We start from the raw sequence: 288,358 nt of genomic DNA on the forward strand, positions 1-288,358 counted from the left end.
GTCGTCAAAGCATATCCTTTAATTGTAAATGTAGTACATGACCATGACACAGAGCTCGAAAACCAGAAGAGAGTCACACGCGTGTACATACACACTCAAGAACAGAATCGCCTGTAATTACGTTGCTCATTGATAACTACAGTTGCTGCTACAGTTTTGCTTTTGAATCTTCCAAAGGTGCATTTCCTGATGTTGTGCAACCATTAAGAGGGAGTTCCAGGGGGGAGAAGTGAGGTCTTGGGTGGGGGAGTTCCTTTGAAGGGGATGTTGGGTTGCACACACTTTCCCTTTGTTCCTTTGCTATCACAAAACAAGAAGCTACTGGGACACTCTCCCTGAGTGTTCTTCTATCTCTCACAGGTCCCAAGGAAACATGGCCACATGACCAGGGATGGGAACTTCTGTAGCTAGCCCAAAATAAGCCTTTGCTCATGAGTTGCTACATCTCAGGTACTTGTTACAGTAACAGAAAGCTTAGTAACATGGCTATTGTTTTGAAAAATATACCTAAAGCATTGTAGATATGCCAGATATGCCTGAGGGCTTTGTGGCATTTCTGCACTGGTCAGTTGTGCAGTGGTGTAATGAAATACCCATGGAAAGTAACTTACAGAGAGAAAAGTGTTGTTTAGCTTATAGGCATAGTGGTTTAAAGGTTATCCTGCCTCGGCTCTGTGAATGTAGCCGGAGGTTGGCATGTCATAGCAGGAGTACATGCATGAGCCAACCAGGAATTATTTCTTGAACCAGGAACAGAGGGTGGAGTCTGCGGCATCACAATCCTCTTTGAGGAAAATCCCCAATTACCTAAGGACTCCCCAATAGGCCCTACCTAACCCCAAAAGTCCATGTCCACTTCACAGTTAAAATGTGGGTTAATGTCAGGCCTCAATACCAAGAGGCAGAGGCAGGCAGATCTCTGAGTTGGAGGCCAGCCTGGTCCACAAAGGAAGTTCCAAGACAGCCAGGGCTACACAGAGAAACCCTATTTTGAAAAAAACAAAACAAACAAAATAATGGTGGTAATAATGGATTACTTCTATGTCTAACCAGTACCAAAGTCTGTTGTTGTAGCATAGGAAGCCCAAGTCCACATTCTCATTAAGACAAAACAAAACAAAACCTAAAACAAACAAACAACAACAACAAAAAACCAAATCACATACAAAATCAGTGAAAAGCAGGCATAAAGTAAATATTCCCTATTTGGAAATGGAGTCATGGAGAAATAAAAATAGCACATCCTCAAAATAAGAAGAGGGGAAGCATCTAACACCACACTGTGGTGACATGTGGCCTCCCAAAGGGCATGGTCATTTCCAGAGGTTGCGTCCCATATCACGCTGTGTCTGCCATATCACACTGTTTTTTTCACACTTCCTGGATCTTTCCCTTACAGCTGTGGCAGGTTGATGGCATCTCTCCCTTCCGTGGGTCTTCATTATGGCTTTGGCTGCTCTCCCTCAGCTCCATTACTTATCACTGCACTGGGTGTTCAGATCTGGCTGGACAGCTCTGCCCGGTTCCCCAAGTTTTGAGATCTGGTGGGAGTCTCCATGACTCCCATAACTTGCAATCTGCATAACTGCAAAAACAGCATCCCATGGATGGCATTTCGGTCTTTTGCCAGCAAATATGGAATGAAGGTTGGTGGCGGCATGCAGAGAAATGAAACCTGAGTAACTATGGGAACATAAAGTACCCTGGATCTCTTTCCTGGAACCATTCTGTGCTAGAAAAGCTTCGAAACAGACCTTGTCTGGCCTGAGCTTGCACAGGTCTCGTGCATGCTCTCTTGACTGCTTTGAACTGGCACGTGAAACTGTCCTTCTGTGTCCAGGAAACACCGTTTTCTTGTAGTCAGCCGTCACCTCTGACTCCTACAATCTTTCTGTTACCCCCTTCTAAAGCAACCCCCAAGCCTTGGAAGGAGGCTGTAAGATATAGATGTCCTCTGTGTGTCTGAGCCTTCTAAAGACTCTTATTCACTGCATCTTGACCAGCTGTGTGTCGCTGTGTTAATTTTCATCTACCACAAAAGCAAGCTTCTCTGGTGATGGTTGAGAGATCCACTAATCTATGAGCAGAGCAGAGTAGTACATCATTAGGAACAAGTTTAATTCTGTGCCCATTAACCGGAACAATGGTAGCAGGTTCTTTCTTAGAACTATGACCTGTCTGGACACAGGATCTTGGACCCAGAGTTAATGCCAGGTATAAGTTTCGGCTTATGGAGTGGCCTTAATTTCATTCAGAAAGTGCTTGGTTACTCCCATAACATCCATGCCGCTACTGCGCCAGTGAGCATGCTTTGCCTGACCAGTCATCATTGTAGTTCACAGTGTCCATAATTTAGGTAGGATTGGTAATTATTTTCTCCGGTGATGTGGATAGAACCCTCCATCACTATGAAAACTAGCCAGAAGGAATGAAGCTTCTGGAAGAGTTCCAGCCTGAGTTCTTTGTGTTTTGTGACTCAAGTATGTGGTGCTGTCAACACTAGTGCCTTACCATCAAGTTCCAGAACATAATTAAGAGCACTGGCAACAGCCTGTAATATTTGGGGGTCTAGAAGAATCTCAGTGGCCAACAACTCCAAATATACAAATGAAAAACATACCAAGGAAGAAAGAAATCAGGAAAATAGTTCCATTCACAATAGCCTCAAAAATATCTCAGAATAAATCTAACCAAGGAAGCATAAGACTCATACAATGGACACTTAATATGCTGAAAAGAGAAATGGAAAATGATACTGGGAGATGGGAGGACTCCTTATGGTTACAGATTGGCAGAATTAATATTGAGAACATAGCCATTTCACTAAAAGCCATCTACAGATTTGTTGCAATCCATCAAATTTCCAATGCAGTTCTTTACAGAAATTAAAAAACTAATCTTAAATTTTATAGGGAAACCCAAAGATCCAGGATAGCTGAAACAACTTGAACAATAAAAATACTGTGGAAAGAATCACCCTTCTAGATTTAGTTAATAGTACAGAGCTATAGTAACAAGAGCAGCATGGTCCTGGCATTATAACAGACACCTTAAACGATGGGACAGACATACATCCACATGAAAAGAAGCCAACAATACATATTGGAGGAAAGACAGCACTGTCTACAAATGATGCTGGTAAAACTGAAGAATGAAACTGGATCTTTATGTCCCACCCAGCACAAAATTCATCTCCAGATGGATCAACATAAGGCCTTATTAGCCTGGCATCTCTAAGGCCATCTTTCTTCAAGGGCTTAGTTCATAAGCATAGAATAACCAAATTCTTCTGATTCTTCCTCCAGATTACCCATAATGCTCAATCTTACAGCATTGTAAACTTCCTCCAGCATTCTTTTCCAACTTTTCCCATTAATCAATTCCAACAGTTCTTCCATCCTTTGGAGAGTAATGATTTCACTCTTGGTACCAGTTTTCGCTCTACATTATCCTCATGTCACTGTAAGGAAGCACAGGAAGCAATTAACTGATAAATAGGAGATTTATATGACCTATATATTTAGGTTCATTTCTTAGCTCCTAATTTAGTACCCAAAAAGGCAAAGGTGGAAAGCTTAATAGAATAGCAACACAAAAGAATGTATTACATGTGAATCTAAAATCATTGCCATAATTTAAAAAAGGAAAAAAGGATTTTTTGGGAGGGGGATTGGAAAACCAACATATCCCACTAATTCCTCACCAGCCTAATTGTCCTAATGTCTTTTATAGAAAATTGATTAAAGGACGTTTTGCTTTTAGAAAGTATTTTATATGTGTGAGTACCAGCACATGTGTGTGCACCATGTGTGTGCAGGTGCCTGTGGAGGCCAGAAGAGGGCGTCAGAAGAACAGGAGCTCAACTGCTTGTGAGGCTTCATGAGGGTACTGAGAATCAAACCCAGGTCCCCTGCAAAAGCAGTAAGTGCTTTTAGCCGCTGAGCCATCTCTCCAGCTTACGCCTTTCACTTCTTGCCGTGTTTTGCACACCCATGCTGTACGTCATTTTAAAAGATGGCTCTTATCTCCACCCGCCTGATAGTCATGTCCTTTCAGTATGACTTTCAAATGCTTCCTTCCCTTTAAGGTAAGGCATATGCTTGTCCTTGGAGCCCTGACTTGCCTCCACAGACAGAAGGAATCGGTGCCAGTTCCCAGTTGAGCCCCCAGACCCTCTCATTTCTCCTCATTCTCTTGGATCCTGCTGCATTGCCATGAGCACTGCCTGCGTGAGCCCTGCTGCATGGCCCCTCACCACCTGCATCTTCACTGACAACAGCAAGCCCTTAGCGTAAATGACTCCACTTGTACGTAGCTAGACATGACCCATCCCAGCTAGGTGACCTGTAGATGGCAATAGTTTGTTGTTACAGACATTGAATTTTGAAAATATTTGTTACACAGCAATTGCGGACACATATACTTCTAGTTCTAATTCATTACTTGTTTGTGTATCATGTCTGAAGATCCCAGAGGGCAAAGGCATGCTCTAGTGATGCACCCAACATGGGTAATAGAAAACATGCTTAGCTGAACCTGGTAGGCATGTAGGCAACATATATGATTTTTTGGGGGGCTTGAAACATGTGACTTGAGAGATCACTGGAGGTGATGAGAAGGCCCAGTGGGGAGGTGGACAAGGTACGGAACAGCTCATCTATTTGTTTCGTGTTGAGTAATATGTCTCCAAAGGCCAGAATGAGAAACAGTGCAGGGCTTTTATGGAAAAGATGTATTTAGTGTGGAGTGCAGGGAATTCATTCAAAGCGTGTGTGTGTGTGTGTGTGTGTGTGTACATGTGTGAGTAGGTGTACATGGCTGTGCACATGTGTGAGGAGGCCATAAAAGGATGCTTGGTCTCCTGCTATAACACTTTTCACCTTATTTCCTTAAGGCAGAGTCTTTCACTGAACCTGAAGTTTCCTGTTTTGGTGAGCTGGCCAGCCACTGACCTCCCCAGAGTCACCATCTCCCCCCATTGCCCCCCGCAAAGCTGAAGTTACAAATATGCACACAGTCACAACTGGCATTTTATGTGGGTGCTAGGGATTCAAACGAAGGCTCTTGTCCTTATGCAGTGTGTACTGCCGTATCTCCAGCCTGGAACTCATTTTTTTAACCCTCTGAATACCATGGAGTAGAAATGGGATGGTATGGGGAGTCACGTGTTTCCTGAGGTCAGAAGTGAGCAAGCAGGGCAGGAGGAACTCTGTCCTGGTTTGCTTCCTAATGTTGTGGTGATCACCATGAATGAAAGCAATTTGGGGAGAAAAGAGTTTATGTTATTTGTACATCCCAATCACAGTCAATTAAAGAAAGGCAAGGCAGGAGGAACGCTGACACAGGAACTAAAGCAGAGGCCACGGAGGAATGCTGCTCACAGACTTGTTCTCATGTCTTTCTCAATATGCTTTTTTAAAAGATACAGCCCAGAACCACCTTCCTAGGAGTGGCACTGCCCACAGTGGCCTAGACCCCTCTATAATCATTCATTAATCAAGAAATTATCCCAGTGCTGGGGAGACAGCTTGAATGTTAAGAGTGCTGGTTGCTCTTACAGTGTACCCGGGTTCAATTCGCAGTACCCACATGGTGGCTCACAACCATCTTTAACTACAGTTCCAGGTCATCCGTTGCCCTCTTCTGAGTTCCATGGGTACCAGGCTCTCATATATTGCACAGATATTATATGCAGGTAAAAAAAACCCATAAACATAAGACAAATTTTAAACACTGAAAAAAAGATAATGTCCTATAGACTTACCTATAGGCCTAACTGAAGAAGGCATTTTCTCAACTGAGGTTCTCATTTCCTCAATGATGCTAGCTTGTGTCAAATTGACAAAAACAACCAGAAAAAAACCTCTAATCTCTAACCAGTACAAACTCCCACCTGGCAAGATGGGCAGACTAAAAATGGGAATTATAATGAAGGAACCTTGCATCAGTATGTCTCTGAGACTTATTCTGTTGACCAGTAAAACATAAAGGATGTCCCCAAACCAATGCTTCTCACTGTACAAACCACTGATCTTGACCAGCTCTTAGCAACAGGTGACAGGGAACTATTTTGAGGTCCACTTTTGGTTTAGGAAAAAATAGTTATTCTGCTCTGTCTTTAGAGTTTCTTGTTTTCCGAGATTCTCCTGATGAGAACACACCTCCTCACCTGGCCTCTGGTCCAGTCATGAGAACACACCTCCTCACGTGGCTGTCCTAGTGATGAAGGAGGAGTTCTTTCCCTGCAGCCATACGCCATCATCCTTTTCTCTCCCTTCCAGCTGCCTTGACTGCACCTTTCTATATCGTGGGCTCCACCTCCACCCCTTTGATACTCACTTGTAACCCTCACTGTTAATTTTCCTTTTCCAAGCAGATCACCATATACCAGCACACACCTCTAGCTACAGAAATATTTAGTGGAAACTTGATGTGGATCTTTCATTTGCTCCCAGTGTACTCAAAGCTCTGGTTGATAGTGCCTCAGGGAGGCAGTTGGATCTCAAAGTTCCAAAGGTCTGGGATATAACGGTGATGGTTCTAATGAAACCTCCAGCCCTGCCAGGAGTCCTGTTCCTCCTGAGGATTGCCATGGAGGAGCCTGACTGTCTGTGGTGGACATCAGATCCTGCCATTGTTCATATTTTCATTGGTGCATATTAGCCAAGAGTGGAGATCTTCCTCAGCCAACATTTTCGTTCTACCCAGAAGAGGACTGCAAGACAAGGCCAGTGTTTAGGTCCCAGGAATCCTCTAAAGAGATATTCTGGGTTGAGAGTTGAGGAACTGGGCCTGGAGGAGGAAGGAGCTGAGAACTTTAGTCCTCTTTGTGGACATTTGTGCTGGTTTGTCACTCATTAAGAAACTGTGGGTGTTGAATAGCCCTTGAAGTTAGTAAGCCTACTGAATTCCATAGTCCCCAAATTTTAATATCTAGAGAAGAGGGAAGGGACCTTCTCTACCAAGGATATAGGTTAATTTATTGTTGTGTAACAAAGTATAACTAGTGGATTAAACAAATACCCACTCTCTCAGTGTCTATGTGGGTAGGAATCTGGGTGTGGCTCGTCTGGGTCCACTGCTCATGGTCTTAGAGGTTGCAGCCAAGTTGTTGGCAGGGATGCTTTCCTCTTTCCTTTGGAGCTCAACAGCCTCTTCCCAGTGCATGGGATTGTTGACAGAATTCAGTTCCTGTAGTTGTACTATTGAGAGTCTCAGAAACATACCACATGGTCCCTCCATAGGTAGTAGGCATCACAGCCCTGTCTTTTCAATGATGGCAGTGTCTTTTTCTAGTCTGTGAAGAGTCTCTTGTGAATAATGTGACTCTGGAAGTCAATTCCCATCTCTTTTGCCAACCGCACAGCCAACTCAAGGGAGGGACTTCCTACAAGCAAGTAGGAAGTCTTTTAACGTAGCCCAGTCAAGATGGAGCAGCTTGTTGTTCCCTTTGCCTGGTTCTACTAGTTCAAATGGTGCCTCAGGCACCGCCCACACTGAAGGGAGAGTTTCAAAAGGCCTCGGAACTCCTGAGAGGTCATCTTAGGGAGTGTTGCCATGACAAGTATTGAGTAATCTCATCCATCTTGAAGGAGCTCGAGGAGACATGGAAAAAGATGCCACTGAGTTGAATGAAGACATGGAAGAAATAGAACATCTGGGGCCTCTAGAGCCAGAGGATGATGGTAAGAAAGTCAACCATGGCACCATCTCACTGGCCCCTCTTGGCCTCTCAGTGCCACACCTACACCATCTTTGTATCAGGTACATTCCTTCAAGTCACCAACCTTCTGAACATCATGGACAGTGAGTCAACAAAGACAGACACCACAGGGCCAGGCCTGGACATGCGGAAGACCTTGGCTTCGGTAATAATCACAGAGAAGGCTACCACTGATCCCTGTGTGGTAATGAATGCTCTCATCCGCTGCCTGCAGGAGCCAGAGGTAGGGACACCCTACCCTCTACACTTCCTCTGTGATCAAATACATGTAGATGCCTGGGGTTTACCTACCTGTTAGCACACCTTTTCAATTGCCACAGGCATAGTGTTACGGGTTGTGGTGCCGAGATGGGTGACAGCAAAAGCATTTATGCCTCAGGGCTAGTTGGAAAGGGATTTCCTGTTTGGTAGGCGTCTCAGAGTCTGATGTGGCAGAATTGGGAGCCACCAGGCTGGTGGGGACTAGTCTCTGGATTGACTGGTGTTGAGGTCTGCTCAGGTTGTCTTAACAGAGGACCATAAACTGTGTGGCCGAAACATCAGCAGCTATATATTTCTTCTCAGGTCTGCATCCAAGAAGGCCATAGTCAGGATGCCCACAGATTAGATTTCTGCTGAAGTTCTTCCTGGCTTACTGACAGCCACCCTGACACCATCGTCATGGCTTTTCTTCTGTGGGAATGGTTGTCAACCTGTGGGCTGTGACCCTTTGGGGGGTTATATATCAGCTATCCTGCATACCAGATATTTATATTACAATTCATAGCAGTAGCAAGACTACAGTTATGAGGTAGCAAAGAAATAATTTTATGGCTGGGGTCACCACAACATGAGGAACTGTATTAAAGGGCTGCAGCATTAGAAAGGTTGAGAACCACTGTTCTATGGAGGCGGAGGTGAGAGGGTAGGGAGCTCCAGTTTCTCCAAACAGATGTCAGTCCCTTTAGATTAGGGCCTCACTCTCCTGACCTCATTAAGTCCCAAGTAGTTCCCAAAGGCTCCCCCTCCAAATGCCACTTAACTTAGGGGTATTGCATCAACCTATAGACTTTGAGGGAATCCGAGTCCTCCTATAATAGAGTTCGTTTTCTACCTCAAACGGCATGCACACAGGCAACTAACTGGTGAACTATCTCTAGGAGCTGGCTACTGTTGGGAGGGGCAGGCTGTACAGCACCACTCACACCCAGACCTTGAGGCATCAGAAAACACAGAAAAAATAACTTGATTAATTATTGGTCTCTAATTGTTCTTTCTGTGCAAAGTGCAGATTGCATATGGCGCATACCCATTATACCTGGCTTAACAAAGATTCATGGGGCAGGGACACTTAGGAAAATGCCTGAAAAGGCTACTTCAGGGGCCATGATAATAAAGTCTGAGAACTTGGTCAAGAGCCATGAAGTACTTGCTGAGCAGTTACTATGGTCTCGCCCTTGCTTTATGTTCAGATTTCAGTTCCTAGACTCATGATGCTCCATGTAAAATCACCCTCATTGCTAAGGAGTGGCTTGCCACACTTGATGAAATATGAGCCATCAGGCTGGACAGATAGCTCAGTCAGTGATGTGCTTGCCTTGCAAACACGAGGACCCAAGTTTAATCCTCAGAACCCACATGAAAAAGTTGGGCATGGTGGTATGAAGTTATAATCCCAGCAACCAGGAGGCAGAGACAGGAGGATGCCTGGCTCTGGATGGTGGAGCGAGCCTAGCCTACCAGGCAAGCTCCAGACCAGTGAGAGACAATGTTTAAAATAACAAAATCAAACAAACCCAAGGTGAAAAGCATTTTAGGAACACCACCTAAGGCTGTCCTCTGGCCTCCATTTGCGTGCACATACATATGTACATATATACACGTGGTTTTCCCCTATATGCACACACTACGATTCATTCTCAATAGTAGCTATCCAGATACAAGCTTGGGTACACAAGCCATCTGCCCAACTCCATCCTAAATCAGGACATCTTATTTGGTGCTAAGTGCTGCCCACATAGAAGGTGCAGGAGAGAGTCCTTGGCCACAGGGCAAAGGGTAGGGTGAGTCTGCCTCTTGGGTTCTCAAGCCTAACAGTATTTAGTATGTAAAGGTTTTTGTATGTTGATCTGAGACAGGATGGCACAAGAGTGGCAGTTCCCTTTTCCAGGTGAAGAAGGGAGGATAGTCTGGGAGCGGAGGTGGCTGGTGGCGCTGGGAGAAAGCCCTGCCTGTCCCTACTGCCGTCCGCCATGCTTGTCCCCAGATTTCTACCCAGCGCAAGATGAACATCTACAACATCCTGCAGGAGATCATCCAGCAGGAAGGGGAGATGGAGGAGCACTGCATACAAAAGCTGGTAGCCATCGCCTCCAAGCAGATGAGGGATATCACAGAGGTAGCGGGCCCTGGATTCTACCATGCCTTTCTTCTGCAGGCCCAGGAGCTGGACTGCAGCTGAGCCTGGCCCAGGCTGTCTCATGGAATGGAGGCAGACTGAGCCTAATGGAGCCAGGAGGGTGGTAGCGGTGCCTCTCTTGTCCCCTGCAGATGGAGGGCTTCGAGACAGCTGAGGTGGCCAGTGAGACACTGGTAGCTTTATCCCGAAACCACTTCAGTTTGGTCATGTATGAACTGCAGCATCATCTCAAGCCCCTCAACCTCACTGATGAATTTGTCATTGTCACCTTGGCCAAGCTGGCCAATGGCAATGGTAGGGATCTGAGAATCTACCCCAGGCTGGTGTGGGTTGGCTCCGCCCCTTCTGTGTCTCTTTCTTTCTCTGTGGCATCCTCTCTATGCCTAGTCCTTACCACTAAGATTCCATTTCTGTGTCTGCCTGTCTCTCCATTTCCATCTCCCTCTCCCTCATCATTTCCCTCTCCTCTCCCTCCTCCACCTCCTTCTTCCTCTACCTTCTCTCTCTCCCTCTTTATCTCCCCGCACAACCCTACCCTGTTTCATCTCTCTACCTCCATTTCTCTGTTTGTTTCCCCCTCCTCCTTTCCACCTACAAAAATAGCTCAGCTCCTGCCTCTGACGAGGCTGTAGTGGGTGCTGGGTTCCAGTGATGAGGAAAACATGCGTTTCCTGGCTTCAGAGAGGGACCATAAACAAGAAAACAGGACCACAAATGCTTATGAAATGACAGTTCTGAAGATGCCAGCCAAGATGGCTGTTTGAGACCAGCTGAGGGGAAGGCTCTTAGTGAGACAGCCATATTCCAGCTGAGACTGAAGGACAGGAGAAAGTGTGCGTGCGTGCGTGCGTGCGTGCGTGCGTGCGTGTGTGCGTGCGAGTGTGTAAAACATGATGAATGAAAATACCCCAACTGTGAGAACACCATGTGCAAAGTTATTGTCACTCAGGGAATAAGAGGGACCCAGCCTGGAGAAACCCCAATATAGCAGGAGGCATCCCAAGAACACAGCAGGGTGGTATCATGGCCCAGGGAGAAGGACAGTACAGGTTCTCCTTAATTTACAATGTGACTGCATTCGGATGGATCCATAGAAATTAAAATATCCTTAGGTAAGATGCACTGAGCCCATTTGATGAGCCACCATCCTGGCTTAGCCACATAGTTGGCTGAGATTAGTCTTTGTCTGTAGGGGTGGGCTGCTTGGAGCTGTGAAAGAAGAGTGTTTGCATCCCATAGAAAAAGGCCCAACCTTAAAGCTGGGAGCAGGGCCTCTATAGAGAGCAGATAGTTCCTGAATCGCGGTCAAGCTAGAGCCACCTGAAATCCAGAGAAGACCAAGGCACACTTCCATGTACATTTCTGTAGAGGGGACAGTTGGAGGAGGGGGAGCATTGCCTGGCATGCTGGGGACTGAAACCTGGCTGGGAGCTGAGGAGAAAAGGAGGTAGCAATTGGATGGCCCACGGGCACAGGAGGGCCCTAGGCCTACAGATACTAACACCAAAGACCTGAAAGAGGGGCCCCGCTAGGGAGGTGGGTGGAGAAACAGAATTTTAGTATAGAATCTGAGCAAGTGAGGACAGGTGCTCTCAGCTTGAGGGAGGGGCCAGGTTTGGAGGGAAGGATGGGCCTGGATTCTGGAGTCGGCCATGGGATTTTCTCCATGTCTGTGAGTCCTTTCTGCTGTCTTTCTCTGTGAGACTTCACCACATCTGCTCTCATCCATCCAGGAAGAGAGAACACTGGGTCTTCTTCAAGAATCAGACATATGTCCTTGAGACAGACATGCTCCCTACCCAGGACCCTCTCTTTCTTTCCACATCTGCCTTCTCCTTGTCCTGTGGCTCTCTGGATCCCCTGCTTCTCTGTAACATCTCTAATTCCTCTTTCCCTTCCTCATGCTTTTCCCCTTCTCTTGGTTTTAGCTCACACTTTCTAAGTATATCTGATATTACCCCATTTCCTGACATATCAGCCATGGCAGAGGGTTTTCTGTTGAACTGTAGAGGCTTAAGGTGGTATGTGGTAGAGTCACCCTCTCTGATTTCTTCCCTCTCACCCCTTCCCTTATTTCTTGTGGCCTCTCGATGTCCTACAGTGTTTGAGTTCATGCCATACATGGGCATCACCCTGGCTACCATATTCACAATGCTGAGACTTGCCAATGAAGCCAAGATGCGCCAGGTGATCTGTAGTGGTGCGTGTCTCCCTTGGGCCTGTGGGGTGAGGCCTTAACCAGAGGGTTGGGCCTGTGGGGTGAGGCTTTAACGAGAGGGAGGTGCCAGAGGGAGGGAGGGGGTAAGGAGTAGGGTAAAGATTTGTTGAATGAGTGGCTCATTGCTTCCCGCCCTAGCAGTGGCTCGTTCTCTTACTTTGTTTGGTTCACACACAAACAAAAGGGTTTCAACTGCTGTGATAAGCATCATGGCTGAAAGTTCCCTGGGGAGGAAAGGGTTTATTTCAGCTTACTACTTGTCCATACATCATGAAGGGAAGTCAGGGCAGAAACTAAAGTAGAGGCCACAGAGGAAGGCTGCTTACTGTTCCTCATGAATTGTTCAGCCTACTTTCTAATACAACTGAGGACCATCTGCCCCAGGGGTGACACCTTTCACAGTGGGCTGGGTCCTCCCACATCAATTGCTAATTGAGAAAAGTCCCCCATACACTTGCCTACAGGCCAATCTGATGGTGGTGGTTTATTAATTGAGGTTCCCTCTTCCCAGAAGACTCTAGCTTATGTTTAAGAACTAACCAGTAAGGCCTGTGATCTGCTCTCTTGGGGGCACGTAGGTACATTTTAGGAGACTGTGGTCACATTTGTGACTCTTTGTAGCTTGCTCTGTGCTTAAGCATTTCAGAGAAGGGTAACGATGATTGTAGGAAGGAAAAGGCAGAGAGTATATTCCCTGTTGGGCTTGACTCAGAGGAAGTCCTTGGTAGCTATTTACATCTGATTATCTGGCCCTGTGATTTGGCTATTTCATACTAATTTGGGCAAACAAACAAACAAACAAACAAAAAACAACAACAACCCTGATGCCTAAGAAAAAGGGTCCTTTGTGCTTGCTACTGTCCTTTCTGGAATCCCCAGGTTGTGGCCCCACTTTGGGATCCGGAATTCCCAGGAGGAGGGGTTAGACATACCTGTGTGCTCAACACTCACAATGACATACAGAATCAGGGGCCCGTGAAGGGCCAGCAGAGCAGAGGGAAGGGGACTCAATAACTCAAAGAATACATGGAAAGGGTGGCTCCAACCCTGGCCCCTCTGGCCCCACCCGCCTTCCTGCCGCTGACAGCCATGGAGACGTTCTGTGAGACAGTGCAGTTTTACCTGAGGCACCTGGAGGACAGCCTGTACCCCGTGATGACCGAGGACCAGTTTGCTGTGAAGCTCTTCCCGATGTACCGATACTTCGTGACAGTGTGGCTGCGCCACCAGGACCTCGAGGTGAGCCTTGCTGTGCTTAGAGGCCCACCCCACCCCCACCACGTTCCCTGGGTTACACACCCCAGAAGATACTGCAGGGCTCTGGTTTCAGCATCATTTCTGGAGCCCCAGAGACCCTGGTCTCTGTGAATGCAAGATGGAGTGGGCCCAGGAGGCTTGCCTCAAGGGCTAGAGCTTGGCAAAGGCCCACAGGGAGCTTTCAGATGAGGTCTTGAGACTTAAAGGCACTTTCCCCACTCCAGGTAACCTCTGGATATTTTGCCTATGAACATTGTCTTCGTGCCAACTCTATGAGGCAGGACCACTCTAGAAACAAGGAAACTGAGGCACAGAAGGGTTTAGCACTTGCCCAATGTCTCTCGGCTTACAGGCAGAAATCGCATCAGACTGTCTGGCCCCACTGCACTAACCATGGTGGGGGCTTTAGGTCGAGGCCTGGAGACTGCCTGTAATACCCCATCTGTAGGAGGCTGGAGATTGTTTGGGTGGCTAAGATCCTGGCCTTGCTGGGCCTCTGGGAACCTCACTCCCCACACAGGTGAAACTGGGGGTCATCAAGTCTCTCAGGCCCATGCTGAGCCTTCTCCTGCCCAATGACGACCTGAGGGAACAGGTCTACGACTACATCCCCCTGCTGCTGGCCGAGTTCCAGGGGGGCCTGGAGGCCCTTTTCGTCACACAGGTGAGGGCCAGATTCAAGAAACCCTGATCCTCAAGAGCCGACAGGTCCATCAGACCCAACATCTGTACCCTACTTGGCCCTGGGGAGCCTGGGCATTATGGGAAATAAGCTTTGCTTTATAGTTTTAGAATTACTATAGCTAAGAACCTTGGGCTTTAGACCCTTAAGCAGTTACACCCAAAGAGACTTTTACTTTTAACTGAAAGGACACAGTCTGGAGCTCCCAGTGGAATGGGTTTTGGGGCCTCCCTATCCTCTAAGGTGTGAGGTGGAGGTGTTGCAGGTTCTGAGTGGAGGCCTGGCCTGGGCTCATGCACACTGACATGGAACAAATGTGCAGGACATGGGTGTCTTTACTGTAAAAGCAAGGAACAGAAATGAACAGGACAGACATAGGGGACCCCCTGTAACTGTCAATATAGATGAAGAATAGCTTAGATTCACCTCCAACCCAAGTGAACAAGAGAGATGAAAGGGGCTTGAATGCCTTCTCAGCGGCTCAGAGTGCATGCTCCAAGCTTGTTTCCTGGGCATCAGAACCATGCAGGGGATGTAGGGTCAGATCCAGGCCATCTTGTGGAAAACTGAGCCTCTATATCCAGCCAGCTGGTGTAGGGTTGAGGGTAGGGGCAGGGAGCCTGTACCATAACCCAGTGGCCTACTGAATAGCAAGAACCCAGAGTGAATCAGTCATCTGCAACCTCTGCCCATCCCTTTTGCAGGTCTTGAGGCAGATTCTGGAAGCATCCGTTGTCACCAACACCCCCATTCCCCCAATGCTACTACACCCCATTTTTACAGAGCTGCACGTCCAGGTAAGGCCAGGGAAGGCATCCCCAAGGCAATGAGCAAAAAACTGCCACTGGACATGGTCCCCCCCCTTCTGCATCCCGCTGGCATGCAGGCACATAGGGCTGGACTGCCCACATGGCCAGCACCCTCACAGGGAGCTCCTCACCCTCCCTGCACACTGCTCCCTAGGTGTGCACCAAGGCCCCAGCCCAGCACCAGTTCAGCAGTCAGAACCTGATGGAGATTGTGCACTGCTTCATAGCCCTGGGTGAGGTCTCTGCAGGGACCCGGGGAGGCCCAGCCCCATGTTGAACGCAGGGATTGAGGCAGAGCCTGTCAACCTTGACTGACGTGTTCCTTCTGCCCTGCAGCCCGCTCCTACCCCAAGGAACTGATGAAGTTCTTCTTCAGCCAGGTGGAGATGAGCAAGGAGGCTATCCGTGTGGGGACTCTGGCCCTGATCAGGGCAGTGGTGAGCGCAGACGGTGAGCCAGCTGGAGTGGACAGGCACCATGGCATCATTCCTATCTGGCTCCTGTCCTGTTTCTGTGGTCACTGTTGGGTGGGCCGAGTCTTTTGATCGCTTCATATTTCTCAACCATGAGGTGAACCAGCACTGTGGCCCCCTCCACACCTCTGCCCTCTGGGATTGACTTTCACAGGCTACTGAGTCCGGCTGCTGACCTTTGACTCTGTTGAAGGCTGGTTGTGAGGCTAGCCACAACCTTGCAGACATACAGCCCTAAGTCCACAGACTAAACATTTACCCTCAACACCCTCTTCTAACCTCTGCAGGCATCAGGTACATGCCTTGCACAGACATCCATTCAGGCAAACCACTCATGCACATAAAATAAAAATAAATAAATAAATAAATAGATAACCAAACAAACCATTATTGCACAAATTGTTTGGATTTAGCCCATGAGCTATTTCTGGCTTGTTCCTAGCCAGGGGTCACAAGAAATCAGTTTCTCACACATCACTGATGGGTTCAAATTGCTAAACAGTCCTGGGTGGTTAGTTGGATAGGAACAAAACATTAGACTAGTCGGGGTGGAGGCTCATGAGTTGACTGAATGGATAAAGTGCTTGTCATCTGAGCATGACCACCTGTGTTTAGATGCCCATGGCCTCCACAGGCCCATGCATGGGTGTGGATGTGGCTCTGGGAAGAGGCTTTTGTGCCCAGGGGGGGGGGGGAGCCTACCAGTGAGGGTCCCAAGGAAGTGGCTTTGAGCCTGTGATCTGTGGAAGGGAATGGAATGGAATGTGTCAGGGACAAGCCACCCAGTGCCTTCTTGAGCTATAGTTCCCCAGGCTGGTCTTTCTCTTTCAGATCCAAAAATGAATATCAAGACCATCTATCTGGCCATCCGGGTTGTCAAGAACACTCTGTCTGACACTCGGTCCAAGGTAACAGGAAAGAGATCTTGCCAGGGAAATTAGAGCTGAGGCATGAGGCCTCAGATGGAATAGCTGACCTTAGCCTAGTCCTGGGTGGGGACAGGGCAAAGTCGAGCCAGTGAGAGCTGCAGGTCTGTCACTGAGACACCCCTTGTCTACGACCAGGGATTTTCAAAGCAGCATGCCCAGGCTCAACCTTGCAGGGAGGAAAGGCCACACAGTGAGAAAACTAACTGGGGGACACAATTCCCGAACATATCCTCAGCTAGCTGAATAGCACAGTCCTTAGCTACATGGCAGCCACAGCTAGCTTGGAAAGCTGCTATAGCTGGGAAAGCAGGATCAGGGAGGGATGGTCAGGGAAGCTCTGAGGAACACAGGGCAGGGCATGTGTGTTAGGACTAGAGATTTGGATAGAGCTGTCTTCAAAATCTGGAAGCCACATAGGCACAAGAAAAGCTACTGGTTTTGTGCCCCACCCCCACCATAGTGTGTTTTACTGTGTACCTAAGGAGACCAGAGTTTTTTTTTTAAATATGGGTTTCCCCACCAAGGCTTCTAAGAACACTTAACCAATGTTAGAATGGGATAAAGGGGACTATGAAGAGACCAACAGAGAAAGGGGGTGATCGACAGAATGGGCAGTAGCCAGGTATCCCCTGAAATCCCCTCTAGCCAAGAGCACCCACAGGTGCCAGGTGTCTCATGTCACAAGATTGTTAGATGCAGATATCCGTGCTGGAGCCTGGCTCTCCCCAGCTGTCCCTTACCCGGTCCCCACAGGTACGGATGGCAATTCTACGAATCATTGGGCAGCTGGTTCTGTCAGGCTTCCAGGAAAAGATCAAAGGCTGGGGTCTGAAATATGTGTCTGTCCAGCTCACCTTGTCTACCTATAAGCTGGTGAGTGACCCCACACTTTAGAAATGGGCTACTAAGTGCTGGGCAAAGAATGCCTCACTGAACATCTGTTTGGACCTGTATAGGCTCATGGTTACCCCGCAGCTATGTACCAGACTTGTGCAGTCTACCAGGCAGGAGGCTCAGGCACATCCTGCAGCATCCTTAGGACACAGTGTCTGGGCAAGGAGCCCCCTGGGGAGGAAGGAGACCACTCCTGAGGCCATAGCAAGCCTCGGTCTACAGGAACACTTTGGTTCTCTCTTCTAGACAAATCGCCGGGAATGCTTTTATCAGAGGGATCTGGAAGAGAAGATGGTCCACAAAGTGACAATGGATACCGTGAAGATCATAACTTCTTCTATCAGTGGCATGACCAACGTGAGTTCACTCCCCATCCAGTGGGCCACCATAGCCACGGTGATGGCTCCTGGCTGCATTTTGAAGTGGGCAGAGGAATCTAGACACTCTCCATCTCTGAACCACCAGTAGGCCTCACTATGTAGCAGCCAGATCTCAGGTTACGGGAGAAATAAGTGTCCCAGATTTTAACTGCAAGAGTGAGACAGCAGCGACAAAGGCGGGCGGGGGGGGGGGGGATACATCTTGACAACATCGAGGAAGGAGTGATTGATTGTCCATGAAGTAAAGCCATAGGCTGGGTGCTTTCTATCTAGTGGCAACTGGAGATGAGGGCTAGAGGTTGCAGGTGGGAGGCTACAGGCTGGAGGGAGTAGGCTGGAGGGCACAGGCTGGAGGGTGCAAGCCTAAGTAGTAAACAGTAGAAAAAGCTGCCATTTTTGTGGCAAAATTTCTTCTTCTGAAGTATTCTTCTCTCTGGGCCTTTTAACTGTCTGCATTCAAGGGCAGTCTTCTCTATGGATTGTGAGCTTTTCGTCACAGCTGTGTGCACAGTAATGTGGGACTAGACTAGCATTTGGTTTAATGAGTGAGTACACCTGCCCAGCCACGGGGACAAAACCACCTGAGTATCGCACCTGGCAAGCACCGCTAGCTTACTGGATTAGTTTGTAACTCAAAGATATCTGGGACACAGAGGAAGGCCTTGGTCAAAGGGTACACTGGCTCTAGAGTGGATATGAGGCTGTGTGGAAAAAAATCCAGGGTGAGCAGGAGAGTCAGTTGAGGACTGAGCCTTGTGAGTCTTTGGGACGGCTTTTGGGACGGCAGGTAAAGTCTATGCTGTGGGCGGAGCCTGACCAATACTTGGGGATGGGCAATAGGATACTCCTGGCTAACCCTGGGCCCTCTTCCCCCTATGCCTGCCCCAGGAATTCTGGGTGAGGCTCCTGTGCTACATCATGGAGACAGACTACACAGAAGCACTGACCCCCATCTGTATCAGCCTCACGAACCTGGCAGAGAACCAAATCCACGGCAAAGACACTGAGGCTGGAATAGCTGGGAAGAGCAAGCATGGTAGGTGTCGTCCCTGTGTCCCCTGATGAGAATGGGCAGCTGGAATGGCTCCTTGTCACCCTTCTCACAGCATCCTGACCAGCCAAATTTCCCCTTCTCCAGGAAACGTCTAGAATCCTCCCCTTGTCTGCCATGTCTGGAGAGGGGTTCAAACCCGGCAGACTCCCTCCTGGTAGTTCATTCATCAGGTCCCCATCTCCCCGGCTCTCACCATGGGAGGGGGCATGGAGGGGGCGGAACCTAGCTCTAGTTGTTATGGGTCTTCGCCCTACCCAGCTTCTCTGCCTCATCTAGAGGACCTGTAGCATCCCAATCAATTCTTCTGTCAACTGACCCTACTGTGGCTCACTCGGGGCAGGCACTGTCAACACAAGCTCTCAAGTGACCAAGTCTGTCCACATCGTTGTCACTGCTCTTCTCTGGTCCCAAAGGGGCAGCTCGTGGGACTGAGTTCAAGCGTCAGGCATGACTAGGGGGTAGGGTGATTCAGAAGGATCGTTCTTATCCGTGGATGTCAAAGGGCAGGCCCTGCTGTCTGACTTCAAGCTAAGAAGCTTAAGTGAGCTACTTCACTGTGACCTTTCAACCCTGGGTGTCAGGTTAAGTCCTCTCCTGGGTCTCCTAGAGCTTCTCAGCAGCCATGGTCCCCTCCCTTGCCCACCCAGCTGAGTGCAGTTGCGCAGTTGCCTTTCAGGGCTGACCAGTTCCCTAAGCTTATAGAGACTGGACAGGAGCAAGTCAAGGTGGTGAACCAAATTACTGCTAGTTGAAGAAAGGATGAGATTAATAGCAGGAAGCAGGACTTTGCCTTGGCAGGCCCATTCAAAAATAAACACCCACAACCTGAAAACCTATCATCTAGACCCTGCCCATGAGCAAAACTCTACCTTCTTTCTGGAAGGAGCCAGTGATGTTCATGAGAAAAGTCCCTGGGGAGACTCAGTTTTCATCTGGGGTGAGGGTAATAGTAATAATCCTAGGAAATCACCTTCAAAAGCACCTCCTTTGGGGGTTATAGGATACATATTGCTTTGGGCTAGGCATCCTCATCTGGGCTTTCTGTCCATTCCTCAGTGGACCTGCCTGCACCCCAGAAGCTGCTGGCCCGTCTCCTGGTAAGTGGCTGACATGCTCTGGCCTGGTGCATCCATCTGCAGTGACTCCTCACTCAAAGTGCTCCAGAGGGAGGAGGGGGATCTGGGATACAACGAGGAAGCTGTACATTGGTTAGAACAGTGTCCCAGGGTCTATGTTGTCCTCCTTGGGAAGATATATCACGGGCAGTGTGCTCAGATGTCTGGGAGCCTGGCTGGGATCTGCTCTCAGATTCTTATGCCAAAACACCACCAGAGTGCCACCCACGGCTTGTGTGCCCACAGGTTGGTCCAGTTATGTGGACACTAGTCAGTGCTCCATTGAGTCTCAGGGTCAGGAAGGAACCCAGGTCCAGCCTCCCATCCCCTTCCTTCCTGCAGTGTCCTCTCCAGGGGCCTTTCTATGCTGGAAATCCTTGGGCTCTGTTTGAAATCCATAGACCCTGCTCAATTTCGACTTTCTAAAGACGATGAACTCCAAGGTAGGGAGTAGATGCTTGAACCCTGCTCCACTGACTCGCTGGGGCCCTCCAGGTGCTGATGTCATCACCTTACAAAGGAGAAGGTCGTGGGATTGCCATGCTCAACCTCCTGAGGACCCTAAGCCAAAGCATTGCTCCTTCCATGGCTGACATGTGGGAGCAGGAGATCCCACTGCTGGTCCAGTACTTGGAAGGTGAGGGGCCCACTCTGTGTGCATGCCGGGACACTCACTAGTCACGTGGATTGAATAACAGGAACCTCGGGTCTGGTGGGCCTGAACAGACCTTTTTTGGTCTTAAGAGCTGGAAGCATATCTTGGGGAGGCCTGAAGGGAAATACTAAGTGTGATGAGCTCGCTCACGGAGGGCCTCTGGTGCTGGGCCGAGAAGGCTCACCCAGCGGGAGCAGAGGAAGAGGGCAGCCCGTGAGACTGTGCATGTTCTTCTGCAGAGCACACTGAGTTTACCTGGAACCAGAAGGCCTGGGAGGATAAGCTGATTCAGGTAGAAGAGGGGCGAACAGTCTCCTGAGCCCGCAGTAAAGGAGAAGAAAAGGAACACATGGGAGGGCATTTGATGGGGTTGCCATGTGGACAAGATTAGGATCCTGTGAAGTGCACGTCTCCCTCTGTCAGAGCAGACTTAGCAAGGATGGTGCCTATGTCTCTGTGTATCAGTAAGGGAGAACTGAGCAAGTCAAGTACCTGGAAAAGCAGCAGCAGGGACAGCCTGCTTTTCCAGGATAGGCCTAACCTCCCAGCAGCCTCTAGTCACAGTCGTGCTACAGAGACACACAGAATGTTAGGCCCTGGTTGGCGACCCATCGACTCAATGTTTCAAGAGATTTAGAGAAGGTGGCTTCGGAATGACAAGACCACATTCAGGGCCATGTAGTACCCCCTGGGCTTGCTTGCCTCTGCCCACTAGTCTTCTAAATTCCCAGTTTCTGAGAAACTCCCTCAAGAAGACCCGGGGCACCAGCTGGAGCCTGCGCCTCAGCAAAGAGCTGAACAACCAGATCGAGACTTTCGACAGCCCCTCTTTGGAAAAGGTTTGTCCTCACAGGGACCTCATCGTTGAGGCAGGGAGGGGCCTCCAGGGACGGCAGAAGCTAATGATGTATTTCCATCAGAGCAGGTGACCTCATGGCTACTTAATATCCTAGAAGGAAAGGAAATAATCTAGTCTAGCCTGGGGATTTTTAGGCCCTTAAAAAGTCTCTTTTGTTTCTCTTCCACACTCTAGTCCATAGTCACACATACATATTTTTTTTCTGTAAAATATTTTTTTTCTTGCTCTTTCATTGTAAAACCATAAAAATGATTGAAAGAAATCAGAGAGGATCTCTGTAATTGCACAGCATCCCGTGTCCGTGGATAGAGTTGGGATGGCGATTTCCCCTGCAGACTCAGCATCACCTCCTCCACAACCCCAAGCTCTCATCCCCTCATAGTGACGCATCACAAGGATGTTCCTCCTCTTGCTGGTGTTATCCTAGGTCAGGAAGTAGCTGGGGAAAGATGCTCCCAGGTTTGTGAGTGGCAACATATTTGATTGAACATATTCGTATAGGAAAGGATTTTGCCTCCGCTGGTAAAATGTGTAATTCGCCTGTCCTTACGCAATCTGACTTCCCAGGACAAACTGAATGCTTATTTTAAAGGATGTTGAAAATGCATATAAATACCTGTTTGTGTGGTTTTTTAAAAAAAATCAGACTATGTTTCAAGTGCTCCCCAATAGTGCCACCTGGGGTCTGGGAGTAGAAAGGCCTGAGGTCCTTCTCCCTCCTCCCCTCCAGGGCTTTCTGTACAGGGCCCTGGGTTTCACCTTAGGCATGGGCCTGGAGGCTGACAGGGTGGAGGTCCTGTTGCTAGAGCTGCTGTACAAGACGGACTATAGCAACGACTTTGACCGCGAGGTGAGGGTACCCTGGGCCCTCTTCTCTATGATCTTCTGTGATCTGGGGGCAGAGGGGGAGGGGCATTTGGGTGTATGTTCTTACGTGTGTGTGTGCTTACACATCTCTCTGTGGCCCTGCCCTCACCCTCGCTGGGCTCCCCTGCAGGGCGTCATCCTGTGCTTTGGCCTGTGTGCCCGGGGCCAGGTGAAGACGGTGCTGAGTGTGCTCCATGACTTTGAGGAGAGGATCCAGGAGTCGGAGCAGTCCTGGCAGATCGGTGCTTGGAGGGTAAGGCTCCACACTGCACGGCTTGGTCTCAGGCCTCGAAGGCAGCGAAGGTCTTGCAGGAACACCTGGAGTAAGCTGCCTGCCTGAGTCATTTATGGCTGGGGCCACAGCTGTGGGGGCAGAAACACGTGTGGTGGTAGTGCAGCTTTCCCAAGGCATCCACAATGGTCAGTCATGGCTGGCAGCCCTATTGCTCAGGGCAGCCAAAGGACCAAGGTTGAGTCCAACAGCTGCCAGCTAGGGAGTTAAATTGCCCGTCCCTGAGTCGTCCTTTCTTTATGAACATCAGGAGGAGCACGTACCACAAGAGTCTAATGAACTCATCATTGTCACAATGGTTTTAACTGATCTTAATACTGCTTATGTAATGCTTAGCCCACCCTTCAGGTTCCTGCTCTCCTACTTAAGTATGGCGTGTGCAGATAGTCTCTGTTTAGCGATGTCCATACCAGCCTCCTCTCACAGCTAATGGGTTGGGTCCTGCATGTATCACCAGGCTAAAGCTTCCCAGGGTGGGTACATCCTGGTCTGTCTGGTTCATTCCTTGCTGCCCAGCATCTGGTATGTGCAATAGGCATCTGGTGCCCGATAAGATTGTTAATGTATAAGTGCCTGAGGAAAAGAATGTGAGCTTAACACCCAAAGAACAGTCCATTGAAGGCCCGTTATACTGACATAACAGCTTCTTCAATCAGAGACTGATTCGACCCCTGACATGGGCAGCTTGCTCTGGGGAATCCCCTAGTCCCTACCTTCTGTGGATAGAATTACAATTGGGCAGTCATACTGACCCAGTATATATATATATGTGAGTTCTGAGAGTCTAAACGCCCATCCTCACACTTGTGTGACGAGAGTTCTAATCACTGAGCCATCTCCCTGGTGGTCCCCTTATCCTTTTTCTCTTGCATGCAGAAGGACCACCCCTGGAGGCGAGAGACTGTGAAGAGTGCCTTAATGGTGATGTACAGCTGCGTGTCTTCTTACTGCCACCCCCAGATGCTCCTCACCCATGTGGACAGCCCCATCACCGCTAAGATCATCCACCATTACTCCAGCAGCTGCCAGGTAGCCCACGTGTGGTCCTGGTCTCCCTCTTAAACCATCTGTGGTGGGGAAGTCAGCCTGCATTGTGCACTGGACACTCCACTCAGGAGACATCTGGGGGGGCGGTGTCCTGCCTCATGATCCTCTGGGGGAATCCATTGCTCACACCCGAGCTTTGGGGTCATGCTTGGGAGGATGGAGCAGTCCTCCCCGAGTGTTGCAGGTGACTGTGGTCCCCCAGAAGTACAAAGTGAGCCCCAAGTCTTCCCATCCTCTCCAGCTCTTTCACCTTCACCTCTGGCCTACTCATTTACATATAGGAGGAAAGTGGGTTGTCTTAAAAAAGACACAAAGGCATGGGGCACTTTCTTGGAATGGCAAGGTAGATGAAAATGGGGGAACTTATATTTTTTAAAGTTGTGGTAAAATACAAAATAGTGGGAGGTGGGAAGATGACTCCATCACTAAGAATGCTTGCTGCACAAGTGTAAGGGCCTAAGTTCAAGTCCCCAGCTCCCCTATAAAAGCTAACCATAGCAGCAAACACGTGTAATCTTAGTACTGGGTGGGTGGAGATAGGAGGATCCATCCAGTCTGGCCCAATTGTAAGCTCCTGCCTCAAAGAATATAGAAGGATTGGGGAGGGTACTCAGCATTGACCTCTGGCTTCCACATGCACAAACTACACACACATACACATGTACCACACATGCACATGCATATGAACATGCACCATGAAGAGATACACAGAACATAAAAATGATCACGGTGGCCATTTCCAAAACCCAGTTCTCTGTGGTTGACGAACAGACAGGTGAGGGGGCTGTGACTCCCTGATGTGGAACCTTCTTCAGAGAAAGGGAAGGATTCGGGGTGAGGGGCATGGCTCAGGGCCCTTGTGAATCCTTCACAATCAGCTTCTCTATCACAACCTTCCTGATAGGACACCAGCCTCAAAATGGCCTTCATGAAGAGTGTTGTGGAGGTTGCCAATGCCATCAAAAGCATCAAAGATCTGGAGCACTTCCATTTTGTCCACAAGTCTGCTCTTACTGGCCTCATAGTTGTGAGTGGGAGAGGGCCTCCCAGTCCTGGGTGGCCTGGGATCTAGCTTTCTGATTTTTCCCTGGTTGAAGTTCCTTGTGGATAACTGCGAGATACATATGGGGCCTGTAAATTCTTCCTGCCCTACTCTTGATTTGATCTGCCAAGCTATAGGCTCAGAGAACAACTTTGGTATAACATGGAGGGTTTCATGTCACAAGAGTGTGAAAACCAGGACAGGACTTTGTTTGACTCGGGACAATGGTGCCCAGGAGAAGATGGCTCAGAGACTGGCAGACAGGCCCACTGGGGATGGGTAGGAGTAAGATGGTGAGAGACATTACCCCAGTGCTTTTCCACAGGAAGAGACTTAGCAGACAGAGGTCATTTAGAAGCAGGACTTAGAGTGAAGTTTAGAAAGATTCAACTGTCTACAGGCTGATGGAATGCGGGCATCACCCAACCCCTAGTCTCCAAATGTCTCCACTCTCTCATGGCTGACAGAGGATGGGGTCCTGGAAAACCACCTGTACTATACCAGAAGCAGTCCTTGGGGAAAGTGAGATGCAGAAGGAACAGGGAAATGGGTGCTCATTAGCTCCTTTCCCAGGTCACTTTACAAAAGCCTGGCACAAGCTGTTTAAGCATCAAGGCTTGTGGGGCGAGCGATCTGCTTGGGAAAGTGCATTGTATGACCAAGGACACATATCAAGTCATTGGTGGCCCCAGGATAGAAGCTGAGCCCCATTGTGTGTGTTCCTCCTTCCCCTGTGTTTTGCGGCCAAATGAGCCTTGAAGAATGTGGGAATATGGACCTTAGTGCTCTTAACAAAGGCCCAGACCCTCCTTATCCTGGCACCAGATCATGTGACTTCCCCTTGTCTTACTTAGCTCTGGGTGACCAACGATTGACAAACTTTTTTTGTGCTGCACAGGCGATCATCAAAGCAGAACCACCTGACCACTTGGTTTCTCCAGTGAGGTCCATGGCGATGGATGCTCTCTCACAGCTGAGGTGAGCTGGGCCAGGGCCTGTCAGAGCTCCTACTGTCTCCTGATGATGAGACAAAGCCTGTGATCACCCCTCAGTGTTCCTTCAGGCCTTCTGTCTCCTCTTTCCATCTCAGTGGCAGTGGTGTTGGGCAGTAACTCCTTGAGACAGTGGACTAGCCCAGTAGGTGGGGCCCATCCCTCTCCAGACTCCTCAGCAGTTTTTTTCAAGTTGGGTGCTTCTCCTGGGCTGAGGAGGTGATTGGCAGCTATGTGGGCTTTGATTCAGTAGCTTCTCTCCATGTGAGGATCTTAGAGTTTACATTGATAATCAACTCCAGGCCTTTGCTCTTCCTGCTGCTGCTCCTCCAGTCAAGATGCTGAAAACCCTGCACCTGGACCAGGCAGGGAGGGCCAATGTTGTGGTAGTGATCTGGGAGGAAGTGATCTGCCTAGGCTCAGAGCAGGCAACAGGAAGCGAAAGAGTGAGAACCTCCTGCACTCTCAAATCCTGCTTCCATCACAGATACAGACAGTACTGAATGCTGCTGGTCAGGTAGACCAGGGTTCCTAGTCTGGGAAGCATGCCTGAGTCCCCAGCCAAGGCCCTGTGTCCTTTTCTCATTCTGTGACCTCTCTCGCCCAGAGTAGGTGGTGGCCAGAATGGGCTTAGCTCCTAGTGACCACTCCTGCTGCTGCTAACACTTCTTTCCTCAGCACACTGAAGCCTTTCTACTCTTCAGAGGAAAGCATCGAGCTGATGGATATCAGCATACACACTGTTATTTCTCTCCAACCCCCAGGGGAAGACAATGAGTCTGTTAAGGTAGGTTCCTCACAGAGGCCTCCTTGTTTTCTGGGTCAGAACCTGAAAGTTTACATTGGCATGGGCAGACCCCACTTTCTCAAACCACCTACAACGCAGCAATTTGGAGCAGCTCTTTCAACAAGTATGAGCTAATGCTAGCTGCTATAACAGGTAAACCCTGGAACCTCAGTAGTTTAACTAGATTCAATTTTATTTCTCATCAGTGGCGAGCCTATGTGGTGAGTGGGGTGTATATGGATGAAGATAGATCCTCAGGCTGTCAGGGATCCAGTCTGATAGAGGCCTCAGTATCATCAGCAAATGATTTCAAAAGTCCCTGGATATGAGGGATAAGAACATGTGAAGAATATTCATGAACCACTTTGCCTTCCCTTCATGAGCAATGATGCATTCCCACAGTCCCATTTTGATGCATCTTATCTCCCAATCCAAGCACAGGGACAGCCACAGAGTCCTAGTAAGTGGCTTAGTGTGCCTTTTGTTTCACAATGTTCTCTCTCTCTCTTTTCTCCCTCCCTCTTTTTCTCTCAGACCCTCTATGGAAATGCCCTGAGTTCCCTGAAGCAGCTGATGGAGAGCCTCCTGCAGAGGCAGCTGGACCCCAAGGGGTTGCAGGAGACTGTGCATGTGAGTCAGCTGGCAGAGGAGTCCAGAGCCAAAGCTGGCCACCACTCTTCCTGGAGAATGACCTGAGAGCCAGGCTGTGCGGAGTGGCTTATTGTGGCCTCTGCTTTCAGAAATCTTAGGCTGTGGTTGTCTAGTTTCATTGCTTTGGGTTTGTGGCAAGATAAGACATCATGGCCAAAGGGCACGGTAGAAGAAGTCTGTTCACCTCATGGCTGAACTGAGATGAAAAGGGAGGGCAGGATGGCAATATCCCCTGCAAGGACACGTCAGATGACCTCACTTCCCTTCACGAAGCCCATTTCCTAAAGATCCCATCACCTCCCAGAAGTACCATAGGCTGGTAGCCAGGCTTTAACACATAGCTGTGTGTGTGTGTGTGTGTGTGTGTGTGAGAGAGAGAAAGAGAGAGAGAGAGAGAGAGAGAGAGAGAGAGAGAGAGAGAGAGAGAGAGAGAGAGAGAGAGAGAAACAGACAGACAGACAGACAGACACAGAGACAGAGAGTTCATTATAAGCGACAGTCATAGCAATGTTCACTGCACTGAAGAAAAAGAAAAAAAAACTTTGATGCTAGAATGTCCTTTGGCAATACCTGCGCTGAGGGTTGGTATATGTTTGGGGCACAAGCACAACTTTCAAGTTCTATTCCTGTGAGGATGCTGGAGACCTCCCACTGGCCAAGTTCCCTTCACACTAGGGTCTGGGAAGAAGGTGTCTTGAAGCATGCCAGAAGCACTGAAATTCAAGTTCTTGAGTGGGAGGGACCATGAGGAGAAATCTGGCCAGGGTGGAGCTGGCTGTCCCCAGGATGCTAACACTGCTTCTGGGCCCTCTACATAGCTCCTGGAGAAGTGGATCCTGTCAGAGAAAGAGTGGGAACGAGAGAAAGCCATGACCCTTCATCTCCATCTCATGCATATCTACGTTCAAAGTATTGGTGTCTGTGTGAGTCTGGGTACACCCATCCCACTGCCTGCCGCTCTGGGATTCAGCCACAGAAAATTTTCTCATTCTATCCAGAGGAGGGGACGCCTCTCAGATCAAGCCCCATTCTAGGAGTCCCTTGGGAAGAAGCAGCAGTGTGCAAGCCTAGGCTTTGGGGTGGGTAAGGGAGGAGAGGATGGGACCATGGCTTGACATGGATCCAGGCTGTGTGGTGCCTGAGGCTCACGCAGTAGCATATACAACCCTGAATACCATGAAGGAAAGATGGCAGTTCCCTAGAATAGTAAAATAAGTCACTACAGTCATAAAGCAGGCTTAGCAGGTATCACCAGCACCGGGAAGCCGAAAACAAAGCGGTGTTTTATTGATCAATCAGCACCCACAGCTGTGTTGGCTGTGCGCTCTGTCTGTCTTATTTTTAGACATGGCTGTGGACAGGGTAGTGGTTTGCCAGGGCTATGGGGTGAGGATGGCCTCAGGTCTTGAGGTGGTGTGTGGTAAGCCACAGAAATGCCTGAATGGAGGTGGGAGGAAGTCTTGGCCTAATACAAGAGTTAAGCCCTATGCTAAAGGATATTCAAGGTCAGATGATACACACAGTGTGTTGCCAGGTTTGGTCACATTCTCTGAGAGGGAAGCTGGAGTTGTTAACTATACAGTCAGGGACCTTGAGGGACTGCTGAAGCCCCTGCCGGGGTCACTCATCTGGGGTGTGGGTTTCATGTTGGAACCTGGAATTTAGTTGGAGGAATGTGACAGATGCCTGGAAGTCAAGAGTGATGCAGAACAGAGCTGACAGGGTGGGGCGGGGCGGGGGTGGGGGCAGGGTGAGTCCTGAGCCAGGATTTCTCTGATACTGGTTGATTGACTTCTAAGAGTCCAGCTATGTGGCTGAGGAGATGCGAGCACACGTGGAAGGCACGCAGTGGCCAGGGCTCATACACTGTAGTTGCTCTGTATGCTGTCCCTGGGTAGCCCTGGCTGTGCATTTGCGTGTGGAGGTCTGAGCCCAGATGTCTTTGTCTTGCAGATCCCCCTGAAGCTGGGACAGTTTGGCATACTGGTTGGACTCATTGCTCCATGCACCTGTGATGTCCACAGAAAAACTCGCTTGGCCTCGACTAATGTCCTGTCCAGCCTGCTAGATCTTCATGGTAGGGAGGAGACAGGACATGAGGGATGAGTTGGAATGAGGGCTAGTCTTAGGGTACTGGTGCAGCCTGCTCCAGAGGGAAGTATGGTTCGTGTGCAGGCAGGCAAGAGGACAAGCAGGTGGCCAACATAACAGAGGGGGGAGAGTTAACCAAGAGGGTCACAGAAGCTTCCAGAAGAGGCTCATTGGATGAAGTAGGCTCATTGAGGGCACAATGTTGGACTTATCCAGCTTGCAGATACCAAGGAGGCAGCAGAGCGAGCTAGAACTGAGCTGCAGGAAAAAGGAGACACGTGAGCTGTGTGTGTGTGTGTGGTGTGTGCAGAAAACCATCATGTTGAAGGAACAGTGGATGGAGGCTAGCAGGGAAGGGACAGGCAGATGCTGGGGGGAGGTGCGGGGGCAGGTCAGGCCACCCACTCTCTCTTACTGACTGTGTCTGACTATACTCCCAACAGTAAGCCAGACATGCTCGCTATGGGGAGCTTCCAAGGAGCAGGAACTGGAGAAATGTAAGGAGGACCTCCAGGACACAGACATGGACAAAATTTCCAGTGCTTCCTCCAGAATCGCCAAGGTGACACCGGGCTGTGCTTGGGGTGCCTCACTTTGCTCTGCTGGCTGGATAGCCAGTATTGCCACCCTGGGGATCACTTCTCGGCAGCCTTTGGTACACCCGATGCGTCTGTATTGACATGACTTATAGCAGTTGGGACATAAAGGGAAGAAATCTGACATCTGCTGGCTGACACCTCCAAGCCCCTAGGGAATGTGGAGCGGGTCATGGGAAGGGACCATACTGTGCACTGGATGCCTTAGTCAGTTTCCTAGTGCTGTGAAGAGACACCATGGCTAAGGCAACTCTTATGAAAGGAAACATTTAATTGGGAGCTTGCTTACAGCTTTAGAGGCTTAGTCCTTCATCATCATGGCGGGTGCATAGTGACAGGCAGGTGTGGTGTTGGAGAAGTAGGCCAGAGCTAAATGCTGATCCACAGGCAGAGGAAGAGACTGGACCTGGCATGGGCTTTTGAAACATTAAAGCCCACCCCAATGATACACTCCCTCCAATAAGGCCACTCCCCCTAATCCTTCTAATCCACTACCTGGTGACTAAGAATTCAAATATATGAGCCTGTGGGGCCATTCTTATCCAGAGCCATGACACTGGCACTAGTTCCTGATCTAGTGGCACACTGATGTATAGAACCGTGAAAATAGGCCTTGACCTTCAAAGGGACGGGGCATAAAGTCATTTCTGCCTTCCTGGTGCCCGTGGGGGATTGTATAGCTGCAGGCTGAGGTCAGAGGGTGTCTTTGCTGTGAAGAAGGAAATGTCTTGGGTGAGATACAGGCAGAGGGAGAGGCAGTGGTGAGGAGTGGGAGAGGCTGGGTACACTCAGGAAGCCTTGGGAAACCGGCTTTATTTGCAGGGGTCAGTCAGCCGTGGCGGCAGGGAGTGGAGGGAGCCTGGAATTCTGTCTTGTCCCGGTCCTAGGTGGTCTGCCCGGAGTTTAACTGCGATGAGGTTGTCTCCCTAATCCAGAAGCTCTGTGAGAACATCGGGGCCATGGACCTGCAGCATGACAGGGCAGCTGTCACCTGGATCGGCATCTTTCTCCAGATGCGAGTCAAGGAGCTGGAGGACAAGGTAGCCGTAGCCACCAGGGGCCACTTGGGGTTGGTGCTAGGACTGACCGGTGTACACAAGTATGGGCTGTGTAGCACACACTGAGATTGACCACTTCCACCCAAACCATGGAGATAAAATAGAGTTCTAGAATGAGAAAGCTGCTGAATTGTAATTGGCTGGTGAGTAGATAAGGTTGGTCAAAGGTATCAGGCTCTTTTCAGTGAGGCACACACCTGCCCCACTGAAAACACAGTGGAAGTGTAGGAGGAAAAGACCCATAAGGCTCCTGGGGAAAGCACTGGGCAAGGAGGTGGGGGTAGGGGGATGGGACAGTCTAACTCATCGACCATGATCCCTGAAGGAGAGATGTCCAACAGGCACCTTGAACTAGTTTTATCACTGTTGCTGTGATAAAAAAACACACTGACCAAACACAACTTAGGAAAGACAGTGGTCGAACCAGTGTACAATCGCAGGTTACATCCCATCACTGAGAGAACGTCAAGCAACTAGTGGCATTACATCCACAGTGAAGAGCAGAAAGCAACACATGCATCCTTGCTTGTTTGCTTCCAGCTGCCTTCCATAGTTCAGGGAATGCTGCTGATCATGGTGGGATGAGTCTTCCCAGCCTCAATTAACAATGAAAACAACCCCTAACAGACCTGCCCATGGGCCAACACAATTCCTTATTAAGATCCTCTCTCTAGGTGATTCTAAGTTGAGTTGACAGTTAAAAATAGGCAGCACCATCCCAAATGCCACCCCCCCTGAAAAGATGCCCATCCCCTTCCTCAGGTGGCTGAGATACTGGGTGCCATCCTGGTCCACTTGCCAGTGGTGGACCACCCAGAGGTGAGGCGACACCTCATCGAGGGCATCCTCCTGCTGGCGCACTACCACCAGGAGACGGTCCTCACATCGCTCTTGAGGCAGCCATTGCCCATGGAGAGGTGAGTGCCATGGGAGGCAGACAAGGCTAGGAAGAACCTAAGCTCTGGGGCAGTGCCTTGCACCCAAGGCCAGGCAAGGCCTCGGACTTGTGTCTTACGTAGGATGCACCTGTGCCTGCCAAGCCGCTGACTCAGATCCCAGACTTACCATTTCATCAGGTTGAGCTTGAATCTGAATCTCACAGCTCCTTTCATGTCTTGGTTGTCCCCTCTGCAACAACATCCAAAGAGCCCAGGACATTCTCTCATGACAGCCTTTCCCCTGCGGGGAACATGGGCATGGACAAAACAGGCATGGCTCCTGGGGCCTGTGCCTCTGAGCCTGAGCCTCCATTTAAACCTCACTGTGCCTTTCAGAATATGTCCCAAAAGAGCACACTAGTCTATGTGTCCAAAGGAAAGCAGCCTCCTCTTTCTCACTTTTTGTAGTCATTTATATCCTTGTATGTGGGTACATGTACCCATGTGTGTGCCTGCACCCGCAGAGGCCAGAAGAGAGTGTCAGATTCTCTGGAGCAAGTTACAGATGACTGTGGGCATTGCACACTGGCCCAGGTCCTCTGCGAGAGCAGTACCAGCTCTTGAGTGCTGAGCCATCTCTCCAGTGCCAACTTCCCTCTCTCCCACCATATCTTTAAAAAACACTGCTGACTCCAAGGCGTAGGCAGGGTCATGCCAAATACAGGAAGCAAGTTTGAGAAGACACCAGAACTCACTTGGGCCACAGTCATAATCCCAGAGCAGTTGAGCCTGAGTTGGTCAGTGAGATGAGGCCGACTTGAGTAGAAAAAAAAAATTTTTTTTTCTGACAGCCCTCAGATCTACAGCCAAAGGGGCTGGCATGTATGAAGGCTAGGTATGGTACCACTGAGGAGTGATGTCTGCTGGGGGAGGCCCGAAGGATGCAAGGTGTGAGGCTGTTCATATCTGGAGACCTCCTGAAGGTGGGGGTTGAAAGATCAGAGCTGGGTAGGCAGGGTCACATACGGAGCACACCTACCAGCCTGTGATACGCAGGCCTTAAGGGCTTTCCTGGTGACAATGCCACACGCTAGCTTTCACCTCCCTCAAATCTGTCTCGGCTGGCTGTTGATGCTGAAACACAGTGATGCTGAAACTTTCGAAGAATGAGGCAGTTAGCACCCTTTCCATGCATCAGAAACCTGGAAGTGATTTAGCCGGTACCTTCATTCAGGGTCACACCAGACAGACTGCCACTGATGTGGCGCCTGGCTGGGTTTCAGATCCCAAGGTCTTGCCAGGGGGGCACATAGTGTTGGTAGAGCTCAGATTGGTGCTATAAGATTTTGCTTTGGACACCTTGGCTCGCTCCTTTGGATTTGGTGTTAAGGGGCAGTACGCACCCATCTCTTCATCAGCACCCTATCGCTAGTGTCTAGCTACATCTCTCCCCACCCTGAATTCTCCTGCACTGAATTTATGGGTTTGAATACACAGTTTCCTTGTCTATTAACCTGCTAGGCTCACTTGCTTTAGCTCTTTAGACTTTTCCAGATTCCTAGATCTCTGCACTTCTCTGTACCCAGCATGCTAAGTCTCAGTCTACCACTACTCCCCTTCCACCAGGTCCATGGGCTTGGCTTTGGGGCCAAGGAGGCTATTTTTTTTCTAATTTCATATTATTGTTGTCTTTGTTTTTTTTTTTGTTTTGATTTGAGACATGTAGCCCAGCCTGGCCCCAAACTCCTTGTGTAGCTGAAGCTGGCCTTGAACTCCTGATCCTCCTTACCTCTACTTTCCAGGTGAGGGATTTTGGGTCTGCGCCACCATGCCTATGTCAAGGAGACCATTTTCAAAGGTCGTTTGGCAGGCCTCTTGTCCTTTGGGGCCTTAGTCTCCTCTCCTGTGGCATATGGAGAGAAAAAAGTATCTTCCTGGAATATCAGCCCTGAGTATTTAACTGGGACCTCTGTTCATTCTCCGTTCCACTACACCTGTCTCCTGTGACTGTTCTCTTTCCCAAATTCTTGGAAGATATTTTGGGAGGATTATCTGATTTAAAAAAAAAAAATCACTGCTAGATGATCAAGCTTCTTTAGGCTCTCAGACGCATCATTGGCTGTTCCCAGGAAGTCATCAAATGGGAGGCCTGGTGAAGCCAGGGGACTGTGGCTTTCTCACCGGTACCCTAGAGAAAGTGAGGGACCTGGCCTGATTACATAACCTTAAGTGTGGCTCTAGTGACCTCCTGGAATTCAACTCTTTCCTTAGGGGGGGGGTCCCAAACGGGGTGTCGTGAGGGGATGCTAATCGGCCAGAGCAGGCTGCTAGAAGCCCACTATCCTTGTCCCTTCTTTGGCTAGCCACCTGACAGAGGTGTGGCTGGCTGTGGCTGAGAATGTGCCCTTTGCACGGACCATGCTCCATGGCTTGCTGGGCCGGCTGCAGTCAAGGTTCACTGCCAGGATAAACGCCACCTCCAAGGCTGACATCTGGCGCCTGGCAGCCGTGGACCCACTGATGGTGAGTGGCAGAGGCAGGTGCTGGACTCCCCGGGGGAGTCAGGGTGGAATCCACCAGCCCTTCTCCCTGCAGACGCTGTGCACCATCCAACTCCTCATGGAAAAGATGGACCAGGATGACAAATTCCCAGACCTGTTCCCTGACCTGCTGTACACCTTCCTGCTGCAGCTTGGCAGCAGCCATGGGCCAGAGGCCGCCTCTCCTGTCTTGAAAACCTGGAGGCTGGTCCACACCGGGCCACTTCCCCAGGAGATGACCTTGCAGAGGTGCTCAAGGGCAGAGGGGCAGGAGGAGGTGGGTGGGGGACAAGGTGCTAGGCAACACACTTGGGCTGGAGCTGACCTCCACCTTTTCCTTAGAAGCCACTGGGCTCCGGAAGTCCTCCTGTGAGTGGGTTGAAGTGATTTTACTCACAACCCTTCCCCATGAGCATCCAGCATGGTGTAGGTTTCAGAGTGTGGAGAGCTCTGTCTCCTGTGACCATCCCCCCGCCCAGAGTCCTTCTCAGTAGCCTTGTCTTTGCTCACCTCTCTCCAGGGTCACAATCAAGTCCATGCAGCTTTTGATCAAGAGGATCAACAGAGAGCCCTTGGAGCAGGCCCTGGAGGAACAGTCTGTGTGGTCCCTGCTGGATAACGGAGGCACCTTTCTCGAGGGAGTGAGCCTGATGGCCAGGTGGGGCCAGGTCTCACAGGGGTTCAAGGGCTCCGCAGAGGCTTACCCCTGTGAATGTCACAGCTAGATGTCTCATTTCTGGGGTCACTTACATGCTGGTGGGTATCCTGGACTCTAGAATGGCAGTGGGAACTGGGAAATGAGAGGCCAGAGACAGGAGGGGCCCCCAAAGGCCACAGGAGGTCTCTGAGCATTCTGGTCCTGATCATCACAGCCCTGACCCGTCAACTGGTATTCCTGCTCCTACTGTCAACCACCCAGGCATTAGGGAGAGGCCCAGAGATTCTAAGAAGTTTGTCCTCAATTTCCCTTCAAGCTGACCTTGGGCTCGAGAGCAGAAGGCAGGAGCAACAACAGTAGCCACCCCCCCCACCCCCGTGCTGTCTTTCTTTCTTCCTCAGGCTGTGCATGCAGTACATGGAGAGCTACATGCAGAGGCTGGCAGAGCTGGTGCTCACCGGCATGGGCTCTGAGGTCCTGAGCTGCTGCGTCAGCAGCACAGCCATCTGTGTGGAAGTGAGGCACCCAGCCCTGGGAGGGAGGGGACACGAGTGGGCAGTGGGCAATTGTTTATGAGATTCCTTGGATGGTACGTCTCCAGGGGACTTACTGGCCAGACCTCAGGTTCAGTGAGAGGCGCTGAGAGCCAGGTGTAATGCCTTATGCTTTTAATCAATCCCAGCACTCAGGGAGTCAGAGGCAGGTGTTAATCTCTATAATCTCTGTGTTGGAGGCTGACCTGGTCTTCATAGAGAAAGCCTGTTTCAAAACAGAACAGAAAAGTAAGATGAAAAGAAATAGCTTTAGCCTCTGGCCTCTACCGGTGCACATGCCTGCATATTAGTATGTGACCACACACACATAATTGAAAAAAAAAAAAAAACCACCCAGGTGTTCTTGAGCATATACATACACATGTCCGCCCCCACATACACACTCAGGTGTCCTTGAGGATGTGCATACACACACATCCCACGGCTTCCCCACTGGCCTGAAGTCTTGACACTCTTGAGTGCAAGCCCAGTAAAGATTCTGTCGTCTGACTTTAATTCATGCTTCTTGCATACTTCTGTTCAGACACTGGTAGGCAAGGCTTTTTGACGCCCGGCCGCTGCCCTGTTGTCCTGAAGAAATGAATTATAATGTATGCGTGTCTCCATTACAGGCAGCACTTGCATGCCACACACTTGTTTCCTCGGCCTCGCTGCTGAGGTGCGAGCCTCTGCTGTGGGTGACTGTAGCGCTTCCTTTTCTAGTTCATGAGTGACCCAGTTCTGCACCAGGAGAAGCTGCTGAGGCCCGTGGTGCTGATGCTAGAGAAGGGCGCAGGACAGGACAAGGATGAGACCCTGCAGGTGCTCTCCCTGCGTGCCTTGGGCAACATGGCTCTCGGTGCTCCCCGGAAGGTACCAAACTGGGCTAAGTCTAAGGTCCCGGGGGTTGAGTGCTATGCAGGCAGTTGTACTCCTCAGGGAAGCTTGGAGGGTGAAATCTGAATGGCCTGAATTCCTCTAGGTGAAGCAATATCGCAAACTCCTGCTGGAGAAGTGCCTGGACTCCCTGCGGGGACAGGTGAACAGCAGCGTGGTGGCCGAAGGCATGGAAGCCCTGACCAAGGTCCTGGCTGAGCTCCGCGAGGGCGACATAGGATCTTTTTTTGAAGCCATATCTGAGCAGTGCAGGGCTTTCTTCGACAATGTGAGTCCAGTTGAGAGCTTTCCTTCATATCCGTGTGTCATGTCACTTTAAGAAAACATCTGAGACTGGGTGATTTAGGAAGCTTGGCAATTGGTGTAGCTTCTGGTTCTGGAGCCTGGTGCTTGCTTTTGGTGAGGGCCTTCTGCAGCAGGGGACAGTGAGGTGAGATGAAGTGAGTGAGCTACCTTGGATCCTTATTATAAAGACACCAAGGGCGCTGTGAGAATGCCATCCTCAGAACTATATCTAATGATGATTACCTCCGCATATATACATATATATGATTTGGGGCACTAAGCTTCCAACACATGGAATCTAGGTTGCTCAGAGCATGAAGGAAAGATGTATCCCAGAGCAGGTCCTACATGGTGTGGTAATGCTCTTCAGCCAATCACGGTACCCTGTAACAACCCTGTATTATGCTAAAAGCCATAGAACCAGCACCTTACAATCTGAGGGCTTAAAGTCTTCCCCACACCATGTCCCCGCGAGGAGGGAAGAGTTCCCAGTGTCTCTTTGCAGCTGACACCCACTCTCTTTGCACCCGTGGAGCTGGCCAGGCAATGGGGTGTGTTCAGATTCCACACAAACCTTTATGCATGCTTTTGGGGTGGGATGCTACGCCCTGCCAAGCTAGAGTCATGCCCGGTTTCTTGAGTGAGGCATGAACCCTGAGGAAGGAAAGACTGTCCTGATGGAAGGATCCAGAAAGTTCTGTGAAAACCAAGGAATGGTCCTTGGAGAAAGGCTGGGGTTTTGATGGGCTTCCTGATGCCAGCCCACTTGTATCTCTTGGTATCAGGAGAGTGAGCTATTGCGTTTGAAGGCCTTCATCCTCTTCGGGAAGCTCGCAAAGGTGGTTGGGATTTCCAAGAAGCATTTCTTCAAAGGGGAGGTGAAGAGAAGCTGGGTCTCCCTTCTGCTGCACTGCCAGGACCCCTGTTCCAGCGTAGCCCAGGTAACGCACACCCTCACCTGTGTCCTGTGATCTGGGGCTGAAGTGCCAAAGGGAAAAGGTTGCCTTAGTTTTGCTGGCTTAGTGAGTTCCTGGCTTTTCTACTCTCACTGCACCTGCCCCATCCCTTATGCAGGCTGGGAGAGGGACCATCCCACTGACTCCTAAAGCTGGCTTAGGAGAGCCAGCTCTGTGAGGAAGCATGCCATGGCTCCCTTTTGCTCTAGTCACTGCCTACAGTTAGTGTCTGTCTTATTTCCTTTTCCTTCTAGAATATTACCACTTTGAGATACCTTAAGATTGGTCTTAAATCTCCCCCTCACAGCTAGGAGTCGAGAAGACCGGGCTTGGTTTGTCACAGCTCTTTAAGGCCCCAAATCCTGAAAGTGGGAGGAACAGGGAGGGAGAAGGTAGAGTGGACCTGCCCAACAGGGCTCCTGGCTCCATTTCCTACAGGGTTGCTACACAGGCAAAGGTGTTGGCTGAAGGGGCATGTGAGGGCACCTGTCCCCCAGGGGCTTATCACAGATGCATGAGTGAGCTCTCTGGAGCCTTTTCTGGGCCTGCCTTCTCACTCCTCAGGTGAGATGCCACCCAGCGGCTCTGTTTGCTGATGTCTCTCCTGCTGTCTTGTGCCCTGCATTCCTTCAGGCATGCGTGGCTACCATGTTTCAGTGTGTGTATTTCTGGGGCTGGAAGTCCCTGGAGATTTCCTTTGGTCACAGCAATGACAGCATTAATGACCAGATGATAGTGCTTCAGACAAACATGTGCTCCATCCTGGTGAGGAGGCGGGGGGGGGGGGGGTGGGCTTGGGGGGGGTAGGGGACCGGCACAGTTGGGCTTATGACCTCATGTTCACCTTTTACCATGAAACACCCAATGGGACAATGCAAGGGTACCCACATTAACTTTTCTAGCTGCCACAATCAGAGACAAAAGAGACATAAGTCAATTTTGACAATACAAGTTACTTAGCCCCAGGTAACTAGATTATGACCATTTCAATATGTGATCAAGGTAAAAATTGTTATGTGACATGGTGTGGTGGCGCCTGTAATCCCAGAACACAGGAAGGCAGAGGCAGGCAGAGATCTCTGTGGGTTGGAGGCCAGCCTGGGCTACAAAGGACAGCCAAAGCTACACCGAGGAACCCTGTCTCGAAAACACCACCACCACCACCATAAAACAAACAAACAAACAACTAACCAACCAAACAAAAACAAAAACAAGAACAAAACCTGTTATGTGGTACTTTTACATTTGTTTGTTTGGTACAATCTTCAAAGTCCAGGAAGTTTCCTGACACTGCTATTAGCCATGCTCCCCTGCTCAGAGGCCGTGTATGGCCAGTGGCTAGTGTTTTGGATGGCACGGGTTCAGAAACACATTTAATGGCTGCTCTAGAGTCAGATAGTGAAACAGAGGGCTATTAGTAGGCCCAGCTAATCTGCTGTGTGGCGCTGGGAGGGGCCTTGCTCTCTCTGGCCAAGCCTCCCAGGTGCGATGGGAATGCTTTCTGTGATCAGCGGGTCCCCATCTCATCCTCCGCAACCATGTGATCCTCCATACCCATGTGGCACTTGTCTCTGCAGGCCCAGAAAAAGCCTGCTGTTCTCTGCGGCTTCCTGTTGGAAACAACGATGTTCATGAAAAGTAGCTTGTCAAAGATCAGAATCGCTGCCTGCGGCTTGGCAGGTGAGTGGACGGACAGAGGTGTTCAGATTTAGGGTGGACCTGGAAGCCACTTGCTTAGTCAACCCCTGGGTCTGGATGGGGAGACAAGTGGCTGAGCTGGGAGAAGAGCTCTGGTCTCCCTGGCAACCCCAGGCCTGCTAGCCCATGGGGGTTTCTTGCCTGCCTGATCTTGAATGAGGGGGACTCACTACCAACTTGAGCCTGAAGAAAACACCTGACTGATTGCTGCATAGTCAACCTTGTGCCTCTTGCAGGGGGGCAGCACGGTGGGCCTGCCGACCGAGCTGGGTATAAGAGGTCACTGCACAACTGTCGTTTCAGGGGTCATCATGAAGCAGCTATCCGCCCATTATCTGAAGAAGATGGACCTTGTGGGACTGCAGAATTGTTAAGTAGTGCAGACTCAGCTATAGAGCAGTCTATGGCTCACTGACGCTTTGAGACCACAAAAAGGGATGGAGGGGCTGGCTGGTGACCTTTGGCTATGAGCTACTTGGGGAAGAGGGGCTAGCTGGACCTAGAGAGACGGCTGGAGGTAGGGAGGGTTTCCAGGAAGACCATTTGGTAGGAGCCCACGTGGACACAATTCTCAGATACTTCAGTTCCACCTGGCCCAGTTCCACAGCCGAGGCCTATCCCTGTTGGTGGTGTTGGGAAGCCTGACAGGTCTGTGGAGAGTGTGGGAACGTGAGTCAGCCGGCCTCAGTCTGCAGTGGGCTGAGTGCATGTAGTCCTGACTAAAAGGCCTGTCCCTTTTGTCCCCACTCAGCTCTCCAGGACCTACAGCTAGACTCGGATGCTGCAGTCAGGAGGGCGGCCCTGGAGACCCTCAAAGTCCTGGACAGCTGCAATCAGCATTGGCTCTTGGCTTCCCCCAGAGGACTTCCCTAAGTGGCCCCGATGTGAGATGTCAACGGCTTCAACTGTGTCACACCCGCCCATGGCAAGGCAGATCATTTTTCATTTGTAGAAAAACTTTTAAAAGAATGAGTATCCATCCCTCCTCTCCCACTGAAATATAACTCCATTGCTCTCCGGAGTGCAGGCTCCTGGCTATATGGACACCACATCCTAGAGGCGGCCATGGGGTGATGGGCAGCTTCAGCCCTCAAGGCCTCTTCATCCTCAGCTGAGTCTTTTGTGGGTGTGGACACACAGTGCTCCCCCACGTGTGCTGATGTGCACCCACAGTGAGGAATTGGTGCCAGGCAGCAAGGGGAAGGGACACTGCGGTCCATCCTGTCCCCAGGGACCTCATTCTTAAAGCAAAAGGCAGATGCAGCCTTAGCTGATCACAGCACCCTGGGGAGCTTCACCTGGGAGGCCGTGTTCACGCAAGCCTACTCTCACCCTTCGCAGAGACCTGAGGGTTACCAAAGAACATTTGGGCTGCTGGAACAGGAGTCCAGTGGGGCCTGGAACACCGTTTAGTGGGGGAACAAATGGTAACTAGCCCCATGTCTAGAAGTCTGGAAGGGGAAGAGAGAGCAAGGACAGACTTTCTCATTCTTGGGCTGACAACAGAATGGTCTAGGCTGAGGCCAGGGCAGGCAAACATACTGAAGGCAGCACCTCCAAGAAACGCTCACGCAGTCAGAAGCAACATGCTTGCTGAGGCCTCTCACCAAGGGTGGTTTAGCAGCTTTTTCAGCTCCCATTGAGTAAACATGAAGTGCTGGGATTAACTACTCTAGATGCACTTACACACCGGCATGTCATGTGACAGATCCACACACATCTGTGCTTGGGGCTCCCCTCCCAGCTGTGTAGAACACTTATAGGCTGAGAGGTGAGCAGCAGAGCTGAGGGCAATGTCCTGTTCCTGGCATGGATTTTCTTTTTAAAAGGAACAGAATTCAGGAGTGAAAGGTTTAAGCACTCTCACTTCCTTAAAGTGTTAACTCTGCAGGAAACTAACAAACCACAGAGGTTATGATTTGTTTAACACTAGATAGGTTCATGTGGCCCCAGAGCAAACCCCGCTCTAACAGAACTGAACAGAACAGCCAATGACCTGAGAGGCCCTTGATAGGCAGGGTACCCAGGACAGAATGCCAGACCTCAAGTCAGAGAGCAGACTGGGGTGTGGGTCTGTGTGAGTGCAAGCAAGCATGAAGCTTGGGTTTTGTCCTTAGTGCCTCAAAAAAAAAGTCACCAATGAAGGTGTTTGTCACCATTATCAGAGAGCGCCAGTGGGCGAGAGTGGTAGCTCTCAGTGGGCTGGGTAGCCATTCGGGAAAGCTATTTGGCAATTTGAAGGCAGACTGTATCCACTACCTGGAAGTGGTTTCTAAGAGTGTGCCAGTGTTATGCACATGCAAGGATCACTTACAGCCCATGTGCACCCCAACCAGGACAATGGAACAAGCTACCCCAGATGTGAGTACAAACTACACCAGTCAGTTTCCTATTACTATTACAAAATACTTGAGGCTGGACACTCTATATATAAAGGTTTAACTCACTCTGGTGACAGATATGAGAACATATGGGGGAGGTGCAGGCACCACTTATGAGGTTCCAGGAGAAAAGTCCCTAATGAGTTTTGAGAAACTCATCCCACCACCCCACAGGTGCACCCCACTAGTGTTACCATCTGGGGAACACACTTCCAACATATGAACCTTTGGGAGACACTTAAACCACAGCACTCATATACCACAGCACTCATATATACAAGCTCCTGTCAAGCGTGAACCCCCTTGAAGCAAAACTGCAAAATAAACAGTACTGTTTGAGTTTAAACCAGAGAAGTTACCAGAGGGCTGTTCCTTTAGCAGATCTTATACATTGGACCTCCACCCTTGTCCAGTTCCAGCTCACCTTCCTCCACTAGGTGACACCAGACCCCTGAGTGCCCAGGAAACATCAGGCCCAAACAAGAGTGCAGAGGCATGGAGGCCTGCCTGCCCTCTAAGTGCCTACATCTGAACACATTGCTGAAATGCTCTGAGGGAGTAACAGACCTCCCACAAGCTGCCATGACCTCAGCTAGTTTATTGCTATACCAACTTGAGTCCTTCAAATCCAGATGAAGTCTTGAGCCCAGTGTAACGATGTCTGGAGGTGGGGATGTAGGGCAGAAGGTTACATGATGGCTCCCTCTTTTGAGACAGGCTTTTACTCTGTAGCCCAGGCTAGCCTTTAAATTAGTGATCCTCTTGCTTTAGCCTCTCTAGTGCTAGCTTTCTGAACCAGCACATCCGGCAGGAACTGTGTCCTCATGGGATCTCGCTCCATCTCCAGGTCTGTCTACAGCCAGGAAGAAAGACCTCAGCAGAACTGGCCAAGCATGCACTTTACCTCAGGCCGTTTAAGCCACAGTTCATGGTCGTGTTAGGGGTGACTCACAGGGGCTGTGCATGTGGCTCTAGCAGGGGACACAAGAAAGGGAGACAGCAAGAAAACAGTCTAAGGAAAGGACAGGAAATTAGCATGTCCTTCAATCTTACATAGAAAAACATCACATGATGGCAGTGTACCAACAACTGTCACTAGATAGTTGGCACATGGGTTCTGTGACCATACATGGATTAATTGAAGTTGTTCATTCCTAACAGCTACTGGCAACTGGAAACCACCTCATGGATACTGCATGGCTGCAAGAGCATTTGGAAATAATTCAGAATTGTTTCAAATGACTTCTTGTGGGTGAATCTTAGACAGTTTTAGCTGGCTGTTTCTTTTAAAGAGTGAACAGTCCTATTTAAGGAGCACTGTATCTAGGGCTCAAGTGTAGGTTTCATAAGCAAAACAGAAAAGTGTGGGGCATATTCTAGACAGTATGTCTGAATCAGAAAAAAACTCGAGACGAACAGGTCCATGGGGCTGACCAATGTTTTAAATGTCAACAATAAAACTTTATATGCAGAATCACACCAGGCACTTCTCACCGCCTCAGCTGCCACGGAGCTGCACGAAGGGCAGACAGGTCACACGAGCAAAGGCAGAACAGACAGTTGTGGTGCTGCATGCTTAAGGTGCATCTGAGGCTAGCCTAGGTGACAGTGACAAAGACTCCATCTAAAAAGAATTAGAGGCAAGGGGGCAAGGCAAGATTTTTAAATTTTAAAATTTTCCTAACAAAAATCACTTTTCTATCCTGAATGATCATTTGAGTACACAATCCCACTAGTGCTTTGAAGCCAGCCACTAGATGCCTAACTTCTATTCCACTGTACTCATATGTTTATGCTAAATGCAGACAATTCCATTACCTTAAAGAACTCGAGGCACACTATAGCAATAGCAGGCATGACAAAGTTGCTGCTATCCCAGCAGGCTCTGCGCCCTGTGGGCAAGTCTTGGCCCAACTTGAGTGAACTTAGTAGTTAGCAGGCAGACTGTCTTCTTACTAAGAGACAGAACCTGCCCATGTCATCAAAGGGTTCTTGTGTGGATAGAGTAAGGTACACAAAAGGCTCTCTGGTCTAGCACAAAGGCGGCACCAGCTTCTACTATCCCTTGTGTTGTCACTGAATATGGAGATCTGGTCCCCTCTCTAAGCAATTTATAGCTGAAGTAGGAACAGAAGATGAAAGCAGTGTGTAGTGTGGCTTAAGATGGAACTAGAGAAAGAATCTGGTGAATGCCCTAAGGACAGGCTATTTATTACATTCCAGGGGAGTGGCAAAGAACTCGTGGGTGCCAGGGAAGCTCTAGACACTGTGATGACCATAACAAGCAACCTGATTCTACACTCTGCAAAGTCAAAGTCCCCTCTAGTAGTCAGGCGACAGAGGTGCCCAGACTGTGGTTCAAGCAAGACTTTCACTAGGTACCATGAAGGCAGGATTTCAAAGGCAGGCACATGTTGCATTATGTATAACCCTAGCTCCTTGGGAAGACCACAAGGTCAAGATCAGCTTAGGCTACAGAGCAAGGCAGGGTTTAAAAACATAGTGGCAACATTTCTGTGGATCTAGCGCAGGAAGAACAGATGGGAGGACAGGAGACACAGCTGTATTCCTGCAACAACTGGGGACATAAGCAAAAGGCTGTGGACACAGGGGCTGGGTGATGGCGCAGGTTCTGGACCTTGGTCTTCGGAGACCACCGTTCTATCAGGATCTCAGGTTATACTCTCACAATCACTTCCACAGTGTTTGGAGCAGGCCACCGAGGCACTGGGAAGTTGAGGCGGCAAATAGCTCAAGATGAAGAGCAAGGGAGACTGCTGGGGGTGCCAGGGATACCTGCCACCACAGGCAGCCAGAGACTCTCTAAACATGGCACCCAGGACAGAGGTCACTCGGCAGGTTTGGCCCTGCTCCTTGTGGTGTCATCTGTGGCCTGATCCTAGGTGAGTCCCTTCCTGGCGGTTCATCCAGGGAGGTCCAGTTCACAAGGTATTTTACCCAGGGAGATAAACTAAAAAACAAAACAATCTCAGCATTAGGGGAAGTAGAGGCAGGAGGATCAGGAAACCAAGGCCACACCGACTATTCAGTAAATCCTAGGTCAGCCCAGTCTATGATGCAAGGCTCTGTCTGCCTTAAAAGCCAAATGAAACCCCCATACCTCCAACTCCAGAACCCCTAAAACTAAGGGCTGTAAGCATGGTTCTGTTAGGCCCCACTCCATGACTCAGGCCATGTCCTCCTGAAACCTGGGTGGGTGTCCAGAGAAGAGGCGCTCCACACCACTAAGGCAGAAGTGTGGAAGGCGAAGAAGGAGGGAGTGGGGAGCAGAGAAAGTAATTAAAATCAAGGGGAAAAAATGCCACTGAGGATCCCCTGACTATGATCAGGAGACACAGCAATGGCTGAGGCTGGCTGGAGAAGCCCAAGGCACCACAAACATCCCACAGGAAAGGACAGAGACAATGGGGTGATGCGGAGCAAGGGGGGTGGCCACAGGGAGCAGCAGTGGGAGACTGCTTAGCAAGTGTGATGCCCTGGACCCTATCTCTAGAAAGAGAAACAGAAAAGTGCCTGCTAGGATCCTGTCCCTCACAGCAGCTTCTCACAACACATAAACATCACGCCCAATACACAGAAACACCCAATCAGCAGTCAGGACTCTCACAGCTGGCCTGCTGCTCCTGGGGAACCTTAAGACTTGGCCTGGTCTGTACACTCTGGGGGGTATGACAGCTTGCGCCTCTTTGTTGGTAACTGAGGGTCTCTGGCAACAGCACTAACAGTCCATGCAGATTTGCGAGCCTCAAGTGCGGGTGAGTGCTGGGGGCTTCTTATGCGCTGGCCAGATGTTGACAATTTCGGCGAACTCTGGAATCGAGAGTCTGGATTTAATTTTCTCAAGTCCTCCATCTGACTAGGAACAGCTGCACCAGCTTTCATTGGAGATACTCTGACACATGAGGTCATCTTCACCCGCTGGGGTGACATCAGGCAATATTTCTGATAAAGTCTGTCAAATTCTTTTTTAATCTCATCATAGCGATTCTTCCCAAAGCCCTGAGGGCCTATCCATGGTGCTGAGATCGCCTTACTGGGTAAGACGGCCTTTCTGATTGGCCCAGAATTGTGTTCTTGAAGAAAAAGGCCAGACATCTGCTGGGAATAGCCTGGGTTTTCTAAGGGGCTGTCCTCTGACAGTGATGGAGAGAGATGGCTCCTTGGCGGACATCTATCAGCTTTGACAGACATTTCACTTGGGTCTTCAAAAGCTGCCTGTGACTTTGCCTTTTCTCTGTTAAAAGGTAAACTCGGCCTGTGGGTTTCTATGCCCTGGGAGCTACCTAGGCTCCTACAACCACTTCTGTTCATGTCTGTAGACCAGGATTCTGTGGGGACAGCTGGGTGATGCAGTTTCCCAGAAGATAGGCAATATTCCCGATGAAGTTTGTCAAATTTGATTTTGGTCTCCCTATACTGTATCTCTGCTAGACTTGGACGCATTCTTGGTCTGGGAACTATTTTAACAGGTGAAATCAGCCATTGTAATGCCTCCACTCTGTTTTCTCGCTCACGAAGGCACACTGTGTTCACATCTGAAAACTTCTGAGGCATCACCTGGAGCTCCTTCCAATCTGGACTGAATTTATGGACTTGGAGTTTGCTTCTTTCCAAGTTTTCCCGGTTCAAGCCTGTCTTGTGGGGGACAATATTCAGTAAGTTCTTGCGGTCACTTAATATTTTAGCCTCTTTCCCTGGCTCTGAGCAGGGCACGGGACTCTTCTTGGAGCTCCTCCTGAAGGGCTTGCTCCGGTGACAGTATGTCTTGTTCTTGTGTGCCCAACCCTTGAGGGAGGGCCTCCTCCTGAGCTTCCAGTTCTGGTTGATGTGGGTCTTGGTGGAGATGATGCATGACGGCTTTGAGCTCAACAGCCTACTCATGGAATGCATCATGCCTTCATACAGATCGCTGATTGTCACACTGCAAGTGTCATCAACGTCAAAGGACTGGCTGCTTAAGCTGTTGCTGCTGGTCCCTAGTAAGGAGAAACTGTCATCTCTAAGCACAAAAGTCATGTCTGCTGGGCAAGGGTTCGAGGAACCCTGGTCTCTGGAGGATGAAGTGGACACTTCAGGACCAAAGCTCTTTTTGGAGATAGTATCCTGGCATCCTGGGAGAAAAATAGAGTCAGAGTAAAGCATGACTCAATCCACCCATAGCTACCCCCAGGTCAGGGAGCTTAAGCATGAATCATAATCACGATAGTTTAAAACAGCACAAATGAAATAAGACCCCAGAAATGTTAAGGAATGGACTCTTCTGGGAAGACATGACTCTGGCAGTCAAAATTAGATTTCTACTCTTCACCCCAGCTTTGCAAAAGGAATGTTCTTCCCCTCACACTGCTTTGAGATGGCTGTGGGCTCAAAAGCCAACACAACACACACAGATGAAAACTTTAAAATTAGAAAAATTCTATCAACATTAACATTTCAGTAAGAAATACCAACAAAGGGAACTGAAAAGATGACTTAGTGTTTAAGAGCACCGGCTGCTCCAGAGCTCGGCTCTCAGCACCCTGATTTGGCAACAGACAAATGACTTCGCCTCCAGCTTCATGGGAATCTGATACCCTCTTCTGGCTTCTGTGGTCTGTGGCAGCTGAAGACAGATGGACAGACAGACAGAGAGACACACACACTACAGCAAAAAAAAAGCCAATAAGTAGCTCTAACCCCTGACTTCTAGCGGGATGGCTGGGAAGCCATGTTCCTGTGCCACTTGCAGCTATGACTTCTGCATTACATGAATTGTTCATGGATTTCAAAAGGTAAAATCAAACAGAAAAGGCCCAATGGGAGCACTCAAGAAGGTGACTCCATGAAAGATGACATTGAGGGCAACTCAAGAAGGTGACTCCGTGAAAGATGACATTGAGGGCAACTCAAGGAGCTGCTAAACGCAGTGGGTGCCACCTGAGTGGGTCTACTATTAAATGGACAAAAAAGGCTATGAAGGACATTGTGGGTCAATTGGTAAAATTTTATTGTTTCTGACACATTCTAAACTTGCTATACTTATGGAGAACCACCCAGTTCTTGGAAAGTACATGTGAAACATTTAGGAATACAACATATGTGAGCCAAATAAATATATACTGCTTGCATGCATACATGTCTGCCAGGGAGGGTCAGTGAAAAAAACAATGATGCATGTTACCCAAGACACACAGACAAACGGCCATTATTTACTCTTAATGTTCGAACTAGTGAGGTCAAAGAGATATATAGCAAATGGTATCATGACTACAGGGGAAAACCAGCTCATTAAGAAAATCTGTGGGATAGCCTGGGCTACAGTGAGACTATTATGGAGCACCATCACAGGTGGTGTCAAGGGTCTCAAGTTTCCAAAGATGAAAGACACAGTTCATGTAAAATTACTCCCTCATACTCACCAGGGGCTGGTGTAACAGGTGTGGTCAATGAAGGAACCCAAGTCATGAGTGTGTCTCTTCCATCTCCCTTCTCCACGTTCTGAAATCAGAGCCAGTGATCATGAGAGTTTTGGATGCTAAGACCTCAGCTTTATGGAGCTAAACACATTGCCCTTGGATGGTGTCGGTTATTCCCACTTCAAAACTAGTGTGCACCATAACATGACAGTGGCTGGTAAATCTCCAGGCCAGAGTGAAGGGGTGATCCAAAATATGACAACTCTGCCCACAGGACCACAGCTACCTTTCTGGCAAGTACTTCCTGACTGCCATCTTTTCCACCATCACACTGGGATTAGTCAGAATGTTCACGGGATTTGTAGATGGTGAGCAGAGGCTAGATCAACTTGGGTCTAATTCCAAACCTTTCCTCAGATCAAGTAAAAGCCAGGATGCCACATGCTGTGCTAGGTGAGGACAATGCACTCCTAGGACAGTACCTGAGGGACCCCAAACACAGGCTTCAGGTGGCCACCATGAGAGGAAGAAGTGCTTGCTACTTGACACTACTCCTTAGGCATTTGCCATTAGGGTACTAGGAGCCATTTGTCCTATCAAAGATGCTGAAAGAACTTGGGAAACTGGAGGTGACATCTTCAGGGGCTCCTCCAACTCTAGCTGTCCTAGTTAGTGTTAGCTATTAACTTGACGTAGCCCATAGTCACCTGAAGAGTCTCAACTGAATAAATAGCGTTTTTATCAGGTGGTTTGTGGGCATGTCTGTGAGGGACTGTCTTGATTAATAACTGGCAAAGGAGGGCACAACCCCTTGTGGGTGGCATCATCCCATGGCATGTGCTCCTGGGCTGTAGAAAGAGAAAGCTTTGAGAAAGCAACTGCTGTGAAGCAGAGGGCATGTGTGCTGGGAGAGAGGTCATCCCTGCAGCCTTTCTCCTGCCTCCTTTTCACTCACCTCAGACCAGGTACAGCAGGCTGGGGATAGGAGAGGAGGCTGCACCAAGGAAGGTGGGGGCTGCTACTTCCTCAACTGTGCAGCTAAGAGCTGGAGTTGCTCTTGGAGTCCCTGCCCCCCGCCCCCCCCACCCCCCCCCGGTTCTAAGCTATCCCAGGACAGTGGACAAGTCACCCCCAGCATGACTCCTATCTCCTGAACTTCCCTGATGCTACCTAGGGCCATGGGGTATTCACTGAACAGAAAGTCTGATAGCACAAGAAAGGTGTGGAAATAATTACTCAAATCTATTCACAGGCTCTGAGGATAGCAGAGAATCCTTACTGCACCCTGATTTGTTTTTAGTATCTGGTCAAGTCTTACCAGGGCTCTGAAGACATCAGAGAATCCTTACAGCACCCCAATTTGTCAATTTGTTTTTAATGTCTGGTTAAGTCTTTCCAGCGCGCGCGTGCACACACACATAGACACACATACACACACGTACGTTACCTTAAAATACTCTGCACCTTGAAGCAGTATATCCAAGTCTAAGCTTGTCTCCGCACTGCTGCTTTCTGAGGCTGGAAATAGAGAACATTTCATCTCATAGGCAGTTTTTTGCATTGTACTGTATTGTATTGCACTGTATTGTATTGTATTGTATTGTATTGCATTGCACTGTGTGTCTACAGTAGAGACTGTTGGTTCAAGAATGTTTCCCTGGAGTGGGAAGATGGCATGCTGCTCTTCCAGAAGACCTGAGTTCAGTTCACAGCATTCTCACAACCACCTGTAACTCTAGCTCCAGGGGAATCTGATGCTTCATACACATAATTTAAATAAAATAAATCTTCAGAAAAAGAATGCTCCCCTTATGCTGGTGACTGCCAGTAGCCCAGGCCCTGAGCAGGAGGATACGTGACTATGCAGTAGGAGCAGCAGACTCTCCAGTTTGGTGACCTCTGACCTGAAACACTCTATGACATTCATCCAGCAGACCCAACTCACAGGGACAATGAGAGTCTCTACTGGCTGCCTAACAATCTAGACAAAGCATTAACAATGAAAGCCCTCATCTGTGTACTGCTGTAGTGGAGACAGGCAGGTCTTGCTCCTAGCTGCTTTCTCCAACAAGGTGACACTCACCAGCTCCGAGGACTTGTGTGCAGGGCTGTAGACACTTGCTGCCTTCTGGAGCTTGCCAACTTAACCTGTCAATCACATTCACAGAAGGGCCCTTGGGGTACAGAAAAAAAAATCAAGAAATACAAGCTTGATTAAGTAACAGTGCATCTTAAGCCACTGTTTATCAATCCATTCACAATTCTTGCAGACACACAAGAGAACAGGAAGATTCACAATGATCTTCCTGTATATGCTTAATGAAGGGCCTCAAGGCTCCCAGAATTCCACTGGTCATAGAGAGAATGCAGCAGTATTCAGGAGCCCACAGGGCTGATCTGGAATTTACATGCATTATAGTGTTTATGGCTACACAGTGTTTATGGCTACTGCAGTTCCTGCTGGGTGGAGCCAGCAGTCACTCTTCCAGGGAGGCTACTCCTGCTTTCTAACACTAAGGCACCGACAAGTGCTTATTCGACACAGAAAGCTGGCTGCAGGATTAGAAGCCAGCATGGTGAGCAATAGTCCTTTCAGGTGCTAGTTCCACGGCCTGGGAACCTGAGGTGGCCAAGCAGCACCAAATTTACTGAATCCTGACCCCCTGGACGCCACTGCAAGCCGAGACCTCAAAGTTCTCAGCTTAAGTTTTGTGGCGTTCAGCGTCTGAAGGGCAGAACTTTTGACTCACACAGAAGCAGCCAGCTGTCAGCAAACATCTACTGCTTGTTTGTTTGGCACCTGCAAAATGAGCCCATGACAAACCAGTAGGGAGGAGTGTGTCCACCCTAATGTAAGGCCTTCCACAGTCCTCAGAATGGCAATCTTGGGGCCAGGATAAATACTTGGTCTTTGGGAGAAATCACCAATAACAAACCCTAGTATAATTGTGTGTGTGTGTTGGGGGGAGGGGTGGTTTGTTCCGCAGCTGTAACCACAGGCTATGCACGCCCACACTTCTAGCCTTAAGAACAGCTCTAGCATTTCTACAGACCCCAGGCAGAGGGCCTTCTACATTTTAAATAATGTTTGTTTTTTTGTTTTTGTTTTTGTTTTTTCTTTTTTTTGCTACCAGGACTACCATTCTAGGATGTTAAAAAAAAAAAAAAAAAAAAAAAAAAAGTGTGTGTGTGTGTTGCTGTATGTACCATGTAAAAACAGCACATCTAGAGTGGGGAATGGCACAAGGACCAGGACAGGCTGCTCCTCGAGGACCATGCAGTGGGCTCTATAAACCAATCCATGGACTATATCTGATGGCTTCCCTCATGACAGAGCTGAACAACAATTAACAGACATATGGCCAGCCATCCTTAAGTATTTACATTTTTACAGACCAAGCATGCCAACCTTGATTCATAACAAAGGTACACGGGCCAAACGCCCTGGGACTCATCAGCAGTTTTTAAAAATGAAACTGTGGACCATGGTTGTAATTCCAGCATTAAGGAGGCCGAAGCAAGAACCATGAGTTTGAGGCCAGTCTAGGCTACACAGTGAGTTCCAGGTTAGCCTGGGCAACAGTGTGAGACTCTGTTTCAAAATACTCAAAAAGGCAACTAGATTATATAAGGGTGAAGGTAAAGACAAGAGTCCCCTTATATCTTAAAAGGGTAAGAGGTGCATTAACTAAAAAGGCACCATGATTACATGGCACAGCAGTCTGGCTAACACAAGCGTTCTATTAACCAAGGAAGCTTAACTTCACAATTGCTACTAATGCTGTGTAACCTTAATCTTGATGTTCCATTCTGGTTAACAGGTTTCCTCAGCAACCATGGTTGCCTGAGACTTAGTTAGACCAGACAGCCTTACACTAATTACCAGGGCAAAGGGTCACACACTGTCTCACCGCAGGAAGGCAAACTGTGTTGATGCCATCCAGGAAAACACAATCAGATCACTAGTTGTAAAGCCCTGGCACTAGGAGACCCTCGTTCTAGAGGCAGAGAAAGGCAGAAGGGCGTGTCATTCCACACTCCGCCCACTCCCCACATCGTTTCCTGGTTACAGAGGAGAAGATGCATTGCTTTTTCTCAAAGGAAATAAGGACTCAACAAAGGAGCTCCAGCTGCCCTTGCTTAGCCTGCAGGTCCCTAAGCTGGTCCAGCAGCTGTGCAGGGAAGTCTGTTGTTACAGCCCGTGGACTGTGAGGGAGAAACTGTAGCTTATGGAGCCAGGTAATGGAAGAGACATTTCTCAGTTTTATCTCCAAACAGGAGGAGAAAAGGTAGTGGAGATGGCAGCCCCCAGGCTGGCCTCCTGTAGCTCTCGGCATGAAGGCCTCCAGGCTCACCCACACTATAAGTGCAGCTGTTTTGTCAACACACCACAGCGATAACGCATCAAGGCAGAAACTTGACAGAAAATACCTGGGTTTGTTCCTTGTTGCTTTCCTTTATCAGCTTTCCTCCCCAGACTTTCAAGCCTAAGGAAACAAAGATGACAGCTGAAGTAATCGGAAATGCTCAATTTCTGCTCATAACGCACTGACGGAAAACCAAACTGAACGGCATGAGAGGCGCACACTAAAAGCTTCCAGGCTTTGACAGTGCTGTTGCTCAACTTTGTGAAGGAGAAAGTTTTTTTAAAACTAAGAGGTTGGGTGCTCACTTTGGCAGCACATATACTAAAATTGGAACGATACAGAGAAGATTAGCATGGCCCCTGCGCAAGGATGACACGCAAATTCGTGAAGTGTTCCATATTTTTGGGGCCTATCTCTGAAAACTGGGAATAGGGCTTCCTCAAGACCAGCTATTCCACTCCTTGCAATATACCCAGAAGATGCTCCAGCACACAACAAGGACATATGCTCAGCCATATTCATAGCAGCCTTATTCATAATAGTCAGAACATGGAAACAGCCTAAGTGTCCCTCCGTAGAAGAATGGATAAAGAAACTGTGGTACATTTACACTATGGAATACTACTCAGCTATTAAAAACAAGGAATTCCCGAAATTTGTGGACAAATGGATTGAACTAGAAATGATCACAATCAGTGAGTTAACTCAGAAGCAGAAAGACTCAAATGGTATATACTCACTTATAACTAGACACTAGCCCAAGGGACATGTCTCATGAAAGTCTTCACCTACCAGGAAAGTGGGATAGATGTGAGGACATCCTCTTGGGACTCTAGGTGAGAGAAGTATGGGATAATGGGGAAATAGAAGGATCCAGAGGGTCCTAGAAACCTACAAGTAGAGCATTATGACGGGCAGACCTGGGCCCAGGGGTTCTGCACAAACTATGGCACCAACCAAGGACAATATGTGCAGTAAACATTGAACCCCTACCCAGATCTAGTCAAGGGACAGGACATTCTCTACAGATGAGTGAAGAGTGGGGACTGACGTTCACATGACCTCTGGTGCCCCATATCTGACCATGTCCCCTTCATGGGGAGGCCCGTTGGCACTCAGGGGAAAGATAGCAGGCTACCAAGAAGAGACTTTATACCCTATGATCATATACAGGGGATGGAGGTCCCCCTCAGTCACAGTCATAGGGGAGAGGAATAGGGTGAAAGTGGGAGGGAGGAAGGAATGGGAGGATACAAGGGATGGGATAACAACTGAGATGTAATGTGAATGAACTAATAAATAAATAAATTTTAAAAAAGAAAACATTAAACAAAAAAACAAAAACCTAAGGTTGGACAAAGTTGTCATTAACAGCAATCTCTCCTACCCAGAAGGTAGCAGCTAAGCCAATTCCACCACTAACCTGAATGGCTAAGTATGTCTTACATTCCAAACACACACTACTCTTAGAATATGTATTTATGGGAAGGCATATATATCATACATCTTACAGAGCAAGCACTTCTATGGGGCAACAGGCTCGTCCTGGGAGTCGGACTTTCCTAGGGCAATCTAGTTGCACAGTGCAGAAAAGAGTATGTACAGAGAGGTCCCAGAGTTCACTGGAACAGCTCCATCACTTAGTAGCTAGCAGAACTTGTACAGTATACTCAGTCCTTTTAAATCTCCTGGAAAAATACAAGTTACTTAAAAAAAAAAAAAGGTGGGTTTGTAGATTTGAGATGGCTGCATTATCACAGAAGCAGGAAAAAAATTTTTACATAGAACCCTCTATGCTCCAGATTTTTACCAAGGACACATCCGCTTAGTACTCAAAAACTTATCTGCATGTAATTCCTACGCCTCTGCGCTCCCTGCCCCAAAGCCCACAGGACAAAGACTTAACCACGTTCACTGTAGAGACAGACACAGGAAGGAAGAGAAGAGTTCAGAGGACTAGCCCAGGCTCTCTGCTCATGGAGTGGAGTCAGCCTGGGAATTCTGGGAGGTCTGACTGCACCTGACCCATGTACCACAGAGCCTCTCACAGTGACGCTTGAGTTAATAGGCTCACAGTCAAAGCAAGGCTTTGCTGCTCTGGCTGAGTGGCCCTCTCCGTGGAATCTACTTTAACTGCACTTACACTGCAGGTTTGAAACTGAACTCTACAACACGCTCAAGTGCAGGCACAGGTGAACTGAAAACACACAAAAGTGATTTCTTTCCAGCTGTCTCCACCACAATCACTGCAACAGCTCGGCCCTACTCTATATTGCTTGGAGAGGTCAGATGCAACTTAGGAAAGACCATGCCAAAAATTGTCTCTCAGAATAAGTAACAGGACGAGGGATTCATGGCATGAATCCAAGCTACGAGCTTGCTAGGACACATTTATTAAATGACAGATGCAGCCCTAGGTGTCTGTGTGCTAGCCTGTTTTCAGGGCGGGCTACTATATGCCAACTTGTGATGGTCTCAAATGTTTCAAGATACCTCACTGCTGTTCTCACATAAATGACATCAAGTTTTCACTGACAAAAATGAGTGTTATTCATGATAGACGGAAATGTCCAAAACATCCCAGACACCCTTTCCTGAACAGCCACAAGGACAAAGAGAAGACTACAGACAGGACCATTAAGGACTTCTATATATTACTGTGTCCCATTTCCACACAGAGCAAAAGCAAAAATTTCACCCAACATGTCTCTTGAAAAGTAAAAAAAAGACCAAGGGCAAAGACTGCACAAAAGAGTGGGTCCTATGCAGGCTTGACATCCTGTGATCAGAGTCTCAGAGAAGGAACTGACCTCATCAAATACAAACACAAATACAAACACACTCCAGTTAGAGAATCCGTGAGGTTTAAGGCAGTCCACAACATTAAATAAGATGGCTTCTGGGAGGCAGAGAGACGGGACTGTCCAAAACAGATGCGCCCAAGTTATACAGCACAGCCCATGAGCACCGAGCAGTACTCGGTGCTGTTCCAATAGCTCGACAGGCACTCTGGTGACTGTTAACACACCCATAAGCAGTGCCTGCGACTGTCTACGCCCTTCTTAATCTACAGTACACAGTTAAGGTCGGGCATCCACGCCAGGCACTTTAAAAATCAGGCTGCATCTGTGTATCTAGGCATTCTCTTTAGAAGAAACGACTTGGAAACCAGCAATTTACACAGATGCAAGGTCCCTATGAGGGAGGGGGACAAGTGCTGCGCTGCACATTCTAGATCCCACTATTCTAGTACACTGCGAACAAGGAAGAAGGCTCCGTACCCTGGGGCGTCTCGTAGGTCAGCGTGGAAATTTCCACCAACGGGTCGTCCTCAAAGGGCTGGTTGTACTGCGGGGAAGAAAGAGTCGGGTCAGACCCCTGAGCGCTGGATTCTCCGCTCGCCTCGCCCTCCCCGCCTCGGCCATCCCCAGCCCACCTTCGCTATCAGCCGCTGCATGTACGTCTGGAAGCGTCTCCTGCTTTCATTGAGATTCTGCAGCAGCCGGCGATGCTGCAGACCCTCAGAGTCCATGGCTATCGCCATTCACCGCCTAAGCACAGCACCGCCCAAATCCGCGAACAGATCGAATATGGCGCCCCCGGCGCTGACAGGGCCTTTCAAATATATTTACGCAACGAATCCCGCCCGAGTTTCCGGCCGCCACTCCCAGGGAGCCACTTCCGGCGGAAACGAGGGAGGGACGGCCGCCGGAGCGGATAGAACGTGAGCATTGCTTCTCCATGCTGCACTCCCGCGCCCCCTAGAGGCGTCTAGGAGAGTTGCCTGGGTTCTGAGTCCCCCTCAAAGCGTCTCAAAGCTCGTGTCTGCGTGGCAAAAAGCTACCAGTTTCCCAGCTTGGGGAGAACTGGGAGAGAGACAGCGCCAAATATCCTCCCTGAAAGGAGTCAGGAAACCAGTGTTCATAAATCCCAACGGAAAACGCGTTTAAATGTCATGGCCGACTTTATAAAGGTGACAGAATCTGTGATTATCAACTTTCTCTGCTGTTTCAGATTATATGCTCTTTCTTTCTTTCTTTCTTTCTTTCTTTCTTTCTTTCTTTCTTTCTTTCTTTCTTTCTTTCTTTCTTTCTTTCTTTCTTTCTTTTCTTTTTCTTTTCTTTTTTTCTTTCTTTTCTCTTTTCTTCTTCTTTTTTCTTTTCTTCTTTCTTCTTTTCTTTCTTCTTCTCTTTCTTTCTTTCTTTTCTTCTTTCTTTCTTTCTTTCTTTCTTTCTTTCTTTCTTTCTTTCTTTCTTTCTTTCTTTCTTTCTTTCTTTCTTTCTTTCTTTCTTAATTTGTTCAGATCACATCTCACTTGTTAGCCCATCACTTATATCCTCCCGTTCCTCCCGCCCTCCTGCTTTCACACTATTCCCCTCCCCTAGGTCTATGACCAAGGGGGACCTCCTCCCCCACTATATGGCCGTAGGCTATCAAGTTTCATCTTGGTAGCCTGCTTATTCTTTCTCTGAGTGCCACCAGGCCTCCCCACCAAGGGGAAGTGTATAGGCTGTTTCTTAATTGATAACAATCTTGTTCCTTAAGGGGAGTAATTTGGTGTCCATATTATGAAGGACTTTACTTTGACATTTTAGGACATTTTCAGATAAGTTTTTGGGGTTTTGTCTTCTTGCAGGGCTGGGGGATTAAACCCCAGGTTAGGATGGTTTGTGTACTTGTATGGGTGATAATGTGTAAAAGTATCCTTTACTCACCTAATCGTCCTCTTGGAAGCTTACTACCTCCTTCTGCTAACCTAGGCTGTCCTGGGAGCTTCCAGCCTCTGTACAATGTAACCTAGTCCTAGAATGTTTTCAGCCTCTGAGACTTACTGTTGAATAAACTCATGAACTCTGGCTGGCTGGCTTAATCAGCTGGTTTTGATTCAAACTCCTCTCCAAGCTGACTGATTCTATTTGGCTTTTCTCAGCTTCTGACTTTTTGCTCTGCTTGGCCTCAACCTAACTTTAGCAATTTGTTCTAATTTCTGGCTCCTTCTCATTCTCTAGCTCATCTGTCTTCACCTGTGTCTAGTTTGTTCTCTCTACAGCCTGTCTCTGTAAAACTGCCTCTTTTCCCTCTCTCTGTGCTGCTCCCTTTTAAGTTACCTCTCTTTCCTCTCTGTTATAAGAGTTGGACATAGCCTATTCTGTCAATTCTTTCTCTGATTCATCACTTTGTCTGCCTCTCAATTAGACATTACTTTCAAACATGGATCCTTCCTTCTACAAATTAACTTACCTTCATTGTTTGGGATTAAAGGTGTGTGCAAAGCGCTTATCTGTATTCCATCCAGACTAGCCATGTTGCTAGATTAAATCCCTCCTCAATAATGGGTTCATTACTGAGTACCAGGAAGTCTCTTGAGGGGCCTCCCCACTTCTCAGCCTGACCCATAATCTTTTCTTGGATGTCTTGGTGAAACCTGGGGAGGGAACTTGCTGGATCACAGACCGTGGATGTCCACACAGTGTATTTGCAATGGGCACAGAGAGATGCTTTTTCAAGACCTCTTCAAGATGCTCAGCTTCTGGGAGGGTTGTAAATTGTCCGACTCTCTTGAGATTGTTTCCCAGATGCTCAGCTTCTGGGAGGGTTGTAAATTGTCCGACTCTCTTGAGATTGTTTCCCAGATGGGAGCTGCCCCATCCAATCTTTCCCTACCCCCAGCATGACCCTGGTCCATGTGGGAATGTGAAGGCTGCTTCCTTAACTTCCTTTTTGTTAGGTATTTTAGCATCACGATAAGAAAATAACCAAGACCCTGTCGATTCACAGATGATTTTGATTCCAGATAAAGTGTTCACATCCATTATATTGGAAAGAGACATAAATAGCTCTTCAGAGTTTAGCTACGCAGGTGGAGATGGTTTCAGAGTACTGATCAGCCATTGAAAAGACTCAATGGAAGCAGTTACATATATGAAACAGAGCAGATAAATTGGCCCAAATATTATTATATTAATGAAGATGTATACAACTCAAGAGTCTTGCTGTATTTTATTAATAAAATTGTTTTAAAATATTTGATGCTATTTCCAAACCATATATTGTTAATTTTTGAAATAGTTTTCAAATATGGTGATGTGAATTCTTGTCATGAAAGTTAATTATTAAATATATACTTATGTCTTGGTCACTGTTCTATTGCTGTGAAGAGACCCTATGGCCAAGATAACTCATACAAAAGAAATCTTGCTTACAGCTTCAGAAGTTTAGTCTGTTGTAATCATGGTGGGGAGCATGGCAGCATGTGGCAGACACGGTACTGGAAAAGTAGCTAAGAGTTCTATATCCTGATCCACAGGCAGCAGGGAGAGAGAGAGAGAGAGAGAGAGAGAGAGAGAGAGAGAGAGAGAGAGAGAGAGAGAGAGAGAGAGAGAGAGAGAGCGCTATTGAGCTCTGGTTTGAGTCTTTGAAACCCCAAAGCTCACCCCCAGTAACATACTTCTTCCAACAAGGCCACACCTCCTAGTCCTTATAATCCTTTCAGATTCAAAGACATGAGCATATAGGGGCCATTCTTACTTGAACCACCATACTGTGGACTGTTGTGGCTTTCACCCACCACTCAGCTTCCATGCAGTAGCCCGTGGACCAACTTCTCTGAGTCTTCTTGGGCTCTGACATTCTCTGCTTCTCGTTGCCTCTAGCAGAAGCCAGAGCACCACGTTCTTTCTGTTACTAAAGCCCCAGCACCCATGTTCCCAATATGTCCTCATCACTCCAGATGCTGATTAACACAGGGACATTCTTTGACAAGATTGGAAAACAAGGACCAAATAATTTGTGCAAAAGTCAAACTTCCTACTTATTCTCCACTCTGGTAGTCTAGGTATTCTATTGCCTGATATTCTAATTTTTCCTCCAATGAAATAATTTCCCTTTCTTCTTCATACTCATGAAATATGGTTTCCCGTGGCTTGAAATCCTAGTGTTAATCAGCGCCTCCGATAACTACATTTTAAATGTTTTCAAATTTTCTTGTGCTGTGGGGCTGTGTGGAGTCAGGAGGCAGTACTGGCGATTACAGCCAGGACCTCACTCATGTTAGGCAAGTGTTCTACCACTGAACCATATCTAGGCTCTTTTTTCACTATGCTTTTCATGGCACAGGAAGCTAGGCATTTATATTATACATATAAATACTTGCTATTACACAATTAATTATATTTTAGTCTTTTATATTTTTAAAATATTTTGTTGGCTTACAAATGATGATGTTTGTATTTGTTTTACTTAAAGACCCTACTCTGTGAAATAAGTGTGTTATTCACAGTCATTTTAGTGGATAAAGTGGTCAGGAAAGCTGTTCCAGCAATTGTGCTAGAGGCAGAGAATATAAAGGGAAAATAGACAGAAATACTTCTTTTGTAAAAAGATGTGTGTGTGCATGTGCACATTCCTGCACAGAGGCCAGAGGTCACATTGGATCTCCTGGAGCTGCAATTTTAAGCCTTTGTGCGAAGCTTGATGTGGCTATTTGATCTGACTCTGGTCCTCACGATAGAGCATCAAGCATTCGTAACCACTGAGGCATCTCTCCAGCCTCTGGAATGAAACACTGCTTTATGACAATAGTGGCTAACTTAAGACAAATCTAGTTGTCTAAGAACAAAATGAAAAAGACAGATTAAATCTTACAAAGGGTTAATAACAAGAACATCTAGAAAGGAGTAGGAAGCCCTTAAGGGGAAAAGGGGACAGGTCAGAAATTGTCAACAAAAGATGAGATGCACTTGGCATATTCTGTCTCAAAACTAAACTAGGAATGAATAATAAAATAATAAGGTATAATGATATGTGAAGATGCCACAAGGAAGCCCATTGCTTTGTATGCTAACTTATGGAAGTTAAAAAGGACCAAATTAAATCGTCATGCAAAGCCTATGAAATTAGCATAATGACAAATATTAGAGTGGGTGTGAAGAAGTGATTTCTAACCCTTCAGGAGAGCATTTGTTTATGCAACGTTCCCAGAGGTCAGTGTGACATGATGTAAAAAGGACCTTCAAAACATGTTTATGCTTTAACGTCATAAGTCTCCATTTTGGATTTTAAGGAATTAAAGATGTTGGTAGGAATTTAGCCTGGGGATATTTACAAACCACTAACCACAATATTTGGTATTCTAAGGGTGCATTGGAGGGGGTTGCTAACATCTCATCTACGGTCCATTAACTTTTGAAGAACTGCATTCATTGACATCTAAAATGAATAGGGATTTTAAGTTTTAAATGGAGGTTCTGAACATATATATTCTATATATTGGGGCTGGAGAGATGGATCAGCAGTTAAGACCCTGTACAGCTCTTGCAGAGGACCCAAGTTTAGTTCCCAGCACTGTTGTCAGTCTGCTCACAAACACTGGTAACCCCAACTCTGGATCAGCAGTTAAGACCTTGTACAGCTCTTGCAGAGGACCCAAGTTTGGTTCCCAGCACCGTTGTCAGTCTGCTCAAAAACACTGGTAACCCCAACTCTGGAAGATGCATTTTCTGACCCCTATGGACACCCTCACTCATGTGTACATACCCTCCCCCTTTGGAAAATGTAGATTGTTAAAGAAATGTTAAAGGCCACAGAAGGGCAAACTCTCAGTGCAAGAGTTTTTCTTGCAGTCATCAGTAACCTAGGACAAAGGGTAAGACAGTGGGAGAGATAATGTTTATATAGACTGTTGGTCTTATTGCCTGACGCTGGAAGATAACAAGAGGGTGATAACGTCTGTCCTAAATCACTACTGAATTAATTGCCTGTACCTGGACCCTTGTCTCTGTTAACTTTAAACTTCATGATATGGCCTTGCTAACTGCATACTGATTGGCTTTTGTAAACCGATTGCTGCCTTTGCCTGCTCAGCAACAAAAATTGTATAAAAGAGGACACGTTCTCTAAAAGGAATGCACCCTTTCCCTTGAAGATGTCTCCCGGCAGTAAGAAAGCATTCTGGACTCACCATCTGTTGTGGGGTCAGTCTGTTTTGTGTGGTGAATTGCGAGTCATCTTATCTGCATGTAACATATATGTTTTCATACTTTGAGTGTGCACGTCTAAGGATATATTCAGATCAATGATGGTGTAATTTTTAGTATTAGCTTTCTTCAGCCATATTTTTCCAGAGTGAGTGCCTGTTGTGCAAATATGAGCCTGTGTTATTCACGGAATAAAGAATACAGACAGTCACATGTGTTTTTTTCCCCTTGCATCTATGAAATTGGAGTCTTTTTATCCCAGTGAGTCTATGAGGTTGCATACACTCTAACCCTGCCTCCATGCAGTTGGGCCCCATTTTATTCTTCATGGCACCTCACTTCCCAGCCTTACCCAGAAGTGTGCCCCCCTCCTGCCCTAGGAAAATGGGGCTAAGGCTTTGGGGATCTGTATGCTCCACCTTCATGTGGTGGGAAATTGCTTTTTTCTTCTTCACCTTGGGCTTTTGGCAACACAAACACATTCCTAGGGTCACGATTAATGTGCCTTAATGGGCTACACATTTTAAAAATCAATGGGAGAATTTACATCAAAAATAGCACGCGATTAGATTGACTTGGGTGGCCTATTTTTAATCAACCCCATCATTTACAGGTCTGAAAATTGTCATGGCATCTTTCTCTGGAGCATGCAGAGGCCAGCCCTTCTGGTCTTATGTGTGAATAGTTTTAAAACAGGAGGCATGAGGTTAATTGAAAACTTGCTAACCTCCCCCTTCCTTCTTTATTTTCTCAGATCGGCTTTCACTCTGTAGCTTATACATCATTTCTTTTCTTTCTTTTTTTTTTTTTAGCCCCTCAAACAACTATCCACTGCAGGAATGTTCTAGGTTTGCCCTCTCGCCTCTCTTCTTAGTCTAGCATCCCTCTGCAGCTCTTTCCTCCTCCCATGGTTCTCTGGGGTGTTCAAATTTTGTCTCCACTGCTGTGATAAGTGATATTGACTGAAAACTTGGGAAGGAAAGGGTCCATTTCAACCTACAATTTCTGGGAACGGTCTGTCACTGAGGGAGGTCAGAACAGAATCTCAAGGCCGAAACCACAGAAGGGTGCTGCTTACTGGCTCTCTCTGGCTCATATGTGGAGATCAGAGGGCAGCTCTGGGAAGACAGTTCTTTCCTCCCACGGCGTGGGTTCTGAAGAGTGAACTCAGATCACCTGGCTCTGTGGCACGCACCTTTACCTGCTGAGCTAGCTCGCTGGGCTGAGCTCTCTCGTCTTTTATGGACCTTGTATTAGATACTTTTCTAGGTCTGTGACCAAATACCCTGATAGAAGGAGCTTAAGGAACAAAGAGTGTACTATGACTTCCGGTTCCAGAGGGACAGAGTCCATCGTGGCAGAGAAGGCAGCACGGTGGCTGGAGCAGGAAGCTGAGCTGTGTGATCACATTTTCATTCACACACAGGAATGGGGGAAGGTGATGACAGAGAGAGTGATAGTGAAAGGAGAGAGGGAATGAGGAAGAGACAGATAGACAGACAGATATGGAGGGAGGGAGGGAGGGAGGGAAAGAACAAGATTGTGGGGCTGTAGTAGCATTGAACTGCAGTTATGTGATGTCATGACCGTGTTCTTAAGAGCACTTTAAGTGCTAAAAACTTGGGTAAAACTGGTCCAGTTCTAAATTCCTATACAACATGACTCTGAGCTATACACTGTAACTGTCTGACCATTTAACTGGTATCTGGCTTTCTGTATACTCACAATTATAGGCCATGCATTTCCTCCAGCAAGGTTTCACCTCCTAAAGTTTTTTTTTTTGCTTTTTTGTTTTTTGTTTTTTTGAGACAGGGTTTCTTTGTGTAGCCTTGGCTGTCCTGGACTCCCTTTGTAGACCAGGCTGGCCTTGAACTCACAGCGATCCGCCTACCTCTGCCTCCCGAGTGCTGGGATTAAAGGCGTGCACCACCACGCCTGTGCGCCACCATGCCTGGCCTTTCCTAAAGGCTGGTGACCAAGTGTTCAAATCTATGAGCCTCTGGGAGGCATTTGTCATTCAAACCACCACAGCAACTCAGTAATAAAATCAGTCTCTTGGCTTTGAGGAAAAAGAATTTGAGTTGTCAGCCAGTATAAGGCAGAGTTGGTGTTTATTATAAAACATTTCAAATATTGATTTTGAGCACAAAGAGAGAGAGAGAGAGAGAGAGAGAGAGAGAGAGAAAGAAAGAAGAAGAAGAAGAAGAAGAAGGAGGAGGAGGAGGAGGAGGAGGAGGAGGAAGAGGGAAGGGGAAGGAGGGAGGGGAAAGGGAGGGAGAGGAAGAGAGGGGAGGGGAAGAGGCACACTGGAATCTTGGAGCCTTTTTAAACCTTGTCTCCTAAATCTTCCCAAACAGTTTCATCAGCTAGGGACCAAACATTCAAACATGAGCCTATGGGGGCCATTCTCATTCTTTTTGCTTTTTGAGACAGGGTTTCTCTGTGTAACCTTGGCTGTCCTGGACTCACTTTGTATACAAGGCTGGCCTCAAACTCATAGCAATCTGCCTGCCTGAGTACTGGGATCACAGGCGTGCACTACCATGCCCGGCTGCCATTCTCATTCTCAAATGGAAAAAGTAGCTAAAGCTATATTTACTATGAAAAGTATAAGGTTTAAACTTCACAGATTCTCTTTGTGCAGGCTGTTCTGCAGTGTGTTGACTCGGTCCTAAATGTCACAAACATCTTGCTAGTAAGATAGAGTTCTTTCTACCTCTGATCAATTAAAACAGACGACTCCATTCACTGTAGTTTCTTTCTGGCATGATGTATTGGATGGCCTTTGGTTAGTTGTAGCCACTGTTTGGGTTCTAAGGAAAATGGGGCCAAGAGGATGCCTGGTCCCAAAAGAGTGTGCAAAGTAGTATAGTCACTTCTATGTGTATTTACATTTTTGTTAGTTACTCCACTCTAGGAAGATCTTCTAGGACTATCCCTGTCACCCACTGGCCACGTTCACTCAGTGTTGTAAGGGGAGGCAGAGATGGCTGTGAACCAGCATCTGAGCATTTGGGGGAAAGGGGCAGAACACGCTTTGAAGTTAGCCTGAAGACAGGTTCTTCAACTGTAACAGATGTGAAATAGAATGCAGAGCATTTGGTTCTCATCTTTCCTTCTCAGAATGGAATTTTCTCTCATACTGTACCTTATCCTTATTTTAAGAAAATTAATGAGAATTATGCAAAGTGGACTTTTTTGTGTGTGTGTGCCAACACTAAGATTTCACAAAAGATGGCATGAGTCCTGACTCCAATGGGTGCTTTTCTCCTCAGCTGGAAGGCTGAGGGAGACAGACAGCCCTGCATTTGTCAGTTCAAATTCCCTGCCTCCTCCATTTACTTTTCTAAGCTAGATCATCTCGCGCTTTCTATTTCTCTCATGTTTCTGCAGCACCACTTCCTAGATTTGTTTATAGGTTCACATATTTTCAAGGTTTGAGTTTCACATTTGGCATCGGCTCTGTTCCGTTTGCTTTAGTGCTTCACTGTTACCCGGCTTAACGTAACTGCCTGTTTCACCATTCCCTTCTCACCAACTTGTGACACAAGGCTTTTAAGCTAGGTTTGTCCTCCCAGCCTACAGCATAGGGATTCTGGCCAGGATGCCTGCGCTCAAAGCCCCCTGCCTTTTCCATATAGACTTTTAAAGACAATTCCAGATACAAACTATGGCATCCGTTGTGAGCAGTTCTCAGGCTATCAGTGAGTCTCATGATGCTCTTATTGAATATTTTGTCTTTGATAATACCATTGGATTGGCTGGTGGCTCCTGAGGCTACTTACTTCCGTTTAGTAATAACGATAACATGCCCGTTGAGCAGAGTGCAAAGCACTTCGGGTATACTGATCTTTCCATTGTCCCAATGAAGGAGGGAGGTGACTTATGTTGAGATCCCAAATCTGCAATCTGTAGCCAAGGCTCCTTTGGGCATTGTGCCTGAGGCTCAGTGATGCCATTTTTAAAATGGGAATGGGCATCATCACCTTTGTAGAGTGATGGAGATCACACCAATGAGGTGGTGTTTGGTACCAGCAAGGTGGTTGTTAAGGGAATGTTGATTCCCTAAGTCATGGGGCTTGAGAACAGGCACCACAGAGGGGCTGATTCCAAGTCACACCGCAGCGATTGGAGTGGGATAGACAGGCACGTGCCTAGCCAGGATGCAAGGAGGGAGGGAGGTGGCTGCAGGCACCCTTTAACATTTCCATCTTGAAACCCTGTGTTCTTTTCTGAGGTCTGGAAAGAACTACTAACTTATTTCAGAGAGTAACTCTTGAATCTAGCTTTATAGTTTCCAAAAAAGCAAATGGAAACTAAATGAGTAGTAATGCAAATCTGAGGGCAGAGATTTCTAAACGTCTAGGGCACAGGAACTCAGCTAAATTACTTTCCTTCTCTGCTTTTCGGAGGGCAGAACACTTGCGTTCCCAGTGCCTGCTTTTTGTGTCCCTTTTTAGCTATTACTGCACACCTTCCGTGTTGCCCGCAGAGCCAAATGCATCACCCAGACCCAGAGGGGTCTGACAACCTCACACCTCTTTGCCACGACCTTGAAATGACCAGGACAGGGAATGCTTTTTGAATGCTGTGGCTCTCCTCAGTGGAGCGCGAAGCTCTTAGAAACCTTTCAGACAGCCTTGAGGATCAGGGTGAGGGTTAGAAACCTTTCAGAGAGCCTTGAGGATCAGGGTGAGGGTTAGAAACCTTTCAGATAGCCTTGAGGATCAGGGTGAGGAAATTTCCACGTCCCTGCTGAGGTCGAGTTCCCCCAAGCAGCACTGAGTCCCATTTATGCTCCAGTGGGGGATGAGGAGTGTTATACATCTGTTTTGCTGTCACTCAGCCTTTGTTCGAATGCATATCGTAGAGAGAGGAGAGTGTCTACGAAGGCCACAGAGAGTTCAGTTGTGAAGTCAGCATCCAGATGATTCGGTTCAGCTATCCCGCTGCTGCAGAAAGCCAGGTTGCAGGAGGTCAGACTCCATGATCCGTGGAGGCCGTTACTCCTGATACAGGTTTAGAGGGGAGCCCAGGACTTCGTCAAACCACATGAGACCTCATCACTACTCACCTACACAGGTCTCATCTACAATTCAACCGTGCTAGAGGACGAGAAAGGTGAGGGTATAGAATTGTCTTACTGCTATGGCCACACACAGCACTCGGAGTTTATGACCACAAGAAACATGAACAAATAGCCCTCCTTTTCTTCTTTGTTGAAGGGGACAGAGCAACAGACAGTGCCGCAACCAAAATGACAGTGGCAAGAGCGGCGTCATTAGTGACTTTGTCATTGTCAAATCTTTCCGTCTTTATTGTCACAGAAGATCATGGAAAACATCTCTGAAAAGCTGCCATAACCTTCATGAAGCAGACATTATCATAGCCCCACAAGCCAAGGGCTTGCACAAGGCTCTCTGGGTGCCCCTGCTTGGGATGGCCCCTTCCAACTTTGGGATGAGAGCACCTCACTCTCTCCCAGCTTTACCTGTACACATGAAGGCTTAGTGTGTGCTATCCAAGAATGTGGTGTCATCTTGGGTTGATGTCCCTGGAAAGAGTGAGTCTCCCAGACAGACGTTTATTTGGGGGTGCTCCAGGCACGGAAGGGATGAAAATGGCTCTGGGCTGTTGCTTACTCAGTGCCAGGCCAGGAGGGGGTGCTGAAACTGGGTGAGTCTTCTTCGTGGTTGGTTTTGGACAACCACAGCAGGTTTCTGGATGCCTTCATGGACCAGACCTTCTGGTTCTGACCATCTCAGGAGAGGCCCCACCTTAGACCAGGGACTTGCTGCCATGGAAGCAACCATCAGTGGTACTGCATGGTTGGTGGTGACTGTCCCCTCAGCAGCTAGGACCATTTTCCATGCACCAGGACTTCTCATACGGCATATACTTTTAAAGGCCATGGAAGTGTTTTTAACTTTTAAAACACTTATATTTCTATTTTTAATTGTGTGACATGTGTTCTCTGTGTGGGTATATGCACCCGAGTGCCTGTGGAGGCCAGAGGCATGGGATCCCCTGGAAGAGGAGTTACAAGTATTTGTGATTGTGAGAGCCTAGTGTGGGTTCTGGGGACATAACTGGGTCCTCTGCAAGAGCAGTGACTCTTAACCTGTAACCCATCTCTTTAGCCTCAGTAACATTTAAAACTGAAAATAAAAATGGATTTAGGACAGCTTGGATTAATTTAGTCTTTATACAACATAACATTGTAATTTTTATGTCTACCCCCTCTCTCTTTTTTTTTAAGTAGGAGGGGGTCACAAAAGCAAAAGTAACTAAGAGAGTCACAGTGTCATCCCTTGGAGTCCTTCATCAAAGGACAGCACTCTTCAGAGTTACTGAATTACACAGTTGCTTCTAGTATATGATTATTCTAGTCTATTAAAAATATTCCTCTTTTCTTCTTGTTTTATTAACCTTTTGATCTTTAATTTGGTCAATCACCTAACAGCCACTGTTGCATCTGTCAGTATGTCTATCCTGTAGGTACGTCCTGGCCTGTTTCACACCTTTGCGTGTCTAGTTTAAAAATTACTGTTCTTAGCTTTCCAATGCTAAACAGCCCTGCACTATCCTACTTTGCCCTTTTCTGCTATTGGGCTTTGTTTTAATTAATTATCAAGTGAAATACTGAAAAGTCCAGATGTGATTTGATATATGTTTCTGCGTGTCCTTGTAAAACACAACTTCTATCTGTGATACAAAAGAAATTCTTGTGACTCAGCAACAGGCAAGCAGGAGGGCAAACACATGAAAAAACAAGAGCAGGCAATTCACGAAGGACTCAAGGAGCATGCAGGCAATCGGGTGGTAGTTACTGAATGACATGTGCAGTGCAATTCAGGCCTCAGGCTGCACGAAGCCCTGGATTGGATCCCAGGCACTGCGCACCCCCTGTGTGGCTGAGCACATCTGTACTCCTAGAACTTAGGAGGAGGAGGCAGGAGAAGGAGGAGTTCAAGGTCATCCTCTGCTACACAGCAAGTTCACAGGCCATTAAGGAGCTTGAGCAGGTGACCTTTGAGGAGCCAGCATAGCTCCTGGGCCTGCAGCTTTAAACCATTCCAAGCAGCTGGCTTGCACACTCGTGCCAGGGCAGGGGAGAAGATAAGAGTTAAAGACATCTGCTCTGCTCTGGTTGACAAAGGCCAAGAGTCTTCAAGGAGGCCAAGATTGCAGACGTTGGAGTGTGAGAGAGCAAAAAGATACTGTTAATCTTCAGAGTGTCTCTATAACCCACACCTTCTTTCTCTCAGAGTCAATGTTGAATTTTTAGAGCATGGGTGAATTTTTGGGGTGTTACTGATATTATTTGAGGGTGATGGGGGAATGAGGGAGGATGAAAGATGGCTGGTATGATTTTGTTTACATTTGGAGCCTGATTGGAGAAAATAGTGAAACAACTAGCTAATCATTTATTTGGCTGTCCAAAATATGTTACCTTTTAAAGAAATTTCATTGTCTTTGGCTGGAGAGATGGCTCAGTGGTTAAGGGTACTGGCTTCTCTTCCAGAGGACCCAAGTCTGGTTTCATGTTGAGTATTCACAACTACATGTAGCTTCTGTCCTAGGAAATCTGTGCCTCTTCTGGCCTCCCTGGGCACTGCACTCAAGGGCACACACCCCACAGAGACACATATAATTAAAAACAAATAAAACTATTCATTGGCATGATAAAAGCAGACCATAAGTACTGCTTCAAAGCTGAGAATGCCTGAAATCTTCCAAAGGTTCTCTCTGCATGAGCTCAGTATACCTCACAAAAGACAATACTGGTCCCCGAGTGACCAAAGCTGCCACGTTGGAGCTGGAGATGACAGTGCACACAGACAGACATGTGTCTCAGAGGTTCTAATTCTCAAATGATCAAAAGGACCTTTCTTTCCAATTGTGGTGTTATAGGTATCAATTGCCCCATTGGAGCCATTCACTGAAGGAACATGGGAGGGCCTGAGGGGGCAGAACATGCAGAAAAGGAGGGCCTGTGCCTTTATTCAGGAACTCCTGTGGGTCTCTGTCTTTTGGACTTTGAGCTCTGAAGCTATTAATGGTGGAGTTCAACCAACGACAACACAAGCTTTACCAAGTCAGCTCAAAGGTTGCATGACCCCAGGAACATTAGTCCAAGAGATTAACTCCCTGTTGGGGTAGTGGTTCCCTTGCAAATAGCAAAACAGAATTTTTTTTTTATGTTAACCATTGTCAGCATGCAGTGTCTTCCATGGTTTCTGCCTTCAAGGATCATGGTTTGGGCTCCTACCCTGACTTTCTCTATGATGGACTGAGGCCTATAAGCTGAAATAAACCTTTCTTCCTCTTAAGTTGCTTGTAGTCATGGTGTTTGTTACAGCAACAACAACAAAAACAACCCAGCTAGAGCAGCTTTCCTTATTGCTTTTGCTATCATCCAGACTGCTGCACATCTATCTGTTTACTTATGGTTGTCCCCCACCCCCACCCCTCTACCCCTAAAAAGAGTGGCCAGGAAGTACCTTCCTTTTTTCATGCCTTTCTGCCTTGTTGTCTGGTGTAGGGTCAGAAATGGTGATATTTCTTCAATGAACAAATGGATGCAAAGAAATGTGATTTCATCACCAGGCTGCTCATTATACAGAAAAGCTGGAAATAGCTGATTTGCTCAAAATAGAGGGGCATGATTAAATATATTATGGGATGTTCCAAAATAGGACTGTTACGTCTTGGAAATATATCTGACCTTAAAGTGCTGACAAAACATTAAAGTAGGACATGGAGGGTGTAAAACCTACATCTTGAGTGACCTGATTTTGGAACATGTGGCTTTGGCCTCTTCTTCCTCCTGGGGCACCTGTCACACACTGCGGCTGTAACTTTTGCAGTTGAAGGTGTTATGGCAATATTAGTGTGAATTTCTATTTCCTTCTTTAGAAATTTTGTGGATGGGAGGCTTGTTATTCCTCTAAGTCTTAGCAACATCATAAATACAACCTTTTCTCATTAAATTAAGAACTCTTACCTTTTTTTCACTGTCTGGCTTCTCTTTGGCATGACTCAATCACCCGTGTCACCGGTCTTCTAATTTGGGGCCATGATTGAGCCAAAGAGGAGAACCTTGAATGCAAGCCTTACAATCAGGATGGACACCAGTGTGGCTACAGTAGGCTAGTGCCTGCGGTGTGGATACGCTGGACAGAGATATGCTCGTCCTTAGCAGGATGGATTGGGGCGGCATGATTTCATCCCACTACTTAGAACAGCATGTGATTTAAATGTACGCATTGCTTATTTTTGAAAATTTCCATATGGCAGCCCCTACCTCCAGCATGGAGTCCAAAGAGGAAGCTTTAGTGTGCCTCTGTGCTCCCTTCCTCCCCCTTTCCCTTCCTTCTATTCTGTTTTGTGAGGGGAGACGTTGCTGTGTAGTCAGACTGGCCCTGAACTCAACCAGTTTCCTGCCTCAGCCTCCCCACTGCTGGGGTCACAGGGCTTGCTCTTTTCTTTCCAAATTACTTGTGTGTGTTTTACTAATAGAGAAAGGGGACAGAAGGGTAAAAGACACATTTTAGAGCTCCCTAAGAAAAGCAGCTAAAATAAAGAGGAAACTAGTAGACAGTAGGCTCTCTAGCAGTTCTCCAGCTCCATCCCTGGCTGATGTAAACAGTGCAAACAAAGCTCCCCTGTGGCAAGGGCAGGGTTGGGGAGAGGGTACAGTGAGGACTCCTGGGTGTGCACCAGGTGCTGAGCTGGTAGGTCTAGTGTCACCTGGAGGACAGGTAATGATGCCTGAGTGGCTTGGCTATTTGCAAATGTCCTACAGGGTAGTGTATTAATCAGGGTTCTGCAGAGAAATGGAACCAATAGTCTATCATTTATCCTCTATTTATCTCTATTATCCTCTATCCGCTAACTATCTATCTTTCTCCTCCTCCTCCGTCGTCGTCATCATCATCATCATCATCATCTACCTACTTATTGTCTATCCATCTGTCTGCCCATTTCCTACCTACCTACCTATTTGAGGAGAGTGTATTGGAGTGGTTGTGATGTTTTAACAGAAACCATCTACAGGCTGCAAACCTTGGGTTCTCCAGCATGGGCTAGAAGACCCAAAACTTCAGACCTGGGAAAGCCAATGGTGGGATTCTCAGTCCAGATGAGAGGCTTGCGGACTAGAGGGTTTTTACTGAGAGTCCTGGAGTCAAATCTAGAGAGCCTGGACTTCTGGTCCCAGAGCAAGAAGAGGGTGGGGGAGGGATAACCTTTGGAAAGGAAACACCTCACAGACACAGAACAAGGAGAAATGCTTGACCAGCTGTCCAGAACTTTTTATTTATTTTTCCTTTAAAAATTATATAAGTTTGTGTATATGAGTGTTTTGTCTGCATGTCTGTGCAGCACACAGTGCCCATAATGGCCAGGAGAGGGTGCCAGTTACAGATGGATGTGAACTACATGTGCTTGCTGGGACTCCAAGCCCAGGTCCTCTGGAAGAGCAACAAGTGCCCTTAACCACTGAGATGTCTCTCTAGACTGTCTAGTTCCTCTAAAATTCAATCCTGTTGACACATGAAATGAACCATACCAGGTGGCCTTGGCTTTTAAAAAATGATTTAAAAAATTTAAATATGTGTGTGTGTGTGTGTGTGTGTGTGTGTGTGTGTGTGTGTGTGTGTTGGTCTGCTTGGGGGACAGGTGTACATAAGTGCAGGTGCTCTTGGAAGGTACATCTCTAGTCCTAATTGGCACCACCTGGAACTAGACTTAAATCTGGTTGCGAGCCAGAAGACATGGATGCTGAGAATTGAGCTCTAGTCCTCTGCAAGATCAGTACGTGCCCTTAAACACTGAGCTACCTCTCCAGCCCCTTAAGCGGTTTGTTTTTAATCTTACAATTCTCCAGTGAATGCAAGGTGTAGTTCAGTTTGAGTATCACGACATTAATTCATTTTATATTTCACAATGCAGAGTAAAGCAGCATCTTCATGGCCTAGGTGAGGGTATAGCCACTTCCTCAGGATCAGTCACAAAGATCGAGTGTGATGAGCTTGATTGGAAGACAGGCAGTCTGGCTTTAAGGCTGATCCATCTACTCCTACACTCCACATGCAATGCCAGATGCCTGGGCTTACTGCTATTTATTGTACCATTTGACTGAAATATGAGCCAATAAAAGGGCATTATATATTCAGAAGTATTTTACAGCAGACAAGGAACTATTTAAAGATGACAAATTGCTATTTCTAGTTTTACTACACCCCATTTGCATCTATTCTGCTGAAGGAAGGAATCTGAGACTTTATCAATTTTATATGTTCATTTAAAAAAGAATCAGGCCTCCAATTCTGTTTTTTTTTTTCCTTTTTCCCCTCTACCTTTGTTTGTTTGTTTTTTTGAGGCAGGGCCTCATGTAGCCCAGGCTAGCCTCAAACTTGCTATGTAGCCAAGGATGATCTCAAACTACTGAGCCTCTCTTGTCTCCACTTCTGGAGGTCCGGAGTAAGAGATGTGCATCACCATGCCTGGCTTATGTGGGGCTGGAGATCAAAGCAAGGACTTCATGCATGCTAGGCAAGCCTGACTTATGTCCCTAGTCCCAGTTCTGTCAGTTTTCTAGACAATTATTACCATTATCATTACTAATTATATCAATTTGAAATGAAACTGCCCTTGCCAGAAAGTTTTGGGGAGGATTTTGGGTAAAAATAATATCTTGTGATTTGAACCAATGGTATATGTCTAAGCTTGTCATCAAGGCACAGTTTGTCTATACTACAGCAGGGGTTTTTTGCTGACTGGGGTAATATTTGTTAAGGATAACATATATGCTAAGCCTCTGCCTGTCCTTGGAATTCCAAGTTGTCCAAGACATTCCAGTCTTACTAGTGGGAAATCTGGTGCATAATTATCCTGTTAGTGATTCATGGCCCAGGGAAGTAGAGGATGGGAAGGGACAGGAACCACCAAGAAGGGTCTTTAAAGCAGAGAGACCTGGAGATGGGCCCTTCTAGGCTGGTAAGGCTTAGCCAGACTAAGAAAGTAGGAGAGAAAAATGCTGCGGCGAGAGAGCAAACCAGCAATTCAAAAAACATAGAAGAACACAAAATGATGGGATAGCAGCCTGTAGGGAGGATCAGGTTGAAGGACAACTGGTCAACCACAGAGGCTAAAGGGATTCTGTAAGGAGTTTGGAACTGAGTTTGTTGACCCACTCACTGGGCCAATGCAGTTAACTCACATTGACATTAAAAACAATATCCCTAATGGTGCTAGGGCTACAGTCTCCTTGAGACATCCTCCCATTTTTGCAAGCATTTCTGTTCTGTATACAGAAGTCACTTTTGTTATCATTCAACACTCAAAGCCAGAAAACAGTGCAAAGGTAAAAATGATACATTATAGCATGTGAACTCAGTGCTGGATCTAAGTTTTAAATTTGTTCAACGCCCAGGGGCTGAGAGTTTTCCATTTGGTTTTGTGATCAGATGTCATGAAGGAATCTTACAGGTGTGGGCAGGTCACCCAGCGAGTCAGGACGATTCCTACTGTGTCCACCACTTTGGGCCACTAGGGATTCTCTTAGAAAGGAAATCTTCTATGGGATTGGAGAAGAAAAAGAGAAAAAAGTTGCAGAAATTCTTAACATAACTTTAAGAACAGAGGATGGGGACAAAGCTACATATTAAGAGTGGCTGGAGAGATAGCACATTAGTTAAGAGTACTTTCTGATCTCACAAGAAGACTCGGGTTCAGTTCCCAGAACCCACATGGTGGCTCACAACCGCCTCTAACTCCAGTTCAAGGGGATCCAATGCTCTCTTCTGGCATCCTTGAACCTGTACAGGATGCACATATATACATGCAGGTACTTGCACATACACATAAAATGGGAATACATAAATGTTAGTGTTTTTTTTTTTAATGACACTTGGGAGGTGAAGGCAAGAGAATCAGAGGTTTGGGGTCATTCTTGGCTACATAGTAAGTTCAAGGCCGGCCTGGGATCCATAAGAATATATATACACACACACATATATATATATACACACATACATACACACACACATATATACATATATATATATATACATATATATTTCATTACTTTTTATTTTGTTTTCAAAAGAGGAGTTCTCTGTGTATCCCTGGCTGTCTGAGAACTTACTCTGTAGACGAGGCCGGCCTCCAACTCAGAGATCCACTTGCCTGTGCCTTCCAAGTTCTGGATTAAAGGTGTGTGCCACCATTCCTGGTCATGAGACCCTATCTTATTTTTTTTTTTTAATTGGTTTTCATCTCAATTGCTGATTCTTTTTTTTAAATATCAGTCATAGGAGAAAAATAACCCAAAAAGAAGCTATAGTCTGTCTGCCTAAAGAGCACATTTGGACACCCTGTGCTAAGTGGTTCTTAGCATACAGTTTCACAAGACTCAGTAAATAATTGATATAAATTAATGGCCAATGAAAGAAGCATCCACATGGATCTATAATTACTGGAAACAACCTCATATATTTTTCATGAAAGTGTCATTTCATTGCATTTTTTCTCTAAAATTCAGTGTATTTAAATGGCTTTCAATAATTGCTTTCAGTTGCTTCAGTGTGTGGCTTCCCTATCAGTATGGGTGGCTGAGAAGCACTGGACTCAATTATTCTTCCTTGCTTCTTATGACTCTGCCTGACTTTCTGGCCTGTGTGATGAAATAAAAAAGTGTGATAGTGAAGGCTAGGATGCCCCACAGTGACACATCAGCAGCTTGTCGCCACGAGCAGGGTCCCGCAGTTCCAACACCTCAGCAGTGTGCACGAGCTGACATCCACGTCATCCCACGTGCAAGCTGGCCCAAGAATAAGTTAACAACAGCCCACCAGAGAGGGATCCGCCTGAGCAGAGTATGGTCACGTGGTTCCACAATGTATGGGGTCCTCTGAGCAAGCATTGCTCAAGCTCTGGATTCACATCATTAACAGAGCAGCCCCTTTCAGAGAAAGAGCAGCGAGGGGCAAACAAGCAAGGGCAACTGAAGGGGCAGCAGAATTGCCACATGGCCCTTTCTGCCCGGGAGACTGGCTCACCACCAAGGGCGAGGTTTCTGGGGGAGAAGGCAAACTGTGGTTTCAATTTTGGCTCTGATTCTTACCAGCAAACCAGGACATAGACAAGTTACTGCTAGCAAGTCGTATGGTTATTACTCTATAGTTTTGACTCTGTATCTTCACTTGTGACAGAAGGATACCCACTCCTTACCATCATTCAGAGACCTATGCAAACTGAAGTCTGAAGCTTTTTTGTACTATTACTAATCAAATTTTAAGATGAATTAGAACAACTTAAACTGAAAAAAGGAAGAACTGTCTATAATGTCTCTATGTGTGCCATCTTGATCATAAATGTTACAAGGGAGTTACAGTGAGGACATTCAACTTAGTTATGAGTGAGAAGCACATTTTATCTATCTATCTATCTATCTATCTATCTATCTATCTATCTACCTATCTACCTATCATCTATCTATTATTTCCTACCTATCAATCATCTGTCTACCAATCTCTTTGTCTACCTATCTAATCATCTATAAATCAATTATCTAATCTATTATCTATCTATCATCTATTTATTTTATATTATTTCTTGGAAATAATCATTTCAGCCACAGCAGTTAGTCTTTCCTGACTGTTGCAAAATTGGCCTCCAGTCCCTTGTGTGCAATACAACCCCATTCCCCCATATTGTGTCCTTCTGAGGCCCAGAGCCTGCCAAGGCCTCTGGCCAATGCCTAGTTAAGCAGAAACCAACCCCAAGTCCCACAGCCTCTCTGATTAAGAATGTTATTTTCACCCGTTGGTTTGGGTGTTGAGGAGCACAGTCCCCAAAGCTCTCTCCGTATTGTCTCTTTGTATGACTCTCTGCTAGGTAGTGGGGACATGAGGAATTGATCCTCAGAGATCACTTAGTTCAACCACACTGAATTCTTTACTTACATCTACAACAGTGTCCAAAATTAGGCACCTGCAAGGATCAGTGTGAGAATCAGACTGGGTAAGAAGACAGTGTACAGGAAGCTCTGGAGAACAGAGGAACCAGTCAGAGGCTCCCGGGTTAAAAGGTCCTAAACACAGTGATGGTCTCATGAGACACATCTTTGGATGATGACCTCCCCAGGAAGGCCGTGCAGTTGCTGAGTTACATCAACAGTGGCTGGTTAGAATAGACGCCTGAGAGATAACATTAGACTTAGCTGCTTGGGCCTTTCTGCAACCACGAGTGGAAAACATATCTGTAAATAAGGCCAAATGAAGAAGGTTGGAACAAGACACAGAGACAGAAGCCGGGCCCTGGTGGTGTCATTTGAGTCCCAGTTGAGCTGATCCTAAAAGAGTGTGCCCAGGCTGTATTTATTCTGAGCCTGTGATTTATTAGTATCACCTGTTTCTTTTTGTTTGGGTTTTTCAGACAGAGTTTCTCTGTGTAACATCTCTGGTGGTCGTGGGACTCTCTTTCTAGACCAGGCTGGCCTTGAACTCACAGAAATCTACCTGCCTCTGCCTCCCACATGCTGGGATTAAAGGTGTGAGGCACCATACCCAGCTTGTTTTTTTGTTTTGTTTTGTTTTTTTAACTCAGAAAGATCTAAAAAACATGTGATGCCTACAGCTCCTTACATTCGGAAGCCAAGACACAGGCAGGCCAGCAAGATCTGGTAGCTTCTATGTCTGTCTATCAAGGGTGGGGCTCTGTGGTTGTGCTAAGAGCGACAAGAGTTGTGATGGAAAAAAAAAAAGGTAGAAAATGAAAAGCAGGAAAGATTTGGGAGAGAGTGGAAGAAGAGGGAGGAGGAGGGGGAAGAGGAGAGGGGGAAGGAAAAGAGAAGGAAGAAGCAAAGTGTGTTGTTGTGAAGAGCCTCCCTGTGTGCCTCTATCTCTGCATTGGGATTGTTATGAGTCTACTTTTGAACATTTTCTATTACTTGACCCTAGAAATAAATTCATTTGCAGACAAGAGTCTCCCAATTAAGGTGGCTATTAATCTTCAAATGGGGCAAGGACTACCAGACTTAGGGAAGTGGAAGCCTGGCGGGAGCCTGTTTGATCATAGTTTTCCGCCATAGTCTATAGAGTGGCCACTGGAACACCCTGGTTGTCGGCACCTGAATTACTCAGTCAGCTTACGCAAACATCAGTTCCTGTCTCAGGAACCATGGCAGATGTAGAGTCATCATGTTGGTCACAACCCATCTCTGAGAACCGCTGGGTACCAGAGGGGAATGTGGTTTATATATCAGAGGCCTGAGAAAGGAGCCATTTTTGTATGGAAAAATTTACAGGAAGGCACTGAACATATATGAGCTCAAATGATTTATTTCATCCCTGGATTAGTGAAAGAGGGCAAAAATAATTTTCAAATACACACAAATTCAGCTACAGTTCTTGGGACTCCACATTGGTGGGAATTCAGGCTTGGTTGTCTGTCGCATTGTAATTTTGTTATATAGAGCCACTGACCCTCTCTGTGGCACTGCCTCTCTCTCTTGCATCCTCCAGGGCATCCCAGGAAAGGCTCCCCTGGAGTCCCAGCTAAGCCTACAGGACACTGTGAGCCAGGTGCTATGCTGGGACTTCGTGGATGCTTTATTTACAGAATTAGGGGTACAATTACAATCCCAGGGATCACAGAAGACAGATGCAAATGGAATATCATATGGCCCTGGTATTTCCATTGATTCTGTGCCTTTGCTTCAGGCAGGAGGGAGGTGTCTTGTCCTGGGTTTTGTGTGACAGGTGAGAACTCTGGTTCACAGACTGGCTGTGTGTCTGTGCCTGTATTTTTTTTTTTTTTTTTTTGACTGAACCATTCCATAGACAACATAATATAAATAACCATGCTGCCTGGATCCCACTGCATTTCTCATATTTTCTCAGTTATAACAGTTAGTGGGATGATGACTAATTTTGGAAGAAATCAGGGTCAATAGATTAATTTCACAGTGCCAATGATGGTCTTGATTAGCCTCCTCTAAGCTGAATCATCAGACATGATAGTGTGTGCTGGGCTGCCATGTAACACCCCCAAGTTTCAGCAAGCACTTGAAATTTAGCCACTTAAAAAGGTCTAATAAAACGGGCAAAGGATACGTCTGTTTCCAGTGTCTCTTTCTGTCACTTTCATATGATCTTATGAAGTTGTAAAACAATTAAATCCTCCACAAGAAGGAAAATGAAGGGGGAGGAAAGATTTGCTGCTTTGTGAGACTGTATCAGTATTCAGTTGCTGTGATAAACAGCATAAACATGGCTGGATACCACAGGGCTCCTCGGGTGTGTGTGGGGGGGGGGTGTGTGTGTGTGCGCGCGCGCACATGCAACACAGCACAAATGTAGCCAGGGGACAGCTTTTGGGAGATGATATCTCCTTCCTCCTTGTGGAGGTGGGGTCTCTGTTTCTGCTCTGGTGTCAATGAGCGACCCTGTCTCAAAAACAAGTAAGCAGAAATCAATGTGGTCAGTTGACCTCCTGCCTACACAAATGCTCACACATACACATGCAGGTGCACATACAGGTGTACACACACATGAATTTTTGCTTGGGGTGCCACTGTAAGGATATATACGTATACATATACACATAACATAGGTGCTATATTATATATAACCTATATATACTTAAAAAGCCTATCTGAATTTTTCAATGGGCTATCTCACCTAAAGAGAGAAGACTCTTATAACTCGCACCTATTTCTTGCTTATCTAACTTGATTTCTCTGGACAGACTTCCTTGCATGGAGGCTTGCAGCCCCTAGCTCAGAGCTTACAGCACTAGTGCCTGGGCAGGGACAAGGTGTCAGGGGCCAGCATGCTATGATGGCATGCCCTCACTTGTTGGAAAATCTCTTTCCCATCAGGTTACTTTCAGGGCAAATATTTAATTCCCATCTGTGATGGCCTAGCTATTTTCATCTCTGGCATTCGAACCCTTTTGCCCCTCAAGGCCCTCTGTGGGGTGGCAATGCTACTAATGACCTAATTTTTGTGCATAGCCACCCCTACCCACTCCATTACCTCCATCACCCACGGCCACCATGCTTTTAAGGAAGGGGCGTCTCATCCTTGGTAAGAAGCCCAGCGGCAGCTCTGAACCCACATGGGCCCAGAGTATGTTTTCCTTGCTGTGCTGTTACCACAGGAGAGTGGCCAGCAATCACTCAGCACTCTTTCAGTGATCTCAAAGTTTCGGTAATTTGGATAAAAGGGAAGAAATGGGTTCTTATTAGAGCCCTTTAGAGTCCAGAGCTCTAAAAATGGGACAGGGCAAGGTCAGATAGGCCAAACTGAAGACCATATGAATTTTTAATACTTTCTGTTTCACTTGGGCACTGAAGCACACACAGAGGCAGAGGAATGCATTCCTCAAAAGCCTGCCTCCCCTTTTCCCAGCCTTGCTTCAGCTATTTGAAGGCAGAACTTTAACAATACGGTTTAAATAAAGTCTTGGAGGCCTTTTGAAATGACTTACTTTAAGTCTCATGAACTCTTTTTTAAAGTCTACTCATTCTTTCATTCCTTCATTCAATCATCTTTTGAGACAGAATCTCATTATGTAGCTCAGGTTGGCCTCGAACAGGAGATTCCAGTTTCTGAGACTTTAGGGGTGTCCTACCATGCTTGGCTCATTTTTGTTTGTTGGTTGGTTAGTTGGTTTTTAAGATCCAGACTGGCTTTGAACTCACCACTGTCCTGCCTCAGCTACCCAAAATGCTGGGGTTACAGGCCCATGCCACCACACTTGATGCTGTAGCATCATTGGCATTAATGGCTTGGATTCAGAAACTCTGTTGATGGTCAGGGGTCTTCGGGTGCTGTTGCTGATGAGGTCAGCACTCAGGGTACTGTGCCTACAACTCTATGTAGACACAACGATTCCATACTCAGTGTGACATCTGAGCCAGAGCTTTGCAGATGACATCCATGGCAAGCTTCGCATGGTGGTGCGTGCCTGTAGTGGCAACAGTGGGGGGACAGCGACGATAGGTTTGGCCAGGACAAAAACTAGGTTGTGATAGTCCCTATTACTCCCCAACTAGTACCTGAGGCCAAAGCCTCTGGGGGAGACCAGACCTATGTGGATTTGCATCTCCATACATGGTCAAAAGAGTGGGACAAGAACATAGACCCTGTGTGACCTCTACATGAAGTTGGACTCTTTATGCAGCCATGAAAGGGATCTTTCCTTTAAGCATCTTTCATGGCACAAACTCATCCAGAAAGGGTGGGACTCTGCTGTTTGATGCAGTGTGTCATGGAAAGAGAGCACTATGGGTTGAGTGCCCGGTATAGCAGGGGCTCCAGGAGGCATAGGAGTAATGGGATTGGAGAAGGGGAAGATAGGAGACCCAGTGGGTGCCTGGCCCTCCTGCTGGTGTCCCTGCTTCTTTATGGCCAGAGTGGGTACCTCATAGGATTATAAACATTGGTGCAAGTTGCCAGGGGGACTGCCTGTTGACTGGAAGCAAATAGTCCATTTGCTCCTCTTTAGATGGATTGTTTGTGTGTACCAGAAATCTCTCCTATGACTGTGGTTGAAGCTACCCACACTCTGGTTGGAATTCCCTGTGCTCACTTTAACCTCCCTCTCTCCTGTCTTGTCATATGAGACGGTGAGTGCTGGCTAGAGTCAATCACCTCTCTGTCATTACTCCATCCCTGCCTGCCTGGCTCTGTATTTGAGGGCAGCACCCTGTCCCCACCACTCTACGCTGTCTCTTGGTGGCAATTGCTTCTTTGGAGCTGCAGTGCTCAAGCCCGCTGAACTTGAGAATCATCCCATTCATCAGGCCATGCCTCCCTAGGGAGCCTGGTCTTAGAGTTCAGCATAGAATCTTAGAGATGCCTTCTCTATGTATTACCTATAGTGTAGGTATGGGCTTTATGTATGCAGTGGAGCTCAATGTTGATGGGACCACTGAGCATGTCACTGCTTTATGTGAAGCTAGGCAGCAAGATAATGTCCCTTTCTTCCTACGGTCCTCTGCAAAACAAACCGAATTGCAGAAGACAAAAGATATCAGAGGAAGGAAAGGATTCTTTTTTAATAAAGATTTGTTTTATCTTAGATTATGAGTGTGGAGGTGTGAGTACATGCACTGGAGTACAGATGCTTGCAGAGGCCAGAGAGTTGTAGGCAGATGTGAGCCACCCAGTATGGATGCTGGAAGCCAAACTTGGGTCTTCTGCAAGAACAGTGAGTACCTTTGACTGCTGAGGCATCTCTGTAGCCTCAGGTGGGAAGGATTTTAATTGGGTCAGTCCATCACCACAGCTGGCCCTTGGAGGAGACGCCTGAGACAAGGTGACAGGATCTCATCTTCCTGAGCTTTGTTCACAATTCTAGAGCTTGCAAAGTACCAGAGCCTGGTGCCAAACCAGAACCAGTCCCATGCAGTATTTTTAAAATGTTTCTCACTGAAGTAAAACACATACCACGTGACAGCTACTTTTCCATCACTGTGACAAAATGCCTGGCAGGAACACCTTATAGGAGGGAGGGCTTACTTTGGCTCATGGTCTCAAAAGGTTCAGTCCAGGAAAATGGGAAAGGTGTGGGGGTGGGGACTCAGTCTACGGTGGCGGGAGCATGTGGCAGTGACTGTTCCTATTGGGTGGGCTAGGAAGCAAAGTGCTAGGATTAGGGGCTGGGCACTAGTCTTCAGCCTCACCCCTAAATAGCTGCCTGTCCCTACCTGTGGATAGCTCCACAGCCTCCAACCTGGCACCAATGGCTGGGGACGAGTGCTTGGAACATGAGCCTTGGCATTTCAGATCCAATCCATAACACACAGAGTTTGCCATCCAGCACATTTTCAATGCATAGGGGTATCGAGTGCTTTGTAGCCACCACCGCCAACCACTTCAGGTTCATCCAGTTCTGACAAGCGTCCTCCTGGGACAAACATCAGGGAAGCAAAGCTTGGACAGCCGTGTCTGTGATCTTTGCAGACAGCACATGAATGCCCATGTTTATCCTAGTGAGGACCAGGAGACATAGAGGAACCAGCAAGGTCAACACTGTTTCTCACCTGGGAAGCCTGCTTGGTAGATGGAGCTCAATGACTTTGCTTATGGCCGCCATCTCCTGGTACTAAGCGATAGTGCAACCACCTAGCGTTAAAATAAAAGTCGGCCTGGTAAGATGAATTTTGTCAAGTCTTGAGAAAACGGCAAACCTTCAGGCTGCGTACCTGTGCTCAATACCACTCTGCCTGTGTTTTTACTTTTGTTTCCCCCTCATTCACTGTTCATTTTATTTGCTTATTTTTCTTCTGCGTGCATGTGTGTGTGTGTGTGTGTGTGTGTGTGTGTGTGTGTGTGTGTGTGTGTGTGTCCATACATTCAAGTGTGTGCAGGTCTGTGTGTGTCTGGTGCACATGCACATGGCGGCCAGAGGCCAACCTCAGGTCTTGTTCCTTAAAAAATTGTCTACCTTGTTTTCTTTTTAAATTGAGTTAGTTCTTTGACAGGCTTACACATGCATATAATGCTTTCTGGTTACCATCTCCTCAGCCCTCTCTAATCTCCCCGCACACCTTCACCTGTCCCTTCTTCAGATTTGTGATTTTTGATTGTGTTGTGAGACCTATTGACTTAATGGGGCCATCTGTGTAATCATAGGATCGCGATGATCTATTGGAGCCTGGTGGGGTCATCAGTGTGAACACAGCTGAAGGTAATGACTCCCCATTTCCTTAAATCTATCATTAATTCAGCAGTGATGGGCAAGCTCTGCCCCCAAACCCTTCTTCAACCTCTGTCTGGCTGTGGGCTCCTTCGTATTCAGTCATCTGTGCTGGCTGGGAGTTCATAGTTGCAAATGGCAGAGCCTTATCCAAGAGACAACATTCTGCAGCCCTTCTCCCTTCATCCCTTCGTTCCTGTGTTCCTGCTCTTACAGTCTTTACTGTAAGAGCCCCCTATTCCACATAGCTCCCTAATCTTTATGAGGGATGGTAGAAGTATTTTGTTTAGGGCTGAGAACTCAACATGTGGCACAGCTGTGAGACTCTACTTTGGTCGTCGTTCACTGTTGCAGGAGGCACTGGGGCCAGGAGCTGGAAATAAGGTTCTCAGGGCTTGTTTTTTAAGACAGAGTCTCTCACTTTGCCTGGAGGTCACAGACTAGGGTAGGCTGGCTGGCCGGCAGGCCCCACTTGTTTCCACCTTCCCAGCAGTGAGGTTATAGGTTTGTGCTACCGCGCCTGGGTTTTATGTGGGTCCTGGAGATCGATCAGTTAGATCTTGCAAGCACGTGAGGCTGACTGAACCATCTCCTCAACTCTTTTGTCCACTTCTAGATGACGTTTACTTACGGTGAGGACCCATTCACAGATGACTTTTAGGACATGCTAAAGATACTTAAACGGAACTTGGTTGACTTGGCCAGGTGATAGTTTATTGTTTTTTGATAAAATATATTTGGATGAATAACGGAAACTTAGGAGAAAAAGTGAATAACTTGACTTTGGTAACCAGAAAAATCAGTGAGAAAGTCCTTCCTGGGGTTACTGTCCTCACTTGGAGACTCAGGCAGTTCTCTTGGCTTCTGACGCTTTTCTCAGCACTCTCAGATCAAGCTGCTCTGCTGGGCAGAACTCAGGAGGCAGTGGAGGCTCACACCACAGAGTTTTATCAGATGTCTTTGCCTCTCTTGGGCATCTACAGTGGTAATGGACATGTCTTTACTCTTGCTTTTGGAGACTGGCAGTCTGAGGTGTGGTACCACAGAGATTTCTCCCTTTGGCTATGGATGGCCATCTTCTCCAAGGATTTTTGCAGGATTATTTCCTTTGTGTGTTTGTTAGTAGAGATAAAAACCTCGATTAATAGCTTCATTTTGCCTTTATCACCTCTTTGCTTATGCGTTGTTGTTGTTGTTGGTGGTGGTGGTAGTGGTGAAGTGTGTATAATAGGTGCATGTGTTCCTATGGCTATGTGCATGTGGTTAGACATACATGTGCCCATGCGTATGAAGGTCAGGAGTTTGACACTGGCTGTCTTCCTCAATCGCTCACCACTTTATCCTTTGACTTCCCAGGCTGGTTGGTCAGTGAGTTCCAGAGATCTGTCTGTCCTTCACTTCCCAGCACAGAGATGACAGATGTGCACCGCTTTCCAGCTTTTTAGGTGGATGCTGGGGCTCCAAACTCAGGTCCTCATGCTTGCTTGGCAAGCGCTTTACCAACTGATCCTCACCCTTTTAACCATCCATTTAAAAACCGCATTTCCGAGTAGGCTCCTACTCTGGGGTACAAAGAGTCACTTCTTCAATGTAACATGTTAGAAGGACATCATTCAGACCACAATAGAGCTACATATGCCATTTTGGAGGAGATAGCAAGGCTTGAGCCATGCTTGCAGGAAGCCTGAAGCAGTTTGTAGGCCTAGAGTGCAGGTATTTATTTGTTCTCCAGGATTTGAGATCCTTCAAGGAAGGCGTCTGCCCACGGTTCTCTTAGCCCTCAGGGCCAACCTGTAGCCTATCCATGATGCTCACTGTCACAGATGCATGGCCTTGACTCTTTCCCTCTCAGTAAGGATCAACCCATCGTCACTGTTACAGCATGTGCAAGTCTCCTACCCAATGTTCAAAGTCTGGTCAGGCTTTGAGACTTCAGTGCCACGATACCACCCGATCTCAGCTCAGGATTTCTAGCATATAGGGCCCACCAGGTAGCAGATTGCAGCAAGTCTTCTGTGCCTAGGGGGTTTTCTCTCTAGGAAGACATTGAGCCTACAATACAATTGTATAACTATGTCATAGCATGTACCAGTCTTTTGGCAACACCTGTTTTGATGTGTTAGAGATTTAGCTCAAAGTCAAGACCATCCAGGCTCCCTCATGACATTCTGACGGACACAGATACCTCTCATGTGGGAGCTGGAGTGGGTCCCCCCCTCTCCTTTCACAGGCTTCCTCACTCACAGAAAGAAGCCATTGCTTCACTTTCCATGCACCCTCCATTCCCCGATGCCTTACACTTGGCCATTGTTATAGCCTTTGTCACATGGCCCACGGTCAGGGTATTCGAGCTAGGGACCTTTGTCTGACATCTTTTGCCCCTCTTTGCACTGAGAATATCATCTTTAGGAATTGTCATGGGAATCCAGCCCTCCTCCCAGAGCTTGCTCGAATGGCTCTCTCTACAGAAGTATTTCTTGATATGCATCCTGCCTAATCTCCAACTCAATTATATCTGTATTTCCCATGACATCCTCTTTATGTGTATGTAGGTATGCATTTGGAGGCCAGAGGCTAACACATCTCAATTTCTATCTTATTTGTTATTATGTGTGTGTCATGTCCATGCAGGTGCCTGCCAAAGCCAGAAGAGGGAGTTAGATGCCCTGGAGCTTGAGTTACAGGTGGTTGTGAGCTGCCTCGTGTGGGTCTTGGGAACTGAGTTCTTGTTCTATGGAAGACCAGCAAGCACTGTTAGCCACCGAGGAATCTCTCTAGCCCCACCGACCTTATTCTTTAAGGTAGGTTCTCTCAATGAACCTGGTTGTTACTGATTCAATTTGACAGGCTGGCCAGTAAGCCCCAAAGATCTTCCTGTTTCTACCTCACTAATGCTAGGATTACCAAGTGCGCATCCCCTACACCTGGCTGTTGTGTGGATGCTGGGGAGCCAAGCCACGCCCCCCATGCTTTCCAGGCAAGCAATGGGTTGACTGAGCTACCTCTTCAGCCCATGTTATCAAATTCGAAGTTACACTCCCCCGTTTCTACATGTTTCTAGACTACACTCCACATATAATCATAAACTGGAGATAATAGCCAAGACTTAAGGATCTCCAGCTCTGTTGGTGGTGTGTCATGTAAGACTGAAAGCTATCCACTGGCCATGCTTACATCTTCTCTTCTGGTCTAGTTTTATGAAGACAGAAACGTGTGAAGGGGACTTATGTGGAAGTAATGGTAAATTAGCTTAGCTGATCCAGCCCAGCTTCCTGACATGCCTCATAGGCAGCCCAAGACTGGGAAAAATCTACAAATATGCAAAAGAGCAACGTTGGTGAAATCGCTTGCATTTAAGAGTGTTTTTCTAATCTTAATTAAGGCTTTTAAAATCATTAATTAATCTCATCATTTTTCATAATGAACATTTCCCATCTCATTTGTGGTTTTTAAAATGTGCCACTAACTATAGAAATTAGATTTTAGTAGGAATTAATACCAGTGGCAAGCCAAGAGTGGAAATCACTCTTACCTCACCCTTGCCTTATTAGCGTTTAATAATGACCTTCTTTGCATTTCTACATACTTAGGCAAGGCTCATCCCTACTCAGTTGCTAAAACTGCTCCAGCATGGTGCGGAAGTTTCTGGGTTCCCCCTCCACCCCTTTTTGTATTTCTTCTTTTCAAAGAAGCTTAGAGAAGGAGGCGGAGCTGGGATGGCCTCGGCTATAAAGTCCTCCCTCCTCCAGTGGGAGTAGAGACAAACAGGCTCTTTGAGGAGGGAGAAGCTCTTGCCTGATTGAGCAGCTCCACGGTATGTTCTCAGCCTTTGCTTTCTGCCCTCCGTAAGTGCTGCCCTTGCCATGGCTTGTGCAATTGATGGGCTGAGTTTAGTACCTCGGGGCAGGGCATCATTTTCTGCAGAGATTTGAAACTCTTAGGTCCTGATTCAAGAGATGGGGGCAAGATGCTGCTTCACGGATCAGCTCCTCTCCATCTAAGTTGGTTTCTAAATGTAGGAGTTTCTTCTAGAATTTCTGGGGCACGATTTTATAATATGGTTGATTGCACATTCCTTTTCCTGATTGACCCATAGAGAAGTCATCAAAATAACTTTCCTAATGGCTGCACGTATCTACTGGGACTCTAAATCAAGTAAGTTGTCTTAAACCAACACTATGACGAGATGGAATTAACTCAAGAGGGGATGTAGTCAAATAGCAGATTTTCTTTACTCGCAAAAGAAGGAAAGCAGGCTCGGCTTGTCTTTACTCACTGTGGCTATCTGGGCCTCTCAGCTGATTGGAATGGGCATTGTTTGTATTATTTAGAAGTCCGTGAGAAAGCAGAGGGGCTGGATGAATAATTAAAGATTTCCTTTCTGGTTCACTCTAAGGCTCGTGTGGATGTTGTTGGTGTTGAGACTGTGGAGTGGCAGGTGCCCTTTGCATAGGCTGTAGCTGTACTAAGGTGAGAGTCCTCACTGTGGCAGGAGTTCTAGTTTCTCGGAATCTTGGGAGTAGAAGGAAGGAAGGCCAGTTCAAGATTGTAACTTCGTATTTATCTATCTCAAAAGTTTGGGCTAAAGTTGTTTCCATCTAGGACTGTATTTCTCGTGTATGCATTGCTGCTCTTCTTGGCACCTGTGAATGGAGCGCAGTGTAGCCTCCTCTGTGACCCGCACGCTGCCCATCTTGTTCTAGAAGGCTTTTGAAAAATAGCACCTTGAAGCTCTGTGCTTGCCCATGTCTCACCTCTGCTCCTTAGAGAGCGATACTGGGGCACCAATATTTTTATTTGTTTGTGTGTTTCTTTTGACACAGGGCCTCTCCATGTAGTCCTGGCTGTCACGGAACTTGATATGTAGGAAAAAACCCGACCTCCAACTCTCAGCAATCCTCCTGCCTCTGCCTCCCAAATACTGGTATCACAGGTGTGGGCACTATGCCCATCTGGGACCAATAATATTAAGCTTCCACAAAATTTGCCATGTTGCCCATCTGTTCAAACTTCAAACATGTTGCAATTAGAAAAACAGGAGAATGTCTTAAACAGCAACAAACTTTAAAAAAAAATCTTAGTCTTTCTCAGTGGTGAGTGACAGTTAAAGGCCAAGGGGAATGTTGTCCCCTATAGGCCTGTGCACCTCTGCACACACCTCTACAGCATAATTGACAGAATAGGATGGGGAGATGGGTGTCGCTGGGTGGCGTCATGTATATTTGAAGGCTCTGCAAGTGTCACTCTTCCCATTACAATGAATAATTGATGGAAAGGAAGAGAGGAACAGGCTGGAGTTTGGTGCCAGGCCCTCTGGAGCATTCCAAGAGCACAAACAAGTGCCTCCCCCCACTCAGAGCTATACGAGAGAGCGTCTTTCTCATTTGTGTTTACCACAAAGGGACACAACTGTCTATCTTTCTTGAAAGTGGCATTTTAGGACCAGTGTGGTCGCTGAGAGAGCCAAGCTAAGAGCCGATTCTAAAGACATGCCAAACACCATTATTGTATGAAGGACAATAACAGCACCGATTCTCACGTGTGTCTGAATCACAGAATGCGAGACTATTCCACTGCTAATGATGATTATAAAAATTATTCATAAGCATTTGTAATAAAAGATGCAGGGGTGCTGGTGAGATGGTTCAGTGAGTGAGGGTGACTTCAGCCAAGCCCGAGGATGTGAGTTTAATCCCCAGAGCCTACATGTTGGAAGGAGAAAACCAGTCCTTGCAAATTGTCCTCTGACCCCCATATGCATACTGTACATGACCCTCCCTCAGTTTAAAAGAGCCACAGTGGCCAGCCTCTACGAACAAAAAATTAGCTTAAAAAATTCTCATATATTACATCCAAACCATAGTTTTCCCTTTCTTCACTCTTCGCAGTTCCTCCTCCCCATCTCCTCTCTCCCCGAATCCACTCCTCCTCCCAATTTCCCCTCAGAAAAGATCTGGCCTCCCAAGGATATCAATCAAACATGGCATAACAAGTTACAATGAGGCTAAGGCACACACCCTCATATCAAGACTGCATGGGGCGACCCAGGAAAGGGAAAAGGGTCACCAAAACAGGCAGAAGAGTCAGAGACACTTCCCACTCCTACTGTTGAGAGCCCCACAAGAACACCAAGCTACACAACCATAGCATATATTCAGAGGACCTATACACAGGCCAGACCCATTCAGGCTCTCTGATTGTCACTTCAGTCTCCGTGAGCCCCTATGAGCCATAGTTGATTCTATGGGTCATGTTCCTGTGGTGTCCTTGACCCCTCTGGCACAAAATGGAATTCTAATAGTGTTGTATTAACACAGTAAAAATGAGAATTTCTACCTTCTCAAAGACACACTGAAGTGGCACAAAGCTACTTACCCTTTCATGGCTAGGCGCTGGCTGGGTTGGACACTTTATTTTCTATATATCAACCATGGAATTCTGGAAAAATCTGCTTCTTTGTGTTTTGTTTTCCTCATCCATATAAGGGGATCTCATGGGAAGGTAGCCGAGAGCTCAGCACGGAGCCCAGCGCACAGGAGGCATAGGGCATAGCTGTACCTGTGCCAGGGGCGGGAGTGGGTGGGTGGGTGTTTCTTACTCTAGAATGAGCAGATGGCATTGTTCATGACCTCAAGTTGACCAGGGGGAGATCTGAAGTTTACATGAGGCTGCCTCTTCAGGTCTCGACAATTACAGAATGTGTTTTTGAAAGATTTGACTAGACGTTCTGTGAACTCTTTAGTGCGGTCTCAGAATGGATGCTCACTGTCTAATTTGAAGCATCCCATGGTTGACCAGAAATTCTACAAGTGTGGTTTGGAAGGCAGCACTGCCTGAGAACTCACCCCAAGAACACAGGGAAGTGAGTCTAGAGCAGTGGTTCCCAACCTGTGGGTCGCGACCCCGTTGTGTGTGTGTGTGTGTGTGTGTGTGTGTGTGTGTGTGTGTGTGTGTGGTGTCACATCTCAGATATCCTGCTTATTAGATATTTTATATATGAATTCAAATCAGTAGACAAATCACTGTGGTAAGGTTGTAATGAAATGGTTTTCTGCTTGAGGGTCACCACAAACATGAGGAACTGGATTAGAGGGTCGCAGGATTAGGGAGGTTGAGAACCGCTGGTCTAACATCTCAGATTAGTCTATTTGTTGAGTGACCCTGTGGTGTAAACCTCTGCTGCCTGAGTGGGAAGTTGAGGGAACGGCTGTCCTTGCCTTAGAGTCACCCCTGCTCCTCCTGGGGAAGGGAGGGGGCATCTTCATGGCATATGGTGAAGTAATTTTTTTTCACTGAGAAAACCTCCTGGTAACCTAGAGCACTAACTGCATTAGATCCCTCAGACTTCTCTGGAAGGACCGTAAGTAAGAATAATTGAGAGATGGAAGGAAATACAGAGCCAACAGTTTCACAGAGTTAAATCCTAGGACTGGCTGCGTTCCCCACCCCCACCTCACTCCCCTGGTGGGTCTGGCTTTCAGCTACATTCCTGGAAACTTGCTACAGTGAAACGGTTTCAGCTTCATCCAGGAGGCTGTAGGAGCTGGGCACACTTTTGTCTGGTGTCCCAGGTACTACCCAATTGGAGCTACAGGCCTTACACAGAAGGAGTTGTAGGTATCATCACGTGATTGGTGCTGTAGGGATTACACAGCTAATATTGTAGCCGTTACATAGTTGGAGCTGTAGGAACTGCAAAGTTGTACCAAGGATGCTCCTGACCATTAGACTCCGGATGTTGAGACATTTTTCTTTTTTTCTTCTTTCAATCTATGATCATTTATTTGTTACTCTTAATGACTTATTTTTTTGACTGGACTCAGATTTAGAAGTAAAAGCTCTCGGGGTGGACAGCTTAAACCTCTTAGCAATCTGTTTCTGGTGTTTCTCTTTGGCTTCCTTCATTCTCTTTGCCAAAAGTTGAGCGTATTCTGCAGCCTCCTCCTTGTTTTTCTCAGCACACTCTTTCTTCAGAGCTACGTGTCAGCATTTGTATTGCCGGACATGAGGAGTGACAAGACGCTGAATCTTGGGTGCTTTGGTCCTGGGCTTCTTACTTTCTTTGTTTAAGGGCTTTCTGACAACATGTCGGTGGACATCGTCTTCTTTAGAGAGATTCAAGAGCTTTCGGATTCTGCCAGCTCTCGTAGGTCCCAGCCGGCGAGGCACAGTAGTGTCTGTCAGCCCAGGAATATCCTTCTCTCCTTTTTTACAGTAACCAGGTTGAGAACACTCAGATTGGCATGCACAATGCATCCACGAGCAGACTTGCACTTTCTCTCTGCAGTTCTCCTTGGTCTGTAACAAGAACGCCCCTTCCTCAAGAGCAGGCACACTCTGCCATGGGTCAAAACACCTTGCTTCATGGGAAAACCTTGCTTGTCGTTCCCACCGCTGATCTGGACCACATAACTCTTCCACTCTTCACCCAGAGCATCAGCAGCTACTTCTGTGGCCGTGCGCGTCTCCTAGAATGTATGAAGCTTGCGTTCATCATTCACTTCAGTGAATTTCTCAAAGCTGGTGGCAGGGAAGGAGATCTTCAGCTTCATCTTGACACCGTCTACCTCTTAGGAGGTGCCTCAAAAATAACAACAAGATCTTTTTCTTTTTAATATACCATTATATTGGAAAAATATTGCAGGGAAATGCCAAGTGTCTTTGACTTATCCTGCCCCCAACTGATAACATCACATATGGGTTTTACTCGACCCAGGCCAGGGACACCACGGACACCACTCAAGTTCTCCACATTTTCTCATGCACACATTAGCGCGTGTAGCTTTATCACATGACTATCAAGTTTTGGAATTGTCCCATACACAAAAAATCCCTGGGCTGCTCTTCATAGTCACACTCACTGTCCCCATCCTGCAGCTCTTACCCTGGGCCTCTGCACTGGGGGATGTGGGCTTGGTGCACTTTCCCAGCTCTGGTAGAGCTTACAGTTGGCTGTGCTTTTCTCTTTGCTTTGGCCATCAGCAAGATTAGGGTACCACTAAAGCAGACTTCCTTATGTGCTTGGAAGAAGCCATCATAGCCAAGTCTCTTTCTCTTATTTTATCCCTGCTGCCCACTTCTGTTTTCTTTCTTTTTTTTGCATTGCAGAATCTTTTCAAATCTTACTTCATTGAAGTGAATTAAACTGAAAACATAACCCTGATATTTTTTTTCTCCATTTACTCTTCAGTTTTATCAAGCTCCATGTTCCTTGACTCAGGTTCCTGGCGTCCTTTCTTTCTCACACTACTGAGTGTCTTCTGCTGCTCTCACAGCTGCATTGGCTGAAGGCAGAAGTCTCGGGGCGCATTATTACCCCTCTTATAAAGCAAGAGTGCTCCAGCTCCTTCTGGACAAGAGCTTTGGAGGTGAGAAGTTGGATGCCACCCTGACTTCCCTCCTTTGCAGTGTATTCCTGCTATGCTGGCTGTATGGTTCGACATTTCACCAGGATATCACTGGCCCCGTTTGTTTTGTTGCGTCAGATCCAGTGGGATTTTTGCTGTAAATGTTCTCATCTTCACTTAGCTCTTGAACAACCCCATGGTTCTTCTTGACCATTGTATATTCAATTTTTCACCTCCCTCTTCTACCCTCGAAATGCCTTCTTGTCCCCATGCTGGTATTGTTAAAATTGTTATATTCTGATATTATCCTGGACTCTGATCTCCCCCTATCTGTTAGTTTCCTTCCTAAGACTCAAACTCAATTCCACCTCTTTAGAGTAAACAGCTCCACCATGGCCTCCTCGCCTCCAGCTCTGCCTTCCTCTCCATGTGGCGACTGAGATCTCTGTGTTGCTGTCTTCACTCTCTCACCTCCTGTCTCCTGGAGGAGAGGGATACGGCTGAGGTCAGAGGTCATCTTCACCTTACCCAACTCCAGGATTGTTTCCTTTTCGTTAAAGGTGCTTTCCAGGTGTCATGCAAAATATATTTAACTTTGGAAAACATGAAAAGTTAAAGTATAAAATTAAAATCAGGCATAATGGACAGCACTTTGATTGATCTGTACCCATGTGCTTTTGAATATTATGTGTGATGCATTTGATAGTGACTGTGATGGCAAGCATACCACCCGAGTTATCTGTGGGAAACTGTCTGGAAGCTCCCCCTCGGGGCCACACGGTAGTAGTAGTTGAGTACAAGCTCAAAATTAGAGCGTTTTTGTTGTTGTTGTTGTTATTTCATTCATCTTGATCTTTTCTTACTTGCAAGAAAAGCTTGCAATTTCCCTACATCTTCAAGACATTTCTGTCATGGTACCACCATCTTGTCTATGCATGTTGGTGCACATGTGCACACCTGTGAATGTCAGAGGACAATCTGTGGTGTCAATCCTCAGGCACGTTTCACCTGTTTGGTACAAGATTTCATTGACCTGGATCTTCACCAAGGACCTGCTTGTGTCTGTCATGGGTATCTTACTCTTGGTTGGGCCAGCTTTTTGGTGTGGTTTCTCTGGATCTAAACTCAGGTCCTCACAGTTGAGGGGTAAGCACCTTATCGACTGTGCTGTCTCTTCAGCCCTTGGGAGTAACTGTTATAATACATAAAGAAAGGCCTCTGTGTAACATATATGGTGTAAAGGAAGGAAGTTTATCTGAGGGAAGGAAAAGGGAGAGGAGTTAAGGCCTGAGTGAGCCATGAGGTTGGTGTGTGTGTGTGTGTGTGTGTGTGTGTGTGTGTGTGTGTGTGTGTAGTGGGAGTGGGGAATTGGGGGCAGGAGACAAAGAGACAGAGGCAGAGAGACAGTAGGAAAGCACAGGAGGAGAGAGAAAGAGAAAAGGAGAAGAAGGAGAAAAAGGCTAGCAGATCCTTTTTATTCAGGTATACCTGGAGCATGCAGGGCACCTGTGACATCAGCAGTTGCTAGGCAACCTAGAAGCAGGCTAGTGGGACCGCCTAACAATAACACCTTTTCATTGCTTGAGATTTTCATGCATATGTTATGTTTTAATTGAATCCTCCCTGATGTCTTTTCCAACTATTCCAACACCCATCTTTCTCTGTTCCTTCCCAACTTTATGTACTTTTAAAAAACTCCCACTGAGATTGGGCAGCACCACCAGTATGTTCATAGGTATAAGGCCATCCGCTGGCACATAGACAAGCTACCAGGGGAAGCATTGCTGAAGAAAACTGAGTGTAACTTTCTCATGTATTTCTGACTCTTTTAACTATGTTCCCTAAAGCCCATAATCATTTTCAAAGCTTGCTATGCTATTTCTAAGACTTAAAAAGCTTGCTATGTCGTCACCAATAACTTTGCAGGAACTCAAGCAGTTTTTACCCCACCTTCCACCCCTGAACCCCACCCCCAATGTCTGAATGTGTGTGCCCCTCACACTCTTCTCACCACACAACACTGCCATCCACAAATCCCTGTTGGTGCCTCATTGTTGAAGAAGTCTTCCCGTTTGATTACAAGGAGGCTGAACAATATTTGTGTTGATTAGAGACTCTGCTCCCTGGCTTGGATTTAGATGTCAGTCCTTGGCTCATGTTCCTAGCAGGTTCAGAATTATTGGATATGGGTGGGCATTTGGGGGTGGGCATTAATTGGTGTGACTTTCTCTCCTTCCCAGCCTTTTTGGTTTTGGCCAGTCTTCCCAGTTCTCTCTCCTTTGGATGAGTTTAAGCCTCTTTCTCCCCTAAAAGCCCTATTTACTCAGCCCCTCTCCAGCCCCCGGGGAGCTTGCTTTGAGTCTTTTCTTTTGGGACCTCTATCTCTTCTTCCAAACGTTTGTTTTATTTTTCACAGCAGAATGTGTCTAGTGGATCAATAAACACATGTGCCTGTACCGTATGTTACACGAGGCCTCATAAAAAGCACTCACATTCATACAGCCTGGATTGTCAGCTGACCTCAGACAAGGGTTGGAAACAAATACCCAAAAGAAGTGAGGCAAGGCTGGAGAGATGGCTCAGAGAGTAAGAGCACTGGCTGCTCTTCCAAAGGTCCTGAGTTCAATTCCCAGCAACCACATGGTGCCTTATAACCATCTGTAATAAGATCTGGTGCCCTCTGTACGTGCAGACAGAACATTGTATACATAATAAATAAATAAACCTTAAAAAAAGAAAAAAAAAGAAGAAGTAGGGCAGGCCTGCCAGCGGCAAGGCTCCCCCAGCTTCCCCGGTTCCGGTTTGGTGGAGAGTGATCTCCAAAGCAAAAACAGACCTTTTTCTTTGCAGCACAGTAAAGTTTCTCATTGCAAAGCAAATGAAATCGCTTCCTGACCATCTGTGCCCCACTCAGAAGCAATTTGCTGTATGGGAGGCATCTCGAATACGTTGTAGGATTGATTTGCGGTTTTTGCAGTAATGTATGTGAAGCACCAATTAATACTCTGAGCGGCTTTGAAATGCCTTCCGGGGGGGGGGGGGCGGGGGAGAAGTAAAAGAAGTGCTTAGTGCTTTAACCAGTTTGGGCCGCACATGCTTCGTGTGTTCTAGGAGAATTCTCAAGATCTGCGGCTCAGGAGAGTCTGTGGCTGGCCTGGGAACCTTGATCTTGCATGGAGGAATCAAGGCCAGAGAGCTGTGGGGTCAGAGGCACTGTAAGGGGTGGGTCAACTCTGTGTGCTAGCCGTTTCTACACCCAGAGGCTACAAGAGCTGGCATGGAGGTTGTCCTGCAGGATTTGCGAGGAGTACTGATTCACTCGACTGACTCATCCTGTGCATGGTATATGACTATATTTCCTGCACATTGCCAGGTCTTAGATGTCTAGTGGCGAATGGGACCGACATGACTTGGGCCTCAGTGAGCCAGTGGGGGCTGGGAGATCAATAAATGACTCCTGTGATGGCTTCAGCCTTGGTTTCATGGAACATCTCCCCCTTCCCCCATGGCAGGGCTTGCGAACTGAGCTCTGGAAGGTGGGCAGGGGTGACGAGATAGATAGAGGGGATCTGGGGAAGAGGGCTCCAGACAGAGGGTGGGGGTGCAGATGAAAAAGGAAGGGCCCAAGGAAGGAGCAGGGCCCTGGGTGGCCACTGTCACAACTGCAGGTCATGTGATCTGGTTAGTGGGTTTGCCCTGGAGCTTGGGACGCAGGTCAGAATTTAGGAGGCATGAGGGTATGGGTCTCTGGCAGCAGAGATGAGTGTCTTTAAGGGAGGAGAGTGAGGATGGTAAAAACCCCCTCAGGACCGATGATGAGCTTCTCTGATGCCCAGACAGATGCTCAGTGCCGGGTGTCCCTGGGACTCACATACCAGCCTCAGAGTCTCAGGGAGACCTGGGCCATGTGAACTTCAGGCCTTGCTTGGTTGGATCAGAGCCAGGATCCAGCCTCCACTTGGTGGCTGTGATCGGGCTGGTATACAATGCCAGCCAGAGGCCAGCCAGCAGGCTCAGCAAATGAAAGTGCTTGCCATGCAAGCCAGAGGAAAGTTCTCGGCATGCATCACAGGAGGAAAGAACCTGCTGACCTCTGACTTCCACGAGTGCCACAGAATGTGCGTGCTTACGCGCGCACATACATTAGACAGCTAGTGCGAGCACAGCAGGTGGTGCTCTGGAGTGGGTCAGACAGTTTGCCACAGGAATGCTATAGTCATAAAATGATGTCATGCATGTTACTACCATAAGGTGGCAGCACTGAAGAGAGGGGGCATGGGGGAGAAAGGGGAGAGGGAGAAGAAGGCCTAGTGCTGAAAGGCAGAAATGTCTGTTGAGCTCTAGAGGATGAAAAGCAATAGGTACAGGGTACAATGATGCTGGTGAGCCTGGTAGAACCTGGTACACACACATGACAAAGGCAGGAGGGTGGCAGGAAGGGACACCAGAGTACATGTTTTTAGGGAAGCCCTTTTACTGTCTGTAACTCACTTGTCCTCCGAATCTCCACAGGCAAGATGCCCTTCGAGGGAGCCAGGCTCAGCATGAGGAGCCGCAGAAATGGTACTTTGGGCAGCACCCGCACCCTGTACTCCAGTGTGTCTCGGAGCATAGACATGTCCTACAGTGACAGTGTAAGTCCATACTGAAGCCACGTGATACAGTTAGGCTTATTTGGTGATCACTCTGCCATCTTTAAAAAGATAATCTCTTGTGTCCTGGGCAGTATTTGTTTTGTGAGTTATTTTTGTAGAACACAGAAGCATGTTCATTGCTATATTGTATTTCAAGCATTTTTTGTTTAAGATAATTATAATTTTAATAAGTCATTAGGAAAATTTAAACACTATGTTCTTTGATCTTTTTTTTCCTGGTAAAAATTTGAGGATTTCATAAGGATACGCTGTATTTGTTGTCTCTATTCCCTCTCTTTCCCCTCTATATTGATGTGTGTGTGCATGTGCATACACGCACGCGCGTGTGTGTGTGTGCATAAGTGTGTGCGAGTGTTTGCCTGTGAAACCTATTAACTCTAACTAGTGTTGCCCTTATTTGCATGGGTCACTCTCTCCTAGCAGCCGCTGACTCCCTGTAGCTCTTCATCTAGGGGTGGGGCTTTATGACGTGTTTCTCCATCCATGTTGGCATGTTGAGTAGTGTGGACTTTGCAGGTCTTGTACAGGCAGCCGTATTGTTTAAAGCTCATGGGAGCAGCATCTGTCCTGTTCAGGGGGACATTATCATTATCCTGCAGCAGACATCCTGGACCTCTGATTCCTACAGTGTTTCCACCCCCTTTTCTATGATGTTCCTCAAGCACCAGGCGTAGGGATACTGTGGATGCTCCATCTGGGCCGGGCCAGCCTGCAGTCACTTATTCTCTGCATTTTGACCATGTTTTTAGTCTTGATTTCACTGCCCTGTGATTGATGCTTTCACTGTCATCCTGCGGGTTTGGGACTTAGTTGTGACACCCATGTCCTGTGCTCTTTTCTCTGGTTGTTTTCTGTGGCCCATCTCTCCTCAACCGGAGCCAACACTGGCACTGCTGATAGGTCATGGCTTCTCACTGGAACCCACTTAGCTGGACACCAGGAGGCCAGTGTGGTCCTCTCTCACCAGCTCTCTATACTGTCAAGCTTGATACACACTTCTATTAGTCAGAACACTGTAGTCTGACATCTGGCTTCCACTGTCTGCCGCACTAAATGTTGGGGTGGATATTAGCTTTAAAAAGAAGGAGAAGGAACAGGAGTGTGTATCGGGGCTCAGGGAGCCAGTCATGCCATCGATTTGATCTAACCAGTGGATTCTGTGCTGTCAGCAAACTCACAGAAGGGAACAGCAAACGCCTGTGCTTTCCTCCAGCTGAGACCTGCATTCCGTGGCTGGAACTAAAGAGGGAAGTGCTCAGGACACAGAACATGAAGAGGTGTCCTCTCTTGGGGGCCACTTCTGACCTTGCACACCTCCGGGACTAAAGGCCTCCTTAGAGCTCATTCATTCTAGTGCTGCCTCATGACAGATTGGACAAAGGCAAGGGGAAACCCCTCCAGAATCCTCAGGCCTTGCTCTCTTTCTCCTTCTTTTCTGACCCCAAGCAACAAAACACCATTGGAAGGCTCTCTACAGAGGACCACTGGCCCCAGTACCAGTGTCATCCTGGAAGTGGGATGAAGGCTGAGACTTTTGGTTCCATGGGTTTCTACTTGCCTCCTGAGCACACTGATATCACTTAGAAAGTCCATCTTCAGAGGAGAATTTTTTTAAACAAGTCGTTTAAAAGAAATCACCTTTCCTCAGGGTCATGCCACAGGTATTGAGTTCTATCCTCCACATTAGGAAGACTCCAAATCACCTAAATGGATAAATATCTTCACGGAGGAAACGGGGCAGCTGAAAATACCAAACACTATCTATGTAGAGAAGCACGGGGACTGTGCTTAGCCTAAATTTTGTTGAGGAATACCCAGAGAAGGCATGTAGCAGTCAAGCTTCCAGCAGCTAACACTGTGACTACCTGGGAGCCACCTCCAGCCTGAGAAGCAGAGTGCTTCAAAGGCCCCATGTGACCTCCTTGTCTTCCACAGCCCTGGAGGATGCCTTCTCTCCTGCCTCAGGCCATAGGCTGCTTCTTGAACTGTGTGTCACCCAGTCTTTGTGCGACTGTTTGTGTTGCTTGGCCTTGTCTCTGTTTGACACAAGTGCAGCAGTGCTGTGCTGTAAAGCACTCTTCTGTGAGTTCTTGACTTTTTGCCTAACTACTGTTTTGGGGATCAGTCCATGTTGATGCATATAGCACCTGTGTGGAACTCCACTGTGGGCTCCTGTTTACCCAGTCTCAAAGGGATGGATACTTGGGTTTCTGGTTTTTGATGTTGGGAGTAAGACTATCCAGTGTTCTTGGATATGTATATGGGATCTAGCTAAAAAGAAAAGAAAAGAAAAGAAATGTCCTTTGAGTTGACAACTAATAGTTGAAGGTAGAAAGTCTCCTTCAACAGGTCTGGGCTTAAGCCAGGAGACTTATGAGGTCACTCATGTTCAAAAGGTGATGAGGAAGGAGGCAAGGGTCCCCAGTGTCTGATACCAGAGGACTTGTCAGTGTGGGGGTTGGGGATGCATGGTAAACTCCACCCAGGAGAGGAATCCCACCCCTTATAGTGCATATCTGGTGCTGGCCATGTTGTAGGGGACAAGAAGTTAGGGTAGGCTTCAGAGCTAGCCTGTCTTGTGAGGCCACCTGTGGGGGAAGTTGTCTGAGCACCCGATGACCTGCGGTTGATTGGGGCTTCCGGGCAAGGGAAGCCCTTAGCAGGCCCACTTGGTCAGGACTAGTCATCTCTGAGGATGGAGCCCCACCTCCATGGTTTGAGAGAGTTCAGGTGGCTCATGGGAAAGTGCTCTTCTCTCCATGGGTCCTCAGAGAGATGGTTTATGAGTAGTAGTCCTGAGGAGTACCAATTTACTCTCTCATTGTTTGTGAATGTGAGGCCCTACGCTTTCCCCTCATCTCCTGTGGCTGTTGACTGTCATTTTAAGTTTTGTTGTCTTGGTGGATGTCAAATGGCCCCTTCTCACAGTTGAGCATTTCATGCATTTATGGCTTTCCTATGGCCTCCTTTTTTCCACATCTTCTCTGTCTCTTGATGTTTTCCCATTGGGCCATCTGCTTTGTTTTTATTGATCGGCAGTCCGTTTGTATTCTGATCACCCTACTTATGATACATGCCTATTGCAAGCTCTCTCATTATGGAGGCTATGAGTATTTTCAAAGTACTGTTTTCAAATGTCTTGTTCTGCTAACATAAGAGATGTCTTTGGTTTATAAGGCTTTGGCTGGTTGTTACAACTACTTCCAAGTTGTGCTTAACCTCCTTGCCCACAGCATTTTGGAAAACATCTTTTTTAAAAGCAGGCAGAAGAGGGATGAAAATATGTGTCAATAGTTTTTCTAGTTCCAAACTATCATCCGGGTAACTGTGAAGGAAACAGTGTGTGTGTGTGTGTGTGTGTGTGTGTATGATGCCATTTATACACAAGACACATCTACACAACTTTTGGAAACATTTTCATTTAGTTGAATATTTAAATTTATGTCTCATTAAAAATAAACTTCGAGTACGCCAAAAGAAGCAAAATGGATGCCATGACAACTTTTGAAGGAGGGCTAGGACATTGCTAGTATTCGTTAATACCAGCAGAGCTGAGAACAAACGAGTAATGTTACTCTGTTTTTCCCCCCACAGGATTTGGTGAACTTTATTCAGGCAAATTTTAAAAAACGAGAATGTGTCTTCTTTACCAGAGACTCCAAGGCCATGTAAGCTACAGCTTTCCTCCACATTTGCTTCCGAGTTTCAGAGTAGGCCATTACCGACTGTTAGTACAGTAAACAGATGTCCATGAGTTTGGTACTGGAGGCGGTTGCATTTTATAAGTCCCTGATGGCGTGTGATTAAGGTGGCTTTGACATGCCTGTAGTTGTTCCTTGGTTTTGTCATTTCCTGTTGTCTTTCAGCTTTGGCAACACAGCAGTTGGTAAAGTCACTTGGAGAGACTGTCACTCCCTTCAGTATTCTCATGAGCCTGGGAGTCCACCCTGTTGCACAACACTGCAGGCAGTGCTACATGCATACTCCTTTGCTATCTGAGTGTCCTTTCTTCCAAGCTGTGGCCCTTGGGACTACCCTTCTCGTTGGTTGTTTCTCTACTCCAAGTCTCCTGTGTGTAGGGGATCAGCAGGCTACAAAAGAGGCCTCACAACCCCAACACACAGAGGGTCTTTCATAACGTTAGTGAGCAGGTGAGAAAATGAATGGATGGCATCCTGTGTGATACAAGACAAGGGACTCAAATGAAGTTGTTTTTTGAACAAAATATCAATTGTTCAATTTTACCAGTGAAGACTCAGGAACCAGATGCTGGGGTGAAAGCCTGCTAACTTAAAGAGGCTGAGAAAGCACCCAGCTGACTTTCCTACTCAGCCAACACCCTAGAAGGAAAACAGCCCTTTCTCCTTCACCATACTTTTCAGCCCATTGTCCTTCCTTTCTGTTTACTTAAGTCCACTCCCAGTTGAATGGTCACTTGTTCCACCTCTTGACCTATCCTTGACTTTATTTAGCGCTTGGATTAAAGGTGTGCGCAAGGGCTGAGCCACACCACAACAAGACACAGGCTTTTCTAGTTCACATGATCAGAATTTACAATGTGATCAAATATCCCTCAACATGAAGTGGCAAGAAATACTGACACTCCTATTTTGTTATTACTTGACAAACTAGATGACACAGGCCAAAGATTACTGCTGAAACCCTGGGCTTGCCACACTTGTGCTAAACCCAGACGGACGTTTGCTCCCATCCCTAGTGGGCGTCTGTTTCTTGAGTGGTCCCTCGGGGAGGAGTCTGGAACTTTTCTCCTGCTTTGAGACATTGTATAACCCAGCACCTACCCACTAACACTCTTAAAGTGGGAATCCCACAGATCTGATCTGGCCTGTTCTGCTGTCACTTCCTGTCCATGTTGAGTCCTATGTAGAAACAGGAAGTATATCGTCTGCAATTGTAGAAACAGGAAGTACACTGTCTACGATTGCAGAAACAGGAAGTACACTGTCTGCAGGTAGCTCTTTGCAATAAAATTTTCTGCATTATAAGTGCTGTCAACATGGCAGTGACAAGTGAGTACTGATCTTTTGAACTGAATTACCAACTGTAATTATTCCTCATTAAGCTACAAAACCAAATAGCCACACATGGTTCGTTGCTACAATAAAGATTAGCACAGCTCTGAGGGATTCGAAACTTTTGTTCTGAGGATGATGACTAGGGTGGCGGTATCGCCCATCCTTTCCAACTCTCCTTTCTTCTATTCTGGCCTCTTCTCCACATGTTAATACTTCAGGTTCTTTTCTAGCAGGCCCCTTTTCCTGTTTCTAAGGAATTCATGCATATTAGTTCTTGGAGAGATACTAGCCTGTAAAGGAGACAGACAGCTCTCTTAGTCAAAAGGTCATTTAAGATGTACCCCTATCCTTAGCAGGGAAGAGGGCTCAGGATTATGTCATCAGTCATAGCCAGGACAAGGTGGGGCATCTGCCACCCTGCCATGAGCTTGGATGGCTGTGGACATGTGCCAAAGGAGAAGTGGATGGCAGAAGCAGTGACAGAGCAGAGCAGCCTTGTCTCTGGAAGTCCCCCGGGACTTAGTAAGAGAGATGGCTGCAGAACTGGCAAAGTCCCAGCAGACTCTTTCTCCTTGGCTAAGCCGAGTGAGTTCCCTGGGGGCTGTGCCAATGGAAGCACAGATCCTGCCAGGGGGTGGTGGTGGTACAGGATCTAGTCTATAGCTTGAGTTTTTATGACTTTAGAAACATATTTAGTGTTTTCACAGATATGTTAACACTGAATTCTGCTGAACTTTCAATGGGAGGGACTAGAACTCCCTACCAGTCTCCCTTGTCTAGCCCAAACTATTATTAACCCAAAGTCTCCCAAGCAGCTAATATCTAGTAAAGAAGGGCAGTTTCTAGGCTCTGGAGAACTTTGGGCCCCTAGAGGGGACAATGTCTCCCCTAGTGAGTAGGACTTGGGGTAAGAAGAGATTATCTGCATCCAGAAGAGCATCACTTGCTGGGCATCTGGCGAGGTTGGCACTAATGCCTGCATGCTCCTGGGCTCCCATGAGTTAGCTCGGACCCATGTGAGAAGCTGAATAAATGGTTGCTAGATTCCTGAGCTCCACCCCTTACCAGCTTCATGGCTTCTTACCCAGCTAATGAGCTCTGTGAGAGCAGGACTCTGTTCTTCACCTTGCTCTGCTCCAAGCACAGGGCAAGCCGTGCTGACAAACAGACGGGAACAAAACACCAAACTAGACAACCAGCCAAGATGAGGGACATAGTCTCGGATTAAAGGGCGAGGGTAGAATTTCATCTGGTGTTGACCAAGGTTAATGGTGCGTTGTTTATCCTAAGATGTGATAAGCCACTTAGGTAGGTGGAAATCTGTTGCTTCCCACCAACATTGTCTGCTCAGGGAGAGCGTATGCCAGTGTGGCTACGCCCAGAGCCAGCATATCGAAGGCACCCAGATCAACCAAAATGAGAAGTGGAACTACAAGAAACATACCAAGGAGTTTCCGACGGATGCCTTTGGTGACATTCAGTTTGAGACTCTGGGGAAGAAAGGCAAGGTAAGCAATTGTCTGCCTGGGTTACTTTGAGTTGTCCAGGGGCGCGGGGTGGGGGAATGGGCAATGACTACCAGCAATCATCGAAACAGTAGACAAGTTGTGAAGTTGTCAAAGACAGTGGCTAGATTGTGCTCAGTTAGAAAGCTCAGCATTTGCGGGTGAGATCATGGCTGGAGCTGTATTCTAGACATGTCGTAGGTCCTGGTGGCATCTGCTGAGCCTAACTGTTGGAGGATGGCAGAGTAATGTTGGGAGTAGTGTCTTTATTTTGGGACAACTTTCCTGGGGATTACTGTAGCTCCAACTACAGTGACATTTCTTCATATCCATGAGTTTTACAAGGGTCTTTCCAGTAGAAACTGTTCTTCCACAAGTGTGTCCGTGCTCTCTGCTTCGATGACAACTCAGTCCACAGGCTTGGCGCTCAGACCTTGACCCCATGTATCCCCAAGCCCTGTCTTGGCAGTCCCTGAGCACACCCAGCTCCACCCACTGTCTGGAGCTTTGCCCCAGGATTGGTCAGTGAGTCTCCCCACAGGCCCTACCCTGTCTCCTCCTTGGCTCACCCAGGAAGAGGACCCCTTAATCATCTCTTCCCTACCCTGCTTCCAATACCTCAAAGGCCTGGTGGAGTTGCAGGTTCTGTATCTGGCTTGTGGAGCCATTCAGGGTCACCTTTCCCTCCCTCACATCTTCCTTCCACTTTCCTGTGAGGCTCTGGCAGCAGCCCTGCCTAGGACACCCTGTCTTGTGCCTCAGGAACAGGCAGACACCCAACATACCAGGGACAGAGCACACAATCCTGGTACTTTTATTCTGCTTCCTACAGTATATCCGCTTGTCCTGTGACACGGACTCTGAAACCCTCTATGAACTGCTGACCCAGCACTGGCACCTCAAAACACCCAACCTGGTCATTTCAGTGACTGGTGGTGCCAAAAACTTCGCTTTGAAGCCACGCATGCGCAAGATCTTCAGCCGGCTGATTTACATTGCACAGTCTAAAGGTATGCAGGCATTGAGGGCATATCCATGGGCAGTTTCTCCAAAACTGCATTGTATCTTGTGCGCAGAGGGCAAAATTTCCCACAGAATCCGGAGGCTCCTAGAACTATATGTGTGTCTATGTGGGGTAGGTACACGTGAGTGCAGGCACCTGCAAAGGCCAGAAGAGGGCACTGGTTCCTCCTGGGTCTGGAGATATAGGCCCTTGTGAACTGCCATTTGGGTACTGGGTATTGGACCAAGGTCCTCAGTAAGAGCAGTACAAATTCATAATGATTGAACCATCTCTTTAGCACCGAGAAATGTAGTTATTATTTTATTATAAATACAATTCTCAGATGTATGGGAAGACACGATACTCTGAGTGACAGATTCACAGAGTAACTATCACTCAGGGTTAAGGTGTTGCCTTTATTAGAAAAAAAAACCTCCCAGTATTTTTATTTAATTGATTACACACATAAAATTTTACTCAGAAGATTCTAGTAAGTCAAAAAGGGTGCTTTAGTTAGATTTACCTTTAGTCTTGGAGATCACTGACTTTTGGAAGCCGAGGCTGCAAAATAGGCTGTGAGCGCTGTCTAGTGACTAGGTAATGGTGGCCTTGACTTCATATTAGCACCTTCTGTCTTTTTACTTTTTCATTTTAAAAACATTCAAGCCTTACAGAAATGTTTCAAGAATAACATGATGGATGCATGTGCATGCTTCTAGATTTACTGATGGCCACTTCCTACATTTGTCTTCCATTGTTTTATGAATATTCACTTTGTTAGGGTTTGGAGCAAAGTGATCTGAGAGTAGACTGCAGACATCATGGCTCTTGGCTCCCAAGTTCACTGGCATGTGTCTCCCTAAGAAGAGGGGTGTCTCCTTACATATATTTCAGTGCAATTTTCCAACCGAGGGCAGTTTACACTTACTGATACTATTGTTTCATAGTCTATTGTGCCCCTTTATTAATGAGCTTTCTAAGTAAGAAATTTATTTTCTATTTGGAATGCAAATTCCCTTAACTTTCATACCTCTCATGGGTTCTTTTTCTTTTTTTTAAGATTTATTTATTTAGGTATAAAAGCACTGCATTGCATGTATGCCTGTATGAAAGAAGAGAGCATCAGATTACATTATAGATGGCGTGAGCTACCATGTGGTTGCTGGGAATTGAACTCAGGACCTTTGGATAAGCAGCTGAGCCATCTCTCTAGCCCCTCTCTGGTTTTCTTACATCGGCATTAGTTCTCAGCTTTTGCCCATCATCACACTTCAATGAGTACACATCAATAGCTCTGTAGATTGTATCTCATCTTAGGTTTGATTCATGTTTTTCCCAGGAATGAGCTCAGGTTATCTGAACTTGGAACTTGTTTTGCAAAGATGCACTGGCTGACAGAACTGAGGAAACACACTTTATCTTAGATTTGAATTTTCCTGTGTATGTCCAGGGTTGGTTTAGGCCCTGCCATTGGGGCCAACAAGATGGCTCAGTGTGTACAGGTGCTTGCCGTCAAGCCTGAAAAATCTGAGTTTAATACCTGGAATCCACATGAACTGCACATGTGCTGTAGCAGGGGTGCTCATGTCACACACACACACACACACACACACACACACACACACACACACACAGTGTGAACAGAATGGAAGCCCTTGGCCTGAGAGACAGCTCATTTGTATCTAGGTTAGTAAGATAGACTCCACTAATTTAGCCAGAGCAAAGAGCAGCACACTCACTCAGAGTCCTCGTAGCTGGTCATGTCCAGGCAGCTTATTTTAAGTTGGAACACTGAGAACTGGCCTAAAGAACTGGGTATGAACATTCTAAGGACCACAGTGCATCTACAAATTGTCAGGTCTTTGAAGTGGGAAGCGACGAATGAATGATCTAGCTCTTCACTGTCTTTGGACATCAGTAAAATTAGGCAATGGAGACACATGGCAACTTTCTAACAACTAGAGCAGAGGGCTGCCCCAGGGCTCTGGAGATTTCCACCTCTAGTGAAAGTGAAAACAGTGATTTCTCTCAGGGTGGGGACTTTCCTAGGGGTGGATAATGTCTTAGACGTGGGGACTGCCCTAAGGATGGAGACTGCCTTTAGAATGGGGACTGCCCGTGGGACAAGCGCTGGGTACTGAACCCGTGCTCCGGCGTGTGCTAGTTGAACATGCTGTGTCTCAGCTACAGCTCAAACCTGCAGGTATTTTGTTTCATTTATTTTGCATTAAAACTCTGCAAAATGCGTGGCATTGAGAAGATCATCAAACTTAAACCTTGAATAGAAATATGAACAGTCTCCACAGTTGAGTGGAGAGTGGGGTATGACTTTCTCATGTACTCTGGTGCCTTGCATTTGACCATGTCCCCTGGAGGGGGAGGCCTGGTGGCACTCAGAGGAAGGACATCAGGTTACCAAGAAGAGACTTGATACCCTATGAGCATATACAGGGGGAGGTAATCCCCCTCAGGAACAGTCATAGGGGAGGGGAGTAATGGGAAAATGGGAGGGAAGGAAGAATGGGGAGGATACAAGGGATGGGATAACCATTGAGATGTAACAAGAATAAATTAATAAAAAAATTTTTTTAAAAAGCAAGTTATGTAAAACAAAGCAAAGTTGCTGGGACTAGGAAGGCCTGCTCTGTTCTGACCAGTGTGAGGGCTAGAGAGGGACAGAGAGAGGGGCACACTGCTGTTTGTGGATGCACTGCTCTGCTCTCATACAGGCTCAGGCCAGACATTCAATGTTTGTGAAAGCATTCTACTGGAAACTCACGCGTCCGTCTTCTATGGAGGTTGAGAATGCAGAATTAGAATGCAGCCAAGAACCCGTGTTTTTTAGTAAGCACTTCTCAGAAGCCCTTGCTAATCTGGACTCTTCTTCTGGCTCTCAGTATAGCATCCTGGAGCTCATGGTGGGAAGGTTTCCTTAGGGTTCTAGAAACACGGGACAAAAACCTTACTCAGTATTAGCTGAAGTTCTGTCTCTCCTCCCTCCTCCGCAGGTGCTTGGATTCTTACCGGAGGCACTCATTATGGTCTGATGAAGTACATAGGTGAGGTGGTGAGAGATAACACCATCAGCAGGAATTCAGAAGAGAACATCGTGGCCATCGGCATAGCGGCATGGGGCATGGTCTCCAACAGGGACACCCTCATCAGGAATTGCAATGACGAGGTATGGGTGGGCCAGGGAGGTCTGCAAGGTCATGTGGGAGAAAGACCAGGGCAATGGCTATCACACTGGTTCTCGACCTCCCTAAAAGCTGTGAGCGTTTAATACAGCTCCTCATGTTGTGGTCACCCCCAACTATAAATTTGTTTTTGTTGCTACTTCATAACTGTAATGTTGCTACTGTTATGAATTGTAATGTAAACATCTGATATGCAGGATATCTTATATGTGACCCTAGTGAAAGGGTTGTTTGATCCCCAAAGGAGTTGTGACCCACGAGTTGAGAACCACTGGGCTATGGCCCGAGTGCTGGGGCTCTGCGATGGAACCAGATCACAGGGAAGTCTGCCTTATGAGAATAGCTTTTTACCTTGGCAATTAAAAAACAAGAGAGGTGGGGGATAGTTAAGGGACTCCAAGCGTGAAGTGACAAAGGAGGCATTTTGCCGTTAAAGCCTCTCCTTGGATAGCTCATGTTAGATTTGGGCCGATTGTTTTTATAACCATGATCCACAAAAGAGGTCATCTGTGGGCACCGTCCTGCATTGCTGTGCCAGATTCTTGGGAATTCAAATCCATTATTGTCCTCCCTCCTTAACCCAGGGTGGAGAAGGCTGTGAGACCCACACCACCAAATGTTTCTTGAGAATTGATCTAGAGAAGTAGCAGGCTTCCCTCAAATCATGTATGGAATGTTCTAGGACATATGATGTCTCCTGTCATATGTGTCAAGCGTGATGTTTTGGGAACAGCGTGAAACTTCCCAAGTCCTACTCAGAAGATTTCGGCTAGATGTTCAGAAATCTAAATTTAACGCACACCTTCTCCCATCTGTGGCTCACTAGACATTTAGATGGTAAATGTTAAGAGGGCCATGGTTTTAAGAAATATGTTTCACTTTCTTGTCTCCGTCATCACTCTTGAGACTTATAAGGGACATAGGAACCTAGGAATCAAAGCTGTGTTCTTTCCAGAGAACTGTTTAGAAACATGTCAGGAGTATAAGTCCCAACAATTACATTAATAAATTCATCCCTTAGGGCAAATATTCTCATGAAAACATTTCTGAAATAACCAAGGATTAACATGAACCTAAATATCCAGCAATACTTGTGACTAGGTATTTATTATCAATATTATAATCTAATAATATTTATTAGTAAAGAGGGAAGTCCAGGCAGATTACTAAACAAAATCAAGAATAACCACGAAGGTAGGAAAATACTACTTCTGAAGATGTTTTGACAGCATGGAGATGCTTATAATTGTAAGTGTTAAATTATGAAACCCATACACACATATGCCTAGAAAATAACTAAACGCACATCAAACCTTGATGACAACAACTAACAGCTCTTAGAATTAGGTACAATTTATATTTTCATCTTGCATCCTACAGTCTTCATTCTGTAGTTTTTGGAGGCTTAAATTATACTACTAGTTTTTACCCCTTTTATGCTTTCGGTGGCCATGTGGTTTCACAGCAAACTCTTAGGATATTGTGGCTGGCTTTCTGGTTTCTCTAGTGTTTCTCTGGGTGACAGTGCTTGGCTTTCTGTATGAAACAAACTGTTCATAATAATTTTGTTGGCCACATCTTCTGATATGGCCTAATTGAGCTCACCGTAGCACTCACTCCTATTAGATGGGCAGAACAGAGCTCAGTCAAACTGAAATGAGGCCACTGTCTGAAATACTTATGCTATACTGAACTTTAGATTCATTTCTGAGAATTTTGTTTTCCATAGTCTGTTTCTTTTTTTCTAATTCTTTAATCAGTATTTTATTTTTTTGAGTCATGAAAGCATATACACATATGACAAAGATAGTATTTTTGGTGTTCGGTCTCTCCTAGGCTGTTTGTTGCCATACGTTCCCTAACTTTAGTAGGACCATAACAATGGCACCCTCTATCTCAAAGACAAGTGTCCCTGTGCCTTTCAGGGATGTTTTTCAGCTCAATACATCATGGATGACTTCAAGAGAGACCCCCTGTACATCCTGGACAACAATCACACCCACCTGCTGCTTGTGGACAATGGGTGTCACGGACATCCCACAGTGGAAGCCAAGCTCCGGAACCAGCTGGAAAAATACATCTCTGAGCGTACCAGTGAAGGTCAGCAGTTAGGACCCAGAGGCCAGCCATGAGCTGTTGTGGTGTCATCTGGTGCTGCATGGCTAGCCCTATCACTTCGGTGTCTTCCTTGCTAAGGAGGAGCTAATATTTCTCTTCATTTTTCAGCATCCCAGGAGCGCCTCTGCTGGGGAGTCACTGACATGTGCCCTTTGGCATACTGAAGGCATGACAGATAGATAACTTCTTACATTCTGGTTTAGGAAGCCCAATGGCTTTTCTTCTATTGACATCTGGAACAAGTGAAGCCCTTAGTGGAAAACTATGTATTTAAGACGCAATGCAGTTAGGTAGGGTTAGGTAGCAAGCCAACGTACCAGTGTCACAACTGGAAGGCTATTCCATGCTTTAAGTTTAGCTCCTTCTATGGACTACCAGCTTATACTCACCTAAAACATTGGTTTTTCAGAAACTGAGTCCAAGATGTTGTGTGATAAGCCACAGGTGTCTTCCCTTCCTGTGGGCAGCATGCTGAGGGGTGTCCTGCTTTGTGATTCAGTGACAGGCTGACTCACAGGATATTCCCAATTGTTTTTCCTTCAACTAAGATGTAGATCAGGAAGCTATTTATAGATGCACTAAGCTCCATTGAGAGAATGCCTCATTATGCAAATTTGTCACCCACTTAAGAAAGCACAGGATTATACAAATGAGGGAGAGAGTGAAAGCAAGCTTCAACTCAGCCTAATCAAATCCACAAATGCTAGTGAAGCGCCCATTTGAGCATTTTAAGAAGCAGTTACAAATGGGATTCTTACCCATGTCACACTTCAATGGTCCTTCCTTGTGATCTGTCAGTTCAAGATTAAGGTCAAGTCCAAGCAGTTATTACCCATGCCATGAGCTCTCATAGCAGTCGCTCCTCCCACCGTTGGCCACACCCAGTCCTAAAGATGGAGTCAAAACAGCTTTGTTCTTTGTCTTACAGATTCCAACTATGGTGGTAAGATCCCCATTGTGTGCTTTGCCCAAGGAGGTGGAAAAGAGACTTTGAAAGTGAGTTCTGGCTTGGTTTTTCAGAAGGCTTGCCTATAAGATTACATAATAAATGCATTTGCTCCAAGGCTTTTGGGTTTATCTGATCTTTTAAAACTAAAATTGCAGCTAGTGTATAAAATGGGTCTCATTTTGACCGTATTATACATGGACATCCTGTACTTTGCTCATATTCAGTCCACTGGTCTCTTTCCCCACTTCTTCTTTAGTCTCTACCCCCACGCAGTTCCTTCTCCCTTCATGGCTGACTAACACCCTAGTGTGTATATATCCAACACCTTATCCATCCATCTACTGTGCAGTTAGTGTGATCATATCTTAGTATTGTGAGCAGTACCATGGTGAACACGGGAGTGCCAGTGTCTCCAGTGTCTGCTGACTTGGATTCCACAGACTGTATACTGGAGTGGTATGCTGGGTCATGTGGTTTTCCTGTTTTTATTTTGAGGAACTTCTATATTTATTCCCATAATGACTGCACTAATTTACATTCCAATCAGAAGTATATAATGGTTATTTTTCCTTGGCACCTTTGCCAGCGTTTTGTTGCTTCATTTCTTGATGGTAGTCAATCTGACAGTGGTGAGATGGCCAAGGATGTAAAACGCGTGTGCGTGCACGTGTGCACGCGCGCGCGCACACACACACACACACACACACACACACACACACACACACACACATCCATTTGTATTTCTTCTTTTGAGGACCATCTGTTGAATTTAGTTGCTCATTTGCTGGCTCTATAATTTAGAGTTTTGGTTTATTTAATACAAGCTAAGTTTGGTTAAACTTTTCAAGTTTATAGGTTCTAGATATTAATTTAATACCGTGCCAGCTATATAGCTGGCAAAGCCTTCTCTCCCATTCTATGAGCTGTCTCTTCACTCTGTTAACTGTTTTCTTTGCTATGGAGAAGATTTTAATTTCACACAATTCCATTTCTCAGTTCTTGCTACTGTTTCCCGACCCATTGGATCTTTCCCAGAAGGCACTTGCAGATATCTATGTCTTGAGCCATTCCGCTGTGTTCTTCTGCCTCAGTTCAAAGTTTCAGGTAGTGTAGTGAGGTCTTCAATCCAGTTCTCTCTGATTTTGGTACAGGATGAGAGATAGACGTATCTCTCTAATTTCTTCTTCAACTTTAAAATAACTTTTCTGAGTATGCTAATCTTTTTGGCAATTTTTAAAAATAAACTTCCAGGGCATGAAGTATGTCATTCTTTGCTTTCTTGATTTGGGGTTTATGGTGAGTTGTCTGATTTTGCCAATGGGATCCCTTCTGGAGTTGGTGTCTTTCTCTGCAATTTTAGACATTGCTTCTTTGTGGTCTTGGCATTTAAGCTGTATTATGTTCTGGAGAGACTTTTTCCTGGCCATATGTATTTAAGTTTTAAGACACGTCTTGTGTTTGGAGGTTCCTTCTAGTCCTTAGTCAGATTTTTTGTTATAATTTCCCTGGATAGCTTTTCTGTGTTTTAAGTTTTAATTACAGTTCCTTCTTTTTCCCGACAGCGTCACAGATTTGTGATGCCCCAAATTCTTGAATGCTATGTTCATGAACTTTCTTGACTTTGCCTTCTATACAGCCTAAGCTCTTTGCTGAAGCAAGTAGGAATGTTTTCCCGCCATGTGCTGGTCCTTTGCTAGACACAGGTTGCTCCTCAGCTGAGAAGCTTAGGGAGGTGCATTCAGACTGGCATGGACAACTTCCGGGGATCCTGGACTCCATGTGCAGGACCCTCACACCTGAGTGATTCTGCCAACACAGGGCTCCTGCATGGTTCTGCACCTGCGGCACTGAGTATCTGCTCAAGGACTCCACCTTCCCACCCATACTCTGATGTTGCTTTGCTGTTGTACCTGCCTGAATTCAGGCCCCTGGACTCTTTAGAAATGAGCATCAGTGTGACTTCACTGTAGTGAGTGTTGGATACATCGCCCTCCAGAGCTGTTGCTGTCGATATAGGAATAAGATCTTATAAGAAAATCATGTTTAACTCTTATCTTGATTATTTCTATGTCCAACTCCCCTCTCCTGGCTTCAGGTTAAAATCGGGGTAAGAGTAAGCAGACGTGCACACGGTCACCTTCCCTGCCCCAGTGACCAGAACACTTCAGCAGAGTTCTAAGTCATTGATGACAAAATTACTTGGAATCATAGATGAACACTCACTGTCTGTTCTTTTATGGAGCGATGACCTTTCATTTATTTATTTAGGATCACTGTATGTGTGTGTGTGGGGGGGGGAAGCCACTCAGGAGTTTTTCAAAGAAAAATGTTTTAAAAGAAAATTTCAGGGAGCAATTAAAATTGACCTTTTTTTTTTTTCCAATGTGAACCGATCACCAGACAAATGCTGAAAGGGCAGTCATATAAAGAGGAGGTGGAGAGCGGGGTGTGAAATCGATGTCCCACTTAGGGCCTCTGAGCACTCTAGTCTCCCGTTCTCTGCACTCTGTGCTGTTGCAGGTCTCTATGTTAATCTACTGTAAAAAGAAGCTTCTCCAATAATGGTGGACAGATGCACTAATCTATGGTTGTAGCGATAAGTCAGTTTAATGCTACACCCATTCATCAGAGTGAATGTTATAGGTTCTCATAACAGGCTCCTGAGCCCATTAACAATTCTGGATGTGGGTTTTATCTTGTGAACTGGGCCCCAAAGCCAATCAGAAGTGATTAGTTACTCCCATGATATCCATGCCTCTATTGTACCTATGGGAGTGTCTTGCCAGGCCAGTTGCTATTGTAGCTCACAGAAGCCACATCTGGGTAAGACTGATGATGTCTCTTCTACTCTGGTAGTGTGCATAGCACTTCCCTGCACTATGAATGCTAGTCAGTAGAGATGAAGCTTCTAGGGTAGTATTTAGCTTGATTTCTCCATGTTTTATGACTCTACCCCTGTGGTATATTCTAGGACCTTTGTTGCTCCTTTGTTGGTTGGATAGAGAAACAGGGAATGACTTGGGAGGAGCTGGTAGAAGGGAGTGACCATAATCAAAATGCATCATATGACATTACCGAAGAACTAAAATAAATGAGAAAAAAATAAAGAGGAGGCAGAGAGTGGTGGCAGAGAAGAGAGGCGGAGAGAAATGAGTTGGGAGATAGCTGCATGACTTCTCTTTCTCTGAAACTTAAAACTTGGACAAAGAGATTTCTTGTCTGAGGAGAGGAAGATGAGGGAGCTGGTGCAACATAAAGGAGGATGTCTCCACAGCGTTATCTACAAAGATCTGCCCAGCTTGTATCCATCCCTCAGAAGTGGGGTGAGGAGATCAGAAGACTAACATGGAACTAATACTTGGCCCCACACATTTTAGCTGCCACCTAGAACTGGCCCTTATATTCATCTTGAGGATAGATTCTGAGCCATGTGGACAGACTCCCAGCCTGTTCCTTCAGACCCATTGGAGCTCCATGCTGTAGGCCTGAGGGCTGTGTCTTCTCTATAGGAAACAGTCGGTCTGGCAAGAAGGGGACTTGCAGGTTTTTCTGTGCCCACGTGTAGATTAATCCCTTGATCTTGAGGTCAAGTGATGAAAAGTCTGAGTCCTCTCTTCCAACTTCTGAAGTTCTTGAAAAACAAACCATTGGTGTGAGAAGTGCTTATCTAGAAAGTAAGTCTATTTTAGTCTATTTTACTTTCTTGCAACAAGTGAAATGGGGAACGGAGAAGTCAATCCATAAAACACATGGCTAACTGCTTTTAAAGTACTTTCAGGGCATCAAAAACTTCTTTTAGTTATCAAATACAGTTGTGTTGAATCAAGTTTTCACAGTTGTCACATAAGTACCACACCAGTATTTGGAATGGTCAATTTTGTATGTAAGGATATTTTTAAAGCACCTCTTTATGGAAGACAAACTATGACAGGTGTCCTTCTTATGGAACTCATCATTTTCTCAGTCTGTCAAATGACTGGCTCACTTTTCCCATTCATAAAGCCATTGCAGTTGGTTTGATTTTTATTGTAAATAAAAGCTTCAAATGGAAAAGCGGTAAGACTTATCACAGCATCTTGTTCAGCCCCTTGATTTAGAACCTTGGCTTGAGCTGGATTGTCTTGATGATGGTGGTCCCCTCTATCTGTCTGACTTTTAATTCCTCTCCTAGGCCATCAACACCTCCATCAAGAGTAAGATCCCCTGTGTGGTGGTGGAAGGCTCTGGCCAGATTGCTGATGTGATTGCCAGCCTGGTGGAGGTGGAGGATGTTTTGACCTCTTCCATGGTCAAAGAGAAGCTAGTGCGATTTTTACCACGCACTGTGTCCCGGCTACCTGAAGAGGAGGTTGAGAGCTGGATCAAATGGGTGAGTTTGGGAAAAGATGCCAGAGGCTGTGTATGGAAAAGGCAGGCTCCTGAGATGGACTGTGTCTTATGTTCTTGACTCTACTAGCAATGCCGAGTGTTTGTTTTCTCCTTCATGAATTTAAGGCTGTTCTCTGGTCCATAGTAGGCGTCTTTCTGGAAAATGAAATTTGGATTAAGTTGAGTGACTCTCCAATTATCTGTTTTTAAGAGATATGACACAGGGTTTCAGTTCAAACCCTTTGCAAAGCTTGTCTTTCTCCTGTGCCACAATGCCAACACACATTTCCGTGTTTGGTATTTGTCACAGATAGGGAGGATGACCCTGGCAGTGATAACTATCTAGAGTCTACATCTACTTAAGTCATCACTGTGGAAGAACTGCCATCTACCTCCTGGCCTATGGTAGCTTTGGAATCTCTCATCTTTCCTAATGGATTTCAGAACAAAGTCTGCATAGAGGAACACTTAAGCTTCTGGCTGATAGTCTTATGAAAACATCTGGGCATGTTACTGTTGTACATTCCTCCCTTTCTTTATTTCATGGCTGCTGTTCACTTGCTGACTCATTGTCCTGGCTTCTCAGCACATGAGAGAGCTTCCATTTATGTTAGCAGGTTCATCCCCAGGCTCGGAAATGCCCATATGTGTTTGGATATATCTAGGAGCATATGCTGCCACTTAAATTTTTCCCCTTGTAGGAATAACAGGCTTATAGCACAAGGGTTATTTTCATCATAAACTCAATTAAAGGTTGGGTTTAGTTTAAAGGGTAATAATAACAACAAGATTTTTAAAAACTAGATTATAGTTCCACTAGTATTTGTAGAGGCCCTCAAGATATTAAATGTAGCCGAACATGAAATTCCCCATTCACCAAACATAAAAGATCTTTGTTTTTTCTTACTTAATATTACTTATTTCAAGCTTGGCCAGGCCAAATACTGACTGAAAGATGACTCAAGTTAACCCAGCATTCTGTGTTGTCAGGCACTCTTTATTAATTCCCACAGACCTAGTCTTAATGTACTCCTTTAATTATACAAGAGGATGGCTAGCTCATAAGCCTGTTGGAATGGTGGAATCCTAAGTAGTCAAAAAAGCAAGTCTTTCTAGATGAAGGCAGTGTCTAAAATTTGGAACCTAGAAATATGGTTGAATTTTATCCCCATAGCCAAGAGACTGCACCTGTGCTGGGTCAGGCCTTGCCTTATGATGGCATGTGATCTCCTTACTGAGATATTGCCTTTTTTTTTTTTTTTTTAAAGATATTCACACCAAAAGGTAACTCTGGTGGTTTTGTAGGAAAGCTCTTGTTTTGCTTTGTTTTGTCATGTCCAAGTCTAGCACAAGAACAAGGTAAATGGAGATGAAGATGGACATTTATGGAAGGTGAAGGCGGAATTGAACAAAGAGGTTGAGAGGCATCCAGCCATGGGTGTCCTTCCTTGTGTTGAGTCCCAGAGTGCACTGGGTGAACCCACATATCACAGTCAGTATGTGACGAACCCTGGCCTCCTTCCCAGAGCATCACATTGTGCAGGCCACAGGTACCAGTGAAGATAGCCATCAAAGATCCGGTTAGAGAAGGTCAAACTCATGTCCACCTGGGTAGCAAAGTGGTAGACAGTGGCCAGAAAACTCATTCCTTGATTTTATTTCCACATGAAAATATATAGGTAAGGGGAAAGGTGCTTACTCTATGAAGTGGCGATATATGTTGGACTCTCTAAACATCACATACCTGTATAAGTTTAGTTACTTCTAACAGGTGCACGGACCAATCTTAGTCGTAGGTGTCATATCCTGGCTACCTCTCTCCATGTCCTGTGATGGTTAGACATAATTCAGTGGTCAGTGCCAGGGTACCCAGAGAAGAAGGAATAGAGAACTATTAGTTTGCATGCCTAACATGGACATGGGTCCATTCCAACGACTTCCTAAGCCTTCTACAAGTTGGCACCTGGAGTCTGGTTCATGATATATCCAAAACCAAAACAATCCTAATGGTCCCCCCATTCTGTAAGAGGGATTTTTATTTCTACTTCAAGAAAACTATTATAGGCAATTCATTTTAAGCTAAATGTCAGGGTAATTTTGCTGCCTTTGATTATATTATCATTTCTGTTATTCATATCTGATTCATATCACATCTAATTAAATATATTCATTTCTAATCATGTCAACCAGAAGACATACATAAAAATGAAAATTACTCTGGCATTTTTACTATGCAATCATATGGGGCTGTGAGATTGGTACAGATTCCCAAAAGACCAAATGTGAGAGTAGGATTATTAACTAATAAATATGTAAATTAGTGAAATATATAAGCAACCTTCCAACATTGACCTTCCTTGAGTGACTTTGCTGGTCATGTGGATAGATGGCTGACCCCCAAAGATGAATTTATGCTTACCTCATATCTCCAAGAAATCCTTATCCTTCTGGCCTTGGCAGCTCACCTTCTTCCCTAAAAGCTCCCTCATAGTGATTCCACACAATTACCAAGCCCATCAAGATCTTGATTTTCCATAGTAGCTAAATATGAGCCACGCTAGATACCATTCATTCGAACAAACATCTAAAGCTATTTCATGTTCTGCTCCTTTGGTTGGTATTTATTATGGGCACACCTTGTGCTAGATTTGGTTTGGTCACATCAAGAATTGTGTCTATGGCCTCACACAGGGAGCATAAGTTAAAAAAAAAAGCTCATGTGACATTATTATGAAAATCACTCTATTATTTCAAACTGAAATGAGTGTGCATTTGATACCTTTTTCATTACTGTGAACAAATGCCTGACAAGGAACAAGTTAAAGGAGGAAGGTTTTATTTTAGCTTATACTTCTAGGGGCTACAGCCATAATGCCAGGAAAACCATGCTGGCAAGAGCATCAGATAGCTGGTTACGTTGCCTCTGTAGTCAAAAGCAGAGAGAGAAAGAGATGGGGGAGGGGAAATGCTGGGGCTCAGTTCATTTTCTCCTTCTTATTCAGCCATGGGCCCCAGCTCATCAAAAGGTACCCACCCACATTTAGATTTAGAGCTAAATCTAAAGAGTTCCTTATAGGCATGCCTGCAGGTTTGTTTCCTAGGAGGCTCTAGATTCTGTCAAGTGGACAACCAAATTTAACCATCACGGCGTATTCTGAAGAAATATAGCATAGATAGAGAAAGGTGTGTTGTGGTGTGGGGCTTTGTGGAAGTCTCTCAGATAAAGTGATGTGGGAACCAGAATCTGAGGGATGGAGAGTGGCTGGTGTGAGGGTGAACATCATGATGGCGGGAACAGCATGCACAAAGGTCCAGAGCTGAGAAGCTAATATATCTGAAGAACTGAGTGAGGGCAGAGCAGATACATTTGTGAGTGGGAGAGCTTACGATGGACCAGAGCAGGCAGTTATCTGAGCACCATTTTCAAGTTTGAGTCTTGATGAACTGTCATGAGATATCATTGAAAGTCCGGAAGCAGGGAGAAACTGAGGTCTGGTTTGCGTTCAGGAATTCTTGTACTGGTTGCAGTCAGGCACAGGATGAGAGGAGATACAGTGTGGGAAGCAATATAGTTAGAGGGTCCACAAACCTCCTCTAGATCTGTCACTGTGCTCTGTATTCATGTTTCTTTTCTTTTTTCCCCCATTTCATTGCAAAATCAAAGATGTCCTCCTTGCATGGAGCTGCCCACTTCAAGTGTGCTCCATTACCCTGAGCCCTAGATTTGACTCCTTACCTATCATTTCTTCCTGGATTCCATTCCATTGGTTTTAACAAAGGCTTCAATCTGCTGTGCTCATCTCTCCCTTTCCCTCAAAATCCTCATAGTTTGTGTTTTGCTGATGCTTTGATCTATCTTCCCTGTCTGGTTGTGCATTTTCTGAACCCAAGTCTTCGTCATCACCCTTCCCAAGGAACAGGGGCCTTAAAAGTTCATCTCCAAATAGCTGTCAGAAGAACTTTCTCAGTCCATATCTTGTTATCTTCCAACAGCAAGGCCGTGAGACTCCTGGCTCTTGCCCAGTATAGACCCAGAAGGTCCAGGTCTAAATTTTGCTAATGAAATCACCACTATCTAAAACTGAAGCTAACCAAAGCAAGCCTGCTTCTTCCATTGAAGGAGAAGCTCTTCATGGAGCCACCGTCCTTGCCAGTACCTGGAGCCTTGCAATTAGATGCTTTTTCAAAGAATCTGTTTCAAAATTAAACACTACAAAAAATTCACAGAGGATAATATATTTGTTTCCCATAAAGGATAATATAAGATCTCTGTAGCACCAAGTCCTATAGCACAGTGATTCCACACAACTACTCTGAGCCCATAAAGATCCTAACTTTCCACAGTATCTGAATATGAGCCATGCTAGGTACCATTCATTCAAACATCTAAAGATATTTCATCTCTTGTTCATTTGGCTTCTTCTTGTTTGCCTTTGAACTATTCCTTCTTCCTTTCTCAAGCTTTATGACCAGCCACACTTAGGTTTACATTGGCTTTTATTGCCTGTTCTTCATTCATTTACTTACCAGACAATTGGTGTCTTTAGTATTTCGTGTTTTCATACATGGGCGGGGGGGGGGTTGTAGGTTTAGCTGATGTAGATGGGGAAGGAGATCTGTAATTCTCAATATGTGGTTATTAAAGACAAAGATGGAATAATCACAGGTGGGGAGACTCATATAAAACCTCATCTTCTCCCCAGGAAGCTATAAGTAGTAAATTGTTGTTGAGGAAAGAGAAGTCATATCCTCAGCAGTGTAAAGTTACCTTGGCTCAAGTGAATAATCCTGTATCCATGCCCATGTAGGCAACCCTAATTAAATACTGAGGGGCAGAGAGAGAGAGAGAGAGAGAGAGAGAGAGAGAGAGAGAGAGAGAGAGAGAGAGAGAGAGAACTCACAGTAGTAGAAGGAAAACCTGTTGGGAAGAAGAAAGGGTTTAGAGGGAGGTGAATGGAATAAGAGATGATAAGAATGTATGTTAGGATCAAAGACATTATATATGTATCTACCTATGAAATTGTGAAAGAATAGATATGTTTGCAAAGGTTTATGTTAGTTGTACCCAAGATCAATTGGTTGACAACATTCTTCCTGACGTATTACCAGCTCAAAGAAATTCTTGAGAGTTCCCACCTACTCACAGTTATTAAGATGGAAGAGGCTGGAGATGAGATTGTGAGCAACGCCATTTCCTATGCACTGTACAAAGGTGAGTGGCATCGGCTCCCTGCATAAGGTAAATTTCCTTGGATGGACGTATCTCACAGAATAAGAAGTCTTATGTCACTAAAATGTCGATCAAGTGTAACCAACGCTCTCTGCAAACAACTGTTTCTCATAGTGGTTTAAAGTACGTTTGGAGTATTAGACGCCTTTAAAAATGTTGTAAAGACTTTGTGCTTCCAAGAGCGTGTGCACACAGGCTTCACATGCACGCATGTCCGTGTGCTACACACACCACAAATAACTTGGAATTCAACTTCAGGGACTCACACATCCGAAGCTTCCTAGTCTAGCTTCCTAGACTGACCTCTAGGAAGTCTTTGCTGTCTTAGAATTCTATCCAAGTGAACTGGGGATGATGGCATATGCCCTTACTTCTAGCACTCAGGAAGCAGAGGCAAGTGGATCTCCATGAGTTCAAAACCAGGCTGGCCTACAGAGTGAGTTTCAAGGAAACCAGAGCTGCACAGTGAATTCCTGTCTCAAATAAAATATTCCACTGAAGTGCAATTACCCTTAGCAAAGCCTTGTCTTTTAGATGGAAACACCCGGCCAACAAATGCAAAATATATAGAGAAGAGCTGGGACCACATGGAGTGTAATGTAACCATTAGGTATTTATTAGAACATTCCTGTGCTTGTCAGAAGTTGTCAATTGCTATTTATTACAATAGAATTAGGTCATATGGACACATAGATATAGAAAATACTGGCTGTGGAAATAGCCATGTGTGCTGTATTAGTTACTTCTCTTATTTCCATGGCCACGTATCTGACAAAAGCAATGTAAGGGAGGAGGATTCATTTTGAATTATGATTTTAAAGGATGTAATGTATCATGGAGGTGACAGACAGCTCCACTGAGTTGGAGCATATGCTTAACACTCCTCACCTCCTCCTATCTGGATGGACTAGGAAGGAGAGATAGAGATAGTAGAGGTGGAGAGATAGATAGATAGATAGATAGATAGATAGATAGACAGACAGACAGACAGATAAGAAGAGAGAGTAGGGAGAGAAGGGGAAGGGAAGAAATTGGGTCTCTAAGACCTGCTTCCTGTGACCCTCTTCCTCAGCTAAGCCATGCCTCCTGAAGGTTCTACAGCCTCTCAGAACAGTGCCAGTAGCTGGAGACCAAACATTTAAGCACAGAAGCCTGTGGAGAATATTTTACACTCATATAATAACAAATACATTGCTGTGATATGCTTAATTATTTTGTAGATTTAGATATAGGATAAGTCAGATACAACTTTTGGAATATATACTTATGGAGCCTCAATCTATGAAAACATGTCACTATATCCTAGTTACACTGTATTCATATGTAGCGGAAAGATATTCTGATCTGGGTTGATGGTTATAGACTTCAGGGCATATGCAACGCAGCTTATTGTGAGTGGAAACAGAAGGAGATGGTGGTTTTGTCTGATCCACGAGACCTGCTTTGATGAGTGGCTGATATTTGGGTATAATAGCCTGGCTTCTTTACACCATTGCCCATTGGTCTGTTGCTTTCCTTCCTGCCCACTTCCAGCCTTCAGCACCAACGAGCAAGATAAGGACAACTGGAACGGACAGCTGAAGCTTCTGCTGGAGTGGAACCAACTGGACCTTGCCAGTGATGAGATCTTCACCAATGACCGCCGATGGGAGGTAGCACGGGTCTCTGGGGCTATTCCTGGGTTAGCATGGACAACAGTCTCAACAAAAGATGGCCCCTGTCCAGCAAGGTCATCTATCTAGAATCTTAGTTTTGAACTCATGGAGATCCACTTAGTTTTGTTCTGCTATATTAGTGGTGTCCAGCCTCACTTTCCTTGAGTGTAGGATGGGATAATGACATTGTCTTCGTAGGTTTCTTGCAAACAGATAATATAGCCAAAGGCTCTAATGTAAGTTATCCTAAATGTACAGCCCTGTTGCCAGGGGATAAGAGAAGGTCATGTGATGTGGAGCTATGGGTCTTCTCTCAGGAGTGGATGGGTGGAGGTGTGGATTGACTAAAAAGATCAAGACAGCAGCATTCTTCTGTCACTTCCTCACCCATACAAATCTTGGTAGATCTGTCAGGGGTGGGATGAATGAGGGTAAAGTGGAACCATTTTGCTGAAGACCCTCGCCAGTGTCTTAAGGTGAGGTACTTGTGACTCTCCTGAGCCAAATGAGTGGCTCCAATAATGAAAGTTGCACATGTCATTAAAAACTAAAAAAAAAAATTTCCAGCAGATCACTTTTCTGTATTTTCAGTTTGATAAACATTTTAGCAGCCAATTTATGGGAGACCACTTGCAGACATCTAAAGTTCAGTCAGCCTTGAAGGAACAATAAAGCCACCCAACAGGGGTTTATAAAGGTGCGTCTTTGTGCATCTGTGTTTAACCTTCTGAATTAGTTGAAGTCATTATGGGCAGTTAGGATATATTTGATTTTACACATGTATGGATGGATTTGAATGTCTACATAACTCAGTTTCCATGTTCAGCAGCCAGGTTTAAGAAAACACTCTCAGGCATACCACCAGATCATCAATGACTAAGACTTGATGTACATTAACATATGATCAATTTTAATGACAGCAGTGGAACTAGTACATGGCTCATGAATTTTTGAGTTATCCATCCCTTTAGCAAACAGTGTCTGGTGTTTGGCCTTAGCAACATAATGAACCCTTTTACACCTCACAAGGCTTTAGTTAATGGAGGGAAAGTAGAATTATAAGTACATTAATTAATTGATTCATAAATGAGTCCCTCTGTGCAAACTGTCCTATTTAAATAAGGTCAGGTAGTAAATAAACAAAGTCAGATACATAGGAGCAGTGTGTGTTTAATTTTATTAAGTCATCTGAAGGTGGTTAGGGGGAAGGGCACACTGAAGAGTTTGAGTGCTGGAGTAGCTGTCTGTGTGTTCTCACCCATGCTCTGGGTCAGCCAGCTTTTTCAGTGCCATGGTGGAGCCAACTCTTCCTGGCTTGCAACACCTAGCTGCTATGTTTTCATAGATCTAGGGGGTTGGTTGTTGAATGCGGTCATTAGTAAAAATCAAATTGTGCAACTTTATAATTAAAATAAAATTTTTATGAAAATCAAAGGGAAGAGATGATCAAGGCTAATGACCATGCAGACTGTGGAGATAGCTCAGTGGGTCAGGGCATTGACTCTGCAAGCATGAAACCCCGAATCACCAGCAGTCATACAAAAATCTAGGTGTGGCTGTGTGTGTCTGAAAGGCCAGCCTTGAGGGATGGAGACCAGTGGCTCCCAAGAGCTCACTGGCTAGACAAGCTAGCCGAAGAGGCCAGCTTCAAGTTTAGTAAGAGGTCCAGCCTCAGGACAGTAAGGAGGCAAGTGAAAGAGGAAGAGATGTGATGTCTTGCTCTGATCTTTGCATGAGCACAAACAGGGGTGCATACTTGCACACTCACACACATGCACCATGCACATACAGTGCCCCCCTTCCAACTCATGATCTTTTAGCTCTTTTATTGTATTTCGAACTCGTGTTTGGAGGTTACTTGTGTGCTACCGTCTACTGTTATACAGTGGGCTGCCCTGCCAGATCTGCTCCTGGTTCTGCATCCAGGAATGTCATATTAGGAACTGAAAGCTCACCAAGGCAGGAATATGCACATCATAGGAGCCAGCATATACTGCATCAGTGCCTGTGTTCCTCTCAGAGCACTGTTGTTAAATATTTGTCAGGCTTGCCTGAAAACAGAGAGAACAGCGATAGCACTCCCCTCAGTGTGTTGTTATGCTGATTAAATTAGATGGTGTTTCTAAGGGACTTAGAACACTGCCTCTTACTAAGCTTTATACTATTATCCACTTAAAAGTAAATTTTTAAAATGGCACCATGCAGCGCTTTACAATACACACACTGGCTTCCTAGTTACTCACATCAACCCGTAGCAGAGATGATCTCATTTCGTTGACAAATGAGTCAGAGCACCATGGATGCTACAGGACAGGGGTTCCTGGTGGTGTCGGGGCACGGGGGGGGGGTGGGGTGGGTGCTGCTCTGAACTGGAATGTCTGAAGGAGCACGGCCTGTGTTGTCTCGTTTTGTCTTCACCAAACAGAACAAAACAGATTGAAGCCAGGAGAAGATCTAGGTTCTGACTCACAGAACTAGAGAATCGTAAGATCAAAATTTGGAAACAAAAATGTGTCTGCCTGTAAAGCCTTTCCTCTGCTGTATAAAAGTGGTTCTCAGTGCGGTCCTAGAACTAATGACAGGATAACCCAGAAAATTGTTAGTGGTGTAAGCTGCTGGATTCCATCTCAAGCCTGCTGAATTAGAAATAAGGTTGACTGGCAGGAGTCTGCTGTAACAAGTCCCCATGTTTGAGAACCACTGCCTCATGCTGTCCAGTGTGGGGCCAATGGGAACACACACACACACACACACACACACACACACACACACACACACACACACACAGAATGAAATGCAAGATAGTGAGTATAATGGACACATGCTTTGAAGACAGTGGAGAAAATGTCCCTACCACTCTTTCCAGATGAACCTCTGCCCTGATGATCCCAGAGAGACCTAAAGAGTTGGGTACCCAAAGAACCCTTAGTAATTTCCCCTAGGCAAAATGTGAATCTAAGTAAACAACATCAGGCAGATATGAAAAGCACCGATGCTGCCATTGTAGTTGGGGTCAGACAAGGAACCCAGGAGTGAAGTAGGCTGCTGCCAGTGAGGAGTCCTGGAATCAAAGGGCACCAGTGGGCCTGAGTTTCTGGGAATAGATGCCGTAGACTTCTGCTGGAGGTTTCTGTGTTCTCAGACCTTGTACCTTCCACCTTTAATGCTAGAAATAAACTCTTGATGACCTTTTGGATCTATGAGGATTGGCAATGAAGCTAACTTGTAATAAATATCATGGCAGTCATATATTACACCTAAGAATTGATACACTGGGCACCTACTGGATCATGGAAGAAGTGGGCAATGATCTTTCTTTATACTCTTAGGAAAGCTAGGACTCATAGCTCCTGCCTGTAATCTAAACCTTGGGGAAGCTGATGCAGGAGGATTGCTATGAATCCAAAGCCGACATGGATTATGTAGTGAGGTTCGGGCCAGCCTGGGCTACCAAGCTAAGACCCTGTCTAAGAATAAATAAAGAGGGGGAAAAAAAAAAGGACTCCTGGGAAAGCTCCATAGGAAAATTTTTACCAGACATTCAGAAAGTGTTGACCCAGGTAGCCAACCCCCAGTGTCAGTGACTCACTGCTGTGTCACACCCCAGATCTTTGCTAGATAGTATGTGGCTTGATGGGTTCCATTTTGGCAGTTGTGTGAGAACTCTATCACTGTAGGGAAGGCTAGAGTGCACCTAGGAAGGACAACATGGACTGGCAGCATTGACAATTGGTTCATAGTCATTGTCTGCTGTAGACTCCCATTGTTGGCTTCCGGTCCCTGATACTTTTTATGCCATGTGGTAGAGCCAGGTCCTGGCCCATGTCATGCCTAGTGGGCATGCTATCTCCACATAAATAAGAGCCCAGGTCACATTCAAAGGCTCCACTGTGCTGTTTTCCCAGCTAGATGGTAAAAAGATGGATTTTATCGTCAAAGTAGGATGGAGAGAGAAGCTGAAGACACTAGGATTTTGTGGCTGAAATACAGACACTTGTGTTTTCTTTATGGGCCTTATGGTATGAGCTCTCTCCTACTGTTTCTCTTTAGTCCGCTGACCTTCAGGAAGTCATGTTCACGGCCCTCATAAAGGACAGGCCCAAGTTTGTCCGCCTCTTTCTGGAGAACGGCCTGAACCTGCAGAAGTTTCTCACCAATGACGTCCTCACCGAGCTCTTCTCCGCCCACTTCAGCACTCTAGTGTACCGGAACCTGCAGATCGCCAAGAACTCCTACAATGACGCACTCCTCACCTTTGTCTGGAAGTTGGTGGCAAGCTTCCGTAGAAGCTTCTGGAAGGAGGACAGAAGCAGCAGGGAGGACTTGGATGTGGAACTTCATGTATGTACCAGTGATGCTCTCTTTGAATTCAGTTCTCAGCCTTTATATTTCCTATTCCCAGAATTCAGTTCTCTGTCTCCATCTTTCCTGTTTTCCTCCTGATTGCCATAAAGGAGCTATAAGGGTGACATGCATTTTTTTTCTACCATCTTTCCAAAAGAATAGTCACTGGGCAAGTTTTCTGATGTCTTGCTCTCACCCCTGGCTCTGTTTATTTACATTATTTCTAGATCACAAGGCTTGTGTGACACACTTTTTAGGGCTGTTTGATGGGGGAAAGCAACTAACAGATGGCTCCCTGCTCATGTTCACAAAAATAGCTCCCTAATGCCCAGGTGAAAGGATGAAGGACTGCCAATAATTCTTCTGTGAATAAGTGGAGTAGTGGATATTTCCATTAGAGCAGTTGTGAAGCCCCTGGGATTCCTTTCTGAGTCCTGGCAGGTCCTGTTCCACCCATCAGCATCAGCAATCATTACCAACACTTGCTCTGGCCAGAGGCCAGTGCTGTGAGTGCCCCAGTTGCCTCTCATGTAGAGGGCCATTGTGAAATAAGCCTCTGGTAACACACCATGGCCACCTGCTTGCTGGCGTGCCTTCTATTGGCCTCTTTCTCTTTTGACTTCATTTCCTCACTCTCTAAATAACACACTTTCCTCAAATTCTTATCTTAGGATTGTTTGCTTCTGGAGAAACCCAAGCTGGATCATTGTCATTTGTGACTCAGACATTTTAAAGTTGTGTGTGTGTGTGTATGTGTGTGTGTGTGTGTGTGTGTGTGTGTGTGTGTGTGTGTGTGTGTGTGTAAATAAACTCAGTTGGTGGTTGAATTGAAAGTGTAGATCTTCTGTTTGATGCTTATTTATGTTTAAAAAAAAAGTTTGAAACACAGCACATCACTAACGCAGCACATCGCTGGGCCTCCTATGTACAGTTTAGAATTTAGTAAAATCAGCAAGGCACCTGAAGAGGGACGCACACGGCCACTTTCCACCTGGAATGTCCCTTGAAAGATGCAGAATCTTAAATACGAGCTAGGACTGCAATCTTTGAATAACGGTCCAAAGAAATAAGCACATTCTACGTGCTGACAATTGGTCATAAGCCACAGGAAAGTTAGATTAGGTCTGAACACTTTTACCCCCCCTAGCTGAGAGCCTGATCTGTAGGATGGAGAGGAATTGCTTTCTTCATGGCATACCAGAAGCCATTCAGTCTTTAAATTGCTCTCGGCACCTGCCCCACCCCCACCCCTTTTATACCTTCCTGTGTAGTCATACTTTGTCTTCTATAATAGATGAAAGATTTTGTGTCAAATCACATCACCTGCTGGGCTGCAGTGAGCGAAGAGAGTCACATCACCGTGCTGCTGAAACAGACTCAGCTCTGAGCTCTAGAGGTCTCCAGACAGGAGGCCTGTTTCTTGGGGTTTTCTGACTGCCTCATTTCCCTGTTAGAATAGTGTTCCTAAAGTGGGCTACACTTGCATGTGGTGACCCGCTGTTCTGACCCCTGACAGGATGCAACTCTCACCACGCGGCACCCCCTGCAAGCTCTCTTCATCTGGGCCATCCTTCAGAATAAGAAGGAACTCTCCAAGGTCATTTGGGAGCAGGTAAATATCCAGGCCCACATTGAATTGGTGCCAAATACACGCTGTAGTGTAGGAGTCTGGTCTAACCTACACTCATATGCCTAATTTGGGGGTGTCTGGGACACAGGACCATGGTCGAACCTCTGTTTGTATGTCCTTGGAGGTACACCTAGAATGGATGGTGCCCAGAAAGGAGGGGTCCTGCAGCACACTCCTGCTCCTCATGTGTCTGTGCACTATTTTTCCCCCAAGTATAAGAAACTTTGAAATTTGACTTAAGAAATTCATTTCGAAGCCCTTACCTCACTTGTACAAAGCCTTAGGGCTTATCCCCAGCACCGAATAATGATAAGATTAAAATAAAAATAAGAATTCCTAGTTTTATTCCATTATGGACCAAGAGGTAGGGCCTGTAAAAATTCCGCTTTGAACTACCTGCTGAGAATTTTCTTTGTGGTTTAGCACGTCACTATTTCTATAAATGAGTCTGTGGACACCTGTGCTTCCGTCTCCACTTCAGCCCTTGACTGCTGAATTCAGATACAGCCTTCAGTCAGATGGCTCAGGTCTTTGGTGTTCTCATTCTTTTCTCCCTGTATTTGGCTGTTACCATATGATAACATTGAAATAATGGGCCAGCCATGCTACCTGCTGTTAGAATCTTTTTTTTTTTTTTTTTTTTTGCTGTTAGAATCTTAATGTCTTGCAGTGTTTATCCAGTTATTTTCTTTTTATATACTGCTTCCATGTGCGAGACCACGAATAGCTTATTGTGGCCCGAGTCTGTTCCAGGCTCATCGCAAACCTGATTTTGAATCCTGATGAGCAGGTGACTTGGCCATTTCCTATTTCCAAAAGTTAATGTTGACGCCACCACTTGAAGAGATTATGAATTAACCGACATCTTCCCATCCCTACCCACCAAAAGACCAAAGGCTGCACTCTGGCGGCGTTGGGAGCCAGCAAGCTTCTGAAGACGTTGGCCAAAGTTAAGAATGACATCAACGCTGCTGGGGAATCGGAGGAACTAGCCAATGAGTATGAGACGCGAGCCGTGGGTGAGTGTTCGGTAGTATCTGCCAAGATATCCCACCCAAAAGGCTTGGGGGGAGGTGGAAGGGGTTGTTTAGGTAAGGAGAGGTAGAAGATCCAGGGTCCTTCCCAGAGAACATCGGAGAGGGGTCTCCCCAGGTGTTTAAGACACCTGTCAATACCCTCCGCGTTAAAGAGCCCCACCAACTATGTGTGTCTAAGGAAAACATCTCTGCAGTAAGGTTCACATTTGGACAGCTTTCTCGATGCCTCCTGTATGCCTGGATCCTCATGCCCATTCTGTTAAGGTTCTGACTGGCGATAGGCAGGCCAGGTGCCATGTCTGCCAGCTGAGCCCACTCTCCCCTCCCTGATGATACAGAGCTGTTCACCGAGTGTTACAGCAGCGACGAAGACTTGGCGGAGCAGCTACTGGTTTACTCCTGTGAAGCCTGGGGTGGGAGCAACTGTCTGGAGCTGGCAGTGGAGGCTACAGACCAGCATTTCATCGCTCAGCCTGGGGTCCAGGTAAGCAAAAGCAAGGCCCTGAAAAATGTATCAGCAATGTGCTGAGCCTGGCATCATATGGTATCAGTAGCATTAAGAAAATTGCATTAAAAGCCACTTTTCCCATCCTATGTAAAAATCATTGAGGGAGTACCTGGGTGACAATATGGAAGATGATGATGACACATATGCTTTTGTGGAAAGTCTTACTTCAGAGACGGTACAGGAGTGTATCAGTCAACTTTCCAGCACTGTAGCAAAAATGCCTGAGGCAATCAACTTTAAAAGGAAAAGGTTTAATTTGGCTCACAGTATTTGGACGTTTTATTCATGGCTGGCTGTGCCCATTGCTTCTGGGTGCATGATGAGACAGGACATGGCCAGAGCATGTGGTTGAGGTAGACACTCACCTCATGACAGCCAGGAAGTGGAAGAGGAGGAAGAGGAGGAACCAAAGTCCCTTTAAGGGTGTAACCCCCAGTGGTCTAAGACATGGCAGGGCTCACAGGGGAAGAAGCATTTGGTACTTGTCCTCCTCCCAACAGAAAGGCAAGGGCACAGTTGTGGCCACAGCACAATAGTCCCAGCCCCTTTAGTGGCAACAAGTGGGCTTCAGCTTTCCCTTGCTTTGTTTTCATGCTAAACCCCTTCTGGTTGGCATTTTTTTTTTTTTTTTTTTTTTTTTTTTTTTTTTTTAATGTGGTCAGGTCCCTTGGCCCCATCTATCTTTTGGTGGCAATGTGACGTTTCCAGTCTGCGCCATCATGGACGCCCTTCCTGGCCTACCTTCAGTAGCTGACACAGAGTCAGGGGAGTGTCTTCTTGCCTTTATTTTAGCCTCTCTTTTCCTGGCTTCCTTTCAGCTTCCAAATGAAAGCATGCCAGTGCCTCCAGCCAGGAACTCTGGGGACACCACAGAGTGCGTTGGCCCTGCCTTTGAACTCAGCATCACTGAGGAGAAGGGGGGGTAGACACATCCCTGTTTAAGCTTTACACAAAAAAGAATTATGGTAGTTAAAAATTCATAGGTTTAGTCAATTTTCACTCACATAGCCATCTCTTTAAAAACTCATAGAATCGAATTTAGGGGAAAAAAAAGACATGAAAATCAAACAGAATTTTAAGTTATTTCTTTATGCCTTCTCTGAAAGACTAAAGGCGTTGATATAGGGCTTAGATATTTTGGGAGTATGCAGGGCTTGGCAGGACTGTGTCCTGTCCTCCGTATACTTCCATCAATAAGGACTTGTGTTCTCCGTCTCTGTTCCCTTCTAGAATTTTCTTTCAAAGCAATGGTATGGAGAGATCTCCAGAGACACAAAGAACTGGAAGATCATCCTGTGTCTGTTCGTCATTCCCCTGGTGGGCTGTGGCCTCGTATCTTTTAGGTGTGGACTGGGACATCTAATCATGTGTGTGAGCATCTGTGTGCATGTTTGAACATTTGTGTAAATGGTTGTACACCTAGAACTTAGAATACTCACTGTGGCATCTGTGTGCTTGGTCTGACATCTTCTTTCCTGCGTTGGGTTTCAGGCAGGTGGGCCTGAAGTTGTGTTTAGTATCTGAGGCTGAATTTGGATTGTCTAATAATCAAAAAAAATTGAATTTTGTCTTGGTCAGCCTTGGGATCCAGTTTTACCCTGCCTGTTCTTTGTCTGTGGTAGCAAGCAAGCCATGGTCCTCAGTGTGTGTGTGTGTGTGTGTGTGTGTGTGTGTGTGTGTGTGTGTACAAGTGCATGTGTGAGTGTGTGTACATGTATGAGTGTGTATGTCTGTGTGACTATGTGCAAGTGTGTATGTTTGTGCATGTGTGAGTATGAGTGACTGTTGTCAGTGTGTATGAATGTATGTGAGTGTGTTTGACTGTGTCAGTGTGTATGATGTGTGTGTGTGTGTGTGTGAGAGACAGAGAATGTATGAAGTGTGTCAGTGTGTATCTGTGTGTGTGGCTGGTGACACTGTCCTGCCTCTGCCTCGGTCTAGGAAGAAGCCCATTGACAAGCACAAGAAGCTGCTGTGGTACTACGTGGCCTTCTTCACCTCACCCTTTGTGGTCTTCTCCTGGAACGTGGTCTTCTACATCGCCTTCCTCCTGCTGTTTGCCTACGTGCTGCTCATGGACTTTCACTCAGTGCCACACACGCCAGAGCTGGTCCTCTACGCCCTGGTCTTCGTCCTCTTCTGTGATGAAGTGAGGCAGGTAGGCAAGTGTTGCATCACTCTTTCCAGGGAGATATGAATAAATGTTTATTCATCCCAGACAGGACACTTGATGACACACTAAAGAAGTGATTCCACACGCATCTAGTGTATGGAACCAGTGAGTTTATTGGGGTACCTGACAAGACAGTGGGTGACTCAAAGGCAGTACATCATGAAAGCCCATCCAGACGATCCATGAAAGCTGCATCTTGGGAGCCCAAAACCCAATTTGGTGGATGAATTGCTCCACTGATGAGTCTCCATCCCCAGAAACTGTTGACTCTGCAGATTCTTGGGATGTGCATATTTTGGGATCCTTGCTGCACCACTGAATCCAAACTGTATCCCAGACCTCATGGAGCAGGTACTTACTGAGACAGCAGATGTTGAAGAGATTCATGTCGATGGTGAAGGTGGCACTGTCCTAACCCCTGGTGAAAAATGGTCTCAGAAAGGCCTTTCAGATTCTTCTGTCATTCTCTGGACCTGAACCTTAAAATACATTCATTTTGCAAGTATTTGCAACTTACAGAGTATTTACAGTTTACTTAGTATGAGGCCCAGTGATGCAAGAGGTTTGAAGGGGCCAACAGTGATGCTCTCTTCCTTGGAGGGTCCCACTAGTCCAAGAACGCTAAGTTGGCTTATGTTGTCATGCTAACTTTCTCTGATAGACCTTTATGCACAGTCTCCAGGACTCCTAGGTTGCGAAGGATTCTGAGGGCTGGTCTGTCTAGTCTTAGCCTGGGCGTGTCTTAATCAATAAGTGACGTCTTCTGTGGGTATGAGGGTTGGGAGTGGTGACGCCAAGGCCCTATGTACTTGTCTTCTTGACCAGTAGGTAAGGTGGTGGATTGTCAGGGGAGGTACAGGGAAAAAGGTAAAAAAAACACACAAGATGGCTTGAGTAACAGTGCACTGCATGCATACAGTTCTGGAAGGCAAAAGTGCAAGATGAAGGTGCGGGTTGGGCTGAACTCATATAGTACTGTAAAGGAGACTGCTCTGTGCTAGTCCCTGGCTTCTAAAAAAGTTTTCTGGCCGCCTTTGCCAGTCTGTGCCCTGTGGATGTGACACTCTGATCCCTGGCCTTGTGTCTGTACGGTGCCTTCCCTATGTACAGGTGTGTCCTAATTTCTCTGTTTCCTGGGGACAACAGTCATGTCGGATCTGGACTCCATCACGGCCTGTCCAGTTCCATCTGCAGTGACCTAATTTCCACCCACGGTCACGTTCCCAGGTAGAGGGTTGAGGCCTTCAGTCTGGAGGTACAGCTCGGCCCACAGCACTTCCATATGGCCTCTCTCCCTGTGGCCAGCCTTTACTTCCCAGTGTTCTCCTTGTGGCTTGTGATGTGTCTCTAGTAGAGTGGGGCTGAGGTATCCTGTGGTGGTGGTGGGGGCGGGGCACACAACATTCAGGGAAGAACTGCTGGCCAGAGGATCAACTGACTCATGGCCAATAGGGGATTAAGTTATGAGGATTGGGCGGGGAGAGGGAGAGAGGGCCAGAAAAGGAAAGAGGTGAGGAGAGGGAAAAAAAACCCCAGCTGGGGCTGAAAGAGGCAGTAAGTGATGTGCAGTAACTCGGTTCCGTTGTTCTTTTCCTTCTCTGGGTGTATTTTCTAGTAAAGAGACTCCCAGGAAAAGCAGACACCTGGATCAGGCGGTTGCCTCTTGTACCGACCCCATCGGGGAGTCCTCTGAGCTCCTCAGTGCTGACACGCTCTGGTGGCCCACAGAACCGCATCAAGATTTAGGCTTTCATTTGCTGTGCACATCTGAAGCCAGAGCTGGCATGGTCACGTTGCTGTGAACGTGTGTTTGTAGTACAGGAAGGGACAAGCAGGGTGCTCATAACTCCTAAGGGTCACTATGGTTATGACGGCTGAGGTCAGTCAGAGAGGAGGAGACAGACAGAGAGGTACTTTGCCCTTACTCTCTTCAGAGCAGAGACACCCTGGTGGCCTAGGCACACCACTGCTGTCAAGTCTTGTCCTTGAGGAATATGTCACTAGGGGGTGCTGTTCCCCTTCGTTTCTGCAGACTCTTGTTTTTGGATTCCTAAACTGGGTTAAGGTTCCTTCAAGGAAAGGCTCTGCAGGCCTATGCAGTCTTAATTAATGGACTAGATCCACAGTTGTTAGGGAAAACCCTAAACAAGACATTGGTTTTTGTGTGTCTGGGACACAGAAATCCATGCTCTCTGGTGACCAGTGCTGTCCCTTGCTCAGAGGGGGATGCTCACAGCTAACATAGGACATCTAACCTAGACAGTCAACAATGCAAATACAGTTGTTAACTCACTCCTAGTGGAATGAAGCAGGTGTCGGGGATGTTTGTTTAAAATGTTCCGCCCCGCCTTCTCCGAAACTCCCTTTAGTTCGGGGGCCATCACAGTGCAAAAGAGAATGAACACACCCTGTAGTTTATATACCCAGCTTAGCTTTGTGCTTCCCCTTAGACAAGAGGCTTCTAGGCATTAAAAACAAACAAACAAACAAACAAAACCCGACGTCTTTTCTCCCTGCCGTGGCATTCTGGTGGCCCAGGATTCCTCTATCTATTATTCCCATAATATGGGTCAAGCTTCTGAAGTCACTCAGGCGAGGATGAGCTGGGGTTGTACAGATCGCTATGTACCAGCCTCCCAGCAGGGATAAAAGAGAGGACAGGTGGGCAGGGCCTGTGCCAACCACTCTCGTCTCATGAGGCATGGAATAGCAAATGGCATTTGGTGCCCTGGGGATCAGCACTGCCCAGATAAATGGATGTTCCTGTGTCCTCTCCAGGGTCCCAACCTAGAGCCTGTCTCCCCACAGTGGAACATGGTCTGCCCCAGGCCACCCAGACCTGGGGGAGTTCACCATTCCATTGTGATCCAGTAATGCTCTGTCGTCCTTTGGTTACTGGAGCTGTGTGTCCTGCCTCCCTCTTGTATCCCAGCTTGCAGGATTTTGGTGGATCCGAGAAACTCACTATTCCCAGGATGGGCACCTTAGCCATCCTGTTTAGGCCTTGGGGTCAGGGACAAAGTAGGAAATAGGGTATCCGAGTTAAAGATAGACTAGGATGGGTGAGTTCATGGGAAGATGTGAACACCTGCCTTTCATGGGACGCAGCACCACATGTCACTGACTCCACCGTCCCCTGTTTTGAGCTGTCCCTGAGGTCTGACCCTCAGACTCCTTGTAGCTAGATTCTGAACAGGTAGGCTAATGAAAAGGTGAGACAGCTGGGTTGGAGTTCTTCAAACCCGGTGTGTGGAATCCATGTAATAGTCTTTCCTCTCTGTGTACATTTAGAAAAGATTTTGCTAAGCAAGTTATTCTGCTGTGTGTGACAGAGACAATAGTTTTACAATGAATACACACATCTATGGTGACGACATCTGGATGACACTTTGTAGTTGTACAGTTCACTCATTGCACCTCTGTCCTTGGCCACCTGGCTGTTTCCCGTTTCCCCACACAGGTCACACTCTTTCTCTGGGGCTCCATTCCAAAAGGAGGAGAGAATGCAGATCCTTTTCGTGCCTCTAATAGCTGCACGTATATAAGAGAGCAGCTTTCTTTCTGGTCCCCTTGCAACAGCAGGGTTCTGGTAGGGCTCAGTTGACACAAACAGTCTCAAAAGTGCCCTGAGAGAAACTGAGTGGATGTTTCCGGGCCTGGAAGAGACCAGTGTCCATGTCGCCCATGTCTGTCTACTCTTTCTTGCCACAGTGGTACATGAACGGAGTGAATTACTTCACCGACCTGTGGAATGTTATGGATACCCTGGGGCTCTTCTATTTCATAGCAGGCGTTGTGTTCCGGTAAGCGGTCCTTACCACCTTCCCAACTGCAGGCATTTTTGGCACAAAAGATGTTGAAGAAAATCTTAGGCATCTCAAGTCCATGGGCTGGAGTGTCACTTCCTTTCCTGTCAGATATGGTCTTAAGAACCCATTACCCCTGCCCTGTGGAGACACACCTAGGCCAACATAAATTTCTCCCCATCTTGTATTCTTTGTAATTTCCCTTTTTGTTTTTTTTTCAGATTGGCTTTGGGGGGCATAGTTAGAACCCAAGGAGAGGGTACTGGGGATGTTGAGTGTCTTCCTGTGTTGATTCATTTTGGCCCACTTAATTTAAGGTACGAGTGACTTTGGCAAGCACAGTGGTCCTGCACTTGCCCTTACAGGTGCCATATTGCCCTCTAACGGCAGAACTAGAGTGTGTGAGAAGGCAACTAAATCTAAGATGATCACCAAAGACCCAAAAGTGAGCTTGCGAGGTGGCTCAGTCATGAAAGTGTGAGGACTGTGTTCAGACCCACAGAAACTGTGACAGCACCCACCATAACCTGAACTCAGGGCTGGGGCAAGATAGGCAGGTCTGGGAGGTCATTGACTAATCAGTGAGCTCCAGGCTCAGTGTGAGACCCTGCCTCAAAAATTAAGACAGAAAGCAATAGAATTAGACACTTGATGTCTGCTTCTGGCCTCCACAAACATGTGTGTATGTGTACACACGCAGTCACACCACAGTGAAGTTGGAAGTGCTGTGCTGTGTCCCATAAATTCTCTTTTTCTCTCCACAGGCTCCACTCTTCTAATAAGAGCTCTTTGTACTCCGGGCGAGTCATCTTCTGCCTGGATTACATTATATTCACTCTAAGGCTCATCCACATTTTCACCGTTAGCAGGAACTTAGGACCCAAGATTATAATGCTGCAGCGGATGGTAAGTGCCAGCGACACTGGCGGGTGCCCTTCTTCTGCCATGCTCAGAGTCCTTTGTCCACAGCATAGCTTGCATTCACAGTGGCATTTGCTTTTTCCTTAGAAAAAACAAACAAACAAACAACAACAACAACAAACTGTTTTTAATACAGGCTACTTTCAGGGGAAATTTTAGGAAAGAGGGCTCCAACAGTGTCCATGTGCCATGCTGGCAGCACTGGGGTTTCCTGGGAGTTCACCCTTTGCAGCGTGCTTTCCATTTGAGTCTGAGCAGCTTGCTCAGAGTGTATGTAGGGAGGGGCTTCGCTGCCATTTTTGTAGATGATGTTGCTCTAGTTCGGGGAGGTGGACATGTTTTTCTAGAGATCAGTCGTAAGCCAGATGCCTAGAGATGATGGGATTCTAAATTCTACACCCTGGAACATTCATGCGGGAGAAAGGCCACCAGGCTTGTTTTACATACAGGCCAGGGGGAAATTGCAGGCTGGGGATATTGTTTCCCAAAGCTGGTTCCATCTGGAAATCAGACGGGATGCTGGATGAGCTCCTGTGGGCATCGCTTCCCAACACTGAGATTGAGCACGTGGTTTTAACACAAAGCATATCTGAGGCATCCAGTCACCATGACATCAAGCTGTGTATGTGCAAAACACAGCAGAAAAAGTAAATGGTTCTCGGCTGCCAAAGGCAGCTTTTGTTCTCCTAAGAAGTAATTCTGCAGAAATAATCTGGGCCTTGAAAGAAGGCACGCATTGCAAGGTGTGGCTGGAGAGAGCTCCTCCTCCCAAACAGAGGTCCTCTGGGTTTTGAGCTGGGCCCTCGCTCACAAAGCTGTTGTGTCTGAGCTGCTTGGAGATCAGCAAGCAAGGTGCGGGGCTTGGGTTTGGTTCTCCTTATCAGACATCTCCAAACCTAAAGACAACAATATTATGTTCCTAAGTTACTGGCTAAGAGATGGGGAGGTAGCTCAGTGGTAGAGCACCTGCCCAGGATGTGCAAGGCCCTGGTCTTAATCCCAGCAAGGCAGTCAACAAGCCATCAGTCAATCACTCATCAATCAGTGGTAAATAAGTAAGTGGCCAGGCAACTTGATGACTTAAATTTTCTGGGTCCTGGAACCTCTCTCTGCCTGTCTCCGTGGCTGGGCTGGGAATGGTCAGGCTGCGTAGCCAGCCACTGTGGGGTGGTTCTAATCGTTCTGATCTCCTTCCTTGGCAGCTGATCGATGTTTTCTTCTTCCTGTTTCTCTTTGCGGTGTGGATGGTGGCCTTCGGAGTGGCCAGACAGGGGATCCTTAGGCAAAACGAACAGCGATGGAGGTGGATCTTCCGCTCTGTCATCTACGAGCCCTACCTGGCCATGTTTGGCCAGGTGCCCAGTGACGTGGATAGTAAGCTGGCATCTGCCCGGGCAGAGGTGGACCTGGTGTTGATTGGGCTCACATCCTGAATTCATCCCTGATCCATTCACCTCTTCTCCTAGCTCCTGAATAAGATCTTACCTTGTTCCCAGTTAAATCTTTAAGTCTTTATATTTTTATATATCAATATTTCTTGAGACAAGGTCTTTAGCCAGGGCTGCCCTTGAATTCCCTGTGTAGTCAAGGATCACCTTGAATACCCAATCCTCCTACCCTTGCTGAGGTTACAGGCATTTGCCACCATGCCTGGCTAGTGTGGTACTGGGGTACAGGGGTGAAAGGGTCCTTGGGACCCTCTAGTTGGCATTGGGATTCAGTTTGTTTTGAGGACAGCTCTTCATGGGTTGAGTCCCATGAAGGAGCAGCACTTGAGAGTTGGGGGGTGGGGGTGAGGGAGTGGGGTGAGGGCAAGAAGGAGGGAAGGATAGGCCAAGGCAGGCAGTTGTGCTGCATACACATTTTATCCTTTGAGTTCTTTTGCATACTACTTGGTACAGAACCTTCTTCCTATAGAGTGTGTCCCTGGTGTCAACATTGAGAGCAGGGGCTCTGGCTGAGTGCCTCCTCAGAGCTAGAGACCCAGCCTGTGGCCTTCTCTGAACTCATACAGATGCATATTGGCTAGTTCAAATAAAAGGTCTTTTCCTTGTAGACCCAGGTTTCCTCCAAGGACTGTGCTGAACTCTTCCCACCAAACAGAGCCTTGAACTTGCTAGAGAAGTGTTCCACCACTAAGCTATGTCTCCTATCCACGTCATGTCAGACCTCTGATGTCCTTCACAGACCAGAATTACTTTCACTTGTTGCTGTGACCAAATACCTGACGGAAACAAATTAAGGAGGAAGGGTTTGTTTTGGCTCAGAGTTTGAGGGGACACAGTCTGTCATGGCAGCAGGAGAGTGAAGCAACTTGTCTTAGCATATTCACAATCAAGAGGCAGAAATCAAGAGAGAAGAGAGAGAAATGAATGCTGATGTTCAGCTCGCTTTCTCCTTTTTTATTCAGTCCAGGACACCAGCCCATGGGAAGGAGGTCAACCATACTAAAGGCTGAATATCTCTGGGAACACCTTCATGGACATCCCCAGAGTCATGTCTCCTAGGTGACTCTAAATCCCATTGGATTGTCAATCAAGATTAACTCATGATGCCTCTCCTGACACTGCCCCTAAATGCTAGTGCTCAGCTGGTTTGCTTGATTTTTCAATCCTGTGACTCCTCCACACAGAACATTCTTATTGACAGTGCTCTGGCATCTACTCATGCTCTCCTTGTGACCTTTTCTGGATCCTTTAGATGTCTGCTATGACCACGGAAGTCCTTTGGTAAAGACTTGTTAATTGTCCTCTAGCAGTGCCCCATGGCTTTCATTATGAACATAGCTATCCAGCAATGTAGCACTGCCCAATTTACTCTCTCAGCCCTCTGTCTTACCACCACAGGGCCCTAACATGTGCTGTTGCCACTGTTTTGGGCATCTGTCTCTTCTTATTTGCACACATGATTGTCACTCACTCATCCTGCTGATCATTTCAGAGATGCTTTCTCTGTGGGGAGCTGTTTCTGGGTGGTCCAATGAAGAGGATGGCCTCAGTACATCTTGCCCACCTCCTGTTGGGATTTTGTGCAGGTTCAATCTTTAAGCTGACTGAGGAGATTGGATGCTTCTTGGGGGCACAGAGCATGTCCACACACCATGTTCTAGTTTCTGTTGCTGTGACAAGATACACTGACCAAAGGTAACACTTCCAGTTCACAATTCATCACGGAGGGAACTCAGGGCAGGAGCTTGAGCAGGAACTGGAGGCAGGGCCCACAGAGGAAGGCTGCTTGCTAGCTGTCTCATTGGCGAATGATTGACTAGCCTTCTAAGAGACCCTAAGTTGTATTCTTACCCTCCTTCCAGTTGCCTAAACATGGCATTTCCCATAGTGGCCTGGGTCTTCCAATATCAACCATCAGTCAAGACAATCTCTCACAGACATGGCCATACTGTTCTTGGCAGCCTGTCCACTGAGACTCCTCAGATGACTCTAGGTTTTGTTAGGTTGGTAACTGAAGCTAACTGGGCCACCCTCTTGCTTTGATCTTGATCTTAATGAAGTCTCTATTTCCCAGTGGCTGTTCTGTAAACTCTCTGATGGGCAGGAGGCTCTGAAGGTTGTACCCAAGGCATCAGGTCACTCTGATTCCACACCCTTTTGCCTGCCATGGTCCTTGCTTTTCCAAAGGGGCTTCACTGGCCTCTTGATTCTGTGCCTGCAGGTACCACATATGACTTTTCCCACTGCACCTTCTCCGGAAATGAATCCAAGCCACTGTGCGTGGAGCTGGATGAGTACAACCTGCCCCGATTTCCCGAGTGGATCACCATCCCGTTGGTGTGCATCTACATGCTTTCCACCAACATCCTGCTGGTCAACCTCCTCGTCGCCATGTTTGGGTATGTCTGCGTCACACATTCCATTGGGCTTCCACTCTGGCTTGTGCCTTTGCCAGGCAAGCAGGAAGAGTGTAGGCAGAGGTAATATCTACCTCGAGGAGCTGACAGTAGAGACTATTGGGAGTCTGGTGGTCGTGGTTGTGACCCTTAAAGGGACTATGTTTAAAAAAAAAACCCAAGGTACTCTATAGGCCATTCTTTGACTGAGTTGACACCACAGACAAGCAATGTGACCAGCTCCATTAACTCCAGGCTATGTTCAGCATCATGCCATAGTTCTCCAGAGAGCAACTGAAACACCTGCTTTTATTTATTTATTTATTTATTTATTTATTTTTATTTTGTCATTGTTACTGTGACAACACACCTGACAAAAGCAATGAGTAGAAGGATAGGGTTACTTTGGCTTGTGGTTTGAGGGTACAGTCTGCTGTTGGGGGCAAGTCATGGGAGTCGGGGTGACACCTTGTGGAATCTGCAGTCAGGAAGCAGAAAGCGGTGAATGTTGCTGCTCATTTTACCTTTTCCTTTCCCCCTTTTATTCAGCCAAGTACTTCGACCCATGAGTTAGTCCTATCCTGTTCAGAGTGGGCCTTCTCCCTCCTGTTAAATTTCTCTGAAAGCACTGTCAGAGACCCTTCTAGAGGGGTGCCTCCTAGGTGATTCCAAAACTCGCAGTGTTGACCGTGTTAGCGTGATGGCTCCAGAGCACATCATCTCTGAGGTTCCTTGTGGTTGCGTTTGGTTTTATGTAAGACAAGCTTATGCAAAACAATACACAACAACCAATAACACCTCAGATGTGTAACTCAGAAGCCAAAGGACCCAGGAGCTCTATCCATCCTGAGCTTGGAAGGTGTCAGAGGTTGCTTTCTGGCACATTTGGTTTTAGCCTCTCCAGGGAGACACTTGTGAAATTGCTCACAAGGCTCTGTCACAAGCTCACTCATGAGTTTAAAGAGCTTCATTTTGCCCAAGCCCTACCTTGTTCAGCTGCAGTAAGTCTCTCACTTTCATATAGTTTCTTACAAGTATGAAAGATACTTGAAGTGGCATTTAGAACAAACAGATTGATCTTAGTGTCTGTAGCTATGAAGAGACACAGTGATGGTTCCTGTGTGTCACAACGAATGATATTAATAATCTGCTTAATTGTTCCACAACTTACATAATTGGTCACAAACCATATAGCTTTTGTAACTTAAAGTGTTTTTGAATGGCCATGAAAGAAGGGGCGAATCCATGACACGCAGACTGCTGATTTGGTCTTGATGGACAGCTATGGTGAGGTTCTTTCCAAATTGTTAGTTCTGAGGCTTTTCCTGTTTGTCACAACTTCAGTCGATCTGTCTGTTTCAATAATAATGTTCCCTATGGTTCTCAGCGTAAAGGCACTACAGCCAATTCAGTAGCTTCTAGAATCTTCTCAATAAGAGGCATAAATGCTTTCATAAGCATTTTGGTGCATGCCTTTGGATCATCAAAAGGTGGGAAATAACCAAGTAGCCATCTGCTAACACTTTTAAATCATTGTGATACTGGAGACAGATAAGTTATGAAGACTTAGCTCTATGGCATCTAATGTAGTTATAATTTTTATGAAAAGAAAAATCAGAGGTTAGAAGATATCAAGGTAATGTTACCTACACAACCACATGATAAAAAAATTATATCTGGAGCCACGCAAAGAGCCAACACTGATTCAATGGCACCACACTTGAAAACTAACCTGTCACCAACAGTGTTTCCAAGATTACACACAGCCTGTCCATTGCTGTGAGCATGGGCAGACACCAGCAGAACATTGGACAGCTCAGGGGAAAATGGGCCACCAGCTAAATTTGCAGAACTGTGAACTGTCCTCCGTGAGTTTGTGTGTTTGAACATTTGGTCCCCAGATGGTGGCGCTGTTTTTTGGAAGCTGCAGAACATTTAGCAAGGAAGGCCTGGCTGAAAGAAGTGAGTTCCTGGGTGGGGGCAGGTCTCAGCTTTGCTTCAGGTGCCAGTGTTTCTCTCTCCATCAAACCCTCTTTCCTATAGCCTCCCCTTCTTGATTCTCTGAGACGTGAGGATCCCTGATGCCCCAGTAGTTGCCGCTGTTAGCTGCTCACACTTCCCTGCCTGTCCTACCACGATGAACCAGACTATGTCCCTTCAAATCATGAGGTGGCATGAGTCTTCCCTCCATGAACTTGCTTCTTGTCAGATCTCAGGGATGAGACTAAGGGCCAACAGCAGCCAATGCCACAGCATTGAGTTGACAGGGGTCTTGGAATCTTTGTGCTATGAGCTGTCATGGAAGCCACCTGGCATGGAAGGACCTCACCAGTATTACCACCTGTCATCTGTACTCTGCTCAGGAAATGAGGGAATCAGAGCTGTACTGGGCGTTTCCAGCAGCGAAGGTCTGCATCTGTGGTTATGGCTGCATGTGTGTGTTCAGCTTTCCTCATTGTCTTCTTGGAAGAAGTCACTGCACCCCACCCAGCCACCACCTCACGCAGGGCTTCAGTGTGACTGGTCTTGTTGCCTTCCCCTGGGAGCCTTTTCCAGAATCCCGCCTTACTTTCCTTTCAGTGAGCCCTGGAGAGAAGTCTGAGGGCAGTGGAGGCCATGCTGTAAACAGTGAGCCAGTTCTTCACATGCTATTTCTGATGAGTGCTAAGCTGTCTGGAGATTGCTCCCTGGGCAAATGGCTCCAGGATGTCACCCCTGTCAGACACCACATCACAGTATTTAGTGTAAAACTTAGGTACTCACAATGGTGACCACATTATCTGCATTGCAGATGTGCTTGTGGGGATAGTCCTTGAGCACTAGAGGCTGATTGGATGGTATTCCACAGAAAAGCAAGATACACTGATATCACCTGCCCTATCCTCTCTAAGAGCAGGATATGCTTTTAAACACTGAGCCCTCTTTTTGAAAAGGGACTAGGATACAGCAAATGTGTCACCATACATGCTGGCCAGAGGTAGAGCTCAAGAGTCAGGGCTACCCCTATGAAAAGTAGCAGTTCTGATTAGAAAGTTACACTGATATGTCTGGGAAGGAAAGGCCATTGGTCCTCTATGACACACTGGAGGAGATACTTGGGCAAGAGTCTAGCTATGGGATGGAGAGATGGTTCAGCATCGAAGAGCACTTACTGCTCTTATAGAGAACCAGGGTTCAGTTCCTGTCACCCACATGGTGGCTCCCACCTGTCTGAAGCACCAGTTCTGGGAAATCCAGTGCCCTCTTCTGGCCACTGTGGGCTCCTGCACACACATAGTACACACAAACTTATGCAGGCTCACAGACATACACTTGAAATAAAAATGAATAAATCTTTGGAAAAGGAATCTAGCTGATAAGTCTTTTGGGACTTTTAATTTATTCTGAAACCCACTGTTCTTTTCACATCCATTTTTTTTTCTTTATAATTTTTTTTTTCAGATTGTGCATTCTGATTTGATCACTCTTTCTAGTTTGGTTTTTACTATCAAATAGTTTTCATTACTGAAGTCTTTTTTAAGTCATTAAAACATCTGTTGTTCAAGCTCCCCCGACCCTATTATTCTTACTCAAAACTTCCCTTGGTTTTCATGTATATTTAATTCTATGAAGGAGCCCTTGGCTTATAGTGTGAGATTTTCCTTCTTTTGAAAAAAAAAATCTCATGACTCTTTGTTGAATTATTTAGGAGAAATTGGATTCATAATCTCCAGAAACAGTGGTATATTTGCAGTGTTTTGGTATCTGTAGTTCTTTTTCTGTGGGGCTCGCAAGGTTTTTCTTACTTCCAGCCATTTAGGGATGTGAGCAAATTTCTTTTCTCTAAGATTTTTTCCAGTGGCTACATTTTGCTATGCAGGAAGGCTTTTACAGAGTCACTTATTGATTGTGTAACAACCCTCCTTCATGAACGATTTGTCTTCCTCCTTTTTATTACCTTGTGGGTGGTCCCCGCCCCAACTCCTTATTTGTCCTGTTACTTCATTCTCCTCTGCCTGTTTTCTAACCGGAAAAGGATGTTCGGGGTTTCAGAAGACTCTCCTGTAATTACTGAAACATTTTCCTTTTGATCTGGAGCTACGATGCATCATGCCAACGACGGATTATAGCACTGTTGTTAACATTCCACCCTCCATCTGATCTGTGCTCATGGCATGTTATCCTTTTAACGTACTTCTGGGTTTCATCTGTGCACAAGGCTATCTGAACTCCAGACGTCTGCTGAAGGCTACTGACATCTCCAGTCTTAGCGAGTGTCTCCCTCCAAGGGGCTTCTGCTTCCTCCTCTCCTCTCCTCAGCTCCACAGAGGGTACTCAGTTGGTCCTGTGAGATGACTTCTGCTGCCACTGCCCACCTTCATCCCACTGAGATGTTGGCTTTCTTCTGCACCTCATGGGCAATAAACCCTGGGAGCAGCACTCCTGACGAATGGTGAAAGCCTGCATTCACCTCCCTCGAGCGCTGGCTCAGGTTAAGGGCACTGACTACTCCTCCAGAGATCCTGAGTTCAATTCCCAGCAAGCACATAGTGGCTCACAACCATCTATAATGTAATTTGATGCCCTCTTCTGGCCTGCAGGTGTACATGCAGACGGAGCACTGTATACAGATTAATAAATAATACCTGAAAGCCAGTGCCCACTTTCCTGTATGACAGCAGCTTCCAGATTGTCCATTTTCTTTTAAATCAGGATGACAAGCTCCTAACAGGGTATTGTAGGCTTTATGGTTTCCTTTAGGGAGATGCAGATGGCCAGTGGTCACCTGGAAGACTTTGAACACTGACTGAGTTGGCAGGGGCAAGGCTAATCCCAAACTACTCCGATGTCTGTGTCACTGAGAGACATTTTCACACATCAGTCATAGAAGGCCTTTCTCTGAAGAATCTAGTCTTTTCTCCACAGAAGTTAAAACTAACTTCTAAAGACTGTGAAAATTAGAGAGTTGTGGAGCAAGCATGAAGACCTGAGCTCAAGACCAATAACCTACATTAAAAAACCGGGCATGACGACACATGTTAATCCTAGTTCTGGAGAGGCAGAGACATGCGGATCCCTGGGTCTGGCTCTCAGCCAACCTAGTAAGTTGCAGATCAGTCAAAAGAAAAAGAGGGACACAAAGAAAGAACAACACCTGAGCTTGACTTATGTTTTCACACACACACACACACACACACACACTCATAAATACATGTAAATACTCTGGATAGAGCAATTGATGCTTTGTTCAATTATCAGCCTCCCCTGGAGGACTCCCACATCTATTTGACTGAATCTTGAGCTGATTTAAAAGAAATTGAACAATCTGGAAGCTCCTGTCGTGCAGGAAAGGTGGACCCTGGCTTTCAGGTATTGGTGTCCGTGCTCACTAGCTCCTTTGAGCCTTGTGGGAGGTGAATGCAGGTTTTTTACCATTTATCAGAAGTGTTGCTCCCAAGGTTCATCTTGCCCAGGAGGTGCAGAAGAAATTGCTGTTCTGACAGGAAGGGCCTTGAAGTCTGGTTCCCCAGAAGAAGAAACAAAACAATGACACACGGGGTCCTCTGAGGTGGAGAATGACGTCACAAGGCAGAGTCGTGACTGGCAGGCTCTAACTATGCACCTCTGAGGCAGGGGTTGCAGGCCTTCCCAGAAGGACCTTCAGGTAAATGGACTCAAAAAAGCGATGCCCCATGGCCTTATTCTGGTCTGAGCATTGTCAGGGCTGCACAGAAACAAATGAAGGGTTGCAAATGGCTGCAGTCAGTCTGTTCCTTCCCTACATGATCTGGAAAATACAAAACGTGTTTCATTGAGTCCGAATGGCCAGTTCAGCCAAGGCATAGTGGGCGTTCCATCAGAGTTCCTCTCTGAGCTCTCACGGGAGGGAGGCCCATGCGCTTCTTAATTTGCTGCAAGCATGGTGAACACTCTCCCTCCATCTGGACACAGCAACGTCTTTTGTATAAAGCACCTGAAAATGGCATTCAATGTTTAAAGTGGGTGCAGTGGCTTCTGTTTGGGTTTTTGAGTTTTAAGCAATCAGTATCCATTTTGGAATAGGTGCATGAAATTGTAAGATGCTCTTAGAGCTAAAGATTAGAATAAAAATGGCTGTTCTGGCAGAAAATAGTGAGCTGTTGACGTCTGGCAGCTTAGCCTGAGTGTCACTAATCTCGAGTGCTTCTGGGCTACTGCTGTGGCAGATGAAGGCGGTGCTCTTTGTAGACAGCAAAAGCAGCTGAGGACCAGGGAAGGTGATAGTGATGGCAGGCTGAGCAATAGCCTCCAGCAACCTGACCTACATTGGGAATAACCACCAGACAAGGCCATTAGATTCATTTAATGGATCCACAGTCCTGATCTGCTTTGCACATGAAAATTCTGCTATGAAAAGTAGATGAAAGAATCAGCCAGGCAGCCACTGGCATGCCTCATAGGCGCTTATGCATGTGGGCATTCAGTAATATGGATTTCTTAACTTTCAGAGGCCTCACTGTGTTCAAAATGCACACTACCCAAATTGTTAGCTGCTTTGTAATGATTTGTACCCAAAATGTCAAATGCTTTGTACTTGACAAAATGTCAAGTCATCCTATTAAACCCCTTGGAAACAGCAGAACTCTCAGAATATCACACATTTTTGCTCTACTGATCTGGGACAGACCCAGGACTAGATTGCTAGACCAAATCCAGGCTTCAACATTTCAATTTACCTGCCCCTTCTGTGCCTCGGCTTTCCAATCTGTTAGTCATAGGTGGTAACAAGACTTATAGAGTTATCCACATATTAAATCAATCAACAGAAATGGCAGCCTAGAATAAATCTTGTAGAGGCTGGGGATGTAGCCCAGATGGTAGAGTGCTTGCCAAGCATGTATGAAGCCTTGCACTTGGTCTGAAACACAGCATAAGTGGTGTGGTGATGGCTTGTGCCAGCAATCCATCTTTGAGAGATGGGGGCAGGGGAATGAATTGTTCCAGATCATCCATAGCTATGTAGTGACCTGGAGGTTCTTGAGCTATAGGAGAGCTTAAATAAGTAAACAAATCAGAGCCTTGTATATTGACAATGTGTTCTATTTGATAGCCTTGGAGTTTTGGTAGTTCAATGGTCGTCACTCTAAAGAGTTAGGGGTAGAATGTGAAATCAACACTAAAATAAGCATGTGCAGCACTCACTCTTCTTGTATGATGCTTGGAAGGTGGGAGGGCAGGAGACCCAAGGGCACCCAGCTGTGATACAGAAGATGCCACCACCAGAGACAGATCCACTTGTCCCTGGAGTCATGGTTTACTTTACGTAGGTGTTTGAACCTAGTTACTCCCTCTTAACATATACATTTTTCCCAAAGTACAAAAAATTATTTATAAACTGGATTTCACTGGCCACATAATGAGATCACGGTCATCATCCCATAAACAGGAAGTGTGCTCTCAGTGTTGAATGCTTACATTGTTCTTTTCTCTTAGCTGAGGGGCACAGGTAGCTCTCACCTGGTGAGGAGGTGTGTGTGTGTGTGTGTGTGTGTGTGTGTGTGTGTGTATCCATTCCTGTGCAGCTTTATCAGTATCTCCTTATCTCTAGCTTGAGCACCTAAAAATGAAGTCACTTGGTAGAAACAGTGGGTGGTTTTAAGGCTCCAAAAAAAAAAAAAAAAAAAAAAAAAAGACCAAGAGGGGCTGGAGAGATGGCTCAGAGGGAAAGAGCACTGGCTGCTCTTCCAAAGGTCCTGAGTTCAATTCCCAGCACCCACATGGTGGCTCACAACCATCCATAATGAGATCTGGTGCCCTCTTCTGGTGTGTAGGCATGCAGGCAGAACACTGTATATGTAATAAATAAATCTTTAAACAAACAAACAAACAACAACAACAAAAAACCAACCAACAGAAAACCTTTTGCCAAGCTAGAAATGTTATAGGCCGGTAACCAGTTGCCACATCCTCATTCCACAACTAACTTGCTGTTGCTGAATTTAATATGGGAAAAGAAGCAGAGGCCAAAACTCAAAAGAAATGGGAAGACGTACTTTTGGTTAGAAAACCGAGAGTCTGGGTCTCCATTAAGAGACAGTTTCTCTGTGGAGGTATTTTCTTTTTCATTTTAGAAACCACACCTTTCGGCTTCTTCTGGGCTGCAGCGTTGTTTATCTCATGGTGCTCACAGTTCCTATAAGTCTGTGTCTGGCAGTGACTTCCATTCAGCTTTCTGGGTCTTATCAGGAGCAGGAAAGGGATGCGAATTCTTGCCTGGTTAGTTTCCACAACGTAGCTGCTGAACACCATCTCTCCCAAGGTAATACTGACTTTCCCAGAATCCAACACGGTCTGTAGTTCACTGGCTCAGATGGAGCACACGTATGACATTTCTAAACTGTGGATGAACTCATAAACAGTGGCCTCACTCTCAGCTCCATCAACCCCAAGTGCAGTGGAGAGAGCGGAGCACTGTAGAGCGGCTTGTAATCTTCACAGTTAGCGAGACAGCATTGGTGGATAGGGAGAGAGATGGCTTCTCCTCACCTTGGTTCCTAGCAGTTGTGCATCTGTTAATCTCCGCAAGTTTACAGCTCACAGAAAGTCACATCTGCCCTTGTTGGCATACCGTAGGACTATCTTCACATTTCTCCCTCTGCCGGGGTCTTTCCACATGCAGTCGCGTATGTCTGTAACTGGAATCTGTACAAGCTCACAGGTGACAGTCCTCGATGACAGCTCTTCCTAGAGTCCTTCTCTCCTTGTCCTGTAGAAGCCATGAGGGGCAGGCATCCTTAGGACAGCCATTTTGTCTTTCTGTCTGAGGCTCCTGAGAAATGCCAGCAAGATTTATCCAGACTGTTTAAATTAGGCAGAGTAAGGGATTAAACTATTCCCAGAGTCAACATTCCCAGGCCTCTTTGTAGCTAGTACAGTAATGGATGACCAAAGGGCATCATTGAAAGACTTGGAAATATATAGACCATTTTGAAGTTCACTGGACATTTTTCTTGTTGGACTGGTTATCAGAACCAACCAGCCAACAAACAAACAACCCAAAAGAGAACCAATGCCAGAGACTTGCCTGCACCAAGTTGTCCTGGCTGTGGAGCCAACCAGGACTCTTCTCCCCTGTCTGGCTTAGGCCACCACATGAGTGGCTGCCCAGCAGAGTTGCATCACAGGCAAATGGAGTGATGAGGTAGGTAGTGCATCTCTCTCTCAGCTGTTTCTTCTCTCTCCCCTGACAGCTACACCGTGGGCATCGTGCAGGAGAACAACGACCAGGTGTGGAAATTCCAGCGGTACTTCCTGGTGCAGGAGTACTGCAACCGCCTCAACATCCCCTTCCCCTTTGTCGTCTTCGCTTACTTCTACATGGTGGTGAAGAAATGTTTCAAATGCTGCTGTAAAGAGAAGAACACGGAGTCTTCCGCCTGCTGTGAGTGGGTCAGCTGCTGGGGCTCGGGTTCTGGAGCAGTGGGTCATTACAAGGCATGTGTGGTCTCCATCACTACGGTCACTTCTCAGTGTGTCTCTGAAGATCGGGTGTCAGGTCAGCCAGTGCATGGCTCAGGAGATGAGGTGTGTTCGGAAGCACTGCAGGGCTGCTGGGTAGCCTCATTTAGGGGAATGACTTTGGGACAAACATAGTAACAGTGTAAATAAGATGTTTCCTCAGTAAGGTTCATGGATAATGTAAAACCATGGGTAGAGTGGGGTTTTTTTTCCCCTTACTACTTCTGTGAAGCTATGTTTGGGAGGCAGGGTTAGCCTGACGTTCAACAGGGTAAAGGACTTTTGGGGCTGCTTTTACTAGTCAGATTTCTATCACTGTAATAAAACACTTCAGGTAATTAACTTGTAAAGAGAAAGGTTCACTTGATTAAGTGCTGGAGAATCCAGCTCAAGACTGGGTGGCTCCATGCCTTTGGGTCTGGTGGAGAGTGTGTGACAGGAAAAAATCACTTCTATCGCTTTCCAGGAAGCAGGGGGTGACTCAGAAATAGGTCTCACTATCTCCTTTAAGAGCATGCTGGGCCCCACCTCTTGAAGGTGTCACCACCTTCCCACAGTGCCATCTTGGAGGCCAACCCTTTAACACATTGGAATTTGGAGAAAAACTCATGCAACTGGTGTCATTCTACTTCTGGTCTCCAAATTTTCATGTCCATATCACAATGCAAAACACATTTACATCATTCTTATGGTCCCTGGGGTCTTAACTGTTATTTCAGGATTGCTCAAACATCTAAACTCATCTAACCCTCCATCCAAACTCAGGAGTGAGCCTTTGCAAGTATCAACTTTACGTACTTCCAAGGTCCAGTGATGGGAGCAGAGACAGATAAATATTTCTACCCCAGAAAGGAAGGCTAAAATAGAAAGGAGGCAATATCTCAAGGCAGATGAAAACCCAGAAGGGCTAACTTTAAATCCTAAAGCCCTAGGCCTAGCATCTGGGGAACACTGAGGCAGAGAGTGACCTACCAAAGGGCTTACCTGCCCCTGTCATTTTGCTGGCTGCAGCCCACCAATTCTCCAGAGGTTTTGTTTGTAGCATGCTGTTGGCACCTCTGTATTTCTGGGTCTCCATCACAGCACCTCTCAGAACTCCACTCCATTTTGCTCCTTCAGAGGCTCTTGCAAGGTCACTGTGCTCTTGACAGAGTCAACTGGGTGTGGTGTTCTGGTTGTTTACCTTGTGGTATGTGATGAAGTGAATATGGAGTTCCACTACCGGATTTACATGTCAAGTTAGGCTGACTGTGCCTCTTTGATGAAACTTCAAATACTATGATTCAGAAGGCAACAATATCACTTTCCTAGATACTATAATTGATGGAAACTATGACAAATTTTAAGTGCCAAGAGCTGTGTGTGTGTGTGTGTGTGTGTGTGTGTGTGTGTGTGTGTGTGTTTCTTTACTTCAAACTGGAGGCAAGATACTCACTGTTGACCTCAGTCCCGTCCACAGAGACCTGACTTATATCCTGGCCTTCAGAATATAAATGCACTCCCAGCTTTCAATCAGCCTGAAGAAGGAAGGACCTTCATACTCAGCTTTAACTGTGTCATTCCAAGACATTAAATGACACTTTGAAGGTGTCATTGACACATGCGTACCTGTCTTCCTTGATGAAAGTATGTTGACAATTTGGATAAGTGGCCTCCCCATTATTTTTCCCTGGAAAACAAATTGAGCCATTACTAACTGAAAGTCTTTATGTCCAGTATGGAAACTGGAAGTGCAGATCTAGAATTTAAGCACTACTCAAAAGCCACATCCAAATATCAGAGATGTTTAGTGACATGCCCACATCAATATTTGGTTCCATGTTGAGAGTGTCTCCAGAATCTGGGAGAAGACTGAGGGGGCACAAACAATGCATTGGGAAGGCTTCCACATTTCCTTGTGTTTGAACAATAAATAAGAGTCATAGTGAGGAAAAGGAGCTGGAGAGATGGCTTTGACAAAAGCCTTGCCTCACACACCTAAGGACTTGAAAGGCCAGGCATGGTAATACATGCCTGTAATTGGAGGAAACAATGCTACCTGCTCTCCTCCTACAGACCTCACTCTCAGGAGGAGACAAAGAAGCAGGACAGGTCCCCTCTCCTCATTGGTGGCAGTGATCATGGAGAGGGGACCAGAGTCCAGTTCCCTCACGGATACTCTCCAGCCTGTTTAGTCACAGCGGGATCACTTGCTGCCTCTTAGAGAGGACTAATTCTAGACACCATAGCCCCTGCCTCTCCCTGGACTCCAGCTGCAGATCTTCCTTACAGGCACTTTGTGTTTGCCTCCAACACAATGGGGAGGTCAAAGGTTTAATCTTGACATGGCCCTTCTTCGGAGATGAAAACCCAGAAGGCAGAAAGGCAGAGTCCAAACTTTATTTTATTTTATTTTATTTTTACTTGCTTAGCAATATCTTCAAGTCAGAAAAAATGTGCTACGTGGTAGTTGTGATTTTAGAAAATATATTGTTCTTTTCTGATTTGGAAGGCAATATGTGGTCTTTATAGAATATTTGAAAAATACAGAAAAGCACGCGTAAGGATCCATGGCAGATATGACCACCGCCCAGACATAAATGTCAACAGCTGGCATTATTTCTGTGGGCATGCATATTGCCTGTAGTATAGGATGCACATACATTTGTAGGGTAAATTGTTCTTTTATACAGTTGATAATATACCACAAACATGTTTAATATCCATGAACAAATAATGTCCATACTAAGAATTTTTATTATAAACTATCCTAGTGTATGGGTGTACCATAGTTAATTTAGCCAAGTCCTTATTAAATGTATACTTTGGGTAGGCTCTTTAAAAAAGATTTATGTTTAATTTTTAATTATGTATACATGTGTCTCCATGTGAGTATGTGTATATGAATGTGGGTGCCTGCGGAGGACAAGGCATTGGCTTTCCTGGAGCTGCAGTGATAGGCAGTTATGCGCTGCCTGATGTAGGCACTTGGAACCGAACTCGGATCCCATGGCAGAGCAGCAAACACTCACAACCACCGAGCCATCTCTCCAGTCCCTGGTTTGATTCTTAGTAATATATGATGTCATGATAAGAAGTGATATATGTGCATTTTCACCATATGAATCATTCTAATATTAATTATAGAAGAGAAATATCTAGGTGAGGAATAAGAGTGTCAGTAATTCTTTGTGCAGTGCCTCTCACAACCTTCTCATCCTCTGTCACTGTTAAGTTGTTCCAGTGGATGAACTTTCCCCAGAATATGGGCAGGTGCTTTTCCATATTTTTGCTGGGAATAATATATGTCTATTACTTTAGAGCCTGTTCATTTTTTTCCCGTAGAGCTGGTGAAAATGCTAGGCCACCATTTCAGCTAACTGTTCCCTGACTGTTATGGAAGCTGGTCATTTTTCTTGGCTGCTTTTCATTCTTGTTTTGGCTGCCTGTGTTTAGAAGTTTCAATCTTATCTATGTTGAGTTCTAAGCATTTTGTTTGAAGGAAAGACATTGGAAACTACTCCAAAACTCACTCGAAAGGAAGTTGCTTAGGAACTATCTTGTAGAGTCATTTAAAGATAAAGGCATGTTTGCTGCATGGAGCTTTCTCGAATCCAGTCACTCAAACATTGCTTTGATCCCCAATCCAGGAAGGTATTAGAGTTCATAAACTTTATTATGAGAGTGTATATGTTTACATGGTAAGTTAAGGCTGAAAACCTCAGAAGTCTATTCCAGTGGCCACCTATACAAACATCTCTTTCCTGTCCCCATAGATTCTTGGGGTTTAGTGTCCATTGCAAACATGATCTTGATGATGTAATCTTCCTTTGGCCTCCAGCTGAAAGGCTCACACACTGAAAGACAAGGAAACAAGAACCTCCCTAGAACATGTCCCAGGCCAGTTTGTCCAGTTTGCCCTGGCTTAGGGGCATGGGGAAGGGCGGAGGGAAGAGAGGAGACCCACATGACCCACACACAGAATCAGTGTCATCAGGTTACTCGCCTCTAAGGATCTCCGGGCTTCAGACTGAGAGTTGGAAAACCTTTAGTGAGTATCCAGCCGAACGGCTTTGTGTGTGCACGTCATCAAAACAGAGGAGTAGGACACACCAAATGTGAGCACCCAAATTATTAGTGGAATGTTCTAAGTCTCAAAAGGCATAGACAGGGTTCAAATGAATCTCTGTTTAGAATACAGACTGCACTCTTAGTCCGCACGGGTGGCTCCAGTCCTCATTCTTACTGAGAACTGTAGCAATATCCCACTGCTCTGGCCCCCATCACTAATAGGCAGTGGTATAATCCGATCAGCTGGTGCAGACTGATCTAATTGTCCTAGTTCCAGAGCCTCTCGGATGCCTGCTGGCCATTGATTGGGAAACAGGGCCAGATGACGCAACCTGAATGGTGTTTTTTTTTTTCCCCCCTTTTCTCATTATTTCAGGTTTCAGAAACGAGGACAATGAGACTTTGGCGTGGGAGGGCGTCATGAAGGAGAATTACCTTGTCAAGATCAACACCAAAGCCAATGACAACTCAGAGGAGTACGTCAGGCACTTTGTATATGTAAGAGGCGGTGTACCTGAGCATGCTCAGTTAGGAGAGTGATGACAGTTAGGCATGCTCAGTTAGGAGAGTGATAGTAACTCAAAATGTTACCCAGGCGATTGCAGATGATAGATACTTAGACGTACGGCATTCCCTCAAAGCAGGGAGATACCATACCTCGGGCTACATCTTTCTCTTGGAACAGTGGGATGTCCTGTGTTCTGGGCATTGAGAGCTTGAGTGTAGAAGCATTGACAATAGGATCCACAGAGCCAAGAAACACGAGCCACAAACTGCAGAAATGAATTCCAGGAAGATTTAGAGGCCACTGGCATGTTTATCTTCACAATGCTGCAATACAGAGCTAGGAGGTGGCCTGTTACAAGCTGTCCCTGGAAAGTGACGGCTATCATATTTAAATTGTGTGGGTTTTAAAAATATATATATAATCCCTATGTGACCCCCTAGTCATTAAACTTCTTTGAAGAAGTTGGGAAATCGGTCAGTTCTGCAGAAGGTATGTAAGTAGTGTATCACGGAGTCTGACATGAACTCTGGTGGCCCCAATATGACAACTTCCCCTTGGTAAGGAGGCCTGGCAGCACTCAGAGGAAAGGGAAACAGGCTATCTGGATGAGACTGGGTAGGCTGTGGTCAGATGGTGGGGGAGGAGGTCCCCTTTTGTCAGAGGTCTAGGGGAGGGGAATAGGGTGAAAGAGGGAGGGGGAACGGAAAGATACAAATGAGGGGATAACAATTGGAATGTAATCTGAATAAATTATAAAAAATAAAATAAAATGCAGGCAAAAGAAGAAAGAAAGAATGAAAGAGAGCATGTTCTTGCTATTGTGAGGGCTGGCCTTTCTCAGTGACAGCTGTCATTTTTTCTAAGGGCTTAAACACACCTCAAAATGTGCTCTGACCAGCATGAGTAAATATGAGCCCAACTAATCTCTTTCTTAGAATTAGCATAAACCTTGAGGAGTGTAGGATGCTCTTTCTCTTGAGACAGCACAGATGCCCTGTCTTCTAGATTCCCAGGTCTTGGATATGGACAAAGGTAGATCTTACGTGTCAAGTTTCACCATTCCTATCAGCAGACATAGCCTTGATTTTCTGTCTTTCTAATTGGGGTGAGAAAGGAATTCTGCTTTGTTTGGGTGTGAAGAGGAACATCAGAGAGACCAGTGAGGCCGACCCTGATGAAGACTGTACATAATCTGTCTTCTGCTCTTTGAAAGACAAAAACAGGGCAGGCAGCCTCCCTCCCTCCAACTCTTCCTCTTACTTTACTTTGTAATTTCCTTGCAGGATCAGGCATCGGTTTAGACAACTGGATACAAAGGTATGACTCAGAGTTCTGGAATGATTTATTTTATCTTTAATGTCTTTGAGATTTTTAGCTATAGGCTGGTGTATGGGGTTGGAAAACAAAAGAAAGCATTCATTGTTTTAAAAAAAATTAGACATGGATCTGCATGAATCACCTAAGAGCTAGGGCCTACAGCAAAATTACTTCTTAAGCTGCCAGGCTTTGTATGCAACAGTCCAGAAGTGCCACTTAACTGTCAATTTGACGCAATCTAAAAAATCACCTGGGAAGAGGGTCTCAGTGAACAGTTGTCTAGATCAGTTCATCCTATGGCCATGTCTATAAGGGACCGTCATGATTACATTAATTAGTGTCGGAAGACCCACCCACTGTGGGTGGCAACATTCCCTGGGTTTGGGTCCAGGACTGTGTAAGAGTTGAACTGAGTTTAGGCATGCATGCATTCATTCTCCCTGCTCTTACTGTGGATGTGATGTGTCCTTTCTGTGCCCCCGTTCTGTTCCTGTAGTTTACCACATCATTGGTTTTCATATGCTGAACCACCCTTACATCTCCAGAGTGAGTTGCACTTAGTTGTGGTGTATGGTCATTTTAATATACTCTTGAACTGAGCTCCCTGTTATTTTAATTTTCTTTTTGCATCTTTATCCCCCAAGGTATTGGACTAGAGTTTTCTTTGCTATATGTGTCAGACTTTGGGGCCAGGGTAATTTTGGCCTCATATGTGGAGTCTGGAAGCAGTCCCTTTTCTACTTTGTGGAAGAGGTTAAATGGTATTGGTGTTTGTTCGCCTTTAAATGTTGGATAGTATTCACTACCAAAACTGTCTCTCTGTTCTTGGGCTTTTTCCTTGTTACGGACATTATGATACTGATTTTTTCTTCAAGACAAGGTTTCTCTGTGTAGACTTGGCTGCCCTGGAACTCACTCTGTAGACCAGGCTGGCCTCAAACTCATAGAGATCCACCTGCCTCTGCCACCACACCCGGCAGAGTTTTGTATTATTTTTTTTAAAAATTACATTTTAGTGTGTGTGTGTGTGTGTGTGTGTGTGTGTTCATGTGTACATGCCACACTATGGGTGTGGAAAACAGCTCTCACGTGTTGATTCTCTCCTTCAACTGTGTAGGCTTGGGGGATTGAACTCAGGTCACCAGGCTTAGCAGCAGGTGCCTTTTCCTGCCACGCCATCTTGCTGTCCCTGAGCTCTGTATTCTTGATCTAGCCTTGTGAGGTTGTATGTATTTGGAGAAGCCTTTAGCTTCTAGTACCAGATTCTAGTACCAGAGTGCCTAGCAAGCCAGCCACCCTAGTGCAAAGTGAAGAGGCCTGGATGTAGTTGCTTAAAGTGTATCCTTCATGAGACCTCTGTTCAATCTGGTGTGTGGCCTAATGCGTAGTTGTCTGATCTGTGACCAGCCTGTCCCTGGAGCAGGACTTTTGTGGCCCTTGTCTAACTGGGTGTAGTTTATGCCTTCCTGGCCATCACTCTGGTTGCGGGAGCCTGTTAGACTGTGCTCTCCCCCACATCTGGGGAAAACCGAGTTGGCACAGCACAGCAACAGAAACAGTTCTTAACTGCCTCCTAGCTGAAGGTTTGCCGGCTTTGTTTAGCTCTTCACAAAACCAACTTAGTTTTGCTCATTTTCGGTTTGTTCTCTGTTTCACTTATTTTACTCTGAGACTCTTGCGCTCTCCAGAAGAGCCTTATTGATACTGTTTTATATTAACAAATCCTCTTGGCAGGGGGTTGGGGAGGGCAAAGCCATTCTCCTTCTCATTATAACAGAAAACAAAATTATTCACAGCTGACCAGGGGCCTGGAAGTGGTGTTCTCTTAGGGCTAAATTTACTGAGTTGGCCACTAGCAATCACGATTTCTCTTTGTTTTTTTCTTTTGCGGGGGTAAATCACACAGCAAACTGGGAGCCAACTACACAGAAATTAGAACCTGTCCATGCACCTTAATAAATTACATCAAGGTGGCATGTGACTTAAAATGAGCCAACGGACCACATATGTATCATCTGTGTAAATTGTATTTGGGGGATTTTGTGTGTTTGTGTGTGTGTGTGTGTGTGTGTGTGTGTTAGGAGGCATGCAATCATGTCTTACTAGTATTGTAATAATTTTTATTAGTATTATATTTTATACAGCAAAATTTTATTAGTAATGTGTTGCATACATTTGGGCACATTTGCATACATCTGCATACATTATTCCTGTGCCAACATAATCTGCTAAGTTTAGGAGGAAACCCATTTTTATTTGCATTTCATGAAGCTAATGTTGCTTCGTTGGCTAACTGCTGACCATAAGTAAGCAATAAGCAGGGCCTGCCCTGACTTCCCTGTGTCATGTTTACTATTTAACGTATTTGTCATTTAAAATGGGATGTTGAACATCCATCTTAAGACTGGATTCTGTTTCTCCCCCTCCCAAGCTTAACGATCTCAAAGGTCTTCTGAAAGAGATTGCTAATAAAATCAAATAAGATGCGTGACCCCTCACAGGGAGATGCCAAACGGCAGCGAGGTAAGTTGGCGAAAGCCATCTTTCCTTTGCTCTGCTTTAAGAATATTTTTAAATTGTGTGGGCTAGAGGCGAGAGATGGAAGTTCCTTGTCGCGTTCCTCCCTGATGGCGGCTTCAGGGCACGGAGAGCCTACAGGATCCGTGTAACACTTGCCAGCCTTACAGCAGTTTTCACATAAACTGAAATGAGGTCATACTGACCTAACATTTGCTATTTTTCCTTCCTTAGCACTTTATCATAGATATTTTGTGGAAACATGTCTAAAATGTTGCTTATTCTCATGGTTTCTTACGTCCCTTGCTGTGGGGTAGGTGGATGTGTGCTGACCACCATTTTGCCAACTGAAAAAGGGGGGCCTGGGAGGGTGTTTAACAACAGCTTGTTTGCACAATAATGAGTATTCAATTAATTGGCAAAGTCGAACTCAAGGCTTTGCTCCAGCATCTTGCCATTTGCTTAGAACATGTTTTCCCAGAACCTGTTCCAATCCTGAGACCACATGTTAAATTTTTTTCAGAGCATGGGGAGGTGGGGAGGGGGAGGACGACCAACTGTGTGTGTTCTGCTGGCCCTACAAGTAAATCGTAAAGGAATGGAAGCTCAGTGAAGAATCCTCTTCTCCAAGTGTTAGGACTCTGATGTGCTGGCCTCTTGCACTGGTCCCTAATGCTGACCCCCTACATTGATGTCTAACACTGACCCCCTGACACTGGCCCTTTGCACTGACTACTAACACTGACCCTTCACACTGACTTCTTGAACTGCCTCTCACACTGACCTTTGAGCTCTCTGGCCCTGGCCTCCTGGGCTGCCCATCGCACTGGGCTTTCCCTGCAGTGAGTCCTCAGACTGTAGGACTTCCTTCTGCTTGGTGGTCATGCTGCAAGGAAGTTCTGGTGACTTTGGCCATTCGTATGTGTTCCTTGAGTCCCACCAATCACAGCTCATAGCTATAGGCCTCCATTACAGAAGGCTTAAGCCTGATAGAATCGGAAAGCTGCGTGGCACTTCCTGAATATGCTGGAGAATTCAGGCCCGTTTCATTACACTGAAAAACAGACTAACACGCTAATACATATTAACATACACACAGAATAACCAACACTAACACATACATTGGCACTCCAACTAACATATGCTAGTATATACACTAACACACACACGCACACACACGCACACACACGCACACACACGCACACACACACCAGAAAATATATGCCCCACGAATTTCACCCACTGGCACCTTCAGTTTGTCAAATGCCATTTTTGCACACTTTTTACTTCTAGGTACATTTTTTCTCACCCTTAAGAAGAAGTTCAGTTTTACTGGCCACCAGCCTCACGTGTCTCAGACTCTAGTGGTCCAATATCTCTTGGTACTTCTTTCTTTAGGGCTCAGGGCTGTAACCTTTGCCTGGGGTGGCATGACAGGGGACAGAAAATCAACCTCAGGGGAGTGAAAGCTGCCACAGGTTGGGGAAGGGCATGCAGACAGGCAGTTACCATTTTCCCCATCTTTATCCCTGTGTCAACCTTTGGTCCATCCACTGTATCAATTCTTTTCTTTCTCCTACACTATAGCTGGAAGTAAGACCCCAGGGCAAGCATTTGCTTTCTCTACTTTGTTCCTCAGGAGTGGGCAGCCTCTCCAAGCACCATAAGTGGGGGAAAGTTCTTGGAGATGGCCTGTTTTCCAGAGAACGGTCTCCTGGCTTCACTGTTTCACTTTCTTTCTGAAAGAGGGAGCTTTTGGACAATCCTCTGCAAGTCATTTGAAAGCTGCATTTTGATAAATGTTTCTGTTTTCAACTTGGTTATCTATTCAATTTTGATTTTATGTAGCAACCCCTGAGCAAATAAAGTCCTTATTGGTTCTCTGAGGCTTAACTTAGATAGGATGAGCTGGGCCTTGCTCAGTGAAGCTCACACAGCTCACGCGGGTGGACTCCCAGCACAGCTAATGCCACCAGCTAACCTCTTAGTTTTGCTGGCATGCCCAGACCTCTTCCCAACACCGTTTGAAACAAGCCTGTGCTGTCAGAGGGGGGAGGTGTGAAAATCATTCTGAGTCCACCATCTTCTTTGTTTTCACAGGTCAAATCAGCCATCTGGATGCGGAGGCTCATGGGACACTGATGATCAGTACTGCTATTGACTTATAAAGGAGGATTTCTCAGGCCCCTGAGCACATAGCTGATGACTCATGGCCACTCTCTAGGGCGTAGGTCAGGGAGCACAGTGTATGGAGGACCTTGCCCATGAAGAGGGGTGCAAAGGATCATGTGTTCCTCTGTAACGCTGCCTGCATTTTCTGCATCTCAGAGCCTTGTACTGATGATGTTGAGTGCTCAAATGTTCTCACACCTTCTTTGCCCTTTGAACTTTCCCACCTTTGTCCTTTGCATGGCCCATGACTAGGACTCTGCCCCTGATTTTATACCTATACTGTTATTGTGTTTCTTTTCTACGTTCTCTTTTTCTGCATTGTATGATAAATCCATTGACATATTGTTAAAAAGTCCTGGCCCCCACTCCTCCAAATGAGGCTATATTCTAAATACCCCAGGGCGACTTCTCCTTTCTCACATATCAGAGGAGGGGCACCAAGGCAGTGGCTTCTGGGCTCACCAGGACTCCTGCCACAGGGGCCACCCCAGAAGGAGCCCTTGAGAGGCCTATTTGCCCATCCCCCCCATTGGGTATGCCCCTCCTCCACTCTCTCATTATTTCCCCATTAAGATTAGTGACTGGATATTAGAGGAAGTTAGATGACATAAATGTACATAAACAACCTCCCACTCCCTCGCGTAACCATTGCTCACACTTATGTGTGTTTTCCCAAATCCAGCGTTTTCTATGCATGTTACACTTCACTTTTAAAATCGTACGCGTCATCATCTGCATATATTGGCCCTTTCATCAGCTATTTTATCAAAGGTGTTTTTTCACGGTCTGTACAAGTGTAATCAGTAATTCAGTAATATCCAAACCTCTAGCAATTTCCATAATGTAGGTCATTGATAGCTGATCTTTGTGCATGACTCTTTCTTCCACATTAAGAGCATCAAGAAATCTCCTATCTAGGACACTAGAGTCTTTGGAATATATCTGTTGATTATCAAGCCACTTGCAAGGCTTTTTCACCAGTGTATAGCAAAGTAGGATTTACTGACTTATTCATAAGACATAAGATATGTGGCGCTCTCTCTATTAAGATATGATATTATATTTAACTCTCACCTTAGGAAGAAGCCAACATTCTTGCTTCAGCTTTGTGGAGTATTGGGATGTGGTTGGTACAAGCCCTGAGTGGTTATCTGGGTGAGCGCTGCACCCCTACCCTTGTCTGGGATCAGTGGTAGATCTGTGCTGAGAGGGAATAAGTCAGCTTTAGCACTCATAATTAGCTTTTCAGCCTTTTCGTAAACCACACACTCAGCAACTGAAGGAGCGACCCTCAGCAGGAAGCTGTTGAATTAATATTTAGGTAGAAGGGTGACCGAAGCACTAACCCAGATGTGTTTATTTTTGTTTGGTCGGGCTATTCGCGCCCTGCACAATGCCAACACAGAGTGGAGGAATAAAGGATGCCTTCTAGCTAAACCCATCCTGGCCTCACAGGACTCTGACTCATTGGGGTTTCAGGAGCAGAGGGCGGATGGGACAATTGTATACAATGAAAACAGCCAATGGATGGAAAGTTGAACATTTTTCTGTTAGTGAGAACGTTCCACTTCCATTCCACCCTGATGACCAAGGTGCTTACCATGTCTGACGCCACCAGGGGGAAGGTCTGTCCTCTCCATAGGGCTTTGCGAAAAATAAAACCTGTGACAGTGCACAGACTGCGAGGACAGAAAGCCCGTCCCAGGCCTTCACCTTCAACTCAAGTAAGGATTATGAATAAGAGAAGTAAATGAGATCTAGAAGTCCCTGTAAGACTAAATTAGCTTAGTCTATCTGTCATCCCCTGCTTAATGCATGTGTTCACATGTTCATATTTCCACACCATGTCTCCACCAGCTTAAGAAAAGAGTCTGTGTACACAGGGTGCTCCTGCTGACTGACCCTGAAGAAGAGTTAGACAATGCTCAGGGTTTGCTCGCGTTCGGTGGGGATCTCCACAAGCTTGCTCTGCAGGATGCGCATGCACATGACGTCATAATTTCTAATGTAGCCATGAAATAGCTACATGTGTTGTTGCTTATTTGTCAAATCAAAGGTGCTACATCCTTTGGTCTGGTACTAACCATCTGTGGTCTTGTGCACAGTTCCAGAGAACCCTGCGACACGGCCTCAGCCAGTGCGTGAGAGCGTGAAGCCGTGGAGGAATTGCCATGTTTATGTATGTCATTCTAGTGAGAGTGGAAAATAAAATAAAAGCCATTCTTTGCTGAGTTGCAGTCATTCTTAGAGGGATTTGAATTACAGGGATGATTATTGGACCATGCCGAGTACAAGCAGAAACAAGAGTGCCGGCAGTAGCAGTTGGCATCAAGAGATTTAGATACTGTGGTCCACTTTTTGGTAGGTGTATTAACTACTTTTCTGTTGTGATAAAACACTATGATCAAAAGTAACTTATAGAAGAGTTTCTTTGGGCTTATGGTTCTAGAGGGCTAAGAATCTGTCATGGCAAGGAGGCAGGGCAGCAGACAGCAGGCATGGCAACAGGAGCAGAAAGCTGAACCATACACATGGTTCAGAGAGAGCAAACTAGAAGTGGCAAGGGAATCTTAATCTCAAAGCAGGCCTGTCTTTCTCCATCAAGACCACACCTATGGTGGCTCACAACCATCTATAATGACATCTGGTTCCCTCTTCTGGTGTGCAGGTATGCATGCAAGCAGAGCACTGTATAAATAAAGAGTTAAAAAAAAAAAAAAAAAAAAAAAAAGACCACATCTCTTAAACCTCCCTAAACAACATAACCTTCTAGAGATCAAGTGTTAGAAACTACCACGGTAGGTGTTGTTTGCTTAGGGCACCCATCTGTAACCTAAGGGTCTCCAGCTTCACGGACTCAGAGGCACCTGCCCCATTGATTGTGTTACTTACTAGTGTGTTGAGAGGTTACAGGGGTTCGGATGTAGGCAACTCAGCAGGCTGGCAGATTATCCTTGCCTAACATGGGTGTCTGTCATCCACAACCACACTCCACAGTACAGCCACCTGTGCCCAGCATGGGACCAGAGATGCTGGATATAGATATGTCTCTGATAGTATTCCCGAATCCTTCTGCTCCTAAGGCACATTCCACCCCCACCCCAGGAGGAATCGGGGAAATGTATCTTCTCCCACCTGCTTCTTTGTGGTCCACAGGAGACGTGTGGTTGTCATGGAGACGGATGCTGCCTACAGCCTCTGTCTTGAAAACAAAGTGTTCACAAGTCAGGGGGTTGGTCCCTGTTGGAGCTGGGCACTGGAGGCCAACCTCCTGCTGTCCTTCTCTACCCACTGCCCCAGGCACGAGGACATGGGACTTTATTTTCCTGGCGACAAATTTTTCAGAGTTTGGTGGCCTGCCCCGTTCGCCTGTCAAACCTGAGCAGACAGCTTTGCAGCTCAGCTAGTTGGGGGCCAGCTGGGCTATGGGGAAAGCATCCACGCTAACAGCACTAACGTGTTTTGCCAGCTTGCATTTTCCCCTACAGAAGTCTTGTTTGTGAAGTTCCTCTCACTTCTCTTACATGGCAAAGTGCTCTCCTGTGATCACTTAATTGGCAAGAGAATGGCTTAAAATAATCAGGAGGAACTGGCAGGCTGTGCTTTCCACCATTTTAAAATCTACTCGGGTAGAAGAAGTGACTCTTAAGACAGAGAGCCAACACCAAAAGGAACGCTAACTAAACACAGGGGTAGGTTTGAACACAGAGAGACTCAGACCGAGGGTAGGGGAGTGAGAGAGGTCTCTCAGGATGTGGCCCTGCCATAGCAATGAGAAGACTGGCTTCCTATGAACGCCCCCCTTATAGGAGACCATCTGGTGTTTGAAGTGTAGAAATGCCTCAGGAAACAGTATAGGGTGGAGAACAGCGCTTGTATGACTAAAGATGGGTAGTGACTGCTAGGAATCCAGCAGTGGGGTGGGGGCATGTGAAGTTGTTGGACATAGTACAACTTCCACAGTGAGATTGTTTTCCTCTGATGGGGATAAGGAGAGGTTGCAAGAGTGGAGGGCAGGTAGGAGGAGGCGGAGGAGGAGGAGGAGGAGATGAGTGGGATGGTGTGAAGGTAACAAAGAACCAGCAAGAAGTTTAAAGTCAATAAGTAAAGTTACATGTCTTGGCTTAACTAAAGCTCAGTGTAGAGCACTTGTCCAATGTGCATGAGATCCTGGGTTTGACCCCTCCCACTGCGTCCATACACTCATACGTTCCTATATAAAGTACTCCAATCAGGAGATAACACAGAATCTTCTAGAACATGGGCCACATTATGCCAGGCTGTGAAGTCCTATGTATCCATCATGCTGGGAGACATATCCCACTATTCTCTACTATTTCTCTTACCTAAAGTCTCTTCAACTCCCCTCCCCCTCCACCCCCCACCCCCCCCCCGCCTCACCTCTAGTTACCTCTTATGCTTTGGTCAGAGTCCAACTAGAGAGTCACTCCCTCCAGACAGCCTGCCTTGGACTCTGCTCCCAGAGCAACTTCTGACATCTCTTTCTCATGTAACCTCCCCAACTCCCTCACTCATGGCCCCCCAGATCACCTCATGCTAGATGCAAACCTAAGCACCTTGACAGACCTATAACCCATCCTTCATCCACCATCCTGGTTGGGAGGGAAGCTGTGCTTACTGATCCCCCATGTAGTCTGTTTAGAATGCCCCCCCCCCCCCGGCTGGGCTATGGAGTGCTTGAGGGAGAGACAATGTCAGCTGGTTTGTCTCATCCGTTCTGTATGGACACTGCAGGCACACATCAAGGGCTATGTGGTTGGATGGCATGCCCTGACTCTTTAACATGTCCTGAGATGCCTTCTGGGCCCACGTTCCTTCTCTTGTCTTGCCTAGTTGAGATGATTTCTCAGCCTAGCTAAGCGCACATATTCCCTTGTGTTCCCAGCCCACCAGTTCTTCCTCACATGAGGACGGAAGCCAGTCTGTGGATTTGGTGACAACCCTGGCAGCCTATTATCTATGAGGCATTGTGGAGGATCATGTGACAGAGTTCTCTAGAACCAACAGAAGGTGTTTTTGGAATGGGGTTTATTAGGCTAAGAAGTCCCACAATCCACCATCTGTGGCAGTTTGCAGGTCCATCCTGAATCCTCCTGTCTTAGGAACCAGTCCCAGTCCAGGGGCCAGGAAAGGTCAATGTTGAAGCTTACTAGTCAGATGTGTGTGTGTGTGTGTGTGTGTGTGTGTGAGAGAGAGAGAGAGAGAGAGAGAGAGAGAGAGAGAGAGAGAGAGAGAGAGAGAGAGAGAGAGATGGGGATAGATGATGCCCACCCACCCTAGGGAAGGAAATGTCTCTACTGATTACAGCAATGCATACATGAACCCCATCCTGCAATACACTCCCAGACACCCAGAAATAAAACCCAGTCCACTGGAAACAGAAAAAAAAAAATCATCACCATCCCAGATCTCTTTCTCCGCTGGATCAGAAGCTTTTTACAAGAAAAAGACCTGGACTTTTTCATTTGTATATTAAACCATTCATTTGATCCATAAGTTGTATGCATTATTGTGGGTGGATCCAGCCCTAAATCCATAGGGAACAGCTGTTGACCATAGCTGTAATCGAGTCATGAGCTATGAGGGGGCTTTAGTAAGTGGGACTAGCTCTGAGGAAGAAGACAGGAGACACCCAGAACCCACAATAGGGAGAATAGAATTACTGACAAGGAAGGGCTGAGGCACAGAAAACACAGGGTGGCCAGTGCTTGAGAAGTCAAGCTCCCATTGTCTCTCCTGGCCTCAAATGCTACCTTTGGAGTGCCCTGTGGTCCACCCTCGCACTATGTTGGTTATTGGAGCTTCCAAGTGTTTTGCAGACTTTATTTCTGTGTTCTTGGCAAATGTTTCATGATGTGAGCCTGTGCAATCAGCCTGCACATATCATGGGTGTTTGCCTCCCCAGGGGAAATTAAAGCAACTGTGCTCGAGGAGCTATACTCGGAGACAAGGCATGTGGATCCTACAGGAGCACAGGGGGCTGTTCAGTGTGAGGGCACTGAAGGCCCATTCCTGCCCTCAGCCTGGAGTGCGTTTGCATGCAGCAGTGGGCTTCATTCACACTTTGAAATAACAAAACTTCAGGCTCCTACATTAAAAAAAAGTCAGTAGCACTTTTAACTTAGGAGGCCAGGAGCAGCATGTGTAATGATTTTACATAAATAAAAGTAAAATTCCACAGTTTGTTTGGTTTATTGTTTCTGAGTAAAAACTACTGCTGCTGCTGCTGCTGCTGCTGCTGCTGCTGCTGCTGCTGCTGCTGCTGCTGCTGCTGCCATTGCCACTGCCGCTGCCGCCACTGCCACTGCCGCCACTGCCACCGCCACCACCACCACCAACAACAACAACAATACTTATCAAATTTTCAGAATCTCTTGTCCCTCGATGGTGAGATGCTTATGTCCCTGTTGGCTGTAGCCTGCTCCCAGCCTCCACTTTCATCCTCCTTCTCTCCTACTTTCACTTCATTGATGGCAAACCCCAATGATGCCTCATTCATTTTTTTCTGAGATGAATGAAGAATGAAAGAGCAGGCATCCTTCTAGCTGTATGGAGAGGGCTGCTGTTTTCAGCCTTGCTGCTCTCAGCCCCTGATATGTCCTCTTATAGAGGCAAAACCACCACCACGGACAGCCTCTCCAGAGCCTTCTTGGCTTCTCTGTGTGTGATGCTATTCTTGGTTCTCCACTTGACTATGTCTGGAATGAGCTAAAACCCAATAACGGCTACGAGGGATTCTTTTTTGCTTCATCGTTTGAAATGAGAAGATAGCTTCTAATACAGATCTTTGCAGTGGGATGACACACATTTAATTCAGGTCTTTTGAGGTAGAAAAACCCACCTCTAATCTGGTCTACAGCTTGTGCTGGAAGCTTATGTAAAGGGCATGGAAGAAGGAAGCTTGCTCTTTTTGCCTGTTTGCTCTCGGCCTTGCTGGCAAGCACATTCCTTCACCAAAATTAGAGCCTACTTCTTCAGGATTCTGGCACACAGTGAAGACCAGCTGAGACATCCAGCCTCTTGGCCTCAACAACTACTGAATTCTTGGACCTTCTGCTCATTGGCAGGTGTGTGTGTGTGTGTGTGTGTGTGTGTGTGTGTGTGTGTGTGTGTGTAAATAATACACACAGATTACATACATACATACATACATACATACATACATACATACATACATACATACATTCACTCTATATGTCCTGTCACTCTAGACAACCTTGACAAATACACTCTGAGACTGGAGCTCTCCAGCATCTTTTTGGATGCCCATCCTAGGCTGTCAATTTAGCAGATGCACCAGGCAATGCATGCTTTATTCTGAGGTGAGCACCCTACTGATGCAGAAGTGATGAGACTCTGGAGTTACTGGTATGGGGACAGGAGAGGAAGCCTACCCTGTGGGAGAACCCCAGGGCAACAGAACATTACAACAGCCCTTCTCCTCAGAACCCCTGCCCTTCATCACCCGCGCGGGTCCTTCAAAGCCCAGCTCCTGGCTCTGACCTGTGTTGTCCTTCAGCATCTCGGGAGGTTTCAGAGCTCTCACTCCAAGTGTGGGCCATTTCCAAGTCAGGAAACAATTTCTCTCCTGCTCTTGAGAGTGCTCCACCTTCTAGCTCCAAAATCCTGTATATATATTTTTTAAAGGTTTGCTCTTCTGATCCTTCTGTAATTAAGTGGCACAGTTCCTCAGCCTATTAGAAGCCAGGAGGCGTTCATCACCAGAGCTGAAGCACACATGGCTTGAACTTGGAGGGGAGGTGAGTTCATTTCCATCAGTTTGATCCGGCGCCCACTGTGTGCCTGGGGCTTAGACGGGTCCAGATTAATTCTCTCATAGTTCATGGTCTCCGAGATGCAAGGTCCCTTCTGGTGGGTTGGACTGAGCCACCTCCTGCAGTTTGAGCTCATTAGAGAAAGGAGGCCTTGAACAAAATAATCAGGCAGGCTGTGCCCTCTCTGGGACAGTGGTGTTTCATCTCTGGACAGAGGGAAGGAAGGATGCCTTTGGTGAGGCCATCCATGCTCTCTTTCTTCTTGGTCATTGAATGCCTCTGTGTTATTTTTGTAAACGAGGCAGATGTTAGATGAGAGAGAGAGAGAGTCTGGGGCTCTTTCTCCTCCCTCCTTTCCCCCTTCGATCTGAGAGAAGAGATCCTTCCTCTGTTATTCAGCCATCTTTGAGGGTGGGGATGAAGTTGCTGCTGGTGGCAAAGTGAGGGGGATGTGTAGGCGTTAGAGGCCAGGTGAGCAGACAGGGAAAAGAGATCTGGCCAGCTGGATCTGGAGTAGAAAATATGAGGCTGAGAGGTGGAGGGAGGGGTGGACTCAGAGCCACTCTCAGCGTGTGCATGTGTTCTCAGATATCCAGCCTAGATTTCCATATTCGACCAACTGGCTGGCTACATGGAGACATCTTCACTATTGTCTCTCTGTCTCTGTCTCTCCCTCTGTGTATTTCAGTCTTTGTCTCTCTGTCTCTCTCTGCCTATCTCTCTGTCTCTGTCTGCCTCTCTGTCTCTCTCTGTCTCTGTCTCTCTCTGCCTCTCTCTCTGTCTCTCTCTCTCTCCCTCCCTCCTCCCCTGACCTCCAGGCTGTCCTGACAATGCTTTTTTAAACCCAAGCATCTCTGTTTTTCCTTGCTCCTCCTACTCTTGCCCACTTTGGACTATCATCTTGGCATGAGCAAGCAGTGACTTCTTCCTCACCCCCCAAAGATCCCGGCTGTCAGGCTGCAGTGGAAACAGAAGGATCCCCAGCAACTCTCATTCAGCTGTCTGCCTGGTTAACAAAAATAACTCAGTCTCAGGTAGGAGGCTCTGAAATGAGTCTGGTGCGTGTCTCCTACCTTGGCTTGCCATGTTCCTGCTCACCTGAGGCATGCCTCTGTGCCTCATCCTGAGCTCCAAGACTCTGTTTCTCATGAGACACCATTAAGAGGGCTCAAGGTGCTCTTGAGGGTTACTCTAGAGTGACATGGTGCAGCGAAATTACCCTGGGCAAACTGTGTGACTCCACCGAGGGCTCAGGATGCTTTTAATTCCTTACACCAGACTGCAGTGGTTCCCAAGCTCCCTAATGCTGTGACCCTTTAATACGTACAGTTCCTCATGCTGTGATGACCCCCCCAACCATAACATTGCTTTAGTTGCTACTTCATAACTGCAATTTTGCTTCTGTTTTGAATTTTAATGTAAGTGTCAGTGTTTCCCAATGGTCTTAGGTGACACCCTGTGAGAAGATCTTTAAACCCTTGAAGGGGTTGCAATCCACAGGTTAAGAACACTGCTCTAGAGCAACCTTAGGTAAACTGTGTGCCTCTACCCAGGGCTCCAGATGCTATCAATGATTGCCCTAGAGAAATGCAGAGGAATTACTCTGGGCAAACTGTGTGACTCCGTTTCTGGAGTGACATATTTGTTTCTGCCCCAGAGCTCCTACGTCGCCTAGTCTGTCTGTCTGGAGCTCTCTTGCCCTGGTTTTTTCTCTCATTCATTCTGAATCACCCTTTAGCTCATATATCAAGACTTGCTTTTTCAGGAGAACCTTTCCTAACTACCTCAAATCCACCCATGGTACACTCTTCTAGAATCTTCTACAGAACATCTCTCTAGTGTGACTGACAGTTCTTCAGTGGAGGTCATCCAGTTCTTCAACTTCCTGTGCCCTGAAAGTGTGCTTGCTGACTGTAGGATGGAACCTGACCACAGACTTATCTTAGGCCTTCAGTCCTGCTGCTTCACGAGAGGACATGGAGTGGGAAGAGTTGGTAAACCATCCCACCACATCCCTTCTTCCTTTTCTCCCCAAAAGTATTGGTAGCAGATGGAGGGATAGGCAGGGGCCCTTTTAAATTCCATATTGGAGGCTGGAGTTAACACACACACACACACACACACACACACACACACACACACACACACACACACACATTAATAGCTCAGCACAGACACTGTTAATGGTCTGTTTGTTTTGAGTTAACCCTCCTCCATCCCAGATGCCCCGGAGGAGTGCAAGCTGATGTTAGCACACATTAAGAGGAGGAGTGCCTGAGCCCACACATGCAGAGAATGAGGGAAGAGTGCAGGGGGTGATAACGAGAGACAGACATCACAAGTCTCAAAGACATCCCAAGACTGGTCCAGGATGCCTAACCCACGCCTGTGTCTCTCCAGCCTTCTGATTCTCCCTGCATATCTGTTGGCTGGTGAGCTGGAAGGCAGAGTAATTTTTTAGACTGTTAATCTGCTGCCTTCTCAGATTGCCAGGTCTCTACATAAAACACAGTTTAAAGACTGAACCCTTGTCTCTGCTCATTGGTATCTGTGAAGACAGGCCAGATTCAATATGCCAGTGACACGATGACACATGGTGCTATGTGGCATTTTAAAGAGAAATGGATCGTCTATGTTAAATATCTTGGGTATTTCTTTTAGTCTTGAGACATCCAGCTGATTTTCTTTTTCTTTTTTGGAGTTGTATTTGAGGCAGTCTCCTGAGAAGCATGTGCGTGATTGCCTTTCTTTTACATGTCTCTCTACTCTTAATTCTCAGGCTTAAATCCTACATTTAAGCCAACCTCAATTTTGTTTCATAAAAGAAATAATATTTGGCCTATCTTAGAAAACCAAGAATATAAGGCGTATTAAAAAGCAGTAATCCTTGCCCACCACATGTTACCTAGAGCTGACGTCACCACTTATGACTTTTGGAAAAAAAAAAGGTTTTGCTTGCTTTCCCTTCTGCTTTTTATTTACAAATTTCAAGATGGTGGGCTTCTGCTCCTATTTCATGACTTCAGTGCCTTGGCTCTTTTCTGTCCCATCTCCCAATCTCACTTCTGTACAATGGAATTTCTTCAACTCTTCATCTTCCCAGAAGAGCTATTTTACATCCCCCCCACCCATGTTCCATGGCCACAGAAGTGTGGTTTGTTTGTGATCCTGACTACCCTGTCCACAGGATAGCACATGGCCTTTCACGGTTGTCACTAGTATTCTGTGATTCCCGTTTACTTGTCTATTGGCTTAGTCAGTGTTCTGTTGCTGTGAAGAGACACCATGACCACAGCATATCTTAAAATAGAAAGCATTTCATTGGGCTTACTTACAGTTTCAGGGGTTTAGTCCATTTTCATCATGGTGGGGAGCATGGCAGTATACAGGCAGGCATTGTGCTCAAGAGGAAATTGAGAGCTTTATATTATATCTGAATCTGCAGTCAGCAGGGAGAGAGAGGGACACTGGGACTAGCTTGGGCTTTTAAAACCCCAAAGCCATTCTCCAGTGACACACTTCCTCCAACAAAGTTGCATGTACCCCAACAAGGTCACGCCTCCTAATCACTCTCAAGTGATGCCACTCCATAATGACCAAACATTCAAATACGTGAGCCTATGGGGAGCCATTCTTGTCCAAACACTACATAGACCTTAAGAATACAAGACACGGCATGCTTCCAGGATGATCCCAAAGTTGGAGTAAGTCAGAACCATGTAGCCAGCTCTAGCCAATGAGTTGAAGGTGGGAGAGTTTCTTTACATGTATAAGCCCTTCAGAGCTTTCTCTGTCTGGCCTTGCTCACCTCTGAGCACAAGCTGATTGACACTGATGCCACCCAACAGGAAAGTAAGCCTCAGAGTCTTCTCACAAAGTAGGTACTAATTTAACATCACAGAGCAGTATTGACCCAAAAACCCAAGGGAACAAGAGATGGTTTTTTCCGGGGCCGGTTTGAGACACTATGACCAGGGAACACAGATTTAGGTTACCCTAAATGTCATGTTTTAATGTGGAAGAAGTTTCATGAAGTTTTTATAGTTTTATAGAACAGAGAAAAGTCATAAATTATGGCAAGTTTAAAATGCACTGGTGGGTACATGTGAGAGGTGGTTACAGTAAGATGGGAATCTTTTCTAAAGGTCCAAGATGCTGTCTGATGTCATTCTTAGCTTCTGGGTCGGTGGAAGCTAAGTCAATAGATTTCAAAAGGTTCGACTTATTTGTCACAAGATGTTAGTTCAGACAGAAAGCTGGGCAAGAAATGGCCACTCCAGGGGCTAAATCTAGCCCAAGATAAGATTAGCTTCTAACCTGTAATATTTCCAATCTCTCCACAGTACTGAACTTCTAATCAGTCAATCTGTCTCTGCAGGCACAACTTCTTTTCAGTTCTCCTTCATAGTGAGTTCCTCTCACAAGGATGGCTAGAGTTGGTGAAGGGGTCTGGCCCCTCCATGAGAATGAAGCCAGCTGTCTAGGAGTCACTAGGGAAGTTGTCAGGAACCCTCTTTCCTACTCCCATACCCAACACAGCACAACAAATAGGTAGGAGGGGAAACCCAACTCCCAGTTTCTATCTGGGGATTCAGAGTGGGGAACGTATAACAAATGCTGTGGCTGATTGAGTGACTGAGGAACTATTGGAGTTTTGTTCATCTTGGGGTGCTGGTGGGCCCAGCCTTTCTCTACATGCTTAGAGAGACTGTGAAGAGCAATAGAACTAGCCCCACCGCTTGATACCACTGGAAGACATCAAATTAGCAAGACTTTAGCTATCCTAACTAAAGGATTCAAATGAATCAAGCTAGGAGATGGGTAGATGACTGATGGGGGTATGAAAAGATGCGCAACCACCCATCATGAGGAAAATGCAAATTGAAGGCAGAGTTTCACTTGACATTTGTTAGGATGACTGTTATCCAGAGGAGAGAAAACAACTAAGATCTGTGGACACTAACACCTCTGAACATTGTTAATAGGGAGGCAAAATAGTGCAGCTACTGTGTACACAAACAGCAGGAAGTTTTTTCAAATTCTTAATTTTCTTAAGAGCTGAATTGCCTGTGGTTAATCAGAATATGGTGGTGGTGGGGGGTGAGGGGGCACTATGGAGTCATGAAGCTGCTCCTGTCAAGGAAGCCAGAAGCAGAGAGAGCTGGAGAGAAAGAGGAAGGAAGTGTTCATTGGGGTGCACCTCCTTTGAGACACTTCCTTTGTGGAGGCCCTGCTTCCAGAAGCTAGTAGGACCACCGGCTGAGGTAGCCTGTTACACAAGGGTCTGTGGCAGCTGGGCGGGGTAGCGGGGTAGCGGGGTTCTGAGCAGCATTTCATATTCAAGCTGTAACCCTCATATGGGCAAAGTCCCCTGGCTGATAATCTCTGTTCTGTATTAGTATTTCTCAGGCATGAATGTAGATCTGAATCACAGCGTGCGTGCATACGGGTGGTCATGCGTGTGTGCGTGCGTGCATGCTTCTGTCAAGTAAAGGCAGCCCGTCATCTCTCTGGAGTCTCCATTGGGTGCTTCTGGATGGGTCTAGAAAATGCACATTTTCAGCAAAGTCCTGGGACGGTGTGTTGAGGTTGTCTGTGGGCTTTGCTGCCAAATGACGACCATCCTGATGGCAGCCCCGATGTTTCCAGAAACACTGAGCCGAGACTAGCAAGCAGACTCTTGGCCACGGAGCTCAGTTTAGAAACCATGATGCTGTAAGAAATTAGAAGGCAGCTGCGAAGTCTGTGGTTTGGGAATCAGTTGAAGATTCCATTTTTACATTTGTTCTAAATTTAGTAATCCCACCCCCACCTCCCACCCCCATGCAAATAATTTAATGACAGTAGAGATGAGAAAAAGGAAATGACCTTGGGGAAAATGGAGAGCATTGCATCTTTGTGGTTGATGCAGCCACCCACCCATCCATCCTTGCTCAGTGTGTTCCCAGGTCCTCCTGTTAAACGGTCTGTGATGTACTTTATACAATTTCCAGGGACTGTGTGCAAAACGCCACACAATGCTTCACTTAGCGCCACCTAATTGTTAATACCTTGGCCAAGTATTTGGGGTTGGGAAAGCAGAAAATTGCTAGGATGATCATGGCCCACATTTCTGCAGATTGGAGGAAGAACAAGAAACCACCCATAACATGAGCATGTCTGGATGGCTTATCTTTAATCTTCTGGGTTTACAAGACATGATGGAATTCTGCGGGGACATTTTTAAATCATTGCCTTTTAGCTCTCATCCGAGCCCATCCTGCACGCCTGGTGCTAACACTTAATTATAGCGGAGAGAATCTGAGAGAGCCAGCGCCCGCTCCTCACCCCAGCAAGCGGCAAGCAAAATCAATAGCCCTGTGCTGGCAACACGATGCTATGGGTGTCTCCTTCGTCTCCCCTGCTCATCTGCAATTGCTTTTATTACTGCAGTTCATTTAATGAGACCAGAGTGTTTGGAGCCAGATGGTGACGTTAGTTCAATCTGGAAGACTCTAATGGAATTGAGTTCAAACCAGGTTAAAAGTAATGGAATTACAAATTTTAGAGGCCATTGTCTCGTAGCAGCGTGCTCTGGGTCCTTGTATGCACCAGGAGTTAGTGCCAGCTCCAAATGAGAGACCTGAAATACAGTTCAGGGAGACCTGGTGTGTTCACGCGCTCACTCATAGTCAACACACACTTCATTACGCTCTGTATCACAAACATGGCCATTGTGGCTTCTGAATCGCGGCCCCTGTAGTGTACTGGAGGTGGCAGGCAGAGCTATGCACACAGGGGGAAAAAATCACCCCATGTGTGCAGTCTCTAGGAAGGGAGGGAGTTGGCATGGAGAGACAGAGGACCTGGGAAGGAATAAATACCCAACCACTTTAAAGTCACCATTTTATGGAGTCTACAGTTATACCACCTTCCCCCAAAAGAATGAAACGCAAAGACAGAAAAACATCCTACACAGAGACCCAAGCCTCTGGGAATGTCTCCTGCTGTGGGCTAAAGTCCCTCGGAGAGGTCCAAACTTCAAAAGTGGCCTCAACGTGGAATTTTTCCACAGGAAAAGTCAGCAGTAAATATTGACACCAGAATCAATCATCTCTGTTGAAGTTCCTGACTGCTCCAGCCATCCAGGGCAGCCAGGTCGCAGGTGACAAGGATAAGCCGAGCCTTTGCTGTCCTGAAGCCGGTTAGAGGCCATCTCCCTGGCTCTGGGTCACAGCTCTCCGGATGGAGCGGGCAGTGCTGCAGGTGCTAGTTATGCTGGCGCTGGGAATGCACTACCAGTGTGCCTCAGGTAAAGGACACACACACACACACACACACACACACACACACACACACACACACACACACACACACACACATACCAATGCACTCGCTGGCCAGGATCTAAGTGACCGCAGCCCTTTCAGGACTTCAACTCCTCTCACCGTGGCCTGCCTGCTTCCAGGGTTCCCGGTGTATGATTATGACCCGTCTTCCCTGCGGGCAGCCCTCGGTGCCTCGGTGGCAAAGGTGAACTCGCAGTCTCTGAGTCCTTACCTGTTTCGGGAGACCCGGAGCTCCTTGAAGAGAGTGAGTGAATGGGGACACCTTCCCCCGCTTTCTTTATCATCCCTGTCTTGTCTTTGTTTTCTTTGCCAAGTAAATTATTTTTATTACAATGATCAGAGGTGGTCGCTCTTTCATGCTGACTTTTTGGACCGAGAAGTGATTTAATTACAGTTTTTCTCTTTTCTTTTTGTCCTGAGACTCTCTAAGCTTTTGGGGACATCTGATTCTTTCCCTCTGTGTTTTCCCTCTGACCTGGCTTCCTTCTGTGTGCGTGTCCTGGTTTGTGTGAAGAGCCCCAAAGCCCTCCTGACTCCTAAGGTGCTGTTTGATTCGAGGGTGCTGCCTGGTAAGGAGCCTCTCTTCCTCCTCAGTGTTGGGCTCCCAGTGTTTTTTTTTATTTTTTGTTTGTTTGGTGTTGATGTTGTTTTTGTTTGTTTGTTTGTTTTGTGTGTGTGTGTGTTGCCTTGGCGGTCCTGGACTCACTTTGTAGACCAGGCTGGCCTCGAACTCACATCGATCCACCAGCCTCTGCCTCCCGAGTGCTGGGATTAAAGGCGTGCGCCACCACTGTCCAGCCTAGGGCTCCCAGTGTTTACAAGAAAGAAACACTGGCTTCTGAGCCAAAGAAACCCACCTGTTTTTGTTGACTTGCTAGTACTGTTTCCTGGGCACCCAGAGAACTGGGGGAAGTGACGTTATCTTGGGCTTGCCATGACTTAGTGTGGCAAAAATGAGGGGAAGATGGAGCAGTATCATAGAGAAGCCTCTCTCCTTTCTGCTCCCTGAGACGTTTCACTGTCTTCTTATTGGCTTAGTGGGGCTCACCGGAAGGTAAGGACAGAAATGAGGAAGATAGAGAGTAGCCAAGCTAATGGAGACAAGAGTGGCCTGGTGGCCAGGTGGGCCAGCAGCCACTACCTCCACAGAGGCCGCACAGCCACCACAGCCTCTCCCTGCCTTTCCCTTCTCCACTCTATTCTAGGTCACCACCTCTCACACTCAGCCACTCCTTTCACACTTAGCTGCTCCTCTCACACTCAGCTGCTCTTCTCACACTCAGCTGCTCTTCTCACACTCAGCTGCTTCTCCATGGAGTACACACTTCACTTTTCCACCTTGCCTTCAAGTAGATCATGCCCCGTTGGTCCCCCTTTGCAGACGCTGGCTCCATGTTTTCTTTTCCAAAATCAAAGCAAATTCATTGACTGTTTCAGATGCCTTTTCTAGCCAGTAGCTGCTTGTGAAGATGTGGGCTAAGCTACAGTGAGGCACCAGCCCAAGCACCTGACTGTCAAAGGTCACACTGAATACTTTTGTGGGGAAGCACTTGGAGATGGGGGTAGGCAGCTGCCAGCCAAAGGCCAAGCTGCATCTGGGCAAAAGCCACATCAGCATGAAGCTGCCTTCTGCCCTGCTTTGCTGGCACCCAGGCCACATTCTGTTGGCACTGGATGCGATTTTCTTAGAATGTTGTAGAACGTACATCCTCTTGCCAAGCTTGCAGATCAACAGTTTAAATTCACTTGTAATTTAGCTGTTGCTCACTACAGAACCAAACAATTCATTAAACAGGAGCACAAGGACAGATCCAGAGAGAACAAATCCGGGACAGCATGGACAGGTAACGAGTGAGACACGGCTAACACAGCATAACCTGACATGTGACCATCGTGGTCACACAGGCCGGACCCCAGGCACATGGACTAAAGATAAGCCACTTACAGATGACACATGTGATCCTAACTGATACTTAATGTGACACTTACTGTCTCTGTGTCGCTCTCCCACCTCATCCCTGCCTGACTGTCTCTGTGTCGCTCTCCCACCTCATCCCTGCCTACCTGTCTCTGTGTCACTCTCCCACCTCATCCCTGCCTGACTGTCTCTGTGTAGCTCTCCCACCTCATCCCTGCCTGACTGTCTCTGTGTCGCTCTCCCACCTCATCCCTGCCTACCTGTCTCTGTGTCACTCTCCCACCTCATCCCTGCCTGACTGTCTCTGTGTTGCTCTCCCACCTCATCCCTGCCTGACTGTCTCTGTGTTGCTCTCCCACTTCATCCCTGCCTGTCCCTGATCCTCTTTTGCTCTACTCCATCATTTGAGTTCTGCATTCTACAGTGTCACAGGAAATGCACACAGGACCACCGAAGTTTCTGCAAAACAAGGGGACAGAGACAGCCTTTATGCAACTCCCTAGTAAGGTGTTCCTTCTCTGTACGGGAGACCTACTCAGACCCCCTCATTAGTCAGGGTGGCCTTTTTGTCTCTGCATCCCCTCACAACCCCACCAGGACCCAAGCTGTCCGAGGGAAGGAATAACAAGGCAGTGAAGTGTGGAAGGCTTCTTTGGGTCACTTGCAGTCAAATGAGAGGAGAGACAATTAGCATAAGGATAGAGTTTGTCATTCAAAGAGAAGCAGAATACAGGATGCTGGAAGCCCATCCCTTGAGCCTGGTTGTAGAAAGAATTAAAAGGTGTGTTTGAGAAAGATTGCTAATGGTATGGCCAAGTACTGTTGGCAATGGAAACTGCTGTGGGTGCAAAGGAGCCTGGGTTGATGTTTGACTCTGTAAAGACGTCCCACAGCCATGATCTGTCTGACGTTCCCATCTCTCCAACCTTGCACTAAGTGGTTTTCCTCTCTTCAGGCTGTTCTGATTTTGCCCTGTGACACTGGGCTTTGCTTTTTCCTCAGATAATAAACTCCTATCCTTTGAGTCTCTGCTTACATTTTTCCTTTTCTGGAAGGTTCCTCTGAGTCTTTTTATACCTCATTTATTTCTTCCCTTCTCCCCCATTACCATGTTCTTGTTGACGTAACTTCAGCACAAACTACAAGCATGGGTGGGGTAGTACCCACTCTGGAATCACACCTGCCTCAGGTGCCCAGCTCACAGGGAAGGATTTGGTATATCACAACATCCGCTGCCCTCAGACCACCCAGGCTTTTCAGGAAGTTTGAAAGTTTCCCTTGGATGCCACCCTTGGTGGAAAGAATTTTTAAAATGGTGTCGATTTAGTCATAACTCAAAAATGCTCAACCAAGAGATGGCCTGTGGCTCATTTACTTATCTTATGAGTTGGTAGCCATGTGTGGTACCTTCATTAAGACAATGTCACAACGAGTTTATGTGCTCTGCTCTTGCTGTTTTTCTAGACTGAACCTGCAAAGACTAGATCATGGCTCCTAGAAGAGACTCAGAGTGATGTATGGGGCACAATGCTTTCGTTGACACATTCAATATATAGCCTTATTTTTGTGAGTTTTCACTTATAGGTACCTAATATAATATAAATTGTAGATTTGTTAACATTGAACCCACTGCCTGTGGACCCGGGGTTCCCACCCAAAGAACTCTTATTAAATGCAGTCTCTTATTCTTGATGCCAGACAGCTTCTTGCACCAGCTTGGGCACTGAGATGACCCAAAGAAAGCACAAAAAATGCCAGTTGCATGTTTCCCAGCAGAAGCTGCGCCATGTTCACGGTGCTGAAAGCAGAGCACACTGCTTCCTCCTCCTTTTTAGTTGGGAGTGTGCACATCAGCTGACTCCGAGTTTTGCCAGTGATTTAGGAGTTACGAATAATATTTGGGGCCTGGATGGGTTCACTAGTAGGGGCTGTGTGTGTGCTGAGAAAGAACCGTTAACATAACTTTTTAAAAGTAATGTTGGCATTGGTGTGAAGGGCATACATTCTGTCCCCTCCTCTTCTTTCCTCCCTCCCTCCATTCCATTTACTTTTGCTTGGAAACACGGCCTCTTTCTATAGGACAAGTTGACCTCAAGCTTGAAACCTCCTGCTTCGGCCTTCTAAGTGCTGGGATTAGAGGGGTCTACTGTTGTCACTGTTGCATGGTTTTTCTCTATGGGCTTTAGTGTGAGTGTGCCTACTGCATAGATGCCAAGATAGCACATAGTTTTCCCAGTGAGCAGGTGGCTCTGTCGTCAATGTTTTCCCATTGGGGAGAAAGGGTTATATCTCACACCATGAACCTCAGGGATATGTCTAGTGCAAATCCATGCTTTGCTTTTGTGAAGGTCAACGTCCTGGATGAAGACACCTTGGTCATGAACTTAGAGTTCAGTGTTCAGGAAACTACGTGTCTGAGAGATTCTGATGACCCCTCCACCTGTGCATTCCAAAAAGGCTACCATGTGGTAAGTGATGCAGAACACAATGCAAGGGTGGACCTCACTACTTCCATGACCATGAGTGGATGGAGAGTCACCAAGTGAGATTGGCCACTGCCTGTCTGCAAACAGCCACATTCTGGGTCACCACAGGATTTCCTGGCATGGGCTGTGTGGTCTGTGCTTGAAGGAGTGAGCTCTTGAGTTGTGGAATCTGCAGTCTTTAGTGATATGGCTCAATTTTTTAAGCCTTTCTGCTCCAGTGCCCTATTATGAAATCTCCAGGAGGCAGCATAGCAGTCTCTTAAGGTAGAATGCTTTGTATCAGGCATAGTGAACGCAAAGAGGCCGACAGCAAAGGAAAGTCCCAATGCATCTGAAACTCTGTTCAACATGAGTGTGAACTGTGAGCCTAGCTTTGGCACACTGTCCACGATTGGGTGCTGCCCACAGTGTGTCTTTCCTGCTCATCCTGGTCACATGGCAGGTTTAGTTATGTATTCTTTGCAACCAGAAGAGCCAGATATTGTGGGATGGAATGCTCTTGGATGAGAGTGGAACCATCAGTCCACACCCAAACTGTTTTCAGCCAAATGAGTGACTTTCTGAGGTCTCATTACAGAGGGAATGGTTTTGTTATTTCTCTCATGAAATTTCAAGGGGGTTCTGTTTTACAGAGGGCTGTCACATGTATGCACTCCTAGCCAAACTGTATGGTCAAGTGATGTGTGTGTGTGTGTGTGTGTGTGTGTGTGTGTATGCCACGTAGTCAAATATATGTCATCTCTACCACTTGCTTCTATTAAAGCAAGAATGGATTCCACACAGCCCTTTTGCTCATGAGGAAAGGCAGGCTTTTCTCGGAGACTGGTATTGAGCTTGTGGAGACACTTAAACGTCCCCTTCTTGTTTTTTAGTTCTGTAGTGGGTTTACTTTGGAAAGCTGAGCCACCGCTGTGAATTTCTCCTTTCTGCCTCATTTTGCAAGCCTTGCAGTACTTCCCAGCTGATTGTCCAGCGTCTAACCCCTCCCACAGGGTGCTGAAGAAGCAACTCATGACTCTGCCTTTTCCAGCCAACAGCTGCTTGCAGGAGCACCGTGCAGATGTCCAGGGGACAGGTGAAGGATGTGTGGGCTCACTGCCGCTGGGCCTCCACATCTGAGTCCAGCAGCAGTGAAGAGGTATGACGGGGGGCCTGTCTCCTTCCAGCTGGGGCTGGGGATGTCCGTGAGAGCTCGATAGGACAACTGGGTCATCATTCAGACATGGGCAGACAGAATTCTGCTCACACAGCCGGTTTCTCCCTTGTATACACCTTCCCACTGCCTCCCAGCCATGTCCCTCCCTCCCCGACACAAAACACACCAACACAGCTTTTAACCTCGACTGGACTAAGAAATAGTTCACTTTGGAGCTAAATATGAGTCAGCATGACCTGAGAGCATAGATTCTGATTACCCCACATGCTATGTCCCAGCGTGATAGCTTGCTTTTTGTTTCATGTTTTTTTATAGGAACAGAACAATTGAAGGCATTTTTCAAATACATTTGTGGAAATTTCATATAGGTGGGTTACAGCAAAGAAGGGAAACTGCTATATGACATCAGATGCGTCTGATGTCATTTTTAGCTTTGGGTTTGCTGGGAGCTAGGGAATCTCTACATTCACAAAGCATTTGACTTACTAACCAAAAGGATGTTAGTTCATACATAGAGGTGGGTGATAAAGGCCATCAGGGGCTAAGATAACGCAAGATAATTTGATCGAAGCCTGAGACTTTCCAGCTTTCCACAATCACCAAATGTTACCCAGTTCATCAGTGGTGGTGGTGATGGGGGTTCTGTAGTGCAGCAGTTCTCAACCTGTGGGTCGTGGCCTCTTTGGAGGTTAAGCAACGCTTTCACAGGGGTCATCTAAGACCACCAGAAAACACAGGTATTTACATTATGATCCATAACAGTAGCAGAATTACAGTTATGACTTAACAACAAAAATAATTGTATTGTTGGGGTCACCACAACATGAGACAAGTCATTCCAATAAGCCTGTTAAAAGGTCACTATATTATGAAAGTCAAGGACCACTGTGCTGGGGGACAGGACCGATAGAATCCCTCTGCCTCTCTGTCTCTGTCTCTCCATCTCTGTCTCTGTTTCCCCATTTCTTTTTCTTCTTTCCTCCTTCCTTTATTCCCTCTCTTCCTCCTCCCTTCATCTTTCTCCTTTTTCTTTTAACCCTCTCATCCTCGCTCCCCTCTCACTGCCCTTCTCTAAGATTTGGGACTTGATTTCAGAGCAACACTTACCAAATTTCCAAGTTTGACACCCGCGTCTGTAGCTCAGTGGAGAGCACAGGGCCGTTTTCATCGGACCAGTGTTCAAAACTGTTTATTAGATCTTCACTCTAGTCAGGATACTTGACCCTTATTTAACTTCCAGGACCTGCGGCTTCTTCATCCATTAAATGCTGAGTAATAAAGACAGCTGCTATTACCAGAGGTTTCAGAGCAAAGGCCAGCCAGGCTCCAGTCTCAACAGGCTAGGTGAGACAACCCATTCCACTAAGCCAGTTAAAGAAATAGTGAAAAGCCATGAGAGATTTATTTAATGGGGCCAAATTGGGAAAAGCAATAGACAAAAGGGTCCAGTGATCCCCAAGTCCATCTTTGGAGTCTAGACATGACTCTTAGGTTTACAGGGAAAAAAAACGAGGCAAGAGGTTAAGAGGCATATGCATTACTAAGCACTTCTTATCAAGGTGTGAACCCCTCCCCCAAGCCCATCACTGACTCATCATTATTTCAGCCCCAATCTGTCCTACAATCTGGTTGAGTAAATTGATAATCTATTCATCGTTGTCTTTGTCCAAGAGAACCAGCCTAGTTCTTACACCTGATGGCTTCTGTTCCAGTATAGTGCCTTAGGAGGTAGAGATGGGGTCCTTCAAAGTTTTGATCCTCTTGGAATCAAAAGTGACCTAGGGTTTAGGATATTGACTTGTCTCTGAGCCTTCAGCCTTGGAGGGGAATGAGATATGTCAGATAAAGGCTTCTGAGTGATTACCCTGTGGGTCCAAATGAGGCCTCAATGGATGTGAAATACTAGCAGTAGTGTCTGATGTATAATAGATGTTGAGTCAGTAGTAGAGTCTTTTGCCCCTAATTGCCTTGGAGATGTGTATTAGTTACCGTACTGGTTGCTGTGACAAAAACAACTTAAAGGGGGGTTCAGCTGGGCTCACAGTTTGAAGGCACAGCCCATCACGGCAGGCCAGGCATGGCAGCAAGAATGGCTTTAGCTGTGGCAGCATGAGATCAAGAGTGTGAGGTGCTGGTCACACTGTGTCTGAAGTCAGGAACAGGGGTGGGGTGGGGCAGAGTTCTGGTCCTCCACTGGCTTTTTCCATTTGCTCTTTTTATTTAGCCTAGGGCCCCAGACCATGGGATGGCATTGTTGTATTTAGTGCAAATCTTCTCTGCTTACTTAAAACTTTTCATAGAGTCCCCAGGAGCTGTGTCTTCTACTTAATTCCGAATTCCATCATGTTAACAACCGACAGTGGCCATGACAAAGTGATTTGCAATATTACCATGAAATCAACGATATACATTTATAACTTGATGTCCCATTACATCCTTGACTGCTTTCCATGCTAGACTGCATCCCCTGAGGCTAAGGAATGTTCATTTTCATCCACTTCATTTATTCTTGATACCAGATAGGTGTGTAGACACACTTTTAAAATATATTTTTATTTTGGTTTCTTATATCTTTTTCTCCCTTCTCCACTCCAATCCATCTCAACACCCAAATACCATGTAGGAGAGAAAGGAGGCTAATGGGGAGGAATGTAGTTCTCTTTGGCTACTTTGTGCTGTTTAGGGTCATCCAGTTCTTTGGGGCAATACCAATCTCTGTCATCAGGATATTCAGCCAGTAACAGCAAATGCTGCAGCAGCCTTCTCTTCCTCCTCCAATCGTCTCCTCCAAGCGTTCTTTTTGCAGCCCTCCTTCCTCTCGAATGTCTCTGCACAAGGCAATTTCCTGTTGACAAAGATCATGTGCCCTCTCATGAGGCTGTTATCAGCTGTGGACAGAGAGGAGCAGTCCTGTAGCCCACACCTGGCATTAAAACAAAAACGTGGTTACATAACACAACTGAGTTTTTAAAGAAATCAAAACTTCCACAACATAGGTGCTCAGTAAATACTTGTTAAAAGAATACAAGAAATCTGGGAAAGAAATGGGCAGGAGTACAACACAAAGAGGAACCTTCTAGATTCCAATGGTGAGATTAACATCACAGTTACATCATTTGCTCATTAATAGTGGGATGATATTCTTGACAAGTGTTTACGTCTTTTCCACTATTGTGCAGCTGTATAGAATAAGTCTCTCTGTCTTCTATCTTATTCAGTTTTCCAAATGGAACTCTTTTATGAACATTGTATTAAAGGTGTATAAAAAACTCCAACTTCAAGGACTGCGCGTGAGCTTTAGTGTCTTCCATGGAGTTGGCATACCCCACCCCTTGGCTGTATTTTAGAATTAGGAAGCCATGAAACCAATGACCAGAGACCTCAGGGTCACATGAAAGTATCTTCAGTATGATCTCAGTCACACTGCCTATTTCTGAGGGGTCAGCCTCCCAGGTAATTTCTGAGCTTTCCCAAGAGCTGTAGTTTGAAGATTTTCTTTCTTTCTTTCTTTCTTTCTTTCTTTTTTTTTTTTTTTTTTTTTTTTGATGCTGAGTACCAAGGGTCCCCTTTCCTGTACTGTCTGAGTTAAACTCTCTGATATACCTGTGACATGTGGTCCAGCTAACTCAGAAACAAGGGTCAAATGAGGCGAAGGTAACATTTTACTATGTATTATTATATATGCCTTCTATGTACACCGTGATTCTTATTTTTGTGTGCTGCTGAGGATGGGATGAAGGGTCTCCCAAACACAATGTGTGCTTTGCCACTGAGCTATACATCCTTAGTCGCTGGTGTAATGTATTTTTTTTCTTTCATTTTTAAGCCAACACCATTAAGCTACAGTTCCATGGCATACAGTCTACGTTTTAAAACATGACAAGTTCATTGGGGTTGGGCATATTTGTGTGGTGGTCATTAAATTGCTACCACTATCCAAATTTAGAATCCATTCATCATCTGAAGAGGAGGCCCCTGAGACGACGCCTTCTCTAGTCTACATCCTCCCACCCCTAGCAAACACAGATCTGCTCTCTGTGGTGTCGCCTGTCCTAGTTGTATCACATAAATAGCTCCATATATATAACATGTGTCCATTTGTGACTAGCTTATGTCACTTAGCTGAATATTTTGCAGGCTCGTGCATGCTGTAGAATTATAAATAAATGTATTTGCATGTAGTATGTAAAAGGATATGCAGGAACTTCGTTCCTTTTTATTGTGTAATAATTCCTCATTGTGTGGACATGCTATGTGTTATTTATGTGTGCATTAGCTGGCAAACATGTAAGCTATTTATGCGTATTGGCTATTATCAATGGCAGTGCTAGGAGCATCTGTGCCGCAAGTTTCTGGGGATACATAGTTTTAATCCTTTTGGGAATAGAGTTGCTGAGTGTACAGTAACTGTTGAGCATTTTTGAAGAACTTCCAAACTGGGTCCCATAGCAGCTGCACTGTTTAACATTCTTACCAGCAATGTGTAAATCTTCCTTCCCTCTTTCCCTCCCTCTGTCCCTCTGTCCTTCCCTCCCCCCTCTCTTTCTCACTCTGTTTTTCTTTTTAAAATGTTTTTGGTGAGACAGGCTCTTGTTATGTAACACAGGATAACCTTAGCATGTAGCCCAGGTTGGCCTTGAACCTATTCACCTGTCTCAGCCTCCCAACTGCTGGGATTGCAGTCATACATAACCATAGCTGGCTGAGGGCTTCTGTTTCTACACTTTCTTGCCGATTTGTTACTGTCTGTCTTTATTTTAGTTGTGTGATATGTGTGGAGAGGTACATTGTGATGGTTTAATTTGCATTTTCCTCATGACTGTCCGTTTGCATGTCTTCTCAGGGGAATTGGCAAAATCCCTTTTATTGTTGGCTTCTTGGCAAATAGTTCCTCTCACTTTGCACCTTTTTCTTTCTGGGTGACGCCCTTTGTCACATTCAATTTCTTTCTCTTTTATTGTCTGTGAAGACTCAAAAACACTTAGATCTTATATTGGTGTTCTTCTCTGGTTTAGTTTTTACACATATTGTGGGGAAACGGTCAAATGCCATTCTTTTATGTGGTTTTTGGTTGGCCTAGCATTGTTCACTGAATTGCATTAATAAGTGCAACCACTCGATCAGTCCCCAAGATAGGAACCAGAGTCTCGCTGTGGCTGCCGAAGTTGGGGAAGGTGCCAGCAGGCGGAAAGGTGGGAGACTTCCTTCTTGACTAGTAGTGTGTGGAGTTTTGGTGCTTTCTACAAACTACTTGGGGCCCTTTTGATCTCTCGTGAGTGTAGATTAGAATTCTCCCAGAGACATTTCCTCTAAATTTGTACGTTTTAATATGAACTTGGTCCATTTATGAAGCTCTGTTTCTGCTTTGCAACATCTGAGAGCACATACTGGGTTAGCAAAAGCTTTGGCTTCAACCTAAACTTCATATAACTAACTCTTCTCTGTGTGATTTCCTGCCCCCTCCCTCCCTTTCTCACCTTCCTTCCTTCCTTGCTTCTGCCCTTTCTTTTCTTTGTGGGGAGGACAAGGTCTCACTCCACAACCCAGGCTTGTCTTGTACTCATGATCTCCCTGTCTCTGTCACTTGACTGTGTGGATTCTGGCATACACCATCACACCAGTGCCCCCTGTGTTATTGTCCTTTTAAATTAATTAATTAATTAATTCACATTCACATATGATAATTATAATAATACTTCTATAATAATAATAAAATAATAATAATTATTTTATGTGAATGAGTGTTTTGTATGTGTGTATGTTTGTACACAGCATGTGTGGCTGGTGCCTGAGGAAGCCAGAGGAGGGCGCCAGATCCACTGGGGTTGGAGTTACTGACTGTCATAAGCTGCTGTGTGGGTGCTGGAAACTGAACCCAGATCCTCTTAACCACTGAGCCATTTCTCTAGCCTCTTATTGTGATTTCTTGGAAATACATATTAAATATCATAAAGAGCTATCCTTATTTTGCTGAATGCATTATATACCTGAGTCCTGTATGTAGCATTTACAGTTTTCTCTTTCACCCTGATACCTGAAATTCTTTAGATGATTTTTGGGGACATGGAAAGATCCTACAGACGGAGAAATGATTATCTACTTGGTAAGTTGATCTGTGTTTCCTTTAAAATGAGGTGCTTTTCCTTCATACAACAGTTCTCTGGGAATCATTTAAAGCTAGGTATGTCTAGCTTTTCTAGAGACAACCTTCGAACAATTAATGTCATTATGAAAAGCAAGTGCTTGGCTTCACTCTTGCTCCCTTCATAGCTCACTGGGTTCTCCATGTAGGACCGCACTCAGTGGTCCCGACACTGCAGGACGGCAGGGCCAATGCCAGTTTCCTTGTTCTGCTCTGTTTCTATTGCTGGGATGAAACACCACAACCAAAAGCAGCTTGGGCATGAGAGCGCTTATTTGGCTTACACAGCTCATGTCCACCACAGTCCACTATGAAGGGAAAGCAAGGCAGGAACCTGGAGGCAGGAACTGGCGCACATGGGCCATAGAGGAATGCTGCTTACTGGCTTGTTCTCCATAGCTTACTCAGCCTGGTTTCTAATACAATCCAGGGCCACCTTCCCAGGAGTAGCAGCACCCACAGTGGGTTGAGCCCTCCCACATCAACTATCAATTGAGAATATGTCCTGCAGACTTGTGTACAGGCCAATCTGGTAGGGATGTTTTTCTCAGTCAAGGTTTTCACTTCTCAGATGACTTAATTTATGTCAAGCTGACAAAAGCAAAGCAAAACAAACAAACAAACAAACAAAACCCAAACCAAGTAGCAGACACATTAAGAGCCTTCATACTTAAATACTCTTGCTCTCCCTTCACCCACCATCTAAGCTGTAGAGTTTAGTGTGTCATTATGTACCCAATCAGGGTAGACTCAGCTGTCTCCAGTCACGTGACTGGCATTCATGTCACTATTGCTCATGGTGTCTTGGTTGGGTGATAAGAGGGCCATCTTTTCCCCCATTTAGAAGCCATTTTATGTGTTTCTGATGAGTCTTCCTATTGGTCTTTAAAAAAATATATTTTATTAATTTATTCATAGTACATCTCAATTGTTATCCCATCCCTTGTACCCTCCCATTCCTCCCTCCCTCCCATTTTTTCCCTTACTCCTCTCCCCTATGACTGTGACTGACGGGGACCTCCTCCCCCTGTATATGCTTATAGGGTATCAAGTCTCTTCTGGGTAGCTTGCTATCCTTCCTCTGAGTTAAGGTCAATAAGACTCTGCTGTCTGTCCTTCGATGCTCCTCTGTTTACGGAGCAAACTCACAGCATCAGTTCGACAATTGCAGCACTCTCTGGAGTAGATGGAGAAGCCTGGCCTGATGATTGTTAACATGTTACAGGTTTTCTTTCTGATGAATCCAGAAGTGAACAAATCCATGACCGGTCAGTTGGTAAGTGGTCTGTTTCCCTCTGTAAGATGCCACTCGCAACTTTGCTGATCAGAAGGGTCCACACTGAAGCCAATGCATAGGGGACACACCCTGAATTAGGAAATCATTTCAACAAACAAGAACATGAATACGTATAGTTGCTTTGCACACCATGAAAAGGTAGCTTGGATGCACTAGCTCATGAGTCACCACTGGCTTTCCTTCTTGTCCCACCTGGAGCATTTTCTGGGCAGCCTTCCCTCTGACCATTTCCCTCCTTGGCCAGATTTGACCGGACTTCTCAGTAAATGGAAGAGACAGGAACTTTATTCCTTCCCCTGTACTGTCGGTTTCCTTATGCAGTCTTCTGGGTGGCTCTGTTAGCCCCAGGTTCTCCACTTTTATCCAGAAGAGTTGAACATTGAAAACACTTGGTGTTAATTGGCAAACGTGGAGTACATACCCACACTCGCTTACCAAGACTTTCTCCCTTGGCCATCACCACCAGGCTGTGGCTGCACCATATTCTCCCACTTCTCGCAGGCTTCTGTAAGGTATTTCTATGTCTATTTCCCATGCAATGGCAGGCTAGGGCAGAGTCAGTTTTCCCCTTAAGAGGGTCCCACATTTGTACATCCTTATCCCCCCTGCATGGTCTGAATTGTAGAATCTAGTGTGTGGCAATGTGCCCCTTTAAGAGTCAGGGCTCAGCCTCATCTTTCTAGTCAGGATGGACTCTGTTGTCCCCAGCCATGTGATGAGGACAGAGGCAAAGACTTTGAACCTCTCAGTCTTCCAGGCCTGTGCATTCTCCACACTGCTTTCCGGCATTGTGAAATTCACCCTGTGCCCAGCGCCCTGTCATAATAAATGACACTGATATTCACACATTAGGGAACTCTGTGTCTCATCTTTATGCTCCAGTTGATCCTGTGTGCTGGAATTAACCCTGAAACTTAAGTTTTTTAAATGCCCCCAAGGGCTGTCTCTTTGAAGAGAACGCACAGCTGGCATAGCCATGACCACTGCTGATGTGCTCTTTGGGGCATTTCTTTCAGAACTGCCTTCAGAATCCACAGCCTAGTCCCTCAATGTCTGCCACAATAGCCACTGTTAGCTCTTGCATTTTGACCCTGGAAATGGTCAAAACCAGGAAATAAATTTGATGGATCACATTGATAACCTACATGAGGGCTTTATTACTGATTGCTATATACCAACATATTCCCAAATTCAACATCTCTGACAGCAAACTGTGATTATCTTGTCGTTTCTGGGGTTAAGAACACAGGAGCAGCTTAGCTACATGAAGTGATGGAAAGGCTGTTGATTAGTGCTTTCATCTGACATTGACTGGGGCCAGAGGACTGGTATGCAAGCTCCTGGCTTGGTGTTTGGAAGGTCTGGGGTCCCCATGGCATTTGTACTGAAAACTAGTTTCTTACTACATGGGTATCTTGACATCGATGTGTGAGTGTCCTTAAATCACGTCAGACTTCCACAGTGATGAGAGGTAGGAAGTGGGAGAGGGAGAAAGACAGAGACAGAGACAGAAAGAAACAGAGTTATAGTCACACATGAAGAGAGAGACAGAGACATAGTCAGAAGGAAACATACACAGGGTGGGGGCGGGGGAGAGAAGAGAAGAGAAGAGAAGAGAGAGAGAGAGAGAGAGAGAGAGAGAGAGAGAGAGAGAGAGAGAGAGAGAACAGTTCAGATGTGAATTCATGAGCCCAGTCCTCTTGTGTGTGTGTCAGAAGGCATCTCCAAGCCAACACTTAACCACATTTGGGCCTTGGAGCATCATTAATGCATATGTACAGCTGTCCCAGAGATGCCTTTGAACACGATGATTTAATTTAATTCCACGAATGTGTGTGACAAGCATGGGACAGTTTCCACAGAGGACTGAGAGAGAAATGTGACAGCTCTTGCCCTTGGGGGCTTGCAGTTGAGGTCCAGAGTGTGACATGGGCTACAGAGTGAGAAGGCAGCCCTGGGTGCTGCTGCAACGTTAGAGGAAGACTATAGATGGTGCCTTGGGTGTTCTTTGGGCAATGAGGGCTCAGGTTGTGTTTGGCTTGTTCTTATTAGTTTACGACTGACAGAGTCTACTTGTCCCTGCCATCTTTAGAGATCATGAGAAGGAGACATTTTCCTGCACATAGAAGGTTCCTGAACCTCCATCACAGAGCAAGAATAAATTCTGGCTTCGAGTGACACGCTGGAGGTAAGAGACAAGACTTACATGGTGACTATTTAGAAGCTAAAGGAACTTGGGTTGATGCTGTGGCATCCTTCCCATGCTCTCTCTGTACCCTCTCTGGCTTTCTGTTGCCTCCTGTCTCCTCCAGGCTCCCTGTTTCCATCTCATAGACTTTGATCCTTCCACCTTGGCATCTGCTGTTCCGGACACAATCAAGTTTCTCCACTTTACAAACTACAAAGAGAATCGCCCTTGTTTTAACCAGTCTCTATCCCAACACTGCCTTCCCTCCATCCTTCCCAGGATGACTCCATAACATTCTTCATGGAATCTTCCTTGGCTTCCCTTTCTCTGTCATTTCAACACTGGTGGCCACACATACCCTCTCAGCCCAGTTTTTTTCTCCCTGCTATAAATGACTCTGTCATCTCTTCCTCTTACTTGCCCATTATTGTCAGTGATGTGTAGGCTATCTTCAAATGTGTCACCCTCTCCCAAGATCTGGGTCCTTATGTCAGTGGCCTGCTAGAGGCATTGGCCATGGGTGTAGTGTGAGATCCAGACATTCTGTTAGCTTCCTTTTTGGATTGATGTCATTGCTACCCACATACTTTTCTCAAGTTAGAGGTCTGGGGACATCACTGAACCTTCTCTGTGTTTCCTCACCTCCTGGAATCTGTGGGGGTGCAGGGTTGTCTGTTGTATAGGCACATCTATCTAATAGAAGCCTGTCCTTTCCTTTCCTCACTCCTGATGAACTGTTTGCATTCCAGCCCCAGGGCCTCATCCCACACTGCCTACCTTGCCTGTTGCCCTTGGGTTTGTCCTGAAAGAAGAGGAAACCTTGGTCCTCCCCTGGTCCCCTATGATGCTGACTTCACTTGCAGGGCTAAAGCCGAGGTGTACAAAATCCAGATGCTGAGCACAACAGAACAATGGCTTTGACAGCCTCCCTACTGTTTTGGGGGGCTTGTAGACTGAGCCCTGATCTACTAAGTTGTCACCCGGCATGGTGGATTCTCAGCACCGTACACATTCTCAGTTAGCAGGCATGAGAACACGTAGAGTAAGTATTCTGAAAACTCGAAAGTATCAAAGTGATGCCATTGTGAAGGATACACTTAAAAGGAAACCAAAGACATAATCACAGGGGCTGGAGCTGGAAAGATGGCTCTGCAGTTAAGAGTACTTGTTGCTCTTACAAAGGACCTGGGTTTGATTCCCAGCACTCACATGATGGTTCACAACTATGTGCAACTCCAGTTCCAGGGTACCCAGAACCCTCTTCCGACCTTTGTGGTCACCAGGCACACATGTGGTACACATATCTACATGTAGACATTGATAAACAAACAAAATAAATTTTAAAAATCTTTTAAAGAATTACAACCATCTGTAACTCCAGTTCCAGGGGATCCAGTACCCTCTTCTGGTCTCTGAAAATACACACATGCAGACAAACACTCTCAGAGTTGCTGAGCGTGGGATCCAGGGAGCTTCCTGTACCTTCATCCCACATCCCTGCATTCAGCCCATGACTCCAGGCACATCCATGCTCAGTCGGTGTCCTTTGAGCTGGGATCTTTCACTTTGGGTTTTTGAGAGACTTTCCCATGAAAGATAGCTAAACACAGCACAATTAATTTTAACAACTTACAATTTGAAAGAACTCAACTGACATTTTGCTAAAATAGAGAGAAAAATCTACCATAGACGAAAGATACAAGTGGCAGATTTTCTGTTTTAGTCTAAAAATAAAAACCAGCTTCTTACTGAGATCAAGAAAGTAGTCATTTTGAAGAAAGACTCATTGTATTCTTTACATGCGTGCAAAAACTCACCCCTTGCCCTGTAGAGCATCTGGAGAGAGGGGAGGGATGTGAGAATAGGATTTTCAGTGGATCGGCTGTGGTGGGTTTATTAATGACATGATGCCATCAAGTGTGCACGAATGCACGTGTCACAATGTAGTTGCATCATCTAACATCTGCCGAGAAACGAATCACCCAAAACTCATGTCTTTAAAAACAGCACACACGGAACGCCAACGGCAGTAGCGTCGCCCAGTGTATTGATTTTTGCCAGTGTCCCTATTGCATCTCTGCCCTCACGTGACCTCTTGCGGGTCAGGTTTTGAAACATTGCCTAGAGTCATAAAATGAGGCTAGCGATGTCCACACAGTGAGGCATCTAGTAAGGAGAGCAGCCTCAGTGTGCTCTGGGCTCACTTTCTGATCCTGCACCACTCTCTACGACAGGTGTCCAGCCCTGAGAGCAGGGCTCAGCACCTCCAAGGCTGCTTGTCAGCCTTTGTTTATTTGTCTTCCCATTAGACCATGAACTTGTTGCAGATGCATTACCTGGCTATCCTTATCATTTTAGTTCAGTGACTAGTTGAAGATTTCCTGAATGTCTATATAAAATCATTTATAAAAAAATACCTTTATAAATTCCATTAAATAATCAGGACAGAATGAGTGGATGGCTGACCATAAGGGAGACTGCTATTTTAAAACTGTGAATTACATTTTCCCCCATTTTTTATCATGAGCCTGTCTCAGTCCCCAAATTAATATAGAAACTGAGCAAGTGAGTCTATAATTTAATAAATACTCTTCTAGGCATCTCTAAGGTTGCCAGAAGTGAGTTAACACTAGAGTTGCGAGTGAAACGTACTATTTAGTAAAAGAGCCATGACCTCGTTTGTTAGTGGGGCTCTAAAGGAGGAAGTTTGGAAACCCAGGGTCCAGTTCTGATGCTGGAAAGGGTCTATTTGAGGGTCTGCACTTTCTTAGTCTTTGTAAGTTCTGTCTTGACAACTGTGGAGTGGCCAGAAGGATCTGAGCCAGGCCGTTTTCCTTTTCGCTGCCCTGACACTGTCCATGGGATTGTTAGCTGGTGCCCAAGAGCAGTGGCAGAAGCAAGTCTGATGATGGGGTTGGTCCATGAGCCAATAGTGAAAAGATCAGTCCTATGATCTTCTGCTCATTCCTTCAGCCCTTGTTGATCAATTGACTCACAAGTATGTTTGCTGCCTTCACACCCATTGCCTTATGTCAATCATATAGCGAGCATCTGTTTCTTAGAGAGGGAAGCAAGGAGCTAAGAGAGGCCCCGCTCATAGAAGTGGTGCTCGGATTGGTGTTTATATTTTCATATCTGCTTCCTACACTTCTGCTTTCTTCTTGTGATTCATCTCTATGTGAAACTTCAATCTTTCAGATACGTTTGTCTTGTGCTTAGTGGTCTCTCTCTCTCTCTCTCTCTCTCTCTCTCTCTCTCTCTCTCTCTCTCTCTCTCTCTCTCTCTCTCTCTCTCTCTCTCTCTCTCTCTCTCTCTCTCTCTCTCTCTCTCTCTCTCTCCCTGTGTTCTTGCCAACTAGCTGCAACTTTTCAAGTGTGAGCAGTGTACTTACCACCATCAACCAGGTGGGGGCACTGTTCCCTAACACCTGAGGCACCGTGGCCTTTTGGGGAGTGATTTCATTGTTCAGGTTTTAGACTCACTAGTGAGAATTTCTTGTTATGATGTCCACAGCATACTCACCCACAGAAGAGAGCCAGACTCCACAGAAAGAGAAGGGGGGTAAAAACCCACGGGGGCTCAGAGGCAAGAACCTGACCATTCTTCACTCTCCATTTTCCCCAGCTTTTCATTTCTGCCCTCTGCCTCTCTTATTAATTGCTTTACCAGGTCCGGTAAGTTCCCATGATTTGTGGTAGTTACATTCAATGCACGTGAGAACATGAGACCACTGAATACCGAACCATTGCAACTATGAAAAACATGAGGTTCGGTGTCTCTGATCTGTGTTCCTGACACTTACCTTAATAGAATATTGTGCAATATTGGTTCTTAAAAACAACAACAACAACAACAAAGCCCACACATTAAATGTAAAGTCATCGTGTTGTTACTCCAGCTAGAGAAAAGCAGACCCAGCCTGAGCCTGGAGGGGCAGAGCAGTAACCCTATCTACACAAGAGGCTGAGGCAGGAGGATCGCAAGTTCGAGACCTGCCAGGGTTACAGAGATTTCAAAGCCAGCCTGAGGAATTTAATGGGACCTTTCTTTAAAAAAATTCTTGTCAAAAAGGCTATGGCTGTAGCTCAGTGGCAAGTGCTTGCACGGCATGTGAGAGACCTAGATTCAGTCACCAACACACAACACACACACACACACACACACACACACACACACACACACGCAGGCGCACATGGCGAGGGACGGAGAGGAAGGCACCTGGAACCTCATGGATCCTGCTGTACTACAGCCACATCCATGTCCCCCGCTCTCTATGACTTTAAATATTTTGGGACATCAATATTGTGTCTTTTTATCTTTATAATTCTCAATCAACGTTCCATGCATTCTTGCTTACTGAGCAGATTAATTGGTGGATGAATGAGTGGATGGATTCGTGAAATTTTGGTCTCCATCTCCATCTCCTCAGATTCCCACAGCCACTGCTTTGCTCGGCTCCTCCGTTCCCCATTCACAGACCTGCACCCGGCTCGAGCCTCTGCAAGGGGTCTTTCTGGTCTTCCCTGTTTTGAAACATGAGCTCCCTTTTAGTGGCTGTGTCTGTCCCTTGTTCGGGCTACATTATCTTCCTGTGGTGTCTCTCCCTCTGTCTATGGTCCAAAGCGGGTTGCTTTGTGCAGATGTCCATGTCTCCTGTAATATTTAGATCACTTTTTGAGTAGTGCCCAGGAATCCCAGGCTGGATTCTTGGAATCCAGGAAACACAGAGATGCCGACACACACCTAACCTGCCCCTCCTCCTCTCTTGAATAGAATCCTTGAAAGAAAGAAAGAGAAGCAGAAGTGACAACGAAGAAAGACACAGAGAGAATTGCCACTTTCCTTTTGATGAGCTCCGTTCTGCAATAAAAGTCTTCTTCTTCCTGTAAGACTCTGCCGTTGTTTGTAGTTTTTCATCTGTGGGGTGCCCCATGAGGTTTCTCCATCCACTCTGACACGTCAGTGGATGCTGTCTTTGCGCTGGTGAGTATATTGCTAAGATTTCCTGGGTCCAGCTTGTCTCACAGCAGACATGCTGTCCTCTGGTCTTACAGTTGTCCCACCGCTCGTTAACAATGTTTCCCGAGCCTTAGGTGTAGGGATTATAGATGTATTGATAGAGGTCGGACACTCCACAGTCTGTCATCTTGGCAGCTTTCTGTATTGGCCTCTGTCTGACAGGAGAAGAAGCTTCTTTGATGGAGAAAGAGAGAGCTACGCTTACCTGTGAGCATGAGGAGACTTTTTTTTTTTTAGAATGGAGTCTGAGATTATAAACATGTTCCTGCTTTTCTTAGAATGTTTAACCCACTGTTCATAAGTCATGAACTCTCTTCTGCCTTTGCAGTTGAATCCATCACTCCCTCTGCTCCAGTAAACTCCCACACTCTGGACCCATCAAAGATCTTACCTGTAAACATCTGTGCAGCACAGCTGGGATTTATGGCCAAACTAGGCTAAAAGCTACACACAATTTAGTTATTAATTTACATATTTTTATAATTTCCAAATCTTTGAATTCACTACACATTTCTTCCACAGTCCTCTGGAGAAGACAGCAGTAGATACACACTGTTGTGAAATGGCTGGTCCTCACTCAGCAATTGTCCTCGGTGTGAGAGAAAGCTGGGCGTGGGTGTGCACCATTGGACTCTGTGAGTCTGTGCCTTGGGAGAGGGAGAGCCAACACCCCTGTTGAGCACACCTAAATGCACAACAGTATACCCCAGGCCTTTCTAAAAAGGTAGCTTTTCTGCAAAAGCATTCACCTGCAAGCTAAAATATCAGGGCAGTTGGTGGAGAAAGTGGGTTCCCCAGCTGCTACCCACAACGGAGACATCAGGAAGATGTACTGAGCTGGTGAGATTCATAGGCTTTGACCCCTCAGCTGAGACTGTTTCTAAGAGCTATTGTGCTCATCCCCCTTCAGAACAGAATGATGTGAGGCGGTTTTGATTAAACAAGCCAGGCTCTTAGCTGTTCTCCGGGGTGAGGCTGAGGAATGTGGTCAGTGCTAATATTTTTCTCTCTTGGCTCTGACCTCACTTGAAACCACCGCGCAAGACAAACACTGACAGCCCCTCTCCACAAAGATGTCATTGTGCCAGCATAAGGCTTTCAGCAGAAAGTTCTGGCTTCTCTCCAAAGAGAGGTGTGATGGGAGTCACTGGCCAGCAGTTACTTTTTTTTTTTTTTTTTAAGTCACAGAATCAGTAGCCACATCAGGTGTGGCACTGTAGCATTCTTTGGAGACCCTGGGCATTTGTACACAGCTTTGAGGTAGATTTTACTCTCTTACCATCGCACACCTGGGAATGAAAAGTTGCCCAGAGTTCACATGTTAAATACTTCCCTTGTGTTCCATCCCTGGAATGTCTCAATGCGGCCTGTCTGACAGCACGTCGTGCACCATATTAACCCTCTGTCACCTGAACTCCCCCTGTGGGAAAGAGCTAGCTGGTTGGTTCCCATCCTTTTGAGGGTTTCCTTGGCCTAGATAGCATCCAGGGTCTTCCTTAAGTTTGGAGAGAGCTTGTGTGTTGTTTTTGTGTCCAGATTTGCAATAAAAGATAGAATTCTGATCATGAGGATAATTTTCATGTGCAGCTTATAGTAAGGGATCTCGTTTCTTCGGTGGTTATGGGTTGTTAATAGCGGCAGAGAATGCATGTAGGAGAAGTGTGTGTGTCCTCAGGTGAGGATTATTCTGTGGGATGCTCCTTACTGTGATGGGGCCCAGTTCTGGCCTAGCCTTTTTAGGCAAAGCTAGAGTAAAATCTGACTAGATTGATCGATTCTGAGTTTCCAAGAATATTTCTTGTCTTCCCTCCCCTCCCCTCCCCTCTCCTCCCCTCTCTTCCCCTCCCCTCCCTTCTCCTTCTTCCTCTGTTTTTACCAACATGCATGCTACATTAGGTGCTTGAGAAGAGGGAGGAGAAATTGAGTGAGGATGTGGAGTTTCTAGACACTGAGCAGAGCCCACTGACCTTTGAAGTCTAAGCACAGCCTGTAAGAGGTGCAGTGTGGTCCAGGGCCCTAACTGTGGTTGCTATGGCAACAGCTGCAGCCTCCAGTCCAAGTAGCACATGATCTCTTGTTGGAGTGTCTCCCAGGGGCTTACAGAATGACTTGGGAATAGGGAAGAACCAGAAATATTTTAGTCTGTCCTGGCTGCTAAAACCAGAAATCACAGATTGAAATTTATTTTATTTTATTTTATTTTTTTTGTGGGTCTGTGTCTGGGAAGTCCAGGATCATGGTGTCATTGGTTTGGTTCCTGGTGAATGCTCAGTTCAAGGCTTTCAGATGGCCCCACATAGTGGAGAGCAAGGCCTGATTCCACTTCTTATAAGGACACCAGTCTGGCCTCATGACATCATTTAAGCTAGCCTTCCAAATATCATACAAGGAATTGGGGAGGAACACAAACATTCATTTAAAAACAGACAATCATGGGGCTAGAGAGATGGCTCAGTGGCTAAGAACACCAGCTTTCATCCAGAGGACTCAGGTTCAATTCCCAGCACCTCCTGGTGGTTCACAACCTTCTGTAATCCCAGTTCCGATGGATCCGATGCCTTCTTCTGGCCTCTGTGGCACAAGGTACATTGTGGTGCACAGCCATACACACAGGCAAAACACCCATACATATAATTTAAAAATAAACCACAACTGAAAACAAACCCAAAACAAACAGGCAAAACAGGCCATCGTGAGGCATTAAACTAATCAGACCCCAAGAGAGATGAGCGCAGGGTCACCACCCTCCTCTGCCCTAGTCTGTGCCTTTGAAAGGAGCAGTAAAGACAAAATGGTGTCATGCAGGTGGGTCCTAACGCAGAAGAGCCAGCGTCCTTATAAGAAAAGGGGACTAAGGCATGGGCACACACAGAGGACCTAGTGAAGGCACAAGGAGGGGGTGCTGCCTGCACACCAAGAAGAAACTCTAGGGAAAAATCCCAACCTTCTGACACCCTGACCTTGGACTTTCAGTCTTGGGCTCTGTAATAAAGCAGGTTGCAATTGCTTGAACCACACAGTCTGTGGTGTTCTGTCATGGCTTCCCTAAAGAAAGGATGCAGTGATGTGTCTGCCATGTTAGGGCTGAGCACATGGACATCTTTGAGCACTGGGAAGGAGTTACTTAGACTACAACAATTACAGTGAACCCCCCAGCTTGGTGTATCAAAAGCTTCAGGCCACCCGAGTACTTTGTAGGTATTATAGAAGGCCATTCTTCCTCCCCCTTCATGGGACAGGGTTTCATGTTGCCTGGGCTGGACTCTGACTTCCTATGTAGCTGAGGATGGTCTTGAACTCCTGATCCCCTCACCTCTAACTGCTGGACTCTAACTCCTGAGCATATACCACTAGGCCCGGTTTATGTAGTGCTAAGAAAGCACACCACGTGCTAGGTGTCTCAGTTACTTTTCTATTACTGTAAAGAGACATTGTGACCAAGACAATTTCTAAAAGAAAACGTTTAATTGAGGGCTTGCTTACAGTTTAAGAGAGTGGGTGTATGACCGCCATGGCAGGGAGCATACCCGCAGACAGACAGACAGGCATGATGTTACAGCAGCAGCTAAGAGCTTAGATCCTGATCCATAAGTTAGAGGTACAGAGCTGGAGACTGGGGCTGGCATGGTCTTCTGAAAGTACAAAATGCTTCCCCAGAGACACACCTCTTCCAACAAGGCCACACCTCCTCCAACAAGGCCACACCCTTTCCAACAAGGCCACACCTCTTCCAACAAAGCCACAACTCCTCCAACAAGGCCACACCTCCTCCAACAAGGCCACACCCTTTCCAACAAGGCCATACCTCTTCCAACAAAGCCACAATTCCTCCAACAGGACCACACCTCTTCCAACAAGGCCACACCTCCTCCAAAAAGGCCACGCCTCCAAATCCTTCCCAAAGAGTCTGTCAACAACTGTGGACCAACCACTAAAACGTAGGAGCTGACAAGAACCATTCTCATTCAAACCGCCACACTGGGCAATTACTCTAGCCACTGATTTATATCCCCAGCCATATCATCTTATTTTTATAATAATCATACGGGGCAGCAAGTGTTACCAGTGAGGACGCCTTAGAGAAGCACTTGTCCTTCAGTATAGTAAGAGAGGAAATCAGGGATAATGCCTTGGGTACCTGTGCTATGTCTTCCTTTTTCTCAAAATAAGGGGAGGGTGGGTAGGATCCATAGCATGCATAGTGGTTAAGAGCATATACTGCTCAGGCAGAGTCTGGTCTCCAGGACCCATGTCAGATGGTGCACAACTGCCTTTAACTCTAGCTCTAAGGGATCTGTTACCCTCTGTTGGCCTCTGCAGGTATTGCACCCCAATGTGTACATACAGACACACTGATGCACACAAATAATTAAAGCCAAAGATAAATATTAAAAATAACAATCATAGTGAGAAGCGAGATGCTGTCCTCTGATAGATGTGAAGAAAGGGAGACAAGAGCCTCTCTGAGGGCTGGACGAGCCTCTCTGTCCACCAAGTGCTCCTGTGTCCACTTCTTCAAAGCCCTTGCAGGCCCACCTGGCAGCCTACACACACCTCTAGTGAATGTGCACCGAGAGTCTCCCTCTGTCAACACAGCCACTGTGGCCCTCTGAGATTGCCATAGGGACATTATGAAGGAGGGGTGGGGACTACACTGCCAAAGGACCCTGTTCAGCCTTGTAGCTTTGTCAGCTTTCTTCTAGTGGGAAGGCCTGTGGTTTTCAGCCTCTAACATTAGACACAGAGTCGGGAGACCTCCAGGTTTTTCTCTGCCCATGACCCTGGCATTCTTTCTTTTGATATCCAAACAGACACTCCCTTGGCTCTCACTTAACAAAGAAATGCAACCCCAAAGGCCAAATAGTCTTGTCTCTGATGGGCAAACAAAACTAAGACAGATAGGAAACCTGAGCCTTGTTTGTCTCTGAACAAGGTGCTATGGAGCTAATGGGCCTGAGAGTCACCTGGAAAATGGGGAAAGATCCACAAGGCTGATGCCCAGGTGCTCCTCCCTGGTCAACCTGCAGCCTGCTGAGCCTGGGGCTATATGTGGCAGGATGTGCTGCCTCAGCCTTACGTGTGTAGCAAGGAAGAGTGGGGCTCGTGTTTCTAGAGGGTCCTGTTAACTAGGCCATGGTTAAAAACTGGAAGGTGTGTCTGTGTTTCTGTGAGTAAAAGTGTAGGGGCTGACACTACCTCTAAGCACAGTTCTACCAGCGAGCCACACCCCCAGCTCCTTTCTGACTGCTTCACGCCACTCAGGCCAGGGTGATTTGTGACAACAGGAAGCTGATAACTCTAATTATGTCGTAACTATTTTCCCTCACAGCAGCGTACTGCTCTGCAGTATAAAGAAGTCGGCAGCCTTCCCTCATAAACTATTTAATGTTTGCAAATGGAACTCCAATAAATATGAATTAAATACACTTGAGCACACATTTTGAGAGCCTGCTCTCTGAGAGTGGAGTTCCTGGAACAAAGGCCACACCCTTCACTACTAACTACATAGTACATACCTCTCTTGCAGGAAGACTAGCACTCAAAAGACTGCAATTTCTGTAAATATTGTTTTATACTAGTTGGTACAAGACATAATAGCTCGGTGACTCATACATGGAGCGGCGATGACAAGTGCCTTCCTTGTGAGTGTAAAAATGGGCCTTCTGAAAGGCAGGCACAACCTGGTACTTAGGCTGTCTGGGCCACCCTTCCTATGTACTTTAGTCATCATGAGCTCACATCTGTCACATCTGGTTTGGGTGCCAACTGTGGATTAAAAACATGCTTCTTTGTAATTTTCTATTACTGACCCGAGCTCTAAAAGCTGAAACACAGAAAATCACCCCTAAACACTTGGGACAGGGTGCTGTGGTGACTTCACCCTTAGCCTTCAACAAACCTGTAAAGCAATGCTTCTCAACCGGTGGGTCATGATCCCTTGGGGGGGGGGTCAAATGACCCTTTCACAGGGTCACATATCAAATGTCCTGCAGAGCAAATATTTGCATTGCGATTCATAACAGCAACAAAATGGTAGTTATGGACTAGCAACAAAGTAGTTTTATGGTTGGGGGTCACCACAACATGAGGAGATGTATTAAAGTCATCAGAAAGGTTGAGAACGACTGTGGTAAAGTACAAGGACCTCCGCTGGTCACTCTGAGAGCCTACACGGGCTTCTAGCACCTCCACCCTGAAGAAATTAGCAGGGAAGACCAGGAAACTGTCCTTCTGGAGTCTGAGGATCTGGGCCTCGATGTGCACTTGACTGACATCTAATTATATTTTTCTTGTGAATATTTGTGAGTGTCACTTAAGCTTGCTGGCATATTGTGGCTAAACATAGCCCAAGCACGTCTCAATCTGCTGTGCCTGTTCATGGTCAAACAGCCCCGTGGAAGCCATTTGTCTCTTTCTAGGACTGTGGGAATGTGCCTCGACCACATCTTCTGCACAGGCCTTTCTGAACCTTTCCAAGGTGCTATCTGGAGTCAAGGTTTCACCAAAAGAACAACTCCCAAGGTCATGATTATGTAAAACACATGCAGTTGTTCCAGGGACTTTTTTTGAGTTTTCTCATTTGTATAAAAGTTTTAGGTGATGGGTTAGAATGATGTCTTGCTGTGTAAAGTGCTTGCTGTGCAAGCAGAAGGACCCAAGTTCAGATCTCCAGGACCTATGGGTAATACAAAATCAGGGGTAACGTGGTGACACTCATGTCTGTGAGTCTAACATGGGGTGGATCCTTATAACCCACTGCCTACCCAGCCTAGCTAATCAGTGAGCTCCAGTTTCAACAAGAGATCCTGTCTCAAAAGGTAAGGTGAGGTGGGGAATGGTAGAGAAAGACAGACAATGGAGACCTCTGATCTCCCCATATATACATGTGAGCTTATGCACAAGCGAACACACACACACACACACACACACACACACACACACACACACACCATTTTTGGTTGTTATAGAAACTATTATCTTCATACACACAATTATAATTAGAAACAGCAAAGAAAAATCATAGAATTCATACTCAACTAGATACTGTACAAAAGTATAACTCTGAATTGACAGTATTAAAAAAACCCATGGTGCTCATAAATTTATAATAAGAATGTGCAGTTTTGATATGGCATTTGAAAATGACTTTAAATGCTTAGTCTAGTAAGAAGTGATTAATATAATGATAGGGCAGATTCACTATTACTTTGACCAACAACTGTGAAATAATTTCCTGGTTGTATAAGAGAAATGTAAACATACATGCACAATTAATGCACACACACACACACACACACACACACACACACGAAGTAGAGCTCTCAGCTCCTTCTCCAGCACCATGTCTGCCTGCATGGTGCCATCCTTCCCACCATGATGATAATGGATGGACTGACCCTCTGAACTGTGAGCCATTCCCAATTGAATGCTTTCCTTTATACCAGTTGCCACTGTCATGGTGTCTCTTCACAACATAAAACCTTAACTAAGACTGCAGTATTTGTTTGAGTGACCATATCTTATGACCTCTCTTCTGATGCTTAAGGAGCCCCAAGATGCTTGCCTTTTTAGTAAAATTTGAGAAGGTTGATACTAATGCTCAGCGTGAGTCATGGGTCCTGTTCTCCAACTAGTTGTTTGCTTTTGAGAAAAATGTTTCTTCTTGTTGTTATGGCATGCTTACACACATCCCTTCCTGCTCTAGCTTCTTCTTCCTCTTCCTGAAAGGAAGAATACAGGAGGCAGGGGGAAAGTTCTAGACCTCTCCTGTAGACCTGAAGCATTTTTAGATAAGGTAACCTACTTTTTGCTTCCATGTCTCCTCATTGTGGCTTATATTAGCCTTCCTCTGACTCCTTCCCCTGTGTTCTAGTTTCACCTCTATTCTTCTGATAAGACACTCTGATGAAAAGCAGCTTAGGTGAGGGAAAGAATTATGTGGCTTTCACTTCGAGGCCATAGGCCATCATTGAAGGAAATCATGATAAGAACACAAGCTGAAAGTGTAAAGGAGCATCGCTTGCTGGCTCATCCACAGGCTCACTCACACTCACCTAGCTTCCTTATGCAGCCCAAGACCACCTTGCCAGGGGATGGTGCCCCCCACAGTGGGCTGGGCCCTCCTACATCATTTAACAATCAAGGCAATCCCCTGCAGACATTCCCGCAGGCCAATCTGATCTGGGGGGCTTCCTCCCAAGGTAACTATGCCAGAGGCTCTCACCTTCCTAATGCTGTGACCTTTTGATAGGGTTCTTCATATTGGGGTGACCCCCAACAATAAAATTATTTTGTTGCTACTTCATAATCATAATTTTGATATAGTTTTAATTGTAATGTAAGTATCTCTGTTTTTTTCCCCAATATTCTTAGGTGACCTCAGTGATAGGATCATTTGACCCCCAAAGGAGTCATGACCCACAGATTAAGAAACAACAGATGCTCTAGGCTGTGCCAAGTTCACAGTAAAAGCAAATTAGGACCATCCACTAACACATAACTTTATTGTTGTTATTGTTGTCTTTTTCTGGGAAGTACATAAAGGCACATGGTACTAGATCACAAGCCAGGGAACTTTTTTTAACACCTAGAAATGCCTTTAAAAGAACAGTGGGATGTGCCGGGCTCTGCTTACTTATGTGGATCTGAAGCCCACACCCTCTCATCCCCTCCAGTGCACTTCTTGCCTGAGCTGTTTTACACCCAAACTCGCTCTGCAGTCAGTCCCCCAGCACAGGCTGGGTAGCCTCTGTGGAAAAGGCATGTTACCAGGGAGGAAATCTAAAAGTAAGGTCCCATTTACACCATTAAAATATTCACCTGGAAACCATAGAATCATTATATTACCCCCTAGACTCCTTGTCAGCTCACATACCCCTGAAAATCCCTGGCTCTTCTGTTAGTGCATTAGCTATGAAGTCAAATGCCATCTCTCTCATGCTCTGTGACTCCCCTCCCTCTGCCACTGAACAATAACCATGTCAACCAGGAAAGTCTCAAGGCTGTCTGGCGGCAGCTTTTCCTGTACGGCTGTGCACCATCGGCTTTGCAAGGTACCAGGTAGGCGGCACAGTAGCAGCCATCTCTACCACTTCTCAGGTCTCATTTTCTATTTAATCAGTCACACACAGCAGAAATAACACACACCTGGAGACTTCCTCTGAAAACCTTATGATAAAAAAAGTAATAAAGCTTGGGCTGGAGAAACGTTTAAGATTAAGCACTGCCCTTGCCGAGGGTGGGGGTTTAGTTCAGAGGATGTCAGGCAGCTCAACTCCAGCTCGAATCTGACATCCCTTTCTGGCCTCCTTGGACAGCACGCACTCACAAATAGACCCACGTACCGGCAGTTAAAGCATTTTGGGCCTTTGTTATAGGTTGAGTTTTTTTATTTTCTGTTTTATCACTCCCTCCCCAAAGGCATGTAAGATTCTAACCCCAAGTTCTTCGGAAGTTTTGTTTCACAGTAGGGCCACTACTGATGTGCTCAGTTAACTGACAATACCTCACACTGGTACAGAATAGGCCCCCAATTCTACAGGACCGTTGTCATATAAGATGCTCTGTGAGGACAGACACACAGGGTGAATCAGTGTGACAGCAGAGGCAGAGAGATAAGAGTCACACTGCTTAAAGTCTGGTGTGCCGAGGACCAAGGCTACGAACGCCAAAGTCAGGAGAGGGTTGGCGGGGTTCTTGGTAAGTATGGTCCTGTCTATAGCAACATTGGACTTTTAGTCTTCACAACTGTGTGAGACAGTGTTGGACCCCATGGCTGAATCGGTCAGCCCTCTGAGACCTTGAGGATAAAATGGAGCCTGGCCTGGTCTCTGCTGGGTGCTCTGCTGGGTACTTCCGCATAGGAATGACTCAGCATGGTCCATCCTGGTGCGAGCCCCGCCTACCAAAGCCATGTAACACGAACTGATTGGCCCTAGACCTTATGCCCCGCCCACTTCCTAGACTCTATATAAGAGAAACCTGCCACACGGATTGCTTCGATGAAATTCCTCGTTCAGTGTGTTTTTTCCCTCCTCTGGCATTTTTTCTCTGTAAGAGACCGGCAAGACAGTGCCTTTCTAAGCCATCTATGAATACCACAGTGCGACCCCGAGCCCCAAACTTTCATCCTGTTTGTCCATGAAATGACCCTATAGTCCCGGTGAGTGTTTCTGCCCATGGCAGCAGCTGAGAGCAGCATCTGTGTGGTCTGTGGGTAAGGCCTGGAGATTGGGTGGTAAGAGATGGAGAGACAGAGAGAAGCAGTAAGGAAAATAAAAAAGGAAAGAGTGATACGGTAAGGCCTTGCCTGAGATGTTTCCCATTTATATACCAGGGATTGAGGGGATCGAAGAAAGCAAGTGCTTGTAGCCTGGGCTTGGTTCATCTATAGGAAAACATCTTATCCTGTCCCAGGGTATCGACTGGGAGACCCTGAGGTAAATATGACTGCTGTCTAAGAGCTGTGTTGTAGTTTGGGTATAAAATGTCCCCTCAGGTTCATGAGTTTGAATATTTGGTCCTCAGTGGTGGCACAGTGTGGGGGGTGGTGGAGGGGGGGGAGGCTTGCTGGAGGTCACTGGCAGCACATGTGTGTGCATATATGTAGAGGGTAGACGCCAAGCTTGGATGTTGTTTCTCTGGTGCTACCCAACTTGCTTTTTACTCTAATTTTTTCAATTGAAAAAAAAATTGTATTATATGGGTTAATACATGTGTGAGTGTATGCATGTGTGTAGAATCCAGAGGACATCTTGTGGGAGTCTGTTCTCTTCCTTCTGCTATGTGGGTCCTGGAGATTGAACACAGGCTGTAAGACTTGCACATGGTGACTTTACCCACTGAGCCATCTTGCTTGTCTCACCTTGTTTTTAGAGACACAGTCTTTAATTGGAACCTAGGGTTCACAGATCCAGCTGGCCTGACTAGACAATGAGGCCCGGGATTCTTTTTTCTCTAGTTTCCCCAGTGTTGGGGTTACAGGTCCCCACCATGTCCAACTTTTGTTTTTTTTTCTGAGACAAGGTTTCTCTGTGTAGCCTTGGCTGTCCTGGACTCACATTGTAGACAAGGCTGGCCTTGAACTCACAAAGATCTGCCTGCCTCTGCCTCCCTGAGTGCTGGGATTAAAAGCGCGCACCACCACGCCCAGCTTCCATGTCCAACTCTATAAAATGGGTGCTGGGGATCAAACTCAGCTCCTTATGCTTGTACAGTAAGCAAAATCTTGGCTGAGCCATGTTCCCAGGCCCACATATTGCGTAGGCATAGATCCTGCATTGTTTCTTTCCTGCTTAATACTTCCTTGTTAAAGCGCTATTCTCTTGGGAAAAGTACATCAAGGGGCTTGGTGGTCCATACCCCAATAATGTGGCTGGAAGTTTTCTTCAGGGCTGTGGGGCCCCTGGTGACATAGCTCTGGTGGGAGGTCTTTGCTTGGTTTCTGTTCCTGGATGCCCTCCTCCACAGTTAGTAGCAGGCAGCAGCTACAGGGGGTGTGGCCTTTCCTCAAGCACTCTTTGTCCTCTTATAGGCAAAGTTCTCCACACACGCTTGTCCATGTGGACTGACCCAATGTCTGGCCACCAGACCGGGTCAGGAGGTCAGTTTCCCATTCTGCGTATTCATTTCTAAATAGAAACCTGAAGAGACAGCATGTGGGAGTAATTCTAACCCTACAGTGAAGACAGAATGACAGGAGAAAGGTTAACACACTACACACACACATACACACACACATACCACTAAGTAAACAACAAACAAACAGACAGGAAGTGGATGAAGCAGATGAGGAAGCCCCAGGCAGAATATTACTATCAATATCATAACTTTACAATCCAACCTATTACTAAGAATTAAAAAGAATCTTCTTGAAGGAACGGAGGGATTTATAAAAAAAATTAAGTTATTTATAAAAGCAGAACTGGCAGATAAGTGCCCGGGGATGACAAGGGAAGATAAAAGAATGAGACAAAGTGTGAGGCGGGAGACATTCTTGAAAGGCACAGATGAGAAACAAGCCATTACAGAAGATGAAGCTGGAAGCAGCACAGAGGGACAGAACCGCTGTGAAAGATCACCAATACTGCACGCAGCAGGACTGAGAACAACGGGCGAAATAAAGTGAGCAGAGAAAGAAACGGAGAGAAACAGAGAAACAAAAGGCAGACAGCAGAGATCAGACACACAGAATGGTTTCACTGAAGAAGCCAAAGAATAGAAGAAACTGTCATTGATAGCAAAGAAGATGGGGAGGCCGGGGGAGGCAGGATGTGGGCAAAGAGTGTAACATTTCAGTAGGATGAATAAACTCAAGAGATCTTGCATAACATGGGAGCGATGGCTAACATATTGCTAGCCGTACATTTTTGTTCTTGAGAAATGCTGTGACTCTATGTAAAGGCTTCTTAGCAAAAATGTGTTACCTCCATGATGCAGTGCATGCTAAGTAGAGTCATCCTGTGATATATATTAAATACATATTTAAAATGGCATCTTGTAAGTAGGAAATGCATGCAATATTGTCACTTTTTAAAATCCAATGTTTCGGGCTAAGGAGCCCGCTCAGTTGCTTGCTCCACAAACAGGAAGACTGGAATTCAGTGCCCAGAACCCAGTTAAAAGGCAAGGGCACAGCAGCAGCCCCTGTTCTCAGCCCCAACGTTGGGAAGGCAGAGACACATGAATACTGGGGCTCACTGGCCGGCTTCACCTACGTGGCGAGATTCAGGCTAATGAGAGATCCTGCCTCAATAAAGAAAGCAGCCGGGTCCTGAGGATTGACACCTGGGGGTGGCCTCTGAAGGCCGTGTGCACATGTGCTTAATTATCTCTGTGTTTCTCTCTGCCCCACTCTCTTTCTCTTACACACACACTCCCTCACTCACACACTCCGTGTCTCTCACACCCACCCACATACACGCTCACTCACACACTCTTAGATGCATTCCCTCATAACCCTGACAACGTATACTCTTTCTCACATACACTCACGTCTTGCATATACTCTCTCATTCACACACGCTTTGATACACACACTCTTTCTTTTAAACATACTCTCTCTCATGGACACTTTCACACAGAGAGGAGGGCAGGGAGAGAGGGAGGGGATTCTTACAAAAATATAAATAGAATGTAAAGCTGATTCAATTCTGTAACCCAGAAGGAAGCGCCGTGGGTGTGCTTTCCCTGTCTCATTTGGGAACACTGTCTTGCTCAGGTGTCCTGAGCCCAAGTTCACTCCATTGGGAATGGAGCACATCTGCTGCTCGCGAGAACTATGTGGGAGATGAATATGATCAAAATATATCCTATGAAATTCTCAAAGAATACATTAAAATCATTTGAAATAAAGGGAAAAAAAAAAAAAAAAAGAACCAGTTGGGAACCTCCCAGTGCCCTGCTGTGGGGCCACTTGAGTGCCAGGGAAACCAGAGCCTCTTGCAAGGAGCTGAGGCATCAGTCTGGCACCACAGTACTTCAGGTGACTCCACGGTGCAGTGGGAGTGCAAGACACCGTCATAGTCCTGCTTGCTCTGGACAGGCCTGCCACAGGGGAGTATGTCACAGAATGGGTTCCACAGAGCATCAGCCCTGTACAAATGTACAGCTTCAACAGTGCTTGCTGTTTTGTTGTTTGGCGACAGGTCTCGTGTTGCCTACACTGGCTTTTAACCCAAAGTAGCCTTTAACTCCTTATCCTCTGGCCTCTGCCCCTGGAGTCCTGAGATTGCATTGTATATGAGCAATGCCTAGCCATGGTCAAGGGATTTTAGTAGATCTTCCATAGGTTAAAAAGTCCCATAGTTAATTATCTTTGGGAAACACTTTTCTTTTTTTTTTTAAAGTCTGATTTCTCTCTTCTCATAGCCATTGAGCGCACCTGTTGCTCTTCTAGGGATGGGCCTTGTGGCATTTACCCTGTCTACACCAGCATGTCACCTTGTGGCATTTACCCTGTCTACACCAGCATGTCACCTTGTGGCATTTACCCTGTCTACACCAGCATGTCACCTATTATTGCTGTTAAGGAGGACTCTTTCAGGGAACCATATTGTTAACAGCTCATGGGCACATTTTTTTCTGGCGTCTCTAGTGGACACTATCTGGCATCAGGTATCTGGTCCTCTGGCTCTTAAAATCCTGCCGTACCTTCTTTGCAGTTCCATGCATGCACTAAATGGAGTCAGCAGGTTGTACACATATATGCATAAACATACATATGTAGCTCTAATAATTAAAGAAGAGGTCATGTATGTGGGGAGGAGGGGGAGGAATTGGAAGGAGGAGGGAGGAGTGGAAGGATGCAGACGCAGTGCTCACGTATGACATTTTTCAAAAAGAATAAATAAGTCTTGCATTGCCTCAACTGTAGAGTTTCTAGAAGAATTAAATTAGTATGAACTGGAAGGTGCTAAGCAGACTCTTGTTGTCAGGAGCCTACTTTCCAGTGAACAGCTTGTGACATCTATATTTTGCAGTGTCTCCTATATTAACTTGATCAGAGACTCGTCAGACCTCTTTTATGGCAAGCGCTCTGGGGGTGCCATGGGAAATGCTTACCTACAGTGAGACGTTAGAGAATAAAATGTAGGGCCACTCCAGGTGCCCAATCTGACTTCTGGATTCAGGTAAAATGTATTATTCTTGGCATCGCACCTTAAAATTCAGAACTCATGTGCAGAACAAGGCAGGCAGCTGAGCTGGGAGTGTGATCATTAGAGCCACTATTTGCATTTGTGTGCGTTAACCAAGATATTGTGGGCTAGTCTGGAAACCAAACTACAAGAAATAAAGTTGGCACTTTTAACGGCATCCTGCTCTCCTGCAGAACTCAATCTGGCCTTAGCCAATGAGCTGATTTGGCTAAATTCTTGCAGCAAAGATCTCCTTTGCCCGGCTTGGAAGATGTGCCTACTTTTTGGATGAGTAAAGCTATCGTGAATGGTTTTTACCTGTTGCCAACTTACACGCCTTGAGACTCTGAGATAGCTTCTTTCCTGTTGAACTTTTCTTTAGGATTAAAAAAAAAAAAGCCTCAAATAAATGTCTCACGATTATAATCAGCATCAATTATGCATTGCCATGGAGACCTGCCTGGTTACAAATTCCTCACGTGTTGCTTCTAATCCTGCTCAGATTTCAGCCACTCCAGGGCTGTTCTGGCTCTAATGAGAGATAATACATCAATTTTTAAATAGTTTTAGTCTTTCCGCCAGCAATAGTGATTCAAGGAGTGCCAGGAAAATACAACAAAATAGGAGAGAGTGATAATTCACAAGCATGCCAGCACAAGTCTTAAAAAGGAAAGAGTTGCATGTTTTTAATTTCTACGATGGAAGTTTTGTCGTAACAGCTTGAGGCAAGAAACCCACCCACCCCTCTCTCTCTCTCAAAAGATCCCTCTAAAAGCTCAAGCTGTTCACTGGGAACCAGGCTCCTCATGACAAATTTTATGTTCCGTGGTTTTTTGTTGTTGTTGTTTTGCTTTTCTTTTTTGTTTTTTCCTGAAGAGGAAAGCAAAGAGAGTTTAGTGTTTGTCAAAATGCCTCTCCTGGTCTCAGTCTACATTTGAGGGAGAAAAATCAGAAGCCAATGCCAGGTCAAGTCAGATAAATTGAACAAAATATTTCAAGAAGGGAAACATGGTATGAATTGAGGGTGACTTGAGGCTTGATAGCATGAGCCTCTGCTCATCCACACCCCATGTGAAGACTACACCCCTCTTTCCCTGAGCTTCTCGATGGATGGATGGCTCTGTCCTTCAGAAGGGACCTGTGGCATTGTCTTAGGTAAATTTTTGGTGATTTTGTTTTACTTTGTGTTTATCATCTTGACACATGTTAGAGGAACCTCAACTGAGAAAATGAGAAAATGCCCTCACCAGATTGGCCTGTAGGGAAGTCTGTACTGCATTTTCAGGATTGGTGGTTGGCGGGGGAGAGACCAGCTCACTGTGGGGTGGTGACACCTCTAGGCTGGTGGCCCTTGGTTATAAGAAAACAGGCTGAGCAAGCCAGTGGGCAATACTCCTCATGGCCTCTGCTTCAGCTCTGGGTTCCTGCCTTGAGTTCCTGCCCTCACTTCCCTTCATGACAAACTCTAAGATGAAATAAGCCCTTTTCTCCCCAAATGCTTTTGGTCATGGTGTTTTTTACAGCGATACAAAGTAAATGAAGGAAGGGGCTTTTAAAGGCCAAGTGGTGGCAAATCTGTATTTTTGAGATTTTCTTTACTAGTATATATTAATAGCTATATGGTAATGGTATTGGGATTCATAAAGAAAATGTCTTTCATATGTATCATATATTTCGGACATATTCACCTATTCTATCCCCTGCCTCCCCTTTCTCTCTCCAACTGGTCTCCTTTCTCCTACTTGCCTTCTTCCACACATGCAAATGCCTTTATGCATTTATGAAAATAATCTAGGCTCTACACATTAAGCAAAGTATGTTGTCTTTCCGAGTTTGGCTTGTTTCACTTGATATGATGATCCCCAGTTCTGTCCATTTTCCAACAGATGACATAATTCTGTTCTTTTACAGTGACAGAATAGAATTCCATGGTGTGTGTCTACCACGTTGTCTTTATCCATTTGTCCACTGAGGAACAGTTAAAGTGGATCCTGCAACTTGGCTATTGTAAATGGCGCCGTGTCTGTGAAACAATGACTTTGTTAATATTTATTTTATTATTCTCTTAGTTCTCTCTGTTTGATCATCTTCACATAAATAATAGATCTTAGTATTAAGTAAGGTTCTATATTCTTTGTCCAAACATCTGAAAGCCATGTTTCAGCAAAATCATTTTTGAAATAAAATTAGGCAATATATTCACTCAATGCCTATTTAAATATGTCATCCATGTGCTCACAATTAGATGTAAACATGCAGACTGTATCTTCTTTTTTTGAAGATGTGTGTGTGTGTGTGTGTGTGTGTGTGTGTGTGTGTGTGTGTGTGTGTGTGTGTCTGTCTGTCTGTAGAGGACAGAAGAATGAATCAGATCTCCCTGGAGATAGAGTTAGAGGCAATTGTGAGCTTCCTGACATAGTGTTTAGAACTGAAGGTGAATCTTTTGTAAGATTAGTACACATTGTAACCATGGAGCCATCTTTGCAGCCCTTGCTTCCTCCTCCTCCTCCTCCTCCTCTTCTATTTGTGAAGGTGTTTGCCTGTATGTATGTCTATGAACCATATGTGTGCAGTGCCCAAAGGGGCCAGAAGAGGGCAAAAGATCCCCTAGAACTGGAATTGCGAAAGATATTTAGCTGTCATATGGGGGATGGAAATAAACCTTGGTCCTCTGGAGGACTAGCCAGTGTTCTTAGAGCACTGAGCCGTCTCTCCTACTCAAGCCTTTCAGTCAACATTTAGTGTGTGTGTGCATAGGTGCATGTGCATGGATGGGTGCGTGCGTGCGTGTGTATTAGTACCCTTGTGGGATTCTTCCCATGTAGGTTAGATTATTTGGTGGTTCCTTATATCACTAACACCATGGCTACACACACACACACACACACACACACACACACACACACACACACACACACACACACACACCTTTATTTAATTCTGAGTAGTTTGCCTTACTTGTGTTTGTAGCCACTGGTTTCTTCTCCGTGTCTAAGGTGCTGTCAGTCTCATCCAGTGTTTTACCCCTCCTATGTTTTATCTTCATTTCTAGATGTCCTGCTTGGACTGTTGCATCTGCTACACTTCCTACTTCATCGTGATCTTGTTCCCTATGCCTACCTGGATGTATGCGGACAGTCTATGATAACTATTGTCATCCTTTCCTGCTAGTCCAGTCCTCTCTATCGTGTGAGCCATGATGCCTCCTCCTTGGCTGGTGAGTCTCACTGGACATGGGATACTGTGGCCCTCATTCTCAAGAATGCTATACTTTTTTTTTTTTTTGATTTTTTGAATTTGTTTTTATCACTTACCGAAGTTATGTGGAATCTAATCAATATTTTTGAGGTCTGTGGTTATTATTTTTCTAGGGATGGCCAAGTGTAGCTGGCCTAATATTCGTTTGAGTCTAGGAAAATACCAAGACAGTTACTCCCCTGCCTCTGTCAAACCAATTCTTTTCTGAGGGTGTTAGCCACTGTTTTGTTATCAAAAGATCTTTCTGCTCTAGAAGGTGGAAAGAGCCCATGTGAGTTCAGAGAATTGTTCTAGATTCCACTGTCTGGAGAGTCTTTTCTGAATGCAGTCACCTCTCACAACACAAATCAAAACATTTGGAGGCTTCTCTCTCTCTGTGTCTCTGTCTCTGGGTCTGTCTGTCTGTCTCTGTCTCTGTCTGTCTCTGTCTCTGTCTGTCTCTGTCTCTGTGTCTCTGTCTCTGTGTCTCTGTCTCTGTCTCTCTCTCTCTCTCTCTCTGCCTGTCTCTTTCCCTGGGGTGCCCCTCACTCCTCCACTTCCTCCTCTCCTATGCTTCTACAGTAAATCTCTCCATATTCATATCTGTTGTGTGCCGTCTCATATATTTTGCCCTGGATTCTTGCCACATTAGTCTTTCTGAACTTTGGTCTCTTTATTCTTAGGGGCTGGGACTCTATTGGCCCTCTTTTCTGTGGTGCAGCATACCATATGCTTCCAGACTTTAAACCAGGGTGATGCTGGGCATCTGTCTCTAAGTAACTCTCTGCTTCAGGCTGTCCACTTCCCAGGAAACACTATCCCATATTCTCAACATCTTTTGCTTATTGAAAGCATGTAAGGGTGCTGAGACTCCACAGTGGCCAGTCTCAAAAATGCATGGTTTCTTGATTTGGAAAGAATAGAAACTTGTCACAAAATTGTCATTTAATATTGAGGATTTAATGGCACAGGAAGAAGAGATACAACTGAAATGGAAACAACCTTAGAGCTATACCTTCCTTCCTATTCTAGCTTTAACACACGGCAGTGGAGGTGTAAAATTCTCCTGGGGTAATTATGGCAACAAACCATTAGTCCTTCATAGTTTTGGCGGCCACATCTTATGCACAGCAGTGAGTTGTCAGGCCCTGTGAACTTAGTTACAATTTCTGCTTCATAGGAATCGGTGTCAGGCTGCCCAGCCCAGGTCCTTTTTCTTCCTAGGCGGTGTAAGAATATTTTTAGGTAAATTGGAATAGAAAATAAGCCCCCTAGTGAGTGAGTAGCCAGGTCAGCCAACAATCTAAGAGTGCTGGCCACCCAGTAACTTTCCTTTGAAGACTGTATAATGTCAGTCAAAATTACTCAGTTACATGGTGACAGAAAAGTAATTGCATGGTTGAAGTACATTGAATACCTGGAATTGAATTTTCCAATAAATCTTTAAAATTGTCACTCATATTTGATTTCTTTATATGGCGTCTAATGGCTTCTCCACTGAAATACGGGTGCTTTTGACTTTCATTTTTCTGTAATAGCTCCTTTAAAAATTAAAATCTTGTTTTGTGGTACCTACAGGTTGGCACCGTGTACTGATTTTATACGCAGCTGCATCCCAGCTTGGGGTGGCTCTCCGTGCTGCCAGCCGCTCTCTGTTGTCCTTGCTTCCCACCACCACCCTTGTGGTGAGCCTGGCCAGCTCTTCTGGTGACATTTCTGATCTATCTCACCCTTTTGTTTTGGTTGTAGAACATATGAAAACATTGGGCACAGCATATTCATTTCTTCGGTTTACGCTTAAAATAAATGTTGGGGTACAGTCAACTACGTCAGGACAGATTTAATGCAAAATTGAGAGTCATGGCATTATTTTTTTTAGGTTTTTGTAGCGGGTATATGTAGCGTGTGTGTGTGTGTGTGTGTGTGTGTGTGTGTGTGGTGTTTATGTTGGCGTATGCATACATAGTGTGTGCATGTAAATATCAATGTCAGATGTCTTCCTCAATTGCTTTTCCGTCACATTTTTTGAGACAGGGCCTCACACTAAACCCGGAGCTCATGGATTTGGTGAGGCTGGTGAGCTTGTTAGTGTCCCTGCCTCTGCAGAGCGAGGGTTGTAGGCACATGCTGTTGCATCAACCCTTATTTATTTATTTTAAGTGTTTTACTGATTCTTTGTGAATTTCACATCATAAACCCCAACGCCACTCATCTCTTCGTCCCTTTTGTATTTACCCTCTGCCCTTGCAGCCTCCCATTGCCAAGAAAACGAAAAATAAAAACAGAAAGAAAGAAAGAAAGAAAGAAAGAGTCTCATTGTAGAAGATGCAGGGTGTCATGGTGTGGTCACGTGCTGTCCCCTTTTGTCCAAACATCTTTATTTGCCAGTGTCCATTTCAATGAGTCATTGGTCTGGCTCCAGGCCTCTGGCTTCTGCTACTCTATCAGTTTTGGAGCCTCACTGGATACCCTGTTGTTGCCCTGTGCTGTGGAAGCTGCAGCTTTGGATCTGCAGCACTGGCCTCCTCACGTGCTCCAGGAGTTTATAGATGGGGTAGCTATTAGGGTGGACCAACTCAAAGCCTTGCATCTGGGCCTGGGTGGTAGCTGAGTTGGTCAGCCAGCCAGCTCTCCCATCCCCTCAGCACCAGGGCGAGCTCTCCAGCACTGCCCCAGCTAGCTCACCCAAGAAGCACAGCCAGAGCTGCAGCCAGCTCTCCTACTCTCATGCCCTCAGGGCTAGCTCTACTGTGCTGCCCCCCAGTCAAGGTGCAAGGCCAGCTCTCCCTAGTGCCACAGCCAGTGAGGGGCGGGACCAGCTCTGCACAGCCCTTGGACATCAACATGGTCCCCAGGTGGCAGCCTAGACCAGGGACATCCAGATGGTCTTTGGTGGTAACATGGGCCACGGACATCACAACAGACTCTCGCTGCTGCATGGCCATAGACTCAGACATGGCATTCAGTGGCAGCACGGGCTCAGACTTCACCATAGCCTCAGGTGGCAGCAAAGGCCACTCACACCCTTGAGTCTCCATAGCACTCAAACTGTTCCACTTCTCTATATCTCCCGTCTCTCCACCACATACTTGCACATCATAGTGGCTTCTGAGATGAGTGGGCCACTGGGTGTCATCTGGGTGTCCTCTACCCACCCATGCCACATGGCAGTGGGCAGGCCTCTCATCAAGCTTTTTAATATGGGTCCTGGGGGAGGGGGACGGGGTCTGAGTTCAGGCTACCATGCCTATGCAGTGGACACTGACAGACTGATCCCTCTGCCCAGCATTTGGCACAGCACATTCTAATGCAGTTGAGATAGAAACTAGATAAATGCCTACACAGATAACGACATGCGTGGGGGGCGGGCGCGGATGCACCTTGTGTCAAATAGCTGGATTGGCTTTACAGTCACAGTCAAGATGACATTCTCTTTGTAATACTCTGACCTCCCGTTGGGCCTGTTGTGTGTGGTAACCCTGCCTTAGGCTCTTGGGTGGTGAGTCAGAGGGAAGCAGGCTGTGAGCTGAGGTTGTAATGCTAAGAGTGATACGGGGCCTATTGGCTGGGTTGCCCAGCAGTGGAAGGGCACATTTGCAGGGCCAGGGTCAGGGGTAGGTGAAAGTCTGCTCAGTGCAGGGTGCTAGGGACTCCTGGGACCTCAGGACTAGTAGTCTAGGGACCACTAGACCCTTCAGGAGAGATCCGCTGAGAAAGCAGCAAAAGAGAAATTCGCAAATCAACAAGGTAGGCAGAACAGCCTTGATGGTTGGGGAAGCTGGGGGATTTATGCTAATGAGGGCATAAGGAGTGCCAAGAAAAAGTCTTTGTCTTCATCAAAGAAAGTCACCGCTAGGTAGCAATCAGTGGACTGCTGGATATGGTGTGTGGCACAAACAAACAAACAAACAGGTCAGAAATGAGATGCTGGAAGACTAGGTAGGAAATAATCCACAAACATATTTTTCTGCTGCTCCAAATGTAAATGGCATTTCTGGGAGAGGTGCTGGGCATCTCCCTCACATTTCTAATTACTAATGTTAATTATTCACCTCACTTGCATTCCATCTCTAGGCAGGAGCTAGTGAGGGCCCAGGCTGTGGGGTAGCTGCTCTTGTATGGTTAAATCTGGAGTGAGTGCTGCAAACGTTAAACATTTGCAGACACATAGGAGAATATTGGGGTAGAGTGTGCCCTGTTGGGTTCCACTGGGGGCTGGTGGTTTCCAGACCTTTGTTCTAAACAGGCAGTCTAAGTGGCAGGCTGGAAGACAGATGGATCCATAGGTACATGGGTGCATGGTGTAAGTAAATGGATGGTACAGCTAGACAGCAGCAAGTCAGGCACACAGGTATGGTAGGCACAGAGCTGGCAGACAGATGATAGACAGGTGATAGGTATGTGAGACATGGATACATGATGCATAGAGAGCTTAATAGTGATACATTTTGGTCAATTTGCAGAGGTTTCTATACAGGTTCTAACAAGCCACACTGCCCAGCAGTAGAGCACCAGGCCTTGGTCTTAGGCCCTGACTACAGAGTGTGAGACATTCTGAAATACTCCTTCCAAGGATGCACTGAAGACCAGCATTGCTGTGGGCCTGCATGCAGTACAGTACACCCTGCTGTGGGCATGCCTGCAGTACAGTACACACTGCTGTGGGCCTGCCTGCAGTACAGTACACACTGCTGTGGGCCTGCCTGCAGTACAGTACACACTGCTGTGGGCCTGCCTGCAGTACAGTACACACTGCTGTGGGCCTGCATGCAGTACAGTACACACTGCTGTGGGCCTGCATGCAGTACAGTACACACTGCTGTGGGCCTGCATGCAGTACAGTACACACTGCTGTGGGTCTGCCTGCAGTACAGTACACACTGCTGTGGGCCTGCATGCAGTACAGTACACACTGCTGGGGGCCTGCATGCAGTACAGTACACACTGCTGTGGGCCTGCATGCAGTACAGTACACACTGCTGTGGGCCTGCAGTACAGTACACACTGCTGTGGGCCTGCCTGCAGTACAGTACACACTGCTGTGGGCCTGCCTGCAGTACAGTACACACTGCTGTGGGTTTGCGCAGTACAGTACACACTGCTGTGGCCTGCACAGTACAGTACACTGCTGTGGGCCTGCATGCAGTACAGTACACACTGCTGTGGGCCTGCCTGCAGTACAGTACACACTGCTGTGGGCCTGCATGCAGTACAGTACACACTGCTGTGGGCCTGCATTGCAGTACAGTACACACTGCTGTGGGCCTGCCTGCAGTTACAGTACACACTGCTGTGGGCCTGCCTGCAGTACAGTACACACTGCTGTGGGCCTGCCTGCAGTACAGTACACACTGCTGTGGGCCTGCCTGCAGTACAGTACACACTGCTGTGGGCCTGCAGTACAGTACACACTGCTGTGGGCATGCCTGCAGTACAGTACACACTGCTGTGGGTTTGCCTGCAGTACAGTACACCCTGCTAGTGGGTCTGCCTGCAGTACAGTACACACTGCTGTGGGCCTGCATGCAGTACAGTTACAACACTGCTGTGGGGCCTGCATGCAGTACAGTACACACTGCTGTGGGCCTGCCTGCCAGTACAGTACACACTGCTGTGGCCTGCCTGCAGTACAGTACACACTGCTGTTGGGCCTGCCTGCAGTACAGTACACACTGCTGTGGGCCTGCAGTACAGTACACACTGCTGTGGGCATGCCTGCAGTACAGTACACACTGCTGTGGGTTTGCCTGCAGTACAGTACACACTGCTGTGGGTCTGCCTGCAGTACAGTACACACTGCTGTGGGCCTGCATGCAGTACAGTACACACTGCTGTGGGCCTGCATGCAGTACAGTACACACTGCTGTGGGCCTGCCTGCAGTACAGTACACACTGCTGTGGGCCTGCCTGCAGTACAGTACACACTGCTGTGGGCCTGCCTGCAGTACAGTACACACTGCTGTGGGCCTGCCTGCAGTACAGTACACACTGCTGTGGGCCTGCCTGCAGTACAGTACACACTGCTGTGGGCCTGCAGTACAGTACACACTGCTGGGGGCCTGCAGTATAGTACACACTGCTGTGGGCCTGCCTGCAGTACAGTACACACTGCTGTGGGTTTGCCTGCAGTACAGTACACACTGCTGTGGGCCTGCATGCAGTACAGTACACACTGCTGGGGGCCTGCAGTACAGTACACACTGCTGTGGGCCTGCATGCAGTACAGTACACACTGCTGTGGGCCTGCATGCAGTACAGTACACACTGCTGTGGGCCTGCATGCAGTACAGTACACACTGCTGTGGGCCTGCATGCAGTATAGTACACACTGCTGTGGGCCTGCCTGCAGTACAGTACACACTGCTGTGGGCCTGCATGCAGTACAGTACACACTGCTGTGGGTCTGCCTGCAGTACAGTACACTCTGCTGTGGGCCTGCATGCAGTACAGTACACACTGCTGTGGGCCTGCATGCAGTACAGTACACACTGCTGTGGGTCTGCCTGCAGTACAGTACACACTGCTGGGGGCCTGCAGTATAGTACACACTGAGGGGGGCCTGCAGTACACACCAGTGACAGTGAATTCTCGTTACTGTAGGACCAACTTGGCCCCTAGCCCATTCCAGCAGTCGTGTGAGGGTCAGGATGAGGGCTCTTTGGCTAGTGTTGGCCCTTCCTCTGCAGGCAGGACTGCTAACCCTCTACTCCTGCTCTTGAATGGGGACACCCTAGACAACAGCAACCTCTGTGCACCCCTTCTCTGCCTACCTGTGACCCACAGAGAGCCATGCATGTGTTGGGAGCATTCAGGGAGCAGTGAGTGGGAACACTGGGATAGAAAGGGCTCAGACCTAGTATCTAGCTGCTCCAGGAGAACTGCTTTCACAGCAGCAGGGGCATGGGCCCTTTGCCGCCTTCTTAGTTTGTTTCTTTAGAAAGTGGGGAGAGGAGGGGAAAGAGAGACACAAAAAGAATAAAACAAAAAACTAGCAGGAGGGAATTGAAAAGAATCAAAATTATCCTTCCATTTGTTTTGACACCTTTAGATATCACAATGTATTTGCCTCAGACCCCCTCACACAGTTCAGACCATGCTAGAAATTTTACCTTCAAGCTGCTGGCCTCACACTTCATCTGCACACATCTGATTACCTATATAGATTGTGTGTCGGGGTGAGTGTGTGTGCATCACTGGGGATTGAACCTAGGGCCTTGTGCATGCTGGGCCAGCACTCTACCACTAACCTGTATCTTCAGTGTCATTTTAATGGATTTTTAGAGTGCAAAATGAGAGAAGACATTTCAAATGCAGCCAGCCTAGCTTTATTCTCCTAACAGGGAGCTTGCAGTGTGTTTCCTTTGAATGACAGATAGTTTTCGAGTTTCTGTGCATGGTGATAATGCTCTGACATTTGTCTGGGGGAGGCGGTGCTTCTGTCACAGTTTGCCTATTCTTAAAGATGACACAGAACACAGCCTTATCTCTGCTGTGTACCTGGCCCATCCCAGAGTGACCGTGCCTATCTGCCCCTATGACCTGGGGATGATACTCCTCTGTCTGACCCAGCCCAATGCCAGGAGCAGCTGGGGACCACTCTTCCAATGCATGCCTGATGCAGTGATCCAGCTAGCCAGTCATACACTTTCCTGTTGCGCTGCCTTCCTTATCCACACAAGGCCAAGCTGTCCTCTTACCTCCTCCTCCTGTGGTAGCTTTTCCACTGGGGCCTGCATGGGGATACTTCCTCCTGTCTCTGTAGACATGTGAGCATTGAAATGTTGGTTTTCCTCAAGCCTCCACTGTCATCTCCTTGGCCTCATCTGGCTAACTATCTCATAGGAGGACACAAAACCCCAATCTAAAGAGTGCCAGGGGCCATTTCCTACCACTAAAATACAGGGCCAGAATAATTATGCTGTAAATCATCAGTACAATCGTTTGGGATGCGAAACAGATGATTTTATTAACAAATGAGAGAACCAAAATGTGATTGCAGCTCATTCAGATCTGAACGCTGGTGTCCACGTCTGCTGCAAGTGATGTGTGGGGAGCCATGTAAAAGAATCCTAGAATGAACTCGGCTGCACGTAATTACATGCTATTCTCGGCAGACTCATTGTGCCACGCTAGACAATAGTTTTCTAATTTCTTTTCCTACAGGTATAATAATAGCCCTTGGATTTCTGGAATATATTTAAGTGTACATAAATGTTCATTAGCCCGCGATTCACAGATCTAGCCCAGTGTTCAGTGTCACTCTGTGTTAATTTTCCCTTCTGAATAACAAGCTTAATAGGCTTGTCGGATTAAAAGCAGCATAGCCATCGCCTTAGCTTTCAGAGGATGGACAGTGTTCATAGGACTATAGGACTCTAACCTAGGGGTTGACTGGGAAAGATTCTGCCTCCAAGCTTTCTCTTCTCCATCCTGGCTTGGTACCGACCTGGTGACAGTACAGGCAGAGGTTTCTGTTTTACTGATTTCTGCCAGCAGGGGCGCCACTCCTAGAGCACGCTATAACACCTTTACCACAGTGACACCCCCTCCAGAGGCCTTTTACCCAGGGTAGCTATTGCTTCAAGGCCCGCAGGACAATCATTTCTTTTCAGTTCACTATGGTAGTTTCAATAATATGAGCTAATTGAGAAATCCATTTTCCACATTTGTCACCCGGCCACGTTCTTTTGGTTAGAAGACCATCTCAAGCCTACAGCTATCTCTGAGGGTTACTCCATGACTTGAGCCTACAATTCCTAACACAATCTCTGCTTCCATGAAGTCCTGCCTGAGACACCTGCCTCATTTCTTTTCATTCTTTTATTAGGCTTATTTAGTGTGTGCGTGCATGCGTGCATGTGTGTATGCGTGCGTGCATGTATGTCTGTATACATCATATGTGCAGTAACCACAAAGGCCAGAAAAGAACATCAGGTCCCCCAGGAACTGGGATTACAGATTGCTGTGAGGTATCATGTGGGTGCTGCAAACCGAACCTGGGTCCTCTGGAAGAGCGGCTAGCGCTCTTAGCCACCGAGCCATGCTCTATCTCCAACGTGCTTTCTTTCTAATGAGTTGTAGTCACACAGGGGTTACTTGCCCAGGCAAGTCTACATGGTTTCCTGCCTCTGCCACTAATTCCTCGGGTATACTTGTTACTTAAGCTCTCTCAAGCCTCAGTTTCCCTGCAGATGAAGCACATACACTAAGGATCGATAGATTAAGAAAACGAGTATATCTACAATGTGTATCGGCATACATGCCTGAGAAAGGGAACTTGTAGTTTTCCAGAGGAAAGAGTAGTGTATGGATACAAGAACTGTGTTGATGAGCTGCTTGGATCCACGTGTGAGCCTTCACTTACATCTGAAGCAATTATCCAAGCTCCCCAGGCAGTGGCTTCAGATCTGTCTTTGGTCCCCGTGGGCTCCAATCAGAGTGATGCCTCTTGGTAGGCAGAGCTCATAGGCCATGGTCCTACTGTGACAACACTGTCTGCATTTACTGGCCAGCTAAAGCCAGAGGCCAGGTCCCACTGCATTTTGGGGCAACTGGGGTCCAAATTCTTCCACAACTTGTTAAGTCATATACTCACAGATTCTACTTCTAAGGCTCCATATAGCCCTGAGCAGCCACAATGTTTAGGTCAGGTGACCTCCTTTAGAATGCACACACTCGGCTCACAGGGGAGAAGCAGTGTAAATACCCAGCAGCTGCTGTGTCATCCGTGCTCCATTATGAATGACCTAATCCAGGGTAAAGAATTTGAGTGTTACTCCAGGCAGTGAAGATCCATTAAAATATTTTAAGCATGGAAATGACATGATCAGATTTGCATATTAAAACTCCTTGGCTCCGTGTGGAGGATGGACTGTGGGAAGGGGAGGCCGCGGGGAGGGCTGTCATTGAGCTGCTGCAGCCATCTGGCAGGAAGATGACAAGACGCTGGTGGCTGTGGGGATGGAGAGAGGGTCTGGCATTAGTGCTTCTCTCATCGCTGTGACCACATGCATGACAGAAGCAACTTAAGGGAGGACAGACATGTTTGGCTCATGGGCTCTAGCCAGCTTCAACCCATCACAGGGGAAAGTGTGGCAGAATTCGTGGTGGTGGGAACACATTGGATAGTGTAGACCAAGAACCAATGGAAGACTGGGGCCTATGAAAGTCGGCCTCTAGTGGTCTATGCCTCCCCACTAGACTCCCCAGCACCAGGGTTCCACAAACCCCTATAACAGCGCCCCCTGCTGGGGATACCAAGTGTTCTGCTTCATGAACCCTTGGAAGATACTTCAAGGTCAAAGCCTTCCACCTGGCAGAACGGATAGCATTTGGTGGCTGGTTGAGTGCAGATGAAGACTGGCAGCAGGAATGACATGGAGCTCAGTTTCTGAGATGGGCAGAAGCAGGTCTGAGAGAGAGAACATAAGTCAGGGCTGGCTGTGTGGAGCTAAGGTGAGCAGGGACAACCAAGTGGAGATGGTGCCATGAGGAAAAATACCCAAGAATGGGAAAGGAATGAGTGGAGAAGTATTTTATGGTATGGATGATTCTTCCCCCGCCTCTCTGTCTGTCTGTCTGTCTGTCTGTCTCTCTCTCTCTGTGGGTGTGTGGGTGTGCTTCACACACACATACTTCAATGGATTAAGCCAAGGCTAGGCTTTCATCAATGGATCTGTCACCTGTGGACCCATTCTTGGCGAGTTCCTTCCCTCTATGTCCCCCACATTCCTCCCCGCCCCTTTCTTGCAGGTGAAATGTGAGTTCCCTGACTCCATGGCCAGTTGCCTCTTATATTGTGTTCTATTTTATTTAAGTTGATTCCTTGAGGTTTAAAATACTTGCCCCTTTAAGGTTTATGGTCAATTAAGTACTTGGTAAATGTATTCAGTTGTGATCCTATCTTCACGATCCAGGCTTAACCCTTTCATTGCCCACCTAAAATGCAGACAATCTTCCTTCTCCTGACCCAGGCCACTAATGGTCGGCTTTTGTTGCTATAGTCTCGCTATCGTAGAAATTTCATAGAAATAAAATCATATGTGGGTCTTTTGTATCTGGCTACCTTCCTGTAGCATTGCATTGGTTGTGTTGTCGTTGGCAGTGATGGAGTCCATACTGTTGAATGGATGTCCCTCTTCAGTAGTGTGTGATTTTCCATGGTTCCCTTGAGTTCTTCTGTTTGTCACTTGATGGCCTCTGGGTTGGATTCACTTTTTGAGCAGTACTGGCGAGGCACTTACCTGAAGTGCTTTTGTGGCCATATGTTTTCACTTTTCTTGGGTAGTTAAATAGGAACAGAAGTGTTGGGTCATGAGATAATTGTGTGCCTCACTTGTTTCTTTGGTTTTTGTTTTTAATCTTACGTATTTCCTTTAAATTTTTTAAAGATTAAGTATTTTTTTCACTGATTTTGTTGTTGACAGCTTCACCCTGTGTGTTTGTGTGTGTGTGTGTGTGTGTGTCTGTGTGTGTGTGCATGTGTGTGTACTGTGTCTGTTCACTCTCACCAACACTCTCTCTTGCCTCCCTCCCATCCCTGTCATCCTTCCCACTTCCCTCCCAAGTAAGTCCCTTCCCACATGCCTCTTTGTTGTGTTTTGTGACCCTGTGATTAAACCAGGATCTTGAGTATTCATAGGTTTGGAGCCACCCATTGGAGCCTGATGGGATCACAATTTTGGTGCACATATGATAGCAATGGCTGCCCTCCTCCAGAATCTATCAGTTACCTATAGTTCATTAGGGAGGGGTAGGGCCCTATGAGCCCTTCACAGTCCTTGATTGGCTGTTGACAGGCCCAGTCTAGTGCTTAACTAACATACATACATACATATACATACATACATACATACGTACGTACGTACATATATACGTTATTTATTTAATCACTTTACAGCTAGGTTCCAGCCCCCTCCCTCTCTTTCTCCCAGTCCCACCCTCACACCCCTCCCCCATTTCCCATCTCTTCTTTCTCAGAGAAGAGGCTCCCAAGGGTACCAACCTACCCTGGAACCTAAAGTCACAGCAGGACTAAAGGCATCTTCTCCTACTGAGGCCATACAAGACAGCCCAGTTAGGGGAAAGGGATCTGAAGGCAGGCAACAGAGTCACAGACAGGCCCTACTCCCATTGTTAGGGGACCCACATGATGACCAAGTTGCACATCTGCTGCATATGTGTGGGGAACTAGATCCGGCCCATGCAAGCTTTTTAGTTGGTGGTGCAGTCTCTGTGCGCCCCCTTGGGCCCAGGTTAGTTTCCTTTGTAGGTCTTCTTGTTGTGTCCTTGACCCCTCCAGTTCCCTCAATTCTTGCTCCCACTCTTCCACAAAACTCCCTGAGCTTGACCTATTGTTTGGATGTGGGCCTCAGCATCTGTTTCCATCAGCTGCTGGATGAAGCCTCTCAGAAGGCAGTTATGCTAGGTTCCTGCCTGCAAGTGTAGCAGTGTTGTGTTTAACTTTTTAAGGAACTGCATGTCAACAGACAAGATCTTAATTCCTTTCTAATGCTAAGTGTTCTAATGGGTCTAATTTTGCAGTGAGGACCCCATTCTTTCCCTACCTTTGAATATTGCCTGAAGCCAGTGGGAAAGTAACAGGAACTCACACTGCAGACTGGCTAGATTAATGATATTTTCTAAGCTTGTGGTTTGTTTCCCAGGCTTAGCAAGTGTGGTGCTGGAGGAGTTTTGCTCTACAAGAATTCTTATCTGAAGTTATTGATCTGAAAGAATGTTTGAATTTGGCGTCCCCTCCCACACACCCCATAGATCCTTCACTGGACAGCTGGGACCCCAGGGAAGCCATCATGGCTGGGAGGCTAACATGGAGCTTATTCATTTCTTTGCTGTGCTGGCAAAGGGTTTGGCAGTGTTTGTGCGGCTGTGTCTGTTGCTACAGTTACTAATAATACCTGCTGAAGCATGGGCAGACTAGACTTAGAGCCACTGCCAGGGGAACAGAGACACACAATAGGATTTAGTAGTGGGAAAGAGATGAGACTAGACCGAAAGTCATTGTGGGTAAGAGAAAGGTGTAGATGAGAAACAGATGGGTGGGGGTGGATGGTTACTTACAGAACACACTAGGGGTTCATGGCCATCCTGGCTGGAGTGGCCTGACAGGATACTGCTGAAGATGCAAGTGGTCTGCCATGTTTTGGTGGATGCTAGAGGGTGAGCGACCTGAGCAGACAGAGAATGTGCTCAGCGTTTGCTCACCCAACTTCCCAGTTTCCTGATGCAATGGATTTGACAAGGCAGCTCACGAATGGACCTTGGAGAAAGTTCTGAGGGCTGAGTTGGGGGGAGTCTTTATCATTCTGCCAGTTTGAATATGGTAAGATCTGAAATCTGAGGGTATAGCCTGCCTGGAAGGAGGTGTTGTTCACGATGGGCAGGGGTCTCTCCTGGATCACCAGAGAAGAAGGGCTGCTAATGTCTAGACAAGATGACCAGGGAAGTCCCTCTGGAGGACCCTGGTACCTCTCTCCACAAGCTGTTCTTGTTCAGGTTCCCTTCACAGCACATGAGACTGGCTAGCCTGTGCCACCTATCAGGGGCTACCTGTGGGTGAACACCTGTGTGGTGGCAGTGAGCCCAGCAGTGTTGACACAAATAAATTTTTTACCCCAGAGGGAATAATAGCCAGTTTGTGCTGTGCCAAATACTTGAGACAACAGCATGGGAACAGAGAATCAGGTTGCTTTGAATGACATGTCCCATTGTGGAGGAGGTTCCATGAACTTTTATATTCACAAGAGGAAAAAAAAAAAAGAATGTCATAAATTATTGCATTTGCCAAATACATTGGCAAGGATATCAAGGAGGTGGGTTACAACAGAGCAATCTCTGCTTCAGGCTTCAGACCTTGTGTGATGGTGTTCTAAGCTTTGGGTTGTTAGAAACTTGTGGTCCACAGAGATGAAGAAATCATTTAAAATAAAATTTACCTCTTACAACAATGTTAGGCAATACACAGAGCGTGCTCTCTCTGTCTCTGTCTCTGTCTCTGTCTCTGTCTCTGTCTCTGTCTCTGTCTCACACACACACACACACACACACACACACACACACACACACACACACGTGGGCTACCTAACCTTTAAGTCTACCTCCATTGTGGTTCAGTGATCTGAAATTTCTCACAGATAGATCTTTTGTCTATTTTTGTCCAGGGTTATATAACAGAATAATTTACCTCCTTGGGAAAGAAGGTATTAGCATTGCTTTTGCTTTCTGGAAAAACAAAGTAACAAAACTGATAAAATTTTATCAAAATTTAGCCAGAAATATCAGTGTGCTTGTATTCAGGATTATTTTTTTCAGTGGAGCTCCTTCCTGATGCCCCACCCCCAACCCCATGTGCCCTGTGTAAATTGCACACCTCATACAGAGATGATGTGAAGGGTGATTCTATCTACATGTGGCTATCAGGACTGCCCTCTAGCTTTGTGGAAAGTTGCATCCACCCTATATGAATGCAGAACAGGTAGTAACTAGAGCCTGCGCCTGAGGGAGAAGGAAAGGAAGCTGCTTTCAGAGCAGGCTTGGCAGGCCTGACCAGCAAGAACAGTGGCCGGCTGCCCATCTGATAGTGGTGATGGTGAATTCAGGGAAGAGTGTCCACAGCCCCCAGAGCAGGTGAGAGGTCAGAACAGATGCGTGCTCCAGGGAGTACAGGGCTCAGATGGCCATCTGGGTGGCTGTGAGTACATGCAGGCTGGCTGTGGTTTTGTTCTTCTAGAATGGAGGAAGAGTGTATCCCTTATTCTTTGCATCATCTAGGAACACCTTTCTCACTATCTAGAGGGGGTGAGGAGGGTACAGTGACCTGGTTCTCTTTGGCAATGGCTGTGCCCAAATGCTCTTAGATGTAGGCCAGCTCTCTGCCAGCCAGGAGCACCCCACTAGTAGAGATTTAACCAGAAATTACAAATGCAGACCACTGATTGTGCCCCTGGTGGCTCCAGCCAGAAACAATTATCCACTTGGCTCATTAAGACAAGTAACAAATGGCTAATTGTCTCTGCGATTAGCCAAGAGCTGGTTCAGTTGCTTGTGACCATGAACCCGGGACTTTGAAGACAGACTGGCAAGGACAGAAAAGGAATTCAGATGCAGATGCAGAGAGATGGGCTGTCTTTTCATCTCGGGTTCTCCTTCTTTGTAAAGGGAATAAGAGGTGAAGGGGGGTGTATAAATAGAGGGCTGCCCAAGTGAACCAGCAGTAAGCCACAGTGACCATCGAATATTCCCCCTTTCAAGTCCTTCAGTCCATGGTGAGAGAAAGTGCACTGAGTTACCAGGATGTGTTTGTGATTGGCTTAGACAAAGGAAGTTCCTGACCCTTCTGGAAATTTCCTGAGGCCTACTGGGAGGGTAAGTGAGACTCAGGACCCAGTGCCCAGTCATGCTGCATAGGTGTGACACAAGGCAGTGAGGGGTTTGTGGTTTGTGTTTTCTGTCTTAGTTTGGGATCTGATGGCAATATGCCATTATCTGTTGTTAGTTTATAAGCAATGGAAATGTGTTTCCCACACTTCTAGTGCCTGGGAGGTCTGATGTTAAGGAATCAGCAATCTGAGTCTGATGTAGGCTTGCTCTCTCTGCCCCCAAATTCCAAAATGACATCTTCTGTGTGTTTTCACATGACAGAAGGTCTGGGAACCCTGGTGACCTGACTACCTCTGAGAGGGCTTACGCATAGTCAAGTAGGCTGAACAACCATGGGGAAACAGGAAATCATAAGGTAGCTAGCAGCTGTGAGACATGGAGCTATGTTAGGCAGGACCACCCCAAACTAATTGGAACCAACATGGATGACCCCTGACCCCTGACCCTGCACCTGTCTAACACCATGACGCAGCCCAAAAGCCTCATATAAGAACAGAAAATGGGGAGTTACCTGATTCAGGGAAAATCACAACCCATTCCTGGAATTCTCTATCCCCACCCTCACCCCAATTCAGGAGTAATCTCCTTTAAACTCTGCTCTTTAAACCAGCTACCTCAAATCTAGTAGCTGGGATTCTCCTTCCGGAATGCTTGGCGTGTGTGTAGCCATCCTCTTACATATTTCCCTCCCCCTCAACCCCAGCACTTAACCCTGATTTAATACCAATTACTAAACTGGGCACTGAGGCACACCTGTAATCCTAGCACTGTCAGGGTAGACACAGGAAGGCCAGGAGTTTGAGGTCATTGTTGACTACATATCAAGTTTGAGGCTAGCCTGAGCTACTTGAGGTCTTGTCTCAAAATGAAAATAAAACAACCACGGCTACAGAAGCATCTTTTCACTACTAACTCCAAATGTGCTACATAAGGACTTGTCCTAGAATTATCTTCTGTGGAAAAAAAAAATTACCTTCAGCGATAGAAAGTGAAGACCACAGCTTCATCTGAGTAGAACTTTCTGGAAAGAACTCGGGTTGTACCAAACTTTGTCTCTTGCTTTTGGTGACAATACAAGGGATTCAGTTTCATCAGGGATTCTAGAAATACAAACATGCAACCATGCCTCTTCCTCTGGCTCTTAGTGTGAAAGCCTGGGTGTTGGTCCAGACACCTCCCTTTGTTTCCTGTGATGGTGTTGAGCTTCATTTTACCCCTGGTTCCCCCGGTTTCCTGAGGTTGTTTCTGTATCAGTCAATTTCCGGTGGTGACACCCAAGAGCCTATGCAGCTTTTGTGCAGACAGGGCGTGCCCACTGTCAAGGGTTAACAGGTAGAGGCCAGGCCCTTTGCTTTTCAAGAGATGTATTTCATCTCTTCATCTTCCCATGCAGGTATGAGAAATGAGAGGAGTGGAAATAAAAGCAAATGTGAGGGGAGAAATAATAAAAACACATTCAAAAGGAGACTCATGCAGAGAGAGAGAAAGAGAGAGAGAGAGAGAGAGAGAGAGAGAGAGAGAGAGAGAGAGAGAGAGAGAGAGAGCGCGCGAGCGCACATGTGCACGTTGGGATAGCCCTCTTTCTCCTGCTAACTCCTCAGGGAACATTATCTCCACTCCTCAAATCTTTCTTTTATTAAATATTTTTATATATATATACATTTACATTATTACACATATATACAATAAACTACCTACAGCAATAAGAACCATGAAGCAGTCAGGAGCTGTATAAATGTTACATTCTTAGTGTTTTAGCTATATGGATTTGGCAACCTCAAATCTTAACCTAACACACAAGCACCAATGATGGCTGAACACTCACTGACCATGCCCCAAGTGTTTACATTATAGGAATAAGTGCTTGAGTGCCCTGGTTACCCCTGCTTCAGAGGCTCACACAGTCATTTAGACAACCCAGTCCTCTCAAGTGTCTACTTCAGATCTCATAATGTAAGCTGGTCTCCTTGGAGGCCAGATGAGGGCACTGCCCCATTGGACCTCCTAGAGCTGGAGTGACATGCAGTTTGAGATGCACAGCATGGATGCTGGGAATCGAACTTGGGTCCCCAAGTCTAGAAAACCAGGAAGCACTCCTAGCTGGTGAGCCATCTCTCCAGTTCCCATGCTATCTTTTTTTTTTTTTTTTTTAAGATTTATTTATTTATTACATATACAGTGGTTTTGCCTGCATGCCAGAAGAGGGCACCAGATCTCATTATAGATGGTTGTGAGCCACCATGTGGTTGCTGGGAATTGAACTCAGGACCTGTGGAAAAGCAGACAGTGCTCTTATCCTCTGAGCCATCTCTTTAGCCCCCCATGCTGTCTTTATAGCCAGAAAATGCTGACAAAAACACATCATCAGGAATGGTTTAATATGCTGGTTGTGTTGGCGCACACCAGTAATCACATCATTCTGGGAGGCAGAAGTAGGCAGAGCTCTATGAGTTTGAAGCCAGCCTGGTCTACAAAGTGAGTCCAGGACACCCAAGGCTACACAGAGAAATCCTGTTTCAAACAAACAAACAAACCCCAGAAACCAAACCAAACAAACAAAAGAACAAACCAAACAACCAAACCAAACAAACAAAAAGAATGGTTTAATATTTATGTTTAATATTAAATATTAATATTTAATATTTTCTTGAGGCAGTTATATAGATGTTCCACTTGGAGCTGAGCACTCTCCTGACACTATACCCTGTACTGTAGTTGTGAGTCTCTGTGTCAGCCACAGTCCATTGCACAGAGCCGTTTCTCTGATGGGTCTGAGAGTAAAGCGATAGGAACTGTACAGGCAAAGTCACAGTATGTTCACCCTGGGGCCACTGGAGCTTGGCATCAAATTTGTATATTAGCGTGTTTAATCTGGAATATCTGCAGAATTCAGGAAACTAGAAAGGGGTCACTGGTGGGGAGAATGATTTTAAGGAATAAAGAAATGCTAGAACATATCTCAGGATCTTGAAAAAGCCATATGGAAACCTACTATTTTATAAGCATCACGTGCGTGTCTTTGTGTCTCTGTGTGTGTGTGTGTATGTCTGTGTGTGTGTGTGTGTGTGTGTGTGTGTGTGTGTGTGTGTTGCTTTATCGTTTGCCTAGAAGAGTTTAATTGGGGTTACCTGCAGTGATTGAAGGAGAATGTCCCCCACAGTCTCATATATTAAGTGCTTTGCCCCCAGTTTGCGACACTGTCTGGAAGGTTGAGGAGGTGTGGCTTGTGGAGGAAGTATATCCCTTGGAGCTGGCTTTCAAAGCTAAAATCTCACCATTTCCAATTCATGCCTGTATTTGAAAACATGATCTCCCAGCTTCCTGCTCCATGCAGCACACCTGCCTCCTCCACACCTCCCCACCATGGTGGACTCTTAGCTCTCTGGGGCCATAGGACAAAATAACCTTTTCCTTCTGTAAGTTGCTTCTGGTCATGATGTTTCATCACAGCAACAGAAAAGTGACTTATAGCACATTGTCGTGTGTGTGTGTGTGTGTGTGTGTGTGTGTGTGTGTGTGTGCGCGCGCTTGAAACCTTTACATCCTTACAGCCTCTGCTTCTTTTATAAGCATAAAGACCATACTTTTGAAAACCATTCTGAGCATTCTTTAAAGTGTGTGTGTGTGTGTATTCCTTTTAGTTTTTTTTTTTTTTATAAAAACAAGAGCTTCATTTTGTGTTTATGTGTATTTAGCCAAACTGGCTAATGACAACATGAACATTGTCAGAATCAAAAAGGAGAGACAAGTGTTAAGCCCTAGCCATCAATCAATCAGTCCAGGAAATTCTGAAGGAGACGATCTTACCATCATCTGGATAACAAAGTCTGTCAGAACTACAGTCTTGTACAAAAGCCACTGTAACCTTCCACAGAATACCCTGCAAGGGCATCTAACCAACAACTGCTGCTGACCTTTGACTAATGGTGGCCTTTTACTGAACTCTGTGGCCAAGGACGATCTCACACAATCCATGTGATCCTTCTTGTGTTGCTTCAGGAAAACCTCCTGCTGCCTCCTCCTCTCTTAATGCACACACAGTTCCTTCCAACATTTGTAGTCTCATTCAATCTTGTTTCCACACAAATGAACACAAATGTAGACTGACACACACACACACACACAAGTGTGTGTGTGTGTGTGTGTGTGTGCGTGCACATCTGTCTGTCTGTCTGCTATCTGTCTCCTATTTAGATTGACAGTGACAACCAAGGCAGCTAGCATATATAAGCAGCTTGAGAACCAACTGGGTCTTGAGAGGCAGGGCAGCTGTGGGCAGGTGGGGGCCAGGAGACTCCTGGGTTGCTGGCCCTGTGCTTCACCTGCTGAAGGAGAACCCTGACCTCACACCCTTGCCCCCCAACCCTGGGTCACCAGCTGTCGCTGGCGTGGCCCAGGAGAACCCTAACCTCTCACCTCCACGCCGCTTCCCCCCCCCCCCCCTCCGGTCACCAGCTGTCACTGGCCATGGCCCAAGTACCTCCAACACCCTGGGACTGTTCCAGCTTCCCAGTCTATGCTTCTTCAGAGCACCCAGCATTTCCTGGGTTTTTTTGTTTGTTTGTTTGGTTGGTTGTTTTTTTTTCTTTTCTTTTTGTTTTTTTGTTTTTTGTTTTGGTCTTTTCGAGACAGGGTTTCTCTGTAACCTTGGCTGTCCTAGACTCACTTTGTAGACCAGCTGGCCTCGAACTGACAGTGATCTGCCTGCCTCTGCCTCCCAAGTGCTGGGATTAAAGTGTGTGCCACCACGCCCAGCTCTCTCTCTCTCTCTCTCTCTCTCTCTCTCTCTCTCTCTCTCTCTCTCTCTCTCTCTCTCCCTCTCCCTCCCTCTCCCTCTCTCTCTCCCTCTCCCTCTCTCTTTTAAATGAAGACTTTAAAAAGTCTAAAACCAGATTTTTCTTATTAGTTTGGTGGCACCTAAATGCCAATTTTCTGTGGTAGCCAGCACCATTTTATTGCCACGTAAAATAACTGCTTAGGGTCCCAATGCATAAAACCTTCCCTCCAGTCTTTCACTTTTCATTCTTCCCCTCCCCCATGCCAATACCACTGTTGATATTCAATACTTCTCTGAAAGTTATAACCAATCCAATAAGGTGTAATTCTAGAAGGGAAGAAGAAATTAGCATTTGCCATAGATGTAAGTGACCAACCAGCTATGCAAATTAGCCAGAATGACAGAATTGTGGTAAATAAAAACAGCAACATGCATTTGTATATATGAGTGCACATTTAACTGTTAGGTTGCAACACATACTTTTCCTATGTGGCAAAATGATCACCTAAAAGATTGTATAAAGAGCAATAGAACTGGGTCCGGGGAGATGGCTCAGCAGTTAAGAGCAGTAAAAGTAGACCTGCCTAAGGTGTAGCTGAGCTCAACGTGTCTCCTAAGAGCAGAAGTCTTCGCTGAGGGGCGGAAGAAGATGTGGATTATAGGATAATGAATGCTATTGGTTTTTAGTACCACTACACTCAAACTTTCCATGGGAGCCTTTTCTGGAGCTTTGAAGATAACTTTCTAAAGCATCTGAAAAGTCACCGGAAGAGGCTGACTGCAAAGCGCCTGCCCCCAGCAAACACTAGGTGTCAGGTAGGGGTGTGGTTCTCTTCACGTAGGAACAGTGGCAGGTGAGTGAAACAAACAAACAAACAACAACAACAAAAAACACACCAGAAAGTTCCAGACAGATGCAGAGCTGTGGAACAGTAGATGTGGTTAAAGACAGATCTGAGAATCAGGCAAAAGGCAAATGAATGGAGGCCATAGAGTTCATTTTCCATTTTCCCCCCAGGCTCCTCCAGGGTCACTCACTCTCTTGTTCTCTGCACAGCAGAGTGGTCAGCACCTTGGACTTTGCTGCCGCCGCCTCCTCCTCCTCTTCCTCCTCCCCCTCTTCCTCCTCTTCCTCCCCCTCCTCTTCCTCCTCCCCCTCTTCCTCCTCTTCCTCCCCCTCCTCTTCCTGCTCCTCCTCAATTGCTCAGATTCAACCCTGATTCTGCCAGCTGGGTGGCAGTGACCCTGGACGGATTGCTCAGTGTGGCTGTTCCCATGTTTCTATATTTATAAAATAAAATATATAACTTTTAGCTCATTTTGCTAGGTCCAAATTTAACAACTGCAAAAGAATAAAAATGCTGACACCTGCAAAGCATCTGCCTCACCACCTAGACCCAGAGAGAATCCTAAGAATCTATCAGTAACCAGCTGGGCAGTGGTGCGCACCTGTAATCCCAGCACTCGGGAGGCAGAGGCAGGCAGACCTCTTGAGTTTGAGGCTAGCCTGGTCTACAGAATGAGTTCCAGGACAACCAGGGTTGCACAGAGAAACCCTGTCTCAAAACAAACAAAACAAGAGTTAATAATTATCTTCTGTAATTTTTTACATAGTCTTATGCAGCCCATGTTGGCCTCAGATTCACTTATGTAGCAAAAAAAAGATAAATCCTTGCTGGGTGCTGGAGAGATGGCTCAGCAGTTAAGAGCTCTGCTTGTTCTTCCAGAGGTCCTGAGTTCAATTCCTAGCAACCATATGGTAGCTCATAACCATCTATAGTGAGATCTGGTACCCTCTTCTGGTATGCAGGCACACATGCAGGATACTGTATACCTAAGAAATAAATCTTTAAAAAAAATAATCCCTGCTATTCTTCCTGCCTCCACCTCCCCAGTGTTGAGGTTATAAGCGTGCATCACATACACAGCCTGTTGTGGTTTTCCTTGAGGAGAGAAATGAAGAAGAAAGCACAGATGTTTTATTGTAGGTGCCGCTCCCTTTCCTTCTAGAACATTGTAGGCTTAAGGCTCTCAGGGTCAGGCTGAGCTACTTTGTATTTTACTTGCCCCTGCATGTTTTCAAAGATGTCAGTCTCTTTATGAACTTATCCTAACAATTGCAGCTGTCCTGTGTGACTGACAGCTGGGTACAGCACACTGTTAGCAGGAGGAACTGTGTGGGCTCCTCCTGTCTTCCTGTATTGTCTCTGACTTCCCTATGTTCCACATTAGAATAAGTACACTGTTTGAAAATATGTATATCAACATGACACCAGCAGCCAAGACTCAGAGGACTCTTGAACCTGCTGTCTTGGCCTTCCAGGAGTTTGGAGGTTAGAGAAATTTACCAGTTATGAGCCTTTCCTCCCTCCCTCCCTCCCTCCCTCCCTCCCTCCCTCCCTCCCTCCCTTCATGCAAGGATGATCTTGAACTTCTGATCCTTCTGCCTCCGCTTTCCAAGTGCTGGGATTATAGGCCAGTGCAACCATGCCTGGTTGATGTGGTGTGGGGATCAAACCCAGGGATTTGTTGGTGCTGGGCAAGCACGTTGCCAACTAAGCCACATTGCCAGTGCACTTCTTTTTTTACAATAAAAAATGTAAAGGGATCTGAAGAGATGACGTAGAGATTAAGGGCTCTCACTGTTGTTGCAGAGGATGGGAGTTCAGTCCCTACAACCCACATCAGGAGGCTCACAGCCTATAACTCCAGCTGCAAGGGATCTGATGCCTCTGACCTCCACGGGTACTTGCACTCACGTGCATGTGTGTATGTGTCTTTGTGTGCATTGTGTGTATACACAAACATATGCACATACTCACAAATAATAACTATATTTTTCTAAATAAGGAAACTAATATATGGTGTAGCTGCCTAAATTTAAACTGTGAAAGACACAATCACAATAGAATTGCCAGGATGCTAGGGTGTGGTATCCCAGGGAACATAGTGGTAGGCAGGCAGGCAGGCATGGCATTGAAAGAGAAGCTGAAAACCTTCATCCAGCCTACAAGAGGCAGAGAGAGAGAGGGCTATCTGGGCACGGTGTGGGCTTTTGAAACCTCAAAACCCATCCCCAGTTGCACACCCCCTCCAACAAGGCCACACCTTCTAATCCTTCCCAAACAGCTCTATCAGTTTTGGAACAAACATTCAAACACATGAGCCTATGCGGCTCATTTCTATCCAAACCACCACACCTAAGCTGGCTGGCCCGTGAGCCCCAAGTATCCAGCTGTCTCTCTCTCCCTAGCATTGGGATGACAAGATTGTGCCATTGTCTTAGGTTTTATTTGCTGTGACAAACACCATGACAAAAGGCAACTGGGGAGGATACATAAGTTCATTTTTTCATTGCTTTAATACAGTCACCAAAGATAAGTAATGTATGAAGACATAAGGCCAAATAACTCCCTTTCCAGAGAGTTTCCTACAGACTCTAGAACGAGTCTAGAATACTGCATTGTGGCTATTTCACTTAACACTAAACACTTTCTGAAAATAGAAAATATCGTGTGACAACATCTACTACCATAAAACAAACTATATTTAAATTTATTGAGTGGAAAATAGGGAAAGGGGCAAAAGAGATGGAGTAGCCACATAAAAGAGTTCATAAAGGACAAAGCCCCAAATGTTTGGTGTATGTCATCTCCTTACAATATAGAAGCAGGCTAGCCTCTTCGCTGGCCAGCAGAATCACAGAAGGCAGTCTTCCCATGAGAGACTCCTCTGTTAAGGGCAGTTCTTCCTCCCTTTGTCAGAATGGTACTTCTTAGGCATAAGCCCAAGGTTCTATTTAGTTTCCCATTGATGTAGAAGAGACTGGCGGGATGTAACACACGCCTCACATCTTGATTCTGTAGGGAAAACAGTAACAGCCAGCTCTTGTCTGCTGAGAACCAATAGTGTTCAGAGCCTGTTGCCCTCCTAAATGCTACATCTATATTCAGATGGGTAGTTTTGATCTAGATAGTTTGGGAAAGGTGAAACTTCTATGAAAAAAATTTAATCCATTGGGTTCTTAGCAGTAGGAGAGTAAATCTATAGGCGAGTAAAGGGCAATGAGCTGACTAGAGGGCTTCTGTGGTTAGAAACGGAGGGGAAGTCAAACTTCCTTACAAACACTGTGTCAGCCTCACTTCTTCCAGCCAGCTGTCTGCCTGGGGAAGCCTCTGCAACTGTTTTTTTGTCAGCTCAAGTTGTAGGCCACCGAACCTGCATTTAAATCAGCAGTGAGTTTCTTCTGGATAGCAGTTATCTGAACACAGAAACAGCCACACATTCTTTTGTGTCTTTTGAGTCTGGGAGATTCTGTCTAGATATCAGAAGACTCAAATTCTCACATGGGATCCTTGTAACATGTCTTTACGGTGTACCAAACAGCCATGAGGCTGAGGGACTCTCTGAGTGAGGCTGCAGCACACAGCCATGAGCCTGAGGGACACTCTCTGAGTGAGGCTGCAGCACACAGCCATGAGGCTGAGGGACACTCTCTGAGTGAGGCTGCAGCAAACAGCCATGAGCCTGAGGGACTCTCTCTGAGTGAGGCTGTAAGCGACACGGGCAGGCTCCTGCTCTCCACGCGTCTAGTCGGTTCTCCCTGTCTGTCCTACACCTATTGAAGCAGTGGCAGATATGTGCCGCCCAGTAGCTTCCTGATGTCAGTGAGGCCATCATGCAGACACACTCTAGCGAGCTGTGATGATTGGACTCCTTTGCTATAATGACATTTATCTTTTAGGAACTACGGAAAATACTTTCCGGTCTGTTGGTACAAGCTGATAACAGCAACAGCTTCACTCTCCACGCCCAGCCCAGCCCAGCCCAGCCCAGCCCAGCCCAGCCCAGCCCAGCCCTTCCTCCAGGAGCCTTCTTATCAGAAGGACAGCTGAAATAGCTTTATAAATCACACCTCCTATTGTATGGCAAATGGGAGCAAACTGACACTGAACTTACTAAAAGATCTATTAGAGTAAGAGGTGGTGGCGTCACCTAACAGACAGCTCAGCGCACAGCAGGTGCACCCAGGCTGGGGAGGCGGCTCACGGGACCGCCTGCTGTAGAATAAGGACCTCACTGGGATTCCGCAGAGCCCACATGAAAGCAGTCTGGGCGTCGTGGCATGTATTCGTAGTCCCAAAGCCAGGCAGAAGGGGACAAGCAGATCACTGGGCCTTGCTGGACAGCCGACCTAGTCTAGTTGGTGAGTTCCAGTCCAATAAGAGACCCTGTCTCAAAAAAAAAAAAAAAAAAGTGGATGGTATTTGAGGACACTCAAGGTTTTCCTCTGGCCTACACATGCATGCTCATACTCAATGCATGTGCACCTCCATATATGAACATTAATGCATGTGCATACACACACTCAAAAAGGAGAGTAAATGTAACTTTACTAGGCATACAGAAGGTGTCATAGTTGGTATTCAAACTTGAGGTTGTCAAGCGTCCTTTTCTTTCTAACATACTAGCTGGCAGGTTATATTGTCATGTAAATTAACAGCCATAACAAGAACAAATGATAAATTGACAGTGATGTTCTTGTGATAAATCTCCTTTGCAGGCCACTCTAACGCCCATGGACAAATTGTGCCGGGCTGGTCATTACCATAGCTCCCCATGCTCTACATGGGTAAGAGTAGTGGCCTGACTGTTATGGTGATAACCAACCACTTTCTTCTCATTAGATGTGAGGCCTGTTCTCCAGAAGAAAACCTCATGTCTGGTACTGTAACTCTAGCTAAGAACCCGTGTCCAGAGAATTCACAGGTGTCAAGCATTAGATGCACACTGTGCTGCTCTCCTCTTCTGGTTACAAGTATGTATTTGGACGTCAGAGGCCATTAACATTCTAGTATTCAGTCTCTTATCATCAGAATCATAACTGAAATTCTTCACAGTAAAGGTGGAAAGGAAGCTGTTGGTCCTTGCCTGTTGCAGTCTTGACAAATGCTTCAGTGGCAGATTTCACAGCACTCTGTTTTAGGGTTGCTGTCTGTATTTCTCTAAGTGACTGCGTCAGGCTCACCTGTTCTCACTCCACACTGGCTTCTTGAAGTTTATTCTTTGTTGCTTCTTTATCAGGTGTCTGATAGTTTCTTCCAATTCCTGAAAATGTGATAGGATGTAATAAACTTCCAATGTACCATGCAGAACCGAAATGCTTCAAATTTATAACACAGCAATCAAATCATGGAAATAACATGGGACACTTTGAACTTCTACTGTGTATTTTAATACAATTTAATCTACATAAAGAGTTTGGTTTTGGTTTTTGGATTCTGCTAAGAGAAATTAATGTTTTTTTTTTAGAATTAGAGAGAACCTTTGATGGCTACTGAAAGATAGGAGGAGCTTAATGACCTTCTGAAGTTTGATTTTGGTTGTTACACTTTTAGTTAGGAATAGCTATGATTCCTGTGGCAGCAGCGAGTACATTCTTTCTGCAGGGAACAATCAAGAGCTGAAAATCTAGAAGACCAAGGAGTCCAGTGCATATGTGAGCTCTAGCTGTTTTGCAAAAGCAAACATCATTTTTATTAAACAGAGAATGAAGATTATTTTCCGTATCTCAAACTACCATGATGTCAGTATGAAATGTCGTTCAAAGGCTCGTGTGCTGGTGCTTAATCTTTAGTTGGTGGCTTTTCTGTGGTAGGTGGCAGAAATCTAGTAAGTGGGCACTAGCTGGCTGAAGGACATACCCAGTCCCAGTCCCTCTTCTGTTTGCTGCCCACCACGAGGTGGACACTGCTTCTATACATGCCCCTAGTGTCACGATGTCCTGCCTCTCCTGGGTCCAGCATCAACAGAGCCAGGAACTACAGACATGAGACAGTGAGTGACCTGACATAAGATGCTTGTGTCAGATACTTGTGTCACTACAATGAAAAAGCAACTAACAGACCATTTTTGTACCTGTGTTTTTTTCCTATAGAGTCAAGGAAACTCTAAGTGCCTTCTCGCTTGACTTAGGCACATACACTCACTAACAACCACTGAGGAGGAATCATAAGAAACCATTACCTTGCACTGATTTCTAGTTCCTGCCTCATCTTCTGCTCGGCCCCTAGTCTCCACTGCAGCTCTTTATTTCGGGCTAAGGTTTCACGCTGGCTCTTAGTCTGCAGCTGCACGTCTTGCTACAGGGTGTTCATCTCCAATTCAAGTCTCTGGACAATCAGTGACTGACGGGAACAGGGAGGGGAACATGGTGAACATTAGGTTAAAATTTTACATTAGTGGTAAACACAGAGTGTGTGGGAATCATGTTTTACCTGTTCGTTTTCTGATAATGATCCTTAATTATTTCCATTCACCTAAAGTCTGCTTCTAATTGCTGAAAACAAATGTACAAATAACGCAAAGAGATGACCAGCAGGCTAACTTTGGCTGACTGAAATCAAAAGCTTTCGGTTTCTGCTGGGCTCTATTTCCTATCTAGCCCACTGACTCTGAAAGAGCCAAGAATAACAGCAGTGTCTCCCCCAAAGCAGAGGTGACACCACCTAAGTAAATCTGCCCACTTCCCAGAGAACAGGTGCAGCTGTCAGGGCTGAAACAAGTCCCCGGGTCTTGTCACTGCAGCCCAGGCCCTCCCCACACACTGAAGCAGTGAGGATAGGGTTAGGTTCCTCCTACAACCTTCATCTGCTCCACGCTCTGAGCCTCTCGGCTGACAGGTGCAGCTTTATTTGGGCCTCTTGGCTCTTTCGTTTCTCCTCATCATTGTTTGCTCCTTTTTCCAGCTCTGTAAGTTTCTGCCGAGGCTCTTGGTTTATCTGGGAGCCTTTCACGGGTCTGAAGTTGGTCCCGTCAAGAGCTTTCTTCAGCTTAGAAGATGAAGGAACAAAAGAAAAAAAAAGTTTCAGTTCCTTCATACATTTTAAAAGGAGCATGGGGGCTGGAGAGATGGCTCAGCAGTTAAGAGCAGCACTGCTTGTGCACAGGTCCTGGATTCAGTCTCCAGCACCCACGTGGTGGCTCACAACCATCTGAAACCCCAAGTTCCAGGATACGATGCCTGCTTCTGACCTCCGAGGGTACTAGGTAGACACGCGGAACATAGGCAAAAACCATATACATACACAAAATAAACAGGAAAATGATACAGTGTGTGATTTCTGATTATTCAGATTTACAAAGCAACAAATCGAGTGATTTTCATAAGTTTTAACATTTGAGACTAAGTAATAAGTAAGCCTGTAGATAAGGAATGTGAGCTTGTAGTCACAAGCTGTATTTTCCGAGCATGGGTGTGGAGACATGCTAAGCTCTGATCTCAGCTTCACCACCTGTGTGTAGGTCTGTGTAAGTAACTTCCTCCAGCCTCGGGTTCATCAACTGAAGGATATGTACCTAGCTTACTTCAGGACAGTCAGAGTGGGGTAAAGCAAGGAAAGAAAGAGAACAGAACCCTCCACACTGATTGCTCGGTGATTACCACCATGCTGTGACTGCTCTGCTGTCACAGCCTCACGACTCAAGAAACGAAAACGGAGTAGGTCTGCACACTTGGCAAATGTGCGCCACTGCTGCACGCATCTTACTGCGTGGCTTCTTGTGAAGGCATTTTAATAACTGTGTCTCATGGAAAAGTGCTATCGTGACAAATGATTTTACACTGCCCTGGTCCTCACAGTGTTCCTTTAAATTCACATAGCTTGAGAAGAGAGACAGCAGAGGGAAGGCTTCTCAGGGCTGGCGGTGGAGGATGGCACATGCAGTCAGTGCTCTCTGTGCACACTCTCACCACAGCAGCTCTTTGATTACACCTTACGGTCCAGGACACTGTTGGCCTGCATCACTAACTGCCATGAGATTCTCCAGTGCCACCTCAAAACAAACTAACACCTACATCTAGGCATGTTTGGCCATGTGCTCATTAGACACTTTCCAAGTTAGTCTTTCCACAAAACCTGGCAAGTGATTTGATGACTTTGATTTTTGTGACAGAGGAAATGGATTTTGAAGTCAAGTCACGTAGAGAAAATGGACACACAGCTAATACAGTGCGGGACTGGGACTGGGCGATGCTCTGAACTCACACCTGAGCTTCTCACCATGGCACACTTTGCTGCCAGGTGTCCTCACATGTTCACCACTATCACAGATGCTTCCTTTAGGGCTGCAGTTTTAAATTTAGATTTATTTATGTGTATGAGTGTTCTGCTGGCCTGTATGTATGCATACCATAAGTGTGCCTTATTTCCAATAAGGTCAGAAAGGGCACTGGATCCCACGAAATGAGTTACAGGGAGGCTGTGAGCCATAGAGATGCCAGGAGCCTCTGCAAGATCAGCACGTGTTCTTAACTTCTGAGTCATCTCTCCAGCTCCAGGTTTCAGTTATCTGTGTGTTCTGAGCAATAAGCTCTAACTAATGATATATTTTTACATTTAAGACACCTACTTATTTTGCATAGAACTTGCTTTTTATAATGCATTTATACAGTGATTTGCAGTTCACAAAACTTTTGTAAGTATCATTAGTTGAAGTTAACTTGCTAACTGTATCTGTCAGTGACAATTACTACGAGTAACAACTTTGGTAAGACAAAATCCATCTCAAGTCTTGTTGTGTGTTCTTACCATTTTTATAATTTTTATTATTTAAAACAATTTTAAATCTAGATATATTTTGATATTTTCTCCTCCCTCAAGTCCTTCCAGATCCTATCTACCCAACTTTGAATTCTTTCTCAGTAAACAAAAATTTAATACAACAAACCAATAACCTTCAAAACCAAGAAAACAAAATAAAACCACACCCACAAAGAAAAACAAAACGAAAAACAAACTAACCAAATAAAAGCATATAAAAATTAATACCTTTCTTAGGTGAGAGTAGCGTGGAAGAATGGGGAAATAGTAGGATCCACAGGCTCCTGGAAACCTACAAGAAGAACTTTATGACAGGCAGATCTGGGTCCTGGGGTCCTCCTCAAACTAAGGTACCAGTCAAGGAGAATATAGGCAATAAACTTCGAATCCCTACCCAGCCCTAGCCGATGAACAGGATATTCTCCACCGGTGAGTGGAGAGTGAGATCTGACTCTCACATGAACTCTGGTGCCCCTTTTCTGACCACGTCCCCTGGATGGGGAGGCCTGGCGGCACTCAGAGGAAGGATAGCAAGTTACTAAGAAGAGACTCGATACTCTAAGAGCATATATAGGGGGAGGAGGTCTCCCTCAATCACAGACATAGGGGAGGGGAGAAGGGGGGAAGTGGGAGGGAGGGAGGAATAGGAGGAAACAAGGGAAGGGCTAACAACCAAGATGTAATAGGAATAAATTAATAAAAATAAATAAATTAATTAAAAAATTAATACCTTTCTCTTCCATGTTCATGATGCAAGAGTTAATGTGTTTATTCCTCTACTAAAATAGCCTTTTGAAAGCTGGGCATAGTGGCGCTCACATTAATCTCAGGACTTGGTGGCACAGGCAGGTGTATCTCTGTGAGTTCAAGGCCAACCTTGACCTTCCAGGACAACCAGGGCTGTTACACAGAAAAACCTTTTCTCAAGAAACCAAAACCAAAAAACTAAAATAGCCTTTCGACTTAACTGTTCTTTTTTCAATAGAACCATTTAATTTGGCACTGATTTTCAATTACTAAAAGATGTTATGGTTTTCTTATATCCCTATCTACTTTACTCATAATAATTTAAAATTGTTCCTGGATAACTGTAGAGGAATTTTAATTCACAACATGGGCGCTCTGGCAAGAGATCTCATCCAAACACCTTCTCTAGATCTGGGTGATCCGGCTGGAATACAAACGCATCTTTAATCCCAGGAGACAGAGGCAAGCAGATCTCTTGAGTTCAAGGCCAGCCTGGTATAAAACAAGTTTCAGGTAAAGAAAAGCTTAGGTCCAGGTGTGGTGGTACATGATTTTAATCCCAGCATTCAGCAGACAGAGGCATGCAGGTCTCTGTGTTCTAGTCAGTGCTGTTCAGGCAGTTCAGTTGAGTCATGGAGCTGAGAGGCAGTGCAGTGGAGTGGAGTTCATGGCAGTTCAGTTCGTGGAACTCAGTGGCAGTTTTACCAGGAGAGTTTTACAGAGACAGGTTGAAGAGAGAACAAACTAGACACAGGTGAAGACAGAGAAAGTCAGAGAATGAGAAGGAGCCAGATGGTTAGAACAGATTGCTAGAGTTAGTTTGAGGCCAAGCAGAGCAACTCAGTCAGAGACCAGTCTCCAAGCAGATTGAATCACTCAGCTTGGCGAGGAGCTTTGGGTCAGAACAGCTGTGTTGAACCAGCCAGCAAGAGTTCAGAAAGAACTAGAAACGGTGAGCTTATTCAGCAATAAGTCTCAGAGGCTGAAAACATTCTAGGCCTTGATTAGATTGTACAGAGGCAAGAAGCTTCCAGGACTAGACCTAGGTTAGTAGACAGAGGCAGTAAGCCTCTGAGATGACAAATATATCAGGCAAATAAAAATTGCTTTTACATGTCATCCTGTGTTTAGAACCCAGCATGCCCAAGTTTTGCCTAATGGTTCACATACAGTGATCTAGTTGGCAAGGCCATGGGACCAGGCAGGCCCATCTAAGGTAACCTGTCTTTCCCTGACATTTCTGGTTTTGCAGCTCAGCTTTGCCCAGACTGCATAAGAGAGCCTAGCCCTGCATCTCTGTGAGACTCAAAGCTACGCTTTCATTGTTTCCTGCTTCCAGCCACCAACCAGCCTCAAACAAACTTTCTCTTACATTGTATCCCTTCAAAGTTGTACACTGTGCTGTGTCTTGCTAGTTTTCTCATGTCCAGAGTAGCAGTCACAACTATACGAGGGCTATTTGGCTTATGCATATAGCATAAGTCACATTTTTTTACTGTGCTCTTTTTTGTTTGTTTGTTTGTTTGTTTAACACAAGGTCTCATGTAGTCTAGTCTAGGCCAGCCTTGAACTCAGTATGTAGCTAAGGTTGACCTGGAACTTCCGACTCTGCTGTATCTACCTCCCAGGTGTTGGGGTTGCAACTGTGTACCACAAGGCCTGGATTGTGTGCCGCTGGAGACGGAAGCCAGAGCTCTGTGTACCAACTAAGCCATACCCCCAGCCCTTCTCCTGCTGCTGAGTGTGCCTCTGCAGACACGCAGTGGATGGGGGGATGGGGACAGACAGCCTGAGGGGACAGTGGTTATGTCTGTCAGATCGCAGACTTCTCATTTCTCATGCCTGCCAGGGAACCATGTGGTGGCCGCAGCACAGCTGGCTCACTGAGCAGAGGGGTCAGAAGAGCTAAGACCTCTCTCTGCCCTCCTGTGAGGTGCTCCCCTTTCTGGAATGGCCCCACACCTCAGAGACTTGCCTCTGTGCTGCTTTCTTGGCAGTCTCTCTCTCTCTCTCCGACTCAAACTGCTCTCTCAGAGCTTCAGTGCGCTCGCGTGCTATTCTGCTTCTACTTTGGATTCCTCAGTAATTTGCTCTCTATTTTGAAGGAAACACAATACATTTACTTTAAAAATCATCTTAAAGAGTCAAGATAGGTTTTCAGGAGACGGTGAACCCTCTGGAAGGCAAGTGGTTTACAAAGCAGCAGCACACTGGGCCTCAGCTCAACCCCATGAGTAGAGCTCAGAACCAAGGAAAAGGGGGTGCAAACCCAGGCTCCACGCTTTATGAAGAGAGTCCACCAAACGTGGAAAAAAGCATTTGGAAGTAGCAGAGGGTATTTTCACACATAAGAGATGGTTGCCTGGCTCTGTCATGTTTGATATTAGCTAGCTCTTCTCTAAGCTTAAACTAATTATATTGTTTCCTTTTCTTTGAAGTGAGAGCCTTTCATCTGATCAGCACTCTTAGTTTGGGTTCACTGGTCCAGATACATGATGAGGCTTCTGAGGATGCTGACAGGCCCTGAAATGATAAGCAGAATGTGTGTGGTGTCTATAGCTTCTTATTCTCTCAAGGAAGGACCGTGAGAAGCTAATGGATGGACTTAAGTCGGTGACTCCTCCCCTCAGCATGTGACCCTTGCTCCCAGTGTTTCTCAGTGTAGGTAGCCTGCAATCCTTCCCTACTGAGCATCTCTTCTGTGTGTTTGGGCAGTGGATCCGTCCTCCCTACATGCCTCCCGAGAAGCCTCTGCTAATGGATTCCATTTTTCACCTGCCTGGCGTGTTGATGAGACCTGAAGGTCAGAACTCACCTCCTGGCCCACACAAGGTCCTAACAGGGAACTCTGCTGTTGTGACATCTCAATGGCCTGCTGATAACCTTTTCTTTCAAAAATTACATGTATTTATATATTTGTGTGTGTGTGTGTGTGTGTGTGTGTTTGTGTGTGTACACACGTGGTGTCAGAGGACAACCTGCAGGAATTGATTCTCAGGTCATCAGGATCCATGGAAAAAGCTTTTACTGGCTGAGCCATCGCATTATCCCCTGATAACTTCCTAATGACATCACATAAAGGGACGGGACAGTCTGAAGTCACTAGTGAAATAATTATTCTTATCACATCCCCACACTCCTCGTATACTACACTCATCTTGAAATGTGAAGACTCCTATAGAGTATGATATTTTGATTTTCTACTTTGCTTGTTGTATGACTAAGATTATCAGCTTCAGTCTGCCACCGCTGCTGCTTAAACCCAAATCCTAGTTCTAAGAGGATGGCATCTGATCTTGGGTAGGAATGCCATCTTTCTATCCCATTTCCTTATCTATAAGTGGGAATAATAACAGTATCCACCACCAAATAATCTTAGTTGGCATTAAGGATTAGCATAATGCCCAGTGTACAGTACATAGTAAATGACAGCCACTATCAGTCATCATTGAATTCTCAAATTCAAATCCTAACCCGAATGATTTCAAACTTAATTTGTACTTAATTTAACTTTAAAACTTATTTAAAAATTTTTAAAAATTATATTTATTTAATAAATGTATGTGTGTGTGAGAGAGAAAGGAGAGAGAGGAGAGAGGAGGAGGGAGGGAGGTGGAGGCCAGAGTACAACTTGCAGGGGTCCATGCTCTTCTTGTACTGTGTGGGCCCAAGGCCTGAACCCAGGTTGTCAAGCTTGGCAGCAAGAGCCTTACCTGTTGAGCCATCTCACCAGTCCTTAGCTTAATTTTTAGTGTAATTCTTCCCTTCAGGCTTCCATTTCTGCTGCCACTTGTGCAGATATGAGCTTCGTATCATAGAAGGACCCTCAATGTAGCATCTGTTCAAACAGAGGTTTGCATGCATAGTACAGTGCTGTTAATTATGGGCCTCCTGGAATAAAGATCTTTAAAACGTATCCATCCTGCTCTCGTTTTCTTCTGAGGAAACCAACAGACCATCCACCATTAGTTTCTGAAACAGTTTTCCTGTTTCAGTGCGCTATGCTGGCCTAACCTCAGACTCAGTGGCAAGCCTTCCACTCTGGATTTCCTCCGAGTTCAGTGGCCTTGTCTGTACTCTCTGTCCAGCTCTCACCACAGGCCCAGGATGGAAGCAGCAGAAACCGTCTCCTTCACACCAAGCCCCGAGCTTTCATCCTCTCACTGTCTGTCTGCCTTTCTCCATCAGCCAAGTTTTGCTTCTATATGATCAGGACTTTTCCAGATCTAGAAGATTCTTGTTCTGTGTAATCTTCTAGGGCTACTGAGATGAGCCATCTACAGATGCTCCTTCTCTGGCCTCCTACTCCTCCTTGAAATAGTGCCATGCTCTGACCTCCATTCTACCTGTGCTTTCCCAAGGAAGACAGTGCACTGCAGTAAACTAGCTCTCATCTTTGTAAAGATGAATTCCAACCCATGACATCTTTTCAGAACTAGATCTGCATTTCTACATCTCATAATTCTGCCTCAAAACCAATGAGTCTAGAACAATCTCCCATGCTGTATCTTTCTTCCTAAGTGTGTACCCAGATTAGTACACATTTGCACAATATCAAGAGATTGGCAAGTTTTAACTGAGGTACAACTAGTCTTTGATGAAAATATGAGCTATGAGGGATCTGTAAAGACAGACTCTGAAGCAAATGCTGCAGGGAGGCCTACGAGTGAGTCTCACTTAGTCTTTCACTGGCATTGGCCTTGCAGTAATCATTTTAGCAATAGTGGCAGGGATTGTACTTTGTTTTTTGACTGAAAATAGATTTTTTTTCATACATTACATACATTATGGTTCCCATCCCTCAATTCCTTCCCCACCAGTGTACTTCCCAACCCACCCAAATACACATCTTTTCTTGCGCTCTTAGTAGAAAATGAGCAGGCATTAAAAAAAAAAAAAAAAAAAAAAAAAAAACCAAGAAAAATAATTGTAAAGTAAGATAAACCAACCTGAGTAAGACAAGACAAACAAATGAATAGAAAACAAAGAGTACCCGAAGAAGTTTTAGGATACTCAGGGTTAAGAACGCCTTACTAGGTAAACTTAAACAATTAGTATCTGACTTTTATGGGTTTTTAAATGAGTCTGCCAGCCACCATACAAACACCAAATTGTTTTAGCCAATACTGCACGGCCTTGTGGCAGTAACGTTTGGGGAGTAAAATTCACATAGGTCGTATACACAACTGTCTGTCTCTGTCTGTCTCTGTGCTGTCTCTGCCTCAGCTTCTGCCCTGACCATGCACAATCAGTGACAAGAAACTATATGTGTTTCCCTGAGCATAAACTTCCATAGACTGATATTAATGTCTAAGTCATACTTACTGACATATGTTTGTAAAAAAATCTTTATGGTTTGATATGATTCATTTTAGAAAAAAAACTAAAAATGACAAATGGCTTATCATCTGATTAGCTGTAGCTGCTCCATGCCTGGATGAGTGATGCCCACTCAGAGTACTGTGAGTCCTCGCTCAAATGTCTATTACTTATTTTGGTTTCCTTAATTTTTATTTACATATGTATGCATGTGTGCACCCACTGTGTGTCCATGTCAGAGGACAATTCGCCGGAGCTGGTTCTCCTACTGCCTTGTAGACTTGGGTACTGAGCTCAGGCCATCAGGCTCACTTCAGTGTCTCCACCCATGAGCCATCTCTCTCAGCCTTATTTCGCTTTTCTTGAGATCAGCTCTCACTATGAAGCCCAGGCTGGCCTTCAGCTCACGCTTTTCCTGCCTCAGCCTTAGGTGTCGGAACTGTCAGCATGCGCCTCCACACCTGGCTCAGTGGTGCTGTTAGAGGGTAGCTTAAGCCTGAAGGAAACTGAGTGTCCCTTGCGGCAGTCTTTACGTTTTGGGTTGACTTCACATAAGGACTCATCTGCATAATGGAGGAGGAAGGACTGAGGAGACCCACATAGGCGTGCTCCGGCCAGCTGTTGCCTGTTGCTGTTCAGCTGCGCCTTGGTGCTGACATGACTGAGCTAGGTGCACCAGCCCAAGAGAGAGAGGAAGGGCTTCTCTAGCCCCTCAGAAGGAGCCACTTCCTCCTCCAGAAGCCCTCCCAATTTCACTGTGAATAGACTGCCCTTACTTGAAGGCTTCCAGCCTCTGCCGCTCAATCTCTTCACTTTTCCAATTCTTCTTGGATGTCATGGCCACTGGTTTGGAGCACTTGACCCAGGCTCATGGCCAATTTCTTCTTGTTTTCTTCAGTTTTATCTAGAGACTTCTGTAGCAGCTCCATCTGAAAGGGAGAAGAGTGCCTGTGAGTTCAGGGTGGTCACTAGAATGGTTTTTATTCGTTACACTCTGTAAGTGGCACCAAAATTATCAGTTGGAACTAGAAAGAAACCCTGTAGGTAAAATATAAAACACACACACATACACACACACACACACACACACACACACACACACACACACACACACCACTACCACCACCAACAAATACAACAGCAACTTATAATGCATATTACTTGAGAGATTCTCAGAAGACAATTCCATCTGAGATCAGAGCGCTCGGAGAGCAGAGCTGGCTTACATTACCTTCATTTTCAAGAGCCCCTCCAGATAAACTAGTCTCTTACTGATTCTATCACTGTCTCGTTCTCTAGGAGATTAAGAACTGGCAACTACTCCTTGCATATTCTACCCAAACCAGGCTTATTTAGGGCTACTGAAGTGGCTCAGAGGGAAAGGCACCTGCCACCCAGCTTGCCACTTGAGTTTAATGACCTGTACCCACAGGAGAAAATGGAGCCCTACAAGTTGCCATATGACCTCCACACATGTGCCATGGCACACAAGTGCTCAGGCCTCGAAGTAAACATTGAAAGTCTTGCTCATGTTTGTTACATATATGCACGTGTGGATACACAGTTAGTGGGTGCAAGTCTTCTCATGAACAGGGTCACCAGCTACCTCTGAGATTATACGTTGTTTTCTAAGGATTTAACTCCTGGAATAACCTGTGTATTAATAAATGAGAATATATAATGGACAATATAAGACAAAAATCAGTCAAAACTATGCAATTTATTTCATATTTCCTATTCATAAGTATGCCACAGTCCAGGATTCTTTTTTAAATTTTATTTTATTAATTTATTCTTACTACATCTCAATTGTTATCCCCTCCCTTGTATCCTCCCATTCCTCCTTCCCTCCCATTTTCCCCTTACTCCCCTCCCCTATGACTGTGACTGAGGGGGATTTCCTCCCCCTGTATATGCTCATAGGGTATCAAGTCTCTTCTTGGTAGCCTGCTATCCTTCCTCTGAGTGCCACCAGGTCTCCCCATTCAGGGGACGTGGTAAAATATGAGGCACCAGAGTATGTGTGAAGGTCATACCCCACTCTCCACTCAACTGTGGAGAATGTCCTATCAATTGGCTAGATCTGGGTAGGGGTTTGAAGTTTACGGCCTGTATTGTCCTTGGCTGGTGCCATAGTTTGAGCGGGACACCTGGGCCCAAATCTGCCTATCATGATGTTCTTCTTGTAGGTTTCTAGGATCCTCTGGATCCTTCAACTTTGCCATTCTCCCATGCGTCTCTCATCTAGAGTCCCAATAGGATGTCCTCCCCTCTGTCCCAGTTTCCTGGTTAATGAAGACTTTCATGTGACATGACACTTTGAATAGTATGCAGATATAAGTGAGTATATACCATGTCACTCTTTCTGCTTCTGGGTTAACTCACTCATTATGATCATTTCTAGTTGAATCCATTTGTCCACAAATTTCGGGAATTCCTTGTTTTTAATAGTTGAGTAGTATTCCATAGTGTAAATGTACCACAGTTTCTTTATCCATTCTTCTACTGAGGGACACTAAGGCTGTTTCCATGTTCTGGCTATTATGAATAAGGCTGCTATGAACATGGTTGAGCAAATTTTCTTGTTGTGTGCTGGAGCATCTTCTGGGTATATTCTAAGGAGTGGAATAGCTGGGTCTTGAGGAAGCCCTATTCCCAGTTTTCTGAGATAGCACCAGATAGATTTCCAAAGTGGCTGTACTAGTTTGCGTTCCCACCAGCAACGAAAGAGTGTCCCTCTCTCTCCACATCCTCGCCAGCATGTGGTGTCTCTTGAATTTTTGATCTTAGCCATTCTGATAGGTGTAAGATGGACTCTCAGAGTTGTTTTGATTTGCATTTCCCTGATGACTAAGGAGGTTGAGCATTTCTTTAAGTGTTTCTTAGCCATTTGATATTCCTCTGTTGAGAATTCTCTGTTTAGTTCCAAGCCCCATTTCTCAATTGGGTTATTTGGTTTAGTGGTGTTCAATTTCTTGAGTTCTTTATATATTTTGGATATTAGACCTTTGTCAGATGTAGGGTTGGTGAAGATCTTTTCCCAGTCTGTAGGCTGTCGCTTTGTTCTCTTGACAGTGTCTCCTGCCTTACAGAAGCTTCTCAGCCTCATGAGGTCCCATTTATTAATTGTTGACCTTAAGGCCTGGGCTGTTGGTTTTCTGTTCAGGAAGTTGTCTCCTGTGCCAATGTGTTCCAGGCTCTTCCTCACTTTTTCTTCTATCTGACTTAGTGTCTCTGGTTTTATGTTGAGGTCTTTGATCCACTTGGATTTGAGTTTTGTGCAAGAAGACAAATATGGGTCCAGTGGCATTTTTTTACACATAGACATCAATTAGACCAGCACCATTTGTTGAAGATGATATCCTTTTTCCATTGAATGGATTTGGCTTCTTTGTCAAAAATCAAGTGACCATATGTGTGTGGATTCATATCTGGGTCTTCAATTCGATTCCACTGATCAACCAGTCTGTTGCTGTGCCAGTACCATGCTGTTTTAATTACTGTTGCTTTATAGTACAGCTTGAGATCAGGTATGGAGATTCCTCTGGATGATCTTTTATTGTACAAGATTGTTTTAGCTATTCTGGGGTTTTTGTTTTTCCATATGAAGTTCAGAATTGAGCTTTCAATGTCTTTAAAAAATTGTGTAGGTATTTTGATAGGGATTGCATTGAATCCGTAGATTGCTTTTGGTAAGATGGCCATTTTTACTATGTTAATTCTCCTGATCCATGAGCAAGGAAGATCATGCCATCTTCTCAGGTCATCTTCAATCTCTTTCTTCAGAGTTTTGAAATTTTTTTTCAAACAAGTCCTCCACTTGCTTGGTTAAAGTAACTCCTAAATATTTTATATTGCTTGTGGCTAATGTGAAGGGTGTAGCTTTCCTAATTTCTTCCTCTGTAAGCTTGTCATTTGTGTATAGGAAGGCTACAGACTTTTTTGAGTTAATTTTGTATCCAGCCAATTTGCTGAAGGTGTTTATCAGCTGTTGGAGTTCTCTAGTGGAATTTTGAGGGTCACTTATGTACACTATCATATCATCTGCAAATGGGGATAATTTGACTTCCTCCTTTCCCATTTGGATACCCTTGATCTCCTTTTGTTGTCTTATTGCTCTGGCTAGAACTTCGAGTACTATATTGAGGAGATATGGAGAGAGTGGGCAGCCTTGCCTTGTTCCCGAGTTTAGAGGAATTTCCTTGAGTATCTCATCATTTACTTTGATTTTGGCTATTGGCTTGCTGTATATAGCCTTTATTATGTTGAGGAAAGTGCCTTGTATCCCCATCTCTCCAGAACTTTAAATATGAATCGGTGTTGGATTTTATCAAATGCTCTCTCTGCATCTAAGGAGAAGATCATGTGGTTTTTTTATTTTCAGTTTGTTTATATGGTGGATTACATTGATGGATTTCCATATATTAAACCATCCCTGCATGCCTGGAATGAAGCCTACCTGGTCATGGGGAATGATATCTTTGATGTGTTCTTGGTTTTTTTTTTTTTTTTTTTTTTTTTTTGCAAGTATTTTATTGAGTATTTTTGCATCAACGTTCATAAGAGAAATTGGTCTGAAATTCTCTTTCTTTGTTGGGTCTTTGTGAGGTTTAGGTATCAATGTGACTATGGCCTCATAGAATAAATGTGGTAATGTTCCATCCATTTCTATCTTTTGGAGTAGCTTGAAGAGTATCAGTATTAGTGCCCCCTTGAAGGTCTGGTAGAATTCTGCACTGAAATCATCTGGCCCTGGGCTTTTTTTTTTTGGGTTGGGAGACTATCAATGATTGCTTCTATTTCTGTAGGTGAAATGGGACTATTTATCTTGTTTATCTGTTCTTCACTCAATTTTGGCAAGTGAAATTGATCAAGAAAATTGTCTATTTCCCTTAGATTTTCAAATTTTGTGGCATCTATGCCTTCGAAGTAGGATCTTATGATTCTTTGTATTTCTTCAGTGTCTGTTGTTATGTCTCCCTTTTCATTTCTGATTTTGTTGATTTGGATACTGTCTCTCTGCCTTTTAGTTAGTTTGGCTAATGGTTTGTCTATCTTGTTGATTTTCTCAAAAACCCAGCTCTTGGTTCTTGTTGATTCTTTGGACTGTTTTCTTAGTTTCTAATTTGTTAATTTCAGCCCTGAGTTTGATTATTTCCAGACGCCTACTCCTCTTGGGTGTTTCTGCTTCTTTTTTTTCTAGGGCTTCCAGCTGTGTCGTTAAGTTGCTTATGTGCGATGTTTCCAATTTCTTTTTAAAGACACTTAGTGCTATGAATTTTCCTCTTAGCACTGCTTTCAATGTATCCCATAAATTTGCGTATGTTGTTCCTTCATTTTCATTGAATTTCAGGAAGTCCTTGATTTCTTTCTTTATTTCTTCCCTGACCCAGGTATCATTTAGCAGTGAGTTGTTTAGTTTCCATGTATGTGTAGGCTTTTTGTTTTTCTGTTGTTGTTGAATTGCAGCCTAAGACCATGGTGATCTGATAGGATACAAGGTATTATTTCAATCCTCTTGTATCTGTTGAGGCTTGCTTTGTGACCTACAATATGATCAATTTTGGAGAAGGTTCCATGGGGCGCAGAGAAGAAGGTATATTTCTTCTTGTTTGGGTGAAAGGTTCTATAGATATGTTAGATCCATTTGATTCATGGCATTGGTTAATGATGTTATTTCTTGGCTTAGTTTCTGTTTCAATAACCTATCCTTCAGTGAGAATGGGGTGTTGAAGTCTCCCACTATTATTGTGTGGGGATCGATGTGTGGTGTAAGCTTCATTAGCAGATCTTTTACAAATGTGGGTGCCCTTGTATTGGGAGCATAGATGTTCAGAATTGTGATGTCATCTTAGTTGACTTTACCTTTGATGAGTATGACGTGTCCTTCCTCATCCCTTTTGATTAATTTGGTGGAAAGTCTATTTTGTTAGATATTAAAATGGCTACGCCTGCTTGCTTTTTGTGACCATTTGCTTGGAATATTTTTTTCCAACCTTTTACCCTGAGGTAATGCCTATCATTATGGGTGAGATGTGTTTCTTGGATGCAGAAGAATGTTGGATCTTGTTTATGCATCCATTCAGTTAGTCTGTGTCTTTTTATTGGAGAATTGAGACCATTGATGTTGAGAGATATTAATGACCAGTGACTGTTAAGAGTCTTAATTTTGATGTTGGTTGCGGTCAAGTGTTTATGTAGTTGTGTTTTTGTCATGGTACAGTTATCTATTTCCTGAGTAGTTTTGGTTGTAGCTTGTCCCTTTGGGATGGAGTTTTCCTTCTAGTACCTTCTGTAAAGTTGGATTTGTGGATAGGTACTGTTTGAATTTGTTTTTGTCATGCAATATTTTGTTTTCTCCATCAATGGTTATTGATAGTTTTGCTGGGTAAAGTAGTCTGGCCTGGCATCTGTGGTCTCCTAGGGTTTGTAGGATCTCTGTCCAGGCCCTTCTGGCTTTTATGGTCTCTGCGAGAAGTCGGGTGTAATTCTGATAGGTTTGCCATTAAATGTTATTTGGCCCTTTTCCCTTGCAGCTTTTAATATTTTTTCTTTGTTCTGTATGTTTTATGTTTTGATTATTATGTGAGGGGCAGTTTTTCTTTTCTGGTCTAGTCTATTTGGTGTTCTGTAGGCCTCTTGTATGTTTATAGGCATCTCTTTCTTTAGACTGGGGAAATTTTCTTCTATGATTTTGTTGAGAATAATTTCGGGGCCTTGAAATCTGATATCTTCTCTTTCCTCAATGCCTATTATCCTCAGATTTCTCCTTTTTATGGTGTCCTTGATTTCTTGGATGTTTCGTGTCAGGATTTTTCCAGATTTAGCATTTTCTTTAATGGTTGATTCAATATCTGTGATTGTATCTTCTAGCCCTGAGATTCGTTCTTCCATCTCTTGGATTCTGTTAGAAAAGCTTGCCACTGTGTTGCTTGCCATCTTCTCTGAGGTTATCACGTTCTCGTTTTTCTTCTGTCTGTGTGTTTATCATTGAATCCATTTTCATCTTCAGATCTTGAACGGATTTTTTGATTTCTTTCATCTGATTGTTTGTATATTCCTGAGTTTCTTCCATTGCCTCTTTATAGGTCTTCAGAGCTTGAACCGTTTTATTTATTTCTTTCATCTGGTTGGTTGTATTTTCCTGATTTTTTTCCAGTTCCACTCTATGGGCTTCTTTTATGTCTCTCACCTGTTTGGCTGCGTCTTCCTGCATTTGATTACGAATTTTATTTGTTTCCTCTATTATCATCCTCATTACTAAGGATTTGAGGTCATTTTCTTGTATTTCCATTGTGTTTGAGTTCTCTGGGTTGTTTTCTTTGGGATATCTGGGAGCTGGAGACGCCATATTGTTTTGAGTTTTTTGTGTATGCTTTTACGTTGTCCTTTAGACATCTTGCCATCTCTGTTTTTGTTGGGTAGCTTCCAGAGTTGGGTGGAGGGAGTCTGATGATAGATTCACCTATTTTCTCACAATTTCCCTAGGCTGGAAGCTCTGATGCTTCACTGGTGTGGGTGGCAGGAGGCTAGCCCTGTCATTTTGGACTCTCACAGCCAGTGATCCTCAGCTCCCCTGTACTGTGAGTCCTGCAATTGTCCTGGGTCTCTGAATGTGCATTGGTTTAGGTCAAAGTGTCCACAGCCTTCTGGGTCCCCTGCCAAGACCAGCCAGAGACACTGGGCCCAAACCACGCACCAAGCTCCGCTAGATTCTCAGGGCCCGAACCGTCTGCTGAGCTCAGTTAGGGACTCTGGACCCAATCTGTGCACCGAGCTCAGCTAGGGACTCTGGGCCCGAAATGCACGCAGAGTCCAGCCAGAGATTCCGGGCTGGGACTGCACCCCAAGCTCAGCTAGGGTCTTTGGGCCCAAAGCGCGTGCTGTGATCAGTTATAGTCTCAGGGCCCCAACCCCCACCAAGCTCAGCCAGGAATTCTGGACCCAAACTGCACACAGGGTCCAACCAGAGTCTCAGAGCCGAGACTGAGCAAAAAGCTCAGCTAGAGTCTCTGGGCCAATCTGCCCGCCAAACGCAGTTAGGGACTCTGGCCCCAGACCACATGCTGAGCTCGGCCAGAGTCTCAGGCGTAGAATTGCGCACTGATCTCAACAAGGGACCCACACTGTGCACTGAATTCAGCCAGGGACCCTGGGCCTAAACTGGTCGGGAGAGTCCAGCCAGCGTCAGTGCCACGATTGCGCTCAAAGTTCAGCTAGAGTCTCTGGGCCCAATCTGCCCACCAGGTCCAGCTAGGGGCTCTGGGATGAAACTGCGCGCTGAGCTGAGCCTGGGTCTAAGGGCCGATATGCACACTGAACTCAGCTAGTGCCTCAGCAGTGGAACTGCACGCTGAGCTGATCTAGTCTCTGGCAGAACTGCGCGCTGAGCTGAGCTAGCATCTCCGGCAGAACTGCTCGCCGTGCTCAGCTAGTGTCTCCGCAGCAGAAGTGTGCCCTGAGCTGAGCTTGGATCACAGGGGCCAAACTGCGTGCCGAGTCCAGTTTGGGTCTCAGGTCACGAGCCATGAGCTAAGTTGAGCTTGGGTCATGGAGCCCACACCGCGAGGCGCGGCCCAAATCCTGCCCAGAGACCCCTCTCCCGCAGCAACTCCTACTGGCCACCACACCAATTGCCTCTGCCAGAGGGCTCCGAGTTGCAAACCTCAGCTGCTGCCGCCGCCGCCGCCACCGCCGCTGCTGGTGCCTCTGCTGCTGCCGTTCTGGTCCGAGAAAATCCGCGCTCCTCCCGTGGATACGCACATAGGTCCTCTGCACCCTGGTCCCTTCGAACTGCGGAACACTCCTGCTGCAGTGGTGGGGGGACCTCGGTGTTCCTGGTTCAGAATTATGTGCAGTTCCCTGAATTGTTTACTGGAGCTTCTAAACACGATCCACACTGCTTGCCGCCATCTTGGATCCTCCTGCTTTACCCCAGGATTCTTAACTGAATGAAAAGGAACTTCCTCTGTTTCATTTCATTTTTCTGAAAACTAATGTCACAGTAAACTGAACCGGTGTTGCCGGCTCTGAGCCTGGCCTCTACCTCGCTGCTGTGCTGGGCCTCCACATCAGCATCCTGGTCTGCCACTGGTCCACTTCTGCTTCAAGCTTATGTACTATTCATTGATTTAGAGACCTAAAATTAGAAGCATAAAAGAGACGACTGTAAGGAAGGGCACAGGAACGATGATACACCTTTCATTGGGGAGCTCGGACGGCACTATTAGTAGCTGCACATGCTCAAAACACCAGAGAGGTGATAGGTAACAATCATAGTTTCATTTTGGGGGCAGGGAAGGAAGGCTCCTGAGGAGTTAAAAATCCTGACCATGTATCAGGCTATGGGCCTGCACTTTGACTGACCTCTGGAGTGCCAGTTTAGTATATGGTTTTACCTTTTGGGGAAGGGTTGGCCTGCTGTTGCTTCTAAATATAATAGCTACTTTGAAATGTGCTGTGACCAGTAAACGATATTTTATATACTATTCTTTTGCCTTTTTAAAACTTAAGGTACGATATAACACTTTTATAACATGCCAAGATAAAGATAAGCACATGAAGAAAATACTATTCACTTGTTTTCTCATAACATAGAAGCAATATAAACCTGTAGTACACATAATATATTCCAGAGGCATTACCAGCCTCAGAGCATTTTTTCTTAGTACAAAAAATATTAAATGTATTTTCTTTATTTTTAATTATTGCTTTTCATTTTATGTAATTTTGAAACATTCAATGAAGTTCACTAATAAAACACAGCTAAAAGTGTGTCTCAGGCTGATTAACCTAAAATAATTATTAACCTTGGCATTAGGCTTGAATGGTGCAGAGAGTAACAAGGCTAAGAAAGTCCATGAACTTCAAGAACACATTTTCCTTTATGTCACACTAGCATGGGCAACTTCTTTTGTTTTTTTAAAGACAGGGCTTCACTGTGTAGCCCTGGCTGTCCTGGAACTCACTATATGGACCAGGCTGGCCTCGAACTCACAGAGATCCACTTGTCTCTGTCTCCGGGGTGCTAGGATTAAAGTCATGTGCCACCATACCAGACTTGCAACTTGGACGTTAGCAAGCTTTCTAGCTGCATGCTTAGCCCCTAACCTGTTAGCTCTTTCAACACCATTTTAATAGTTTTTCAAAATAAAAGGTACTCAAGAGACTTCATGTTCTCCCTTAACATGGCCAGAACATAAGTGTAGTACCTTTCCTTCTTGAGGCCGGTGATCTCTGAATCCTGCTGCCTGAGCTCTCCCTGGACTTTCTCCAGAGCTCCCTGCATCTTAACTGTGAGAAGCTCAGATGTTTTCCAGCATGACTGTAACTTTGCAGTTGTCTTTTTTAGTCTCTGCTAATTGTTGCTGAAAGTTTCCCACCTAGAGGAAAATGAAACAAGGCAGAAAAGGGGAAAGCACATTTCACTTTTGTTTCTTAAGTTACTGTGCTTTGAGAAAAAGAAAAGCAGTCTTTGGGAAATGTCGCTGCTCCCTCACTACTGCCACTGCACAGCACACAGTTAAGAGAACACACTGGGGCCAACAACTTCTTTGGTTCAGAGGAGATCTTGGGCAAGTGTGCTCAGCTGTCTTCTGATGGGCTCAGAAAACACTATGTCTGAAATTATCTGAGGATAAAAGACTGGGGGAAAAAGTGAAGCTGCTAACGAATGATGTACCGTGTGTGTGTGTGTGTGTGTGTGTGTGTGTGTAGGGTTGAGGTGTGGATAGAAGAAGAGATGAAAATGTGGCACACATACACAATGGGATATTATTTAGAGACAAGAATAATAGATTTCTGTCATTTGTAGGAGCATGATGGAAATGGTGGACATTGATTGAACTGAAATAACTCAGGCATAGAAAGATTCATATTGTATATGGTCACTTAAATGTGGAAGTTAAAACCTGGTGTCAAAGAAGGAGAACATGGTGGCTGCTTGAACCTAGGAAAGCTAATAGAGGACGGACATAGATGGTTAACCAGTACAGTGACGCTACTGGATAGGAGGGAACTCCTAATTGTTCTTAAACTACAAGAAGATAACATATCTTCTAAGAATTAGTTGACGGTTTCACAAATACACAAATCAAATGATAAATGTGAGGTGACAGACATGCCAAGAGTATCCTGGTGAAGGAGAGATAAACATCCTTTTGTGTTTAGATCACAGTGTGGGATGTGAAAAAGACTTGGGAGAAAGCAGGGGACATTTATCCCCTTAGAAGCCAAACCACCAAGTGGGGGAGATTGGTTGTTAACCAACCGAAAAACATCCTTGAGCAAATTCTGAGAGGAAATATAAATGTAAGCCAAAAATAGGAGGGGGCCTTTGGAGACTTGGGATAGTTTTGGCTGTTCATTGCTCCACTTCGAGACGCTCCTAGAGAAAACTGCTCCTAGAGGGAAGGCTTCGAGGCTCCAGGCTCTGGGTTCCGGTTGCTCCATGTTCCAGCAGAAGAAATCCTGCTGACTATGCCAGGAGAATCATTCCTCGGAACTGATATCCTTATGGTTTCATTATTGTGTTCTTTAATCTCCTTTTCTTATTGTTTTAGGCTAGTCGGGTTATAAGTAATGTACTCTCAGTTAATAAGTCCATAATAAAATTGTTAAGAAAATTGAGCCTACATCCTTGTATAATTGTTACAAGATGTACTAAATGTAGATGTACTAAAGTAAAATGTCATATAAAACACACAGTTATAATGTGTGAATGAAAAGTGTGATACATTTGTAAAGATGTTTGGGAGGGGCCTTGCGTTCCTGCTAAGTCACACAGGAACACTGTGAAGAAGTGTCACAGCAAGGCAATACCATGCTAAGCACAGAGAGGAGGCTGGACAGGAGGGCAAAAACCTGTAAGCCCAGCCCAGGATCAGGGAACACAAGGGACTAACAGGAGAGACACTCTCAGACCAGCCTGGCTACACAGTCAGACCCTGTCTCAAAAAGCAAAAGAAACTAGGTAAGTAAAAGCCCCACAGAGGGTGATTGCTCCCAAGACCAGATGGATTTAATAGAAAACAGTCAGACTTTTGTTATAGTAATTACAGTGCATTGCTATGGGAAAATATACAACCAATCTAACCCTTCACTGATCACAGCCCCTCTTTCAGTGAATGGGAGTGCAGCTTGTCAGATTTTGCACTCCCTGGTCACAGGTGGGCTCTCTTGAGAGGACCCCTTGCCTTGTTGCTCTTCCTGTCCTCCAAAGCCTCCAGGTCCCCGCTCAGCTTCTGGCTCTCTTTCAGGGCAGCATCCAGACACTTCACTGCTTGGGCCAGCTCTTCCTCAGTTTCCCCAAGAATAGATCTCATCTTGAAAAGAAAAAATAAATAATGTATAACTTAAAAAAAAAAAAAAAACACAAGTCAATGATTGTAATAAGGCACAGCCATTTAGAAAACAAACATGATTAAATTAAATATGCATATCCATTTGAGTAAATAAGCCATGTCCATTAGCTGCTAATCACTTTACAAAAGACTACAAATTCTTTTCTTTCTTTTTTGTTTTATATTTTGTTTATCAAGACAGAGTTTCTCTGTGTAGCCTTGGAAGCCCTGTACTTGCTTTGTCAACCAGCCTGGCCTCACAGAGATCCACCTGCCTCTGCCTCCCCAAGTGCTGGGATTAAACATCTGCTGCCATGTCACCCGGCTAAGACTACAAATTCGTAACAACAATAACAAAATCAGTAAATAAACATGGATAAACCTAACATGTAACTCCATTCGATTCAAACACAGACACAAGAAGAGTAGGACTATGGGAGCTGAATGTTTACAACTTTAGAAAATGCAAGCAATTCCAGACTGAGATGGAGATAGGAAGCTGAGGCAGGGAGGCTGGCAAATAAGACAGGTCAAACAGCTCTGGTCCAGAAGAGATAAAGATGGGAAGAGGAAGGGAATCAAGGGGAGTGAGACAGCAGGGGGAAAGTGCAGGAGACAGAACACTGAGGTCTGGAGAGGAGCAAGCAACACCCGCCTTCAGTCTGGCTCCCTGGGTGCGGCAGGGGAATCAAAAGCCTTGTCCAAAAGATGAGGCGGCAGCAGGCCCTGTTGAGACGAAAGGATCCGCTAACCACTGGACCAGCCTCCAGCCCATTGATACCTCTGGCGAGATAGCCATTGTCTCTGTTCTGCGCCTCTCTGTTGGAACACAGTCCAAGAATGGAGTCACATGAGGGGAATGCTGAGGGCTTTGTGAGAAAACTCCAAGAAAAAACAAGACGAGTCTGGTGACCTCGGCTTCTTCAACAACACAGACTTGTTCCTGGAATAGGATTTCATGTCGCTCCCTGGTATGGTGGATAAGAGTGAGTTTACTTCAGCTGTTGTTATCCATGCGCCTCTGTGGAAAAATAGGTTTTACCACGTACAGCTTGTCCTTGTGATTGAACACCTTAATTCATGTGATTTTTCTAAACTGTCAGGGTATAAATTGTCTGACGCTCTGAATAAAGTGGGCTGTTTCATGGGACTGAAGTCCACCTGACTTTTAAGCCCTGCTCTCCCAGGTTAACACCACCCGCTGGAGCTATAAACTACCCCCCAAACCTCACAGCAGTGGCTAGGTGTCACCTAGAGGAGGAACTACCTTTAAGACTGTGCTGCCCTCAGAGCCTAATAAAAGGAGTCCTCAGAAGCCAAGCAGCCTCAAGAGGAGTTGAAGTATGGCAGGCCCCACCTGGGCGGTGGAGGGTTCAGTGACGGGAGTACTGCCCTTCGTTCCTGGGACCTCAATCTATCACCCAAGGATAAATGAAGAGTCCTGCAGCCCTGGGCTCGGTGTAAACAGGTGACTTTGTCTTCTGAAGGCATCTGTCTGTAGGGCTCACTTTTGGTAGCACTGACTGCTCTGCACACCACTGGAGTACTGCATGCACTTCAGCCTCGTCCCCCTGGCTGCGGTTTTAGTCCTAAGGATTTGGAAGCACAGAGCCTGGCCCTCTCGTACAGGTCTCTGCTTTGCTTGCTTGGCACACCCTGGAGCACACTCAGTGTGGTCCTCTGACTACAACACTAGCCACTAGTAAACCAAGGAATCCAATGATACGGAAATCTGCTGGGACAAGACTCAAAGCTAACGGTGGTCAGCACAGGCTCTGGTCCACAGGGGAGGGACATTCCTAAAGACAGTGCTGTGTGACATCTGACTAGTCCTAAATGGTGGGAAAGACAAACTTTACCTGCATCTTTCTACTTGACAAGACAATTTTATAGGACCCAGAAAGAAGCTGATCCAGGACTTCATCTTTTTTCTGCCCCATGTATTCCCTATTTAGAAAAATATTTTTAGTAGTATTTTTTACTTTGCTTCACTTTTTAAAATTATAGTTGTTGTTGTGTGTGTGTTGTGATGTGCAATGTGTGATGTATGGCTGTGTGCCACAGCACACTTGTAGAGAGGTCAAGGGGACAGCTTTGTTGAAACAACTCTCTTCTTCCTCCTTACCAGGGGTTCCAGGGATCAAACTCAGATCATCGGGCTGTGTGGTAAGTGCCTTTATTACCGAGTATCTTCTTTGTTGTATTCATTTATTATTTCCACTTTTACCATGAACAATTTTGGCATTATAGTATGCTTACAATACTCAGATTATTTTGCATTCCCATCTTAGTAGTGGCACATCAGGGTTCAATGTGTGTCCGTGTCTTGTTCAGTTTAGAGTTGTTGCTGCCATGGTGGGTGCTGCTCTGAGTGGTACTGGGAATTGAGATTAGACACTTACTACAAAGAGTCAAAGTGACGTAGGAGCAGACATTGCACCTGAGATGCAGACATTGCCTCATAGAAGTACACGAGACATTTAAAAGGAGCAAGAGACCTGCAAAGACCATGGTAAATCACATCCAAAGAGACTGACAGGGTTTAAAGGCCAAACCAAGAATCCAAAGTCTACTTTAAAAATAACGACTTCAAAGAAAACACAATCATATGAAAGAAGCGAATCCATTCAGAAAAGATTAAAAAGTCAGTAAGCCAGCGACATGGTTGAGAAAAATAGCAAGAAAATTGATATTTGGAAAAATAAAAAGAATGTTAAAATTAAAAACTCAAAAGCACAGAAGGAAGCACAAGCAGTAGGTGATGCAAGCATAAGAACTGGAGCTTCAGTTCCCATTATCCATGTAAATGCCAGGTGTGGCTATATATGCATCTGCATTGGCGGGTGGAAACAAGCAGACCCTGGCCGACACCACAGCTGAAAGGGAGAGCTTCAAGTTCACAGAGAGAGCTCACCTCAGGGAATGAAGGAGGGAGTAACAGATGCTTCCCTAGCTTCTGCGTGTGTGTGCATGAACTTTTCTATTTCATTTAGTTTTGTTGTGACATTTTTCTTATTGTTTAATTTTCATTTTCTGTATTCTTTGAGAGAGAGAGAGAGAGAGAGAATATAAAGTAATTAAGTATGGAGAGGTATGAGGATCTTGGAGAAGTTGGAGGAGGGTAATAACATGATTAACATATTTTATGAAACAAAATATTAAATAAAAAAAATGTATTCCCCAAATTTCCCCAAATTAAAGAAATATTAAAATATTATAAATAATAATAATAGATCAATAAATAAAAATAATAAAAATAAAAATTGTAGCTGAAATGTTCCAAATCTAGGGAAAGAATGAATAATCAAGCACAGAGACATCGTCAGGGAACCACCTTCCCCATGACACATTACAGCCAGCAAGCCAAAAGCACAAAACAAAACATAATAAAAGTTGTAACACAAAACAGCAACTCATTACAGAAGGAAACATATAAGGATAAAATCAGACCCCTCAATAGAAATCCCAAACCCTGGAAAGCATGAAGGGATGTAGTTCAGGCCTTGAAAGTATGTAACTGCCGATCAAAATTGCTATATCCAATAAAGTTGTATTTTAAAACTGATGGAGGAAATAAGGATATTCCAAAACAAGATCAAAGTAAAATAATTCATGGCCACCATGACAGCAACACAAACAATATCTAAACAAATTCTTAACATAAAAAACTTGGGGAAAAAAGTCACATTCATGATAGCAAAGGAAAGAATAAATAAGAGCAATAAGCAAAGACTCAGCTGTGTCTAAATAAATAAGCTAGAAACACCCTAAATTGAACAGGGAAGAAAGAGAATAAATAATAATCAAACCAACTAGGAAAGCAACCAACAAAAATCAAAGTAATCAGTAAGCCTCTCAAAAATAAGTAAAAATGAACGTAAGTCATGTCACTCTAAAATCTGTGGCCAGTTGACTGAATAAGAGGTTAAATGCAAGTATATTTTGTAAATAACATACATCTACTGAGAAAGATACATACAGACTGAAAGTAGAACAGTGGAAGTCAACACACCAAACAAATAAAAAGCTTAAATCCACTGGATTAGCTATTCATATATAAAGCAGAATTCAGACTAAAAAAGAAGGCCATGGTGTATTGATACAGGAACCAATCCATCAAGGAGATCTGACAATTATAAGTGTACATGTATCAAACATTGGAGCAGTCAATTTCGTAAAACAAACACTACTGAACATGTAGGGGCAGATAGGTTGAGACTTTAATATCTCACTTGCATCAGTACACAGATCACGTAGACTGAAACAAAAATTAAATCAGAGCTAAAATCAACCACAAATATAGCACACTTAGCCAATGTATACAGAATAGTTCATTTATCAGTGGTATAAAGCACATTGGTCTCAGCCGCTGTGGCATGGCTTTTACTGGTGAGATACTGATGAGATATCCAATCGTTCCAGATAGGAAACCAGTGGAAAAACACAATGATTATTCTACTTAACACAGTCCAACTTGGAACCACTGAGTTTAGCGGGCTTATAGAGACAGGGGTGAGGTGTTACTTTTAGGTATATGCATGACTCAAAACATCTGTGTCACTGCAGAGTCCTACCTTGGCATGGTAGTAACCCCACCGAGGGAGCACCAGAATTCTGTCTTCAAATAATCCTCCACCTCCCACATACTCTATACCTTTCCAAGATCACATGCCATTGGGAATCAGAAAGGAGTAATGGCTGCGTTAGGAGGCCTGGGTCTTATGATTCTCCCTCCCTCTTCTGTGGGAGAATATCAACAGCCCCGTTATCACTGTTCCCACAGAGCCAGCTGCCACTGTGTTTTTCTGCTCACTTCATTGCTACTGACTACTAGGAAAAGGTGTCTGTGTTCCAGAACGGGGACGGGATAGTCATATTATGTACAAGGAAAACTGGACTCTAATAGAATCCTATGCAACCCTTGCCAAAAATCGGTAACATTTTAGGTGATAAAGCAAGTCTTAACAGAAGCAAAAATATCAAAATTATTTTTGTATCTTAGCAGATCATACTAGAATAAAACTAGACGTCAACAGCTGCAGAAGCTCCAGAAACTTCAAATATACTGAGACTGAGCAAGTACTCTTGAATAACCAGTGGGTCATTAAAGAAATCAGGGAAGAAAAAATTTTAAACACTAGAATTAAATGAAATGAAAAGGCAACCTATCTGAATCTTTGGGATATAGTTAAAGCAGCTTTTAGACATAAACTTAAAACACGGGTGCTTACAGTGAGAAATCAGAATCCTGTCAAATAATTCAATACACTCAAAGTCTTATAAAAACAAAATAGTCAAGCTCAGAAGCAATAGATGGAAAGAAATAATAAATGAATGAAATGAGACACTAAAATAAAAAAAAAAAATGCAGATCAATGAAACAGATTTGGGTCTTGGCAAAAGAAAATGTACAATCCCTTAACCAAAAGAGAGAAAATAGTGAAATTCATAAAATAGGGAGTTAAAGGGAAGATTTTTACAACAAATAGTAATAAAATCCTGAGGATCGTTAGGAAATATTTGGGAAATTTACATTTTAAAAAGCTGTATAAAAAATCAGAGATAGGGATCCAAGATGGCTCACCAATCATGCACAGTATCTGAACAGCAGAGATTGCAGAGTGACCAACAGGCTGTGCTGTGGCTTACCCATCCCAAGCTCCAGCATCTGTGTTTTCCAGGTGAGAGGACAGTCCATGGTAAGGAAACGACAGGGTCCAACATTAGGTCACCGGGCTAATCCCAGGAAAAGTCCCCAAGTTCCACTGGAGCTTGGTCTCAGCCTCTGGCCACAGCCTCCAGCCACTCACATACTCTCACCATCCTGTAGGGGGGATACCTTCCAGGTATTGGGGCATGAGGCTCCAACCTCAGACATCCTAACTCCCAGGATCAATGGAAACAGCCACAGTCGCTGCTCCAAAGTGCAACCTTAGGGAGACTGGCCAGAACTCCAAGCTCCCATGTTTTCCAAAATGGTTATACCCAGCAAGCACACTGTCTGAGCATAGTGTTTGGGCAGGTGGAGCTCATTAACCTAGGAGCAAGAAAGCCAATAGCAGAGTGGCTGACTCCAGGATTTCCCCTGATAAGAGGAAGACCTCCAGGCTCCAGAGGAGACCAGTGGGTCCTGAGGATCATACATATGAGGAGAGCCACAGACAACTCTCTGAGAACCACCCTCCAGTCAGAGACCACTAATCTGAGGAGGGCTCCTGCAAGAACATACAGCTTCCTGCCCAGGGCTCTTTCTGTAGCCCCAAGAACTCCAGTGGGCACCAGGAACTACCAGACAATGCCAGAGACAACCAGATGGCTAAAGGCAGTGTAAAAACACAATCAACAAAAGTCAGAACAATATGACATCTCCAGAACCAAGAGGAAACCCTTACAGAAATAAATATACAGTCAAACAGATTGAAATCTTAAAAGAGGAAATGAATAAATCACTCAAGGAAATAAAGAAAAACACAAACAGGAGAAGGAAGTCAGTAAAAAGGTTCAAGATGGAAATAGAAAAAATTTTTAAAAAGCACAAACTGAGAAAAGCCCGGAGAAGAACAACTTAGGGAAGAAAACAGGAACTACAGAGGTAAGCATCACCAACAGAATATAAGAGATGGAGAAAAGACTCTTGGGTATAGAAGATGCAATCAAAGGAATTGATGCATCCTTCAAAAAAAATCATAAATCTACAAAAATCCCTGACACAAAATATCCAAGAAATCAAGGACACCATGAAAAGCTGAAACCTAAGAATAACAGGGATAGAAGAAAGAAAAGATTCCTAGCTCCAAGGCTCAGAAAATATTTTCAACGTCATAGAAGAAAAATTCCCCAGTCTAAAGAAAGAGATGCCTATAAGCATACAAGAGGCCTACAGAACATCAAATAGATTAGACCAGAAAAGAAAATCCTTCTGCCACATAATAATCAAAACACTAAGTGTACAAAGAAAAAATATTAAAAGCTGCAAGGGAAAAGGACCAAGTAATATATAATGTTATCAGAATCACACCTGATTTCTCAGCAGAGACCATAAATGCCAGAAGGGCAAGGGCAGATGTCTTGCAAGCCCTAAGAGACCACAGATACCAATCCAGACTATTATACCTAGAAAAATTTTCAATTACCATAGATGGAAAACAATATATTTCATGAGAGAACCAAACTTATACAATATCTATGCACAAACCCAGCCCTACTGAAGAAACTAGAAGGAACATGCCAACTCAAGGAGGCCAAATACCCCAGGAAAACACAGGAAATAAATAGCTTGACTTTAGCCAAACAGAAACTAGACAAGCACACAAACACACTACCACAAGCAACATCAAAATAAAAGAACCCAACAGTCATTGGTCATGAATCTCTCTCAACATCAAAGATCTCAACTCTCCAGTAAAGAGGCACAGTCTAACAGAATGTATATGTAAACAGGACCAAACATTCTGCTGCATACAAGAAACACACCTCAGCCACAAAGATAGACATCACCTGAGAGTAAAGGGCTGGGAAAGGTTGTCTAAGCAAGTGGACCAAAGAAGCAAGCTGGAGTAGGCATTCAAATATATAATAAAATAGACTTTCAGTGAAAATTGATCAAGACATATGGGGAAGGACACTTCATTCTCATCTAAGTAAAGGTCGACCAAGATGACTTCTCAATTCTGAAAACCTCTGCCCCAAATACAAGGGCATCTACATTTGTAAAAGAAACATTAATAAAGCTTAAACTAATACCAATCCCCATATATCAACAGTTGGAGACTTCAATACCCAACTCTGGCCAAAAGACAGGTCAACAAAACAGAAACTGAACAGAAATAATGACACTAACAAATGTCATGAATCAAATGAATCTAAGAGACATCTATAGAACTTCCCACCCAAATGCAAAATAATATATCTTCTTCTTAGCACCTCATGGAACCTTCTCCAAAATCGGCCATATAGTCAGTCACAAAGCAAGCGTCAACAGATACAAGAAGATTGAAATAATCCCTTATATCTTTTCAGACCACCATGGACTAAAGCTGGACCTCAACAACAACAGAAACAAAAAGCCTACACATGCATAGAAACTGAACAATTCTCTACTCAGTGACAACTGGGTCAGGGAAGAGATAAGGAAATTAAGGACTTCCTAAAATTCCATAAAAATGACGATACAACATACTTGAATTTATGGGACACTATGAAAGCAATGCCAAGAGGAAAGTTCATGGCACTAAGTGGCTTCATAAAGATATTGGAGACATCTCAGCCAGGCATGGTGGTATATACCTTTAATCCCAGCACTTGGGAGGCAGAGGCTGGTGAATTGCTATGAGTTTGAGGCCATCCTGGTCTACAAAGTGAGTCCAGGACAGCCAAGGCTACATGGAGAAACCCTGTCTTGAAAAACCAAAAACCAAAAACCAAAATAAAAGAAAAAAAGAAAAAAAAAAAAGTAAGAAGTTGGATGGAGGCTTCTTATACAAGCAACTTAACAACACATCTGAAAGTCATAAGAAAAAAAAAGCAGACACACTCAAGAAGAGTAGACATCTGGAAATAACCAAACTTAGGGCTGAAATCAATAAATTAGAAACAAAAAGAAGAATTCAAAGAATCAATGAAACCAAGAGCTGGTTCTTTGAGAAAATCAGTAAGATAGACAAACCCTTAGCCAAACTAAAAGGCAGAGAGACACTATGCAAATCAAGAAAATCAGAAATGAAAAGGGTGAGAGAACAATAGACACAGAAGAAATCCAAAGAATCATTAGGTCTTACTTCAATAGCCTATATGCCCCAAAATTTGAAAATATAATTGAAATGGACAATTATCTTAATAGATTCAATTTACCAAAGTTGAATCAAGATCAGGCAAACACATTAAATAGTCTTATATCTCTTGGGGAAATAGAAGCAGTCATCAAAAGTCTTCTAACAACAACAACAACAACAAGCCCAGGGTCCGACAGTCTCAGTGCAGAACACTAATAGACTTTCAAAGAAGAGTTAATACCAATACTCTTCAAACTATCCCACAAAACAGAAACAGGAAGAACATTCAAAATAATTCTACGAGGCCATGGTCACCTTGATACCTAAACCACACAAAGGGCCAACAAAGAAAGAGAATTTCAGACTAATTTTCCTCTGAACATTTATGCAAAAGTACTTGATAAAATACTTGGAAACCAAATCCAAGAAAACATAAAAATATCATCTACTATGAGCAGGCAGGCTTCATCTAAGTCATGCAGGGGTGGCTCAATATATGGAAATCTATCAATGTAATCCACCATATAAACAAACTGAAAGAAAAAACATATAATTATCTCCTAGGATGCTGAAAAAGCATTTAACACAATCCAACACCCGTTCATGTTAAAAAGTCTTGGAGAGATTAGGGATACAAGGCACATACCTAAACATAGCAAAGGCAATATACAGCAAACCTATAGCTAACATTAAATCGAGAGAAACTTAAATCAATTCCACTGAAATTAGGAACAAGAAAAGGCTGCCCACTCTCTCCACATCTCTCCAATATAGTACTTGAAGTTCTAGCTAGAGCAATAAAACAACTAAAGGAGATCAAAGGGATATAAATTCAAAAGGAAGAAGCCAAAGTATTACTATTCGCAGATGATATGATAGTATACATAAGTGATCCCAAAAATTCACCAGGGAACACGTACATCTGATAAACACTTCAGCAAAGTGGTTTGATACAAAATCAAATTTTAAAAAAATCAGAAGCCATCCTGTATACAAACAACAAATGGGCTGAGAAAGAAATTTGGGAAACAACATCCTTCACAATAGCCACACACACATAAAACAAAAACAAACAAAAAGCCAAAATAAAACCCATAAAGTTTCTTGGTGTAACTCTAACCAAGCAAGTGAAAGACTTGTATGAAAAAACTTCAAGCCCCTGAAGAAAGAAATTGAAGAAGATATCAGAAAATGGAAGATCTCCCATGCTCATGGATCTATAAGATTAAGATTGTACAAATGACCATCGTACCAAAAGAATTCTACAGATTCAATGCAATTCCCATCAAAATACTGACACAATTCTTTACAGATCTTGAAAGAACAATTCTTAACTTCATATGAGAAAACAACAAGAACAATAACAACAAAAAACCCAGAGTAGCTAAAACAATCCTGTACAATAAAAGATATTCTGGAGGTATCTCCATCCCTGATCTCAAGCTGTGCCATAGAGCAACAGTAATAGAACCTGCATTGTACTGGTATAGAAAAAGACTGGTGGATCAATGGGATTGAATCAAAAGCCCAGAAATAAACCCACACACCTACAGACACCTACAGACACACACACAAAGAAACCAAAACTATACAATGGGAAAACAAAAGCATCTTCAACAAATGGTGCTGGTCTAACTGGGTGTTTACATGTAGAAAATATGCACAAAACTCAAGTTTAAGTGGATCAAAGACCTCAACATCAAACCAGAAAAACTAAATGTATTAGAAGAGAAAGTGAGGAATATAATATCCTTGATCTCATTGGCACAGAACAGCTAGCAGCTCAGACTCTAAGGTCAACCATTAATAAATGGGACCGCATGAAACTAATAAGGTTATGTAAAGCAAAGGACACTATCAATGAAACAAAACGACAGCCTACAGACTGGGAAAAAAAGATCGTTACCAACCCTACATCCAACAGAGGGCTAATATCCAACATATATAAAGAATTTAAGAAGTTACAGACCAACAAACCAAATAATCCAATTAAAATATGGGGTACAGAGACTCTCAACAGAAGAATATTGACTGGCCGAGAAGCACTTAAAGGAATGCTCAGTGTCATCAGGGAAATGCAAATCAAAATGACTCTGAGATTCCATCTTAACACCTATCAGAATGGCTAAGATAAAAAATTCAAGTGACAGCACATGCTGGTGAGGATGTGGAGAAAGGGGAACACTCCTCCATTGCTTTTTCTGGTGCTTTCTCAGAAAATTGAGAACAGCTCTATCTCAAGATCCAGCTATACCACTCCTGGGCATATGCCCAAAAGATACTCCACTATACAACAAGAATATTTGCTCAACTATGTTCATAGTGGCATTATTCATAATAGCTGGAAACTGGAAACAACCTAGATGTCCCTCAGCAGAAGGATGGGTAAAGAAACTGTGGTACATTTACACAATGGAATATTACTCAGCTATTAAAAACAAATCATGAAATTTGCAGGCAAATGGATGGAACTAGAAAAGATCATCCTGAGTGAGGTAACCCAGACCCAGAAAGACATACATGGTATATACTCACTTATGAACAGATATTATCCAAAACTCAGGATAACCACAGTACAATTCACAGACCTAAAGAAGCTAAATAACAAAGAGGCCCTTAAGGAGGACACTTAGTTTTCATTTAAAGGGCAGATAGAATAGACACTAGAAGCGGGTGAAGAGAGGGAACAGGACAGGAGCCCACCATAGAGGTCCTCTGAAAGACTAGCCCAGTAGGGGATTGAAGCATATGCTGAGACTCACAGCCAAACTTTGGGTGGAGTAAGGAAGTCTTCTTGAAGAGTAGGGGGATGGAAGGACCAGGAGGGGACAGGAGCTCCACAAGGAGACCAACAGAGCCAACAAATCTGGGCCCAGTGGGACCTGTGGAGACTGATGCACCAAACAAGGACCATATATAGAGAAGACCTGGCCCCCTGCTCAGATGTAGCCAATGGGCAGCTCAGCCTCCCCCATGGGTCCCCTAGTAAGGGGAGCAGGGACTGTCTCTGCCATGGACTCTGTTGCCTGCTCTATGATTACTTCCCCCTGGCAGGGCAGCCTTACCAGGCTACAGAGGAAGAGGATACAGGCAGTCCTGATGAGACTTGACAAACAGGGTCAGTTGGTGGGGGAGAAGGGCTTCCCCTCTCAGAGGACTAGGAGAGGGGAATCATGGGGGGGGGGGGGGAAGAGGAAGGGACAGTGAGACCAGGAAGAGATGAGGAAGGAGGCTGCAATTGGGATGTAAAGTGAGTAAATTTAGTATATATAAAAAATAAATTGTTGCTACATGTAGAAAAAGAAAAAAATAAATCAGGGATAAAAAATGGATAAATTTCTAAACACATATGAATTAATTCAAGATGATAGTAAAAAAAAAAAAATTCTAATGAACAATGAGATTGAAGCAGCAATAGAGGCTCTTCCAGCGAGAGTGGGCCCAGAACCTTGCCTGGGCAGCACAGTAGTGCTGACCCTGTACATGGGCACTGCAGTGAGCCACTGCCAAGGGCAGGAGTGCGGGAACGCCAACCTGACTCTTGTCTGCTGTGCAGTGGCCTGGACAATGAAGAGATGCCCTCCCGCTCATCATCCCTCACCACCTAAGGTAGGCAGAAGGGAGGTAAGGATTAGTGCCAAATTCTTCCACAGCTTTAAAGAAGAAATAATAACAATACTCCTTAAATTATTTCATAAACCAAAAAAGGAAGGAATATTACCAAAATCATCCTACAATGCCAGTATTACCCTAACACAAAAGTGGATAAGAACACACAAAAGCTGGGCATGGTGGCCCCTGCCTTTAACCTCATACTTGGGAGGCAGAGGCAGGCTGCTTTCCGTGAGCTTTGCGGCCAGCCTGATCTACATAATGAGACTATCTCAAACATCAACAAGAAAGCAAAGGATAGACCAATTTCCCTGATAAAACACTTGCAAATCAAATTCAGCAACACATGACAAACACCATATACAATACTCATGTTGGTTTCTGACTTCAGAGATAAAAGAATGGGTAAACACACGGACCCAGGGACACACATCATATGTGTGAGATAGGTGGTGAATAGATAGAGTGAAGGCCTTGGATGAAGTTCAGTATTCCTTCCCGATCATAGCCCTAAAGACCTAGGTATAGAAAGAATATATTTGTAGCGAATACTACATTAAGTGAGGGAAAATGGAACAAATTTCTTGAAAAAGAAGAAAAGACATAAAAGTGACCACACTCCATTTTCATTTAAGACAATGCTTAAAGTTTTAGCTGGAGTAATAAGACAAGAGAAAGAAATAAAAGAGACACAAACAGGGCAGGGAATAACAAATAATTCCTGCTTATAGAAATATGGTCAATCCTATAATCCAATGATAACCTCCATTTTTACCTTGGCTGAATTTAGACTCGTGGGGTTGGGGAGAGAGCCCAGTTAGCACGTATGTGCCACCCAAGCCTATAGTTTGGCCCTCAGCATCCACATAAAACCAAGGTGCAGCAACACGGACCTGTAAACCCCAATGCTGGGTGGCAGAGACCCCAGAACCCCTGGGGGGCTTGGCTGGCTCACCTGCCTATCCATGTTCTCTAGGTTCCATGAAATTCTGTCTTAAAACCATGAAGAAGATACTAGACTGAGGAAGATCCTAGACATCAATCTCTGGTCTCTACATGTACATGTACAACACACGTGCACACGTTTCTTAGACCTAACTCTGGGCATGTCTGTGCGGGTGTTTGGAGGGAAGTCTGGCTGAGAGAAGATGCACCCTGACTGTGGCCAGCACCATCCTAAGCACTGGGGTGCAAGATGACACAGGAGTGCAGGGACCAGCATCATCTGCTCTCTGCCTTCTGGTCTCCCCGGAGTCCCTCCTACTTGTACCCTCCTGTTGTAAGGAACTCTGCTATGCTTTCCCTGCCAGAATGGGCTGTACCCTGAACCTATGCACCCCCACCCCCAAATTTAGGTGTTTTTTTTTTTTTTCACAGCAATAAGAAACTAAAGCTCCCACCCCAAACCTCTGAGATCTGATAAACTCACCTGACAGGGTACCTGGATAGAGAATCAACCAATAAAAACTATTGACTTTCTATGTGTTAATAATGAACACACATCCTAAGAAAAGTAGAGTAAGAATTCCTATTAAGAATAGCTTAAAAATAACAACTAGGAATAAACTTAAGGAAAAGACTTGTAAAATGAAAACTTTAAGAAACTGAAGGGGAAAACTGAGCTGGCTGTAATGGTGCATTCCTGTAATCTCAGCACAGAAGCAGGCAGATCTTTGAGTTCAAGACCAGTTTGGCATATATAGTTAGTTCCAAGCCAGCCAGAGTTACATACTGAGACCCAGTCTTTTAAAAAAGCAATCAATTAATCAACCATCAATCAATAAAACAAAAACAGATTGCCTAAAAAAAAAAAGAAAAGAAAAAAAAAAGAACTTAAAAACTGATAAAGCAAACACATATATCATTACTATTCGTATACAAAATGATTACCATTTCCCATTTAACCAACCAAGGCCTGGGAAGTGGCCCTGGAAAGGGAGGACTGGAGTCTGAGAGAGCCGCGGGAGGGGCGCCTGGGAAGAAGAGGAAGGAAGGAGAGAGCTCTCTATCTTTAGCATAATTTTGGAAATAGGAGATTCCTTTCATTCAGGGCAAGGGCAAGACCTACAGAAGTACTCTACTTTATCTTTGACTAGATAACCTCACGAAAGCTGATGAAACACAACTTGATGCAAGCAGGACTCAGGGTCTCAGACTTACGGTGCCTCGGCCGCCACCAACTGCCAAAATGCCCTTCCTTGGCCCCGGCTCTGTTCACCGGCCGCTCCTGACGCACCGGTGTTAACCGCCGGCCGTGCGAGGGCCGTTGGACAGCTGAGGCCCCGCCCCCGCCGTCCGGAAGGGGTCCAGGTTGCGGCGGTCCCCCGCGCTGGGGCTGCTGCCCGCTTCCGGAGACTCCGCGTCCCACCCGTCCCACCCGAGCCATGAACCCTGGCTCCCCGGAGATCAACCACCGTTTGCTGCGCTCTGCAGTGCAGGGCTCCCACCCGCAGCGCTGCAACGAACTGTTCAGCTGATGGACTGGGAGGGAGCCGCGGCACCGCCTCCTCTACTTCCCGGGCGACGTGCAGGTACCTGGGGCCCGGCCTCCCTGAGGAGGGGGCATTTCCGCAGAAAGGGTCGACATGCGAGTTAAAATATTGCTAGATGTTTCGCTCATACTGGAGAACTATTTATTAGTTTATTGTTTTGAAATTGGTGCTTTAAAATGATACACTTAAAAAATCATAGTGGTATTTAATATTTTCTCTTGCTCTCAAACCAGTTGACTAGTTGACTGCTAATGGAAACAAGAAGAAAAAAAAAAAAAAAACTTTTAAGACCAGTTGGTGCCTTTGGACCCAGTATGGAAAATAAGCCTGTATACAAAAGGGGAAAGGATATGGATAGACCAGAGCAAAACTCTAAACAGTAATAAAAGAACAAAATTTCAACATCATTATACTTTTTAATGCTAAGTTTGAGTTATATAAATTTGAGCTATTCCAGGCATGTGAAATTGCACAAATTAAAAAGAAAACCATGGAAGGCGATTCTGTAGTCTATTACCAACTTTAAATTATGAATGCTTCAAGCCTAGTTTTTCTACCTCTAGGAATTTATACTATAGTTAACAGTTGTGTGCTAAGATTTTCTGTGATGTCATTGCAGCTTTGCAACAAGTACATTGAAGCTAGGCAGAGCAGCCAGGTTCCTAGCCTGGGAGGAGTTTTATAGACACACAGGATGACAGCTCATTGAGAAAGACATTTTTTAATTATGTCTTGATCAAAAAGTCTGTAATGAAGCAAATTTATATGTTCAGTTGAATTAGGGAACTTCATTACATGTGTGTTAAATAAAAATTTGTTAAATATAAATAAAACAAATTTGTCTTTGTGAGCTATTTTATTCAGAAATTATCAATACTCAGTTTAAGGATATTTCATTACCCTGCCTGTTAATGAAGTTTAGGCTGAGAGTGAAGTGTTTCATTCAAAATCTTATAGCCAAAAAGTAATAACAGGTTTTTAGGTTTTATTTCTAGTACATTAATTGTAGGTCATCAAAACTTCCTATTTTTACAAGTAAATACACATTTAATGCTCATATCATCTTTCTTTTCAGAATTACTATGAAATTATGACCCGACATCCTGAGAATTATCAATGGGAAAATTGGAGTCTAGAAAATGTTGCCACCATTTTAGCCCGCCATTTTCCCAATAGTTATATTTGGGTAATATAAATATAAAAACTGTTTGGGTTTGTTGTTGCTGCTTTTGGTTTCTGAAATGGGCTCTCATGTAACTCAGGCTAGACTCAGACTTGCTGAATGGCTGAGGGTGGCACCGAACTCCTGATTTTCCCGCGTCCACTTCCCAAGTGCTGGATTACAGACGCACACCACCACTCCTAGCTGCTACAGATGTTTTTCCAAAGCTCCCTACGTGACTCTGGTGTGCAACCAGATGGCACAGATTTTAAAAAGGAAACACCTTCAGTTTATAAACATTCTCAGAGAGATATACTTGTTTTATTAGCCATAAAGTAAAATATCTTTCAATTCAAATGACAACATAACTATTACATGATATACAACACTAGCCAGATTCAGAAAACACGAATTCCATGCTGCAGTGTGTTCAATGAGGAGACGTCAAAATATAAAATGAAGGCATTTTCCCTTCTACCCTAGTCTCTAGATTTACATTGAAACGTGATGTATATTTTCTAACCTGGAGTTAAGGCTGTTTAGATAATGATTATGAACACAGCAGACTGGAGAGAACAGGAAACAAGCGCGTTCGGCTGCTTCCTTCAGCCCCTCATCTCCTGGACCACTAAAGTGATAACAACAGAGCATAACGTTTGCTATAAAGACCAGATACAAGGTAAACACTTCTTATAATCTCCAGAAGCATTTCAGCATCATATAACAAAAGTTCAATTATAAACACACACACACATATCTTATAAAAAATACACTTGAAAACAGGAGTAGGGACATATGGATGGTTGTGGTGGAGACTCGCTGATTCCTTTCTTGGGGTGCTCCCAGGCCTTTTCTAAGGTGAAGGGGTCGGCGCTATGAGGGTGCTTGGATTCTCTTGTCAGGGTACTCGTTCACATCAGAAAAGAACATTAACTCTGGAGAAGAAAATGAACAGAACATACTTAAGACATGTCCCCGGCTCCTCAAACAGTTGTGCAGCTTAGCTAGTCTGCTGAAATACTGATTCAGGCACAGTACTCAAGTACAAGAAAGAATTATTCAGGGAGTTTTTAATCTTAAAGCTAAGCTAGTAGCAAGTGTACAAACTTTATAATTTTAGAAATTCAAGTTTTAAATTTATTATAAACCTCTTAAAAAGAAAATACACACAGTAAAGGCAACATAACACATCTTACCAAGAAAAGTAAGTCAACTAGGGTCATTAAAAGAGCTAAATCTCTAGTGATCAGGTAGTTTAAAGTGCAGGGGAGAAGTGGAAGGATTCAGAACTCACACTGTGTCCTTTACTAGGCTACCCCATCTCACCCCCAAAGACCCAATGAGCTAGGTATGACCTCATTTTGTTTTCACTTTTTAGATTCTACACTTAAAAGACAGCAGGTTCCTGGAATTCTTACTATGTGTTACACACAGTATAATGAGACAGTACCCTGCACAAGACAGCCAGGAGTAGTCAGTCCCAGCAGCAGTACAAAGTGCTACCAGTTGACATTTTCATAACTAAACTATTATTTCACAAAGAAACAGAACGTATTAAATTGCTAAGAAATATAAAAAAATTAAACCTTAAAAATGCAGAAAATAAAAGTCCTCTGATATAAGCCATTAGATTAAAAAAATTATTTGAATGTCCAAAACTGTATCTCATGAGGAAAAATAAAAAACAGCAAAATATACAATGTGCAACATTTTGTGTATGAATAGATGTGTAGTACGCACATGTTCCTATGCGTGTGTGCACACACATGTAGAGCGCAGAGGTTGGTGTCAGGTGTCTTCTTCTGTCACTCCCCACACTGTTTTTGCGACAGGGTCTCTCAGTGAACCCAGATCTTGTCAGCTGAACTGGCGGCATGAGCTCAGGGATCCACCCGCTTCTGCCTCCTCAGTTCTGGGATTAAAGGTGCATGCCACTCTCGCCATGTTTCTGGATAATTTAACTGCACGTATTCTTAATAATATAAAGCCAACAGAGGATGTAGAATTTCCTAGTAATCCTCTAATAACCTTTATATAAAAAGCAATTACAATTTGGTTTTCCCTAGCCTCCTACATCTCCATGCCCTCAGTACCTCTAAACACTGGAGACTTGAGGAGGAATGAATCTTCCAGGGCCATAACTTAAGGGCCTTGGTAATATCCGGATGTACTGACACGTCCCAGCATCCCATCATGTAAGCATACAAGACCCCCAGCCTTATATGGCCAAGTGTTTGTGACCAACGGGGGCTACATACATACCAAGTGCCAGGTCAGCCAAGGCTTATGTAGTAAGGCAAAACAAAGTAAGGATCCTCTGTAACAAAATACACAAATAAAAAAAAGTTTCTGAGCTTCAGCACATATCCAGATAAATGACCTCTCAGCAACGGTATTGGCTGCTGGGAGCAGGTAAGGACTATTGGTTGCCAAGTTAAATAGTTACATTTCATCTCCTTCTTAATTAGTCTTTCATGTACTAGTTGGCAAAATGACTCCGCAGGAAGTTAAATTAATTGCCTAAGGTCTCTAAGGCCTCCTTTCAAATGAGGGAGGTCTCAGGATTGCAAGCCTACTCTTTTAGTCCCTGGGCCACCCCCAGCCTCCCAGCTTTGGCCCACCCTCCACCACGCCCATGCCCACGCCCACTCATGTCCAGCAGCCAATTGCCTGAGCTCTTGCTCTTGTCCTTGCCCTTCTCCTTGTCCTTGTCCTTATCTTTGTCCTTGACCTAGAGTGACTTGTCTTCCTCATCAGCATAATGGACCTTGGATCCTTTGCCCTGCTGGCCGTCTAAGGTGCTGAGGGAGCTCCTCTGGAGAATGGAAGTCGGCAGTAGGGACAAAGCTGCGGCTGTCGCGAAAGGCGGAGACCTTCGAGGGGTCTACAGAGAGGTTAGATGGGTGGGTGGGAAACATGGCTGGGGTGACAGAAAGACTGCCAGATGCCTCTTGAGGGTTACTGAGAGGAGGCAACTCCATTGCTGCATTCTCTTCAGGGCCCTGTCTGCCACTAACCTAACCGCTGTTTGCTGCGCACGCGCACCTTTGCCTTTCCCACTCTTTCCTGGACCACGTGCAGAACGCCTGGACTGTGTTTCTGTCGCCTGTGTTTGGAGGGTTTAGCAAGCTGGGCCATCTGCTGTGGTTACTTGTCAGGCAGTTTCTGTGTCCTCTGGAAGTTAGAGCTTGCTGGTAGGCACCCGCCTGCACATTATACAAACTACTTATGTCTCAGGAGCCTTCTTCTCTGCACACTGTTATGCCGAGATTACCCAGATTGCGAGACCCCCCAAAAAGACCACCAGGACTTGATAATGATGCAGTATACACAGGGTCCTCTGTTACGGGCTCAGAGCTTCGGATCACAATCCTTCCTGATGGAGCAGGATAGGTGAATGATACCAGAGCTTCAAGGGTAATGGGTTTATAAGGAAAGACTGTAATTAGGGGTGGGGAGTCACAGGGAAGTAAGGAAAAAACCATAAGCGGGGGTCGTGAGTCTCAGGAATGTAGTTCTTCAGGCAGGTTTGGTGGAGGCCGGATTTCCAGGGAAGGTTGTGAGTCTCAGGAATGTAGACCTTCCAGCAGGTTGGGTCCAGGAGGCTATAAATTACATATAGGATATAGCATTAATTTTGCCCCTACAACACCATATCTTTCTAGATTTATAGTATCAGATGCCACTTCCTGTGCACTAGCGCCTGTGTGCCAAATGTATCTTTCTAGCCACCTACGTGACTATCCCATGAACACAAGACACATTCATAGATGTATCTTACCTCCTGTATGTTCCAAATTCATTTGATGTACTAGTGCCACATTCACAAAATTCTGACCCTTAAAATTTTGTATCATTCATACAAGAACCCTACTTCTCTTTATACTAGGTCGTCCCTCACGTAGAAAAGTATGGTGACTTAATATGGTTTTCCAGCCTGCTTCACAACCATCTATAATGAGGTCTGGTGCCCTCTTCTGGCCTGTAGGAGCACATGCAGGGAGAACACTGTATACATAATAAATAAATACATTTAAAAATAAAAATATAAAACATTTTAAATGTTTTCCTACCTCAGAGCCATTATTTACTGCTATAATATTAGAATTGTAGTCTTATTTTAGGCAAGAGTCTGCTCAAAAGTCAATTTAGTCCTTAGTTAATCTCTACCACTAGAAATCCCATTGTACACAGCCCCTGCTCACTCATATCCAACTCACCTACACACCTTTCCTCAATTCTCCACTCCCATCTCTTTCTTTCTCTCTGTCTCTGTCTCTGTCTCTGTCTCTCTCTCTCTCTCTCTCTCTCTCTCACACACACACACACACACACATACTCACACACACACACACTTCAACGGATTAAGCCAAGGCTAAACTTTCATCAATGGACCTGTCACCCGTGGACCCATTCTTGGCGAGTTCCTTCCCTCTATATGCCCCACATTCCTCCCCGCCCCTCTCCTGCAGGTGAAATGTGAGTTCCCTGAGTCGCCTCTTACATTGTGTTCCACTGTATTTATGTTGACTCCTTGAGGTTTGAAATACTTGCCCCTTTAAGGTTTATGGTCAGTTAAGTACTTGGTAAATGTAGTTGTGATCCTATCTTCACAATCCAGGCTTAACCCTTTCGTTGCCCACCTAATATGCAGACAATCTTTCTTCTCCTGACCAAGGCCACTAATGGTCTGCTTTTGTCGCCATAGTCTCGCTATCTTAGAAATTTCATAGAAATAAAATCATATGTGGATCTTTTATATCTGACTACCTTCCTGTAGCATTGTGTTGGTTGTGTTGTCGTTGGCAGTGATGGAGTCCATACTATTGCATGGATGTCCCTCTTCAGTAGTGTGTGATTTTCCATGGTCCCCTTGAGCTCTTCTGTTTGTCACTTGATGGCCTCTGGGTTGGATTCACTTTTTGAGCAGTACTGGCGAGGCACTTACCTGAAGTGCTTTTGTGGCCATATGTTTTCACTTTTCTTGGGTAGTTAAATAGGGACAGAAGTGTTGGGTCTTGAGATAATTGTGTGCAGGCAACAGAGTCACAGACAGGCCCTACTCCCATTGTTAGGGGACGCACATGATGACCAAGTTGCACATCTGCTACATATGTGTAGGGGATCTAGATCCAGCCCACCCATGCAAGCTTTTTAGTTGGTGGTGCAGTCTCTGTGTGCCCCCTTGGGCCCAGGTTAGTTTCCTTTGTAGGTCTTCTTATTGTGTCCTTGACCCCTCCAGTTCCCTCAATTCTTGCTCCCACTCTTCCACAAAACTCCCTGAGCTTGACCTATTGTTTGGCTGTGGGCCTCAGCATCTGTTTCCATCAGCTGCTGGATGAAGCCTCTCAGAAGGCAGTTATGCTAGGTTCCTGCCTGCAAGTGTAGCAGTGTTGTGTTTAACTTTTTAAGGAACTGCATGTCAACAGACAAGATCTTAATTCCTTTCTAATGCTAAGTGTTCTAATGGGTCTAATTTTGCAGTGAGGACCCCATTCTTTCCCTACCTTTGAATATTGCCTGAAGCCAGTGGGAAAGTAAAAGTGTGGTGCTGGAGGAGTTTTGCTCTACAAGAATTCTTATCTGAAGTTATTGATCTGAAAGAATGTTTGAATTGGCGTCCCCTCCCACACACCCCATAGATCCTTCACTGGACAGCTGGGACCCCAGGGAAACCATCATGGCTGGGAGGCTAACATGGAGCTTATTCATTCCTTTGCTGTGCTGGCAAAGGGTTTGGCAGTGTTTGTGCGGCTGTGTCTGTTGCTACAGTTACTAATAACACCTGCTGAAGCATGGGCAGACTAGACTTAGAGCCACTGCCAGGGGACAGAAACACACAATAGGATTTAGTAGTGGGAAAGAGATGAGACTAGACCGAAAGTCATTGTGGGTAAGAGAAAGGTGTAGATGAGAAACAGATGGGTGGGGGTGGATGGTTACTTACAGAACACACTAGGGGTTCATGGCCATCCTGGCTGGAGTGGCCTGACAGGATACTGCTGAAGATGCAAGTGGTCTGCCATGTTTTGGTGGATGCTAGAGGGTGAGCGACCTGAGCAGACAGAGAATGTGCTCAGCGTTTGCTCAGCCAACTTCCCAGTTTCCTGATGCAATGGAGTTGGCGAGGCAGCTCACGAATGGACCTTGGAGAAAGTTCTGAGGGCTGAGTTGGGGGGAGTCTTTATCATTCTGCCAGTTTGAATATGGTAAGATCTGAAATCTGAGGGTATAGCCTGCCTGGAAGGAGGTGTTGTTCACGATGGGCAGGGGTCTCTCCTGGATCACCAGAGAAGAAGGGCTGCTAATGTCTAGACAAGATGACCAGGGAAGTCCCTCTGGAGGACCCTGGTACCTCTCTCCACAAGCTTTCTTGTTCAGGTTCCCTTCACAGCACATGAGACTGGCTAGCCTGTGCCACCTATCAGGGGCTACCTGTGGGTGAACACCTGTGTGGTGGCAGTGAGCCCAACAGTGTTGACACAAATACATTTTTTACCCCAGAGGGAATAATAGCCAGTTTGTGCTGTGCCAAATACTTGAGAGGGCAGCATGGGAACACAGAATCAGGTTGCTTTGGATGACATGCCCCACTGTGGAGGAGGTTCCATGAACTTTTATATTCACAAGAGGAAAAAAAGAATGTCATAAATTATTGCATTTGCCAAATACATTGGCAAGGATATCAAGGAGGCGGGTTACAACAGAGCAATCTCTGCTTCAGGCTTCAGACCTTGTGTGATGGTGTTCTAAGCTTTGGGTTGGTGAACCTTAGTGGTCCACAGAGATGAAGAAATCATTTAAAAGAAGATTTACCTCCTACAACCATGTTAGCTTAGACACAGAAGTTTCTGCAGGATGCTACTGCTGGAACTGGAAGTAGCGCGATATAATTTTGTCTCTGGCTCTGCAATACCCCATCTCTCTGCAATCACCAGTTTTAATCAGCGAACCAGTCTGCAGAGCTTCCAACACACACAGGGCGTTTTGAGAACATTTTAGTTCATAACAATCTCCACAACTGATTTCTTGGTTGGAGTAGGGCCGCACCTCCCAGGGTTGTTCAAGTGGGCGCTCACATGCCCTGAAGGTAAGGTAGTTGTGGCCACCCCATCCGTGGTCTCCGTGTGGAGCCTGATTCCAGCTGTCACCAGGCCTCTGTCCGTGAAGCACATAGCTTCGTGGGTCCTTCTGGTGGCTCAACACTATTTGTTCCTCAGCTAGAGGTGATGATGGACAGTCCCCCTCCTCCTTTACGTTCTGTGCGCAGGTGAATTAAAGCATCATGTGCTCCCATTTTGGCAGGGTTTTTTTTTTTTTTTTCTTTTTTCCCTTCTGTAACTTGGCTGTGTGGACTCTGTTGGTGGTGATATCAAAAGGTTGAACACATCCGTTTCCCTTCTCAGTGGGAGCCTTTCTTTTTAGCTGGCTTTGCCCCTTGGGGCAGAGCCTATGTATCCCCAGCTGCCTTTCTATCCTTGGATCTTAGTACAGTGTGTAGAACATTGTGGGCCTCCAAAAAGAAAGAAAGATAAAAGGTGAGGTGGGAGGCAGCGATTCCTTTAGCAAATACATGCACACTCAAACTCGGAGCTGCCCGTCTTGTCTTTTATATCTTCTGTTGTTGTTTCTTTGGAGGAATCCATGAAGTAAAACAAGTTAAAGATAAGAAGAGATAGTGGCTCAGGTCCTCACGCTCAGGGCTGTGAGGAGCCTTGAAGTGAAATCCAAGACTAACAAGTTGCTGAAGAATTCAGAGTCCAGTCCCACAAAAAGGAATGGAACCTGGCCTTTGGTGTTAGTTGCCCATAAATGCAGACAGTGTTGTAGCTATGCCTACAAAAAGGCATCACTCTGATTGGAGCCTATGGGTACCAAAGACCTTTTGGCAGCCTGTGACTTAAACCCAGGGTTGCAATGGTAGAGGTTCAGTTACTGTTGCTCAGCACTAGATGGCGCCAGACATCAGGACGGCTCAACAACCTTAACTTAGAGGTTTCTGATTAGGCCTTGCCATGCTCACTCCCCTCTGTGCCCTGAAAGTGGGCATGGTCAATCTAGTCCACAGGGGACTACTAGTGAGGCAGTGACACTCCTTGGTGCTAAGAATGTCTCCATGGACCCCTCTATGGGGGGGTGGAAGCCACAGACACAACCGGTGAACAAGGCAAGGCACCTTCCATGAGTCAAGCTGGGATCCATGCATCCCTGCCTTCCCTGAACTGTTATCGCAAACAAGTATAACCGTGACTAGCTGGCTGGCCTTCTAATGTAGGTCCTGGGAACTGAAACCTGGTTCTGATGCTTTGGTGGCAAGCACTTTACTGACTGAGCCTTTTTCTTCCCAGGTCCCACCACTGGCATTATAGATGGGGAAACTAAGTCACAGATAGGGTTTTTTTTGGGGGGGGGAGGATGTATTCAGGTGGAAGCAGAATTGCAGACTTGTGTTTCGGACCTAGGGCTCTTATTCGAGACGGCCAACGTGGCCAGATGTGTTTCGTTGGATTCATGGAAACAGGAGGGACTTTGATTCCTATGCCAGCACTACAGTCAGAATGGCCACACCAGGGAAAGCCATGAGAGGGGCTGGTGCCGCAGCTGTTGAGAATTATGACTTAGGACACAGATAGTGAGGTGCTGCTGCAGTCAGCATTCTTTCTGAAGAGAGTCTTGATGGATCTATGACGAGGGGAGAGAGTTGACAGTTGTTTCTCAGCAGCCATAAAATGGGCCAGCTCTTCTGTGGAGAGTGCCCAAGGGGGTAGGGGGATCCAAGAAATGACATAATTTTAGGAAAGGTTCCTGACATTGCTTAGCCTTCTCTGGTCCCTCCAACCCTCTTTGGGAGGAAGCAGCAGGATGATTCTGCTGTAAAGTTTCTTTGATTTTCACTAGAAGCTGACAATTTCCACACCTTCCCTTTGTTCACTGGGAAGGGCTGAGCCACCTCATTCTTCATGCCCACAGGTCACATTGGCAGCTAGTGAGCCATTTCTTTCAATGGGCATTCTCCCATACCCACAACAATGTGTTGACTCTTGTTGGAGATACTGGGTGGGGCTTAAAATCACCTCCTAGCTCTAGGACAACTGGATCAAGTCATCTAAACTGTTCCAACTCTCACAGGACATCAGCAAGGCGGATGTTGAGTGTGGAATTCTCACAGCCCCTGTAATGCCATAGTCATAACCTTCGGAGGTTCTTGGCCACCAGCTGAGACATGTAGGTTAAGTCCAGCTTCATACCCTAATGGCCTCTGAGAGACATGATAGAACTCTGCCTCAGGGGTCTGTTTCTCTCCCAGGAGGACAGACATGGTAGAATGTGGGGGGGGGGGCTGTATTTTCCTTTGTCTGATCTCCTCTACCAGTAGACAGACTTTAAACCCAGCTTTTAATTTGGAGGCCATTCAGATTCAAAATAGGCTTTCCTTCAAATCAAGTTTTGAAGTGTCACACTTTAAGCTCCTGGCAAGAGGATGTGACACTACAGTGATTAGAAAGACTTGAGGCTTTCCTGACCGTCCTAAAATACTGCCTTTTTTCTTTTTGGTGTGTGTGTATGTGTGTGTGTGTGTGTGTGTGTGTGTGTGTGTGTGTGTGTGTGTGTGTATTTCCCTATGTGTGTGTGACAAATGTGTGTACACACACATGTGTAGAAGCCAGAGGTTGATGTCAGATGTCTTTCTCAACCACTCTCCTCCGCTTTATTTACTCAGGCAGGGTCTCTCACTGAACCCGGAGCTTGCCAATTCATCTAGCTGGCCAGCTTTACTCTAGGGTGCCAAGATTACATCTGTGCCAGCCTGGCTTTTTACATGAGTGCTGGGATCTGACTCCAGTCCTCGGGCTTGCACAACAAGCTGTCACCCGAAGAGCCCCTTTCTTAAGAACGTCTTCCATATCTAAGCCCTGTGAGCCCCTGCAGCATTCCAACGAGCTGTTCTGAACTAGTCTCACTGTCCCTTGATTCATAGTCACACCCTGTGGTGGCTTAACTGAGAATGGCTCCCACAGGCTCATATGTTTGAATACTTGGTCCTTAGCTGGTGAGGCAACTATATGGGAAGGATTAGGGGGCGTGGCCTTGATAGAGGAGGTGTGGCACTGAGGTGGGCTTGGAAGTTTCAGAAGCCCACACCATCCGCGCGCGCTCTCTCTCTCTCTCTCTCTCTCTCTCTCTCTCCTCTCTCTCTCCTCTCTCCTCTCTCTCTCTCTCCTCTCTCTCTCTCTCTCTCTCTCTCTCTCTCCTCTCTCTCTCTCTCTCTCTCCCTTAAGCTGTGGGTCAGATGTGAGCTCTCCATCACCATACCTCCTAGCTGCCATGCTCGCTCCCCGCCATGATAGTTATTAACTAACTCTCGGCAACTGTGAACCTCAAACTAAATGCCTTT

General features: G+C 45.7%; 5 protein-coding genes, 1 non-coding gene and 1 pseudogene across 6 annotated transcripts; 4 read left to right on the plus strand and 3 right to left on the minus strand.

The window, feature by feature from the left end:
• The first annotated feature begins 7,606 nt into the window (after positions 1–7,606).
• Mroh2a (maestro heat like repeat family member 2A) lies at positions 7,607–40,330 on the plus strand. Its single transcript, XM_051153664.1, has 40 exons — positions 7,607–7,685; positions 7,765–7,946; positions 9,969–10,100; positions 10,253–10,415; positions 12,223–12,321; positions 13,427–13,578; positions 14,117–14,260; positions 14,983–15,075; positions 15,242–15,320; positions 15,424–15,537; positions 16,392–16,468; positions 17,243–17,362; positions 17,630–17,740; positions 18,652–18,799; positions 19,874–19,914; positions 20,428–20,569; positions 20,827–20,879; positions 21,319–21,426; positions 22,177–22,296; positions 22,444–22,566; positions 23,482–23,634; positions 24,557–24,679; positions 25,593–25,672; positions 26,365–26,473; positions 27,008–27,103; positions 27,943–28,047; positions 29,078–29,201; positions 29,659–29,777; positions 30,699–30,851; positions 31,632–31,786; positions 34,111–34,536; positions 34,808–34,945; positions 35,347–35,461; positions 36,202–36,351; positions 36,461–36,643; positions 37,446–37,601; positions 38,250–38,381; positions 39,194–39,296; positions 39,618–39,683; positions 40,066–40,330. The coding sequence occupies exons 1-40, from the start codon at positions 7,607–7,609 to the stop codon at positions 40,185–40,187; spliced, it is 5,088 nt and encodes a 1,695-aa protein (XP_051009621.1). The 3' UTR covers positions 40,188–40,330.
• A 4,823-nt stretch (positions 40,331–45,153) lies between these two features.
• Positions 45,154–56,049, minus strand: Hjurp (Holliday junction recognition protein). Its single transcript, XM_051153665.1, has 6 exons — positions 55,915–56,049; positions 55,760–55,826; positions 52,529–52,598; positions 49,559–49,676; positions 48,115–48,193; positions 45,154–46,827 (listed from the first exon to the last, which is right to left on the minus strand). Exons 1-6 carry the CDS (start codon positions 56,020–56,022, stop codon positions 45,350–45,352), a joined length of 1,920 nt encoding a protein of 639 aa, XP_051009622.1. The 5' UTR covers positions 56,023–56,049; the 3' UTR covers positions 45,154–45,349.
• LOC127196745 (U6 spliceosomal RNA) lies at positions 52,776–52,882 on the plus strand. Its single transcript, XR_007831518.1, has one exon. It is a non-coding gene; the product is annotated as a U6 spliceosomal RNA (small nuclear RNA).
• A 258-nt stretch (positions 56,050–56,307) lies between the features above and the next one.
• On the plus strand, positions 56,308–160,648 carry Trpm8 (transient receptor potential cation channel subfamily M member 8). The gene is made up of 26 exons (XM_051154292.1): positions 56,308–56,451; positions 97,030–97,151; positions 100,767–100,840; positions 103,560–103,716; positions 104,546–104,723; positions 107,725–107,897; positions 109,839–110,013; positions 110,960–111,027; positions 115,152–115,349; positions 120,458–120,560; positions 122,112–122,230; positions 126,284–126,574; positions 128,094–128,189; positions 129,097–129,226; positions 129,583–129,728; positions 130,983–131,095; positions 131,694–131,910; positions 135,637–135,728; positions 136,496–136,637; positions 137,855–138,026; positions 140,322–140,499; positions 149,706–149,896; positions 154,400–154,499; positions 155,815–155,848; positions 158,280–158,371; positions 160,466–160,648. The coding sequence occupies exons 2-25, from the start codon at positions 97,035–97,037 to the stop codon at positions 158,328–158,330; spliced, it is 3,315 nt and encodes a 1,104-aa protein (XP_051010249.1). The 5' UTR covers positions 56,308–56,451; positions 97,030–97,034; the 3' UTR covers positions 158,331–158,371; positions 160,466–160,648.
• On the minus strand, positions 90,947–91,722 carry LOC127196075 (40S ribosomal protein S6-like; annotated as a pseudogene).
• Positions 160,649–175,495: 14,847 nt separating the features above from the next.
• Positions 175,496–190,889, plus strand: Spp2 (secreted phosphoprotein 2). Its single transcript, XM_051154293.1, has 7 exons — positions 175,496–175,624; positions 175,781–175,905; positions 179,928–180,047; positions 181,096–181,203; positions 187,270–187,324; positions 188,589–188,639; positions 190,753–190,889. The coding sequence occupies exons 1-7, from the start codon at positions 175,558–175,560 to the stop codon at positions 190,836–190,838; spliced, it is 612 nt and encodes a 203-aa protein (XP_051010250.1). The 5' UTR covers positions 175,496–175,557; the 3' UTR covers positions 190,839–190,889.
• A 59,386-nt stretch (positions 190,890–250,275) lies between these two features.
• LOC127196076 (coiled-coil domain-containing protein 150-like) lies at positions 250,276–261,907 on the minus strand. Its single transcript, XM_051153666.1, has 2 exons — positions 261,779–261,907; positions 250,276–250,513 (listed from the first exon to the last, which is right to left on the minus strand). The coding sequence occupies exons 1-2, from the start codon at positions 261,905–261,907 to the stop codon at positions 250,394–250,396; spliced, it is 249 nt and encodes an 82-aa protein (XP_051009623.1). The 3' UTR covers positions 250,276–250,393.
• Positions 261,908–288,358: the final 26,451 nt, after the last annotated feature.

The sequence above is a fragment of the Acomys russatus genome, chromosome 12 (genome assembly GCF_903995435.1).
Source record: "Acomys russatus chromosome 12, mAcoRus1.1, whole genome shotgun sequence".
Taxonomy (NCBI): Eukaryota; Metazoa; Chordata; class Mammalia; order Rodentia; family Muridae; genus Acomys; species Acomys russatus.

Bases quoted from the DNA above. Each gene is read 5' to 3' on its own strand.
- Mroh2a (XM_051153664.1), top strand. From the start codon at position 7,607: ATGGAAAAAGATGCCACTGAGTTGAATGAAGACATGGAAGAAATAGAA. The intron at 34,946-35,346 runs GTGGGGCCAGGT...TTTCTTCCTCAG, and splicing joins GGAGTGAGCCTGATGGCCAG to GCTGTGCATGCAGTACATGG. The intron at 39,297-39,617 runs GTGAGTGGACGG...CTGTCGTTTCAG, and splicing joins CGCTGCCTGCGGCTTGGCAG to GGGTCATCATGAAGCAGCTA.
- Hjurp (XM_051153665.1), bottom strand. From the start codon at position 56,022: ATGGCGATAGCCATGGACTCTGAGGGTCTGCAGCATCGCCGGCTGCTG. The intron at 52,599-55,759 runs GTACGGAGCCTT...TTGTTTCCTTAG, and splicing joins GACCTACGAGACGCCCCAGG to GCTTGAAAGTCTGGGGAGGA. The intron at 46,828-48,114 runs GTGAGTATGAGG...TTTTTCTCCCAG, and splicing joins ACCTGTTACACCAGCCCCTG to GATGCCAGGATACTATCTCC.
- Trpm8 (XM_051154292.1), top strand. From the start codon at position 97,035: ATGCCCTTCGAGGGAGCCAGGCTCAGCATGAGGAGCCGCAGAAATGGT. The intron at 100,841-103,559 runs GTAAGCTACAGC...TTGTCTGCTCAG, and splicing joins ACCAGAGACTCCAAGGCCAT to GGAGAGCGTATGCCAGTGTG. The intron at 129,227-129,582 runs GTGAGTGTTCGG...CTGATGATACAG, and splicing joins GTATGAGACGCGAGCCGTGG to AGCTGTTCACCGAGTGTTAC.
- Spp2 (XM_051154293.1), top strand. From the start codon at position 175,558: ATGGAGCGGGCAGTGCTGCAGGTGCTAGTTATGCTGGCGCTGGGAATG. The intron at 175,625-175,780 runs GTAAAGGACACA...GCCTGCTTCCAG, and splicing joins GCACTACCAGTGTGCCTCAG to GGTTCCCGGTGTATGATTAT. The intron at 175,906-179,927 runs GTGAGTGAATGG...GCTTTTGTGAAG, and splicing joins CCCGGAGCTCCTTGAAGAGA to GTCAACGTCCTGGATGAAGA.
- LOC127196076 (XM_051153666.1), bottom strand. From the start codon at position 261,907: ATGAGATCTATTCTTGGGGAAACTGAGGAAGAGCTGGCCCAAGCAGTG. The intron at 250,514-261,778 runs GCAAGGGGTCCT...TCTCCCTTTCAG, and splicing joins AGGACAGGAAGAGCAACAAG to ATGGAGCTGCTACAGAAGTC.